The 272702-nt window shown below is 45.9% G+C and overlaps 7 protein-coding genes, 4 long non-coding RNA genes, 1 other non-coding gene and 1 pseudogene across 18 annotated transcripts; 7 read left to right on the forward strand and 6 right to left on the reverse strand.

Moving 5' to 3' along the window:
• The first annotated feature begins 9293 nt into the window (after positions 1-9293).
• LOC102397794 (Y-box-binding protein 1-like) lies at positions 9294-10491 on the forward strand. Its single transcript, XM_045162594.1, is given in 2 exon segments — positions 9294-9480; positions 9482-10491. Coding segments are annotated over 2 exon segments (975 nt in total). The 5' UTR covers positions 9294-9441; the 3' UTR covers positions 10418-10491.
• A 12701-nt stretch (positions 10492-23192) lies between these two features.
• Positions 23193-36993, reverse strand: SLC2A10 (solute carrier family 2 member 10). 3 transcript variants are annotated; one of them, XM_006051389.4, is made up of 5 exons: positions 36161-36993; positions 28399-29667; positions 27717-27839; positions 25491-25626; positions 23193-24964 (listed from the first exon to the last, which is right to left on the reverse strand). In XM_006051389.4, exons 1-5 carry the CDS (start codon positions 36162-36164, stop codon positions 24886-24888), a joined length of 1611 nt encoding a protein of 536 aa, XP_006051451.3. In that variant the 5' UTR covers positions 36165-36993; the 3' UTR covers positions 23193-24885. The 3 variants fall into 3 exon arrangements, 2 of the variants coding, with proteins under 2 accessions (XP_006051451.3, XP_025119125.3); XR_003102993.3 differs by lacking the exon at positions 36161-36993 and having other exon boundaries at positions 23193-23438; positions 24769-24964; positions 28399-35641; XM_025263340.3 differs by lacking the exon at positions 36161-36993 and having other exon boundaries at positions 28399-35641.
• A 3378-nt stretch (positions 36994-40371) lies between these two features.
• On the forward strand, positions 40372-44358 carry TP53RK (TP53 regulating kinase). Its single transcript, XM_006051388.3, has 2 exons — positions 40372-40862; positions 43341-44358. The coding sequence occupies exons 1-2, from the start codon at positions 40580-40582 to the stop codon at positions 43817-43819; spliced, it is 762 nt and encodes a 253-aa protein (XP_006051450.2). The 5' UTR covers positions 40372-40579; the 3' UTR covers positions 43820-44358.
• Positions 44359-49558: 5200 nt separating this feature from the next.
• On the reverse strand, positions 49559-51786 carry LOC112578929 (annotated as a pseudogene).
• Positions 51787-66076: 14290 nt separating this feature from the next.
• On the forward strand, positions 66077-149255 carry SLC13A3 (solute carrier family 13 member 3). The gene is made up of 13 exons (XM_006051387.4): positions 66077-66239; positions 94006-94271; positions 97075-97238; positions 115129-115195; positions 120726-120911; positions 124189-124314; positions 128644-128739; positions 129683-129787; positions 131477-131574; positions 135601-135713; positions 144941-145102; positions 146222-146359; positions 147569-149255. Exons 1-13 carry the CDS (start codon positions 66129-66131, stop codon positions 147743-147745), a joined length of 1809 nt encoding a protein of 602 aa, XP_006051449.1. The 5' UTR covers positions 66077-66128; the 3' UTR covers positions 147746-149255.
• Positions 108025-114469, reverse strand: LOC112578688. Its single transcript, XR_003102994.2, has 3 exons — positions 114081-114469; positions 108615-108998; positions 108025-108346 (listed from the first exon to the last, which is right to left on the reverse strand). It is a non-coding gene; the product is annotated as an uncharacterized LOC112578688 (long non-coding RNA).
• Positions 142429-142501, reverse strand: TRNAR-CCU. The gene has a single exon. It is a non-coding gene; the product is annotated as a tRNA-Arg (tRNA).
• A 5519-nt stretch (positions 149256-154774) lies between the features above and the next one.
• LOC102391284 (osteoclast stimulatory transmembrane protein) lies at positions 154775-162003 on the forward strand. Its single transcript, XM_006051385.4, has 3 exons — positions 154775-155412; positions 158361-159366; positions 161152-162003. Exons 1-3 carry the CDS (start codon positions 155369-155371, stop codon positions 161515-161517), a joined length of 1416 nt encoding a protein of 471 aa, XP_006051447.3. The 5' UTR covers positions 154775-155368; the 3' UTR covers positions 161518-162003.
• A 10793-nt stretch (positions 162004-172796) lies between these two features.
• Positions 172797-177897, forward strand: LOC123329062 (thyrotropin-releasing hormone receptor-like). Its single transcript, XM_044927465.2, has 2 exons — positions 172797-174059; positions 177260-177897. Exons 1-2 carry the CDS (start codon positions 173274-173276, stop codon positions 177572-177574), a joined length of 1101 nt encoding a protein of 366 aa, XP_044783400.2. The 5' UTR covers positions 172797-173273; the 3' UTR covers positions 177575-177897.
• Positions 177898-180200: 2303 nt separating this feature from the next.
• Positions 180201-184836, forward strand: LOC102390495. Its single transcript, XR_003102996.3, has 2 exons — positions 180201-180492; positions 183126-184836. It is a non-coding gene; the product is annotated as an uncharacterized LOC102390495 (long non-coding RNA).
• Positions 184629-196608, reverse strand: LOC102390275 (putative zinc finger protein 840). Of its 4 annotated transcripts, none has more exons than XM_044927577.2 (5): positions 196501-196608; positions 196114-196197; positions 192820-192946; positions 192315-192410; positions 184629-187200 (listed from the first exon to the last, which is right to left on the reverse strand). In XM_044927577.2, exons 2-5 carry the CDS (start codon positions 196156-196158, stop codon positions 185945-185947), a joined length of 1524 nt encoding a protein of 507 aa, XP_044783512.2. In that variant the 5' UTR covers positions 196159-196197; positions 196501-196608; the 3' UTR covers positions 184629-185944. The 4 variants fall into 4 exon arrangements, with proteins under 4 accessions (XP_044783512.2, XP_044783510.2, XP_044783513.2 ...); XM_044927575.2 differs by having other exon boundaries at positions 196102-196197; positions 196501-196604; XM_044927578.2 differs by lacking the exon at positions 196501-196608 and adding an exon at positions 196337-196465.
• Positions 196609-203291: 6683 nt separating this feature from the next.
• Positions 203292-210298, reverse strand: LOC123329143. Of its 2 annotated transcripts, none has more exons than XR_006544341.2 (5): positions 210173-210298; positions 209860-209968; positions 208922-209048; positions 208286-208381; positions 203292-204610 (listed from the first exon to the last, which is right to left on the reverse strand). It is a non-coding gene; the product is annotated as an uncharacterized LOC123329143 (long non-coding RNA). The 2 variants fall into 2 exon arrangements; XR_006544342.2 differs by having other exon boundaries at positions 210154-210283.
• A 5487-nt stretch (positions 210299-215785) lies between these two features.
• Positions 215786-228255, forward strand: LOC123329144. The gene is made up of 5 exons (XR_006544343.2): positions 215786-215928; positions 218789-218983; positions 225300-225410; positions 226149-226248; positions 227940-228255. It is a non-coding gene; the product is annotated as an uncharacterized LOC123329144 (long non-coding RNA).
• Positions 228256-272702: the final 44447 nt, after the last annotated feature.

A 272702-nucleotide genomic window follows, 5' to 3' on the forward strand; every position in this document is an offset into this window, starting at 1 on the left:
CTATTACAGGCACTGAAAAAGAAAACAGTGCATACCAAGTTGCAAACATTCTTGATGGATAGAGACAGACAGTAAACACCTGAGTAAGTAAAATACAGAGCAGGCTGGGGCTTGGCACGTACCTGGGAGAACCGAACAGAACTGGACAGGGGGACGAGAAGTGCTAGGTTGGGGATGGGGGTTTTGAGTTCAAGCAGGGTGATGGAAAGCCTCAGTGAGAAAAGGGGACAGCTGAACAAAGATGGGGAGGAGAGGAGGGAGTGAGGATGTTTGGAGGAAGAAGGTTCCAAGTGGAGGGAACAGCAAGTGCATAAAAACTTGCCGGGGGTTAGTGAGGCTGGAGCAGAGAGAAAAAGGGGTGGATGTTAGCTGTGCTTTCTGTGTTCTCTCTAATGAGAGCACAGAACTTGTATGATGGAAATGGTGATGGTTTAGTCACTAAATCATGTCCAACTTTTGTGACCCCATGAACTATAGCCCACCAGGCTCCTCTGTCCGTGGGACTTTCCAGGCAAGAATACTGGAGTGGGTCAATTTTCTAGACCCAAGGATCGAACCCATGTTTCCTGCATTGCAGGTGGATTCATTATTGCTAAGCCACCAGGGAAGTCTCATCATGGAAATAAAAACCATTTATTGTCATTAAAGGAAGAGCAAAAGAGAAGGAGGGAAGCCATCTCCTCTTTTCTGGCCCTGGAAAGCTGATGGTTTTCTCCTCCTGATCAGTTCTGCATCGGCGCAGTGGATGACTTCCCGTGAGACCTGAGCATCCCTTCAAGTCTGTCCTTCCCTGGGTTATCACATGGCCAGCACCGAAGATACCTGTGGTCTAAGAACTGTGGGCAGCACCCCCTCTTTCCCTCAACGCCCCCTGCCCTGCTTCCCATCGGCAGGAGGAGAAGCAGAGACCAGTGTGAGCAAACCACGCTGACCGCCTCACTCCCTCCAAGGGCACCTGGGAGTGATGCCAGCCCTGGGAAGAAATTGCCAATAAAGATCTGAGGTGCTGATAAGGAGGTGTCAATGCATTAACCTCCCCCAAAGGGAAGAAAAAATTTTTTCAATTACTGGTAGCGGGAAACAAAATAGTGAGAAATCACAAATGACAATCTTTTTAAGACAGCCCTGGGGCCACTTTCAGTTGACCCCATGCATTAACCTGGCGGGGAAATTTTTTACTTGCTGCTCCCTCCTGTGTCCTTAATAGCATAAAATAAAAAGATTTTAGATAAGATTTCATTCTGTGAATCAATTGGCAAACCACACTAGGCTTCCCGGGGCATTCTGGCCTCAATCTAATGGAAATTAGTATTTTTTAAATGAGAATATCGATACTGAATTGGATCCCATAGCAGAAAGTCTATACAGAGGATTTCATTTCAACTGGAAGTCTCCGGCTTCTTCTGAGCTTTGCTTAACCCAGTATCTGCCAGTGTCTCAAGTGAAGAATGAGAAAACAAAATCTGGAATCCTTGTTACCACGGCACAGCCAGAAAGTTCTCGCCACTCACTAGTTTTCCACACTGGTCTTTGTTCTATTCCTCAAACTGACCGAGGACAGCGCCCGGCCCTAAGCGCTTACAGTTGCCTCTGCAAGGCTTTCTCCCGTTGTCCTCCTCTGGCTTTCTCCTTCTCAGTCTTGAACTTCAAAAATCACTTGCTCAGGAAGCTGGGCTTAACCACAACCTTCTCCCATTATCCCCCCTCTCAGGCCCTTCACTACTCGTCATCAAGGATAATTACATTAAAATGCATTTAGTGTTTCTTTTTCTTCTGCAGAGATGGGGCACATAGATGGGCAGTCATCCTTGGGTATCCTTGGGGGACTGGTTCCAGGACTCGCTGTGGATACCAAAATCCCCAGATGCTTAAGTCCCAGAGTCAGCTCTCCATATCCACAGTTCCGCATCCACAGGTTCAACCACCTTTGGACGGTAGATTAGGTTTACTCCCTGCATTTGGCTGAACTTGCAGATGCGGAACCTGTGGGATACGGAGGGCTGACAGTGTTCATTTCAACCACCGTTTTCATGGTGGTCAGTTGTTCTAATCAATAATTCACTCTCTGTGGGTGATCCCCTAGCAAGGCATCAGAGAGACCACACTCCAGAGGCAATGACTTTGATGTTTGGTCAATACCAGAGACTTCACTAATTGATACAATGAACGTTAGACATAAACGGCAGTGGTGAAAGTCGTGGCTGATGATTAACAAAGTGGATGTTAGAATGTGTTCTCTTCAGTGACTTCAGTGCTACTCAAGGGAAGGAGGCGACAGAAGATATTTTACAGCAGTGCCCTACGCTTGCATGAACAGGGTTTAATGGTTTAGGGCTGTGCAGTCTGATACAATAGCTACAATTTCAGCTTCATTGTAAACTAACCCAAGTTTAAATAAAATCGAAAATTCAGTTCAATTCAGTCACAACAGCTTGAATTTCAAGTGCTCAATAGCCATGTGGCTGGGGGCTGATGTCCTGGACAGAACCGATTCATTTGTTGTAAGTGCTATTGGACAGAGCTGATCTAGGGAGTGGTACCCTTGGCTATCCTAGGTCAGATCCCTGAGTGACTTTGGTTCTGACCCCTCTGGATGTCAGACAAATCCTGCTGCTGGAATATTGCTGCCTTTGCCCCACTGTGAACCTGTTGTGCAAAGTGTTTTCTGAGCCTCAGAGAGGACAAGGATCCGGCAGTCCATTAAGCTTCCAGGTCGGCTTGTGCGGCTATTTTCTGCTGCCTGTTGATAAGTAACAATTTGTGTAAAATGGATGTGGTCTGAGATTTGCTTTCATCAAAACCAGGATGCCCGCTGCCAGCTGCTCCATTTATTCTCACAGTCAGTTGATAAAGATGTATTGAACACCTACTATGTGCCAGACACCTTTCTGGGTGCTGGAGGCACAGCAGAGAATCACACAGTTAAGTCCATCCTCTTGTGCAGATTATATTTTGGGTACTGTGTGGGGTGGAATAGACAACAAGGAAACCTACAAATGAACACTATCTTGCCAGCTGGCAATAACATCTTGAGGACAATCTGACAGCGTGATGCTGTACACGCTGGTTTGGCAGGGCAGGTGTGGAGAGGGTATTTAGTGGGGCACATAGAGCATCACAGCAAAATTGCTCTTCTCCACGCTGGATTTCCTCCGTTTCCAGGCTCTCTGCTCTCCCCTGGACTCCCAGGCTCCCAGACATCCACTCTGGAAGGAAAGTGGAAGTTCCTTTACCCTGAAATGCGTGTGTGCTAAGTCATTTCAGTCGTGTCCGACTCTGTGTGACCCCATGGACAGTAACCTGCCGGGCTCCTCCGTGTACAGGATTCTCTAGGCAAGAACACTGGAGTGGGTTGCCATGCCCTCCTCCAGGGGATCTTCCAGACCCAGGGATCGAACCTATGTCTCTTATATCTCGTGCGTTGGCAGGCAGGTTCCTTACCACTAGTGCCACCTGGGAAGCCCTGAGCTCTACCACTAACTTCCCGTTGTTTTAGGAAGGTCACTGATCCACTGATCCCTCAGTTTCCTATCTGTAAGTTGAAGGCATTAGGTCTGCTGATTTTCAAACTGTGAGCTGAAACCCATTAAATGAGTCACACAATCAAGTTGGGGGTTGGGACCATTATTTCAAAAATAGAAAATAGCAGAATGTGAATAGCTGAGCATGAGGAAGGGTGAGTGAGTTTCCTCTGACTTTCAGGTTCCTGCGAGCTGGAGCAGGTACTGGGTTACCATGTAGCTCTTTATCGTGGGCTGCCGTCGAAGGAAGTGGAAAGCTCTGCACTAGATCACTTCCCAGGGCCTTTCGATTCTAGCAGACTCGGAATCTGAGTTCTTAACCCAGGGGACCAGACAATTTAGCAACATGCTCACGAGCAGAGTGGAAATTGAATCGGGGAGTGTGTTCTGAGCAGACATCGCCTACACTTTTATTACTCCCAATATGCCAAAATCACATTAAGGCCATGTTTAAAAACCAGTAATATTGCAGGAGGCTTGGTATTTCCTGGGGATCTGTTTCTACACTTCCACCCACCGCGGTCTGAAACTCCAAAATCCCTCTCCTGGGGGGACAGCCTCTCAGCCTCCCTTCCTCCCCTGCTTTCCCTCCATGAGTTCTTCCCATCGTCCTAAGTCACTCCCTCCCTCATTCATTCGGCCATTCAGCACCTGTGTCTTCAGTGCTGCTATGGGACGAACACCGTCTTAGGTGCTGGGAATTCAGGTGGTGAAGAAAAAACCGGTGAGAGCCCATTCTCAAGGAGTTTGTAATCGAGGGACTTCCCTGGTGGTCCGGTGGTTAAGAATCCACCTTCCAATGCAGGGGATGAGGGTTCGATCCCTGGTCCGGGGTCTAAGATCCCACGTGCTGCCAGGCAACTAAGCCCGTGTGCCACAACTAGGGAAGCTCACGTGCTGCGATTAGAGAAAGCTGCGCGCTACAGTGAAGACGCAGCACAGCCCTGCCCCTCCCCGCAGAAAAGGAATTTATGGTCACGTTTGGTGGGGAGGCATGGCTGGTGGAGGGTAAGACAGACAATAAAGAAGACAGCGAAGCAATGATGACTCACAGGTGGTGATGGGTGCTATGATAGAAATCAACTCCATGATGGAGGCGAGGGTGACGGGCGGAGGCGAGGAGAGGGGAGGAGAGGCTGCTTCCAACACAGTGACCAGGGAAGACCCATTTAGGGAGCTGATGTTGGACCTGAAACTCGAATGACCAGAAAGAGTCAGGGGAGGGGGACAGTGCAGCAGGGAGAGGGGACAGAAAGTGCTCAGGCTCCAAAGTGACCCCTACTCCTCCTACCTGGCTCCCCGATTTCCCAAAAGCTTTGTGATGACCTCATGTACCTTCCAGTGTAGACGAGACCCATGGTAAGTCAATTTAAAGATGAAATGTAATGGCCCCGATCCCTCTCCTTCCCGTGGCCCTTGGAACTCTTAGCATATGTTATCTTGTTAATTCTTTCAGTGACCCTGGGAGGCATCTATTGTTTTTCCCTATTTTTCAGATGTAGAAACTGAGGCTCAGAGAGGACACTGGATTTGCCCAAGATCATACAGTTTATATAGTGGTGGACCTGGGGTTGAAGCCAATTCAGTCCGATTTAGAAGTCCACTGAAAGGGTTTTCAGCTGGAACCTCTTTGACAAATCCATAGTCTCCTCTTGCTGAATCCCCGTAGCTTTGGGTTTATCTCCTTTGCCTGTTCTGATTGATTCCTCGTGGTTGCTGGGAACTCACTGTTGACAAGAAACCTGAAGCTGCCTCTGAGTGCAACGTTCATTCACTCAAGAAAAATTTATTAGGCCCCTGTTGTGTGCCAGACCCTGTTTTAAGCATTGAGGGATCCCTGGCAAACAGAACAGTCCTCACGGAGCTGGCATTCCAATGAAAAGACATAAGCAGTAAATCCAATTAATGCGCTTCCCAGGTGGCGCCGTGGTAAAGAATTCTGCCTGCCAATGCAGGAGACACAAGAGACACGGGTTCGATCCCTGGGTCGGGAAAATCCCCTGGAGAAGGAAATGGCAACCCACTCCAGTATTCTTGCCTGGAAAATTCCACGGACAGAGGAGCCTGGCAGCCTGCAGTCCATGGGGCTGCAAAGAGTCAGACACAAGTGAACAATTTAATTTCAGAAATCAAAATCTATGTTAGAAGGTGAGAAAGGAAGCAAGCATGGAAAGGGGAATGACTGCGGTTTTAAGTAAAAGAGTTAAACCTGATTCTTCCCATGTCCAGCTCCTTCTTAGTCTTTGAATGCCAGCTTTCCCCTGACCCCCAAAAAACCACACAAAGAAAAAGGCGGAACCTGTAGATTAAAAGATTTAAGGGGCAGGTTGTACGTGCGTGTGCTCAGTCATGTCTGACTCTTTGCAACACCATGGACTGGCCACCAGGCTTCTCTGTCCATGGAATGTTCCAGGCAAGAATACTGGAACGGGTTGCCATTTCCTACCCTGGGGGATCTTCCTGATCCAAGAATTGAACCTATGTCTCTTGAGTCGTCTGCATTGGCGGACAGATTCTTTACCACTACACCACCTGGGAAGCCCATGGCAGATTAGCCATTCACAGTATCTGTACCTTCTTTGGATGCTTGTTTGAACAAATAAACTATAAAGCTAATTTAGACTATCAGGAATATTTGAACACTAGATTTAGGGTGACACTGTGGAACCATGGTGGAGAAGGAAATGGCAACCCACTCCAGTGTTCTTGCCTGGAGAATCCTGTGGACAGAGGAGCCTGGTGGGCTGCTGTCCATGGGGTCTCACAGAGTCGGACTGAAGCGACTTAGCAACAGCAGCATGGAATCATGGGTAATTTTTGAAGTCATGTTAACGGTCTCAAGGTGACATTTTTTAAAATTCTCATTTTAGTGATATTTACAAAACGTCCACAGGTAAAGACGCAGCATCTGTGGTTTGCTTCAAAATCACCCAGTGCGGTGGGGTGGGGTGGGTCCATCAATAAGGGCAGATGGACCGGGAGTTGGGAGTCAGAGGGGTGGTCTTGGGGTCGATCTTACCATTTTCTCTACTTTTGTTTAGATTTTTAAGAAAATGTTTGTGTGTGTGTGCATTCAATCGTGCGATCCTACGGACTATAGCCGGCAAGGCTCCTCTGTCCATGGAATTTTCCAGGCAAGCATACTGGTTAACCATTCCCTACTCCAGGGGCTCTTCCTGACCCAGGGATGGAAAGCGCGTCTCTTGGATCGCCTGCATTGGCAGGAGGATTCTTTAGCACTAGCGCCAGTGGGAAAGGAAAGTCCTGCTCTGGATGAAGCTGCTCTCTGTCCACTCTCCCGACCAAGATCCTTTCTTGCTGGGTGTCTGGGGTAGCCTCCTGGCTCCTCTCCTCCTGCTGCTCCCCCATCCCCAAGGAAAAAAAAATGCAAAGAGCCCGTCACCCACTGTGCAGAAACCCCCGAGACATCCTGCTGGACCTCCCCTCCGTGGTCCTCGGGGGGACTCCCCTGGTCTGGCGTCTGCCCGCTCTCCTCTCTCCGCCCAGCCCCCAGCCGGTCGCCCCCTTCCCAGCCTGGTCTCCGAATGTGCCCGGCATGCTCCTGGCGGAAGCACTTGTCTCATCCCTCCTTCTTTGCCAGCTGACTGCTTGTCATCTTCCAGGTCCCGGCTTGAAGGTCCCATCCTGTTCCGGGACCACCACCCCAGAGTCCCCATCACATCACCCTGGGGGTCCCCTCCTACCCCACCCCCCTGCACTGCTCCAGATATGAAGGGATCCCGGGTATCTCCCGTCTCCCCAGACCTTGGCCTCCACCCCTCACTGGGCACAAACACAGCCTGGCACGCAGTTGGCACTTAAAACCCAATTATCGGGTGGATGCCTACACCCCTCCCCCTCCAATGCCGCCACTCAGAGACTACAGGTGGCACGGAGAGCTTGTTAGACAGTTGGGAAAAAACTTCAAATGTGACCTTGGGTGAAAATCCAGGCCACAGAATCAAGCCTCTGGGGGTGATCACACCTGTGTTGAAAAACTAACGAAAGAGAAATCATAAACAACTTGGCTTGAGAAAAAGAGGAAAGTAGGATTTAAATTTTAGCTGCCCCTGGAGGTGGGACTAGGGGCAGTTTAGATTTCTTTGTTCTACTTTTTTTGTTTTGGCCAAGTTCTCTTTAAGGCACACCTATTCCTTTATAATGAAAAAGCTTTTTAAGCGGAAAGGCAGCAAAGGGCCTCTTGCGCCCTCTGCTGCTTACTATTGGATACTGCAGCGCAGCTCCCAAGATCTGCCCGAAGTGGCGCGTTTGGAGGTGCCCCATGGAAGTTTGGAAGCAGGTAAAAGTGAATGAGAAGAGGGATCATGACAGACTTGGCCATCCTCTGAGAATCCTTCCAAATTTCCCAGTGCCTCCCCCGTCTATGGTAGGTCCCCGGACTCCACCCTCCACTTCTCACCCCTCTCCCACCTCCCACCTCGACCGGAATGAGCCCCTCCTCCAAGCTCCTTCACATGCCATCACCCCAGTTCAGTTCAGTTCAGTTCAGTCTCTCAGTCGTGTCCGATTCGTTGCCACCCCAGGGACTGCAGCACGCCAGGCCTCCCTGTCCATCACCAACTCCCAGAATTTACTCAAAGTCATGTCCATTGAGTCGGTGATGCCATCCAACCATCTCAGCCACTGTCGTCCCCTTCTCCTCCCACCTTCAATCTTTCCCAGCATCAGGGTCTTTTCCAATGAGTCCGCTCTTCACATCAGGTGGCCAAAGTATTGGAGTCTCAGCTTCAGCATCAGTCCTTCCAATGAATATTCAGGACTGATTTCCTTTAGGATGAACTGGTTGGATCTCCTTGCAGTCCAAAGGACTCTCAAGAGTCTTCTCCAACACCACAGTTTAAAAGCATCAATTCTTTGGTGCTCAGCTTTCTTTATGGTTCAGCTTTCACAACCATACATGACTACTAGAAAAACCATAGCTTTGACTAGATGGACCTTTGTTGGCAAAGTAATGTCTCTGCTTTTCAATATGCTGTCTACGTTGGTCATAGCTTTTCTTCCAAGGAGCAAGCATCATGTGATCTACTAGTGGGAGGGACAGGAGGGTAGCAGGGCAGGCTTTCTGGCCGAAACCTTGTCCCGACCCTTCCTTCCTGTGTGTCACTGGACATATTACATAACTGCTCTGGACCTCAGCCAGCTCATCCATACAATGGGATCGTGAGAAATCTGGGTTGTTTGGCCTCAGCCCTGTTGACATTCTGGGTCGGGTAATTCTCTCTGTGAGAGCTGTCCTGTGCACTGTAAGTAGTTTAGCAGCATCCCTGGCTTCTACTCAGTAGATGCCAGCAACACCCCACCCAAAGATCACAGCAACCCAAAGGTCTCTGGACAGTGACCAATGCCTCCTGGGGGCACGGATGCCCCTCAGTTGAGAACCACTGCACTCTTGGTTTCTATTATTACCCCCAACACCTTTCTACAGTTTTCTTCTGTTGAAAGGGGCTCAGAAAATATCAACATGAGTTCCTAAAGAATAACTGGGGAGGACTTCCGTGGACAGAGGAGCCTGGCAGGCTACAGTCCATGGGATCGTAAAGAGCTGGACATGACTGAGCGACTAAACAACAAGAACAAAACCCCTGGTGGTCCAGTGGTTAAGGCTCCATGCTGCCAATGCTGGGGGCGTGGGTTCGATCCCTGGTCAGGGAACGAAGACCCCCACATGCTGTATGGTGCAGCCAAAAGATTTTTTTTTATTAATTGTTAAAAAAAGAACAATTTGGGGATTATCTGCTCTATTAAGAAAAAGAAGTTGAGAGTTCGATCGGTAGCGGGAGCGGAGAGCGGACCCCAGAGAGCCCTGAGCAGCCCCACCGCCGCCGCCGGCCTAGTTACCATCACACCCCGGGAGGAGCCGCAGCTGCCGCAGCCGGCCCCAGTCACCATCACCGCAACTATGAGCAGCGAGGCCGAGACCCAGCAGCCGCCCGCCGCCCCCCCCCGCCGCCCCCGCCCTCAGCGCTGCCGACAGCAAGCCCGGCACGACGGGCAGCGGCGCAGGGAGCGGCGGCCCGGGCGGCCTCACATCGGCGGCGCCTGCCGGCGGGGACAAGAAGGTCATCGCAACGAAGGTTCTGGGAACAGTAAAATGGTTCAATGTAAGAAACGGATATGGTTTCATCAACAGGAATGACACCAAGGAAGATGTATTTGTACACCAGACTGCCATAAAGAAGAATAACCCCAGGAAGTACCTTCGCAGTGTAGGAGATGGAGAGACTGTGGAGTTTGATGTTGTTGAAGGAGAAAAGGGTGCGGAGGCAGCAAATGTTACAGGCCCTGGTGGAGTTCCAGTGCAAGGCAGTAAATACGCAGCAGACCGTAACCATTATAGACGCTATCCACGTCGCAGGGGTCCTCCACGCAATTACCAGCAGAACTACCAGAATAGTGAGAGTGGGGAAAAGAATGAGGGATCGGAGAGCGCTCCCGAAGGCCAGGCCCAACAGCGCCGGCCCTACCGCAGGCGGAGGTTCCCACCTTACTACATGCGGAGACCCTACGGGCGTCGACCACAGTACTCCAACCCTCCTGTGCAGGGAGAAGTGATGGAGGGTGCTGACAACCAGGGTGCAGGAGAGCAAGGTAGACCAGTGAGACAGAATATGTATCGGGGCTACAGACCACGATTCCGCAGGGGCCCTCCTCGCCAAAGACAGCCCAGAGAGGACGGCAATGAAGAAGATAAGGAAAACCAAGGAGATGAGACCCAAGGTCAGCAGCCACCTCAACGTCGGTACCGCCGCAACTTCAATTACCGACGCAGACGCCCAGAAAACCCTAAACCACAAGATGGCAAAGAGACAAAAGCAGCCGATCCACCAGCTGAGAATTCGTCCGCTCCCGAGGCTGAGCAGGGCGGGGCTGAGTAAATGCCGGCTTACCATCTCTACCATCATCCGGTTTAGTCATCCAACAAGAAGAAATGAATATGAAATTCCAGCAATAAGAAATGAACAAAAGATTGGAGCTGAAGACCTTAAGTGCTTGCTTTTTGCCTGTTGACCAGATAACTAGAACTATCTGCATTATCTATGCAGCATGGGGTTTTTATTATTTTTACCTAAAGACGTCTCTTTTTGGTAATGACAAACGTGTTTTTTAAAAAAAAAAAAAGCCTGTTTTTTCTCAATACACCTTTAAAGGTTTTTAAATTGTTTCATATCTGGTCAAGTTGAGATTTTTAAGAACCTCATTTTTAATTTGTAATAAAAGTTTACAGCTTGATTTTTTCAAAAAAAAAAGTCAACAAACTGCAAGCACCTGTTAATAAAGGTCTTAAATAATAAAAAAAAAAAAAAAAAAGAAAGAAAAAGAAGTTGAAAAGCAGATAAGATGCCCTCCTCCCTCCTGCCTCCCACCCCAGTTGGCTGCTGCCCATGCGAGGTGAGCTCATATCCCTGGTCCCCTAGAGACATCCCCTGCCCCTGCCTGAGCGGGCTCCAGGCTGCCGAGGTGGGCCGGGCCTCCCAGGCCCACGTCGTGCTGGGCCTGTTGTGCTTGGCGTGGTCCACAGGCCTCCACAGCAAAGAGCACGTATCCAATTAACCTAGAAAAACAATAGCAGAAAGGGTCAGAGTTATTGTGGAGAAAGAAAAGTGGTGAAAAGAATCTGGCAAACAGGTCCCCGGTGGGTGTGGGTGAATGAGGAAAGAGGCTGGCTGAGCTGGGAGAATCCCCAGAGGTGTGGAGGCGTCCGTGTTCCCCCCTACAGGGGCCGGGGACAGCTAGCAAAACAAAAACTCGCTCCGTTCCCTGGCCCGTGGGCCTCCCATTCTCCAGTGTGGGGGCAAGAAAAATACAGTGGGATCCAAGTCTCCCTGGGTTCCTCCCGGGCTGGAGCAGAGAGAGCCACAAGATTGGCTCAGAAAGTGCTCAAAGGTTGGGGAGTCCAGCTAGGGGTCAGGGCGGGGGATTCTTTACCTCCTCACTTCCTGGGGAGAGAAGCTCTTCCTATCCCCAAAGCCTGAACCTCAGAAAATCAGAGATTAGAGGAAGGTTCTCGCTGCCTGCTCCGCTGCACCCTGCCCCCGGGGAGGGTGGTCTTGATTAGTGACCTTCACATGTTGAGTGCGGATTAAGGGCTGCGCCAGCTTCCCTGATGGCTCACATGATAAAGAGTCTGCCTGCAATGCAGGAAACCGGTTTCGATCCCCCTGGGTCAGGAAGATCTCCTGGAGAAGGAAATGGCAACCCACTCCAGTATTTTTGCCTGGAGAATCCCATGGACAGAAGAGCCGGGCAAACCCCAGTCCATGGGGTCACAAACAGTCAGACACTGCTGAGTGATGAACACTTAAGGGCCACGCACTGTGCCAAATGCTTTACAAAATTATCCCATTAAATCCTCACAACTATGCAGTGTGTATAACTGGTGCTAGTCATCCACTTATTGTACTCAGCAAATATCAATAAGCCGCTAGTCATCCATTTATTCTATTCAGCAAATATCAGTATTTGTTGGGCACCTACTGTGTGCCAGGTTCCATGCTTGGAAGCAGAGATACAACAGTGAGAAGAAAACAGATATGGAGGGTGGGAAGGGGGATGGGAGGAAGGCTCAAGAGGGAGGGGATATACATTATACACTTATGGCTGAGTTGCATAGTTGTATGGCAGAAACCCACAACAGTGCAAAGCGATTATCCTCCATCTGAGGCTCCCCAGGTGGTGCTAGTGGTAAAGAACCCGCCTGCCAATTCAGGAGACATAAGAGAAGCAGGTTCGATCCCTGGTTGGGAAGATCCCTTGGAAGAGAGCACGGCAACCCACTCTGAGCTTGTTAGATACACAGTTCTCAGGTTCTGCCAAAGAAGCATTTGGCAGGTGCCTCACAGAGTTCACATAAGCCCTGTATCATTAGATGTGCTTTTGGCTGCAAGTAACCGATCATCTAGAAGAGGTTTGAACTGTATTTTCTAGAAAGTGCATCGTGTAACAAGTAGTCTCGAATTAAATGGTTCCAAGTTTGGTTCACTCAGCCTCAATTATGTCAAACAGAAGGATGGGGATCCCTGCATCCCCCTGGGCTTTGCTTTGTGGTTGCAAGATGGCTGCTGCAAGTCCAGACATTCTGACTATGTTCAAAGGTAGGAGGAGAGGCAGAAGGAGAAGTTTCTCAAGGGTCTGTCTCTTATTACACAGGAAAATCTCTCCCAGAAGCCTCCAGGAGACATGCACTTACTTCTCATTGGCCAGAGTCAGGGCATCAGTCCACCTGAAAACCAATCACTGGCAAAGGGGAATGATTTACATCAATAACAGTTGTCCTCCTGGGACTGGGGACGGAGCATCTCTCCCTTGAGCACACTGCCATCTGCTCTGTGCTGGAACGAAGTGGGCGTTTGCTCAGTCAGGAGGACGGGAGGACAGCAGGCTGTCTGTTGCAGGTCCTGGCATCAGCTTTTAAGTGTGATCTTCAGATAAAGTTGTACCCAAGTCACAGAGCGATACCGCCAGAGCTGAAGGCAGAAGAGACCATAGAAAATCATTAAACTTGGGTCCCACTATGAGACCACGTGAATTACTTATTTAAAATGCATCCCACCATCTCTGTCTCTGCCTAGTCCTGTTAGGTTGCCCTGTGTGCGTGTGTGTGTGTGTTTTAAAATCTAACCTCGTAAAAGTGACTTCGATTTTGGTAACTCCATTTGGGGCTTTATCTTTTCTTTCTCTTTCTCTTTTTTTCTTTACAATTTTTCACTACAGAGAGAACTAGTTCAGGCTTCTTTTGATCTCTAGGAGTCCCTGCTTGATCCTCGCAACAGCCCTGCAAGGTGGGATTTACTGTCCCCATCACATAGATGAGAACACTGAGATCCAAGAGTACAAAGACTCCCTTGCTCAGTCTGGCTTCGCCAGCTCTCCTCCCCACCGACTCAGGGAATGGACCCTCACCCTGACAGGGTTGGCCGACAGGACCAAGATGGTGCCAAGAATCGCCCTCCTCACTTACAGGAGACCCCCAGGGTGTTTCCCGCCCCCGCCACTGTGTTCTTGAAGTTAGATCCTCCAAGGGTCACAGCTATGAAAACTCTTCTTTATTAGGTGCTTGGTGCGCCCTCGTGTGTCTCTATGGTGTAATAACACTGTAGGAGGTTCAAACAACACATCTTTAAAAATTGAAACAATATTAATAATGACTGCTGTGCAAAGCAGTGTACCAGTGATCTAAATGCACCATAAGTTTTACATGACTATGGTAAAAGGAAAAAAATTCGTTCGATACAAAAAGGTAGACAGTGAAAAGTTATCTGCCTCTCATTCCCATCCTCCCTGATGTAAAAAAGTGCCCCCTCATGTTGTGCGACAGTGCAGTCTGCCCAGCCTTGCACTGGAGCCCTGATGTGCAAATGTGCCTGTGGGAAAATTCTTAGACATACAATTGCGTGTGTATGTGGTCCTTCTCGGGCTTCCCTGATGGCTCAAGAGTAAACAATCCACCTGCGATGCAGGAGCTGCAGGATACGCAGCTTTGATCCCTGGGTCTGGAAGATCCCCTGCAGGAGGGCATGGCAACCCACTCCAGTGTTCTTTCCTGGAGAATCCCATGAACAGGGGAGCCTGGTAGGCTACAGTCCATGGGGTCACAAAGAGTCGGACACGACTGAAGCAACTTAGCACGCAGACACACACGTGGTCCTTCCCAGGGGCAATTTGCACCACTTTGAATCAGCACTGGCTCTAGGTGCAGAGGCAGGCATTTTTTCCTATGATTTCCTTCACTTGACAAACTACTCCTGAGCACCTACTGGATAAATGGCGTTGTGTTAAGTCCCGTGAAAGACTCCAGGCTGACTCGGACTCACTGAGTCACATGAGCATAATCTAAAGGCTCTCCCAGGGCAGAGAGCCTGCTGCCTACCCCACCTCGATTGATGGCCTTGGTCAACTGCCTGGGGATGGCACAGCCTGTGCCCTGCCCCTCCAGAAGCTCCCTCCTGAAATGCGATCCAATAAGCAGCCTCACAGAGCAGTCAGTGAAACCTGATGGGAAAGTTCATGGGGTCCAGACCCAGCTCTGACATCCCAGTGTGCGACATCAGGCAAGCTTCGTGTCCTTGCTGACACTTGCATTTCCTTACTGATAAAATATGGATAATAATACTTAACTTGGTTCAGGGTAGGGGGGCGGTTGTCAGGGAAATCCACGTGCTTCAGAAATACTTGTTTTTAAAAAAAAAATAATTTTATTTATCTATTTTTGCCTGTGCTGGGTCTTCATTGCTGTGCGGGCTTCTCATTGTGGTGGTTCTCGTTGCAGAGCATTGGCTGTAGGGTGCATGGACTTCAACAGTTCTGGCCACGGGCTCAGTCGTAGCGGCTCCTGGGTTCTAGAACACAGGTTCAGTCGTTGTGGCACACGGGCTCAGTTGCTTCGTGGCATGTGGGATCTTCCTGACCGGGGATCGAACCATGTCTCCTGCATTGGCAGGTGAATTCTTTACCACTTGAGCCACCAGGGAAGCCCAGAAATACTCGCTGAATGAATGAATTGATGAAATTCTTGCTGTGAGTTATGCTAAGGAGACATTTAAGATTAGGCATGTCTCGGATTAAATGCTTAATCATTTCCCCTCCTGGGAGACAATTGCTCCTCTTTCTGTATCAGTCAGGTCTCTTGATTGCAAGGGAAGAAAAAAAATAAGGTGAACGGGTTTAAAAGAACAAAAGGAGATTCATGAGTGGGTCTGAATTTGGATGTGAGATGCTCAAACAATGTCATTAGAAATCTATTTCTCTCCTTATCGTCACCCTGCCACGTTATGTCTTGGCCTCATCCTCAACCAGGCTCTCCTTGCTGGCGGCTCCTTACCTACAGAAAAGTCAGAGCGATGTGGGGGAACCACCTGGAAGTTTGCCCTGAGTCTCCTGGACACACCCAGGCCTCCAACAGTTTACAAATTTCAGATAGTGGCCGCTCAGCCTCCATAGGAAATGGATTACTGCAAGCGACAGCAGGAAGTGGCTCAAGTGGGTCAAAGGTGTGAATTTTCCTGAGGACTGGTTCTGAACCCCACAGAAGCCTGAGATCACTTGGGTTCTCAGTGGCAGGACCACCTGGAAAGGTGAGAGATCCAAGGGCAGGGACTGGACCATGGAACGCCAAGGATCTGACTCCAAGGAAGTACATTCACAGGCGGGGGAATGGCCAAGAAACCCCATGCACGCACACACGCACATCCCACTGCAAACCACTGCCAACACCCGCTGAGTCCAGAAGGCACAACACCGTGTCCTAAGAGTGCCAGCCAGGTAAGGCCTTTTTTGCCTCTCGCATCTTTGGTGTCTGGTGGAGGTGGGGAAGGGGAAGATGTAACATGAATGAAATTGGGAATTTTGACATGACATGTTAATTACTGATTTTAGACTGTCACTTAGCATCCCAGGTGGCACTAGAGTGGTTAGGAATCCGCCTGCTGATGCAGGAGAGAGACACAAGAGATGCGGGTCTGATTCCTGGGTCAGAAAGGTCCCCTGGAGTAGGAAATGGGAACCCACTTCAGTATTCTTGCCTGGAAAATTCCATGGGTAGAGGAGCCTGACAGGCTACGGTCCATGAGGTGGCAAAGAGTCGGACATGACTGAGTGACTGAGCACACACAGACCATTACACTTGGAAATAACTGGAAGGTGTTTTATTGTTCTTATATTGTTATTTATCATTATCTAAGGGTGAGCGGAAAAGCTATGGAGTCTGTGGGATAGATCACGCGAGGCCAGGTAAAGAACCTTCCCACTCATTGTGTTTGAGTGCCTAGCGGGAGAGGAAATAGGGTTGGTGATTGCACCTGCTGGCTTCCTCGCTTTCAATGTATGTGAATGTGTCTGCCCCGGGAGCAAGTTCAAAGAGACAGTGATGGCAGGCAGGATCACTATATGGAATGGAGCTTCAGATTAGGTGTGAGAGAGAGTGACTCTGGAAGGCTGGAAGTCGCAGGTGCTAACATGGGGGTCACATTGTAAATATCTTCAGAAATGGAGCCACAATGGCATTCGAGAATTTAGAATGGCCGTTGGTACTTTTATGGGCTTCCCAGGTGGTCAGTGGTAATGAACCGCCTGCCTGCCAAAGCCAGAGATGCAGATTTGACTCCTGGATGGGGAAGATCCCTGGAGAAGGCAACAGCAGCCCACTCCAGTACTCTTGCCTGGGAAATTCCATGGACAGAGGAGGCTGGTAGGCTGCAGTCCATGGGGTCGCTAAGAGTCGGACACGACTGAAGCAACTTAGCAGCAGCAGCAGCAGAGCATGCACATTGGTGCTTTAAATGCTGTTCAGATCTGGAGATATTGGTAAGGAGGGCAGTGAAGAGTTGATTTGGAGCAAAAATTCTACCTCCTGCCAAGAGCTACCTGAACTGGTTCCAACTGTCAAGGATGTAGTGAGCACTTATTTTGTGCCCACTGTTGTGCCAGATGTATTTCAGGGAGAAGGCAGTGAAAGCTGGCGTCCAAAGGCAGGACGGCCGCCAAATTCCTGCCACCTCGGGAGTTGACATCTGATTGAGCGATGACCTCAGAGCGAGCTTTCTGGATCGTATCTCAGTGACCACCAACCTCGCCTGTCAAACCTGGAGATGTAGGATGGCATTGGATCCCAAATCTGGAAGAACTTAGCAACTTCACAGTGCCAGATCCAGGGGGAAAATATGCTCACAGAGAAACCAGAAAAGCAGAGGATGGTGGGGGGAAGAAGGAAAATGAGAACACTCTGTTTCCACTGGCAAAAATCAGTCTTTGCCAGGAAAACTGGAATGCTGACTTGGTATGCACATAATTCGATTTTCTATACATTCCGATGTAAAGGAAAAGCCAGACAGTGAAACTGCTGATACAGCTTTTAACACCAGTGAAGGCAATACGTACATGAACTCAGCCTCATGTCAATGCCCGATGGTCTACAAAGGTATATGCCAGCACATTTTAGACAGAGTACAGTCTAAGTGATGTGGAAGTGTCTATCAGAGTGTTGTCTGTCTCCATTTTAAACTAGCTATCGTCATAAGTAACAGGTTCAGTGACCATACACCAATATGTGGTTAGTAACTGGCAGGGCCTGGGCAGTTTTATTTTTGAACTTTAGATTTTTCAGTGCTTTGAGATTTTCCTAATGTAAAAATTTATTTTTCAATGATTTTTTTTTTAAACCTAACTAGTCCCTTCATTGGAGAAGGCAATGGCCCCCACTCCAGTACTCTTGCCTGGAAAAATCCCATGGACAGAGGAGCCTGGTGGGCTGCAGTCTATGGGGTCGCGAAGAGTCGAACACGACTGAGCGACTTCATTTTCACTTTTCATTTTCATGCATTGCAGAAGGAAATGGCAACCCACTCCAGAATTCTTGACTGGAGAATTCCAGGGACGGGGGAGCCTGGTGGGCTGCCGTCTTTGGGGTCACACAGAGTCGGACACGACTGAAGCGACTTAGCAGCAGCAGCAGCAGCAGTCCCTTCATTATTGAAACAAGACATGCGTACCTGAACTTACATGAATATATTGAAGATATGGAGCTTAAAAGGCTCAAATCAGAGAGTAGCTGATCTTTCCAACACTCCCAGGCCCCACATCCGTGAGATAACAACTGTTAAAATTTTGTCTCCTTCCTTCCCTTCATCCCTGCCCACCTTCCTTCCTTTAAGGTTGTTATCATAAAACTATACCAGGGATGAAATGCTAGGTGGCTCCGCAGCCAACAGTGGGTTAAAAGCCACATGTGCAGAGAATGGCTGCTACCCTTCGCCACCTGCTGGCTAGACTTCAGAGTGCAAGCCCAGATCTCTTTAAAGACAAGGCTGTATGTGAAAACTGCCCAAATTTCAAAAGCTGGTACTGACTCAAAAAAGTTAAAAGCAATGGTTGGGCCAAATAGAATACACTTTAGGACCTGTTTTTAGAGCACTGAGGCCTCTTCTTTAAAAAAATAAACACAGAGTGCTTTTCTTAAATTATCAGTCCTAGACAATGTCTAGTGATAAGAGAGATGAGGAATTTTGGTCATCTGCATTCCTTCCACTGCCCCTTTCTTCCCTTTTATTCCCTTGTTTTTATTAGTGATATTATTGCTTATATTATTATTCTACCAGTTTGACCTTTATGACTTTAAATATTTATACTCCATTAAAAAATTTATATCAACTTTTTATAACACCTACGATATAAGAGGAAGAAAGCATTTTTCTTTAAGTTTCTGGTACTAACAAATACCCTTTATTCTGTATCTGCCACACTCTAGGCACTTTACATTCACTCATCCATCGCTCATTCGTTCATTCATTCCTTCATTCATTCATGTGATAAATACTGAGTGTCCATTTATGAGCTGTTCTAGACACGAAGTACAGAGGTAAGCAGTCAAAATACCCTGCCTTTGTGGCACATATATTCTCACAGGGGATATGGATAATGAATGAACAAATAAATGAGCTACAGTCTGTTGGAGACTGGAAAGGGCCAAGGAGAAGCGAGGATGTAGGGAAGGGAGAATGTGAAGTGTCAGTGTGTGCGTGTCCGTGTGAGTGTGCAAGTTTAGCTGTGTGTACACACGTGTGGTGTGCGTGTGCATTTGCACATGCGAGTGTGCAATTTTAGCTGTGGTAGCCAGCGAAGGCCTTCCGGAGAAGGCAGCTTTGGAATAACAGATGGAAGGAAGCTAGGAGTTGAGCAGTCCAGGTATCTGTTGTGTGCACGTTCCTACCACAGGGCACAGAGGAGCCAAGAATGGAAGGCGGGGTTGGTCAGATGAGTTGGAAGCGATGGAAAAAAGATGAGGTCTGAGAGGACAGGGTGGGCACCGCACGGAGGGCCTGAGAGGTGGTGGTCAGTGCTGTGCTGAGTAAGAGGAGGAATCGTGGGGCGATCAGATCAGAAGGGTGGTGTGGACCGACTTAGGTTTGGAAAGGTTCCTTCTGGCCACTGCGTGGAGGACAGACGAGAGGCAGGAGCAGAAGGAAGAAGGCTGGCATTGCACTATTGCAATCTTCCTGGTGAGAGGTGGGGGTGGGGTGGCGATGGTGATGGAGGAGGTGATCAGAAAGATGGGATTCTGTCAGGATGCACTGACAGACTGGATGTGAGAGAGAAAAAGAGGAGTCAAGGATGCCTCCAAGGTCTTAATCTGAACCATTCGAAGGATGAAGTTGCCGTTTATCTCTCTTCCTAAGTTGTTTCATCTGTCATCAGAGATAAGAGGTTAGATGGATGTACGCCAAGATGTTATTGATTTTGGGCTTCCTAGGTGGCACCAGTGGTAAAGAACCCACCTGCCAATGCGAGAGACATAAGAGGCACAGGTTCAATCCCTGGGTGGGCACGATCCCCTGAAAGAGGGCATGGCAACCCACTCCAGTATCCTTGCCTGGAGAATCCGCACGGACAGAGGAGCCTGGCAGGCTACAGTCCGTAGGGTCGCAGAGAGTCAGACACGACTGACGTGACCACGCGTGGACACACGTTAGTGATTATGTTTGAGTAGTAGGGCTTGGGTGGGTTTTATTTTTCTCGATGTTTTTCAGTATTTTGTATTTTTGCAAGCAAAGACTGTATTACTATTACTATTGCCGTCATTATTATTATTTTATTTTAGGGCTTTTAGTCATGGCAATTGTATACCCTGTGGGTGAGGTTAAAAGCATTTACTATCTGGGTGGATTCTGTATTAGTCACTATTTGCTGTGTGATAAGCAATTCCAGAACCACAAGTTAGCACTCACTTTCAGACTTGTGAGTTGGCTGGCACAGCCCCACCGCAGGCTAGAGGTCAGCTTCAGGACTGTACCAGATTTCTCCTTCTGGGGCCCAGACTAGATGGGCTGGGGTACCCTGTTGTTATGGTAGATGTAGAAAGTTCCCCGAGGAGAGAGAGGAGACACCCACTGCCTCTTAATGTCAAGGCTGGGAACTGATACCTTGTAGCTTCAGCCCACATCCTATTGGCCAGAGCAAGTCACATGGCCAAAGTCAACATCCATGGTAGTTTCCAGAGCTTGGCTGCTGTGAATAATACTATAGTGAACCTGGTATGCAGATAACTCTTTGGGATACTGATTTCAGTTTCTTCAAACATGTACCTAGGAGTGGGTGCTCACGTGATAGATCTCCTTTCAACCTTCTGAGGATCCACCACACTGATTTCTCTCGTGGCTGCAACGGTTTGCAATCCCCACCAATGGAGCAGGTCCCCTTTCCTCTACGTCCTCGCTGACGTCTGTCATCTCTTCTTTTTTATTATGCTCATCCTCACCCGTGTGGTCTTATTGTGGTTTTGATAGTGGTTTTGCCATGTACCTGTTGGCCATTTGTATGTGTTTGGAAGAAAATGTCTGTTCAGGTCCAGCACCCAGTTTTAAATTCGATTATGAGCTTTTTTGCTATTGAGTTGAGTTCCTTATATACTTTGGAGATTAACTCCTTATCAGATTTAGAGTTTGCAGGTATTTTCTTCCGTTCTGTCCATTGCCTTTTCCACTCACTGAGCTTTTCCTTTGCTGTGTCGGAGCATTTGGAGGGTGAGTGTGAGGCTTTGAGTTCCTGGGCTTCCAGTGAAACCTGCTTGTCAGGCTGGCTGACATGTGCATTTTCTGCCCACGTGCAGCAGGCGTGTACATTAATCCAGTATCAACATGGCTAATCTATAAGATGGTGTTTGCAGGGATTTGTCCTAAGGCTAGGATGTGGGATCTAGATTCAACAAGAAGGACAGTGAAGCCCATGAGCCTCTTGATGGGTTCTGGAAGAGCACTGGAGTCAGGGATCAGCATTTAGAGATCAGAGATCTCAGTGAGGTCAGAGAGTTATTGCCAGGGGGAGCATTCAAGTACTAGGAGAAATGTTAGCACATGGTGGCCAGGAAGTGGGATGTTTGATATAAAACATTAAGACTGAGTAGGGCTTGAGGCTGACCAGGTTTGGGGTGGAACAGGAGGCTGATGGAATGGCAGGTACAGGGACCCAGAGAGGCCATGCTGAGGTGTCATCCAAGAGGATGCTAGAGCTGGAGAGGGTCAGTCATCTTCCTTGTAAGCCTTGGTTTCCTTATCCACAAAGGAGGAGTGGAGATTCCCCTCCCAAGTCTCATGACCCATGACCTCAGGCACAGGCTGTGATTGGTTTCACATCTTGTCCCATGAATGAGCAGCCCCTCAAAGCAGCAGGGAGATAGTGGGTGGATGTGCACAGCCTTCTCCTCTGCTGGAGGACCCATCCCCCCATCCCTCCAGTCCTCCTTGAAGGACACTTGCTGTGGGGACCTTGCTCTTGTCTCCATGGTTCCAGGCTGACACTGCCAATGCTCCTCTCCAGCAGGGTCTGGTTAGGGAGTAACTGAGGCACCCTGTCTCTTTCTTGGTGCTTAAGCTTTCCTTGATCGTTTCACTCTAGCACTACATCAACCAAAGACTGGGAAGTGTAGTGCCCATGGCATTGGAAATGGTTTTCGGTGGTTCACAAACATGTAAATGTGCTGAATCACACCACTGTTCTTTCAATCCAGACACAATCTTAGGATGGTGCTACTATGTCATGAACACCTCTCTAACTTGCTAAGCCCCCCTTTTCAACACAGAGGAGGCCTTAAGCTCAAATCCATCAGTTGTTGACAATATTGCAAAAGAATCAAATCCAGTGGAACTGGATTACTTCCATAGTATTTTTGTGGTTTCTATTTCTGTAACTGATGTTCTTTTTTTTTTTTTTTTTGTATTCACCAACATCACCCACAAAGAGTATTTTATACCATTGAGTCTGATCATGCCATTCCATTGTCAAAGTTCTCCAGTGGGTCCTCAGAACACTTATAAGAAAGTCAGAAATGCTTGTTTTCTGGAAGTTCCTTCATGATCTAACCCCTGCTGACCTCTTCCTCATCTTCTGTCATCACTCTACCCTTCACTCACTCCTCCTTCGCATTCCTCCGAGGTGGAATCTCAGTCTGACCTCAGGGCCTTTGCACATGCAATACATCCCCTGCCTGATCCATGAGTTTATGACCCTGATCAAAACAGAGGAGAACCCACCCTAAGACTGGAAAAGTATCCCCTTAGGCTGACAGGAAAGGAGAACTCAGAAGGTTGCGGGCTCCTGCAGAGAAAATTAGGTCTGAAGGAGCCAAAACAGTGGCTGTAAGCAATGGTGGCTGGGTAAATGCTGCTAGTGGACTGGTAATAGTTGCTCTTTAGGGGGAAAAAAAAAATGTATGTATGTAAATTTTACTGGGATAAAAGATGTACTGTTGCACAAACCTGACAAATTTACAAACAATAATAAACACTTCATTGTAAATACTCTTTATTGTAAACTCCAGCTAGCTAACTAATTCTCTCAGAAATGTTTTCACTGATTTTCCTGTCAAACTCTGGATTCCAAAACCAACTGTCACTGCAATTTAGCCATGATTTCACAAACTCAGACCACGAGGAAATGCTTGACGGCAACATGACTCGGTAAGGAAGGTGCTCTCGTTGCTGAAGCATGAGTGCAGTTGTGATACGAATGCCAGGTGAAATGTTTGCTCATGTGAACGAGTAAGATGGAAGGAAAACAAGGAAGGTGTGTGTTCAGACTCCTTCTCTGGTGACATGAGTCACCTGTTGGCTGAACTGGATAATAATCCCTCCATTTTTTTGTGCCATTCACAATATATCGACTACAGACACAACAAAGTGTTAAGTTTAATTTACATTATTAACATCTTATCAATCACATTGTTGAGACTGGAAAATCAACAAAACAATACATCAAGCCCTGATCTGTCGTGTTCTTCAGTCTCTCTGATGCAAAGACACTCCTTGCGGATGTTTCAAGTGACCAGCATGACATCACTGAATGCAGAATCGGCAAGGGGTGGGCAGTGCCCCTTCCCCATGCTCCTCTTGTGATACAATAGCTGTAATTCACCTTAAGAGCACAGACAAAAGCAAAATGCAGTAAAATGAGGAAGTGATGAGCTTAGAGTATAATTACCTTGGTTTTTAAGATAATTTATTTAAGTATAAATTTAAATAATTTAATTTTTTAGCAACTGTGTTTAATAATGAGCTTGCAAGAGTCTGAAAATTTAACAGTCGGCTTTCACAAGCCAGCATAAGTCAGCTCCAGTGCTCTAAAGGAACCATCTAGAAATGGGAGGAGAGGAGGACTCAAGAGGGGCCAGAGTCCTGTGGGGTGGAGCTATTTGCTCTGTCTCCATTAGACTCAACCCTTGTGGCCTGGGGCAGTGGGGAGTGACCCTTTACAATGTCCCAAAGGTAGGGACCTAGGTATTGAGGGTAAAGAGAAATCCCATTCACCCTGACCAGCTGAATGGGACTAGTTGAAGACACTCCTGATGGGAGACAGAGATTAAATACACTCTTAGGGGGAAAGTCAACTCCATTCTACAGAGGTGGAAATGGAGGCTTGAGGGAGTTGTTATTTATTCAAGGTCAGTAGCTGCCAAGAGGTGGAGGCCACACCAACAACCGGGTTTGTTAGCTTTCAGACCTATCTCCTTTCCGCAAAGTCCTCCTGTGCCATCCTGGAAACTGCTCTTGGAGCGCATGACCCGCATTGTGATGGCCCTTGGATTTTAGGGCACACAACTCTGGAATTCTTCACCTTTCCCCTAATTAAAACTTATCTCCCCTAAAGGGATGAGAGCAACTTGAAAGCAGGGCCGATGCTGATTATCTGTGGTACTGCCAGCCTTTAAAATTCTGACTCATTGGCTTCTGAAGATATCTTAAGAACCACCTGGTTCAGATCCCCCATTGTACACACAAGGGAAGCTGAGGCCCACAGTCAGACAGCAAGAACACCTTCAGTCAGGGCTAGAATTCAAGCCTCCTACCAACCATCTGAGTCGCTGGTGAATGACAAGTGTTCTGGGCAAGGGAATTGGAGGGGTTGAACAAAATGAGATCTGAATACCAAAAAGCAGGTGTTCCCCCCCAAAAGTCCCAGCCAGATGGAGAAAGAGAGCAGATAATATGGTATCCTTTGCTGGATTTAAGGGTGATTCCAGGAGTGACTTCCTGCCAGGGTGGTACATTTGAGATTCTTTGAGAAAGCCCACAGAGCAGCAGAGTCACTGTGAGATGCTCTCATCATGGCATTACTGCAGAGATGTGCGGAGTCAGTGGGGAAACTGAGGCATGAAGGCAGAGCCTCAGGAACCCTCTGAGCCTGAGACTCAAAATGAAGACTGCAGCTCTCAGACTTTCATCCCTTTTCCCCCAGCAAAACAGACCTCTTCTGGAGCAGGGGCGAGTCTTGAAGGGCCATCTAGCACTTGTGTTCTGGGGCCCAGGCAAGCAAGAAGCTGAAGACTAGAGCCATGGTTCCAGCACCTTCCAGATGGACCCCCTCAGGAGGCTGCAGAGACCTCGATACGACTGTACTGGACGCCAGCTGAGCTCTGCCTGTGGCCAAAGCTCAGGGGGAACCTGGAGTGCAGAGAGCAGGTGGGGTCAGAGGTTGGCAGGGCCTGGCGGCCTTCCCTGGGGGTGATGGGAGTGAACAATGCTTGGGGTCCCCATCCCATCTCCTCCCCACTCCTACCTGACCCTTCCTGTTTTCTGCCTTAATGTACCTTTTCTTTGAACGGCCCAGGTCTTCCCCCTGGTCTTCCTGGGTCCACCTGTGCCCTCTACAGCCAGATCTCCCCATCACAACCAGGCTGACCCTCCTAAACACAAAGACTAGCTCCTGTCCCTCCTGCTGGGAAGTGACATCATGCCCAACCAGCCTCTCCCACATCACCGCCCTCCAGTCCCACTTTTCCCATCCCATCCAAGGAGAAAAGCTTGTATACAAAGATAGGACAAAAGTCATTGTGTCCAGGCAGTAAGAACAACAGGAAGAGAAGAAAAACACTCTTCTGCAAAGGCAAAGTGTAAGGACTAAATCCCGAAGCAAAGTGCTCACGGTCTGAGGTCACTCTTCCTCCTTGGCCAGCCCTGACCACCTTACCATTTCTTCTGGAATTGCTGGTCTATGTCTGCCAATGACTGGCCTTTTGTTTCTGGGACAAATAAATAGATGAAGCCCAGGCCGAAGACAGCAGTCAGACCGTAGAGCAGGAAGGTCCAAGACAAGCCAATGGCACCTGAGAACAACAGGGTGGAACATGGGCGGAGCTTAGCCTGGGCCAACTGGTTGACCAGTGTTCCAGATGAAACACTGAAAATCAGTTTACCTTGAACAGATTCTCCAGATGGTAGATTTGCAGAATGACTAATACACTGTCAGATAAAAGTACCACAAAGCAGGAGTGGGACTGGTTGTCCCAGAGGCAGGCAAAGGCCCAGGACCCAAATCCACAAAACATCTGGGACTGAACCTGTGTCTCCTGTGTCAGCAGGTGGATTCTTTACCTCTGAGCCACCTGAGAAGCTTGACCTCCACTTAATGCTTATACCAGCAGACAGAGAGTGTTGGGCTGGGAGAAGGACTGAGTTCTAGTCTTCTGATTACCTGGCTAGACTTGGGAAGGATGTATTTCCCAATCTATGAGATGGGGATGGTAGGATATGAAATAGTTCTAAGAAGCCCTTCCTCCCCTTGCTTCCTTCCTCCTCTCTCTCCCCTCCTTCCTCTCTTATCTCTCATTCATTCCACATAAAAGGAATGCTTGAAACTGAGGAACCAGTGAGAAATCTGAATTCCCAAAGACTGGGTGTGGGAGACAGGCATGGTGGACGGGTTCTTCCACCAGTATTTCCCACAGCCCCCAAGGGCTCCTCCTTTGAAGGGGAAACCCTTGGCTGCAGGAAGTGGGAAAAAAACTAAACTCTCAGAACTGTGCCTTGGGGGTGGAGGGCCCCCCCACCGACCCATCACCTGGGCCCCGATGACCCCTGGCCTTGGGTCACAAGTATCCTCTGCATCTTGGACACCCCTCCCTGGTGTTCTGGGCCCATATAATTCCCACCCCACCCCACCAGCACTCAGACTGGGTCTGAATGCTAGGTAGGAAGAGAAGATGTCACTCAAACCAGATCTGAACAGAGCTTCCTGCTGGCAGGCGGGCACGAGCCAGTTTAAGCTGAAAATTTAGAATGAAAAGGAAAGGTTGTGGCTCCTGCTAGTCTCAGACACGTTCTCTCCAGGGGTAGGGGTGGGTGGGGGAGTGGACCTTCCCCTCTTCTCTGGCCTGGAGGATTTTACAGTGTGTCTGAGAGTTCTGGATGTTGTCAGGCACTTCTGTGGAGCTTCTGCACAAAATTTTATTTGGAGAATTGTTCTGCTGCTGCAAATAGGAAAAAAATGCAAACTCCTCTGCTGTAGAGTGGAAACTTTTAGTTACTGGGGGAGAATGGACTTGCCTTGATGGAGGCAGAGAGCAAAGGCCCACACTCAGGGCTCCCAGTCTCTGTACACCCTACCTGGAGCACAAACCCGGGGTTTGAGAACAAACTCATCCCCTCCCCCACCAGTCAGGGACCAAGGAGAACTGGACGCTTCCCCTCTATCCCTCCTTCAGCCTCAACTCCCAGGTTGTCAATAAAGCCAATTCCTCCACTCCCTGCCCACTGACCCGCCTGCTGCCAACTAATGGGGCCTGGAATGAAGTAGAAATTTCGCAGGTCATATCTTCTGTTGTCTTTGTCTTTCAACCCCTCTCATTCTTTCACTAGCACCTCAGTTTTCCTTCAGGGAACCCTCCCCCAACTCTCAGTCCATGAAGTGGGGTGTCTAACACCCCACCTTGTTCAGACTGGGTATGTGGCCCAAGGCCTGGGCATCAGAATATTGCAGCTTTCCAGTGACAGTTCAGTGATGGGCATGTGATCTTGCTGGGCCAATGAGAGTCAGTCCCAGGACATGAGTGAGAGCCATTGGAAAAAACAGGGTCTCCTTCCCAGGGGGCTGCCAAGATGAAGAGCCCCGCTTATGGTTATCTTTGCAGCCACGCAGTGGGTCTGCCCCAGAATGAAGCTCACAGCACGGAAGGCAGAGCCAAGAGAGTATGAAAGCGGGCCCACAGTTTTGTTGAAGCTTCTGGATCAGTCATGGTTAAAAACAGCTACTACCCTCCTCTTTTCATGACTTAAAACAAAAACATTACCTTTTGCTCATAAACTGGTTTGTATGGGATTTTCTGTCACTTACACCCAGATGATATGGAAGCCTGGGCTCTGTTTGGAGGCAGTTGTTTCTGGATCTTGGGCCAGGGAATTAGGTTAGAGGACTCACCGATGAGGTCGAGGAAGGAGAGGCTGATGAAGAGGTTGGCGGCCCAGTTGAAGCTGTTGCAGAAGGCAAAGGCCCTCCCTCGGATCTCCATGGGGTAAATCTCGCTGAGGACAAGCCAGGTCACTAGGACAGGAGGGCAGAGAGGATTCCTAGTAGCTGGGACCCAGGGCCTGGCACCCACAGTCCAGTAGACAGCCCCCCAACAATGGGACTCAGTGCAGGGTCAGGCCCTTGACACCCATTTCTCCCTGCTGTTTCACCCACGTGGCAATAAGATTCCTTTTAGAAGGCCCAGCAACCTAGGTTTGCCCAGGAAACCAACGGGTTTCCTGGGACCCCAGACTTTCAGTGTCCCAGGAAAACTGGGATGGTTGGTCACCCTATTTATTAAATTCCTTTCCAGTCAACCCTTCTGAGTGACCTATCCAGGGGCACATTCTGGCTTTATGAAGCTTAAAAGATTTGGGGTCTTTATAAGGAAGAAAACATGACAGGAACAAATTAGGCTCCTGCTCTTGGAAGAAGTAGCTTCAAGGAAGCAAGGAGCCCTGGAGTCTGAGCTCATTATTCTCATGGTCAAGCCACCTCTGGTCCTTCTGAGACCCTGACAGGTTCAGTCCCCAGGCTTTCCGCTAGGAGGGGTAGAAGGCTTCCAAGTTACCTGCAGAAGACTCCCACTTACCGGGTCCAAAGCCAATGGAGAAGGCGCTCACAAAGACCATCATGCAGACCAGCGCAGTCCAGTGCAGCAGGGCGTGCTCGGGGGTGGGAGAAAGACGTGCAGGGGGAGTGAGGCTTAGGGCTGTAGGGTCCTCGGCTCCGGGAGGAGGCCTGGTCTTCTCAGAGGTTGACAAGACTGGCTGCCTGGGGCTCTGGTCAGTCGTGGGTGGCAGCGGTGGAGCCAAGCCCCTGGGCAGGCCAGAGTCTCCAGGGAGCCCTGACAGCCTGGTGGCATTGGGCACAGCCAGGCAAGCTGGGCCTGAGTGCAGGGGCACAGCAAAGCTGACGAGGCCGAGGCCACTGACCGACAGCGCCATGAGGGCACAGCCAGCGAGCAGCAGCGCCCTGCGGCCAGCTCGGTCCACCAGCCCCATGGCCATCAGGGTAGCCGCCACCTTCACCGCACCGAGCCCCACGGAGGCCAGCACAGCGGAGGAGCCTCCCTGGAAGCCAACCGACTGGAAGATGGTGGAGGCGTAGGCGAGCACGTTGGGCTGCCCGGTCAGCTGCTGGAAAAGCACCAGCCCCAGCCCCACGACGGTCCGGACCCGCATGTTGTCCCGGGCCCTGAAGAGGTCCACAAAGGCGTATCTCGGCCTCCCCAGGTCCAGCTTTGTGGCCTCGCCTCCCTGCAGCGGGATGAGGTCCTTGCGGGCTGCAGCCCCGACTGTACCAGCAGGGAGGAAGAGGAGGCTGAGAGACTGCAGGAGAGCGGGCGCAGCGGCCCAGCCAAACATGTGCCTCCATCCCCTGGGGGTGCCGACCAGTGCATAGTTGAGCGCGTAGGAGAGCAGGACACCCACGGTGATGCCTGCCTCGTAGAGGGCCACCAACACTCCCCGCTGCCGTGGGCCCGCCAGCTCAGACACATGGATGCAGCAGGCCATGGAGGAGAGGGAGATGGCAAAACCAGCCACCGAGCGGCCCAGGAGCAGCCAGGCCAGGGAGCTGGCCAGGCCCAGGCTCAGGCTGCCTGCCAACAGCACCAAGTTGCTCCCGAGGATGGCTTGCTTCCGGCCATAGCGGTCGATGAGGCAGCCCCCTACCAGGGAGGCAAGGAGAGCCCCCAGGAGCAGGCTGCCCACCAGAAGCTCCTGCTGTGAGCAGCTCAGCCCGAAATCAAGCTGCAGCGGCAGCAGGGCACCTGATATGACTGCCAGTTCATAGCCAAAGGTCAGGCCACCCAGAAAGGACACCGAGGCACACAGGGGCAGGAGGAGTGAAGGTCGGCCTGAAAAACAAAAGTGACAGGGCGGGTGCAGAATGTTTCCATGCCAGACCATCCAACCGTCCATCTGTCTGTCCCTTTCCATCTGTCCAGCTCTCCATCTCTCCATCTATTCACTCATCTATTTGTGTATCCGTCTATATATCCATCTATTCATTTATTCATCCATCTATCCATATACCCACACATACACGCACACATGCATGCACTTCTTCCTTTATCCTTCATCCATTTCTTTCTTCATTCATCTCTCCCTCCATCCTTCCTTCCATCCATTTACCCATCCATTCATCCACTCCATCTGTTCATCCAGTTATTGATCAATTTACCCATCCCTTCATCATCCACTCCTCCATCCACCCACCTGCTTCATCCACCACATATTCTTCCATTCATTGGTCCACTCATCTACCCCTTAAATCACCCAAACATCCATCCATTTATCCAAAAATATATTCATCCACCCGTCATTGTATTCTATTCACTATTTACCCAGATACACACACACACCCATCCATTCATTCATCCATCCAATCAGTCAAAAAAATTATCTGGCATCTACAGCACACTAGGCTGTGTTCTTGGGGCTGGCAATACAGTGGTGTTTTCAAGGACCTGACATTCTAGTAGAAAAAGGCAGATAATAAATGAATAGGTGATAGGTGTCATTAAAAAAAAAAAAAAAAGAGCAGGTAATGCCGGGAAAGACTGAAGGCAGGGGGAGAAGGGGACGACAGAGGAAGAGATGGCTGGATGGCATCACCAACACGATGGACATGCGTTTGAGCAAGCTCTGGGAGTTGGTGATGAACAGGGAAGCCTGGCGTGCTGCAGACCATGGGGTCGCAAGGAGTTGGACACGATTGAGCGATTGGGCTGAGCTGAAAGGGGGTTGAGAGCGATGGAGGGGTTCTGTTTTAAATAGGGTAGCCAGACAGCTAAGGCATCTCTGAAGAGGGAAAACTGGAGCAGAGATCTGAATGAAGTGAGGGTGAAAGTCATGTCAAGTATGGGAGAAGAACATTCTAGACAAGGGAATAGCAGAAACAAAGGCTCTGAAGCTGGACAGTTTGGGGCATGTTTGAAAAATAACTATTAATAGCTAATACTCCTATGGTACTAAGTACCAGGCTCTGTTTTAAGGGTTTTACATGGATTTATTCATTTAATTCTTACAACAACCTTAAACTCTACTATTATTACCATCATCCTCCAAGGCACAGAGAGGTAAACTTTTTCATGCTCACACAGCAAGTAAGTGGCAACGTTGATGTGACTAGAGCGTTCAGGCTTTTAATCATGGCCTATTGAGCAAGGAGGCCGGAGTGGCTGGAGATCAGTAAGTGAGAGTAATGGGTGATGAGGTAGGAGAGGTAGGCAGGGGCCAGATCAGGAGGACACTGACAAATTTCACTTTCAGTGGACTCTAGGCACTTTTTTTTTTTTAAATCGAACTCTTAAAATGTGGCCAGTGTAACTGAGGAACTGCGGTTTTAATTTTATTTAATTTTAATTAAGTGTAACAATAGCCACATGTGGCCAGCAACTACTGTACTGGGAGAGTAGCTAAACAGGTTGCTCTTAATTTTTAATTCGCATATTTAAACAAATATTTCTGGAAGCATCTAGAGTAATCCAGACATATCTGTCTCACCCACCCCCTACCCTGGACCTGACAAGAACATTTGTAACATTGTAGTCAGATTTATGGAGTATTTGCTCTGGACCAGGCACTGCTTTGAGCCCTTTTAGTGGACTAGCTCATTTAATTCTCACAACTTTATGAGGTGGGCTTTTGTATTATTTATGAAGGAGTAAACTGATCGCCATGCTTCTCAGGTGGTGCTAATGGTAAAGAATCTGCCTGCCAATGCAGGAGATGCAAGAGACCTGGGTTTGATTGGGAAGGTCCCCTGGAGCAGTGAATGGCAGCCCATTACAGTATTCTTGCCTGGAGAATCCCCATGGACGGAAGAGCCTGGTGGGCTAAAGTCCATGGGGTCACAAAGAGTAGGACATCGCTGAGCAGCTGAGCACACACATACAAACTGATTATCAGAGACATGAAATGACTTGCCTAAGATGAAGAGTATTAATGGTAAGTAGCTTGTTGAGATTCAAAGCCTGGCAGTCTGGTTCCACAGTCTGTACCCTTAGGCATTCCAGTATAAAACCTTGGCAGAATAAGATTTCACTGTTTTCTCACTTCTGCCTCACCCCATCTATGTTAGGCAATTTTTGTGCAGGGGCGGGGAGAGGACTTTCATGGGTGGAGGAATCACTTCCCCCCACCCAGCTCATTTTTCTCCACATCACCTCTGCCCCCCAGGAAACAACCCCCTACCATTCCCTGGCTGGCCTAGTCCTTCCTCTTCATGACCATCAACCAACACCCTGGGGGGACCATGCTGCCCAGGTCCTGCCCCTTGTCCCCCACTTCTGCCCCACCTCCCTCAGTTTCTAGAGTTCACTGCCAGAAGGGAAGGTTCATCCAGGCAGTGAGGCAATGTGAGGCAATCCCATGCAAACACAGAACTTTTCTGCCATGTCCTGGGTTCTTCTGGAGGTGAATGGGAACCCAGCCAAAGGGCCCAGGGGCAAAGCTAACCGTCCACAGGTTCCACTGGAAAATGCTGAAGGACAGACTCAGGTCTCAGTGGTAAGAGCAGAACAACAACAACAAAGGAAGATCAAACAGTAATAATAACAAGTGTCGCTGACAGAGTGTCTCCTCTCTGCAAAGACTCCAGGTGCCTTCTCTCAAGTCACCTTGGTGACGACTTTAGGTGGTACTGCTCCCATTACCCCCACTTGACAGATGGGGAAACTAAGTCTCAGATTCTAAGTGTTCTGTGAGAAACAAAGTGTTCTCACAGCTGGGAAGCAACAGGATCAGGACTCAAACGCTGTCCCATCTGACTCCCAAACCCATGTATTTAAGCTTTCCAAGGCTCCCACCACCTGCTCTATTAAGACCTAACTCATTAGCATGACCTCCCAGTCCCTGCACGAGCTGGTGGCCCCAGCCTACCTCCTTGGCCACCTCTCCTCTCCACCCCTACCCCCACCCCTCCAACACACCCTGCAAACACTTGTTTCCAGCACACATCCTAGAGTTTCATGCTGCTCTGCCCTCTACACGACCTGGTTCCTCTCTTCCCGACCTCTGTTCCCCAAATGCTCACTCATCCTCCTCAGTCCCAGTTCACCTCCCTGAGGGGCTCTGGTAATACACATCTGTGATCTGGCCTCAGTCCCCTGTGCTCTGTGGGGAGCTGCCTTCACCTCCCTGAGGGGCTCTGGTAATACACATCTGTGATTTGGCCTCAGTCCCCTGTGCTCTGTGGGGAGCTGCCTTCACCTCTCCTGTCTTCATCCCTCAGTCTCTGGATCTGGGTGGACTTGACCTCCCCACCTCCAGCCCCCATCACCGAGCTCCAGACGTTGTGTCTGTGACCCAGATCTGACTACCTAGCAGGTTCTCCCGCCTTGGGCAGTGGTGAATGCCACGTGGCTGACCCTGAGCCAGTGAGAGACAGTCCAGCCCAGGGTGGTTGCTTATTTGGGGTTCTGAGCTGGTAGTTTATCTGCCTGGAGCAGCTGAGGGTCATCTTTCCCTAGCAGGGAATCCTGACTACACTGCCTGAGCTCCTAGATCCACCCATGCCTGAAGCTGTGGATTTTTCCCAGACCAATAAATAAATATGTTTTTTTTTTTTTTTCTGGTTAAGCTAGTTTGACAGAGACTCTAATTCCTGTACATCTTCCTCAACTTTCCAAGTCATATTTTTCTCTTCCAGCCAATTCTGCTTTCTTCTGCATTTGCTTAAGTAATCGTGAAATTGAAGTGTTTTCCTTATTAAACAGGACATGATGAGAACAGAGACTTACTGTCTCCGTGTCTCTAGGCCTCAGCCCCACCCTGAAACCTAAGATGGGCCAATTAAAGCTTCTACTGAGTGAATGAAAGACTGAGTCAAGATCCACAGCAGTATCTCCACATCCCATTCCAAGGACTGTGTCAGATACATTTGAACTTTATTTAATGCTCTAGAGCAGCCAGAGAGATCCTATGATAGTCCAAGTCAGGCCACATTATTCTGCTCAGAGCCCTCCAAGGCTCATCTTTCTCTGTGAAAAAAGCCAAAGTCCTGACAGTGACCTTCAAGGCCCTATAGGACCTGCCTCCTCTCACTGAGCTCCTGCTGCACCAGCCTCCTTGAGGTTCCTCCTCACTCCATGCCCGTCTCAAGTCAAGGCTTTTTACCAGGTCTCACCTCTGCTGGGAAAGCCCTTTCCCTCCATTTCAGCGACCCCAACCCTGCTTCCCTCTGGTCCTGCTCAAGCATCACCTTTTCATGAGGCCTTCCCTGGTGCTCTACTTAAAACTGCAAGCTCCCATGGCATCCAGCGCTTCATATTCCACTTTGCTGCTTGTTTTCCTCCATGGTATTTGTCATCATCTGAAATAACTATACATTTTACATATTTGCGGGTGCTCAACAACCAGAATATCAGGACTAAAGGGACACGAATTCTTGTGAGTTCTCAGTTGTCTCCTGATGCTGAGGACAGTTCCTGGCATACAGTAGACACTCAGTAAATACTGGCTGAGTAAACACATGATTGAATGAATGCGTGAATTCAGGACATAGGGGATCCAGACAGAAAGGATTTGGGCTCTTGAGCATCTTGGCGGATTCAGGGTCTGGAAGTGGCCATGGACAGGAAATGGAGTAAATCCTGGCCTCCAGATTATGACAGCCCAGCCTGAGTTTAGGTAGTAGATGGTTCAGCAGGTAAACAATCTGCCTGCAATGGAGGAGATACAAGAGACCTGGGTTCGATCCCTGGGTCAGGAAGATCCCCTGGGGGAGGAAATGGCAACCCACTCCAGTATTCTTGCCTGGGAAATTCCATGGACAGAGGAGCCTGGTGGGCTACAGTCCATGGGGTTGCAAAAGAGTCGGTCAGGACTGAGCGACTAAACGACTCCCTTTCTATGGATTGTCTGTCTAAATATAGTATGTGAAACTGGCTCACGCTGGATGAAGTCCCTCAGTTCTTGAAAGCAGAGCTTCCCAGGGGAGAGAATCAAGGGGCAGGTGGAGACGAAAAACCCAGGTCATGGCTGCACATGTCACCAGCCCCAAGTCGCAGAGCACCTTCGGTGAATGACACTAGAGCAGCATCTCAGCCAGAGGCACAAGGAATTGGATCCCTCCCCGGCCAGAGACCTGCTGTGGCTTCCCTTGCAACTCCAGGGAAAAGCCAGGGGTGAAGCTGACGCATGCAAATATCTTCACGCAGACGGCTGGCTTCCAAGTGTCCCAACAACAGGTGATATAAGTGAGACTGTTGTTGATACTATCCGTCAGCTCACTTCCTTTTCCAGAAGCCATACCTGTAGCAGCTGCCTTAATTCCTGCATTAACCCTGTGTCCCAGACACTGGTGCCGTTCCCATTTTACAGCTGAAGCAACTGGGGCACAGAGAAGTAAAGACATTTGCCTAGGGTGAGTTTATCAAGTCACAGAGCAGAATCTGAACTTGAGTAGTCTGATTCCAGAGTTCCGATGTTGGGTGTGATTAAAAAAAAAAAAGAAATCTCACGTTAACGGATCATTTACTATGTGCAAGTGGTATATGGAGTATTTAAGTTCATATTCTCATGTCATTCACATGGCTTCCCTGTGATGGGGTGTTTCCTGGTGACTGTTTTGGAGATCCGGAAACTAAGGTCAGAGAAGTTAACTACCCTGTCCTAGATCAGGATGCACCTGGGAAATGGGAAAATGAGGGCTGGAAACCCCCACCACCCGTCTTTCTGACTCCCCAAATCTACATACAGGTCCACTGAGTCCCCAACCCCCAAACCAATGTCTGCCAGGTAGTAGGTGGATCAATGATTGATCTTTTGAGGCTTCTGAATCCAGAGAGAAAAACACAAACCTTAGTCCCCCGGAGCAACAAAGAAGTTTCCTAATCTTCCCCCGACCCCCACACCCCCGCCCCCACTTTCCTCTATCTCCCGTCTATTAGGCATCTGACAGCAGAGGTTTTTGTCTGTTTTGTGTAGAGCAGCATCCCAAGCCTAGAACAGTGCCTGGAGAGAAGTGCTCAGCGAATCCATGAATGAGTTTGCTCCTTTCGGAGCCTCTTCTTCGTCTGCAGAATAAGAGCAATTTCACTCGTGGGACGCTGCAAGGCTTCAAGCGGTCAGGAGAGGGTAGGGCCCCAGAATAAGCTCCTGGTATCAAGTTAAGGAGCCCTCTCAGGTCACTTTTTTTCTGGGCAGAAAGGAGAGTGGAAGGAAGTGGGCCCAAGTCCCTTCCCAGCCCCCAGCCAAGGCCTGCTGTCCCGGCGGCCACCCGAGTGGGCGGTATCTGGTCTGGGAGCGGCAGCGGCAGGCAGAGGGTGCGCGCGCGCAAGGATGGGGTCGCGGGGCTTCCCGGTCCGAAACACCCTTCTGCCCGCAGCGCCGATCGCGACTTACCCATGGTGACCAGGGCTCCCGAGGCGAGTAGGGAGCGCCGGGGGACTGGATGTGCATCGCCCCCGCCGAGTCCCCGTCTCGGCAGCCGCAGCCGGACAAACTTTCCGGCCCGCCTCCGTCCCTCCCTCCCCGCCTGTCCGCCTGCAGCGCCGCCGCCACGTCGGCCAGCTCAGGGCCCCTGTACTCAGGGGGCGGGACAGCGGTGCGCTTGGGACGTCGCCAGTCTCGCCCGGCCTGGCTGGGACCCCACCCACCGTCATCCCGGTTGCGGGTGGGGAGCCCACAATTTGTCCTCCTAGAGGAAAGGAGTCAGAATCACTGCGATCCACGCTAGTTTGGCCTCTCCAGCGAGCGTGTGTGCATCCACACTGACACACCCACTTCAGCCGCTCAGGCTTTCACGGATTCATGTTCCATTCATTGAACACTTAGGTTTGGACACCTCCCATCTGCCCTCAGGCACTCTCCTATGTATTGAGGATGGGCTGGGAGAACCAGAAAGACAGTTCGTTCTATTCCTGTGGAGTTTACTTTCTGGTGTGGGAAGCAGAAAGATAAATAGCCAAAAGAACCAGAGAAAAACCATCTAGTGATGAAGGCCAGGCAGAGAATTAAGTTAGGGTGCTAGGTTAGACAGCCACAGGTGGCTGCTTTAGCTGGGGGTGGGGAGGGGATTTTTTGAGCTAAGATCTCAGCTTCCAGACAGAAGGGAGACCAAAGGCAAAGGCCCTGCAGGGAGGAGCTTGTGCAGCATAAAAACAAACGAAGATAGAGTTTCTGGAGCACAGGGGGAGATAGTGTCTAAGGTGCGTGCATGCATGCTAAGTTGCTTCAGTCTCTGTCCAAGTCTTCTTCACCCATGAACTGTAGCCAGCCAGGCTCCTCTGTCCATGGGGATTGTCCAGGCAAGAATACTGGAGTGGGTTGCCATGCCCTCCTCAAGGGGATCTTCTCGACCCAGGGATCGAAGTCGAGGCTCTTATGTCTCCTTCATTGGCAGGCGGGTTGTTCACCACCAGCGCCATCTGGGAAGCCCAGAGTCCAGAATAGGTGTTGGCAAACCCAGATCATTTAAGTCCTTGGGAGGCCGAGGTCAGGATGAGACTTTATTCCAACTGACACAGAAATAATTGGGCAGTTCCAGCAGGTTATACGGAGAAGGCGATGGCACCCCACTCCAGTACTCTTGCCTGGAAAATCCTATGGATGGAGGAGCCTGGTAGGCTGCAGTCCATGGGGTCTTGAAGAGTCGGAGACGACTTCACTTTCACTTTCCACTTTCATGCATTGGAGAAGGAAATGGCAACCCACTCCAGTGTTCTTGCCTGGAGAATCCCAGGGACGGGGGAGCCTGGTGGGCTGCCGTCTTTGGGATCGCACAGAATCGGACATGACTGAAGCGACTTAGCAGCAGCAGCAACAGCAGCAGCAGGTTATAGGGAGAAGGCAATGGCACCCCATTCCAGTACTCTTGCCTGGAAAATCCCATGGATGGAGGAGCCTGGTGGGCTGCAGTCCATGGGGTCGCAAAGAGCCGGACACGACTGAAGTGACTTAGCAGCAGCAGCAGCAGCAGGTTGTAGGGAGCAGGAGTGGAAACAGGGGACCCTTTAGAGGCTGTTGCAGGGTGAAAAGGTGACATTGATGTGGACTAAAGTGATAGCAGTGGGGCTGGAGAAAAGTTGGCAGACAGACTTGATGAGGGCAGACGGACCGGGAGAGGGGCATTTTATGAATGAGGAAACTGAGGCAAAGGGAACTGAAGTAACTTGGATCATAAACAATACATGGAATCAACAGTGCTTAAGGACACACACTAGTATATAGCTGATCTTGAAGTCAAGCTCATGGGGAAAACCACACTCTTTCCATCAAGCTCTACTGCCTTTCTGGCATGAAGAAGAGCCCAAGGAGGCCTCTTGGCTTTTGCCACGTGATAGTTCCTCCTTCACGTGCGTATCTGGAATTGTCACCAGGAGACATACAGAAAAGCCTAGGCTGTTCCATTCCTGAGATAACTTGTAGAAATTATACGATGAAAAAGGGCAGGAAGTCTTTGATCTTCACGGCTTGCATTATGTCAGGAGGATGTTTGCAAGTCTGCTGTCGGGTTCTGTCTCTTCTAGAGAATAGAGAATCTCTCTTCACTGGTTGCCCCAAATGAGAAAGAAAAAATTCTAATTGGGCATTTTGGTAGGCGTCTTCAAAAATGACTTCCCTTGGACTTTCCTGGTGGTCCAGTGGCTGGGAGCCCACATACCAAGACAGCGAACGTGGGCTCAGTCCCTAGTCTGGGGAGATTCCACATGCCATGGGGCAAACTGCAAGCCCATGGGCCACAACTACTGAGCCCATGTGCTCTAAAGCCCATTCTCCACCACAGGAGAAGCCACTGCGATGAGAAGCCCACACACCCCAGCTAGAGAGTAGCTGCCACTCACCGCAACACTGCAACCAGCGAAGGCCGACCCAGCACAGCCACAAAAAAATTAAAATAAATAAATAAATAAATTTAAAGAATAAACATTATTTTTTAAAAAATGGCTTCCCTTGAGGCGAGGCAGGAGCTAGTAACTCATTTCTAACAAAGGGAATACAGCAAAAGTGTACTCTAAAATGTTTGTCATTTTAGAGATCAGGTTATAAAAGATGGTGATTTCCATCTTGCTCAACCTCTTCTGATCACTTACTCACTCTGATGAAGCCACCTGCTGTGTTGTGAGTTGCCCAGTGGAGAGGCCAGTGTGGCAAGAATTGAGGGTGGCCTCCAGGCAATAGCCAGGGAGGAACTAAAGCCCTCAGATTAACAATCTGTGGGGAACTAAATCCTGCCACTAATCAAATAGTCAGGTAAGCAAACAAAAAGGCAACACAAAAGAGAGATTCACAGGGACTGCAGGAATTATTAAGTTGGGTTTTCCCTTCTATGAGAAGTCAGGGAGGGCTTCCTGAGGAAGTAACATTTGAGCTGGAAATGGAAAGATGCCTAGAGGAGTTTAGGCAACCAAGAGAAGGAAGAGCACTTCTGATGTGGGAAATAGCAGCTGCAAAGGCCCCATGGCAAGAGGGAGCCTGGCAAGAATGAGACTGAGAGAAGGCAAATGTGTTGAAGATCCCAGAGCAAAGGAGAGTTTGGTGGGAGATGAATCTTCGAGAGGGACACAGGACCCCATGCAGGACCTCATGGGTCTTTGTCTGAAGCACAACAGGGAGCCACTGAAAGATTTTAAACTAGATTTCCTATGGTGAAAGTCAGAACCAGTCTGCCTATAGCAAGCCTGGGACTTTTAAATATGTTTGCACAATGGATTTTTCCAAAGGAGGGTGTTGGAAATTGGAGGAAACAAAAAGTGCCCTCCAAACTGAAAAGGTATCTTGAGAATGGAAAACAAGGCAGGCAGCTCCATATAATCAACGGATAAGTTTATTATAAGGTAACTTACAGGGTAGAATCAAGTGGACAGAGATCCAGAAGCATTTGCAGCTGCACTTTGAACCTTCAAGAGGCCATTGGGACAATTTTATAGTTAACCTAGGGTTTAGGGGTACATGCTTGGAAACAGGAAGTGCATTCCTAAGTCAAGATTTATGAATGGGTAACTAGTTTTTGCAGGAACCAAGACTACATCAGCAAAGGTCTTCGTCGTTTGGAGGCTAACAAAGCATAGAGGCCACCTGGACCTAAAAATCACTGATGACAGAGAAGAGATTTATTACACAGAACAGCCATAGGTAGGGTGAGCAGAAGGACAGAAGGAACTGTACAGACCCAAGATGGCCTCAGTTATGCTAACAACCATACAGAGCAGTTCAGACAGATTTGGGAACCATGGAGATGACCATATGGACACTAAGAATTATGATAATGAAACTACAAACTTGGGAAACTGGTTCTATAGGAGCTTCAAGTAGGCTGAACTGAAGAAAGGTGCTGGAAACCACATTAGTACAAAACAAAGGGTCTGATGTTTGAAAAGGTTACCTTCCCTGTGTATGCATGAAACGCAGGGACTGTCACGTGCAACTTCCCAGGATCCAGATAGATTCTTGAAAGCAGATTCCGAGAGGTTTTTCAAAGAGACGCCGAAGCTTTCCGGAAATAGCCGAAGAGCTGAGAGGTGGCGCCACCAAAGCCAACCGCAAGAGTCACGAATGGCTTCCGGAAAGAGCCGAGAAGTGGAAAGAGCGACTCACCGAGAGCTGCCGAGGGTGTACGGAAATAGCCGAAGAGCCGAGTGGCGGGATCAGGAGGCTTAGAAAAGAGCCGAAAGGTTGGGAGGAGGAACCACTTCCACGCGGCAAAAGGGTCGGCATTAGAGAGGCCGAAGAGGTCCGAGAACTTTCGGAGCGAGCCGAAGCAGCCCCGACAGTTTCCGGAGGCGGCCGAAGGGCTCCGAGCGGCGACGCGGAAACTCGAACATGGCGGCGGCCGGCGCTGCTGCTGCTAAGCAGAACGAGGAGCTGGCGCCCGCGGCCGAAGCGCTGGCCGCAGCCCGGGAACGGAACAGCCGCTTCCTAAGCGGCCTGGAGCTGGTGAAGCAGGGCGCCGAGGCGCGCGTGTTTCGCGGCCGCTTCCAGGGTCGCGCGGCCATGGTGAAGCACCGCTTCCCCAAGGGCTACCGGCACCCGACGCTGGAAGCGCGGCTCAGCCGGCGGCGGACGGTGCAGGAGGCCCGGGCGTTGCTCCGCTGTCGCCGCGCAGGTAAGACGGCCCAGCTTGGGGACGCGGGGGACCCCCGAGTCTCCGAGGCCCGGGCGACGCAGGTGAGGGGTTCCCCTGCGCTGCGGGGTCGGGGGTCGGGGGGGGCGAGATTTGACTCAGTTTCTCCGTTTGTACCTTCTTCACGGCTTTCCATTAAGAAATGTCTTCATCTTTCTTTTCCTTTCATTAACTCTTAAGAAGCCACTTGACGTTGTAGCGACGAGCATTCGTCCCGGAGCTCTTGGCGCCTGGTTCAGTTCCCGACTCTGCCACCTTTACTCAACGTTGAGCGTGTGTTTTAACTGCCCCGAGCCTCAGTTTCCCCATCTGTACAATCTCAACTTTTGATCACTGTTAGTTACTTTTAAGAAGCAGATGTAGTTACAAGTACTTGCGCTGGAGCCAGGGTCTCTGGGTTCACACAGTCTAGTTCAGTTCAGTCGTGTCCGAATCTTTGCGACCCCATGGACTGCAACACGCCAGGCTTCCCTGTCCATCACCAATTCCCGGAGCTTGCTCAAACTCATATCCATCGAATCGGTGATGCCATCCAACCACCTCTTTCTCTGTTGTCCCCTTCTCCTCCTGCCTTCAGTCTTTCCCAGTATCAGTGTCTTTTCAAATGAGTCAATTTTTTCACATCAGGTGGCCAAAGTTTTGGAGTTTCAGCTTCAGCATCAGTCCTTCCAATGAATATTCAGGACTGATTTCCTTTGGGATGGACTGGTTGGATCTCCTTGCAATACAAGGGACTCTCAAGAGTCTTCTCCAACACCACAGTTCAAAAGCATCAATTCTTTGGCGCTTAGCTTTCTTTATAGGCCAGCTCTCACGTCCGTACATGACTACTGGAAAAACCGTAGCCTTGACTAAACACTATTTTGCACCATGACCATAAACCTTTGCCTCTGTTGAGAAACAAAGTTCAGAGGGGAGAAGTAACTTGCTCAAGGTTACACAGTTAGTAAGGCTTTCACCCCCTATCCCTCTGACTCAGAAACACTGGCTTTTCACTTACACTTTCTACCTTTGTTTCTTTCATTGGTGATTTTTTAGGCATCTACTGTACACCAAGACATTGTTAGGTGCTGGGAGATCTGGAAGAAATTCAGTTGCCAACAAGCACACTGTCTGTGCCTTTGCTTGGATTTGCAAAGTTATGCATGCGTTCATATTTCCTATTTTCACCCTTTCCAGGAGCTAAGTTCTCTTAGGCAGGGATCCCGGTTGCTGTTTTCTGCTGTATCTCTGCACATTTGTCTCTAGTATCTCGAAGTGTCTTGAGTGTGATTGACATTCAGTAAAGAGTCATTGAATCTTCAAATTCAGTGAAGTCATTGGATTATTGGTAGTATTGTTTTCATATTATAGAAGCAGAAATGGAGGCTTAGAGAAATGCATGTGACTTTAAAGATACACAGTTAATAAGGAAGGGGGCTGGGATTTGAACTTGTCCTTCCTCTGTGTATTCCCTGGTGGCTCAGAGGTTAAAGTGTCTGCCTCCAATGCGGGAGACCTGGGTTCGATCCCTGGGTCACGAAGATCCCCTGGAGAAGGAAATGGTAACCCACTCCAGTATTCTTGCCTGGAGAATCCCATGGATGGAGAAGCCTGGTAGGCTACAGTCCACGGGGTCACAAAGAGTCAGACACGACTGAGCGACTTCACTTTCTTTCCTCTCTGTAAAGATGCGTCTCTAAGCCAGCACACTGCCTGGTCTCCTGCTTATGTCCTTGTCAGGAAACTGCTTTCGTATGTTTGAACACATAACTCATGGTGCTTACCCTTCTGGCTGTTTACTTTGATTTGTATTTTAGGGAAGAAGTATCGGAGAAGGCAGTGGCACCCCACTCCAGTACTCTTGCCTGGAAAACCCCATGGACGGAGGAGCCGGGTGGGCTGCAGTCCATGGGGTCACTAAGAGTCGGACATGACTGAGCGACTCCACTTTCACTTTTCACTTTCATGCATTGGAGAAGGAAATGGCAACCCACTCCAGTGTTCTTGCCTGGAGAATCCCAGGGACGGGGGAGCCTGGTGGGCTGCCGTGTATGGGGTTGCACAGAGTTGGACACGACTGAAGTGACTTAGCAGCAGCAGCAGCAGCATGACAGGGAAAGTGAAAGTCACTCAGTTGTGTCTGACTCTTTGCGACCCCATGAACTGTAGTCCATGGAATTCTTCCATGGTGAGCTGAGCTACCAGGGAAGCCCAAATATGACAAATGAAGTTCAATCACAGCGGCTAGAAGGGAGGAGGGAGCCCTGGCTTTGCTGACCTTAGCTGGGGTGGTCTAAGCATAGTCCGGCAGGAGAAACTTCCAGAGAAGGAAAGCTGTATCATTCTGCAGCATTCCTAAATCTTTTTCCCAAAATATTCAGATACACACTGGAAAATTTTTCTGACTGAGCTAGAAAATTAAGCTATTAAGAAAGAAAAAAGTATCTAATTCAATGACCCCTTATATCTTGGTTACAGGAATATGTGCCCCAGTTGTCTTTTTTGTGGACTATGCTTCCAACTGCTTATTTATGGAAGAAATCGAAGGCTCAGTGACTGTTCGAGATTATATTGAATCCACTCTGGAGACTGAAAAATCTCCCCAAAGTCTCCTGCACTTAGCCAGGACCATCGGGCAGGTTTTGGCTCGAATGCACGACGAAGACCTCATTCATGGTGATCTCACCACATCCAACATGCTCCTGAAACCCCCCCTGGAGCAGCTGAACATTGTACTCATAGACTTTGGGCTGAGCTTCGTTTCAGCACTTCCGGAAGACAAGGGAGTTGACCTGTACGTGCTAGAGAAGGCCTTCCTCAGTACCCATCCCAATACCGAGACTGTGTTTGAAGCCTTTCTGAAGAGCTACTCCGCCTCCTCCAGAAAGTCCAAACCAGTGTTAAAAAAATTAGATGAGGTGCGCCTCAGAGGGAGAAAGAGATCCATGGTGGGCTAGAAGAATCTCTGTGTGACAGCCACAGGCAGGACACTGGTCACGGTACATTTGAAGGAAGGCTATGAGTATGAGATCCTACCTAAATAAAGATGGTCGGGTAATTTTAAGTGCTGCGATTGTGCTTGTTAGGCATTATCACCTGCTGTTAGCTGTTCTCACTTACTCTGTATATGTCTGGCAGAACTGGGCATTCAGAAGAAATCTCAGGCTTTCTCTGCGGTTGTAAGGCGTACACCTCAGATTGAAGGGCGTGACGTTACAAAACGCTGAACCACATACTGAACCAGTGAACCACACTGAACCACTTTTCAGTCCTTCTGGTGAGACAAGGACAGAACCTCAGCTGGTGCAGTGTATCTTTATCAGCTCTCTAACCCAGCCTTTTTGTTGTTGTGTTCATGACATATTCCTCTTGAAACCAGTACAGTGGGATGCAACCAGCATATTAAAAAATGAAATGGAATCAGAGATTAGAAAATGTTAAAGTGCATTATATGTAGTATTGTAAATATTGTTTAATTAAACTTGTTTCAAATGTGTATATAGACAACAGTACATACTAGGTTTTGGTGTGAAATACAATTCTTTTTGAGAATATGGTAAAAATGAAAAATGCTGCTTAACTCCATTGATCCCTTAAGAAATGAGATGCTGGCTTTGACACGTCTTTAAATTATTACATTATGTATTGGCATTATATCACACTGTTTTTCAAAGAATTCCAAGGCCACAGAGGCTGACCATAATTTTTTCAATGACTATTCTCAACGAGACTGCAGGCTCATTCCCCAGTCTCCTGTACTGTACAGCTAATGTGGCTAATCTCTGCCTCGTGGGGGGAATGGTTGACCCATGTGTGCAGGCGTTAGGTCAGCAGATACCTAGTATCGCTGTGTGCCAGGCACCGGAGACAGGGGGCGTGACCACTCGGGAAACAAACCAAGTACCTAAGATAGTTCCAGACAGTGATGAGGGCTGTAAAGGATGCTGAGATCCCAGGTGCCCGCGAGGAATGCGCGTCGCGGGGCGAGGGGCGGGAGTGGTCAGAGAAGCCTCTGATGAAGTGACGTTGGCGCTAAGACGCGCCAGGGAACCAAGAGATGGCGGATGGAGCATGGTGTACCAAGTTGGTGAAGGAGGAACTTCCTCAAGGGACAGCAAGGCCAGTGGGACTGGTTGGCAGCCGAGCAAGGAGAAGCAGGAAGTGAAATCAGAGAAGTGGGTAAGCGCTGGGTCATTCCGGGCCTGGTAATGAGGTTGGGTTTTTCTTCTTAACGCAACTCAGGAAGTTTTAAACAGGGAGCATCTGATTTGTGTTGTGAAAGGATGGCATCAGTAGAGGAAAGACTGTATGGAGTCAGAGTGAAGGCAAGAGAGCATCGAGAAGGTTGAGCCTGTGATGATGGTCGACGGGTGGATGGTAAGCCATGTAACACACTGGCCAGCAGCTGGGGGAGGTGTCAGCAGCAACAGGGAGGCAAAAACTGGCCTCTGCAGGCAGGGAGGAGGTAACCAGAGACTGGAGAGATGTCTGCCTGTTCCCAGGAGGAGCATTCCATCTTCTTCCTCATCCAGGCTGGGAAACAAGGGTGAACAGGCCTTCCTGGGGGGATCAGTGGATTCTCCTCCTAGTTCAGTGTCTCACAGAGGCCAGGCTAGGGAACGCTCTGCAGTCCCAGCTCCCTCGACGTCCACGTGGGGATGGCCTGTGCTTTGCATCAGTAAGCCAACAGCACCAGCAGCCTTGTGTGAATTCCCCCTGGAATCCCCCGCCCCCCAGACAGGGGTTCAAACCTCCGTTTTACAGATAAGGAAACACTGAGCAATGTGGCCTATAATGTGCTAGGATCACAGTAAGCGACAGAGCTGGGATTCAAGCTCCCATTTACAACATCAGTTAACTGTATTGAGCAGTTAGGTTTTTTGTGTACATCGCCCCATCTTCAAGGGAAGGCAGTGAGGCGCAGAGAAACAGCCTTGCTCCAGGTCACACAGCGAGTGAGTGGCAGAGCAGGGCAAGGTGCTGACATAGAGGTGTCCTGCAGAAAGGACACAAGCCACATCTGGAGAACTGGCTGGGCCATGGGCCACGGAATGCAGTTACCCAAGCCCGGCCTGGCGAGTGCCCCATGCAGGCGTGCTCCTGAACCGTCTGAGCTGCCCTCAGGGAGGTGGGCGCGCTGGTAAGGCCCGTGGGCTGTAGTCTCTGCTGTAACTCAGGAGTCAGCCTGGATCCTGATGCCGCTTCCCATACGATTTCCTTTAAACAAGTGCCTGGTTGTGGCCCATAGTTTGCCAGGTTGATTTGTTTAAAATATCGCATTAAAATATTTGTCTCAGTTACTGAGTCTTGGGGACCCTAGGCAAGCACTGCTCTGGCCTTGCACTCATCCTTAACTCCTAACCCCGCCGTCACCAACCGATGGAGACCCTGACTAAGTGAGTGCCCATGTCCTTATAAGGGCCTGCCCCCAACCCTCTTTTTGGGAACTAGGAATCTCCTCTTTTGTCCTGAGTTCAGGGCCCTGCAATTCCAAAGGACTCAATTCCCCTTTCCCTGAACCCAGTAGAGTGGCTCTCCTTTGCCACCAGAGGTCGCAAGTTTCTGTCATTCTGGGTGCAAAGAAGTTAAACTTCTACCCTTCCTGCCTCCCTTCCTCACTGTAAAAGGGGCAGAGCAAATTCATTACTGTTTCTGCCCTCGCCCCCCAGCATCCATTTCCTGATCTTTGCACGAAACACCTTGCCCAGAGTCATCAGCCTGTACAGTAGAGGTTGTGCCAGACATTGTCTGTTGCCTCCTAAAAGCCAACCCCCTTAATCCTTGTGGACAGTTCCTCGATTTGTCCAGGTATTTACTAGGTGCAGGTGGCTCCAGGAAAGTTAAGCTCAGTCCCTGAGATAGGGGTGTGTGTGTGACCTTTTTCTGGCCAATAAGACACAAGAGAAAAGCTTTGAAGTTTGCTCTGGGGAAAGATTTTGCTTCTTATAGAAGGTGAGAGGAGTATGAGAATTCTAAGTTCTGACTCCAACACACCCCCATCAACAATGTCTGCTTTTATTTCTTTATTACATTTTTTAAATGGATCATCAGTTTTATTCCCCTAGTTCCGTGAAAGCAATGTAAATTTACAAGTGATTTGTACACTTTGCTGAAGAATTCACTTAATGCTCTAGTTCCCTTATCTTTTGACTTCCTCTTCTCAGAAGGAAATGACAGCCCACTCCAGTATTCGTGCCTGGAAAATTCCACGGACAGAGGAGCCTGGCAGGCTAGAGCCCATGGGGTTCCAAAGAGTTGGACACGACTGCGCGACTAACCCTTTTACTTTACTCTCCAGTTACTCTGTTGTGTTTTGACCACTGGCCGTAGGAGTCGGGGCTTAGAAGAGAGCTATGCCTTGAACAAATAGCTGTTTGGTATGGTAATTTGTTTTCCTGCTTGCCCTTTCAGTCCACTCCCATTTCTCCAAACACAGAATCAAAGTTTGAGATTTAAGCCCTTAAACCTGTAGGAATTCCTGTCGGCTTTTTTGCAGAGGCATTACTTGGGATCTGAATGGTAGGGAGGCTCCTTGTGGAAGGTGGTTAGGAACCCAAAGCCAACTGTTTGCATAAAGACAGCAACACAAAAGCGCCAGTCCTGTCCTCGAGAGGAATTACCTGCCACTGGCGTCACCGTCTGGCTCTGCTGTGTATATGTGTCCTTGGAATTAGACCCCAGAAAGGCAGCTCCAACTTAAATTGCTAAAACCTATTGTTCAGTCACTAAGTCATGTCCAACTCTTGCAACCCCGTGGACTGCAGCACACCAGGCTTCCCTATCTGTCACTGTCTCCTGAAGTTTGCTCAGATTCATGTCCATTGAGTCGATGATGCCATCTAAAACCTTTTGGTGATAGCTCAGTTGGTAAAGAATCCACCCTCAATGCAGGAGAGCCCGGTTTGATTCCTGGGTCAGGAAGATCCGCTGGAGAAGGGATAGACTACTCACCCTGTCCTTGGGCTTCCCTTGTGGCTCAGCTGGTAAGGAATCTGGCTGCAATGCGGGAGACCTGGGTTCAATCCCTGGGTTGGCAAGATCCCCTGGAGAAGGGAAAAGGCTACCCACTCCAGCATTCTGGCCTGGAGAAGTCCGTGGACTGTGTAGCCCATGGGGTCACAAAGAGTCAGACTCTACTGAGCGACTTCCACTTTCACTTTAATTGCTTTAAGGGGGCAGGGGTATAACGGATCCACTTTAGAGATCTTGAAAGTGGAGAATTTGTCCCATAAAGATTCTTATAAAAGTTAACTGAAATAACTGATAAGGGTTTTTTATGGGCTAACTAGGAAACTGTAGTCAGATCTCAGTAAAACCAGGTTGATCAGTTTATAGTTCCTTTAGTTTTCTTATTGTCACAAATGCAGTTAATCAAGCCCCCCAAAATAAAAATAAATCTGGGAGCCAGATAAGATAAACACAAGTCCTCATGCATGGTGGCAGGGCAAACTGGTTACCCTAACAGCCCTGCAGGAACCTGGTCACAGCGGTCACTGATGTTGAAGCCCATGGGAGGAATTCCTTTTCCTTTGCCTGCTCCTGACTATTTCAAGAGAAAGTCTCAATTTGGGTCTGTGTGCTTGGATTTCTATTCTTAAGGAATGTCCCTCTCAGAGAGCAAGGGGCCTTGGGTCACACCCCCTTTAGCTGATAAACTGGTTCAGCCCCTCCTGGGCTTGTATTCTTATTTCGCAGTTGCCTCCCATTTACAGCAACTGCTAGTAATTTTCCTATTTTAGAGAACGACACAGAATCTTTTTTTTTTTTAATATGTAATTTTAACTCAAAAAATATAAGTAGCAACACAATGTAAACTTTGTGACAATAGTTGTGGAATGTCTGAAGTCTGAGATGGAGTCAGTTAGGCCAGGGTTGCCTCAGCTTTCCATATAAGTGCAGTATCCAGATTACTCTGAGGACCCAGGTGTCCAAAGCCAACTGATGCCATTAGTATTGGACGAAGTTTCCTATTTTACCTGAACAGAGACAAATGATTCTGACCTACTTTAATGAAATTTGGGAAAAACCAGCTGAGGCAGGCCCCATCATGTCCAGATTTGAAGGTGTTTGGGGGGATTAATGAAACATACCAGAAATATTTGTTTTTCTTTCCCCTCAAACAAGTGTAATGGATGTCAAAGTGTTGATGCTAATTTAGATCCTGATTACATATTGTGAAGCCTTAAATTCTGCTTCATTAATTGTAGCACTGGTAGCTGTTTTGCACAATATTGCACACTAAGCTGCAGGCAGCCTGACAACAAATACTGGAGGAAAGAGAGTTTTAAAAACCAGCTTGATGAACCATTGTCCGTTAAGAACTTGAGCAAAGATTAAAACCCTGAGGCTTTTGCAGGCAGACCCTGAGCAATGGTCTTCCAGAAGAACATTTCCTAGCTGACAGTTTGTTTGAGATGACAACTCATCGGTGGTGTTTTGCTGACATTTTCAATTAGGCAGACAAGCCCTGTGATGAATGGCATTACCAAAACTAATAAAGCCCCCCCCCCAAAAAAAATTACAGTATTTGAAATCCTGAATTTTTACTAGCAAAAGTAAATCCTGTTCACAAGAACACAGCAATTAGCCCTTGCCCCCGCCAAAACCTACATCCTTAATTAATTAAATTAATAAAGCCAATCCAAAATGTGTCATTTAAAAGAAGTAGGTTTTCAGGTCCGCAGTTGAAGAGTTCATCAAGGCTTTGCAGCTGGAGGGAATTTAAAAATTCTCACTTTCCGAAAATATCTGACAGTCAAGGGCCAGGAAACTAAGGTAACACTGATCCTCATGGGTGTGTGTGAGTGGATGGCCTACGCTACCACGAAGGGGCTCGTGCCGGCTGCCATTTTTGACTGGACCAGTGACTCTTTAAACCCGAGTTTGAGCAGGACGGCTGACATGCCTGCACTACTTGAAACAACCATGTAAGACATGCCCCAGGAGATTAATGAGATTCCAGTGTGCAGCGACACGCCAAGAGCACCATATTTTTGAAAAGTCTTTCAGCTGCTGCGACTTGCTTTGCTTTTTCTCCTCTGTACTGTTGATGTTGCCTCCTGTTGTCACAGTGGCTTTGCTGGGGTCCTGGTGGCCATGGCAGTTCCCAAAAGGGGCAGTGGTGCCCAGGAGCCAGGTGGCGCAAGACTGGAGCTGGGCACTTGCTTTGCCCACAAGACTCAGCAGCGCAGCAGCCCAGCCATGTTGCGCAGCCTGGCATGGGTGCCTGTGCAGCTGCCCGCTGTGTGAACAATGCCTGCTTTTAAATGCAGTGGTGAACGAGGTTAAACCAGTGGCCTGAGATCCGGCCCACTCAGCGCCTGGCCCATCTCTCTACTAACTTCCTCTCTGAATTTAGGAAAAATCCCAGACTTCTCTGGCCCTCCGTTTCCCCATCTGTAAAATGAAGGTTCTCATCTGGATCAGACTGGTTGTTGTACCTGTAGACATGTTTGATGGGTCCATGGAGTGTTTGTTTTTTTGGTTGCCAGTGTTAAATGATTAGGATGGTTTCATAGCAACATCCAGATATCTGATTTCTCTGGAAACAGCATCAGGAGATCCAGCCACACTGGACCCGCATTTCAGCACTTCCCCTTTTGAGTGGGGAGGGCTTGTGCGTGCCAGCTTACCCCAGTCCTCACCCTGCCCTATTGCCTCTTGGCTCTGAGGCTGGCTGCTGGTCATGATTTATCCCCATGCTCATCCTGCTCTTCCCATGATGCAGTTAAGAGGAGAGTGAAACATTTCTTACTTGCAGACCTTCTCCCCCTCATGCTGCTCATCCCTGTAAGTATTGAATTTGCAGCCCCCAGATAAACTGGTCTCTTATCTTTTTCCAGGGATTGCACAAGCAGCTCCAAATGAAGTCTGTTCAAAAAAAAAAAACTCCTGGTTCCAGCCCTTGGCCTCTGCTCCCACCTAGCTTCACCTCATAGGAAATGACTCCCCTTGACTCCTCTCTCTCATCCTCACACCCCGTTCCCCAACCCAGCAGTGAATCCTCTTAGCTTTACTTCCAGAATATAATCAGGAAGCTGGGAGAGTGGCTTCCCTTGGAGGAGGGGTAGAGACATGCAACAGGCTTCTGGGGGCTTCTGCGGGGAGGGGGGTAAGTTCCATTTCTCCGTCTTGACACTGGTTACTTGGGTGGATTTGTTGTAAAGCTTCATCCAACTGCACGCACACTTAGAATAAATGAATCTTTCTCTTGGAAAAAAAAAGTGAAAGTGTTAGTTGCTCTGTTGTGTCCAGCTCCTTGCAATCCCATGGACAGTAGCCCACCAGGCTGCTCTGCCCATGAAATTCTCCAGGCACGAATATTAAGTGGGTAGCCATTCACTTCTTCAGGGGATATGCCAGAAATTATGAATATACAGTGGCTAGCAAAAGTAAATCCTATTCATGAGAACACAGAAATTAGCTCCTGCCCCCCGACCCAGCACAGCCCACCCCCGCCACAAAACCTACATCCTGTTATTGGACCTTCTCCTCTTTTGTTTGAACCATTCTGGCCGTCTCCTCACCACACTCCCTGCTTCTGCCTCACCCGCTTTGGTCTTGTTCCCACACAGCAGCCTAGGGAATCCTGTTCAAGGCCAATTGATATCATGTCATTCATTCCTCTGTCCAAAATACTCCAGAGTTGCCACCTCCCTCAGGGCCAGAGACCCACCTGCCCCCACCCTCACCCTGTTGCCTTCCTGACCCCCTCTTCTTACTTGGGTCAGTCACGCAGTTCTTCCAATAGGCAGTCATTGGAGGAATTGTCTTCCAATGACTCGGGGCCACTGTACTTGCTGTTCCCTTTGCCTGCCACACTGTTCCTCACACATCCTCACGTGGCCACCGCCTTCGCTTCCTTCCAGTCTCTCCCAGACTCCACTTGGTCTTCCAGGAGGATCCTGTGCAGAAGGTGCCCCATTGCCTCCCCAGCTTTGTCTCCAACCCATTCACGAGCACCTGCTCCCATTTCCATTCACTTGCTCATTTGCCTCTTGGCCACTCTGGGGGCCAAGGTGGTGTTTGCTTTGTTGCTCCAGCCCTGGTTTTTGCACTGGTGCCTGGAAGGTAGTGGGTGCTTGGTAAACATTTACTGAATTGAATTCCCTCATACAAGCCCAGCCTAGATGTTGGAGAAAAAAAAATCAAGGAGCCAGTGTACTTTCCTACCACTCTGTCAAACACACACACACACACACACACACACACACACACACCCCACCTACCCACAGTCTTCCCTGCTGGAGGCAAAGCAGAGTAGGGTCCTGGCCTGCAGCTTAGAACAAAAAACAGAACCCTTGGGGGGTTTGGTGCCGATCAAAGGCCTCCGGATGTTTGTAAACCTTGGCTCTCTGCCTGAGATAGAGGGGGTCAGGGGATGGCCCAGAATCCAGGGTTGGTTGCAGCTCCAGGCCAGGGGAGTCCATCGCCTGCCACTTTCCCCACAGTGAGGAAAGGCCCTGAGTGGTCAAGCCGCGTGAGCCCCTCCCTCCAGGGCATCTCAAGGGCTGACTTATCCCAACCCCAGCCTCGACCCCACCTGCTGGGCCTGGCTTCAAAGCCAATATTGCTCTTGGAGCTGCAGAGGCTTCAACCAAGTGTCCCACTGAGATGCTGACCATGGTACCACGGGGCTCAGGGAGGGGATTGGGGGGCACACCTTCTGTGCGGGCAGAGTGGGGAGACTGGTGCCCATACACCCCTCAGAAGACTCTCCCCTCCCCTGCTTTATATTTCTTCACAGTGCTAAACACCACGTGATGCTGAATATAATGCTGCGTATTTCACGCACACATCTTGCTATAGAGCTGCCAAAACAAATGCTCTGTGAGGGCAGAGACTTTTGTTTCATTTGATCCCTGCTGTTGTCCCAGCACCCAGAATGATGCCTGTACACAGGACGCACTCAATTCATATTTGTTGAATGAATGATAGGCATGATTTTGGTTGATGTTCCCAGTAATACAATACAGTGACTTAAAGCATGTTCAACTATTCAACAGTTGACTGAGCCTCTGCTATGTCCCAGGCACTGGGACCATGGCAGGGCGTGATCTGGATTCCTTGTTCTCACGGGGCTTCATCTAGGAAGAATTTCAAATGGTGAGTCATGCTGTGAAGGAAACAGCACAGGGGATTTTATACAGAGGGAATGTTGTCAAGTTGAGGAACACTGTATTTCACTAAATTAGGTAGTCGCGGAGGCCCCACTGAGGAGGTGACGTCTGAATTGAGACCTGAGTGAGGAGAAGGAAGCGGCCACTATGAGGGATGGTAGGAAGGAGTGGGGAAGAGAGATGCAGTCAGAGGGAGCAGTCAATGCAAGAACTTGGTGTGTTCAAGGAGCAGGAAGAAGGTCACAAAGAGGGTGGCACCCAGTGGTTGAAGGGAAGGAGTGTAGGACATGGAGTTGAAGTATTCAGCAGGACTCAATCATTCATGTAAGTGCCTGGCACAGTGCTTGGCACACAGCAGGCCCCTTAGTAACTCCCCTGATGACTATAAACAGTGTGTTTACATATATGTATGTTTGTTACAGAGGTTGTTATCTGCCTGTGTGCAAGTTCTGTGCTATACACTCACCTAATAATTCTCTCCACATCCTTATGAGTTATATACAATTTTTTTTTCTCATTTTAGATGAGAAAACCGAAGCCTTATGGAATTAAACATCTTGCCCAGGGTTGCACAACCAGCAAGTGGAACAGCCAGAATTTGGATGTAGCTTCATCTAATGCAAGGTCATAGGCTCAATAAAGAAAAGAAAGAAAGAAAGGGAAGTCGCTCAGTCGTGTCCGACTCTTTGCGACCCCATGGACTGTAGCCCACCAGGCTCCTCAGTCCATGGAATTTTCCAGGCAAGCGTACTGGGGTGGGTTGCCATTTCCTTCTGCAGGGGATCTTCCCAACCCCAGGGATCAAACCCGGGTCTCCCGCACTGCAGGCAGACGCTTTACCGTTTGAGCCACCAGGGAAGCCCACAGACTCAATAAGGTAATGGAAACAGATTATTGTAAGGATGTAAAAAAAAGTAAATACATATAAAGTGCTTCAAACTGTGCCCTGCACATAGTAAGTGCAGGATATGTATTTGGTATCATCAATGCTATTATTGGGCTTCCCTTGTGGCTCAGCTGGTAAAGAATCCACTTGCAATGTGGGAGACCTGGGTTTGTTCCTTGGGTTGGGAAGATCCCCTGGAGAAGGGAAAGGCTACCCACTCCAGTATTCTGACCTGGAGAATTCCATGGACTGTATGCTATTATTATTAATACATTTGAGCCACCAGATTGAAAAATCTGCTCTAATAGGAAATATTTGTACTCTTAGTCTCTTAGCTGGTTTCAGAATAAGGAAGCCTGTCCAGGGACACTGGGTCCAGTATACCCTGTCCCAACAGCTTCCACCCAGGTTTTGGGGAATGGACCTGAGTTTCTATGAAGTCAGCTGGTCCAAATCCCTAGGACTAGTTTTTCCCGTTTGGAGCACCCCATCCTCCCACATCCAGTCCTCAAATGTCCAAAGTGCTCCCTATAGGGCCTTGCGGTCCATCCAAGACCATCTGATTCTAACCTGGCTAGCACCTTTGATGAAGCCGACTGTTGGACTGGCTCAAGGTCAGGTCTCCAACCTGAAAGGACATGGGAGGAGGTTTCATCACAGCCTGCAAGGGTCCATTGGGAAATAACTTGGCCTAGGGTTTATGGGAACCACGGGAGCATGCCCTGGGTAGGAAGTGAATACTGCACCTCTCTCTGGGCCTTTCTCTTGTCTTATCTTGGCTTCCAAAATTTCAGATCTTGGCATCTAATTTTTGGAATTTTGCCATAACCATGCACTCTCCAGAATTACTTAGTATTTTTCTTTGAATTGCTTCACATTGTAAATTTCAATAGATATAGCTTAAAAGGAGGATTATTTTAAAGTCATGGGCTTTAGGGACTTCCCTGGTGGTCCAGTGGGCCTTGGGGCCAAAAACACAAAATATAAAACAGAAGCAATATTGTAATAAATTCAATAAAACTTTAAGAATGGTCTTCATCAAAAAGAAATCGTGGGCTTTAATTAAAAAAAAAAACACTTGCTCTAAGTCAAAAGTAATTAGAAGAATAAACAAAATAAAAAGAAACCAATGCCATCAAATTGCAGCAAGATGTCAAAGTCTCTAGTCCTGAAGTCTTCTCAGGCTGTTAGAAAGGGAGTTACTGAGTGATGAGGAGTTAATGGGAGACTAACACCCAGCGGAGACCCTCTCCGTGGGGTAATGAGTTAAAGAAAGTTGACACAGGAAATGACTTTCACTCTGTGGGATTAAATGTTATTTAAATACCATCTGTGTGTGTGCATGCTCAATCGTGTCTGACCCCATGGACTGTAGCCCACCAGGCTCCTCCGTCCATGGGATTTTCCAGCCAAGAATACTGGAGTGGGTTGCCATGCTCTCCTCCAGGGGATCTTCCCAACACAGGGATCGAACCTGCATCTCTTGCATTTCCTGCATTGGCAGGCAGGTTCTTTACCAGCTGAGCTGTAGAGTGCAGCATAAAATGATCTGTGTTTCCTCATGGGTCTGCCTCTCACATGTTGAGAAATATTCCGCCACCTCATTTGGTCTCAACAACAGCTCCTTTCTGTCTCATCTTCAGAGATCTGAAGACAAATCCACATAAAAACCTGTACACAAATGTTCACAGCAGTGTTATTCATAATAGCCCCAAAGTATCCATCAGGTGATGCATGGATAAATAAAATGTGGTATATTCATTAAACAGAACATTATTTGGTCGCAAAAGGAGAGAAGTACTGATGCATGCTACAATGTGGGAGAACCTTGAACGAAATCATGCTAAGTGAAAGAAGTCAGACACAAAGAACCTCATATTGTATGATTCCATTTATGCAAAAGGTCCAGAACAGGCAAATCTAGAGAGACAGAAAGTAAGTAGATCAGTGGTTATGGTTATCTAGGGCTTTGGAGGTTGGGGGGCAACTGAGAGTATTAATGGGTATGGGGTTTCTTTTTAGGATGATGAGAAAGTTCTAAAATCGGTTGTAGTAATGATTGCACACTTTTGTGAGTATACTAAAACCTATTGACCTGTTGGCTTTAAATGGGTGGATTGTATTCTATGTCAGTGATATCCAAATAAATCTGTTATTAACATAATGAAAGCAGAATCTGTTACTCTACTTAAGTCCCTGCAATGGCTCCCCTTGTCATTCAGTGTAGAATGCAAAGTCCTCATTCAGCCTTTCAAGATGCTGTGTGGTCTTGTCACTGGCTCTGCACCCCAGTTCCCTGATGGCTCTAAGCCAGTTCTTACTTGCTCCTGCCTTGGAGCCATTGCTCTCGGTTTTTCCTTCCTCTTGGAATCCTTCCTTCACATACCCAGACGGTCCCACTTGCTCACTTTCCTTGGGTCTCTGCTTAACTTAGGGCACTTGGTCACCTAATCATCCAGGGCTTCCCTGACCACCTTATCCAAAATGGCACCCCACTCCATCACTCTCCATCTCTCTCTCCTGCTTTGTTTTCCTCCGTAGCCCTGGTTGTCTCCTCTTCTTTCTGCTATCATACGTTCTACTCATTTGTTTATTAAGTGTCCCCTCCAACTCCACCTCCCCTCCCCTCAACCAAATATAAGTTCCGTGTATGCAGAGATTTAAAAATTTTGGTCTTATTCATTGCTGTATTCATAGCCTAGTATATAGTTGCCATGTAGTCAATATTTCTTGAATAAAAGGAATAATGAAAGGCTTGGATGCCAAGTTTGCTGATGAGGAAAACCAAGTCTGGTATTCAAATATTAATTTAGTAAACATTACCAGAATGTCTACCACAGACCATGCCTGGGCCCTGGAGATGTAAAGATGAAAAATTCAGTAGAACTCAAGAGGGCCATTCCTTGGTGAGCCATACCTGATTCCCTGATGGCTCAGACGGTAAAGAGTCTACCTGCAATGAAGAAGACCTGGGGTCGATCCCTGGGTCGGGAAGATCCCCTAGAGAAAGAAATGGCAACCCACTTCAGTATTCTTGCCTGGAAAGTGCCATGTATGGAGGAGCCTGACAGGCTACAGTCCATGGGATCACAAAGAGTCAGACACAAGTGAGTGACTTGACTTTCTTTCTTTTAGGAGGGCCATGAGAACTGGATTGAAGTCTCTAGATGTGAAGTGATAGATGCCAACTGAGATTTTGCATCAGGGAAATGATTCTACCAGAATCTGACCAAAGACGGACTAGCTTTTAGGGATGTGGGGAGTTGGAAAGCAGTGGAGTTGTTCCAAAAGTGGCTCTCAACCCTAACTGCATATTAGAATCTGCTGGGAGCTCTTAAAAATTCTGATGTTTGGGCCACATCCCAATTAAGTCAGAGTCTGTAAGGGCAGGGCCTTGCATCAGCATTTTAAGTTTCCCAGGTGATTCACGCTGCAGCCAGGGTTGAGAACCACTGTGTTAGATTTTAGGTTGTAAGAGTGTCGGTGGTCCTTGTTACCTGATGGTATTGAGTACTGGGAAACAACTTCGTGACTAAATATACCCAAATTGTGGACAGGTCTTACAATATTTGAGGGGATTGGGTGCCATTTTACTTTAGTGTTCAGTGTAAACGTCACATATCTCATATCTAATGAACACGTATGATGAAACATAGCTAATAAAACATACACTGTGAGTCATGACTATGTTGTGGTTAGGCATGGAGACTACTGGAATTTGAGTCCCCCTTAATAGCTGTGTGTTGTTTGATAAGTTGCTCAAGCTCTCTGTACCTCAGTTTCCTCCTCTGCAAAATGGGAATATATTAGGATCTATCACATAAAGTCATTTTGTGTTTGAGTTAAGTCATATAAATCTTTTAGAATAGGGCCTGGCACAGAGTAAGTATCAGTGAATGCTGGCTGTTATTGATTAATAAATAAGAAAGTCAATATCCCTTGCACATTTGACATAGATCACTAATTTTATTAAATTCTCTTGAACAAAATAAACTGCAATTATAAATGTCAGTAAATCTGATTCTTTTGAATGGTTCAAGCATATTAAACAGTAGACAAAGTAGATACGAATTCATTGTGGATCCAACTTACGAATACTTTTACACCAAGATCAGTTACAGAAGTCCTGATCCCATGGAGTTTACTTTAATTCTTATTCATATTTTTAGAAAATAATGCTTTTTAAAAATTCATAGATAGAACTGTAAAAATTACATCATCTGAACAGCAGAGAGAAAATAGACTGAAAATGAACTGAGCCACAAGAATCTGTGGGATTGTAACAAACAGTCTAACATCTGTGCAATTGGAGTTCTGAAAAGAGAGAAAAAACAGGAAGGAGTATAAAAGTATTCAAAGAGATAATAGCTGAAAACTTCTCAAATTTGGTAAAATAATAAACCTACAGAGCCCAGAGGCTGAGTTAACGCCAGACAAGATAACTCAAAGAAACTTTGCTAGGCAAAAATACTGGATTGCTATGCCCTCCTCCAGGGGATCTTCCCAACCCAGGGATAGAACCCAGGTCTCCCACATCCCAAGTGGATTCTTTACCGTCTGAACTACCAAGGAAGTCCAAAAGAAACTTACACCAATGCATAAAAGTTCGAATCTTCAGAAGTCAAACTTAGGAAAACTAAAGACAAATATCTTGAAAGCAGTGAGAGAGAAATGACATCTTACTTCTAGAGGAAAAACAATTCAGATGACAGCAGATTTCTCACCAACATTCATGAAGTCCAGAAAAAAGGGGCATAACATTTTTCAAATGCTGAAAGAAAACAGCTGTCAATTCAAAATCCTATATCCAGTGAAAATGTTCTTTAGGAATAAAGGGGAAGTCACAAGCTTCTCCGATGAAGAAAAACTAAGAGGGTTTGTTGCCTACTGTAAAAGAATGACTAAAAGTTCTCAAAACCAAAAGGAAATGATAAACAAAGGAATATTTGAATATCAGGAAGGAAGAAAGTACACAGCAAACAAAAAATATAGGTAACTGCAATAAGCTCTTTTTCTTCTTGGCTTTTCTAAGTTCTGTTTAATGGTTGAAGCCAAAATTACGGCATTGCCTGATATGATTCTTTTTGCCTTTTCATACTGTTCATGTCCTGAATAGTCATTGGAAGGACTGATGCTGAAGCTGAAACTCCAATACTTTTGCTGCCTGATGCAAAGAACTGACTCATTGGAAAAGACCCTGATGCTGGGAAAGATTGGATGCAGGAGGAGAAGGGGATGACAGAGGATGAAATGGTTGGATGGTATCACCGATTCAATGGACATGGATTTGAGTAAACTCCGGAAGTTGGTTATGGACACGGAGGCCTGGTGTGCTGCGGTCCATGGGGTCACAAAGATTCAGACATGACTGAGCGACTGAACTGAACTGAACTGAGTCTGTGCTAAGTTATGTATATACAATGTAATACCTAGAATGAATACTAAACTTCCTATACTAATAAATGCACTCAAAATCACTATATAAAAATCAAAATGGAATTCTAAAAAATGTTCAAATAATCCACTGAAAGGCAGAGTAAATAAGAAATAGAGAAATAAGAAAGATAGAGATAGAGAAATAGAGAACATATCGAAAACAGAGTGGCAGATTTAAGCCCTAATATATCAATGATTATGTTAAATGTAAATGGCCTAAAAACACTAATTAAAAGACAGACCCTAGCAGAGTAGGTGTTTTTAAAGCCTGACCCAACTGTATGTTGTCTATAAGAAGTTCATTTCAAATATAATGATATATGCATATTGAAAGTTCAGTTCAGTCACTCAGTCATGGCCGACTCTTTGCGACCCCGTGAACCACAGCACACCAGGCCTCCCTGTCCATCACCAACTCCCAGAGTCCACCCAAACCCATGTCCATTGAGTCAGTGATGCCATCCAACCATCTCATCCTCTGTCGTCCCCTTCTCCTACTGACCTCAATCTTTCCCAGCATCAGGGTCTTTTCCAATGAGTCAGCTCTTTGCATCAGGTGGCCAAAGTATTGGAGTTTCTGCTTCAACATCAGTCCTTCCAATGAACACCCAGGACTGATCTCCTTTAGGATGGACTGGTTGGATCTCCTTGCAGTCCAAGGGACTCTCAAGAGTCTTCTCCAACACCACAGTTCAAAAGCATCAATGTCACGAACTTCCATCCATAGTTCATCAGGCACTCTGTCTATCAGATCCAATCCCTTAAATCTATTTCTTACTTCCACTGTATAATCATAAGGGATTTGATTTAGGTCATACCTGAATTGCCTAGTGGTTTTCCCTACTTTGTTCAACTTAAGTCTGAATTTGGCAATAAGGAGTTCATGATCTGAGCCACAGTCAGCTCCCAGTCTTGTTTTTGCTGACTGTATAGAGCTTCTCCATCTTTGGCTGCAAAGAATATAATCAATCTGATTTCAGTGTCGGCCATCTGGTGATGTCCACGTGTAGAGTCTTCTGTTGTTGGAAGAGGGTGTTTGCTATGACCAGTGTGTTCTCCTGGCAAAACTCTATTAGCCTTTGCCCTGCTTCATTCTGTAGTCCAAGGCCAAATTTGCCTGTTACTCCAGGTGTTTCTTGATTTCCTACTTTTGCATTCCAGTCCCCTATAATGAAAAGGACATCTTTTTTGGGTGTTAGTTCTAAAAGGTCCTGTAGCTCTTCATAGAACCGTTCAACTTCAGCTTCTTCAGCATTACTGGTCAGAGCATAGACTTGGATTACCATAATATTGAATGGTTTGCCTTGGAAATGATCAGAGATCATTCTGTCATTTTTGAGATTGCATCCAAGTACTGCATTTCAGATTCTTGTTGACTATGATGGCTACTCCATTTCTTCTAAGGGATTCTTGCCCACCATAGTAGATATAATGGTCATCTGAGTTAAATTCACCCATTCCAGTCCATTTTAGTTCACTGATTCGATGTTCACTCTTGTCATCTCCTGTTTGACCACTTCCAATTTGCCTTGATTCATGGCCTAACATTCCAGGTTCCTATGCAATATTGCTCTTTACAGCATCAGACCTTGCTTCTATCACCAGTCACATCCACAACTGCTTTGGCTCCGTCTCTTCATTCTTTCTGGAGTTATTTCTCCACTGATCTCCAGTAGCATATTGGGCACCTACCGACCTGGGGAGTTCATCTTTCAGTGTCCTATCTTTTTGCCTTTTCATACTGTTCATGGGGTTCTCAAGGCAAGAATACTGAAGTGGTTTGCCATTCCCTTCTCTAGTGGACCACATCATGACCCAGATAATCACGATGGCGTGATCACTCACCTAGAGCCAGACATCCTAGAATGTGAAGTCATGTGGACCTTAGGAAGCATCACTACGAATAAAGCTAGTAGAAGTGATGGAATTACAGTTGAGCTATTTCAGTTCCTAAAAGATGATGCTGTGAAAGTGCTACACTCAATATGTCAGCAAATTTGGAAAACTCGGCAGTGGCCACAGGACTGGAAAAGGTCAGTTTTCATTCCAATCCCAAAGAAAGGCAATGCCAAAGAATGCTCAAACTACCGCACAATTGCACTCATCTCACACGCTAGTAAAGTAATGCTCAAAATTTTCCAAGCCAGGCTTCAGCAATGCGTGAACTGTAAACTTCCAGATGTTCAAGCTGGTTTTAGAAAAGGCAGGGGCACCAGAGATCAAATTGCCAACATCCACTGGATCATCAAAAAAGCAAGAGAGTTCCAGAAAAACATCTATTTCTGCTTTATTGACTATGCCAAAGCCTTTGACTGTGTGGATCACAGTAAACTGTGGAAAATTCTGAAAGAGATGGGAATACCAGACCACCTGACCTGCCTCTTGAGAAACCTGTATGCAGGTCAGGAAGCAACAGTTAGAACTGGACATGGAACAACAGACTGGTTCCAAATAGGAAAAGGAGTTCATCAAGGCTGTATATTGTCACCCTGTTTATTTAACTTCTATGCAGAGTACATCATGAGAAACGCTGGGCTGGAGCACAAGCTGGAATCAAGATTGCTGGGAGAAATATCAATAACCTCAGATATGCAGATGACACCACCCTTATGGCAGAAAGTGAAGAAGAACTGAAAAGCCTCTTGATGAAAGTGAAAGAGGAGAGTGAAAAAGTTGATTTAAAACTCAACATTCAGAAAAATAACATCATGGCATCTGGTCCCATCACTTCATGGCAAATAGATGGGGAAACAGTGGCTGACTTTATTCTGGGGGGCTCCAAAATCACTGCGATGGTGACTGCAGCCATGAAATTAAGAGACGCTTACTCTTTGGAAGGAAAGTTATGACCAGCCTAGACAGCATATTAAAAAGCAGAGATATTACTTTGCCAACAAAGGTCAATCTTGTCAAGGCTATGATTTTTCCAGTAGTTGTGTATGGATGTGAGAGTTGGACTATAAAGAAAGCTGAGCACTGAAGAATTGATGCTTTTGAACTGTGGTGTTGGGAGAATACTCTTGAGAGTCTCTTGGACTGTAAGGAGATCCAACCAGTCCATCATAAGGGAGATCGGTCCTGAGTGTTCATTGAAAGAACTGATGTTGAAGCTGAAACTCCAATACTTTGGCCACCTGATGTGAAGAGCTGAGTCATTTGAAAAGTCCCTGATGATGGGGCTTCCCTGGTGGTCCAGTGGCTAAGACTCCATGCTCCCAACGCAGGGCGCCCAAGTTCGATCCCTGGCCAGGGAACTAGATCCCACATGCCACAGCTAAGACCCAGGGCAGACAAATAAATTAAATAAACAAATGAACATTTAAAAAAAAGAAAAGTCCCTGATGCAGGGAAAGATTGAAGGCAGGAGGAGAAGGGGACAACAAAGGATGAGATGGTTGGATGGCATCACCGACTCAATGGATATGAGTTTGAGCGGACTCCGGGAGTTGGTGATGGACAGGAAGGCCTGACGTGCTGTGATCCATGGGGTCACGAAGAGTCAGACACAACTGAACGACTGAACTGAACTGAACAGAAAGATAATATGAAAATCTCCAAACACTTTGAAACTAATTCCTCACTTCTGAATAATCCATGGGTCAAAATCAGATCAGATCAGATCAGTCGCTCAGTCGTGTCCGACTCTTTGCAACCCCATGAATCGCAGCATGCCAGGCCTCCCTGTCCATCACCAACTCCCGGAGTTCACTCAGACTCACGTCCATTGAGTCAGTGATGCCATCCAGCCATCTCATCCTCTGTCGTCCCCTTCTCCTCTTGCCCCCAATCCCTCCCAGCATCAGAGTCTTTTCCAATGAGTCAACTCTTCACATGAGGTGGCCAAAGTACTGGAGTTTCAGCTTTAGCATCATTCCTTCCAAAGAAATCCCAGGGCTGATCTCCTTCAGAATGGACTGGTTGGATCTCCTTGCCGTCCAAGGGACTCTCAAGAGTCTTCTCCAACACCACAGTTCAAAAGCATCAATTCTTCGGCGCTCAGCCTTCTTCACAGTCCAACTCTCACATCCATACATGACCACAGGAAAAACCATAGCCTTGACTAGACGAACCTTTGTTGGCAAAGTAATGTTTCTGCTTTTGAATATGCTATCTAGGTTGGTCATAACTTTCCTTCCAAGGAATAAGCGTATTTTAATTTCATGGGTCAAAAAAGATATTAAATGGAAAATAAAAAATACATTGAGTTGAATGAAAATACATCACATAAAATTTGTGGGATACAGCTAAACCAGTGTAGAGAGGGGGAATGTTTATCATTAAATGTATACTTTTGAAAAGAGGAAAAAAATCTCAACTCAATAATCTAAGCTCCCACTTCAATGGCCTAGAAAAAGAAGAATGAGTTAGAAGCATGTGAAAAAGAAATAAGACCTGAAATCAATGAAACTGAAAACAGAAAAAACAACCTCACAGAATTAGTTCTTTAAAAAGAGGATTAAATTTAAAAATCTCAAGTAAGGCTGATAAAAAGAGAGAGAAAAGATGCAAGTTACCAAATGAATGAATCAGGAATGGATCAAGGAATCAAGGATATCACTATAGAACCTGCAGACATCAAAAGGGAGTACTCAAAACTCCACATGCAAACATTTAACAATTTACAAGAAATAGAACACCTCCTCAGAAAATTCCATGACGTCTTACAGAAAAACCCTAAAGAACTTTCTGGCCAACTCATAAACTACCACAGTGCACTCAGTATAAAGTAGATAATTGAAATAGCCCTATTTCATACAGATTTGAAAGGAAAAAATAAACCAGTTCTTATTTGTAGATGACATGATTGTCTATATAGAAAGTCTCAAAGATGTGACCAAAAAAAAAAAAAAAAACTTCTAAAACTAATAAATGAATTGAACAAGATTTAGGGTATAAGGTAAACATTAAAAATTCAACTTTATTTCAATATACCATCAGTGAGCATATGGGTCCTGAAAAAAATAGAATACCATTTACTTTGCTCAAAATTGCAGTTGTTGTTGTTGTTTAGTCACTAAGTCGTGTCCAGGCTCCTCTGTCCAAGGAATTTCCCAGGCAAGAATACTGGAGTGGGTTACCATTTCCTCCTCCAGGGATCAAACCTGAGTCTCCTGTGTCTCTTGCATTGCAGGTGGATTCTTTTCCCCTTGAGCCATTGGGGAAACCCTGTATTGGTAAAGGGATAGACAATTAGATCAATGGAACAGAATAGGGAACCCAGAGACAGATCCACCAAATATGCCTGATTGATTTTTGACAAAAGTGTAAAAGGAATTCAATGGAATAAAGATAACTTTTTAAACAAATGACTCTGCAGCAATTGGTCAATGATAGGCAAAAATAAATAAAATAAAAACCTCAACCTAAGCCTTGTACCTGATATAAAAATTAACTCATGGTCTTAAATATAAAACATAAAACTATAACTTATCAAACATCTCGAAAAAAATCTGAGAAAATCTTCAGGATCTAGGGCTATGCGAAAGAGTTTGACACTGAAAGCATGATACAAAAAAAGGAAAATTTCATCATTTTGACTCCACCAAAATTACAAGTGTTTGCTCTGTGAAAGGTCTGTTAGCAAGATGAAAAGCCAGGCTATAGACTGGGAGAAAAGTTTTGCAAACAACATATCTATCATAAGACCTGTATTTAGGCTATATAAGGCACTCTCAAAACTCAACAGCAGAAAAAACAGTCCAGTGAGAAAATGGCAAACAACAGGAAGAGATAGTTTTCCCCAAAGAAGATATACGAATGACAAATAAGCACATGAAAAGATGTTAAGCATCATTAGCCATTAAGGAAATGCAAATTAAAACCACAAGATTTCTCTACACTTCCATCAGTGTGGTTAAAAAAAAAAATACAAGTTCAATGTTGGCAAGGACATGGAGAAACTGGATCACTCATCCATTGCTAACAGAAATGTAATATAGTGCTAACAGTTTGGAAAATTGTTTGGCAGTTTCTTAAAAAAAAAAAAAAAAAAAAAAAAAAATATATATATATATATATATATATATATATATATATACAAGCAAGGATGCAACTGCCATACAACCCAGGACTGTCTTCCCGTGCACTTATCCAGAAGGAACAAAAAGACTCCTCCAGGCAACCTGTAAAGTAGGAGACACTGGTTCAATCCCTGGGTCGGGAAGACCCCCTGGAGGAGGGAACGGCTACCCACTCCAGTATTCTTGCCTGGAGAATTCTATGGACAGAGGAGCCTGACGGTCAGACTATAGTCTGTGGGGTCCCAAAGAGTCAGACTCAACAAGTGATACAAACACACACAGGCTCCGACCTACAGATGACTGACCCACACCGGAAGAAAAATAAATACCAACTGCCAGAACTCCCAACAGACCTCTTGTGTAGTTCCGACTGATATTATCATCACCCCAGAGGCCAACGTCAAGGCCACGCAACTAGCATGCTGCAGAGGCGGTGTACGAATCCAGTTAAGGCTAGTAAGTGATTCAATCCTCAGATTGTCTGGTGTGGCCCTTTTCACAGGCAAGTACGGAACCGTGAAGCCTCGGGCCACATAGCTGGAAAGTCAGGCGGCTACTCGGTCTTCTGGGCTAGAGTGCGCTTCCCTGGTTCTTGGGTCCAACTTTTCCTAACTTTCCCGGGCCTCTTTCGGCCAGTCCCAGGGGAGCAGGCACCACCCTTTTCCTCCGGGAGGCGCGCGTAGCGGGGAGGGCGGGTCCCCGAGCGCAGTCCCCTCCCCAGACCCTCCCCCCAGGCTATAAACCCGGAGCCGGGGGCCGGCGCGGGCAGTCCCGGGCTGGCCCGCTCCGCGGGGCGATCGCACAGATGGCGGCGCTGGCGACAGTGGCCAAGAAGGTGTGGAGCGCGCGGCGGTTGCTGGTGCTGCTGTTCACACCGCTCGTGCTGCTGCCGGTGGTCTTCGCCCTCCCGCCCAAGGTAACGCCGCCTCTCCTGGGCGGTCCCCCCATTCCGCCCGCCCTGGGCGGCCGCGCCACAGTCAGGACCCTGTCCTCCCGAGCCTCGGAGGCGGAATACCACAGAGGTCCCAGTCTAGATTTCACCAGACCCCACCCCCCACCCCCTGCGTTCCCTCGCTCTCCCTGCCTCGCACTGCTGTGAACACAATTCCCCTTTCCCAGCTGCTGTTGCTCCTGGGAGCCCGGGTCCCACTAGCCTTCTGGATCTTGTCATTTCTGCAGGAATGATTCCTCTTTATCGAGCTCTGACTGTGCGCTTGGTGATGTGTTGAACATTTCACTTGATAATCACGAGAAATTTGATGCTTGGCAAGCTCAAGCTTAATAAATGGCAAGCTGTGTGATCTGGGGCTTAACCTCTCTGAACTTCAGCTTGTTCATTTGTAAACACTGGGGAAATGATCATACGGATCCATTGGATGGTGGTGAATATTAAAAAGAGGCAATATATGTTAATCTCTTTGAACTGAGCCTGGTACCCAGTAAGTGCCGAAGTCTGCACTGGCTGGTCTTTATCAATGTGCCATATACGATGGAGACAGCCGAGATTTAAGAAATGCTTACTGGGAGCAAATGTGAGCACAGTCATGTCCTACTCTGCGACCCCATGGACTGTAGCCCACCAGCCTCCTCTGTCCATGAAATTCTCCAGGCAAGAATACTGGAGTGAGTTGCCATGCCCTCCTCCAGGGGATCTTCCTGACCCAGGGATTGAACCCACGTTTCCTGCAGTGCAGGCAGATTCTTTACCATCTGAGCCACCAGGGGCAAGGTGCAGCGCTAAACTTTGCCTACGTGCAGCATCTGACTTAATCCAGACTGAAAATGCTCCTCTGAGTGGGGAGGGTTATTTGCCTTATTTTCCAGAGGAGAAAAGTGAGGCTGGGAGAGAAGTGTCTTGCTCACAATCACACAACAGGCAGCTGAGTGGGATCAATCCCTGGCTTATCAGAATTCAGAACCTAGGTTGTTTCTAGACTCTCAAAGAAAGTAATCCATAGAAGATCAAAGGCTGCAGATTGAGGTCAGGAGTGTCATGACAAAATTCATCACCAGTGGGAGAAGGAGATGGTATCGCAGGTCCCCTGGTGGGTCCCTCACCTGTGCCCAGCACATTCGGGGCATCAAGGTTAGGTGTGAGGCTCATTAGACAAGGCTTCTACCTCCAAGAAGTTGTTTCACTGTCCCTCAATGAGATATTCTTCAGTTGCTAAGTCGTGTCCGACTCTTTGCAACCCTGTGGATTGCAGCACACCAAGCTCCCCTTGTCCTTCACTGTCTCCCTGAGTTTGCTCAAACGCATCTCCATTGAGATGCGTTTGAGCAAACTCCATCCAACAATAAGATATTATTCATTAACTGCCATCAATGAAACAGTAAATGTTCATAAAAATAAAAGTAAAGAGAGGGTATAATTTAGTGAGACCAGGGGAGCAGGGAGAAGTGTTCAGAGAGGGCTGCCTGGAGGAAGGGGTGAGGAAGTGATACTAAGAAGATGGTATTGAAAGATCCAGGACAAATTCTTTGGTGTGGAATTATCCTAGCAATTAGACTTTCTTGACATGCAAGAGAAAAACAATAAATGCTGCTGCAAGGATTAGGTTGCTTGTTTAAAAGCCGTCCCATCCCTGGCCACTTGCTAACTTCAGGACCTTGCACCAATCTCCTTTCCTCTTTGGGTCTCCTTTATCTTGTCTATAAGGTGGAGGATTGCCATGCTAGCTTCCGACACTTGATGTGAGGGTCTGAGAAGACGTTGCCTCACTTTGTGAAGCATCACTGGTGGAAGGCAGGATGGGTCTGGGGGGTCCCAGGTGGAGTTCTGGGGAAGAAGTGATGAAACACACAGGGTCTCTCTCCTCTGCAGAGGGTCTGAAAGCTCCGCTCTGCAGTGTACCCAGGGGCAGGTCCAAGTGTTATGGGGCTGGAAACTTGTACTAATTGAGGGGCTTTCTTTAAGAAAAAGCATACAGATTTACAAGTACAGAATTTAATACATGGCTTGGGAGTGGCTCTGAACCTTTAAAAACTTCATTAGCTTCACAGTGAACCCACTTCCATATGATCCCCAGTGTGGATAGGTAACAGCACATGTCTGATCGATTAGGTGTCTCACTGAGTGCTTCACTCTTCTTCTGTGCTGAGTTTCTCAGGTGTTGTCCTATGTAATATCCACATCACCAGGGAGTCAACTGCTATCAGCATGGAACAGGTGAAGAAATGGAAGCTCAGCAAGGTTAGGTGACTTGTCCAAGGTCACACAACCTGTACAAAGCCAGAAGGCATTGTTTGTGTCTGACCACTTCGCTTTATACTCTTTCTTTAGTTCTAATTGAGTGAGAACGTCTCCTAATTCCCTCCAGATCCCCAGTGGGGACTCTCTGTGTGGCTCTAGATCTCACTGCCTTTTAAACTGGCTAATAAATCAGGGCCTCCTCCCAGGAAGCAGCTCTGGCTTCTTGGGAGATCTTAGCCTCCCTCAAGTCTCTATCAGCACACTCAAAGCCCCCTCTTCCTCCATGTTATATGTATATGTTTATCACATTGTATTATTATCATATTCTTGGATGTTAATAACTGACATGTTTCTTAATCTAATGTAGAAGGCGAATAAAAGCATCCTTAGAGAATAGTGAGCAGAGAAATTTGTGGTTTTTGTTGGTCTATGACATACGCATAAAGCAAACAGAGTGGGTGTGCTGTGCACACACAGTTTCAAAGCAATTCCTGTAATCTTAACCAGTTTAATCCTGTGATAACCTCTCCAGACAAAGGCTGGCACTATAAAAAAGTGTGCTTTCTGTGCAAATGAAGCTTCAAGACAAGTGTGCTCGGTGTCCACCCTCACCCCTACCATCAGGATGCTGCTTCTAAGCCTCTCTCACCTAGAAATTCTGGAACCACCAATGCCTGTTATAGGGTTCATATCCCAAAAACTTTTGCAAAATTGTTGATATCAGGGAAGAAGTTTGAGATCCTTGGCATTGGTCATTTGCCCCTCACTGGGTCCTGCTTTTCCAGCTTGATAAGGTCTCCAGCATCGCTGCTCTGATGTTCCAGAAGTCTGTATGATTGTAACGGTTGGTTATCACGCACCTGTCCCCTGGTGACTGGTGAGGAAGGCTGCAGGGAGGCTGGGGTTAATCCGAAGGGTAGAGCCAGGGCTGGGGGCGGGGGATGGGAACAATTCTTACATTATGTCCTCCTGGCTTGGAACACTGTCAGCAGGGGTGAAAAGGAGTGGGATGCCCTTCTGGAATGCAGTGGCTGCAATTTCCAGGGCCACGGGGATCATGGCTCTTACCCCAAAGAGTGCCAGAGACTGAGGAAGTCAGGATCCTGCCAGAGGGACTGCCTCACAGTTTTCTAAGAATGGCCATCCTGGGAGCTGGGTGTTAAAGGACTGGCCTTGGGCGGCTAGGGGAGACAGAGGAGAGTATTAAATCAAGCTTGCAAATAAGCACCAGCCCCATGTATTTGCAGAGAATCTCACCTCCTTTCCCAACTTACTAAAAGCAAATCTTGCTGGACTGACCATCTGGCCATCAAGAGTGCTTCAGTGAGTACTTCCACTGGCTCTTTCTAAGGATGCTTTGAGGAGGAGGAGGCATGTATGAGTGGGGGGACTCTGGGCTGGGCCTCCTCCCAGGTGGCAGGTCTGGCTTCTCGGGAGATCTTTTGTTGTTGTTCGGTCGCTCAGTCGTGTCGACTCTTTGTGACCCCATGGACGGCAGCACACCAGGCCTCCCTGTCCATCACCAACTCCCAGAGTTTGCTCAAACTCATGTCCATTGAGTCACTGATGCCATCCAACCATCTCATCCTCTGTCGTCCCCTTCTCCTCCTGCCTTCAATCTTCCCCAGCATCAGGGTCTTTTCTAATGAGTCAGCTCTTTGCATCAGATGGCCAAAGTACTGGAGTTTCAGCTTCAGCATCAGTCCTTCCAATGAACACTCAGGACTGATCTCCTTTAGGATGGACTGGTTGGATCTCCTTGCAGTCCAAGGGACTCTCAAGAGTCTTCTCCAAAACCACAGTTCAAAAGCATCAATTTTTTGGCGCTCAACCTTCTTTCCGGTCCAACTCTCACATCCATACGTGACTTCTGGAAAGAACATAGCGTTGACTAGACAGACCTTTGTTGGCAAAATAATCTGACTTCACTGATTTTAGCCTCCCTCAAGTTTCTATATCAGCACACTCAAAGCCCCCTCCTGTTATATGCATGTATTTATCATGTTATATTATTGCCATATTCTTGGATGTTAGTGACTAACATGTTTCTTTATGTAACGTACAATGGGAATAAAAGCGTCTGGGCAGGACACTCCAGAGCATTGTGCAGGCTGTGCAGCGCACAGAGAGAAGTGAGGAGGCGAAATGAGACCGAATCCACCCGCACTCCACCTGCCGAACCTGGCATCCCGGTGCAGTGCTGGACCCACCTGAGGAAGAGCCCCTCTCCCCAGTTTGCACGAAGGTGTTGTCTGGCTTGCAGCAGTCTTGCTCTGGGGTGGCAGTTACACCTATGAAGTCAGAGGCCCACTGTTTTGCATTCACCTAATCCATGAGTGGGGGATGTTCAGGTGGATGACCAAGAAAATGGGCCTTTCCTTCCCAGTTTTGAGGCTTTGGAATCAGAACTGGAGTCTCATTCCACATCCCTGGTCTGTGACCTTAGGCAAGTCATTTGACTTCTCTGGGCCTCAGTCTCTTCAGTGATAACACGCCCATAATATCACCTTCCCCCCCAGTTATTCTTTGGGCCTAGTGAAATCATATGATGTACTGGCATCATAACTTCCTACTTTTTCATTCAGCCCTCAAGCTATGTTTTAACTCTCCCATCTTGCAGATGAGGAAGCTGAGACTCAGAAGTAAGAGGATGGAAAGAGCATGGACCTTGGAGTTGGGAAGACTTGGGTTTGGGTCTTAGCTCTCAAACTGTACGATAAGGGGCTTGGGCGGGAGACGTCCCATTTCTGAGCCTCGTTTTCCTCACTTGTAAAGTGGGGAAGACTCACGGGTCCCCAGAGGGCTACTATGAGATTTAATTCAGTTAGGATACAGAAATTGTCCCGTGCTGGGTCAAAACAGGGTGGGAATTAATAACAGTAATAACTGCTAAGTGTTTTCCTCATCTGCCCCATGCTGTTTTACATGCCTTTCACATTTTAGTTCATTACATTTCATTTAATCTCTGAAGCCTACCTTCTAGATAACGGGTGAAGGGAAGTAGACGTCAAGCTCCCATATTTCTATTCAGATTATAGTAAGCCCTCAAGAAAGGATAAGAACACCTCATACTTACTGATTACTTACTAGAAGCTGGCCCCCTTTCTCCCTCTGTGCCAGCCACCCTGGCCTTCTTGGTGTTCCTTAAATATCCCAAGATTGCTCTCACCCCAGGGCCTTTACCAGCTTCCCAGGTGGCACAGTGGTAAGGAATCCACCTGCCAATGCAGGAGACCCAAGAGACTCAAGTTTGATCCCTTGGTCAGGAAGATCCCCTGGAGGAGGTCATGGCAACCCACCCCAGTACTCTTGCCTGGAAAATCCCATAGACAGAGGCGCCTGGCAGGCTACAGTCCACGGGGTCACTAAGAGTCAGACACAACTGAGCAGCTAAACACGTGCACGCCTGCCTGCAGGGCCTTTGCACTTGCTGTTCCCTCCGTTACGAGCTGCTCTTCCCCCAGATGTCTGCAAGCCTTGCTCCCACACTTCATTCATCTTAGTTCAAAGATGAACCTCCTCAAAGGCCTTCCCTGGCCACCCTATCTAACATAGAAAATAAAAATTCCTTTACACTCTCTTCCCTGCCTTATTTTGCTTCATGGTCTTCATCACTATCTGGCAATGTATTGTATTTAAGGAACAGGCAAGGCAGAGTAAGCAGGCTTAGAGTTGGTTAGTTCAAATGATTTCAGTGGGCTGACAGAGAGGCTGTCCCTGGTTGTCTGGTCCCTGGCCCTGGGTGATGAGGGCAGGCAGATAATGGCCTGGAGTGAGAGTCCAAGAAAGGAGATGGTTGGGGGTGTAGGTCTGGGATTGTCTGGTTTACATTTGAAAAGCCGACACACAGGTGAGTTGTTTACTATTTCTAGGAATGAGCTAGCCCTGGGAGGGGCAGACCCTCCAGTGTTAGCAAGGTCCCAAGATGCCAGAGCATCACATTCAGAAACTGGAAAACATGGTTGTTACAATCTCCCATACTCTTTTCTCTCACTTGTGGTCCAGCCTTATAGGCCTTCCTTTGGTTCTTTAAACCTGCCAAACTTGTTCCTGCCTCAGGACCTTTGCACTTGTTGTGCTCGCTGCCTGGGACGCTCTTGTCCCTGATCTTCCACAGGTGGATCTGTCTGGTCATTCAGGTCTTAGCTCCAAGGGCACCTCCTCCAAGAAGACCTCCTTGATTACCTCTTCTCAATAACACTTGCCCTCCTCACTGTACAAAACACTCTCTAAAACAGAGTCCTGTTTTATTTCCTTCATGGCATTCATTCCAACCTGAAATGTTCATTATTTGTTCACTGCCGAGTGATATAAGGGCAAGGCCTGTGTCTGTCTAGTTCCCTCAGCATCCCCAGCACCTAGGACAGAGTCTGACACATAGTAGGTACTCAGTAGACTAGCCAATGAATGAATTTGCATTTGAGCCAGGTAGCTCTGATTTCTGAACATGTGCACTTGCTAAACTCCTAGACTGCTACTGATTTGTAGAAGATCTAAGCTGAAATCAGTGTTTCCAGCCCTTTCCTTTTTCAGCGGGGAAAACTGAGGCCCAGAGGGCACATGGAAGGACCTTCCCACCCCTCCCAGCCAGGTGGCCCCAGAACCCTCATCTGTGCCCCCTCCATGCTCCCCCGCCAGGTTTGACCCATTGCCCACACAGACCCCTTGGCCTTGGAACTGCTCCTCTGAGGCCTAGCCAACTTTCCACTTTCCTGGAGATCCTGCCAGGTGTGTAAACAGACCGACACAATTCCTGATGAGGCGAAAGGGAGCAAGATCGTGTTTCCTGACCTGACTCAGCTGGGCAGTGCCCTCTGGACTGATGAGCGGGATTGTGAGACACCGCCCCCCCAGACCTTGAGGACACAGGGTGAGCACCCTGGCTAGACCGGACCTGAAAAAAATGTCACAGGTGTGCCCCGACGGCTCTCTCCTGCTGAGATGCACCAGGGACGAGAGAGATGCACAAGGCCATTCCATCCTGGCAAGCCTCAGTTTCCTCATCTGATAAGTGGGGATAATGACACCCACCTGCTCGGAAGGCTTGGCAGTGCCTGATGCAACATAGGTACTTGGTAAAGAATTGTGGCTATTGCTATTATCTGCAAAATAGGGGTACTAGGCGTGTGACTCTATCTACTTGTTACTGAAATTCACAAGGGGAGGGGCAGCCAATGGGAAGGAGCCTGTGCTGGGGGCAAGGGGAGTCAGCAGGACTGATACACAGGGCAGAACCGTGATGCCCAGCTCAATAAAGACATTGGAAAAAGGCTGGCAAGACCAGCATGCCCCTGCTGGCAGCCCAGTGGCTGCCCTGCCCAGTTCCTTTTCCTTTCCTCTCCTGCGAAGCCCTCTCTTGGCCTGGACTGGAGAGAAGGATTTGATTTCAGCCACGTTAAGACCTCCAGCAGGAATGTGCCGGTCCCTGGGAGGCTCAGGATGTGAATTCAAGTTTGCTGATGTCCCAGGCCACATGCCTTATTCATATGCTCTCCTCTGTCCCCCAGGAGGCCCCTTGGGAGCCATAGCCAACACCTCTCTAGCATTTATGAAGTGTCAGGCATGGTTCAACGCACTTGAGACAGGCTAGCTCGTGTATGCTCGGCCCGGCTCTGTGCACAGGTGCTATTATTGTCCACATTCACAGATGGGGAAACTGAGTCACAGAATTGTTCAGTCACTTGCCCTAGCTCCCACGGTTTGGAAGTGGCACAGCTGGGATTCTGACCTGGCATTCTAGCTCCAGAGTCTGTGCTTTTAGCCTCTGTGTGACACAAGGGAGATGGACCCATTTTACAGATGAGAAGCCTGAGGCTCAGAGAGATGAAGACACTTGCCTAGCACCTCACAGTCACTGAATGAGTAGTCAGGCTGCCATTCGAGCCCACGTCTGCCTTATTGAAAGCCCACATTCCTTCATGGTTCAGTGGAGGCAAGGGGAAAGGGGCAGGGAGTACCCTTAAGAAAGGCTTCCCAGTGGAGAGACCTGACATCCTGCCACTGGAGTGGGAGTTTGGAGGTTTTGGGTCTTGGGGGCTCTGAAGATAGGAACTAACCTGAATTGTCAAAAATGATATGTAGGAGCTTGGGTTTGGGTGCTTGGGTGCAAATTCTGTTTTTTTAATATGCTGTGTAACCTCGGGCCAGTTGCATAACTTCTCTGTGCTCAAGTTCCTCATCCATTAATGGGTACGATAATAGGTGATGATGCTCGTAAAGGGCTCAACAAATGCTGGCCGGCTTCATGGCTAAAGCACCTCCTGTGTCCTGGGCTCTGGGGAGTCCTTTAAAGCCGAGTTCTGAAGCATTTAGCTCTCCAGGAGACATTCGGCAAGGCCTGAAAACATTTCTGATTGTCACAGCTCGATGGAGATGCTGCCGGCATCTAGGGATGCGGCTACACACCCTGAAGTGCACAGGATTGCCCCCACAACGAAGAGCTCTCAGGCCCCGAATGTCAGTGGTGCCAAGGCTGGAAGCCCCTGCCCGGTGCATTTGCTTGGCGTCCTCTCCCAGCAGGCCTATGAGGCAGGTGTGATCAGGTCCCATTTTCTGTCAGAAACACTGAGGCCAGAGAGGGGGAGGGCTTGCCTGCGGACTCACAGCCTGACTGCAGAAGGCCTCCCAGGGTGGAGGGGATTTGGAAATGGAGGGCCTTCCAGGCAAGAAGGGCCTTCCAGGGCCTGTGAGCCCTGCTCCAGGCGCTGCTGCGTGGAGCTGACGGTCCCCTCTGCCCTCCTGGCTCTCAGCGGGCGGGACCAGCCTCCTTTCCCGTGATCGGGAGAAATAACAAGAGCGGCCCTTGTTCGCTGCCACCCACAGCCCCGATTGTCCCCTCGATTCCACATGACAGTCCACCTTTCTCGCATGACGAGCCACTTTGCTGGCTGGCCCCCGGCAGCCTGGAGGAGTGCGGGAGAAGGGAGGAAACGGCTCCCTGCTCCTTTAGGCCATTTTCTGCCCCGTCTGGAGCCCCCTTGGATTCCTTTCAAAAGGGCTGGGACTCGGCAAAACTTCTGGTGCCTGAACCGAGCGTTTGACAGCATGGAGTCCGAGAAACCGAAGTGTGAGCAGTTTCCTGAGACACGAGTCTTGGAAATGGGCTCTGCTGTGTTGACATCTGGGACCAGAACACGGGGTGTCCAGGCCTGGGGGAGCCAGCAGAGGCCTAATGCACGGCCCTGCCTGCAGCCCAGCTCTCACTTCTTCTTGGGGAAACTGAGGCAGTCCTGAGAGGCCCTTCCTACCCCCACTAAATTACCCATCAATCCGGGATACCTGGCTTCCTTTCCTGCTACTGATCTGTTTCTTCTATGGGGTCTGGACCTCCTCCAGACCTTGACTTTCCTCCCCTGGACAAAGGGTCTGCCCAGAGTCACTGGGCTGATTTGTCCTCCAGAATCACTCTCTGAAGGGGCAGGGGTAACATCGTGAGAGTATGAACTCTAGCACCAGATCTCCTGGACTCCACACTGGCTCCCCCACTTCCTTTGTGACCTTGGGTAAGTTATTAGCTTCTCTGTGCCTCAGTTTCCTCCTCTGTGCAAGGACACCAATAGGATCTACCTCAGAGGGGGGTTGTGAAGATTGGTTTTGATACCTGAAATACTCTGGGCTGCTCCTGATCATAAGAGGTACTAGTTAAAGATCGACTGTTGTTATTCAGTGGCCAAGTCATGTCCAGTTTTTTTGTGACCCCATGGACTGCAGCACGCCAGGTTTCCCAGTCCCTCACCATCTCCCGGAGTTTGCCCAAGTTCATGTCCATTGCATGGGTGATGCCATCCAACCATCTCGTCCTCTGTTGTCCCCTTCTCCTCCTGCCTTCAATCTTTCCCAGTATCAGGGTCTTTTCCAATGAGTTGGCTATTTGCTTCAGGTATAACAGTAATAGTAGTAGGATTGTTATTTGCATTACAAATGAGCCTGTGGATCTAGGGGTCTGGAAGTACTTTATAGGGGATGAGACTTGCTTCTGCATCCTCTTGGCTTCTTCCCTTTCCTCTTTGTGTAGTTTCTTGTGTTCTCTGAGCCTCCAATTCCTCCACTATAAAATGGGGGAAAGCTGATCTCCTAGGAGCTTCTGGAATTTTAAATGAGATAGTGCTTATTCAGAAAAAAAATCCCAGTGAAAGTTCCCTTGCCATTCTTACTCTAACTCTGAAGCTCAGGGCCCCAGAGACCTCAGAAGTGAAGGACTGTGGGCAGCGGAGGGTCATTGTCAAGGAGGCCTTGTGAACATCATAGCTTAGGCCTCAGCAGCAGGGGTCAGCTTTCCCATCATCCCCTGCATTGACTCCCAGGAGGCCTGGGGCAGAGTGAGCTGGACCAGAGTGGAGGTAGGATGATGGTAAATGGTAGAGACTTAAAATGTCAGGGGCAGGGAAGACCTCAGTGCCCAAGAGAAGTTAGGCTAAGTGGTGGGCCCACAGCTGATCCAGGATGGATCCCTGCCAAGGACTTGCTCTGGGGGTGGAGGTAGGGGTGGGGGGTGGGCGGAACAAGGCACTTCCCCTGCCATCCTGGGTCTCCCCATCTGTCTCGCACATCCACTTGCCTCATGGGGCCATGTTGAGGAGCCAGGGAAACTAAGCACTTTGTAAAGAGTGAAATAAGTACCTGCAAATAGTAAGGTACAAATAAGGGTCCTTCCCATCTGGTTAACCAGTGTATCCCCAGCGCTTGGCAAACAAGGTGCTTAATAAATACGTGTAGAATGAATATGGAATCAATGCAAATATTTCTTTAGTGTTTCCTGTGTGCCAGGCACAGTCCACGAGTGATCCTTACATTTAAAAGTATTAATTGAGCACCTACTGTATACCAGCTACTAGTCTAGGAGAACACGGTGATGGACCAAATAGTCACAAATCCTTTTACTTGTGGAGCTGACATTCTAGAGGGGCAGACTCTTTTTTTTTAAAGCAAACACGTAAATAGATAAGATCTATGTGTGTTTGTGTGTGTGTGTTAGTCCCTCGGTCTTATCTGACTCTTTGCAATCCCATGGAGTTCAAAGGGGCCCGCCAGGCTCCTCTGTCCATGGGATTCTACAGGCAAGAATACTGGAATGGGTTGCCATTCCCTTCTCCAAGGTAAGATCTATAGTATGTCAAATGATGATCAGTACTTTGGAGAATAAAATCACAGAAGGCAGGGATCCAGGAATGGGGTAAGTGTAATTTTAGAGTCAGAAAGATTCAGAAAAGGGAACATTTGAACAAATACCTGAAGGAGAAAACATTGGAGCAAAAAGTCGACGGAGGTGAAGGAACAAGCCCTGAGTGCGTATACAGGAAGAGCATTCCAGGTGAGGAGACAGTAAGTGCAAAGATCCTGAGGTGGGGGCATGGGGGATGTTCAAGAAATAAAAAATGGTCTTCCTGGGTCCTCATGACAGCCCTTCCAGGAGCCTGACCACAGACCCCTTGATCACAGAGAAACTCAGGTGAAGAGCATAGGTGGCATTTAAAGGCAGACCCCACCATAATGCCTTCAGGCTGGATTTCATTTCAGCCCAAGAGAGGCCTCCTGTTAGTACAGGCCTCCAAAGGTGTGGGACAGCTGCCAGGAGCAGGGGGAGGTGGAGAAGCCCTGAGGGGGCCTTTGGCACACCCACCACCTGTGTTGGGGACTGAAAGGCCCTTGGGACACATGGGAGACTGAGGCCCACAGAGAGGAAGGCGCTGCCTGAGGTCACACGATCACTTGGCCTCTTTTTGGGAAGAACTTGTTCCAAAAGTTCTCAGTCCTCTGGCTGAGTCAGGCCACTGGGGGAGTTTTTTTGGGGGGCTCCTACCTATAAAATGGGGAAAAACTGATCTCCTAGGAGTTGCTGGGATTTTAAATGAGATAGTGCTTATTCAAAGAAAAATCCCAGTGAAAGTCCCCTTGCCATTCTTCTTCTAACTCCGAAGCCCATAGCCCCTGAGCCCTAAGAAGTGAGGGACCATGGGCAGCAGAGGGTCACTGGGCAGCTGCCCCCCACCCCGCCCCCACCCGCCTGCCTGGCTCATGAATGATTAGTGAAGCTTGGGGGTTAGTAGGGTGTGAGCTGCCCCTTGAACACTTTTCATGAATGGTTTGAAGAACCTGAACTCGTGACATCTGCTAATAAGTCCAGGGGTCTAACACAGTCCGTTCAAGTGGAAGGAGTGGAAGGACGGGGTGGGTAGCCTTGAAGGTCTTCCTGGGCAAGTCTCTCCCTCCCATTTCTCCTCTTTCCCCCGTTGAGTCTTAGGCCCAAATGGACACAGGGGGCTTCTAACTGCTGTCTCGGATTGTTTGGGGGCTGAGGAGAGGTTAGGAAGGAGCCTTGGCTGGAAATCAGAGATCAAGACCTCTGGGCTGTCTTATGTATTTCCCGCTGAGTTACCCTGAGCCAGTTTCAGGCTTCACCCTCCAGGCCTCAGTCTCCTCCTCCAGAAGGTAGATAACTCTAAGATCAGCCGGGCTTATCCCCAGGACTGAACAAACCCAGAAAGGATGTGAAAGGACCTCTGAAGTGCTTTTCTATTGAATATCTGTCCTTCCGTTTTCCTTCATAGAACCTACCCGAATGTGGGAGGAGCAACATTCACGCTAAGTTTCAAGGGCTTAACCCAGCACCTGCACGCAGTGAGTCAGTAAATGCTGACTGTTATCATCACTACAGTAATTCTCTTCCCTGAGCCCAGGGCCCTGGGCTGGGAAGAGCCCTGGGCTCAGACCACCACGCTGAAATCACGCTCCGCCCCTTGCTAGAGACGTGGGTGAAGAGGTGGGCGAACCTCCCTGAGCCTCCGACTTCTGCTTTCTAAGCAGGGCCGTGAGACGAGCAGGGGAGCTCAGCATGTCCAGGGCGAGGCTCGGGCCAGGTCACGGCGACCCCTCAGTGAGCGGCAGCTTCATTGCTGTCAACTGCCACTCACAAGGGAGGCAGTGTGAACTCGGGCCGGGAGCTCAAGATCTCTGAGCCACACATAACCCGGGGACAGCGGTCACTACTGCCTCTTAGGGCTGTGGGTAGGCTGAATGAGGGAGTCCATGGGCACCATGCCTGGCACGTCTCAAGTGCCCAGTGCGGGCAGCCGTCTCAAATAAGAGTGCTGGTGCTCTGAGGTCACAGGGGCAGCTGCTCAGGAGACCGCGGGGAGAGAGGCTGCCAGCCTGGCAGGGCTTCCAAAGACGCCACGTCCACCCATGTTCCCTTTGACTTCCTGCCCAGCTTTGTCAGGATGGCGAACAAGCACCCTGATTTGTGGGTGGGGATATGGAGGCTCAGAAAGGCCACCGATCAGCCCAAAGGTCAAAGCTTGGAGGTGGTGAGCCAGGATTTGCACCTGGGAGTCTGGGACCCCTTTGGGCCTTGTCACCCTGAGCCCCAGCTGCCTTACGTAACTCCCTCTTTTCAAGCAGAGGCTTGTGCCTCTTGGCCTCAGCAGAGAGAGTTTCTCTTGTATTGCCTCTCGTCTTGCTGGGTCCTCTGCCTGGGTCTGCTGTGTGTGCTCCAAACTCCCTTCCTTTTGGGGTTAATATCTACCCAGCGTCCATGGCCTTCATCCGCTCATGAAGTGCAGACTGGAAGTGCCTTAGGGATCATCGAGATGAAGGCACTAGTGTAAGGAAGGCAGGAAATGGGCAGAAGTAACAGATCCTGTCAGTAGGAGCTAACATTTTATAACTTAATCTGCCACGCACTGCTCCCAGCACTCAACCCACATTCCCTGCATTTAATCCTTGTAACAGTAACTTTGTGAGGCTGAAATTCTTAGCATCATTGTCATCATCCCCATTTTACAGATGAGGAAACTGAGGCACAACAAGTCACTTGTTCTAGGAAGCAGTAGAGGCAGGATTCGAACCCAGGCCCTCTACCGCTAGATGCCAACCTCGCAACTCAAACGCCTCTGCTTCTTGACGTCGGGCTCGGATTTCGGCCCCCCATCTCCTAACTAATTCCCTGTCCACTGTTCTTTCTGTTGATCCCGACGGCTCCTGCTTCTCAGGGGCTGGTCGTTTCTGCATGTGCATCAGGTGCAGCGTGATGCTGTAGTTCCTGTGTTATCTATGAGCAAGCTGAGGTCCGAACCTGCCCAAGGTCCCTCACACCAGCCGTGGGTGCCTGAGCCGCTATTTCCAGCCCCTAGTGGCCTCAGGGGTTTTGACCACTGTGGAGGCCCAGCCTTGGGATGGAGGGGATACTGACAGATTGAAGGCCTGGCTCTGGCCATCCTAGAGTTCAGAGTTCAGGGCTCCCCACAGCCCTGGCCCTGGACGTTCCTGGGGAATGGGCCTCTAGTAGGCAGCAGGAGGGCACCACTGTGAGCACCTGGCCGTGATCCTGCTTCCCGAAGGGCCTGGCATGGCGCCTCGCTCACAGCCCAGCGCCTTGACAAAAACGCAACCCAGCAGGAAGATGGATGTGGGGCGGGGGAGGGGGTGGTGGGTGGACACGGTTTCCGAACAGCTCCCGCCCCAGACTCAGAGAACACCCCAGTGCTCTTTCTTTCTTTTCCTGAGTGAGGGGGGCAGGCTTGGGGGCAATGGGGGACAAGTTGCCTTGTGTCTGTCTGGAAATCATTCCCCCAGCTCAAAAATTAACTGCCTGACCTGGCACTTTCTTCCTTCTCGTTGTCACCTCTGCGTGTTTCGCCTGCAGACTTTAATCCCCGTACTTACGGATCAGCTGAGCCTGAGAAGCTGGGATTTCTTCAGTGGGCGGATTATAAGGCTTTCTGTCAGAAATGTCTGGGTCAGGCTGGCATGAATTGGGCTGGTGAGGGACTATGAGGACCCCCCCCCACCCCCGCCATCCCGGCCCAACTGTTGCTCCCAGCCAGGGCCAGGACTAGGGACAGCCAGGTGAAGGACCCCAGGAACAAAGTTTCAGGACGGACTCACTGTCAGGGTCATGTACCCGCTTCACCCTCATCCCAGCCCAGCTCCCAACTTCTGCTGCCTGATAGACCTCAGAGTGCAATGATCTTTCCACGAAATGGGGTAAAACAAGTCCTTACATCTGCCTCGCTGTGTGACCTCAGGCGAGACACTGTCCTTCTCTGGGCAGTCATGGTACTAGGGGTTAAATTACGCCAGGGTTTCTCAGCCTCAGCAACGGTGACTTTGCTCCTATTGGAAACAAGTCATTTTCTGTTGCGGGGGGCTGCCCTTGCACTGCAGGATGTTTAACAGCCTCTGCCCACTAGGTGCCACTGGCATCACCCCCTCCAATCACCCAAAAATGTTCCCTTTGTCCCCTGGAGGTCAGAGTCATCCCCTATTGAGAACCGCTGGATTAAGTAATCTCAGGTTAATTCTAGCTCAGATATTTTAGGATTTATTTAAAGATTTAAGAATAGTTTATTTGAAGCTCAGCTTTAAGAAATTTGGGCTTCCCTTGTGTAAAGGTAAAGAATCTGCCTGCAGTGTGGGAGACCTGGGTTCGATCCCTGTGTTGGGAAGATCCCCAGGAGAAGGGAATGGCTAACCACTCCAGTATTCTGGCCTGGAGAATTCCATGGACTGTTAGTCCATGGGGTTGCAAAGAGTCGGACACAATTGAGCGATTTTTCACTTTCACTTTAAGAAATTAAACTTGTATTATGATTTTTTTAAATAATTTTATTTATTTTTGGCTCTGCTGGGTCTTCGTTGCCGCGAGGGCTTTTATCTAGTTGCAGCAAGTGGGGGCTACTCTCTAGCGGCAGTGCATGGGCTTCTCATTGTGGTGGCTTCTCTTGTTATGGAACAGGGGCTGCAGGACACCTAGGCTTAAGTAGGTGCGGCACGTGGGCTCCATAGCTGCGGCTCCCAGGCTCTAGAGCCCAGGCTCAATGCTTGTGGTGCACAGGCTTACTTGCTCCACGGCATGTGGGATCTTCCAGATCAGGGATCGAACCTGAGTCTCCTGTATTGGTAGATGGATTCTTTACCACTGAGCCACCAGGGAAACCCCTACCCTTGTATTGTTATTGCAATGTAACACTAGCTCAAATTTATTGAGCATTCCCATGTCCGTGGTCATTTCATATGAAATAAATCACTCTCCAAGGTAGAGACTATTATTACGTGCCTATAGCACACAAGGAAACTGATGGTGAGGGCAGTTAAATAACTAGATCACACAGCTAGAGTGTGGAAGGATTGCATTTAGTGTTCAGGCTTGTCTGATTCCAAAGCCAATACTATTTCTGTGTGTGCATGCTAACTCACTTCAGTCATGTCCGACTCTTTGTGACCCCAGGCTCCCCTGCCCAGGGGATTCTCCAGGCAAGAATACCAGAGTGGGTTGCCATGCCCTCCTCCAGGGGATCTTCCCAACCCAGGGGTTGAACCCGTGTCTCCTACGTCTCCTGCATTGGCAGGCAGCTTCTTTACCACTAGTACCACCCGAGAAGCCCAACACTATTTCTACTGCATGTTTATTATAGGAAGATTAGAAAAGACAGATAAGCAAAAGGAGATGTTAGTACTTTTTGATGACAAAATTGCTACATTGGTGGAGTCCAGACTTTTCTATTCCATTCACCTTTCTGAAGCAGTCTGGGAAAAGTAACAAAAAGCAACAAAAGAGAAGAAATTGCCATATCTGATAAAAGAAGGGCAGACCACAATCCCACCCTGTTTGTGAAGACGAGCTGACAATGACTGTGGGATTTGGACCAAAGTGCAGAAGGGAACCAAGAGTGGCATGTGCTTCTGCAGCTCCTGAGCAGGAGGTAGAAGTCTCCAGAAGGATTTTTCAACTCTATGAACCCTTCCTAATCCTGGCAAAGCCTGAAGCCTGCACAGGGGAAGGGAGAGTCACTGAGATGTATGTGACAGTTCAGAGTTCAGATGAACTGGATGAAGAGACTTGAAGACCCTTGGCAAGAAGTAGGATGTTAAAGTGGCAGGTGAGAGAAAGGATAGATAACAATCAGCCGTTTGGTTCTAAGGGTTCTAATTTTCTCTCTCAGTGAGTCAGAGACTTACTCAAGGAGACATTGAAGAACTGTGATTTTCTTAGGTCTTTATACTTAATCTCCACTCTAAGCCTATTGCTTAGAGTAGAGATATTAATATATTTCAGGGCAGCGCTGGTGACAAAGGATCTAAGATAATCCACAGGGTTACCTGCCCGCCTCAGCTTCCTTCCAGCTCCTGTCCACACACTTTCCTTTAACAAATATCTGTGACAAGTAGCCAGGACGGGACCTACAAAAAGGTTGTGTGAGAAATAAGAGGAAAGAGAACATCAGATGAAAAATAAACAAAGAAAAATACTGGAAGAGTTGTGTTATGAAGTAGGAGAAACTACTGAACTGACATTTCTCTGTAAAATATACACAAAAAAATAAATGATGACCTTCCTAAAATAAATCTCAAGGTAAGAAATAAAGGTTCAAAGAAGAGAATAAAAAGTAGATGGAGTTGAGAAAAGCAGTGTCAGAAGAGAAATGAAAGTGGGTGACAGAGAAAAGTGAAGCCACACTATTATAAAGCTCTACTGGAAATAGCAAAATGTAAACTATTAAAAACATAATCAAGAACTTGTTACACAGGCTAAAGAAGATGTAACAAAATTAAGTAAGAAAGAGTAAGAAAGGATGAAAGAAAAGTGGTCAATATGGAAGACAAAGGAAATCCAACTTCTGCGTAATTGGTGTTGCTGAAGAAGAAAGAAAAAGAAATCAAACAAATAAAACAGAAAACAATATTGGAATCTTTAATAGTAGAAAATTAATTTACCTCTAATTCTAGAGGATTAATTAATTAAATGACTCTGAAGTCAAATTAATTTAAAACATATACAAATTTTCTGTCTCCAAGGAAAAATAATGTATAGAGAGACTCATCAACTCTGAGCTATGTCATGGTAACATGAATGAATTGAGGATTAAACCAAATAATGTTATGGATATCCAGGCAAAAAATTTGATGAGCTCTAAGGGGGAAGAAATTAGGCTGGCCTCAAATTTCTGCACAAGGAAGTATTTCCTAATTCTCAGAAAAGAGAATGCAACCTCAGAATTTTATAGATACATTACATATGTATTCAGGGAATGTCTATTTTAAAAAAAATGTACATATATAGTTGAAATTTGTAAAAATGAAGAAATTCATTTGTAATCTCACTCCTACTCTACCTGTTAAGTACGTATTTCAGAATGCGTTTACGTGCATCCTTTCTCGTGGGATCCTCTAGGATGTAGGTATCGCACCATTATTATTCCCAAGTTGCAGATGGATGAACTCAGTGACTTGACACAAGAATCAGTGGCAAAAGCACTATACCCAGGCTTCCTGGCCCTCGGACCTGAATCCTCTAGAATGACTCTGTCCAAGAGAACTTTCTGCAGTGATGGGGACGTTCTAGATCTGCTCTGTCCAGAATGACAGACACTCATCTTATGTAACTGTGGAGCACTTGACATGTGGCTCATGTGACCGAGAACCTGGAATTCTAAATTTCATTTAATTTTAATGAATTCAAACTTACACAGCCACCAGTGGCCCAGACTTGGTATATTTGGACAGCCTAGTTCTAGAAATTTCCTTGGCATTCTTTTCCCTTCTGAAAAAGAAATCTGACCACTTTCCATTTCATCCATCCCCCAACCACATCCGCATCAAGTCCTTCCAGATTCTGGCCTCTGGGGTCAATCAGCGTTCACAGTTAGGACCAGCCTTCTAGCTTCTCACCCCAGTCTTCTCGGACTGCAGTCTCCTTCGGGTAGTCCCCCCTGAGGGTTTTAGCTGAGTCACGGCAGCTTCTGCTGGCAGAGGGCATAGGCTGGGGCTGTGAGCAATGTTTCACCTTGAGCCACAACTCCGTCTATCCTGTGCCATCTCAGCAAATTCCCCTTCCTGAAGCAGAACATCTAGACCGAACGGAGTGGCCAAGGGGCGTACTGATGACTCTTGAGATGACCCAGAAAGTGAGCCTGCAAGAGCAGACACCTCCCCCTGCCTCTGGACTCCAGAGGTTAAAATTCAAAGGAACAGGGCCTTGGGCTCATGTGACACTAGCCTTTACCCAAACCTGCCCTTGAGGGAACCAAAGGAAGATTCCATCCGGCAGACACGCAGACTGACTCTCCCTGTGGCCAGGTGGCTGGTCTGAGTTCACTGAACAGGGGACCCAGAGGTAGAGGTGGCTCGGACGTGCTGTGTGCCCGAGTAAAACCGACCCCACTGGACTCCGCTCCCTGATCCACTATTTGGACCAGGAACCATAAGATCTGCTCTTGTGCTCCGTGTGGCTTCTCCTGTGACCTCAGTTTCTGTCCCTGTAAAATGAGGGTTTTTAAACAGAACAGGGACTTCTCACAGAGCATCCTGTGATTCCTAGTAATCCATGAACAACTTGACATTAGATCAGAATTGTGTATGTGTGAGCTCTTTTCTGGGACTTTCCACCCATTAAGACCATTTAGATGAGAGGTCATACATTGGTGACCATGGGTCTGATGCCTTTTGCAGACATGGGTTGTTGTTTTTTTTTTGGCCCATACTTTCATTTTAATGAGCAAATAATTTAAAACTGTGAAATGTCACATAAAAGCACAATTTCAAGCCTTTCTTGAAAAACCAGAGCTGGCATCCTGGGCCCCATGGCAATAGTCCTGAGCTGAGAGCAGCAGTTGCTGTTTTCAAGGGGCCTATACTCCCCACTTCACCAGAGTCCCCACTTCTTCCTGTTGCCCCCATGACACGAAAGCCCAGTGCCAGCTGTAATTTATCATCAAACTTGGTCATTTTTTTCCTGTGTTGGAAGATCAGTTCCCTGTACCCACAGCACTGTCAGAAGTGCAAATCAGACTCCAGAAAAATGAAGTGATTTTCCTTAGGCTAGCCCACTTCACTCATTAAATTGTTCCTTGCACTTGAGGTTGTGATGCCTGATTTAGAGCATTTAGTCATTCATTTGGGCTTCCCCAATGGCTCAGTGGGTAAAAAATCTGCCTGCAGTGCAGGAGACCAGGAGACATGGGTTTGATCCCTGGGTCAGGAAGATCCCCTGAAGGAGGAAATGGCAATGCACACCAGTATCCTTGCCTGGGAAATCCCATGGACAGAGGGGCCTGGCGGGCTATAGTCCAAAGAGTCGGACACAACTGATTGACTAAACACACACACACACACACAATCATTCATTTAACAAATGTCCACTGAGGCCCTAAAGAGAGAGGTGAGCAAAACAGACAAGAATGCTGTTTGCGTGGAGCTTGAGGTCTGGTGGGAAGAGAGCTAATGATAAGTGAATGAATAAATTCTTCAGTCATTGGAAAGTGCTTGACAAGAACGAGGCTGGGTCGTGGGGATCAGATCGCAGACAGTAGAGTGGTCCATGAAGAGGCGACCTTTGAGATGAGGCTGAACAAGGAGGAGTGAGGTAGGCAGAGATCAAGGCTGAAGGCCAGGCAGAGGAGGCAGCAGGTGCAAAGCCCTGGAGGTGGGAACCAGCTTGGCCGGCTGAATCACTGAGAGCCCACCACTTAGCGTCTGCAGGCCAGCTCTCTGGTCCTGCCTCCAGGCCTCCTGGGAGACTTTTGCTCTCTGGAACTCAGCTCTGGCCTAGAGGACTGCAGGGGTGGAGGAGTGGGGGTGAGGGGCAGCAGTACTTATTAATTCCTCACCAGATGCCTGGCACTCAGCTGGCAATTCTGAACCCAGTTTGCCCACAGGAAGCTCAACCCAGGCAGGGGAGCTACTTTGGGTCACCCCGGCCCTGCTCCAATTCCTAACCAGCGAGGCAACGAAACACTGTTGACCCACTTACTGCCCAAGCCCCGTGAGGGCCAACGATCGACTTCCCGGTTCCTGCCATTTCCCTTGGGTCACCCCCACTGGCTGACATGTGCTGGATCTGGAGTCATTTCTCCACAAAAGATGAATGTTGACCTCCTGGCAAGAGCACCCAGAGAGGGAAGAGAAAGTGGGACAGAGTGAGACAAACAGAGGGAGGGAGAAAAGAGGGGAAAGGGAGAGAGAATCCAGGCCTGGGACTCAAAGGCCTTTGAAAGGCCACCCAGGCAGCCCAGAATTTACCAACAGCCCCTCCCATCATATAATGCGCAGAATTTATAGCGTTGCACTAAAGGACTGGCAAGATGTCACCCCTGAAGCAGAAGTGCTCGAATATTTACCACAGGTTTATTTACAATAACGCCAAACTGGAAGCACTCCAGTTTCCATAAACAAGAAGATGTACAGAGAAAGAGTGGTATATTTACAGAATTGAATGCTATGCAGCTATGAACAAGAGAAAGCTGCACACACACACAACCTCCAGGATGAACCACGGGCACTACTCTGAGCAGAAAATACAAAGGTCCATTCTGTATCATTCCATTAGGTAAATTCCCAGAAGAGGAGAAAAAAAGCTATAGTGATGGAAATCATGGCCATGTTTTGAAGGGGTCCTGAGGACTGACCTGAAAGGGGCTGAGGGGTACTCTCTGGGGGGATGGAAATGCTCTGTGTCTCTTTTTTTTGAGCTATAGTTGATTTACAATGTTTTGCAAGTTTCTGGTGTACATCAAAGTGATTCAATTATATATATATATTTTTCAGGTTCTTTTCCATTATAATTTATTATAAAATACTGACTATAGTTCCCTGTGCTGTATAGTAGGTCCTCTATTTTCATATATAAGTAGTTTGTTTTCCATGTCTGTGAGTCTGGTTCTGTTTCGTAAGTTCATTTGTATCGTATTTTTAGATTCCGCATATACATTGTATCATATGATATTTGCCTTTCTGACTTATTTCACTTAGTATGGTCATTTCTAGGTCCATGCATATTGCTGCTGAGTAGTATTCCATTGTACACATTTACCACATTTCTTTACTGGAAATGTTCTGCATCTTGATTGGGATGGTGATTGTGTGGGTTCATACATTTGTCGAAACACAGACTGTACACTTACAATAGATGCATTTTATTGTGTGTAAACTACAGCTCATAAAGCTAATATTTTAAAAATCATGTTTGTTTTTCTCTCCAGTTGTTGCTCTAAAAATGTAGAGGGGACGTTCTTCCCCTATTACCCACGTAGTCCTGAAGACCACGACTTTCCCCATCACTCTTGAGAAGTATTAATAATTAAAATCCTCCAGTTACTTGAGTGCACACACATGATCTCTGCATAGAAAGTAGAATGGTCAGTTTTTGCCATGCCCTTCTCCAGGGGATCTTCCCAACCCAGGGATCGAACCTGCGTCTCTTACGTCTCCTACATTGGCAGGCAGGTTCTTTACCGATAATGCCACCTGGGAGCCTTTGTAATGTTGGTCAGGTTACTTAACCACCCTGTGCTTCAGTTTCCTTATCTGTACAAGGGAGGCAAGCATGGGACCTACTTCCTAAGGCAGTTGGTGACAGTCACAGCTAAACTGAAATCATGCAGGGACAGTAGTTGGAATGGTGTCTGGCCCGTAGCACGTTCTCAGTGAAGGTTGGTTCTTAGTAGTCTTACTCTGGTGCTGGTGGTGGTCGCTGTCATATGAATGAGAGCAAGGATGATAGCTTCCAGCTGGATCATTCTCTGGAAAAGAGAAGACAAAATGGAAGGGTGAGGCTTCTGGGAGGGGACATGAAGGTCATTAAGAGCGTGTTCTTTGGGGACAGTGGGGGCACAGATGAGAAGTGATGGAGGGACACAGAGGGCAAGGCCAGGCCAGGGGGCTTCAGGGATTCTTTTGATCTAGGAGTTTGAGAGATTCCAGGGATGCTAGAGATCTAGAGGATGCAGGAATTTGGCAAGGGCAGCCGTGGATCATGCAGAGATGTGGAGTGGTACAGAGCGCAAACTCTGGAGTCAGGCCACCTTGAGTTCAAATCCTGGCTCTGCCTCAGTAACTTTGGGCAAGACACCTGGCTTACCCCCTTTGCCTCAGTTGTCCCATCAGTAAAATGGATATTAATAATACCTGCCTCCAAGAGGAGCTATGGAACAGAATGCATTAATGCATGTAAATTACTAGGAAAAGTACCTGGCCAGTTGTAAGCACTTGTTAGCTCTCGTTACACTCAGAATCCTTTAAATGTTTAGGGGAAAAGAGTTTAAAAATTAGAATTTCTGTTTAGATGTGCAGTTCATGAATTGCAACACGACCATGGGACCGAATTATCTGGGTCACAGCTTCACACGCATGACTAAACCCATGTCTTCTGTAATCCCCTCTGAAAAATAATAGGGCCTCTCGTTAAATGAATTAATACATGTCAAATGCCTGGAATTTAATAAATACTCAAAACATGTTGGTGGTTGTCATTATTACCATAATTATTCTGCTGCATAGTGATGGGAGGCAGGATTGAGAAAGCAGTTCTAAATAGAGCTTCTCAGAGCTTGAATTTTCCAAGTGACCTCAGCTATTATAATATTCTTTTCTTTTCGCTTCATACCTTTGTCAGGATAACCCAGGTAAGAGGGTTACGCTGGCCTCACAAAATGGATTGAGAGGTGCTCCTTTTTTCCTTCTATTCTCTGGAAGGACTTGTGTAAGATAGATATTATTTAGTCCTTAAACATTTGGTAGAATTACCATTGAAGCCAGAAGGGCTTAGAAGTATTTTTTGTTTTTGTTTTTTTTGCAGGGAGATTTTTAATGATTAATTCCATTTCTTTCAAAGTCAATGAAATAGTTTTTCTATTTCTTTCTCTAATAATTGAGTAAGTTATGTTTTTCAAGAAGTTTTTCTATTTCCTCCAACTTATCAAATTTATTGGTATCAAGTGGTTCATACTATCTATTTAGTATCCTTTTGAAGCTGTAAGATTAGATCAGTTCATGAGGGTGGGGATGGAATTGTGCTATGTGCTAAGTCACTTCAGTCATGTCCGACTCTTTGCGACCTTATGGGCCATAGCCTGCCAGGCTCCACTGTCCATGAGATTTCCCAGGCAAGAATACTGGAGTGGGTTGCCATTTCCTCCTCCAGGGGCTCTTCCTGACCCAGGGATCGAACCCAAAACTCTTACGTCTCCTGCCATGGCAAGTGGGTTCTTTATCCACTAGCGCCACCTGGGAAGCCTGGGAATGAAATTATAGCTCTTAGAAGAAAGCATGTTTCTCTATGCCTGGCACCAAAGAAGGACCAAGTAAGGATGTAAGGAGAAGACAGCCATCTATGAGTCACAAACAGAGTTCTCCCCATGACCCAAATCTGCTGACACCTGGACCTCAGAGCTTCTGGTCTCCAGAACTGAGAAAAATACTTGTCTGCTGTTTAAGCCACCCAGCCTATGGTATTTGCTTGATTAGACACACATATCTTTTTCAAACTGAAATACCCATTGGCCTGTCAGGTGGTATATAAAACAGGATAGATGCGGCATGTCTTCCAAAGCCAGCAGCAAGCTTTGACAGCAAACAGTTGTATTATTTTTAAACGATGGATGCATGACGGAGCATGATACCACACATGCGTTGAAGAATGTCAAGTTTGCACCAGAATGACCTTGACTCCTTGGGGGCTTTCCATATTGTTGTTCTTCTGCCTGGAGGCCCACAACAGTGACTGGAGCCTGTGTACTTCTGGCTCACGAGACCCGATGGTTAAATTTTCATGAACTTTGCTAGCTAGTTGTTGAACATAGACACTATTTAAGGTGAAATTTTATGAACTGGTGTTAAATAAAATATATCAAAACAAAGGTAATAGATAGTCAAAGCTCATCACGTCCTAATTGTGTTACTATTTTGTAAGGTCTTGATGTTATTTACATCTACGGTTATCTACCTCTACTATTATTTACCTCTAAATGTACAGTGGAAATACTGTAGAGTGTTGTGATACTGTCCATCTCCCAGCATTCTGTGCCCAGTGATGTAACTTGGTGGCTTCATATCAGCCATGCGGAGGTATTCACACCATAGAAATCAGTAAACACTACAAACCAGGGCTTGGCTTATTGTTTGGGCGCTTGTCTAGTCTTAAGGTGATGGGAAAATTTAGTCATGCAGATCACACTTCAAATGTGTTGTCTATAGCTGGGACATTGTGAATAGCACAAAAAATGAGGAACTTTTCATCCAACGTCTTTTCACACGGATCATTTTTTAAGTCTTTATTGAGTTTATTACAACATTGCTTCTGCCTTATGATTTGGTTTTTTGACCATGAAGCACGAGGGATCTTGGCTCTCCAACCAGGGAACAAACCCGCAGCCCTCTGCATTGGAAGGCAAAGTTGTAACCACTGAACCGTCAGGAAAGTCCCCTCCTCCAGTATTTGAAAACCATCATTTGATTCAGTAAAGAAGACACACCATTGATAAATGGACTATTCACTGAGTCCATTTGTCTTAATAATTAATGTAAAGGAAAATATAACTAGCATTCCAGGTGGCACTAGTGGTAAAGAATTCACCTGCCAATGCAGGAGATACGGGTTCAATCCCTGGGTCTGGAAGATGTGCTGGTAGGAAATGGCAGCCCTCTCCAGTCTTCTTGCCTGGAAAATTCCTGGACAGAGGAGCCTGGCAGGCTACAATCCATGGGGTCACAAACAGTCGGACACAACTTAGCACACACACGTTCATAGTGGAACTAAACTCATTGATTGATGACTTGAGTGACTTCTTAGCTGAATTTAGTAGTAATTAAGAACTTTTACACACACATACCTGCAGTTTTTCAGAGAATCAGTTGTTAAACATTTCCCAGCACACCACTTGAGGAATACTAGGTAGGTAGAGTCTGATAAGGTCACTTGAGTTTGAGAAGAACTAACTATTGAAAATGGTCCTGTGATTGGCACAGATTTGCTGGTAAAAGTGCATGACAATGTCCCAGTCATTTTCCTAGTCTCAACTCCCAGTCTGGTCAGGAGTAATGTTTGCGGAATGAAAGACAGGGAGCATGTTGTAAGCACGGTCTCTGAGTTACAAGTATTAGTCACGTCAATAAATACTTTGGGTTCCTACTAAAAGTTCCAGGCACTGCTCTTGGCTTCAGGGACACAATCCCAGCCCTCCTAGAGTTTACATTCTAGTGGAGGAGAAAACCAGTAAGGTATAAAAATCTGCTTTCAGGTTAATTTCAGTAGTCAACTTGACCATGCTAAGAGATGCCTAACTCGTTGGTGAAACATTATTTCCAAGTGTCTGTGAGGATGTCTCTGGAATAAATTGCACTTGAATCAGCCTCAATCTGTTTTGTTTTGGATCTTTGAAATTGCATTGTCAAGCTGTCCTAGATTCTAGTAATCAGCTGCCAATTGGTTAAGAGAGTTGGCTCCGGAGGCAGACTGTTTTGGCTCACAGTCATTGCCTCGCTAGTGACCTCCTTGCATCTTAAATTGTCAATCCATCAAACGGTCATATTAATCGCACCTACTTCACTGGGATTGTGTGAGGAATAAACAACACCTGGTACTTAATAACCGAAGGTTGTCACTATTGTTTAGTCACTAAATCGTGTATGACTGCTTTGCAATACCATGGACTATAGTTCACCAGGCTCCTCTGTCCATGGGATTCTCCAGGCAAGAATACTGGAGTGGGTTGCTGTTTCCTCCTCCAGCGGATCTTCCCCACCCAGGGATCGAACCTGCATCTCCTACATTGGCAGGTGGATTCTTTACCACTGAGCCGCCTAGGAAGACCAATAACTCAACAAATATCAGTAACTATTGTCACTCTTTATAGAGTGTGCACCGGGTATTGGACATTGTGCTAAATGCCATGTATGGGTGCAGCGGTAGCTACTGGTGCTCTTTCTGCATCCCCTTTGGCACTCACCATTCTGCACAGGCCGGTAGCTTCTTCCTGAACCCAGGATGCTCGGCAGGAGCATGTTCTCCGGCTGCTGCACAGGGCAGGCCCAAGTGCTGGGGAGTTAACGCTCCCACGAGCAACCCTCAACCAATGATGACTAAGAGTTGGCAGCATCCTTGCCTCCCAGGGGGACTACTCTGAGGTCTGATCTACCCTTTCTTCAGGGGTCCTGATCAAGATCGCACCCCAGCTGTCCACAGCGGTAACCATCTCGTTAATGCATCATCTTGGCTTCCTTCTCTATTTCACGTACTCAGTGCCCTTTCAGAGCTTTCCAGGATTGCCCGTCAAGCAAACTACTTTCACTTTCACACACTCTCTCTTTTTTTGGCTGTGCCATGTGGCATGAAAGACCTTAGCTCCCCCACCAGGGATCGAACCTGTGCCCCCTGTGGTGGAAGCACTGAGTCTTAACCACTGGACCGCCAGGGAAGTCCCTCAAACCACTTTCACTCTCGTGCTCATCTCAGGGACTACTTCAAAGACAATGGGGGTATTTCACGTGACCTTCACACAGTCCTATAAAATGACAGGTATGGCTCCCCCACTTTATAGTTGAGTAAAATGAGGCTCAGATCAGTGACACCACCTGCTCAAGGTCTGAGCCTTGGGCACGTACCCTCTCCACTGCCTCCCCAAGGAACGTGCCTCGGGGATGGGCCCTGCTCCAGGACCTCTTCTGTCCCTGCCACCCCAAGCTCTGCTGACCCTCCTAAGCCGGCATCTCCCCACTGCAGGAAGGTCGCTGCCTGTTCGTCATCCTGCTCATGGCGGTGTACTGGTGCACCGAGGCCCTGCCCCTCTCGGTGACGGCCCTGCTGCCCATCGTCCTCTTCCCCTTCTTGGGCATCCTGCCCTCCAACAAGGTCTGCGCCCAGTACTTCCTGGACACCAACTTCCTCTTCCTCAGCGGTCTGATCATGGCCAGCGCCATCGAGGAGTGGAACCTGCACAGGAGAATTGCCCTCAAGGTCCTGATGCTCACCGGGGTCCAGCCAGCCAGGTAAGGCCAGGTAATGGGGTCCAGCCCAGGGGTGGAGAGGCAGAGGGGCCCCATTCTCGGAGCCCAAACCCACCCTTCCTGCTCTGGTCATCTGGTGCAACAAACTCATCATATCCCACCATCCACTTGTTCATTCATTTCCCAAATATTTAGTGAGCCCCCCTCTGTGTGCCAGACACAGTGCTAGGCTCTTGGGTGGTTCTCAAAATTACGTAAGAATCACTTGGGAGTCAGTTGAAATGCTGGTTCCCAGACCTCACCCCAGGGATTCGTGTCCAGTAGTTTTAGACGGGGGCTGTGTTAGTAGTTCGCCTCAGGTGACTTGGGGCTGAATCCTACCTTTCCTGCTCTGGGAGTGACCTACCCTCTCTCTGCTTATAAAATGACGATATGAGAGTCTGCACAGTAAGTGCTGGCTCTGTCGTCCTGGTTTTCTATTTACCAGCCAAGGTGACCCAGTGGGTGGGGAGTGGATGGAAAGATGGCCTTGGAGAGACAGGAGATAGGGTCCATTCCTACGGGGCCTCGGGCCTCCTGGATAGGATCCAGACTTTCATTTTAAGAGAATTGAGTGTCCTTTAAAATGAAGTTATTGTTGCTCTTTTTTTGCAGTTTGCTGCACCTTAAGGCGTCCTTCCCAGTAATGTTATTTAAACGCATAAAGCACATGTAGGAGTTAAAACAACAACAATCACAGCAAAATGAACTTATCCAAATAATGTTTTAAAACCACACGAATCTGTGATAGAAAAAAATTTCTGATAGAATACCATATGAACTTCTTTATTAACACAATAAATGATGAGATCTAGTGACAGCCTAGTAACTGTAGTTTTGAGGCTGTAACCAAGTCCCTTCTAATAATACTAACTTTATTGTTTTCATTAATCACCGAAGGAAATACTCAATTTCTATTGAAGTGAAAGTGAAAGTCACTCAGTCGTGTCTGACTTTTTGCAACCCCATGGACTATACAGCCCATGGAATTCTCCAGGCCAGAATACTGGAGTGGGTAGCCTTTCCCTTCTCCAGGGGATCTTCCCAACCCAGGGATTGAACCCAGGTCTCCTGCATTGCAGGTGAACTCTTTATCAACTAACCTATGAGGGAATATTAGATGTTAGTAAAGTAGAGCTTCATTTACTCCCATCATTTCTGTCCTGAATTATATCCATGGCCCCTCTGTCTGTGAATCTCTGCTTTAAAGAATTCTAAGCTGGGGAGTGACATGACTAGATTGGCATTTTAGAAAAATTCCTCTTGGCTGCCACATGGGGAGCAGATGAAGATGAGAACCTAGATGCTGCCCAGGTGACTTCCTCCTGGAGGAGGTTGTATTTGACACTGAAGAAAGGATGAGGCTACTATCAAACACGTTTTAAAGTTTGTTGTTGTTGTTCAGTCACTAAGTTTTGCCCAACTGTTTGCAACCCCATGGACTGCTGCACGCCAGGCTCTCCTGTCCTTTACTACCTCCTACAGTTTGCGCAAACTCATGTTCATTGAATTGATGATGCCATCCAACCATCTCAAGCTCCATCGTCTCCTCCTCCTCCTGCCCTCAATCTTTCCCAGCATCAGGGTCTTTTCCAATGAGTCGGCTCCTCATATCAGGTGGCCAAAGTATTGGAGCTTCAGTTACAGTCCTTCCAATGAATATTCAGGGTTTTGAAGTTATAACAATGAAAACAGTATGACACTAGTTCAGAAACAGATTTTTAAAACAAATAATAAATAATCTGGAAGAAATCTAGATCTGTGGGGAAGAGAAGGATTCAATAAATGGTAGATGTTGGTATAATTGATTCATTAAAAAAAAACTTCTTAGATCTGACTCTGCTTTATCAGTTCAGTTTAGTCACTCAGTCGTGTCCGACTCTTTTCGACCCCATGAACCGAAGCACGCCAGGCCTCCCTGTCCATCACCAACCCCCAGAGTTTACCCAAACTCATGTCCATTGAGTCGGTGATGCCATCCATCTCTTCACATCAGGTGGCCAAAGTATTGGAGTTTCAGCTTCAACATCAGTCCACCAATGAACACCCAGGACTGATCTCCTTTAGGATGGACTGGTTGGATCTCCTTGCAGTCCAAGGGACTCCCAAGAGTCTTCTCCAACACCACAGTTTAAAAGCATCAATTCTTTGGCGCTCAGCTTTCATTATAGTCCAACTCTCACATCCATACATAACTACTGGAAAAACCATAGCCTTGACTAGATGGACCTTTGTTGACAAAGTAATGTCTCTGCTTTTTAATATGCAGTCTATACATCTAAATAAATTTAGGGTGGATTAAGAGTTCAATGTAAAGGGAAAAAAGCCCACTAAATTTAGATTCCTATTGGTGGGAAGGACCAAGTGATGGCAGGCAGTCCGGGCATCAGGGCATGTTTGGGGGCTGATGAGAAATTCAGCAGAGCCTGAGAAGGGTGCCTGGGAAGAAGGGATGAGGGAGAGGAGGCTGGAAAGACTGTTTAGGGTAAAATAGTGAAAAATCTTGGTGTCAAGGCATCTTTTTTTCTGCGATGGGAGCCATTAAGGATTTGAGGGCAAAGGAGAGAAAATTTAGGGTTGGTGCCCCTCTGGAACTATTTTACCTTGGGTACCTGAGGTCAGTTCACTTACATACAGCTAGTCAATTTCCTTAAGAGCTAGAATAAGCATGGTGAGTGGATTTGGTTTCCATTGGTCACTGGCTCGTCCTCTCTGGGCCTTGACTCTCCATCTGTAGACAAGTGGGATGCAAACTGGGACCAGGGGCCCTGGTTCTAGATCTGCCCCTAACTCCCTCTGTCCCCAGGCTCATCCTGGGGATGATGGCGACCACCTCATTTCTGTCCATGTGGCTGAGCAACACTGCCTCTACCGCCATGATGCTGCCCATCGCCAATGCCATCTTGAAGAGTCTCTTCGGCCACAGGGAGTCTCATAAGGACCTCAGCTGGGAGAGTGAAGAGACTGCGGGTGAGTCTGTGGGAAGGGACTGGGAGCAACTCCACCAGGGTGGGAGAGTGGGAGTGGGGATGATCAAGCGGTGTCGGGGAAGGCGATGCACTTATTGAGCACCTGCTATGTGCCAAGTTCAATAATGAGAGTAACTGAGGATTAGCTAAATCAAACCACAGTACCTTTTTTTTAAAGTGCATTTATTGAGCATTTACTATGTACTAAGCAATGAGTTAAACACTTTACGTACATTACCTCCTTGGCCTCTCAAAACAACCTTATGAAGTAGGTACTATGTAAATTGAAACAACAATGAAATGTACTTCAGTGAGATTGGCAAAAATAAGAAGGCTGGAGAGTGCCCAATGTTGGCAGGAATGGGGGCCACTGGAACTCTCTTTGCTGCTGCAGAGTGTGAACGATCACCCTTTCTTAAGGGCATTCTGCAAATATTTAATCAAATTAAGGGTTCATATACCCTGGAATGCAGAAATTTAGCCCTGAATGCAAGTACCAAAAGTCCAGAAGGAGACACATGTCATGTGACCGTCTTTAGCGCAGCAGTCCCTGTGGTATGCTGGGTCAGGGCCAGGGTTCAGATATGGCCACCACTGCCAGCAATGGAGGAGGTAGATTGTGGAGGGCACCCTCACTGAGCATTGAACTGCTTTCTGGAGGAAAGATTCAGAGGGACATAAAGTTATATAAGGCTTCCCTATTGGCTCAACAGTCAAGAATATGCTTGCAATGCAGGAGCCACAGGGAATGTGGGTTTGATCTCTGGGTCGAGAAGATCCCCTGGAAGAGGGCATGGCAGCCCACTCCAGTACTCTTGCCTAGAGAATCCCATGGGCAGAGGAGCCTGGTGGGCTACAGTCCATAGAGTCACAAAGAGTCAGACACGACAGAAGCAACTTAGTGTTCATGCATATTTATATAAATCTCGTAAAACCTAGTTGTTATTGGGAAAGCCAGAATGAGTTATACTGGTTTGGCCCAAAAGTTCATTGGGCTTTCTGTAACACCTTATGAAAGTGAAAGTCTCTCAGTCATGTCCTACTGTTTGCGACCCCATGACTATACAGTCCATGGAATTCTCCATACCAGTATACTGGAGTGTGTAGCCTTTCCCTTCTCCAGGGGATCTTTCCAACCCAGGGATCGAACCCATGTCTCCCACATTGCAGGCGGATTCTTTACCAGCTGAGCCACAGCAAAACTCAAGGATACTGGAGTGGGTAGCCTATCCCTTCTCTAGGGTATCTTCCTGACACAGGAATTGAATCGGGGTCTCCTGCATTGCAGGCAGATTCTTTACCAACTGAACTATCAGGGAAGCCTGTAACACCTCATGGAAAAACCCAAACAAATGTTTGGGCCGACCCAAGAGAACACAATACCATTATGTAAATTAAAAATACTTACAAAAGACAGAACATTTTGCAAGAACACAAACAAAGGAAAAGCTACACATTCAATGCATCAGAGGGGTTGCTCTGAAAAGGATGGAACTGGGAAATGGAGATAAAAGGGACCAAATTAATAAATAACAAGAGTGGCCTCATGCAATACAGAATGAGAACCTACTGTGAGCTGAGGAATTAGATTCAGTTAAATCTCAGAAATTGTGTTCTAAAGGTGACAAAACACAAGTGGCTGCTGTATCTTTAAATGACTAAATGAGGGCTCAGACAGGAGAACTGACTTTCCCGAGTCACACAGCATGCAAATGGCAGAGCCCAGCTTTGCACCCAGGCAGCCTGGCTACAGAGCCCACTCCCTTCCCCGTGGAATCAGCAGCATCAGTGAGAATTCTTTTGGCTGCAGATAAGAGGATGTCTGTCTGCAAGTGACTTAAAGAACAAAGGGTTATCTTCCTTGTCAGAGAAGGGCAGTGCCAGGTCATTTCACAGATACAGGGATGTCAAGACTGTTCACTGGCTTCTCTGTGATTCGCTTGGTCTTCCCTTCCTAATTTCAAAATGGCTGCCATATCCTGTCTGCTTTAAAACGTCTTTCTTTTTGTTTACACAGTTCAGTTCAGTCGCTCAGTCATGTCCAACTCTTTGCAACCCCATGAACTGCAGCACGCCAGGCCTCCCTGTCCATCACCAACTCCCGGAGTCCACCCAAACCCATGCCCACTAAGTCGGTGATGCCATCCAACCATCTTATCCTCTGTCGTCCCCTTCTCCTCCTGCCCTCAATCTTTCCCAGCATCAGGGTCTTTTCAAATGAGTCAGCTCTTTGCATCAGGTGGCCAAAGTATTGGAGTTTTAGCTTCAACATCAGTCCTTCCAAGGAACACCCAGGACTGATCTCCTTTAGGATGGACTGGTTGGATCTCCTTGCAGTCCAAGGGACTCTCAAGAGTCTTCTCCAACACCACAGTTCAAAAGCATCAATTCTTTGGCACTCAGCTTTCTTTATAGTCCAACTCTCACATCCATACATGACCACTGGAAAAACCATAGCCTTGACTAGATGGACCTTTGTTGACAAAGTAATGTCTCTGCTTTTTAATATGCTATCTAGGTTGGTCATAACTTTCCTTCCAAGGAGTAAGCATCTTTTAATTTCATGGCTGCAGTCACCATCTGCAGTGATTTTGGAGCCCAGAAAAATAAAGTCAGCCACTGTTTTCACTGTTTCCCCATCTATCAGGAGATGACAAGAGTGAACATCGACACCCTAGGAATCAGCGAACTAAGATGGACTGGAATGGGCGAATTTAACTCAGATTTAACTCAGATGTTTACACCGATGTGTTTCAAAAGGAGGTCTTTAAATTGGTATATAAGAGGGCAGAGATTGCAATCTTAATTCTTCCTTTGCAGTTTTAATAATAGAACCCCCACCTTGGCACATGACTGTGCAGAGAAAAGGCTGAATGTCTCAGCTTCCTTCGCAATTAGATATGGTCGTGTGATCACGATTAGCCAATGGGGTATGATTAGGAATGGTGTGTGCAGCTTCTGGTCCTTCCCCGCCTGCTTCCTACTCCGTCTGGCTGAGATGTGAATAGGTGCTGCAGATGAGAGATGCTACCTGGGACCCAAAGATGGAAGGTGTGTGTTGAGAGCTGAGATGGTAGGTCTGCCCCAGTACCTTTCGATCATTTACCCCAACAAACACAACAAGCCTTATCTATGAAACCACGAGCATTGTGTGTGCTATTTTTTCAAATATACGTGAAAATAATTACCTATCTGTTAAAAATCTAAACTCTGATTCAAGTACCATCTAAGTTGGCTTCCCAGGAGGCTCAGTGGTAAAGAATCTGCCTGCCAATGCAGAAGCCGCAGGAGACATAGATTCACTCCCTGGAGGGCATGGCAACCCACACCAATATTCTTGCCTGGAAAATTCCAGGAGACTGGGGGCTGCAGTCCCTGTGGTTGCAGAGTTGGACAGGACTGAACGACTGTGCACACAAGCACACACCATCTAAGTTAATCTCATTTACTGTGATACGGGTATTTCTCCATCATGCAGTCAAGGGTCTTGCTTATTTTATTTTCATGACAGCCCTGAAAGCTAGAAATAGTTATAAGTCCTTTACAGGTGAGGTTCAGAGAGGTGACATGCTGTGTCCAGAATCAATCACATTGTTGATAAAGTAGCAATGCCATGATCTATACAAGGTCAAAGTCTTCCATGTGGGCAGGAAGAGCTGTTCTATAGCAGGGGTCAGCAAACTCTTTCTGTAAATGACAAGACAGTAACATATTTAACCCTTTGCTGGCCACTCTGTCACAACCACTCAACTCTGCCCTTGCACGGAGAAACCTTCCATAGATGATATGTAAATGAGTGGGTGTGGCTGTGATCCAGTGAAATTTTGCTTGTAGGTGCTGAAATTAAAACCTTGTATAATTTTTACACCACAAAATATTATTCTTCTACCGATTTTTTTCCATTCACTTAAAACCATAGCTGGCAGGCAGCAGGCAGGATTCAGCCTGTGGACCATAGTATGCAGATCTCGAGTATTCCCTAGCAGATGCCTAGTATTGGCTCAGACAGTAAAGAATCTGCCTGCAATGCAGGAGACCAGGTTCGATCCCTGGGTTGGGAAGATCCTCTGGAGAAGGGCATGGCTACCCTCTCCAGTATTATTGCCCAGAGAATCCCATGGACAGAGGAGCTTGACAGGTTACAGTCCGTGGGGTCATAAAGAGGCGGACACAACTGAGCAACTAACACTTTCACTTTTCAGTGTTGGCTTTGTCAGTTTTCAAACTGTTTCCCCTGAGTCTTGGGGCTCCAAGAGACTGCCTCTTAGTCACTGTGAGGTGGCAGCAAGTCGTTAACTCTGCTCCTTCTCTCATTGCAACCCAGCTGCTCCCTTTTTATAATACTTTATAACCCTGAGCTTCCAAGTAACTGTCTCTGATGTTTGTTGAGCACTTACTTTGTGCTAAGTTGGTCTCATCTTAGGACCTTACCTCTGACTGACACGGAAGTAGTATTGACCTCATTTAGCGGAATAGAAAAGGAGGGAGAAACTGAAGAAATGGTTGATTGTAGTCCCCAAGGTCACGTAGTTTCAAAACAGCAGCTCTGGTATTTTGAATCCAGTCTGGCTGACTTTACAGCCAGTGCTCTTCTGTTGATCTACCTCCCACAGAAGTTTCCCCCCCACCAAGAGTTTAGTGGCAAAGTGGGGGGAAAAAGTGTGAAAGCTGATTATGTGAAAGAAGAAGTAAAACCTGAGACTCAGGAAGGGGAAGGGGCTTGCTCAAGGTCACACACAGCGTCAGCACAAAAGTGAGATCCAGAGTCTCTCCCCTTGCTCTGCAGGATGTCAGAAGGCAGGAGACCCTGTTGGGGCGGGGCGGCGGGGGCAGACACCTGCTTTCATAGGCGGTGGGATCAGAGAGCAGGGACTGGTTAATGATCAGCCCTCAGACCTAAACCAGGTAATTCCAGGGCAAAGAGACGTTGCCTTTCATCCAGTTTCTGTGTTCTGTCCCGGTGGCAGGAGGTGAGGGCAGGGGTAGATGGAGTGGAGACTCTGGTCAGGGGCCAGGACAGGGGCAGGGAGGCTCCTGGAGGCTCGAGGTCCCTGAGGGGAACCCAGAGGAACAACAGTGAGGGTGATGTGAGCTGCCATTGTCTAAAGACGCCCTGTGCCTGTGCTAAAATTTTCAGACCCATTCCCTCATTTAATCTTCATAATCATACTATGAAGAAGATCATCCCCATTTTAAAGATGAAGAGACTGAGGGTCAGAGAGGCAAAATGATTTGCCCAAAGCAACATGGTGCGTTAGTTGCCGAGTTTTGTCTGAATCTGGAATCTGTGCTTATAGGCACGTGCCAGGATGAGATAGAGCCTCGGGCAGGGCAGGGCTCGCTGGACAAGACCCTGGAGGTCCTCAGTCTTGGAGGGCAGCCCTGCTGCTTCTCTGCAGTTCTGTTACACACTTGGCTCCTTGCACTGCCTGGGGGACCAGGGCTGCATGGGTGGTGGCTTCTCCAGCATCCTTCTACAACGCATGCTCTGATTAGATCCTGCACTTCATCCCTGAAGGGGTGGTCCATTTCAGAGGGTGAAACTGGTGCACAGAATGGTGAAGTATTTGCCCAAAGCCCCTCAGCCAGTAAGGGGACCACCAGGCTTTTGAACCTAAACTCTACAATGCTTTCCCCTCACTTTTTCTGCCCAAAGAAGGCTGGCTTGGGACCTCCCTGGTAGTTCAGTAGCTAAGACCATGCTCCCAATGCAGTTTGATCCTGGATTTGATTCTTGGTCAGGGAACTAGATCCCACATGCTGCAATTAAAGATCCCTCTAGCCACAACTAAGACCCAGCACAGCCAAATAAATTAACTAAAAAGAAAGGAAAAAAAGCTGGCTTGCCACTCATGTCTTTCCTTTAGGAATGCCAAAGATGCCACCATTCCAAAAGCAGTCTTGTCGGCTCAGCTAAGCACTGCCCTCTCCTTCCCTTTTCATTCATGAGGCTGGGAGAGGGACCTCTTCCCAAGGCTCTTTTCTCATCTATAAAATGAGGACAAAATCTCCCATTTTGTGTACATCACTGTGAAGCGTACAGGAGAAATGAGATCCTGGCACACAGGTGTGGGTAATACGTGGCAGTTATACAGTCGCCCAGTGTTCTTGCCCGGAGAATCCCAGGGAAGGGGGAGCCTGGTGGGCTGCTGTCTATGGGGTCGCACAGAGTTGGACACGAATGAAGCAACTTAGCAGCATACAGTTGCCATTATATAAAAACCAGTATAAGGGTTCCAAGAATCAGAAAGAGTGGGTAATAGGACCCTACATCTCGATTCATATTGAAGTTTCCCATGACTCCTAGTTGAGAAGGATTTATTTGTTGATTACCCATCTCCATGGACTCCAAGTTCCAAGGGAGCTTATGTCCATCCTTTTCCTTGCTGTGAACTATAGTATTGTTCATCTAGAACACTGTTTGGCATGTAGTAGGTGATCAATAAATGTGTGGAATCTATCAATTAATAAACAAACCAGTTACTGAACTGCTCTAAGCCTCAGTTTCCTAATATATAAAATGGAGAGATAAATCCTTACTGCCCAAGAGGTTGTGAGTGTTAAATAAATGAACAGGTATAAAGCTACCTAACCTGGGGTCTTTGTTCTCCCTGGGGTGCTCTTTTCCAAATTTGACACAAGAACTCTTTCCTAAGGGCCTTCCATGTGCCAAACTTCAAGAATATTTCAGTCATGCTGGGGAGGTTACATTATAGTTAGCTGTTCTAGGTTTGAGCCAGGTAGGCACCTTTGGAGATGGGGCGAGACTCAGGGGTGGCAAATCAGCAGTCCTGGGAACAAGCCCAACTCTGCCATTAAAAACTCTGCCCCCAAAATTCAATTGGGTCACTATGATGACCCAATGGGTCATCTCAATCCCAACCTTACCCTATCTGTCCAGGCCTGTTTCCCCAGGTGTAAAGAGGAAGGTAATAACCCTGCTCAGCTCTCCCAGGTTGTTCCCAGACTGCTGTAAGATTACAAATGTGAACGTTCAGCTCCCCCTGCCTGATACCAGCTCCAGGATTGATATTATTTGAATAAGACCTTACATAAGCACCAAGCTCCTAACCAGCCAGTGATTTCTGGACCCAGGAAAGTTACAATCTTTGGAGACTTTGGCCTGTTTTCATGTGGTCACATGGGTCACCTTGGTCACAGGAAGCAAAGGGATGAGGGGCTGAGTAGCACCTTGGTTTTCCAATGTTTTTTTCTACTTCATCTTCATTGACTTTATCATCATCATTATTCAGTTCAGTTCAGTCACTCAGTTGTGTCCAACTCTTTGCAACCCCATGAACTGCAGCACGCCAGGCCTCCCTGTCCATCACCAACTCCCGGAGTCCACCCAAACCCATGTCCATTGAGTCAGTCATGCCATCCAGCCATCTCATCCTCTGTCGTCCCCTTCTCCTGCCCTCAATTTTTCCCAGCATCAGGGTCTTTTCAAATGAGTCAGCTCTTCTCATCAGGTGGCCAAAGTATTGGAGTTTCAGCTTCAACATCAGTCCTTCCAAGGAACACCCAGGACTGATCTCCTTTAGGATGGACTGGTTGGATCTCCTTGCAGTCCAAGGGACTCTCAAGAGTCTTCTCCAACACCATAGTTCAAAAGCATCAATTCTTTGGCACTCAGCTTTCTTCACAGTCCAACTCTCACATCCATACATGACCACTAGAAAAACCATAGCCTTGACAAGATGGACCTTTGTTGACAAAGTAATGTCTCTGCTTTTTAATATGCTGTCTAGGTTGGTCATAACTTTCCTTCCAAGGAGTGTCTTTTAATTTCATGGCTGCAATCACCATCTGCGGTGATTTTGGAGCCCCCCAAAATAAAGTCAGCCACTGTTCCCACTGTTTCCCCATCTATTTCCCATGAAATGATGGGACCAGGTGCCATGATCTTAGTTTTCTGAATGTTGAGCTTTAAGCCAAATTTTTCACTCTCCACTTTCACTTTCATCAAAAGGCTCTTTAGTTCCTCTTCACTTTCTGCCATAAGGGTGGTGTCATCTGCATATCTGAGGTTATTGATATTTCTCCCTGCCATCTTGATTCCAGCTTGTGCTTCTTCCAGCCCAGCATTTCTCATGATGTACTCTGCATATAAGTTAAATAAGCAGGGTGACAATATGCAGCCTTGACGTACTCATTTTCCTATTTGAAACCAGTCTGTTGTTCCATGTCCAGTTTTAACTGTTGCTTCCTGACCTGCATACAGGTTTCTCAAGAGGCAGGTCAGGTGGTCTGGTATTCCCATCTCTTTCAGAATTTTCCACAGTTTATTGTGATCCACACAGTCAAAGGCTGTGTTAAAGGCATCATTATTAGAGGGAAATAATACTTGGTATCAAACTGTTTCACATTACTAATGGAATGGAACTAATTTGCATAAAGAAAAAGTAAAGTCTCTCCTTTCTAATCTTAATTGCTACCAATAACTACTGTTTACAGTCGTGTGTGTGTGTGTGAATAACTACTGTTTACAGTCATGTGTGTGTGTGAATATCCTCCTCTGCTTTGTCTGTGGGCTTCCCTGGTGGCACAGGTGGTAAAGAATCTGCCCACAATGCAGGAGACCCAGTTTTGATCCCTGGGTCAGGAAGATCCTCTGGAGGAGGGAATGGTAACCTGCTCCAGTGTTCTTGCCTGGAGAATCCCATGGACAGAGGAACCTGGTGGGCTACAGTCCATGGCGTTGCAGAGTCGACTTTGCACGACTGAAGCGACTTAGCATGCATGCATGCCTTGTTTGCAGCCCTAGGGTTTTATATCCGGTTCTCCAGATCTGATGCTGGCAGCGACCAGGTTCCAGGGATGAGAAAGGGGCCAGGTGGGGACTGTGGCAAACTGGCCAGCACACACAACCCCCCACCCCGTAGGGTCATGGACAGCCACTGGAGACATCAGTTCCACATCTCTAACTTCAGGGACGCTTTCTCAATCCTGGCTGCACAATAGAACCACCTGTAGAGCTTTCGAAAAATACTGAGGCCTCGGAGCCTCTAAACCAGAACCTCTGGAGTGGGACCTGGGCTTTCTCAGGACATTCTAATATTCATCCTGGGCTGAGGAGAGCAGGCTGTGGTTATACCTGAGATGCTGGTGAGCTTTGCAAGTATCTGATGCTGCGGGACAGCCTTTCCTGACCAAGTAAGAAGAGTACAGAGTGAGTGAGAGCTGGGTGGCAGCTGGGAGTCACTGGGTCAGAGTTCTCCCTGTCTGGTCAGCCCCCAGGGAGTGACTCTGCATCACCCCCCACCCCAGCATCAGTGTCCTATGAACAACCCTTCACTTCCTGCTTTAGTGCCCTGGCCTCCAGCCTCAGGCATTGCATTTGAATGCGAGCTCCCACCACGGGAGCCCTGAGGCCCTTGTCCCCATGGCCCAGGGTGAGACGATCTGAATTTAGCCTTCAGACCCCAGCCTTAGGCACAGTAAAAATGACAGTCAGCCACGGTGGAACCCTGCTCCCTTGTGGTACCAGGAGGAAAAGAACAGCCCAGAGTGGAGAAGGGAAGAGACTTCCCCAAGCCCCTGGGGTGAGACAGGGAAAAGGCCAGAGCTGGAGCCTAGACCCTCCCTCCTTTGTCCAAAGTGGCCAAAGTGCATTTGTAGTTAAACAGGCTGAGTTTGTTATTACTGCTGCAGCGAGGAAAAACACACATGGTGGGCAATGACAAAGAACTCAGGGATATTAGAAAGAAACTCTCACTATATGGACTTTGGTTGGGGCATTTGGGGTGGGGGTGGAGACCTAAGGAAGCAGGGTTTGCTTTAGGTTGGGTGCTGTCAGAAACTGGCGGTCCAGTGGCTAAGAATCCACCTTGCAATACTGGAGATATGGGTTCGATCCCTGGTCGGGAACTAAGATCCCCCGTGCTGCAGGGCAACTAAGCCCATGCACTGCAAGGATGACCCAGCTCAGCCAAAAATAAAGTGAATAGAAAAAAAACCCTGGGGACAATTCTGTGATTAGGTAAGAAGTAGCCATTTCTTTAGCAAGAGAAGGGGATGCTTGGTATTTTGTGGGTGGCAAGTGGCTTTGCGCTTAAACAAGGTCACAGTGTCCTCACTCTGGCTCTTTTTATCAGTCTCAGAGTGACTGGAATCAGTGATGTGTAAGAGTATCTAGGTCCAACAAGACAATGATGTGTCGTAGCTGGATCAGACCAGTTCCAGACTCCAGGGGCCATTTTCTTGTACTTTCTTAATAGTAACCCACATTTCCTGAATCCTCACTAGTGCTCAGATTCCTGTTAATTTTTTAAACTCAGGGGCTGGCAAACTTGGGTGCACCAAATCTAGCCTGCCACCTGTTTTTCATCTAGCCTGTGAGCTAAGCATAGCTCTTATGTTTTTAAATAGTTGTATAAATCAAGCAGAAGATTTTATGACATGTGAAGATTATATGAAATCTTCAGTGTCCAAAAATAAAAGTTTAGTCACACTTACTCATTTCTGTATTATCTAGGGCTACTTTCATGATACCATGGCAGATTTGAGTAGTTACAACAGACATCATATGGCCTCCAAAGCCGAAAATATTTACTGTCTGGCCTTCTGCAGAAGAAGTTTGCCGGTCCTTGCTTTAAATGGAAATATTCTGTCTATAGCAAATAAATGAACTCTTTAATTCTCTTGATAACCCCAGGGGAATTATTACTTCCATTTTATGGATTAAAGAAGTTCAAGGAGATTAAGGGATTTATCTAAACCAGTTTCTTAACTTTGGCACTATTTGACATCTTAGATGGGAAAATTCTTTCTTGTGGGGGCTGACTCATGTGCTACAAGATGTTTAGCAGCATCCCTGACCTCTGACCATTAGGTACCAGTAACACCCCCAGTACCTTCATCTCAGTTGCTACAACCAAAAATTTCTCCAGATATTGTCCAATGTCCCTTGGAGGCAGAATCCACCCTAGCTGAGAACCACACTGATCTAAGGTCACAAAGTAACTGATGGAGACTTGACCCCTGAACCCATGTGTTCAGTTATTAATCACACTTCCAATGCCCAGGGATGGATTCTTTTGCTCTTGGTGATGGTTTCAGCTGCAGGAAATTTTAATCTCTTCAGCTTTCTCCTGTGGGGAGGCTGACCTGTCAAGCAAGGGATTCTTTAGAAACGAAATCATATCCTTTTCTGACTCTCCTCTGCTCAAACTCTCCCCTGGCTCCACTCCCAGCTGGCTCAGAGGAGAAGCTAAAATTCTTATGGCGAGCCCCAAGACCTCTGTGTGATCCAGACCACTTTCTGCTACCCAGCCCCTGCCCCGTCTCCCACCTCCTCCTAGTCTCCCTCTCCATCAGGCCCCTCCAGCCCCACTGGTCTTCTGTCCGCTTCCCAACATACCAGACACACTCTCACCTCAGGGCCTTTGCACTTGCTGTTCCTGTTGCCCCAGTCCCTCTTCCCACAACTCTTTAAATGATTGACTCCTTTTAATCCTGGAGGTCTCAGCTCAAATGCCATCAGCTCATATGTCTCCTCTGTTGACCTGATCACGAGTCTATCTGCTCCTCCTCCCCACTCTGCAGTCACTTTCCATTGCTTCGTCCAGTTTTACTTCTTCCACCACTTTCATCACAACCTGAATGTTTTGGTCTTCTTGGAGATTTTCAGAGCTGCCATGACCTGTATTGGAATTTCTTCCTCCCAGGGGTTTTTTGGTTTCATCTTTATTTTGAATGCCGGAGGCTCCCTTGGGGCAGATCTTCTGAAGAGGGAGCCAGGTGAGTTCGTTAGATCCATCTGGAGAAATACAAGCATACCCCTTTCCCTGTAAGATTAATTTCCCAGATTTCCATTGTTTAGTTAGCCCATCTTGATACCAAATGAGCAGAGGAAGAGAAGTGTCCTTCAATTCCTCAAAATGTTTTTCTGCTCTTGTCAAGATATCTCCTTGTGGTAAGTTTAAAAAATTTAAAACAAATAAAGCTGTATTAACAATAGTTATAGGATTAAAGAATATCTTGCATTGGAATCTAGTAAAGTCTGCTCTGGATAGGAAAGATAGAATTGTTCCTGTGTATTCCCCCTTTTTTATTTTTTTATTTGTAGTTTCAGTGTGTGATGTGCTCGTTCAACTATGTCTTATGCTTGTGGATTATAAGGAATGCCTGTAATATGTTCAATAGAAAAAGATTGTAAAAATTGTTTGAATTGCTTAGAGATATAAGCAGGGCCATTGTCTGTTTTTATGGAACTAGGTGTTCCCATTACTGCAAAGCAAGCTAACAGGTGGGTTATAATGTGTTGTGTAGCTTCACCTAAAAGAGGTGTGGCCCATATAAAAGAAGAATTTGTATCAATATAGACATGTAAAAAAGAGATGGAGAAAGCTCAGGGCAATGACTCACATCCATTTGCCATATTTCTTTGGGTTGTAATCCTCTTTGGGTTGTAATCCTCGAGGACTGATACCTTGTGAAATGGGTCGAAGATGTAGGGGTCTACAAGTAGAGCAATTATTAATAATTTCTTTAGCATGGTGGTATAGAATTTTCCAAATCTGGTATAAGGAGCCAGCATTATTATGTAATAGAGCATGTTGTTCTTTGGGAGTAGCAAAAAAAACAAGCTTATCAGTTTGTTCATTACCATAAGTCATTGGACCGGGAAGGCTGGAATGTGCTCAAATATGAGTAATATATAATAATGGATTGTAATTCAAGAAAAAGTTGTTGAATAATAGATTGATTAGAATTTATAGTAGAAGTTTCTATATTTTTTAATACAAAAACTGAATATGAGGAGTCAGAAACTATATTAATAGGGTAAGGATGTAGGTGAATAACCTGAATAAGAGCATATAATTCATTTTGTTGAGCAGAATGAAATTTAGTATAAAAGACTTTATATTTTTTGAGAAACCAAAATGAGGCTTTAGAGTTTTTAGTCCCATCTATATAGAAAACATCAGCTTGAGGTATAGGTTGTGATGTAACAATGTGAGAGATCATAAATTCAGTATTTTTGAAGAAATTTCAAAGTTTATTAGAAGGATAATGAAATGAAATTTTTCCAAAATAGTCTAAGAAGGCTATTTGAAAATTGGTAGAAGTTTGTAATGCATTTTCAAATTGAGTTTCATTAATAGGTAATACAATTTTATGGGGATTGGAGCCAATCAAAGTCTTAGTTCTATTTCTCCCATTGATAATTATTAGAGCGATTAAATCAAGATAGGGCGTAAGTGACTTTGTCCCTCTAAAATGTGTATAGATCCATTCTACTGGGTGTTCTTGTTGGGCAAGAAGTCCGGTGGGAGAATGGAGAGAAGGGAGTATAAACAACTCTCTAAAATGAGTAAGAAATTGTTTTTGTAATTTATTTTGTACTAAACAGAGTTCCTCTCGTGTATCTTGTGAAAGTGAACGAGGGCTATTTAAATCAGGGTCTCCTTTCAAAGTATTAAATAAATTAGTCAGTTGATAATTTGCAATGCCCAAAGAGGGTCTAATCCAGTTTATATCACCTAAAAGTTTTTGAAAATCATTCAAGGTTGATAACTTATCAATACGAATTTGTGTTAGTTGGGGAGTGACATTTTGTCTATTAACAATAGATCCTAAGTAATGGTAAGGTGTAGAGGTTTGAGTTTTTTCAGGGGCAATAATTAATTCAGAGTCTTTTAAGCATTGTTGAGCTATATCAAACATATGTTGAGTCTCTAAAACAGATGGGGCCAAAAACAATATATTGTCCATATAATGAATAACAAGAAAGTCAGGAACTTGTTTTCTCACAGGTTCAAGGGCTTTGGCTACATAATATTGACACATGGTGGGAGAATTCATCATTTCTTGAGTTAATACAGACCATTGATATCATTTATGAGGCCTGATATGATTAGGAAAAGGAAGAGAGAAGGCAAATCTTTCTCAGTCTAGAGGATGTAAAGATATAGTAAAAAAGCAATCCTGTAAATCTATAATAATAATATGCCAGTTTTGAGGAATAGTGGTAGGTGATGGAATTCCTGGTTGTAATGCACCCACAGCTTTCATAGATGCATTAGCTTTTCTAAGGTCTGTTGCTGCTGCTGCTGCTGCTGCTGCTGCTAAGTCACTTCAGTCGTGTCCAACTCTGGGCAACCCCATAGAAGGCAGCCAACCAGGCTCCCCCGTCCCTGGGATTCTCCAGGCAACAACACTGGAGTGGGGTGCCATTTCCTTGTCCAATGCATGAAAGTGAAAAGTGAAAGTGAAGTCGCTCAGTCATGTCCGACTCTTCGTGACCCCATGGACTGCAGCCCACCAGGCTCCTCCATCCATGGGATTTTCCAGGCAAGAGTACTGGAGTGGGGTGCCATTGCCTTCTCCGTCTAAGGTCTGTTAAGAGGCGCCATTTGTTAGATTTCTTTTTTATTACAAAAATGTGAGAATTCCAAGAACAAGATTCCTCAGAATGTTTCAATTTCAATTGTGTATAGATAAAGTTCCTTAGCAGCCTCTAGTTTCTCTTTTGTAAGGGGCCACTGCTCTGTCCAAACAGGCTCGTCACTTTCCAAGTTATGTTAATAATTGCATCTTTTGTTAAGTGAGCAGTGGCCCCTAGGAAAAACGTAGAATACATATTTGAGCTTGTCATTGCATAAGTAAATAATCTTCCTATTAAATTAAGGGGTGCATCTATAACATAAGGTCATAATGATGTGGGCTGGCCTTCTGGTCCCTCACATGGATATATTTGGACACTTTGATAAACCTCTTGTACTTTGGTTTGAGAAACTCCTGCAATCTGGCAAGAAATTCTCTGGATAGGCCACGATTTGGGCCATAAATGTTTGGAGATAATAGTAATATCAGATCCAGTATCAAGAAGACCAGAAAATTTTTTGCCATTAATTTTGATATTTATATTTGGTCAGGTATATTCAGATATAATTGATGTCCATAAGGATTGTTTTTGATCTGTACTGCCAAATCCATCTGTCCACATACCATCAGAGGAGTTAATAGAAATGTAAGGTAAAAGAAGTAATTGAGCAATTTTATCTCCCTTTTTAAATTGCCATAATATCTGAGATAACATAATTTGAATTTCTCCCTTATAATCTGAATCAGTTACTCCAGGGTGAACAGTAAATCCTTTAGAAGTCAGACTAGATTGGCCAAGTAAAAGACTGAAGGTTTGTGGGGGTAGGGGTCCAAAAGTCTGGTAGGTATTCTAAAAGGGACTGCTTGAGGAAAAAGGAGAAAGTCATTTAGGGCTGGTATATCAATGGCAGCACTGACGGATGTTGAGGGTTTGAGGGAAAAGATGAAGCTTGCCCCTGGTTTTTGTGGATGGGGACCTGGGGAGTCCCCAGCTTGGAGTTTCCTGAAATAGGCTTTCCTTCAACATCATATTTAGACCGACATTCCCTGGCCCAATGTGTTTTATCTCCACATGCAAAACATCTTTCATTCCCCTTTTTAAAAGCAGCAGCAATTGTTTCAACTAGCATTTGCATTTTTTGAGTTTCTGATCCTAAATTGCGACAAGCCTTCAAATAGTCGATAATAGCCCCAGTCTCACGGATTGGAGCGATAGCTCTTTGACATTTCTGATTTGCATTCTCATAAGCAAGCAGTTTTCCTAGTTGCCTTTTGGCTTCTTCTCCAATAACACTATGGGAAATAGAAACTTCCAATCTAGCTAAAAAATCAGCATAGGCTTCATTAGGTCCTTGAAATACTTTTGTGTAGCTGCCCTTAGGTTCCCCCTGAGGAGTAATTCGATCCCAAGCTTCAAGGGTAACTTTTTTCAGTTGCTCATGTAATAAGGGAGGGCATTGTATTTGGGCTTTCACTGCATCAAACTGCCCTGTACTGGTTAACATTTCAAAAGTAATTTGGTTTTGGGGAGCGCCAGCCCGAGCACTAGAATTGGCACGATCTCGGGCTACATCCTGAAACCACATTGTCCATTGAAGATATTCTCCTGGCTTAAGAAGAGCCTTTATCAAAAGTCGCCAATCATAAGGAACAACAACAACAACAAATTTCCAATAGAAGATGCCATAGAGTTTAAAAGTTCCTTAGTAAAGGGAGAATGAGGGCCATACATAGTTACAGCTTTTTTCATTTGTTGCATGTGAGAAAAATCAATGTTTTTGTATTGAGGTATAATTTGCCCTTGAGCATTAGGATTTTTGAAAACAGGAAATGCGGAAAAGTCATCAGACTCAGAGATTCGAGATTGTAAAGCCAGCAATCCAGAAAACCTTCATCGTGAAGGAGAATGAGTAGACAGTGTTTTCTCATAAATACGAGTATAAGCTAAAGGCTTATCATTATCATCAAGGCAAGTATTGTCAGCCTCAGAAGAGTCATTATCAGAGTCATCTTGTCCTTGAGTTGAGAGGACTTTTGGTTTGGTGCCCATTGCAAGAGGAGGAGGAGCACTTGGGGCAACCAGAGCAGTGCTGGTGGGAAAATTCTGAAATATTTTATGTTGTTCTAATTGGGCCTTTTGTAAAGTTTCATTATCTAATTCATATTCACGTAACAAGTGTTCTGCCTGTTGTCAAATATCAGGGGGGCTAGAATTTCCTTGAAATGGCAAAATTACAGCTTTAATGAGGGCCCATAAGGGCCAGAAATCCATTGGAATATTTTTTCCCCATCTTGTGGCTCGTTCAACATTCTCTTTAACCTGATTCCAAATCTCTAAATCAAAAGTACCTTCATCAGGGAACCAGGGATTATGTTCAATTACCGTTTGGAGACAAGCCTCTATTCACTGACATGAAACCGAGAATCCTTGAACTTCAATTAAATGATGAAGCAAAGTAGAAAAGTGGTGGGGCTTTCCAGCCGTTTGTCCCATTACCCCGCACTTACTGACCTCAGTAGGTCCAGAGTCACTCCATCAGCTTGCCAAGGGTGTACTCCAGGTCCCTGTTCGGGTGCCACTTGTTTTGGTCTTGACAGATGGGAACCTGGGGAAAGGAGTCAACGAAAAGAAGATGAAGAAAAGAAGAACACGGGGGACCCAAGTCTCTAGTGGAACAAGGGTGCTTTAATCATGGCATACACGGAAGCTTTAGGCAGAAAAATAAAGTTGAGCAAAAACACTGAAAGCAAAAGCATAACAACAGTAACTAAGGGAATAATAATTGTCATGGGGCCATAACAACAGTAACTAGGGGAATAACAATCGTCACAGGGCCAGAAGACAACCCATGTATTGGAAATAGGAACATGACTAAGTAGTTCTATAGAAAAGTAAAAGGTTACTGAAAGGAATCCACATATGCGTTCCATCTCATGACCTCAGTCCTGAGAACTGAGTGCAGCTCTGCTGGTTCCTGTTTTCCAGGAACTGATAAGGAACAAAAGGCCCTTGAGAAACAGAAAACAACATATAGGATTCCTTAACATTAAACGTTCCCTGACACCCGAAGTTTTCTTTCTTGATTATTGTCAGTCATCGTCTCTAGAACAGTGCTTTCATGGGAGCAAGGACATTGTCCTATATTATTCAGTGTGTACCCCAAGCTGATGGTCAATAGTACACAGTAGGTGCTCAATAAATGCGTTTTGAATGAGTGGTAGATTGGAGTCACCCATCCCATTGCTGATCCATTACCACTCATAGCTGGTCTTTCCCAAACATCCCCTTGACAATAACAGTTGAGGTTAGCCTAGGCTTGAGTTATGGCTTGCCCAGCTGCCTTGCAGCTAACTTCCTGCCCCCAGGCCTGAAGCCCTCTCCTAATAGGAACAGGTTGGGTAGAAGGATGGAATTTTGAGTATCTTTTTTTTTTTTTTTTAATCCAATGACTAGTATAGGCTGGGACCGGAGGAAGTACTCTTGATTGACTGCACAAGAAGGGGATGCTTCTGTCCCACCTGCTACATCCCACTAAAGACCTCGTGCTCTTTCCTCCTAGCTGCTGTGCGGAAAAACGGCCTGCACACTGTGCCCACGGAGATGCAATTCATTGCCGGCACAGAAGAGTGAGTTCTCCTGGTGGAATTCATAGAGGAGCCCGTGCTTGATCCAAGGAGAGGATGAACAAGAATTCCATGCTGCAGGCAATCCCCACCCCCCATTCTTCTCCCGATGACCCAATGCCCAAATTTCCACCACTTCTCCCTGAGCTCCAGCCTCCTTGAAAAAAGAATATGTGGGATGGGCAGGGGAGTACAGTAAACCCCTAAAGGTCTGCTGAGGTGAAGGGTCTGGAAGGAGGGGCCAGAGAGCAGGAGGCGCAAACCACACGATCGTCAAGGAGGAGAGGGTGTACCGGGCCAAGCTAAAGCTTTGTCTGCAGACAAAATATCCTGAGACAGTAGCAGCCCTTCACACCTGTGTGACTCAGGAAGCACCTGGACATTGATGGCACAGTTAGTCTTTGGTGTCTTTTGTATACAGCAGCAAGGATATAAGACCTGGGTGCTTGGGATCAAGCAGACTTGACTTGGAACCTGGCTTTGCCACTTACCGGCTCTGTTGATTTGCACACGCCACTCCCCCTCTCTGAAACTCAGTTTCACCTACCAACTGGACATGAGGTCAAAACCCATGTGGGTTCTTTCTGAGGGTTGTTTTTGAGATTAAATGAGATCATGTAGATAAAGCTGGTTGTTAGGCCTTCCATGCACAGATGGTAACGCTTGTTATTAATGGTATCATTATCTCAATTTCATGATGATGAAGCAAACAGCAGGGAGTAAAGTGACTTGCTCAAGGCATCATTGCTGGGCATCAATCAAGTCTGTTTCCTTCATTCAGCAAATTTATAGAGAACTTACTATGAGCCAGGTACTGTCAGGCACATGGCAACGAACAGGAGAACAAAGCATTGGAAAACAGGCTAGGGAGGGGGTTGGGAGAGGAAAAGGGCAGTATTTAAATGTGTGTCAGGGGAGACCTCACTAAGAAGGTCATTCTTGGACAAACACCTGGGGGAGGTGAAGGGTCCTAGGGAATCTGTGGGAAGAGTATTCTTAGCAGAGGGGACAGCAGGTACAAAGCCCTGAGAGTTCAAGGAAGCCAGGACAATAGTGTAGCTGGAGGTGGGGTCACAGAGATTGCTTGTGTGGCAGGAGGGCACTGGTTGGGGACAGAGCATGTGGGACCCCACAGGCCACTGATGTAGTTTTGACTTTGAATGAGATGGGAATGGATGGAGGGTCTAGTAGATAGGGACATGATTTTACATTAGTTCGTCTTATCCTGAGGCCTGTGCTCCTCCCTGGCACCGTGTTTGGGGGCTTTGAGTCCACCTTTGAGATACGGGTTCTGTAGTTGGCCCTGCCACTCACCACCTTGCAACCTGGGAATCTGTTTTAACCATCTACCCAGGCAGAGCTTGTGCTGAGTCTGTTGGAAAAGAACTGATCCCTACCCTCAGGAACTCCATGTCCATTGGTTGCAGACCCCAGCCCCACTCGCAGTTCAGTTCAGTTCAGTTCAGTTGCTCAATCGTGTCTGACTCTTTGAGACCCCATGGACTGCAGCATACCAGGCTTCCATGTCTATCACCAACTCTCAAAGCTTGCTAAAAGTCATGTCCATTGAGTCGGTGATGCCATCCAACCATCTCATCCTCTGTCGTCCCCTTCTCCTCCTGCCTTCAATCTTTCCCAGCATCAGGGTCTTTTCAAATGGGTTAGTTGTTTGCATCAAGTGGCCAAAGTACTGGACTTTCAGCTTTAGTATCAGTCCTTCCAAAGAATATTCAGGACTGATTTCCTTTAGGATGGAATGGTTGGATCTCCCTGCAGTCCAAGGGACTCTCAAGAGTCTTCTCCAACTCCACAGTTCAAAAGCATCAATCCTTCAGTGCTCAGCTTTCTTTATAGTCCAACTCTCACATTCATACATGACTACTGGAAAAACCATAGCCTTGACCAGATGGACCTTTGTTAGCAAAGTAATGTCTCTGCCTTTTAATATGCTGTCTAGGTTGGTCATAGCTTTCCTTCCAAGGAGTAAGCGTCTTTTAATTTCATGGCTGCAATCACCATCTGCAGTGATTTTGGAGCCTAAAAAAAATAAAGTCTGACACTGTTTCCATTGCTTCCCCATCTATTTGCCATGAAGTGATGGGACCAGGTGCCATGATCTTAGTTTTCTGAATGTTGAGCTTTAAGCCAACTTTTTCACTCTTCTCTTTCACTTTTGTCAAGAGGCTCTTTAGTTCTTCTTCACTTTCTGCCATAAGGGTGGTATCATCTGCATATCTGAGGTTATTGATATTTCTCCCAGCAATCTTGATTCCAGCTTGTGCTTCACCCAGCCCTGCATTTTGCATGATGTACTCTGCATAGATGTTAAATAAACAGGGTGACAACATACAGCCTTGATGTACTTCTTTCCCAATTTGGAACCAGTCCGTTGTTGCAGTTTAACTGTTGCTTTTTGACCCGCATACAGATTTCTCAGGAGGCAGGTAAGGTGGTCTGGTATTCCCATCTGTTGAAGAATTTTCCTCAGTTTGTTGTGATCCACACAATCAAAGGCTTTGGCATAGTCAATAAAGCAGACGTAGATATTTTTCTGGAACTCTCTTGCTTTTTCTATGATCCAGTGGATGTTGGCAATTTTATCTCTGGTACCCCTGCCTTTTCTAAATCCAGCTTGAATATCTGGAAGTTCTTGGTTCATGTATTGTTGAAGCCTGTCTTGGAGAATTTTGAGCATTACTTTACTAGCATGTGAGATGAGTGCAATTGTGCAGTAGTTTGAACATTCTTTGGCATTGCCTTTCTTCGGGATTGGAATGAAAACTGACCTTTTCCAGTCCTATGGCCACTGCTGAGTTTTCCAAATTTGCTGGCATACTGAGTACAGCACTTTCACAGAATTATCTTTTAGAATTTGAAATATCTCAGCTGGAGTTCCATCACCTCTACTAGCTTGGTTTGTAGTGATACTTCCTAAGGTCCACTTGACTTTGGACTCTAGGATGTCTGACTCTAGGTGAGTGATCACACCATCATGGTTATCTGGGTCATGAAGATCTTTTCTGTTTAGTTCTTATGTGTATTATTGCCACCTCTTCTTAATATCTTCTGCTTCTGTTAGGTCCATAATGTTTCTGTCCTTTATTGTGCCCATCTTTGCATGAAATGTTTCCTTGGTATCTCTAATTTTCCTGGAGAGATCTCTAGTCTTTCCCATTCTATTGTTTTCCTCTATTTCTTTGCATTGATCACTGAGGAAGGTTTTCTTGTCTCTCCTTGCTGTTCTTTGGAACTCTGCATTCAAATGGGTATATCTTTCCTTTTCTCATTTGCCTTTAGCTGTGATTATGGTTTCAGTGTCTGCCCTCTGATGCCCTCTTGCAACACATACCGTCTTACTTGGGTTTCTCTTCCCTTGGACGTGGGGTATCTCTTCATGGCTGCTCCAGCAAAGCACAGCCGCTGCTCCTTACCTTGGATGAGGGGTATCTCCTCATGGCTGCCCCTCCTGACCTTGAACATGGAGTAGCTCCTCTAGGCCCTCCTGTACCCATGCAGCCACTGCTCCATGGATGTGGGGTTTCTCCTCTCAGCCACCGCCCCTACCAGGGATCAAACCGAACTGTGGTGTTGGAGAAGACTCTTGAGAGTCCCTTGGACTGCAAGGAGATCCAACCAGTCCATTCTAAAGGAGATCAGTCCTGGGTGTTCTTTGGAAGGACTGATGCTAAAGCTGAAACTCCAGTACTTTGGCCACCTTATGCGAAGAGTTGACTCATTGGAAAAGACTCTGACGCTGGGAGGGATTGGGGGCAGGAGGAGAAGGGGACGACAGAGGATGAGATGGTTGGATGGCATCACTGACTCGATGGACATGAGTTTGAGTGAACTCTGGGAGTTGGTGATGGACAGGGAGGCCTGGCGTGCTGCAATTCATGGGGTCTCAAAGAGTTGGACACGACTGAGCGACTGAACTGAACTGTCTTCTTTTCACAGCTATTTGTAAGGCCTCCTCAGACAATGATTTTGCCTTTTGAATTTCTTTTTCTTGGGGATGGTCTTGATTACTGCCTCCTGTACAATGTCATGAATCTCCATCCATAGTTCATTGGGCACTCTATCAGATCTAATCCCTTGAATCTATTTGTCACTTCCACTGTATAATCGGAAGTGATTTGATTTAGGTCATACCTGAATGGTCTAGTGGTTTTCCCTACTTTCTTCAAGCCCCACTCTGGGCCTCAGTTTTCCATCCAAACAAGGAAGGGGGTACACAAGAAGAACACTTTCTGCTCTTATTCTCCTCTAAGGCTCAGTCTGGTTGGAGCCCCAGGTCTGAGGGAGCCCACAGGTCCCTGACTGGGCCTCTCACACTGGATAATCAAGCATGGCATCTGTCTCCAGCTTCTTCCAGCCCCTGTCTTCTTTTTAGACCCCAGATCACATCCCCACCACCCACTGGAGAAGCGGCCCCTCATGTTTGTAATCAAAGCCCCAGGGTAGTTGAAGTGTCCTACATTCTTTTAAAAAAAATTGATTTGTTACACAAAGACAATTCTTAATTTGATCCACTAATAAACATTTTATAATTTCACAAGTAAAAAAAAAAAAGAACTCTTAAACAAAAAGAAAAATGTACTCAGCACCTCACTCCCAAAGATAGATTAGAAGAGTTGAGTGAATACTATTCTAGACCATTTATCTATATATATATGTGTGTATGTGTATTTTTAACAAAATAACTAACCATGCTACATATGCCATTTTATAACCTATCATCTCAGCTAATTGAGTGTAGTGGATGTCTTTTCACCTCAATAAATTTGTGTCAGCATCATTATCTTTTATATAATTATATAATTATAATTATATAATTAACAATTTTTGACTTTATTATTTCCCAAATTTGTAAATTTGTATAAATTTGTAAATTTGTGTCAGCATCATTATCTTTTATATAATCATATAATTATAATTATATGATTAAATAATTAACAATTTTTGACTTTATTATTTCCCAAACTCCCCAAAGGTACCAGAAAAATAACCCAGAAAATACAAATAAAAAGTTAAAGAGGAGAAAAAATCTATAATTCCATCCCCACGAAAATCCCCAAAGCAACTTTGTGTATATCATTCTAGACTTTTCTTAATACTAATATATTCATGAAATATATGCATATTTTTAAAATAAAAGAAGTAAGTAGTGCTGTTACCTACCTTTTCACTTTATATAATGGGCATCTTTCAACTGAATAAATACCCATCTAAATCACCATTTTTAATAACTGCTTTGGTATTCCATCCAGAAACAGGATCGTCTTAATCTAGCCAATCCTTTTTTGATGGATATTTAAATGAAGTTTTCCATTTAAGTTATATTTAACACCAAGTATTAGTTTAGGACAACTTGTTAGAGTAGAACACTTAAGCTGAAGGGTTGCACATTTTTAGAAGTGTTTGATTCCTATGCCAATTGCCTTCTAGAAAGTTCACTTAGCTCTCCCATCCCAGGCAGTGTGTTTCTCCATAAGGCCAGGAATTCTGAATGGCTTCTCTTTGGGTTTGTTTAAAGCAAAGACTGCCCTGAGGAGGCAGAGGCTCCAACGGATCTCCACCCTACTTCCAAGAAGGAGGAGGAATATCGCAGGAACATCTGGAAGGGCTTCCTCATCTCCATCCCCTACTCGGCCAGCATCGGGGGCACCGCCACCCTCACGGGCACAGCCCCCAACCTCATCCTGCTCGGCCAGCTCAAGAGGTAAGAGCGAGTGCTCCCTGTCCCTGGCGCTGGGGCTTCTGCCTCTTCTACTCCTCTCCTCCTCCTTCACCCAACATCCAGGGATGTGTCTTGGGTGTCTACCATTGTCCAGGCTCTGGGGACCCAGCGATGCACAAAGCCCAGCAAAATCCCTGCTCTGGGGAACTTGCATTCTGGTGGGAGAGACAAACAATAAAGGAAAAAGCAAGAGAATATATAGTATGTTGGTCTGATATGTTATGAAATAAGATCGAGCAGAAGAAGGGGGCAGAGGTAACAGGAGTGGTGCTGTTTTATCTAGGTTGGTCAGTATTGTGCCATCCCTCTAATATGGTGACGCTTGAGCAGAGACCTAGAAGCGAGGGGGTGAACTGTGTGGACGCAGGAGGGAAGAGCACCCCAGACACAAGGGATAGCCTGTACAAAGGTGGGAAGCAGCACAAAGACTGGCCAGGCTGGGGTGCAGAAGGGGGTAAGGTATGAAGACCAGGGCAGTCATTGTCAGGAGAGTCAGAGGAGAGCTGAGAGCAGAGGGGTGACATGACCTGATATCTTCTAAAACCAACCCCAGTGGGAGGTACTGCTGTGTGGCTGTGATGTCCCGTGAGAAGCCTTACAGCCAGGCACATGGACCAGCAGTGGAGGGGACTCTGCCAAGTAAAATCTCCCCATCGCCGAAACTGTTCAAACAGAGGTTGAGTGGCCATTTGTCAGGGCATGAGAATCAAAGAGATGGATTCTCTGATGGTTTGACATCAATTCCATTTTTCAAAACCTCTTAGCTGAAGATGTTAAAATCCTTGTATTTCAAGATTCTAAGTATTTTCAGATTCCAAGATTCTAATTATTTTCAGATTCCAAGATTCTGAGAGGTGGGGTTTCTAAGATTTTGTTCCCGTGGAGATGTGCCATATATTAAATTAATCCACATGAATCCAAATGTAAGCATTTAACAAACAAACAGCAACAAAATTTTCTGATATTCAACATGGCTCCATGTGCTGGCTGACGTCTTTATCGGGTATTCAGCCAAAGAATCAAGGATTTATAGGGATGATGGAAGAAAAGCTAACTGCATTGGTCTTCCTGAGAGTGGGTTTGGTGTTTGTAAGTCAGTTCCATACTTGTGGGTAGTCAAAGTTATTTTCATAAGAAAACTTAAGTACACCTGTGTCTTACCTCACAAGCTGATTTTAAAACCTTAACTCTCTACCATATTCTAAGGTTCTCAAATCCTTTGATTTTTAGTTCAGTTCAGTCGCTCAGTCGTGTCCAACTATTTGTGATCCCATGAATCACAGCACACCAGGCCTCCCTGACCATCACCAACTCACAGAGTTCACCCAAACTCATGTGCATCGAGTCGGTGATGCCATCCAGCCATCTCATCCTCTGTCATCCCCTTCTCCTCCTGCCCCCCAATCCCTCCCAGCATCAGGGTCTTTTCCAATGAGTCAACTCTTCGCATGAGGTGGCCAAAGTACTGGAGTTTCAGCCTCAGCATCAGTCCTTCCAATGAACACCCAGGACTGATCTTTAGAATGGATTGGTTGGATCTCCTTGCAGTCCAAGGGACTCTCAAGAGTCTTCTCCAGCACCACAGTTCAAAAGCATCAACACTTCAGCGCTCAGCTTTCTTCACAGTCCAACTCTCACATCCATACATGACTACTGGAAAAACCATAGCCTTGATTAGACGGACCTTTGTTGGCAAAGTAATATCTCTGCTTTTTAATATGCTTCTAGGTTGATCATAACTTTCCTTCCAAGGAGTAAGTGTATTTTAATTTCATGGCTGCAAACACCATCTGCAGTGATTTTGGAGCCCCCAAAAATAAAGTCTGACACTGTTTTCACTATTTCCCCATCTATTTCCCATGAAGTGATGGGACCAGATGCCATGATCTTAGTTTTCTGAATGTTGAGCTTTAAGCCAACTTTTTCACTCTCCTCTTTCACTTTCATCAAGAGGCTTTTTAGTTCCTCTTCACTCTCTGCCATAAGGGTGGTGTCATCTGCATATCTGAGGTTATTGATATTTCTCCCGGCAATCTTGATTCCAACTTGTGCTTTTCCCAGCCCAGCATTTCTCATGATTACTCTGCATATAAGTTAAATAAGCAGGGTGACAACATACAGCCTTGACATACTCCTTTTCCTATTTGGAACCAGTTTGTTGTTCCATGTCCAGTTCTAACTGTTGCTTCCTGACCTGCATATAGGTTTCTCAAGAGGCAGATCTGTAAAAAAACAGTGATTCTCAGCCATGGGTGCATTTAGAGTCTCCAGGGAAGGTGAAAAAAAATATGCTTGGATCTCAGCTGCAGAGGTGCTGATTTCAGAGGTTGGGCATGGGGGCCAGGCATTGGTCTTTTCCCAGTTGATTTCAGCCCCCACTGCAAACCTTTGCTGTCTTTTCATCTCCATTCTTTGAGCAAGGCCCGGCTGTGAGACTGAGAACCAGAAGCCAAGATGGTTCTGCTTCAGATATGGGGACCATCTGGGATGACCCGTTTGTCTCCTCGGTTAGCAGGAAGTGCCAACAAAGGGGCAGTTGGCTGGGAGGACAAAGCAGGGTGTTCAGTGTTAGTTCTTGCTGGAGGCTGTCCACAGGGATGGACAGGAAAGATGGGGGTTCTGAGGCCCTCAGGGGCTGGTCCTGAGTTGGGGGATGGGGGACAGGGGAGGGCATTTGCTGTCAGAGGGTTTTCAGGGTGCTTATTTGCTCTGATATGAGCAAGCCTTGAAAAGATATTAGGGGGAAAATGCTAGAACTTTAAATAAAAGTATCCAACATGAAGGATTTTGAGTAAAGGTCATGCAAATTACATGCAAAACATATACAACATTTAATTGCATAAGCCTGGAACTTCTCATCGGGAAGGAAGGTATTTGAAAGGAATATGGGGTTTATATGAGGTTCTGGTTTTCCAGCAGGGCACCTGGGGAGACAGGGAAATGGCTGCCCTGAGTGTTCACCTTGGTCTTCACTCCCCAAGTACATTGTATTGGTTTATTCTGATCACACCCGATATAGGAACTATATATTGGGTTGGCCATAAAGTTCATTTGGGGTTGTTTTTTCCAGACCATGAAAAAATGGAATGAACTTTTTGGGCAACCCAATATATTACTCAGAAAATACAGGGCGGAAAATGTGAAGACCTTCAGCGCCACTGAATGCCGAGCACACTTCCTTTGGTTTTCCTCTGTAGGGATGTGTGCACCCATCCGTCTGGCTGACGCTGGCGGGCTCTCACCTCCCTCTTTTCTCCAGTTTCTTCCCGCAGTGCGACGTGGTGAACTTCGGCTCCTGGTTCATCTTCGCCTTTCCTCTCATGCTGCTGTTCCTGTTGGTGGGCTGGCTCTGGATCTCCTTCCTCTATGGAGGGATAACCCTGAGGTACCCAGGCACTTAACTTGAGCTTTGTGGCAGATGGAACCGGGATGGAGTCCCAGCTTCCCGCTCCCTAGCGAGTGACCCTCCTAAGTCCTTCCAGCTTCCATTTGGATGTAGTGCCCATAGTCATCCTGGCCTCCCAGGGAGTGGGGATTACAGGTGGTGTGGGTTCTTGCCTGCTGAGCCCAGGCCCTGGGTGAATGCCACCCACCGTCAATAATCACTAATCGTATTGTTCCCTAAGTCAGGTCCACACTCGCCCCACAGGAAATGACGTGCAGTGTTTCTTATTTCATGGGACCTCAGTACAGGAGGTAATTTGGGGCAGCCTGAGGACAAGGTATCAAACAACACTGACTCCGATAGTGAGAAAAATATTCCTTTATCAACGCTGCTTATGCTGGGGAGAAAGTCTCAGTAAGGTGGGGAAAAACTTTAACACCTCTCTAACATTTGCAAATCATCCTTTTAAAAAAGGAAGAGCAAGCCTCAGGCCCAGAGACAAGCCAGCAGTGGTATCCAGCCAGACGTAATAATGTTGCTTTGCTTTCACGTCTTTATTTTTATGGGTACTTTCTATGTTTGACAAGTGATTCTTATTTGCTATTTATGGGAGTGATAGAAAGCTTTCTATTTAAAGATCGGCTTTTAGTTAAAATGCTAAATCTAGTTGGAGCCCGTGGCACGTGGACATAGGAACATTTGTGAAGGGAGTTATGAATGTGTCAGTTCACTTCAGTTCAGTTGATCAGTCATGTCCGACTCTTTGTGACCCCAAGGACTGCAGCACCTCAAGCCTCCCTGTCCATCACCAACTCCCGGAGTTCACTCAAACTCATGTGCATTGAGTTGGTGATGCCATCTAACCATCTCATCCTCTGTCGTCCCCTTCTCCTCCTGCCTTCAATCTTTCCCAGCATCACGGTCTTTCCCAAGGAGTCAGTTCTTCGCATCAGGTGGCCAAAGTATTGGAGTTTCAACTTGAGCATCAGTCCTTCCGATGAATGTTCAGGACTGATTTTCTTTAAGAATGTGTAGGTTTGGGAAAATACTAACATAGGAGCTGCAGCTCAGGGCTGGAGTAGCAGGCACGTCATAAAGTCATTCTCTGACTCAGTTTCCTCACCTCTCTGGGCCTTAATTTTTCTCATCAGTAAAATGGAACCAGTAAGAGCTATTCTAGATCAAAGAGATGTGAAAACCCCTTGAGAATAGAAAAGCTCTGTCTGTGGTGTTTCTTGATGTGTCAGAGCAGAAACTTGGGGTTCAAAGCCTAACTTAGTCCAGAGAAGCATGCCCAGACATTCAGTTCAGTTCAGTTCAGTTCAGTCACTCAGTCATGTCTGACTCTCTGCAACCCCATGAACTGCAGCACACCAGGCCTCCTTGTCCATCACCAACTCCCGGAGTTTACTCAAACTCACGTCCATCGAGTTGGTGATGCCATCCAGCCATCTCATCCTCTGTCATTCCCTTCTCCTCCTGCCCCTAATCCCTCCCAACATCAGAGTCTTTTCCAATGAGTCAACTCTTCGCATGAGGTGGCCAAAGTACTGGAGTTTCAGCTTTAGCCTCAGTCCTTCCAAAGAACACCCAGGACTGATCTGCTTTAGAATGGACTGGTTGGATCTCCTTGCAGTCCAAGGGACTCTCAAGAGTCTTCTCCAACACCACAGTTCAAAAGCATCAATTCTTCGGTGCTCAGCTTTCTTCACAGTCCAACTCTCACATCCATACATGACCACTGGAAAAACCATAGCCTTGACTAGACGGACCTTTGTTGGCAAAGTAACGTCTCTGCTTTTTAATATGCTATCTAGGTTGATCATAACTTTCCTTCCAAGGAGCCTAGACATTGGACTCAGATAAACCAGATTTCACATCATGGTTCTGGGTGACTATGAGCAACTCTGTCCCCTCCCTGAGGCTTTACCCCTTTAATTTCTACAATTTTCACTTCTAGATAAGGGTTAAAAATGAAGTCTGGGTTTCCTGAGTGGTTCAGTGGAATACAGCTTCCCTGATAACTCAGTTGGTAAAGAATCCACTTGCAATGCAGGAAACCCCAGTTTGATTCCAGGGTCGGAAAGATCTGCTAGAGAAGGGTAGGCTACCCACTCCAGTATTCTTGGACTTCCCTTGTGGCTCAGCTGGTAAAGAATCTGCCTGCAATGCAGGAGACATGGGTTTGATCCCAGGGTTGAGAAGATCCCCTGGAGAAGGGAAAGGCTACCCACTCCAGTGTTCTGGCCTGGAGAATTCCATGGACTGTATAGTCCATGGGGTCGCAAGAATCGGACACAATTGAGAAACTTTCACTTTCAGTGGAAAAGAATCTGCCTGCCAAGTAGGAGACACGGGTTTGATCCCTGGGTTGGGAAGATTGTCTGGAGGAGGAACCAACCAACTGGAGGCAACCCACTCCAGTATTCTCGTCTGGGAAATCCCCATGGACAGAGGAGCCTGGTGGGCTGCAGTCCATGGGGTCGCAAAGAGTCAGACATGACTGAGCGACTAAGCACACATATTCCCCCACTTACAATATATAAGGGACTTCTCTGGTGGTTCAGTGGTTAAGATACTCTGTGCTCCCAATACAGGAGGCCTGGGTTCAATCCCAGATCAGGGAACTATGATCCTGCATGCTCTATGGTCCGGCCAAAAAAATAAAAAATAAATACAATATATGAGAGCATCTGTTCCCATGCAGAAAGGTAGATTTTTGCTAATCTGATAAGAGAAAAATAATTTGCATTTACTTTCGGAGTAATTTTGAAGAACTTTTCATACTAAGGGGTAAGATGAAAACTTTTCATATATTCATATGAAACCCTCATATATTCGTATGAGACCCTGGTATTTCCTCTCCTGTGAATTGTTTAACTGTGTGTTTATACACTTTGTACATTTAAAAACTTGATTGCTGGTCTTGGTTTTATTGATTTCTAGTATTTTCTGTATATTGAAAGATTAGTGCTTATTTTGAGGATGAATTACAACTTGTTTTCCTGATTTTTCACTTTGCTAATCATGCTTTATTCTGTGCAGAAATTCTTAGAAACATTTTATGAGGTGAAATTATCAATTTTTTCTCATGTGGCTTCTAAATTTTCAATTGCAGTTAGAAAGGTCTTCCATCCCATTATAGAGTTATGAAAGAACAGTCCCATGTTTTCTTCTAGTATTTTTGTATTTTGTATGTTTAAATCTTTTCATCTATTTGGAGCTTGCCTTTTAGGGTGCAGTGTAAGGATGCAACTTTGGGGTACAGGTTTGGAGTCAGCTTTTTTTTCATTCCAGATAACCATCGAGTTATCTCGATACATTTTCCTGACACACAAACGTTTTTAATTTTAATGAAGTCAATTTATTTTTGTTTGCTTGTGCTTTTTGTGTCATATCTAAGACATATGTGCCTAATCTGAGGCCATGAGAATTTATCTCTATGTTTTCTTCTAAAATTTGTATAGGTCTAGCTCTTCTTATGTTTAGGTCTTTGAACCATTTTGAGTTAAATTTTGTATGTACCAAGAGGTAGGGGGTTCCACGTTCATCCTTTTGCATGTGGCTGTCCAGTTGTCTTGGGGCTTCCCAGGTGGCTCAGTGGTAAAGAATCTGCCTGCCAAGGCAGGAGATGAAGGTTCGATCCCTGGGTCAGGAAGATCCCCTGGAGGAGGAAATGGCAACCCACTCCAGTATTCTTGCCTGGTGAATCCCCTGGACAGAGGAGCCTGGTGGGCTACAGTCCATGGGGTCTCAAAAGAGTCAGACATGACCGAGCAACTGAGCAAGCACACATGCATCCAGTCGTCTTAACACCTTTTGATGAAAGACTGTTCTTTCCCCGTTGAATGATGTTGGTATCTTTATCAAAAATCAATTGACCATAGAAGTGTGGGTTTATTTCTGGACACTCTATTAGGTTCCATTGATCTGTATGTCTCACATCATTGACTGAATAGGTCATCTTTCCTACAACAAGCTGGGGCATCAACTTTATCATAGACTAAATCCCCATTTATGGTGGGGTCTATTTCTGGACTTTGTATTTTATTTCCTTGGTGTGTATGGTTTATTTCTGAGTCTGTTTGACCCCAAAAAAGATTTTAAGCCTGGGAGCCAAATGATCAGATTCACATTTTTTAAAGACCATCCAGGCTATAGGTGGGCAGAACAGATTTTAGAAAGGGAACAGGGAGGCAGGGTGACCACCCAGCAGGCTGTCACAGAGTCTCCAAAACAGAGGCAAAGGGGCCTGACTGGATGGAGGTGGGTCGCTGAAGTGTTTTAGACTGCAATGGCCACTCCTAACTTCCCTGTTTTCTCTTTCAGGGGCTGGAGGAAGAAGAAATCTGAGCTCAGAACTGATGCAGAAAATAGGGCTCGAGACACGATTCGGGAGGAATTCCAGAGCCTGGGGCCCATCAAGTACGTGGCGCAGGGATCCTTGCTTGGGGGTGGGAAGAGAACTGGGCACTAGACTTTCAGGAGAGCTACCTCTCGGGGACTGAGTCCAGAGGGAATTTCAGGACCAAAAGCCTGGGAGCCTAGAGACGGAGGGTAGGGAGATGACTAACACAGTCAGCCTCTTGCCCTGGCACTGGGGTCCATACCCTGAGGACCAGCAAACCTCTCAGGCTGCACTTGGAGTGGGGACGTGTCACCTTCCTGCCTAGTGCCCACTTTCCCTCCTTGTTCATGGGATACCTGGCCCTGCCTCGGTGGCTCCCAGGACCTCGTTCAGTGCATGTTAAAGTGAAAATTACCAAGAGTCAGCAGGCCCACACACAAGGTCTGACTCTGCTACTAACTTCCTGTGTGGCCTTGGGCAAAGCACTAACCCTCTCTGGGCCCTGCTTCCTGATCTGTGAAATGGGCACATTGGGTAGATATTTACCCCAACATGTGGAGGGTCTCTCTTTTGCCTCTGTCTGCCCCTCTCTCCATGTTTGTCGCTCTGTGTAGCTGCCCCATTCTGGATATCTGACTGTTCCTCTCTTTCGCCTACCTCTCTGTTCCCATCAGTTGCCTTTCTGTTTTTCTGACTCTGTCTGTGTCTTGCTTTCTTTCTCCCTCTGGATTGTCCCTAGGACCCTGGGAATGATATGAAGTGTTTGCAGGGAGGTGGGCCTGATGCTCAGGAAGGATGCTGGGGGAACATGGAAGCCCCAGGAAAGGAACCGGTGACACCCGGCACTCCCCGCCCTCACTCTTGGGACCGCCGAGGCACCAAACTACTACTTCTGGCTCTCAGAGGCAGGGCCTGGGCCCAGGCACACCCACACCCAGTGGGCCCCCGCCCCAGGCCTTCCCTTGCTGCTGTCAGGCCAAAGCCCAGGGTCACTTTGGTGTTCTCATCTCTGTGTCGCAGGTTTGCCGAACAGGCCGTGTTCATCCTTTTCTGCGTGTTTGCCATCCTCCTCTTCTCCCGGGACCCGAAGTTCATCCCTGGCTGGGCCAGCCTCTTCACCCCTGGGTGAGACTCTGGGGACCCGTGGGATGGAGTCCAACAGGGGAGTCTCGGGGCTGGGCCGCCCGGAGCTAAGGAGGCAGTTCCGCTGGGGAGAGCTGGGCTAGGTTTCCGCCTCTCGTCCCGTGTGGTTGTTACCAGTTCCTTCTTTTGCTCTCAAAAGAGCTTAGGTTTGGGTGATAAAATATCTGGGTTCTTGTGTGATAAGAGCTCTGCCTTTGGAATCAGACAAAACTGGGTTCGAATGCCAGTTCCCCCACTACAAAGTGTGCAACCCTGAGCACGTGATTCATTCATTCATTCTATTATTCAGTCAATCAATCAACTTTTATTGAGCACCTATTGGACACTCAGTTGCCCCACGCATGTGGGATATTCCTGGACTGGGATGGAACACGTGTCCCCTGCAGGTGATTCTTAACCACTGGACCACCAGCAAAGTCTCAAAAACTTGCTTTTTTTTTTTTTTTTAGTTTACAAGGTATCTCAGTTGTATTTCCATATCAAACATAACAGTTGATGTTATTTTTTATCTTTTTTTTTAAACAAGCAAGGGGTACTTCATTATACATATGATAATACACAATTTATTTAAACATGTCCCTACTAAAAATCCCCCATTCTTTTTTTTGTTCTTATCAGTAATGAACATCCCAGTACATAATCTGTGTACAAGAACCTAGTTATTCCCTGAAGATAAATTCCTAGACGTACAACAACTGGATCAAGGGGTATTCACACATAAAGTTTTGAAACGTACTGCCAGCTCCCCCTTCAGAAAGTTTATTTTCCCACCAACAGCCTGTGTTTCTCAACATCCCCATTAGATATTGTCACCCTTTGCACGTTTTACTTGTCTATTAGCACGTGTTTTCATCTGTGTTTCTCTATTACATTGATACTGACCATCTTTCCCAGTTTCTTGGCCATTTGAATACTCTTCTTCCCAAATGTGTGGGCTGAAAGCGCCTTTGTTGGCATTTGGCTCTGTGCTTTATTGAACTCAGAGCCAGAAATATCTGAGTTCAAAGTCATCTCTTCTACAGACCATGGTCTGGCCCTGAGCAAGTTGCTGCTGTTCTCTAAGACTCAGATTCCTTATTTAAAAGGGAAGATACCTGCCCCTGAGGACTGTCTCTGAGACTTTGGTGGGCTTGACATCCCCACCGGACACGTTGTGGATTCTTGGAAGGTGGCAGGGAGGTCTCAAGGGGCTGTGAGGTGGGCTCCATCTGGGCTCTGCTGGTGTGAGCTGCATCTCTGGGTTGCATCTTTGTGTGCTAAGCTGCCCACCCCAGGAGGAGTGCAAACAGGAGCTGAACAAATACACTCAGGGCTTCACAGGAGCCCCGGTTATAGTGATGCATAGGGGTTCCACAGACTCCAGCCTTCTGCGGCTCTCAGATTCTCCCCTCCTTGGTCAAATCCCTCTGCCTAGGGTCCTTGAAGTGGGAGGATAAACATTGTTTGGCTCCAGCAAAGTCTAAACACCCCAGGGAGCTGTGGATAAAGAGCTTTTGCATCCACGGGCGGTTCGCATCCCTGCCAAGCACAGTGCAGAACACAATCATTGGCCTCCAACAACGTCCCCTTCGCAGAGGGCCTAATTCCCTTCCACAAATCCTCATTTGCAAAGCTGCCAAGCCTGGCCCGCTGACATGCGGGGCCTCGCGCTCTGGGGCCTTGTCCTTGTAGGTTCATTTCTGATGCTGTCACCGGCGTGTCAGTTGTCACCATCTTGTTCTTCTTCCCGTCACAAAAGCCGTCCCTCAAGTGGTGGTTGGACTTTAAAGGTAAGGCGGGCAAGGCCGGGGCATCGGCGGTCTGGAGAACGGTGATCAGTGGCCTGAAGGCGGGGCCCTCCTGAGACTGACAGCCCCAGTGTACAAACCACGCGATCCTGCTGTTTCCCTCTCCCTGTCTGAGCTTTTACCATGTCTGGGTACAGAGGTGCCAGAAGTGGCAGTCCAGGGCAAAGGTTAGCAATTAGAGTCTCTGGGTCAAACCAAGCGGGCTGGCTATTTCTGTACAGTCCCTGAACTCAGAATAATGGCTTTCACATTTTTTAAATGGTTGAAAAGAATAAAAAAAATATATATATATATATATATTTCTGACTCGTGAACATGACATGAAATTCAAATTTCAGTGTCCACAAATAAAATCTTTATTTCTTGAAGAAGAAATTCGTGGACATTTATTTTCTTTAGTTGTGTGAGTGCCTCTACAATAGCCTCGGCTCTGCCCAGAAAAACTCTGGGCCCAAAGCAAGAGCCTAAGGAGCCAGAGATGGAAATCTCCTGCTGGGTTCTAAAAGGATAGGAAGCAGGGGGACTGCGGCAACCCTAGACCCAGGCGTTCAATTTCAGCCTCAGGAAATCACTGAGCACCCAAACCAAAGTGTCTGTAGGCTGGCCTTCAGATCTCCAGATTATGACCCCACTGGGATTTCAGCTGGTGTCTGCAGAAGAAGGTGCCAACATCTGCTCCCGGTGTCAGAGGCCACGGCTGGCCCGTCACCCTCTGAGGCTGTGGGATGAGCTCTGGGCCAGAGGTCAGGACATAGGGGTTGTGATCTAACTGTCTTCTATTGCTGGAGGAAGAAAAGCGTGTTCCAGCGGCAGCTCCCGTTTCCAGGAGGAGTGAAGGTTTGCACGTGTGGAGTATACTCTGGCAGAGGTGGACCCCAAGCCTGGGGTCAGGTGGCTTAGACTGTGGGCTTTGAGGCTCTGCCACTCAACAGGATTCAGTTGTTCTCTTCTTCCCTGCTTCTCTATCTTGCTTCCAAATGGCTTTCCTCACCATCCACTCCCTTTATCATTTGTTGATCTGTTCAGAGTTTCTTGGTAGCTCAGATGGTAAAGAATCCGCCTACAGTTCAGGAGACCCAGGTTCGATCCCTGGGTTGGGAAGATCCCCTGGAAAGGGGGATGGCAACCCACTCCAGTATTCTTGCCTGGAGAATTCCATGGACAGAGGAGCCTGGTAGGCTACAGCCTATGGGGTCCCAAAGAGTTGGACACGACTGATTGTCTAACACTTTCACTTTTTTAAACTTTTTTTTTCCCAGAGTTTCTCCTGTTTCTGAGCTTGGCATCTGTGTATCTTCTACTTCATTAGCGTTCCTGCCTAATTCTAGCTTCTGTTCCCCGGTAGAGTGGTCCCCCTCAGAACACCCATTCCCGCACAGTACCTACTCCCACTGCTCCTCCTACTTCCTGCCCCCGGTTTCTGTCCCTCAAAGCATCGAGTTCCACACACTTTCTGCTACTCTCCTAAAGCGTTGACTCCAGTACTCAACACCCATGCCTTCCACGTAGGCTTAGAGAGTGGTCCGTCAGTGCTCATGGAGAGAAAGTGACTTGATCAAGGTCACACTGCCAGTTAAAAAGAGATGGGAGGTAGACCCCAGACATCCAAGCCAAACTTGATTTTCTTCATCTTACCCACTGTCTCCCATTCCTCTGCGGGTCTGAGCGGTACTTGCAGCTCCCTTTATGATCGCTGCCCAAGCACTGAGGCTCCGCCTCCTGGGTGCTGTGCACTGTGCTTGAGGCTGGTGATGGCGACGTGGGTGATGATGAAGAGGGGGAGGAAGGCGAGGAGGAGGCTGCTGTGGATGACGTTGTTGAAGTGGAGAAAGAGGATGCCCGTGATGTGGGTGATGAAGATCACTTCCACTTCCTCTCTGCCCAACAGGCTCTTCCCCCAGACATCCGAATGGCTCACCCCATCACTCTCTTCAGACTGTCCTGAGGTCACCTCTCCAGAGAAGCCTTCTCTGACTACACCATCTAGAAAAGTGCTCCTCCCTTGCACTCTCAGTCTCTTTCCTTTATTTTCTTTTTTTTTTTTTTTTTCCATAGCACATAAAATTTCCCAACAAGACACATTTACTGATTTATCACCTGCCTTACTTACTGGGATGTAAGCTTTCCACCAGGAGGGTTTTGTTTTTTTTCCTTTCCTGTTTTGGCCACTTCCATATCCTCAGGGCCTAGGGTAGGTCCCCAGTATACACTCGCTAATGAAATGACCAAGGACTCGCTCCGGGCCACACCCCGTGCTGAGCCCATTGCACACACCGCCCAGGTCATCATCGGAATTGGTCTCCAGGGAGGTGCTATTGCTTCCTTGGGCAGATGAGAAATTTGAAGCTCAGAGAGGTAGGGGCACTTGGCTCAAGTCACACAGCTGAATGGCAGAGCCAGGACTGAATTCTAGTTCAACCTCAAAGTCTATGCCTTCAGCTCCTGCTCTAGATGGCAGAATATAATGTAGAGCCAGAAGTGAGAAATTTAGTCAGAGGCTGTGTTTATAAGAAATAGTGCCAAGAGTGGAAAGATAATAAAGGCATTAACAGCTGACATTAATTGACTTCACTGGTGGGTCACTTTTTCAGACCTTGGGTGCCTCTTTAGTGAAATACTGTTTTATCACTTAAAGGCCAAGGGTTGGGCCACCTGATGTCTTCCTCATACTTGGGTTTGGCCCACGAATCCGCTGGCGGTGTGTGACATCAGAACCACATGTATACACCCATGGGCTGTGTGCATCTCGTGTGTGCTAAGTCACTTCAGTCATGTCCAACTCTTTATGACCCCATGGACTGTTTAGTAGAGGGGCTTTATTAAGTAGCATTGGATTGTCTTTATTATCCAGTTATAAACTTTTGTTTTAGATAACCATGCTATAAAATTTTGAAAAACACCAAAAAGGGGAAACAAAAATATCAAAGAGTGTTTAACCAGGGACTGTCCTGGCAGCGGGGGAACCTTGAATGGGTCAGACCCATCCTCCTCCAGGGAGGCTGCTGGCAGCCTGCAGTGAGAAGGCCTGGTTCCAGGGAGCTTACTCGGTGCCAGGCGCTGGGCTCCATGTGTTGTATATATCATCTGACAAGTGTTTATGGAGTGACTTCCAGGTGCCAGGCAGCTGTGAACTGAACCGAAATGTCCCTCCGCCCACAGCTCCATCACTGCCCCTTCAGTGCCCACAAGGACCTACCAGCTTCCATTATTGTGTCAGGGGTCAGCTGAGGACATGGGGGCTCTGAGAGGCAAGGTCATGTTCCAGGGACCCACAGCGAACCAAGGTCCAGGAGGATGCTCTCAGTGCAGGGATGACAAACTAGCACCCGTGGGCCAAATCCGGCTGCCCCCTGTTTTGAAAACAGAATTTCGTGGAAACGCTGCCCCGTCCACGTGTGTCTGCCGTCTCTGTGGCTGCTTCCATGCTTCCATGGCAGTCTGACCACAACAGAGACCTGCAGAGCCTGAATTAGTGCCTCTCCAGCCCTTTACAGCAGACGTTTGCCAGCCCCTTGTTCTATCCACTGCAGACATCCCTGCTTTTGAAGAAATACAATTTGCCTCATGATTCCACGGACCAGACATTCCCTTGGTTTCTACTGCCCTGAATTTTCTTCCTCTTTTTTTCTGTACACGTTCAGTTACAAAAGAGGAACTTTTCTCGTGTAAACGAGGGTGAAAGTAACACTTACCCAGAAGGGATTTTAGGAACTGAAAGGATGCTCTGCATGTGAATTGTGCAATTTCAGAAGATTCTGAGTACAGCAAATGCTCTGTCATGATGCTTGTGTCTTTTTTCCCTGAAACTCCTAAATGGGATGCTGAAGCCAGATTGTGGCTTCCCGGAGACCCCTGCGTGTCCCCACGGAGATGGAGCTCCAGGGGCTGATGTTCCCTCCTCCGGTTGAGGGTCCTGAGAATGTGTTGGGTCCCTTCCCTGCCTGGGGTAGGGGGTAGTGGGAGGAGCTGGGTATCCCCTCCCAAGCTGAGTGTCTTCTCTCTGCCCAGCTCCCAACACAGAGACAGTGCCCTTGCTGACGTGGAAGAGGGCTCAGGACACGGTGCCCTGGAACATCATCCTTCTCCTGGGAGGGGGCTTTGCCATGGCCAAAGGCTGCGAGGTAAGAGGGGCAGGCAGCAGGCAGCTCGGGGAGGTGAGCGCCCATCCTGGGGCAGCTGCAAGCGTGGGGCTGAGTGAGCCCCACCAGCCACACAGACGCCCATCTCCCATGTGGGGGTGATCACAGCTCCGTGCCGTGCCTGGTGCTGCCCAGAGAGAGAGGAAAATGGTACAGTGTGGGACCTCGAGGAGCTGGCGGTGAGCATTGTGCCAGAACTGCTAATACTAATATCATGACCCGAGGGGCCTGTGCGAACAGAGGACTCACCCTAGCAGGCTGACCCTGCCACAGGCACTGTTCAACGTGCTGTACGCATATTAGTGTGTTTAAACCTCCCAGCAAGCCTATGAGGTAGATGCCACCATCATCCCCATTCTGTAGATTAGGAAACTGAGGCACAGAGAGGTAAAGTAACTTGCCTAAGGCCACACAGCTATGTCCTCAGGATTAGAGGCCAGGTAGTTTGGCTCTAGAGCCCAGATATTATGAATATTAACTACCTGGTGTTACTATTAATGCGGTTCTAAAGGGCTGTGTGAAACTCCAATACTTGGACTCCCTCATGCGAAGAGTTGACTCACTGGAAAAGACCCTGATGCTGGGAGGGATTGGGGGCAGGAGGAGAAGGGGACGACAGAGGATGAGATGGCTGGATGGCATCACCGACTCGATGGACATGAGATTAGGTAAATTCTGGGAGCTGGTGATGGACAGGGAGGCCTGGTGTGCTGCAGTTCATGGGGCCGCAAAGAGTTGGACACGACTGAGCGACTGAACTGAACTGAAAGGGCTCTGTGAGCACAGAGGCAGAGCCAGGACTAGACTGAGGTGAGCGAGGCACTGACAGAGAAGAATTTTGGGAGGCACACGTTCTCAGCACAGCCAGACCTGCTCAGTGGAAGTGCAGCCTCAGTGTCCCACATGTAGTAACCTATTAGCTCATGAAATCTCCACACTGACCCTCAGGGCTAGGGAATATTTTTATCCCCATTTTACAGGTAGGAAAACTGAGGCCTGGAAAAATTAAGCAGCTCTCTTAATGTCATGCAGTTGCCCTCTGCTTAGGCGTTGAGGTTTGAACTCCAGTCCATCTGATTTCAGAGTCCAGCCTCCTAAAACTCACTCTTGAGAACTTCCCAAGTGCCAGGCATCATGGGAAGCGCTATGCAAATATTGACTCCGCTAATCTTCAAAGGCACCGCTGAAGTAGATGTGTGGTCATCCTCCTTTCAAAGATGAAATAGAGGCAACTCAAGGCTTAATAAGTTGGCGATGTTTGTGCAGCCAAAAGCCGGCAGAGTGGTATTTGAACCCACAGCTCATGAAGCTGGGCTCCACCCTACCCCCAGACTTCAAAACCACAGACGGTTAAGGGTCAATTGGAAATTAAGGTAAAAGAAAGCTGAAATTACTTCTCAGATTGCTTACTTTTTAAAATTCAGGATTTTAAAAATATTATTTATTTATTTTTATTTGGCTGTGTTGGGTCTTTTTTAAGCCATTGAGTCGTGTCCGACTCTTTGCGAGCACATGGACTGTAGCCTACCAGGCTCCTCTGTCCATTGGATTTTCCAGGCGAGGGTACTTGAGTGGGTTGCTATTTCCTTCTCCAGGGGATATTCCCAACCCAGGGATCGAACTTAGGTCTCCCGCATTGCAGGCAGACGCTTTACCATCTGAGCCACCGGTCTAAGCTGTGTCACACAGGATCTTCCATGGCAGCACACCAATTCTCTAAATGTGGCACACACGCTCCAGAGCATGAGGGAACACAGCAGGCAGAGCTGGGATTTGAACTCGTCGGACTCCTCTCACTACTGCCTCTTGCTTGGGACATATCAGGGAAGGCTTCCAGTAGGAAGTGGCATGTTAGCCAGGTAAATTAGGAGGCTGTGCAGGGCAAAGGTGGAAAGCATGGGCGGTGGACCCAGACCATCTGGGTTGGAGTCAGTCCTCCACCTCTGAGCTGTGTGCCTCCATTTCCTAATCTGTAAAATGGCACAGTAATGGTGCCCATCGCATAGAGTTGTTACAATTACTAAGTGGATTGGAAAACTGGAGGTTCTTGCCCTGAGCAACTCGGTGGAAATGGTGCCATTTAATGAGAGGACATGGCCCTTGCCTCACCCTGAGCCTGACCCGCACCCCAGAGGCTTCTATGCGGTCAGAGTGGTGGACAAAGCCCAGCTCGCAGTGGGGGCTGGGCTGCAGGACCGCTGAGCATACTGAGGAGGCCAGTCTGGCTCCCGGCCCAGCCTTGGGCAGCCGGCCGGGGTTTCTGTGCAATAAAGACTTTGTGTGACAGTGGCCCCCTCCCCCAACCCCTGCTCACACCATCCCCTCCCCAGGCGGCCTGTCCCAGGAGGGACCAGAGTGCTCATGGCACGTCCTATTTCCCAGCCCCAGCCCAATACCCTCACCAGGCCACTGCCAGGCCTCCCGGGGCTTGGAGGCCCTCAGACTGGGCCCACAGGGAGCCTGGATGTGTAGATGCCCACCTGCTGGTTCTGAGGGGCTGGAAGCAGACCCCAGTGCTTGCGCTGAGCTTGAGTAACTTGCTTAAACCTGCCTGATGCTCTCCGCAGTCTCCTCCTGCTGCAAAGCTGTCCATGCCTCCCCCACGTAGTTAGACTCTAGTCTGAAGGTTTGCCTGGACCTCCAGAGAACAGCCCCCACCCATCACCCCGACATCAGCTCTTATCTCTGTCCCCTCAGGGCTCCTCTCCAGCCCCACTGGCCTGCTCCTCGGCCACACTAAACTCATTTGCACCCCCAGGACCTTTGCACCTGCTTCCTCTCTGCCGAATGCTCCTCCCTGAGATCTCTGAGTCTTTACCCTCAGGTCTCGGCTTCAAGGTCACATCCTCAGAGAAACCCTCTCTGGCACCATATCTAAGGTAGCCTCCCCCCCACACACAGACCCCATCTCTCTCTCTGATCACCCTGATTACTTCCTGTAGCCATATCTACCCCTCAGGTTGTGGGCTTCCCTGGTGGCTCAGTGGTAAACGATCTGGCTGCCAATGTAGGAGGTGCAGGTTGAATCCCTGGGTTGGGAAGACCACCCCCCACCCCGGAGAAAGAAGTGGCAACCTACTCCAGGATTCTCGCCTGGGAAATCCCACTGACAGTGGAGCCTGGCAAACTACAGTTCACAGGGGTCACAAAAGAGTCAGACACAACTTAGCAACTAAACAGCAAACAACCACCCGCGCCCACCCCCCACGGGACATCCTGTTCATTTGTTTATTGGTGTCTCTCTTACTAGAATGTACGCTCCATGAGGCCCACCCCTCGCGGGACATCCTGTTCATTTGTTTATTGGTGTCTCTCTTACTACAATGTATGCTCCATGAGGCCCACCCCCCATGGGACACCCTGATCATTTGTTTATTGGTGTCTCTCTTACTAGAATGTACACTCCATGAGGGCAAGGACCATATCTGTCTTCTTCATCGCTCTTCTAGGCATCTAGAAAAGTCCTGGTACTTAACATGCTCTCTCAGTAAGTATTTGTTGGACAGGACCTGTAAAATGGGATGTTCTGAGGACTGATGACATGATGGATGGCGGCTAATGCAGAGGGCTCGCCATGTTTACTGTTGTTATAGTTTTACTGTCTCATGAATTAAAAACTGGTCTAATTCTGGCACCTTCATGCATATCTCATTTAATCTCTATCCACAACAATCTACAAATATATTCAGGTGATACAAGTTGATATTAAATCAGGGTGGAACAGACCCTATCAGTTCAGTTCAGTCGCTCAGTCGTGTCCAACTCTTTGAGACCCCATGAACCGCAACACGCCAGGCCTCCCTGTCCATCACCAACTCCCGGAGTCCACCCAAATCCATGTCCATTGTGTCGGTGATGCCATCCAACCATCTCACTCTGTCGTCCCCTTCTCCTCCTGCCCTCAATCTTTCCCAGCATCAGGGTCTTTTCAAATGAGTCAGCTCTTCTCATTAGGTGGCCAAAGTATTGGAGTTTCAGCTTCAACATCAGTTCTTCCAATGAACACGCAGGAATAATCTCCTTTAGGATGGACTGGTTGGATCTCCCTGAAGTCCAAGGGACTCTCAAGAGTCTTCTCCAACACCACAGTTCAAAAGCATCAATTCTTCGGTGCTCAGCTTTCTTCACAGTCCAACTCTCACATCCATACATGACCCCTGGAAAAACCATAGCCTTGACTAGATGGACCTTTGTTGACAAAGTAATGTCTCTGCTTTTTAATATGCTGTCTAGGTTGGTCATAACTTTCCTTCCAAGGAGTAAGCATCTTCTAATTTCATGGCTGCAATCACCATCTGCAGTGATTTTGGAGCCCAGAAAAATAAAGTCAGCCACTGTTTCCCCATCTATTTGCCATGAAGTGATGGGACTGGATGCCATGATTTTCGTTTTCTGAATGTTGAGCTTTAAGCCAACTTTTTCACTCTCCTCTTTCACTTTCATCAAGAGGCTCTTTAGTTCTTCTTCACTTTCTACCATAAGGGTGGTGTCATTTGCATATCTGAGGTTATTGATATTTCTCCCGGCAATCTTGATTCCAGCTTGTGCTTCCTCCAGCCCAGCGTTTCTCATGATGTACTCTGCATATAAATTAAATAAGCAGGGTGACAATATACAGCCTTGATGTACTCCTTTTCCTATTTGGAACCAGTCTGTTGTTCCATGTCCAGTTCTAACTGTTGCTTCCTGACCTGCGTAGAGGTTTCTCAAGAGGCAGGTCAGGTGGTCTGGTATCCCCATCTCTTTCAGAATTTTCCACAGTTTATTGTGATCCACACAGTCAAAGGCTTTGGTATAGTCAGTAAAGCAGAAATAGATGTTTTTCTGGAATTCTCTTGCTTTTTCCATGATCCAGTGGATGTTGGCAATTTGATCTCTGGTTCCTCCTCTGCCTTTTCTAAAACCAGCTTGAACATCTGGAAGTTCACGGTTCATGTATTGCTGAAGCCTGGCTTGGAGAATTTTAACCATCGCTTTACTAGCGTGTGAGATGAATGCAATTGTGTGGTAGTTTGAGCATTCTCTGGCATTGCCTTTCTTTGGGATTGGAATGAAAACTGACCTTTTCCAGTCCTGTGACCACTGCTGAGTTAGACCCTATAGGCAAGTAGAAGCATGTGTATTCTCCTGAATCCCTCATTTTCTGCTGGAGAGTTGTTATTATTGCTGTTCTTACTGTTCTTATCATTTTATTGGAGAGGTAGCATTATGAAGTAAGAGCCAGATTCTGAGCGCAAAATTCCAAACTCATTTCACTTATTTGAGCATATTACAACCTCTTTGTGCCTCGGTTTCATCAACCATAAAATATGGATAACTGTACTACTTCATCCCTGCCACGTGGCACAGTGGTAAAGAATCTGCCTACCAATGTAGGAGATGCAGAAAACACAGGTTTGTTCCTGGAGAAGGGCATGGCAACCCACTCCAGTATTCTTGCCTGGAGAATCCCATGGACAGAAGAGGCTGGTGGGCTACAGTCCATGGGGTCACAAACAATTGGAACGGCTGGGGGCACATGCACCCACATCACCACTCCTTTGTGGAACTGTCCTGAGGATTAATAAGTTAATGTTAGCAAAGTACTGAGGCGAGTTCTCAGCATAGAATAAGCAATGTGTTAAGTGTTTGTTAAATTAAATAAGTAATAGTAAGCCCTGTTTGGTACTTATTATATATAGGAATTGTTTTTACCTGTACTTTGAAGAAAGCAAGGAGCAGAGATGTCCATTACCTTGCCCAGTGCCGCACAGCTTGTAAGCAGTACAGTGGTTTGAATGCTCACGCATGTGCATGAAGTCTTTTCTTCTTTTCCTCTAATCAAGTTCACTGGCTCTCTCCACTTAAGAATTCTATTTTTTTAGTATCAGTCTTTTGTAAAATATTTATTTTATTACTTTACTTATTTATTTAATTTGGCTGCACTGGATTTTGGTTGTGGCATGCAGGGTCTTTAGTTGCGTCTTAACTGCAGGACCAGCGGGGAAGTCCCTACCTAAGAATTCTTACGTCGAGTTGTGCACACACGGCTGAGCCTACTGTCTTTATGAGGCCTTTAAAGAGATTTTTCAAGGGTTTTCTATGGAGATTTCAACCTGAAACATTTCATTTCTACCATACCACCCTCCTTTAAGATCTGATCCTTCTGTATATCAGCGAAATCAGGAAGAAAGGACCTCATAGAAGTGAGAAAGGAGGAGAAAGAGGGGTCACCATCCTGCCAGCCCTGTCTTCCGCTCTCATGCTGCGTCAGTGGCCTCAGGCACCTCTTGGCACCCCTGGGGGCTGTAAGGAACAGTTTGACGACCACTACTCAAGGCAGTTTCTTGAGTGTCCCACCACTGCTGGGATCTCGTGACTTGATGCCACTAATAGCCAATGGCAGGTTTGGGGCATTTACCTGGTACCCAAGCATTTTTATAAGAGCTTTAGAGATTAGTTCCTTTTCTCCCAACCATAACCCCCTAAAGTAAAAGTTGTTCAGTGGTGTCCGACTCTTTGTGACCCCATGGACTGTACAGTTCATGGAATTCTCCAGGCCAGAATACCGGAGTGGGTAGCCTTTCCCTTCTCCAGGGGATCTTTCCCAACCCAGGAATCAAACCCAGGTCTCCCGCAGAGAGAGGGAGGTGGATTTATTGCAGGTGGATTCTTTACCAACTGAGCCACAAGGGAAGCCCAAATGTTGAAGAACAGCTGCCCAGTGTGGGGCTCGAACCCACAATGCTGGGATCAGGAGTCCCACGCTCTACCAGCTGAACTAGCCGGGCGGGTCTGTAACCCCAAGGACAAGCACTATCGCATCTCAGTTTACAGATAAGGACCTGAGGCACAGAAAGGTTTAGTTACTTGCCAAGGAAGACACAGCAGAATGGATGAAGGTGGGGGAACAAGCCTAATCTGATTCCAGAGCCCTTTCTCCTCACCTCCTGGGCATGCTGCCTCTGCCCTTGCAAGTTGCTGGTCCTGGAGTCCCTGGGAAAACCTTGTGGCTGTGTGTTTCCATGGAAACAGAGCTTCTGATTCCTAAGGGAACAGGAAAGAGCAGGTGAAGCCCCTTGAGTCCCCCCGAGAGCACCTGGCCGGGGGGGGGGGGGGCGCGGTCTCCTCTCTCTTGAAGCAGCCAGACCTCCCTTCGGCTACGGAAACTGAGCCAAGGCCCTGAGTGGCCATGGGGAGGTTGGCTGGAAGCCTGGCACCCAGAGGCCCGGCTACAGGGAAGCTCTTGGCTCCTCATTCATCCAAGTCATTAATATTCCCTCTCTCCAGCCCTTCTCCATTTAATTACACACATTGCCGTCGGTCTCTTTGCCAGAGCCGTGGCCTCTGAGAAAAACTAGTGGCCCCATTTTTCCCTGCAGGGTTCCCTGCGCCAGAGGAGGGGCCGGGGTCTGGACTCTGCCATACACTATAATTTCTAGGTTATCAAACAGTGTGGATGTGAAAGAAGAACCTTACTTTTTACAAGGTCTCTTCTAGGGAATTATCTTTAAGCATTTATTATTCATTCCTTGAAGGTAACTTTTAAGTCATGCTGTAGGGACAAATAAAATAATTTATTTTATTTGTGTCAAAACAGTATACTATATTCTAGAATCCACGATGAAACCTTAGTTTTGGATAAACAGCAAATTTTCTATTCAACAGAAAAGAAATGCATACCTGTTCTCTGATAAACCAAAGTGTGTTAGTACCAAAAGATTTTGCACTGATAAAAGGGCTGTGGTAGACGTACACTTGGCTAAGTGTTCGGGGTCTAACCCAACCCCGGCCTTAATCCTCTCCTAAGCCTACAACTGCTTTATCTTTGTCAACAAAACGGCCTACAGGTGGCGCCCCTGTAGCCTTATTGCTATATTGACGCGTGGTACCACCAGGGGGCAGCATCGAGCACAATTTTACATCCGTTTTCCCGCTTTGGGGCCTTAACGAAGGTGCATTGGATTCTGGGTTATTAAGGATACATTTGAAGCCTGGAGGGCAGAAGCGGGAGAGTGTCATTATGAAATACCCGCAAGTAGAGTAATTCCTGGGGGAGTCAGCAGAGAGCTTGGAGATAATTCTGCAGCACTGATGGCAGGTGGAGTCTGGAGTCCGAGAGAGGACATCGACCTTGTCTTTACTGCCCTGGAGAGCTGTGGTCAGCTCTGGGCACTGCCCTTCATTAAGAGGTGCAGTGACAGTCTGGTGTGTCCACTGGAGAGTACGTGGTGACAGGGCGCCTTGCAGGAGAATGTTAGTATACTGACTCCGTGGCCCTGAGTGCAAAACACATCTTAGCCAGTATTTGGGGGACACTGAGCAAGTCACAAAAACTTCGCCAAGTTAGGATTCCTTCTCTGTAACACGCGAAGGAATGTTTACTTTGCCGAAAGGTTGGTGATTCTTATGCTAATAAATGATACAAATAATAATGGCAGTGTTTGTGTACATCATTGTAATAATCATCATAAATATCTTTATTGGTGGTAATCCTATTCATTGTGCTGGGCTTCCCTGGTGGCTTGGTGGTAAAGAATGTGGTGCAATGCAGGAGACATGGGTTCAATCCCTGAGTTGGGGAGATCCCCTGGAGAAGGAAATGGCAATCCACTCCGGTTTTCTTGCCTGGAGAATCCCATGGACAGAGGAGCCTGGTGGGCTACAGTCTGGGGTTGCAAAGAGTCAGACATGACTTAGCAACTGAGCGCTCACACATTCATTGTGTTGTATTTGAACTCTAGCTGATGCATGTTTTCTATTATATATGATATATATATTATATATTTAATATGTACTGATACATAATTATAAAAATTAATAATGAATATTTTGTATAAGTACGTTAACATTTTTGGAAGTGATCGCTATCATTGGAGGAATGAGAAGATTTAACATGGAGGTTCCACTGCCCCTCTCCCACTTAAATTAGGGCTACCCAAACTAAATGAACTATTGGGAGAACCATATGGATTATTTGAAGGATCCAGGGGTTTGGGCCCTGGGCCTGTGGAGTATAGAGTAGACAGCAGCTCGGGAAGCAGAGGCTGAATGAATATGTGACCTTGGGCAGCTCACCTACCCTCTCTGAACCTCAGTCAACCTGTATGTGAAAGAGTGTAGTCGTCATCGCCGTAGCCAATCCTAACCCCTCCCACTCGGCCCAGGCTCGGGGTGGCAGGCGGCGGTGGGCTGGTGTGAAGAGGTGCTCTTGCTTCCTCCCTCTGCAGGAGTCGGGGCTGTCGGCATGGATCGGCGGGCAGCTGCACCCCCTGGAGAGCGTGCCCCCGGTGCTGGCCGTACTGCTCATCACCGTGGTGGTCGCCTTCTTCACCGAGTTCGCCAGCAACACGGCCACCATCATCATCTTTCTGCCCGTCCTGGCGGAGCTGGTGAGGGTTCTTACACGGTCCTGGGATGGGAGAGCAACATCCCTCCCCAATACAGGTTCACCAGTCTCTTCCTTGATCCCGGGAGCTCCACGGGGGCCAGAATTGTCATCATTCTTGTCCAAAATGCATAAAAGTGTCAGAACCATGATTTTTTTAATACTGTCTTTTTTTTTTTTTCTCTAAGAAATGCATAAACAGTAAATATTTTCAAAGCACACCAGAGGGCCTCCTTTGGGAAAAGCAACCCGTGGTGACATAAAGAGTTTTCTAGGAAAACAGAAATGACCAAATATGGACTAAGAAGAAGTAGAAAATCTGAGTAGACAGATAACAATACCAGGAATTCTAGCGGTAGGCAAAGCTCTAGCTTCCCTTTAAAGCAGACTTTCTCAGCACTACGGACATTTGGGGCCGGAGAATCCTGTTATGTGAAGCTCTGCATTGTAGGATGTTTAGCAGCATCCCTGCTCTCTACCTACTTGTTTGGACCATTTGAGAAGGACCAGGCAGAGGGCATGAGGTTTTAGAACTGTGATTCTCAATATGTGGTCCCAGCACATTTTCAAAATTCTCAAAATGTGGACCAGCAGCATCAGCATCATCTGGGATCTTGTCAGAAATGCAAATTCTTGCTGCTACCACCCCCCCACCCGCCCCCCTCCGCAACAAACCCCACACATGCTGACTCAGCAACTCTGAGAGAGATGGGGCCACCAGACCTCCAGGTGACTTTGATATGCACTCAAGTTGGAGAGGGAGTGTTCTAGAATAATTTTCCCTGCCCGCCCTCCCTGATAAACCCACACGTGACCTTGGAACGTTGCTAACCTGGGAACCTTCTCTCTTGTCTCCCTCTCTATGGTTCTCTTCTTGGCTGTGTGTCTCTCCTTCGGCCTGTGTGTCTGTATTTCTGGCTGCATTTCTGTCCATGCGTCTTTAAATTCATCTTCTCGCTTGTTTCTCTTGTTCTCTGTCACTCCGCACATCTCTCTCCGGACATCTCTGGCTCTATCCCGTCTCTCCATCTGTCGCCGTGTCCCTCACTTTCCTCCTGTCTCCACCTCGCGTGTGGTTTCTCTCTTTCTCTGTTTCGGTCTCGCCCCTGACTGCTGGGCCCAGGCCATCCGTCTGCGGGTGCACCCCCTGTACTTGATGATCCCTGGCACCGTCGGCTGCTCCTACGCCTTCATGCTCCCAGTCTCGACGCCCCCCAACTCAATCGCCTTCGCCTCTGGACACTTGCTGGTCAAAGACATGGTGAGTGCAGGCGTATTCCAGCAGAGGCCCCAAGGAATGGGCGGACCAGGGGCGGGCAAGGAACCGGGGCAGGACTCCCGCTCTCCCCTCGCCCCAATTCCTGAACAGGTCATTCTGAGTGGGACCAGAATTGATACTTCTAGCGAACACTCTGGGATGATTGCTTAGGTGATTTCAGGAAGCGCTGACTTGGCCACTGCTTTCCAAAGTTTGCCTTGGAGATGAGGGCCTTCCACTCTCTCTGCCCCCCACCTTGTCTTCTGACTTGTTTGGCCAAGTGCTCTGGGCCGGGCAGCGTCTCTAGGGGAGATGGAGCAGCGGACCACACCAGGGACATATGGGTGCACGTCAGTGCCCGGTCACCTGGAGAGGAGACAGAAGCCGAGGACGGTGGTGGGGGATCCCAGCTTTTAGCAAGGCTCTCCTCCAAGCTGAGCCTCTTCCTCGGCCTGCTTCCTACTGCCCTTCCCCCTCCACTGGCCGCCTCGGATGATCGCACCGAGCAGTTCAGGGGCTGCAGACCCTAAACTGGTTCTACAGAGAAGAGGGATCTGCCCGACTAGTTCTTAGCTCATGTAGGGTCTCCAGGCACGGAGACCCCAGCAGGACAAAGGGAGAGAAAACAAGAGTGAGCGGCAGGAAGACAGAGCAGAGAGGCAGCAGGGACCCAGGGAGACAGACATCCATTCCTTCGCCGGTTCCTTCACTGTACAAGTTTGCTGAGCACGTTCAGTGTTCCAGGCGCGGGGGTGATGCCGGGTAGGGGAGACACACGCCTGCCTCCAAGGAGACAGGAAATGCAAAGCAGGGGGGATGTTTAACGATCAAAGCAGGTTGTTTTCAAGTTGTGTGATGCTGGGTGAGCCAACTGCTCTGAGCCTCATTTTCCCCTTCTATAAAATGGGAATAATAAGAACAACCCTAAAAGGGTTGCTTTCGGGGTAAATGACATAGCTCTGTGACAACAGCATGGCACGAGGCCTGGCTCCTAGAAACCACTGGACGGAAGGGGACTTTTCAGCTCCTTGAGGGTCAGCCTAGGTGTGTAAAGATGGAAGGGTCTTGGGTATCAACCGTCCTGGGTTTGTGCTCCCCCTCCATCTCTCCCCAGGTGTGCCATCTGGGGTGAAAGACTTTCTGACTCTCAGTTTCCCCATCTGTATAATGGGCCTCGAGTAGAACCCTGCCTCACTCTGGGCTCCCTTGCAGGTGCGGACGGGACTCCTGATGAACCTGATGGGTGTCCTGCTGCTCAGCTTGGCCATGAATACTTGGGCACAGACCATCTTCCAGCTGGGCACCTTCCCAGAGTGGGCCGACCTCCACTTAGCCAACGTCACAGCACTGCCATCCAGCTTGGCTAACGGCACATATAGGACCCTCTGAGCCCCTCTCAGGAACTCTCTTTGGGCTGGGCCCTCCCAGGGGTTTCACCATCCTCTGCTGCTGGGACCCCACAGGCTGATCAACAGTTCTTCTCTGTGATCCAGTACACAGCAAGCAAGGCTGACTTCCAGTGGTCCACTCGGGTCCACAGTCTCGTTATCTAGGATACCTTCTCGTTTCCCACACAGCTCAGGGAGCCACTTCCTCCCAGTTCTGCTGCCTGAGAAACAAGCTCCTTTATCTCTGAGTTGATCTGTGGTTAGGATGCAAGAAAGCCCAGTTTCAGCAACAGTAAGCCAATCTGGAATGGCGTTTGTCTTGAACAGCTGGGGCAGGAGACACCGCTAGCATCCCTCACTGACAACACAAGGTTCATCTGGAGACAGCATCCTGCCTTTAGGGGTCACCTTCCTTCCAGAGGCTGGGGCTGTCGTGTCCCCGTCCAGCTGTTCCAGCTGTTCCCAGCTGGTGTGTGCTCTGCTTGGTGGGGGCCCTTTCTGTACTAGTTGTATGAATATCGGCCCTGCTGATACCTAGAAGCCAGGGTTATTTTCAGTCCCTGGAGACAGGGGGGCAGAGACAGATGACATTCTGGGGACATGGAGACTGAGCAGAGCCTCTTTGCTGTTTCTCTGGGCTCCCAAGCACCCAAGGGGGAGTTCTAGACCTTTCTACCCAAGCTTTTTCAGATTTTCCTGATTAGTCTGAATCAGTGTGGCCACAGTTCCAGGGTCAGGCCAAGTGTGGGCCGTGCCCCGCTAACAGGTGGCCCATGGCTCCTCCAGCCAGGCGCCTCCCACACGGGCCTTCCTGGCTGCCGGCTTCTGCTTGTTCCCAGAGCCGCTCTTTGCCTCCCTGCCCCCATCCCAGGTGGTAAGCATGTGTGATTAGCAAGGGCCACGTTTTCCAGGGGAGAGAGAAAAATCAAAAGAGAAATCAAGGCCTTGTAAAACATCCAGTGTCTTAGGCAGGGAAACCCCGTAATCCTCTTCTACAAACAAGAATAATGTCCCCTGAGCCGGGGGCTGGTGGGGCCCGTCCTAAGGGATGTGCTCCTTCCATGTTTCAAGCAGGAGCATCTAGGTACCTCCACCCCCAGGAACAGCGCAATTTGGATGCAATCAGCCCAGAAAGCTCACGGGCCCCCTTCCTATGTCTACAGGGGATGCGGTTCCCCCGAGCAGCCCGGCTGGGGAGCCGCACCCTGGGGACTGCACTTGCTCTTGGAACAGTACGTGTGAGTCATGGACCTTTCCCTGGGAGCGGCAGGGAGGAGGGAGAGGAGGCTCCCGTCCTTCCTGTAGGGGGGTCCTTCAGGATTTAGTCACAGTTACAGCCCACTGGGATTGGGGGGTGCCCTCCCATAGGGTTGGGTGGGAGATGCCCTCCCATAGGAAGGGGTAGGGGAGAAGTTCATTCACAGAGAAACCCAAGGGGCTTATCACCAGATGAATAGTGATTTCAAATACTTCCGATTGAAAAATGCTGTAAAATAAAGAATGTTAATCAACCCTGGGCCTGGAAATCATTTGCCTTGATAGCCATAAAAAAGCTGCAGAGCCCCACATTCTGGAACTTGGGGTGTCACAGAATTGACCTCATGTCCTTACTGCTCTTCCTTCTCCACTCCACTCCAGCCACACACTCCAGCTCTCCTGCCTCGGGGCCTTTGCGCATGCTCTCCCCGTTGCCTGGAACACTTTGCTCCCAAATATATGCCTGTTTCCTCACTTTATTCGGGTCCCTGCTCAAATGTCACCTCCCCAGAGAGGCTTCCTTCACCATTGGGTCTAAATATCACCCCATTACTTTTTAACCCCTTGCCCTGCTATAGTTTTCTTAGTATTTAGTCAGGATGCTGTATTATTTTCTTTTTTATTAATTTTATCACCGTCTAGAATATAACCCTATGAGAATGCAAACTTTCTTCTGTTCAGTGTTGTACGTCCAATACTTAGAGCAGTTTCTGGCACATAGTAGGTGCTCAGTAAATATTTGATAAATAAATCTATGCTAGAAATTATGACAAAACAATCTTGCTCTTTGACCCAGGGTTTATTTGGCTTATTTCTTTATTCATTTATTCTTCCATTTATTCATCCAATAGTATTTATTTAGAACATAGTTTATGCTAGTTCACTGTCCCTAGCCACATAGAACTTATCCCAGGAGACAGGCTGTAGACAGGTAAACAAATAAGGTGACCCTGGGTCATAACATGGGCTAAGAAGAAAATGAACTGGCCAGTGTGACAAACCTACTCTGAGGCTCTGTTAGCTGGGGTGGTCAGGGAAGACTTCTCTGAGGAGGCGGCACTGGACCAAGGCCAGTAGGAGTCAGCCATATGCTCACCGTACTGTGGGAGGAAGGGGGATGGCAGGGGTGATACAGAGGCATTAGAAATATACCAGTAACTCATCTGTAACACACAAGAAATACCCAGAAGTCAAAAGAGACAAAAAACATTGCTTACCAGTGGTTACATAACAAATCAGCTCAAAGTTCAGGGCCTAAAAATGCAACACATTCCTGCATTTAGTCAGAGTTCAGCAGGTATGGTTTTATCTCTGCTGTACATGGTGAGGGTGGGGCCACTCATCTGGGGGTTTTGCTGGAGCTGGAATGCCCATGGTGGCTTTGACACCCCAAGGGTCATGTGGCTTCTCAGGAGCTCAGCCTGGGCTGCTGTACATGACAGCGGACTTCTCAGAAAGCAAAAGCAGAAGCCACAGGGCCCCTTAAGGCCTGGGCTTGGGAGTCCAAAACATCAATTTTAATGCATTCTATTGGTCAAAGCAGGTCACAGCGTATTGCGACTGTGCTGCTAAGCACAGTTATCATCTTGATTTTACTTTCATCAGCCTTTTTGGAGAAGGAAATGGCAACCCACTCCAGTGTCCTTGCCTGGAGAATCCCACGGACAAAGGAGCCTGGTGGGCTACAGTCCGTGGGGTCGCAAAGAGTCAGACATGACTGAGCGACTAACACACACACACACATTGGTCAAAGCAGGTCACAGGGTTAGCCTGGTTCAATGGGAGGGAAATAACTTCGCTCCTTGATGGGAGGCGTGTCACCCACAAAGAGGAGAGAAGATGGCTGGCCACCAACTTTGGAAGCCTTCCATCATGGCACTCAAGAGAAAACTGAGTGAAAGATACAAATAGGTCGTTCTGAAAAAGGATGTGAAAGTGGCCAGCAGGTTTCTAAAGAGATACTCAAATCACTTGTAATCAGATATGTGCGAGTTAAACCAAGACTCAACAATGCACCCAGACTAGCAAAAGCTAGAGAAGTAGACAGTGAGTGATGGCGAAATGGGAAGACACAGAAACCCTCATGTTCTGTTGGCAAGACAGCAGACTATCATTGTCATCCTGGCAAGCACCTTGGCAGTAATCAGGAAGATCCACTATCGGCATTCCCTGTGGCCCATCCTATTCTTGGGCTTATATCCCAGCAAAATCACCCCCTGGATCCCTGAAGAGATAATATAGGAGGATATTCATGCCAGTGTTGTTTGAGGTGCCAAGGAGCTGGAGGCCATCACTGGAGAATGGGGGGCTATTTCACACTGGGGAAACATGGCCACAGGTGGAAGTGAGGAAATGTGGAGTGATAGAGAGGAAATGGACAGATTTCAGCATGTACATCAAATGGAAGAGCAGAGTCATGTGGGCAGAGGAATGGAAACCCTGGTGGGAAATGGAAGGGAAGGGAACAAAAATCATTGAGTAGGAGTTCAATGAACTGCACTGGACACCTGGCTCCACCCATATCATCTGTATGACCTTAAGCAAATCCTTGTCTGTTTGGACTTTGGTTTCCCTATCTGAGAGATGGGCATCATAGTCAAGGTCTCAAAAAGAGATGGTAAACACATAAAGTAGCTCATATGAGGAGATTTTAGTAGAAGGTCTAGTTGCAAGGTGTGAGCAGATGGTTGCTTATGGAAACCACAAGAAAAAGCATGGACCCTGGTGGTGATGGGAGGTAGGACCAGCCATGGAGAAGCACCTTCCAGCTCTGGGGCTCAAGGACAGATGCTGACCTGGAGCTGGAAACTTTAGTCCAGGGGCATATCCAGTCCTTGGTGACCCCATAGGGAGGTAGCCACCCTGGATCTCCCCCCTCCCCTTTCTCTCCCAGCTCTCCTGGGGCTCCCCAACCCAGCTGTATTGGTCAGGGTTCTCCAGAACCAACAAGATGCATATATATGGAAAGAGTTGCAGTTCAAGTCTAAAGGGAGTCAGGGGATGTCAGTCTTTTGTTCTATGCAGGCCTTCAACTGATTAGATGAGGCCCACCACACAAGGTAGAGCAATCTGCTCTATTCAGACTCCATTGGTTTAAATGTAAAATCTCATCTGGAAACACTTTCACAGAAAGACCTGGAATAATATTTGACCAAATATCTGGATACTGTGGCCCAACCAAGTTGACACATAAAATTTACTATCACACCAACAGAAGCCAGAACGCAAGGGGCTCCCTTGGTGGACCTCATCCAGGTCCTCAATAAGTTTTTATATTGATTGCATATTGAAAGGATAATACTTTGGATGTAGTAGGTTGGATAAAATATTTTATTAATTTCAGTTTTGTATGACTATTAGAAATCTTTTAATTACATGTGTGACTCACATAATTTCTCTTGGCTAGCATGGCCAACTTGATAGGAATCTAGCCACCTCTCTACCTTCTCAAGCCAACGGGATGGATGGTAGCAACATACTATACCCACAAGCTATAAAACTCAATGACTCTGATATTCTATGGACTTCTGATTATGATTCTAGATCTGAAGACTTACCACTTCCTCTTTCTGTTCTGTCTTATGGCTCTGAATCCTCTACCCAGAAATTCCCCTCAACAAAGTTCATTCTATTTTTGATGATTCAGAGACTCCTTCCGGATATTGTGGGCCTGAACTCAGACTGCTGCTGCTGCTAAATTGCTTCAGTTGTGTCCGACTCTGTGCGACCCCATAGACGGAAGCCCACCAGATTCCCCTGTCCCGGTGATCCTCCAGGCAAGAACACTGGAGTGGGTTGCCATTTCCTTCTCCAATGCATGAAAGTGAAAAGTGAAAGTAAAGTCGCTCAGTTGTGTCTGACTCTTCACGACCCCATGGACTGCAGCCAACCAGGCTCCTCTGTCCATGGGATTTTTCAGGCAAGAGTACTGGAGTGGGGTGCCATTGCCTTCTCCGAACTCAGACTAGCACTTAAATAGGCAGAATTGACTGCCTACATTTGCTGAAAAAAAGCCAAAAATATCTTCTGCCCCTTCCCTCCCTTTGCTCCCATCCTCCCAGATTTTATGCATCCACTAGAGGCCCTGGAGAGATGACCAACATGGTTCTTAACCAATCAGCTCCTTGATGCCAGTGTGAGAACTAAGCAAATGACGATGTCTTCCCAAGACTCTCCCTTCCAACCACCACAAGGATCTGAAGTTTCCTTTGTGATGAGGCCCAGGCCAGGGCTCTGGCCCAGTGGGCACCGCAGAGGCCTGTACAATCTGATATGAGAAGCCTGGGTCTCACTCAGGCCAAGCTGTTAGCCCAGGTTGAAAGGAACAGGCCTGGAAAGTTTATATGTTGTTTACTGGACCCTGTACATACATTATCACATTGAATTCTCAACCCTAAGAAGTAGGTACCAGTATTCTCTTCATAGCAGAATATATTAAAGCTCAGAGAGGGACAGTGTCCTTCCCAAGGTCACGCAGCACACTAAGTGGCACAGCTGGCATCTCAGGGCAGGTCTACAGCCTCCAGCCCAGGGCCCCTGCAGCAGAGAAACAGCGAGACAGCTCCCTGCACCGGCCCACTGGGGTTTCCTGCAGAGCCTGTGATCCAGTGGCCCTCATGCGGGCCCACAGACCTACCAAGATTGGCCTGCACATGGTCCTTCATTTTTTAAAAAATGCTAGCTTTTAAATCGGGGGACTGTCATATAAAAATGGGAATGAGTGGCATCTTTGGAAAAACTAGCCACTCTGGTAATGTTGGGCCTCATTTTCAAGGGGCTTCAACCCTCTGTTCAGGGAGCAGAGTAGAAGCTACGCTTTTCGAAGGGTCTCCACGTGGCAGCTCACCACTCTTTTCATCTGGCTCACCCTGCTCCTTACCTGGCAGGTGCCTGCATTTCCCGCTCTTGATCTACTCTGGGTCCCCAGTTCTTGGCAGACTTGACAGTGGCCCAGCTTCCTAGGTTGTGATCCAGGAAGGGTGTTAGGCCTTCTGAGGGCTGCAGGTGTCTCATCCCAATTGTGTGACTATGAGAATGTCACTTCCCTTATCTGAGCCGTAGGACGCCCTCCCTCAGGCCTGAGCAGTGACCCAGCCAATGTCCTTAGAAGGGAAATGACAGGGAGTCTGGGATGTCACCTAGGTGTGCCCCCGGCACCAGTCTGTCCTGCAGGGTGGGACACTGGGGGCTCAGGAGAGGCCTCCAGGGGCAGATGGTCCTGCTGGCAGTGATGGGCACAGAGACCCTGGGTCGGGTGAGGGGCAGGGGAGGGGCATCTGCTTTCCAGAGAGAGACTGGCTTTCAGAAAAGCCTGGAAGTGTACCTGCAGGGCAGGGACTACAGTAGAGCCCACACACAGGGAATTCATGTTGAATGCCTGCTCTTGCCAGGGCCGATGCATCCCAAGGTCAATGTGAATCTTGTGAATTCTTCCCTCCCCACCAGTAGGGCCCAGAGGCTGACCAGGAAATTCTGGAGCAAGACTACTGACTATAGACTGTGGCTCTAGCTATTACTAGCTAAGCGGCTGGGTTGAGGGACTTAAGTCTCTGGATCAATTTTCTGAACTGAAGAATGGAAATAACAGCATTGTTGGGAGAAGCAATTCTGTGGGCATGAATAGAAGCTACTTAGGAGTACGCCTCATCCTTAGCAAGTGCTCAATAAATGCTAACTGTTCTTATAAGCACTCTCTTTTAAGAGGAGGAAACTGAGACAGAGGTGAGGTCACTTGCCCAAGGTCACACAGCTGGTTGGGTGTGGGTGGGGGTGGGGGGTAGTGGCAGCGGGACAGAGCTGTGATTCAAAACCAGGTCCATGTTGGAATAAGGACAGGAAGGGAGCTGAGAGAGGGTCCAGAGCCACTGATAGTCAGAAAGAGTCATAGCAGAGGTCCAGTGGTCTCCTGTGGGTTTCTACCCGCTAAGAGTTAGGGACCAGGCTCCTCTGGGGGCACATAACTGTTCAGTGGGAGGGAAAGGAGAAGCTGAGCTGAGGTCTATCCCCAACACCACCACCAATGAGCTGCATGGCTTCCCTGAGCTTCAGTTTCCTCTTCTGTGAAATGGGACTAATTCTACCTTCCTGATATCAGGGTTAGTAGTGTTGCTTGTAAAAGATCATTTCTCTCCTCCCACACCTTCCACCAGCTCCTGCCGGCCAGAAGAGGATGAGGCAGCTTGCCCAACCCCCTGGGAGGTGGACCCAAGCAGGGCGGGACAAGGCTCTCAGGAGCACTTGATTAAGGGCAGAAAAGCAGAAGTGACAGGGTTTCCCAAGTCCTGGAGGACGCAATTCCCCCCACTTCCCCTCCACCTGCCATCGCTGCCTGAGTCCGCCTGCCCACATCTGCTGCTGTTCAGGAAGCATGAGGCCCCCCGGGGGAACACTTGAACACCTCGTCAGGACCGGGTAGGTCTGGGGACTTTGGACACTGGGGACCACAGCCAAGAAAACAGTCAACGAGCCTGATGGGTATGAGCCTAGGTCTCAAGGTCTGCCGTTCCCCGGCAGTGTGACCCTGGGAAATCTTCACCTCTGTAAGCCTCACTTTTCTAAGCTGTGAAATGGGAGTAATAATAATATCTGTGAGACTGTCCTGAGAACTGAATGAGAAAATGCAAGCTTACTGCTTGCCATCGTGCTTGGCTCAGAGTAAACACCCAGTGAATGGCAGCTGATTCCTTATCCTTTACAACAGTCAATGCACACCATGGTACACAATATGACTTAGAACCGGTTTTCCATTCCAATATCATTTAAATTATTAGCTATCATTTTAACAGCTATCATGTTCTGAATATGAATTATACAATAGAAAGCTTAGTTCCAAATTAAAATGCCATCAGGGGCTGGGAAGACCATAATTCATCATCTGTAATCTCAAGTGGGTCCTCAACCCTGCCCAGCATGTATATAACTTCTCTAGTTCATTTACTCGCTGACTCTCCTGGATAAATACTTTACACCTTCTTGTCCATCTTCAAACTTCCATCAACTCTTCCAGCATTCTCACCATCAATGCTGATCTGGCTTCCTGCTACCCTGAACAAACAGAAACAAACATGTAACAGTCTACAAATATTTACAGAGCACCCACTATACATCAGACAGTATTCTAGGTACTTGGTGTATATCAGTGATCAAAAGAGACCAAGTCCCTATACTGGTGAAATTGATGCTCTCATGATAGATCATGGCTGACATGGTACTTGCTATGTGCCAGACACAAAACGACCCTGTGAGGTACCACTTAGGTTGTACCATTTTACAGATGAGTAAACTAAGGCATGTAGAAGTTAAGAAACTTATCCAAGGTCACACAGATAGTGAGTGGTGAAGTGGGGATTTGAACCCAAGCAGCCTGGAGGTCACTTCTGCTTTTCTGCCCTTAATCAAGTGCTCTTGAGAGCCTTGTCCCGCCCTGCTTGGGTCCACCTCCCAGGGGGTTGGGCAAGCTGCTCTGTTCTGTGTGGATCGGATGATGCTGATACATATGCACCTACACTTTGCCTGTCCATTCATCATCACCTGTACCCATTTTCTCTGCCGTCCTACCTACTACTGAGGATGAAAGGCCCCTGCTCCTTTCTAAGACCAGCCCTAGCTTCCACGCCCTGCCACCCACTGAAGGATATTACTCCAGGGATCCTCCCCTTCATCACTGTCTCCGCTCTTGATTGGATCCTCCATCTGCCAACATGCTAGACTTTGTCTAACTTAAATGAACTTGGTCCCATTTCCCACATCAGCTACTATACCATTTCTCAGCACCTTTACTGCACAAATGACCTAAACTGCTGTCTGCACTTATGTCTCATGTTCTTCTCGGTCCAGTCTTCCATGGGTCCACTCTAGCTAGGTTTTGGCCCAACATGCCTCCAAGCTGCCCTTGTCCTCATCACCAGTGACCTCCAGGTGGCTAAATCCAATGGTCATTGCTCAGCCCTCATCTTTCTTGACCCACCAGCAGCACTTGGCACATTGGATCACCCCCTTCTTCTTGAAACACTTCACTGACTTGGCTTCCCAAGCCCCATTTGGCCTGGTCTCCTCTCAATCTCCTCCTCACCTCCCAGCCCATGAACTCTGGAGTGCCACGAGGGTCCGTCCTCAGCTCTCTCCTTCCTGGCTACATGCAGTCTTAAAGAATTTCATCTTCCCCATCTTTAAAGACCATCTATCAGTCCATGACTCCCAGCTTTCTATCTCCCGCCTGGTCTCTCCTCTGAATCCCAGACTGTGTTTTCAATCACACACGGCAGTTCCGCCAAATGGCTGAATCGGTGTCTCAGTTTCCCCTCTGCCCCCTCCACTCAAGCCTGTTTCAACCACAGGTTTCCCGTCTCAGGAAACATCACCTCAGGGCTTTCAGCTGATCAGGCACAGACCTCCCTGCCGTGCTGACTCCCCCGTTCTTTCTCTCCCACCCACAGCCAATCAGTCTGCCAGTCCTGTTGGTTCTTCCAACAAAACGTATCCAGAACCCGGCTCTCCTTACTATTCCTCTGCTGTCACGCTTCAAAGGAAGCTCTATGAGGTCAGAAATTCTCTTCTGTTTTATTCATTCCTGTTTCTCCAATGACTAGCACATAGTAACTGCTTAACAAATGTTTGTCAAATGAATAAATAAGAGTATAATAGAGGGGAAATTTTCCTCAGATCAGCTGGTCCACTCTCCCCATCCTCTAAATTATAGAGGAGACACTGAGGTCTATAAAGAAGGAATGTCCAGGGTCACACAGTGAGCTGACCAAAACTATGAAGTCAAGTGAAATAGCACCTCTCCCTGGGACTCCCTTGATGGCTCAGATGGTAAAGAATCTGCCTGCAATGTGGGAGACCTGGATTCGATCCCTGAGTCAGGAAGATCCCCTGGAGAAGGGAATGGCTACCCACTTCAGTATTCTCGCCTGGAGAATTCCATAGACAGAGGAGCCTGGTGGGGCTATATACTCCATAGGGTTGCAAAGAACTGGACACGACTGAGTGACTAACACACCCAGCACCTCTCCCTATTTCTCTCTTGTGCATTTTCTCTTTAATCTGTGCTTCTCTCCCCATGACTCTTTCATTCCCCTGCACCAGTTGCCCTCACAGGACATAAACAGCCCAGATACATATCCTCAGTAATCTGGATTCTTTTCCTGATAACTCAGTGAGAATAGTCCTGGGGAAGGCTCTGATTGGCTCAGCTTGGGTCATGTGGGTTTGGGATGGGTTACTCTGATTGGCCCACCTCTGTAGCTAAAGGGGTGGAGCCTGTTAACAGTTGAAGAGTTTTTAAGACAGGACCCCTAGGGAAACAGGCAACCCTCCAACCCTCCTGATAGAGGTTCCCCCGACTTACCTTTATGCAGGTGGAGATACTGGTACCTGGGGCTCCGCAAGGCCGTTGCCCTGCTGCAGGCCACCTGGATTACCTACTCCCAGCCTGTCCCAGCCAGCTGTGGCCAGCTGCTGACCCAGGTCCTCCTGTGTGGTTCCCTGGCCCTTGCTGCCACGAGTCTGACCTACTGCTGGCTGGCGTCCTCGCTGCTTTATCCTCTCGGGCCCTCGGCCGTGGTGGCCACTGTCTGTGGCCTCCTGGCCTTCCTGGGGCTGGTCCTGGTGCCCCCCGCCCGCTGCCTGTTTGCGCTCAGTGTGCCCACGCTGGGCACAGAGCAGGGCCGCCGGCTTCTCCTGTCCTGGAGCACCGCCACCCTGACCGTTGCTGTGGTGCCCAACATCCTGGCCAACCTGCGTGCCACTGGGCAGGTGCTGAGGTGCGTCACGGAGGGCTCCTTGGAGAGTCTGCTCAACACCACCCACTGGCTGCAGACAGCATCCCAGGCCCTGAGCCCTGACGGCCAGGTGGGCAGCCAAGGCCTGACGCTCCAGGCCCAGGGCGACAGCGCTGCCGCCTTCCGGCTCCACATGCTCAGGGTCACCCAGCAGGTCCTGGAGGACTTCTCCGGCCTGGAGTCCTCGGCCCGGATGGTAGCACTGGGGACCCAGAGGGTGGTCACTGGGCTCTTTATGCTGGGCCTCCTGCTGGACTCGGCCTGGTACCTCCACCGCTACCTGACCGACCTGCGGTTTGATAACATCTATGCTACCCGGCAGCTGACTCAGCGGCTGGCAGAGGTCGGAGCCACCCACCTGACGGCCTCCCCTCCAGCCTGGCTGCTCTGGGCAGCCCGGCCGAGGCTGTCCCAGGCGGAACTGCTGAGTTGTCTGGTGAGGCTAGGGCTGTTCACCCTGCTCCTGATGGCCATGGCGGTGACGGTGGCCATGGACTACGTGGCCTTCCTCCTGGCGCAGGCAGCTGTGGACTGGGCTCGGGAGCTGCCTGCTGTGCCCGTCACGCTAACCATCAAGTACAATGTAAGTGCTGTGACCGGAAGGTTTGACCAGAGTCATTTCCTTGAGGGAAACGATTGCTGTTGTTGTTTAGTCGTTCAGTCGTGTTGGACTATTTGCGACCCTGTGGATTGTAGCCCCCCCAGGCTCCTCTGTCTATGGGATTCTCCAGGCAAGAGTACTGGAGTGGGTTGCCATTTCCTTCTCCAGGGGATCTTCCTGACCCAGGGATCGAACCTGCATCTCCTGCATTGCAGACAGACTCTTTACCGTCTGAGCCATCAGGGAAGCCTAAGGGAAAGGATAGGGTTTGTTAAACCCTTGACTCATATGGAATTTTACTTGCCTGCAGGTCTTTGTCCTTGGATAAGCATGAGATCCAGAGGCTTTGGCAGATGAATGCATTTAATTTTCAGGACAGACTAAAGCAGTGGGTTCTGTTTTCACCCCTATCACTCTGGATACTGATACCCAGAGACATTCACAATAACTTGCCCCCCAGAGTCACTCCTCACATGTGACAGCATGTCCCAGCCTCATTTTTCTCATGTGTACAAACTGGATCAGTCCGCCTTACCCTACAATATTACCATGAGCCTTAAAAAGTGGTGGTCTCTGGAAGTATCTAGTAGGCTCCATGCCACATAGGAGATGTTTAATAAATAGTGGCTATTATTAATATCTCACATCTATAGATAATAGACTAGAGGTGACCTTACCAATGGTCAAGATCAGGAGTCCACCAACAATAGCCACAGGCCAATTCTGCCAGCTTGCTGTGTTTGTAAATTGAGTTTTATTGGACTCAAATTAGCCATGTACATATATTGTCTATGCCTGCTCTACGAAGTTGAGTATTTGCAAGAGGGATTGTATGACCTGCCAAGCCTGAAATATTTACTATTTTAATAGTGGTATATAAAATACCATCTATTTACTATTGGAAAAATTTACTATCTCATCTACTTTTGTGATTTTTAATCTTTGGCCACAAATCCTTTTCTTTTTAATGGTGAGATCTCACACAGAAGTCCATTGTGTAAAACATGCCAAAATATCAGACTCTGAGCTAATAATATTCGTAGTTAATATTTATTGAGTACTTATTCTGTATGGGTTTCCCAGGTGGCACTAGTAGTAAAGAACCCACTTGCCAATGCAGGAAACATAAGAGATGTGAGTTTGATCCCTGGGTCGGGAAGATCCCCTGGAGGAGGGCACAGCAACCCACTCCAGTATTCTTGCCTGGAAAATTCCATGGACAGAGGACTCTGGTGGTCTACAGTCCACAGAGTCGCAAAAAAATCAGACATGACTGAGCATGCACATACATATTAATAGAAGCAGGACATTGGGACCCACCCTAGCTGGGACCGATCCCTCGATGGGCTGCATGTAACTCTCAATGTGACCTTAGGTTCCCATCTTTTAAATGAGGCTCTTGATAGAATCAACCTCATACAACTGTTTATTTGATGAATTAGAATGTCTGAAGTATTCACTAAAGGCTCAGAGGAGAGAAAAATGCCTGTAGGCATGAATTGGCTTTCTCTAAAGCATTCTCTGCAAAGAGAGTAATAATAATAAAAAATAGCATTTGTCCAGTGCTTTTCATTCAGCAAAAAGCCTGTTTCTGATTCCTGATCTCATTCAGCCCTCCTCAAGCTCAGGAAGTAGGGGTTACTTCTGCGCCCACTTTGCAGACATGCGGGCAGGGAAAGTTGGACCCGTCCAGCCCAGAAGCATCTGTTTGTGGGGGAGGGAATGGCTGGGGTGTCTGCTGACTTGACCTTTCCCTCCTTTCTGAAGGCTGCGTACACCATCCTGGGCTTCCTTCCCTTCCTCTTCAACCGGCCACCTCTGGAGAACCCCTACCTCTCTGCCCACAACTCCTTCCAGTGGGAGCTGCGCTTCACTGCCCCAGGCTGCCCGCTGCTGCCCGCCCGGCACCCGCACACGGCCGCGCCCCTGGCTGCAGGCGCCCTGCAGCTCGCGGCTTGCTCCACGGTCCTCCTGGAGACCTACGCCCGCCGCTTGCGGCACAGCATCGCTGCCTCCTTCTTCAGGACCCAGGAGGCCAAGAGGGTCCGCCACCTTCATGCCCGCCTCCAGCGAAGATATGACAGGCACCGAGGCCAGCCGGAGCAGCCGCAAGACGCTTCCTCCTGCTCCTGACCCCCAGGCCGGGCAGCAAGCGCCCAGCACAGGTAGACAGACCTGCTGGACACCTGGAAGGACATGGAGCAGTGAGACTGAGGGGAAGGAGCTTTGGCATCACCCAGACCTGAGTTGTAACCTTGGTCCCTCTGCTGCCTCCCTGCGTAGCCTTGGGTAGATTGCTCCCCTCGCTGAGCCTTGGTTTCTGTAACTGAATAAGGACTGCATAGCAACAATTAATGTGACCTGCTTTGCACATGGAAACGTAGCAAGGATGGAATGAGACGGTGGGCAGCAAAGGCCTGGATAAACAGAAAAGGATAATGCACAGTGCAGACAAGCTTCCTCTGGGCAAGTCAGGGGGCATCTGTCCAGGTTGCCTGCTGCATCGGCTGCTGTCCCCTGTAGTTGGAGACTTTGCACCCTGATTATGTCTGAAATGCCCCTGGAACTTATCTGTATGTTCCTGAATCCTCTGGGCTTATTTATAGTCATTAAAATTTTCTCAGTTTTATAAATATATTGTATTTATTAAACTCTAAATTAGATTGTTATTCCTTTCCTTCCAGTTCCTTCAGGGGTTTCCAACCTAGGGTTGCCAAGTTTTGCAAATAAATGTACAGGATACCTGGTTCAACTTGAATTTTGGATAAACACCAAAATAGGTTTTGTATAAGTACATCCTGAAGATACTTACATAAGACCCATATTTGTTGTTTATCTGAAATTCAAATTGATAGGTAATTGTAGTTTATGGCCACTACATCCCTATCGAAATTATAATACCGTCGCAACTCCTTACCCTGTGGGCTTGGTACTCCCTGTCTTTCCCTCTAGGTCATTTTCTGCCCTTCTCTCACCTGCTCCCTTTCCCAGGCATCTGACCTTTAGTGATTCTGTCATTCCCTTGACCTCTGACCTCTGGTTGGGCTCAGCCAACAGCATGTGCTGGCAGGAGGTCTAACGTGGGAGCGGGGAGAGAGGTCAGGATGTTAGTCCGGGAGACCTCCTGGCAGAGGCCCATGTTCCCGCTCTGGGTGATCCCTGTCCCGTGGCTGCAGTTCCTATGGTGTTCCCAGAGGTGCCAGTCTACCAGGTACAGGTCTGTGGGGGCGTCCCCATCCTTCCCTTCACCAAGTCCCCGCCTCTCTGTGTCTTCATTAAACTCTCCTAAGTTATCCCTTTGAGATCTCTTTCCTGCCTGGGTTACAAATTCTTGACCGAGTCAGGCTCTCCCTCGCTTGCATGGGCTTAAGCTCCCCAGAGGCTGGCTTGCACCTCAGGGTGATGCTTTTGCTATTCCCACATCCTGGAACACTCTTCCTTCAAGCACGGCCGGCTTCTTTGCATCACTGGGACATTAGCTCAAATATCACCTCCTCAGAGAAGCCTTCCCTGACTATTCTACCTAAAACTGTGCCATCCCACCTATCACAGGAGTTCTCCTCTATCACAGGAGTCAGCAAGCTCCGATCTGTGGGCCAGATCAGGCTTGTTTCCATGAATAGGTTTTATTGGACTTTTGATACACTTATTTAAGTAGTCTCTGACTTCCTTTGCTATGATGGGACATATGAGTAGTTCAGACATGGTGTAGGAAATCTGAAATATTTATCATCTGGCTCTTTAAATAAAATGGTTGCTGACCCCTGATCTTTCATGTCAAATTGGTCCATCATCTTTATACATAACTCTACCAATATCCTTTATTGTCTTACATATGCATTTGTATATTTAGCTCTCTCCTTTTGTTTGTTTGTTTACTTTGTGTTTCATGACATGCCCACAAGCATGCAAACTCCATGCTATCTGTCTGGTCTTCCACAGTTTTCCTAGCATCTCAAGCAGAAGCTGAGCAAGGGCTCAGTAATGATTACCTAAACAGCCAGATACCTGGCGGTAGAATGTTTTAAAATACTTGCTTATTCACTTATTTGGCTGCACTGGGTCTTAGGTGCATGCGGGATCTTTAGTTGAGGTATGTGGGAGCTAGTTCCCTGCAGCAATCGAAGCCGGGCCACCCGCCTTGGGAGGTCGGAGTCTTAGCCACTGGACCACCAGGGAAATCCCAGGAGGTAGAATTGCATTCTCTCTGGTCTTAGCTCCTTCCTGAAGATCTGGGGCTTGCAGGAGGTGATGGTCAGGCCCTGGAAGCAGGCTGAGTTTGTGGCCAAAGGGGAAGATGCTAAGCAGTAAAAGCACATCCCAAGTCAAGTGTTTCCACTTAAACAGCCAGTATGTATGGGAGAATCGCATCAGACTCCAGCCATCAGCTTTGCGTGCCAAGGCCAGCTCCCTCAGGACCAAGCATGTGGTAGAATAATGCCCCCCAAAGCGGTCCACGCCCTAATCCTCAAAACTTGTGAGTATGTTACCTGACATGGCCAAAGGGGTTTTGCAGATGTGACTGTCAAGGGTCTTGAAATGGGGAGATATCCTGAAATATTGTGTGCGGGGGAGGGCAATGTCATCACAATGTCCTTATAAGCGGGAGAAGGAAGGAGAGAGTTGGAAAGAGGGGACATGATGACCAGAGCAGAGGTTTGGGTGATTTTGTTGTGAGGAAGGAGCCGTGAACCAAGGAGTGTGGGCAGCCTCTCGTCCCAAGCTGGCAGAGTAGGAGAAAGCGGGGCTGTGGGGTCCCCAGGGCCAAGCACTCCTCTCTCCCCTGATGCCCTCTGCTCCCCTCCAAATTCTGGCCAGAGTGGATCTGGGGGGCACATAAATCCTGATTAAGTATCATAAAGCCATGAGTTGTCTTTTGTTGTTGTTTATAACAATAGCAATTTAAAAAACAAAACAGGAGTTTGCAATCTTTTCATCATCATTCCTAAACATCTAAAAAAAGTTTTCTTGCTTCTGAGTCAGTTTCTAGGTCTTCCTTTGTGTGCAATCTGAGTAATGGGTAGATAAGGTCACGTACACACTCCTGTATTCAAAGCGGATAACCAACCAGAACCTATTGTATAGCACGTGGAACTCTATTCAATGTTATGTGCCAACCTGGATGGGAGTGGAGTGTGGTTACATGTATATGCCTGACTTCAAAGATGGCTTAAAATTCAACATTCAAAAAACTAAGATCATGGCATCCCCTCATAGCAAATAGATGGAAAAACAACGGAAACAGTGAGAGACTTTATTTTCTTGGGCTCCAAAATCACTGCAGATGATGACTGCAGCCATGAAATTAAAAGATGCTTGCTCCTTCGAAGAAAAACTATGACCAACCTAGACAGCATATTAAAAAGCAGAGACATTACTTTGAGAACAAAGGTCTGTCTCATCAAAGCTATGGTTTTTCTAGTAGTCATGTATGGATGTGAAAGTTGGACCATAAACAAAGCTGAGCACTGAAGAATTGATGTTTTTGAACTGTGGTGTTGGAGAAGACTCTTGAGTGTTTCTTGGACTGCAAGGAGATCAAACCAGTCAATCGTAAAGGAAATCAGTCCTGAATATTCATTGGAAGGACTGATGCTGAGGCTGAAACTCCAATATTTTGGCCACCTGATGTGAAGAACTGACTCATTGGAAAAGACACTGATGCTAGGAAAGAGTGAAGGCAGGAGGAGAAGGGGATGACAGAGGATGAGATGGTTGGATGGCATTACCAACTGGATGGACATGAGTTTGAGTGTACTCTGGGAGTTGGTGATGGACAGGGAGGCCTGGCATGCTTCAGTCCATGGGGTTGCAAAGAGTCAGACATGACTGAGTGACTGAATTGAACTGATACCCTAATACAAAATAAAAAGTTTGAAGTTTGAAAAAAAAGAAGAAATATGAAACTAATTTGATCTAATTTGAAAAGAACTAATGTGACCTGAACTGGGTGCCCTCTCAGTTAGGGTTTGATTACAGATTAAAGAAAATTCCTTAGATATTTTAAGCCAGGAGATATTTAACACAGGGAATGAGTCCTTATGAAAGGTTGGAAGTACTAGAGGAAAGGACTTCCAGGAATGAGGGTCCAGGGCTGCCTTAACCAGGGAACTAGGCTCTGGGATAATCAGGAAGGTAAGAAATCAGGAAGCACAGTTCAAACTGCTGGCTCTCAGGATGCACTATCTTAGCTGTGTCCACGGATGAGAAAGATGCCTCTGTAACCAGAGCCAGGCTGCATGTGGGAGACTTGCCCCTCAAAAACATGGATGCCTAGGCTTGGCCTTTCAACTCCCAAAATACTAGTCCCCTAATACTGAGATCCCTGCACCTCCAGCAGGGCTACCACAGGCGCACCTCTAGGGGAAGTGGTCCAGTGGTCCATAGCACGGGCCACATGAATAATGCATCCCCAGGTGAAGGGCTGAGCATCCCTACCTTGCATGGCTGTACACAGTGATCGGGCTTTCTGGACACTGCTTACCAACAGAAATAGAAGCAATGAAACTGCAACTCTACTTTTACTTCACAAATTGCACGTGTATTCTATATAGCCTGAGCAGTGTCTGATTCTGTGCAACCCCATGGACTCTGACCCAGCAGGCTCCTCTGTCCATGGGATTCTCCAGGCAAGAATACTGGAGTGGGTTGCCATGCCCTCCTCCAGAGGATCTTCCTGACTCAAGGATCAAACCCATGTCTCTTACATCTCCTGCATTGGCAGGTGGGTTTTTTTACCGCTAGCGAGAGAACCCCAATCACACTTGAATCAAATCTGTAAGGGAGGCTGAGAAACAGATTTCAGTTTTCCAAAGACTGAAAAACTATACTCCGAGAAGACATGCCAAAATAATGACTTTGAAACTTCTTTGACCTCAGTCCACACAGGAAATACCTGTTTCTTTGCAACTACACACACACACGGGCTTCCCCAGTGGCTCAGTGGTAAAGAAACCACCTGCAATGCAGGAGACCCGGGTTTGATTCCTGGATGGGTAAGATCCCCTGGAGAAGGGAATGGCAACCCACTCCAGTACTCTTGCCTGCAGAATCCCATGCAGAGGAGCGTGGCGGGCTATAGTCCATGGGGTCACAAAGGGTTGAACATGACTGAAGCAACTGAGCATGCACGTGTGCACACGTGCGCACACACACACACACAAACTGAAATAAAAGTTTAATGAAAAGCAGTTTTTAAAAATTATTTATTCATTTGTTTGTCTGTGTTGGGCCTGAGTTGTGGCGTGTGGGATCTTCCTTGTGTCATTCGGGGTCTTTTGTTGTGGCTTGTGGACTCATTCTTCTCATGCAGGCTCCAGAGCATGCAGCCGCAGTACTTGCCCCATGTAGGCATGGTGGCTCCCCAGCACGTGGGATCTTAGTTTCCTGACCAGGGATCAAACCTGGACCCCCAGGGAAGACCCCACGTTTCGTCTTAATTTGTGCAACGCACTTTGATATTCTCTATCCTGTCCTATTCTGTCCCCAGTCCATGTAATCATATCTGATTCTGTTCTATTCTAGCGCAGTCTATTTATTCCATTCTGGTCTCCTCTACTCCACTGAATGCTACAGGTTAATGTTTTACCCAATTGAAAACCCCATTGACAAGGAGGGTTGATTGGATATTAGGAAGAAGAGTGGATTGGGTATCATATTTGCCCTAGAGATGGATACTTTTGAGATGGGAGGCAGGCAGGTTAGAAATAAGAGGGAAAGAGAAAATATTCATAACGTTGCTGCCTGGAGGATGAAATACTGAGACACAGAGATGAGAAAAGGGGGTTTTGTGGTGCATTACCCCCCTTGGGGTAATTCTCCAGAAACGCCACTAAAAATAAAATTACTTTCCCTTTCACTCTACATTGCTACCAAAGTGTTTATCTGAATGCCAGGACTCAAGGCGAGCTCAGTGAGCTGGGTTCCCTGCAGTCACATGTCATTACAGGAGGAGGACACATGGGTGGAGCTTCAAGCCAGCACCTCTGATCGGTCCTTTAATGGAACTGACATCCAAAGGCACATCCCAGTGGTTGGGTTTTCACAAGGATGGAGAACAGAAATCCTGCCATCCACCCCTTCCACCCCCACGCCCTCAGCTCTGGCGTATTTTTCGGCTGTGAGTCAGCAATTGCACTGAGCTGGCCACGCTCCAGCCACTCTTCCACCCACTCCCCAAAGGTGTTTGTCCTCATCCCCGAGGAGCACGCTGGTCTCCCACGACACCCAGCCCCCATCACATCCATTCCCACAAAGCTGCCTTGTCATTTGCGTGGGCAGTGACTCACCCACACACTTTTTAAAAATTTCCCAAGTGTTACATGAACTTTTGCCCCTATAAAAATGAGAGCATTACAGATAATAATAGCTAGCATTTGCTGGGTGCTTGCAATGTGTGGGGAGTTTGCTAGTAAATGCTTAACAACTGGTTCTTTAAGAAAAAAAAAAAAGCCCTCATATACAGTGTTTGCTGATTTCCATGGTGTAAATACTCCTACCATGTGATTTCAAGCAACCCACATGTTGTCACTCGAAGAGGACTTAAGAAGAGATGACTGCAACTAGCTCTCATGAGCTGGCTCCAGCACGCCATCAGATGTGCCCCAAACTCTATAAAAACCCCCATGTACATCATCTGGATTAAACCTCACAGAAGTGTATGAGATCAATGGTATTGTTATCTTTTTTTAGAGGCAAAGAAATTGAGATTCAGAGAGGTTAACTGTTTTCCCCAAAGTCACACATCTAACAAACAGCAGAGTCCGGATTCAACCACTTGGTTAGTAGCTGCGTGACACTGAACAGATCACTGTCTCTCTGTACGTCGTTTTCCGTCTCTTTCAGTGGGGCTAACAGAACTTTCCTCCTATCCATGTGAGACACACATGGAAAGAAGCATCTGGCCCAGTTGAATAGACGGAATTCACCAACATTTCATGTGCTGTGTGCTGTACTGCGATAAGTTGCTTCTGTCCTGTCTGACTCTTTGTGACCCTATGGACTGTAGCCCACCAGGCTCCTCTGTTCATGGGATCCTCCAGGCAAGAATACTGGAGAGGGTTGCCCTGCCCTCCTCCAGGGGATCTGCCCAACTCAGGGATCAAATCACAATCACGTCACTTACATCCCCTGCACTGGCAGGCAAGTGCTTTACCACTAGCACCACCTGAGATGTCCAACATTTCTTACATTTACTCAACAAATATTTATTGGACAACTCTGTATATTAAGCCCTGTGCTGAGGTCAGTGGTAAAAGGGACACACGAAGCTCCTTATGGAACTTTACATCCTAGATGAGAGACTGGCAACAAACAAGGAAATAAATTAGCAAGATAATTTCACCTGGAGACTCGTGTCACAAAGAGGGTGGTGAGCAATCTTAGATGGGGTGGCCAGGGAGAGCCTCTCTAAGGAGATAGCTTTTGATTTGAGGCCTGAAGGATAAGCAGGAGCCAGACCTGCAAAGAGAAAGGGAAAGGACATTCCAGACAGGAAAAGCTGCAAGTGCAAAGGCCCTTAAGTGGTGACAAGTTTGATGTTTCTGAAGGACAGAAATGATGAGGAGGAGGTCATCAGATCACTTGTCTGAGGCTCAGCTCCTTTCAGGACACCCACCGGGCTCCCTGCTGGGTGCCCAGCCCAAAAGCACGGAGCAGAGTGAAGGCCAGTTCCAGCCCTCCTGACAGTCCCACACTTTACCTCGGGAGCCCCTTCCTCTTTGGCCTAGAGACTGGGAAACACAGGGCTGGAACCTCCTTCTGTCTTCTATCCCAAGAGCCCTGTGACATGAGCAAAGGGACCATTGTCATCCTCAGTCTACAGATGAGAAGCCTGAGGTTCAGAGAGGATTATGTGATTTTTCCCAGAGTCACAAATGTGAAAGTTGACCTTTCTCCTACCCTGACTTCAAAGCAAGTCAGATGGGGGAGGCAGTGCTAATTTCCCTTGACTGAGGTGGTGGAGAGAGCCCTGGGGTCTCCAGCCGGAGACGGTGAATGGTCCAGGGACTTGGAAAGCTGGCAGCAGCCGACGCCCTCTGCTGGCTGCCACAGGACTATCCTCGGGATTAGCGCCAGGAGGAAAAGGTACCAGGTAAGGCCAACGACTCTGCTGCCCTACCTCACTACTGCTGCTGCTGCTGCTAAATCGCTTCAGTCATGTCCAACTCTGTGCGACCCCATAGACGGCAGCCCACCAGGCTCCCCCGTCCCTAGGATTCTCCAGGCAAGAATACTGGAGTGGGTTGCCATTTCCTTCTCCAATGCATGAAAGTGAAAAGTGAAAGTGAAGTCACTCAGTCGTGTCCGACTCTTTGCAACCTCATGGGCTGCAGCCTACCAGGCTCCTCCACCCATGGGATTTTCCAGGCAAGAGTACTGGAGTGGGGTGCCATTGCCTTCTCTGTGCCCACCTGGAAATGCCAAGGTGATCCTAGACATGAGTTCAAGTACTGGGTTCCAAACTCGGGTCAAGGACTGGGCGACTCTGCAGCATCAGCTTTCAGGGGCTCTTGTCTCTTCCCTGTTGATCTGAAGGAAGCCAAGGAGGGTGGGAGAAGTCTGTGAAACACCAAGACCACCTACCTGTGCTCAGGTCTCAGACCAGAGGTTCTGCATGCAGCAATAAACAGGAGTGAGAGGAAGAAGGCTCCCTCTTGTAACACCATCACCACCATCGGACCACAGATGGCCCCAGTGTGTTCCTCCCATGACTCTCCTAGAGTCTTCCCTCCCTCCTTCCCTGTCTCTCTCCCCTCCCGTCTCTCCCTCTCTCTCTTTCTCTGCCCCACCCCTCCCTTCCACTAGAGCTGGTTATATAAGAATATAACCTCCCCAGAGCTCCCCCCACCAGCAAGATTTCTTCATGATTCATTAACTAGAATTAGTCTCTTGCTTCTTTCCACCCTGAGCACTGGGAGGGGAGATGGGACTAGCAAGACTGGCTGAAATGTTTTTCAAAAAGATGGGTCACAAAATGTGGATCAGGAACCAAATTAACAGATGGCAACCAGTCTTTCTAAAAAATAAAATAGAATAGAAAATACCAGCACACGTTGCTCATAGTAAGTCCAAGCATAATTTTGTAAAAATCGTTTCAGCTCGTGTGTGTGTGTGTGAGTGTGAGGTATACTGAGATACTATATAAAATTTATTTTCTGTGGATACTGGGTGAAAAGAAAACTAGTAACTTAGAATTGTTTGGGATAGAATTGATGATGGACAAATAGAATGACCAGGAACTCTGCTTAAATGTCACTTTCTTGGGGATGCATTACCGTGACTTCCCTGATGGTCTAGTGACTAAGACTCTGTGCTTCCAGTGCAGGGGGTGTGGGTTCAGTCACTGGTTGTGGAACTGAGATCCCACTTGTACACGGTGTGGTCAAAACCTAAAATAAAAAGAAAAAAACTATGGCTCTCCAACTCACACTGCTGTAGTATCTTCAAAACTCTTATGACAAGTGTAATTATCTGTTTGCTTACTGTCTTCCTCCCTTACTACACTGTAAGTGCTAGGAAGCCAGGGACCAAGTCTTATGTGTTCATAGGGGCCCCCTAACTGAAATGCCTTCAAAAGGGCAGGGTCTGGTGGAAGGTTTAGAACCAGATAGATCTGGTTCCAACACCTACTTTATCTCTACTGTCAATTAACACCAAGTAGATCACTTCATCTCTCTAAAACCCTGTTTCTACATCTGTAAAATGGGAGCAATCAAGCCACTTGGCCTAATTCTAAGTTGACTATTCATAACAACAACCCAGCTCAGTCCCTAACACAACAGAAGACCATTGGTACACATGTGTAAAATTATTGAATGGGTTTCCCTTCCCACTGTGATAGTCTTTGCTTTCTGATAATTGAGGACAGTTTGATTCACTTGTGTTCTGTTATCATTATCTAACAACCACCCATGTTATAAAGCTCATGGATTGTGTGTCAGAAATTTGAACAGGGCAGAGTGGGGATCTAATAATACTTTCCCCATAGGACACAGAGAGTATAGAATTACATATTTGTAAAGCACACAGAGCATCGCCAGGCAATACCTGGTGTTTCATACACATTAGTCATCATTTGTGATAAAGACTGATAATGGGGACAATGGAATCTTGGCTGGTGCTCCCAGAATACTCCCCTGGCAAGTTCCCTCTCATTCTTTCTTTGTCCATTTATCAGATTTGTAGACAGAGCAAGCTCTTCAGAGAAGAAGGGGAAGAAGAAGGGGGAGGAGAGGGATAGAGTGATAGATAGATGGATGATAGATAGATGGATAGACAGAGAGAGAACTGTAACTACCCATATATCCGCCCCTTGCCACAGTCAAGCCCAGCTAAGTGTTTCACATGGGTTTTTCCCACATCAATCATGTGAGCTTCCCAAGGACACTCCGAAATGGGTTCTATCATTATTATCCCATTTCACAGATGAACAAATAATTTTTAGAGAGCATAATCGACGGATCATCAGCAGCAACAACTGTCAGCATCTGCTAGGTGCAGGCAGGAAGCTAGGCTCCCTGGAAGCAGCCTCTATGCCCCTTATGAAGCTTAGTGTGGTCCCACCTTCAAGGAGCTTCCTCTAATGAAGAGGCAAGTCCTTTCATTCATTCAACTACCCTTAAGCATCTTTTCGGCAGCAGGAACAGAGCTTAAGATTCCTAACAGGTCTGTGCCCTGTGAATGGCACTGTCTAGACAGGAGAGATTCTTGTGGGGCGGGGCACCCTCCAAGAATTTACAGGTCAGCTTCAGGAGGAAGGAAAGAAAATTGGGAAAAGTAAGCAAGAGAATGAAATGGCAACCTACCCCAGTACTCTTGCCTGGAAAATTCCATGAATGCAGGAGCCTGGTAGGCTACAGTCCATGGGATCGCAAAGAGTCGGACACGACTGAGCAACTTCACTGGTTCACAAGCAAGAGAGAGTGAAAAGGTGACAAGGAGATGAGACGTTTAGGAGGAGACAGGAGCAGCCCAAGCCCAGAGGAGCAAGTAGCTTTCCTTTCCCGCAGCTCTGGGTCTCTGATCCCCATTTGTCAGGATTAGGGCTGAGGTTTCTGCCAGGGAGAGCAGGATAGGATCCCGGAACTGTGTTGGGAAGCCAGCGGGTCTCCGACTCCTCCCCTACCCCGCCGCCCCCTCCAGGTCCAGAGGAGATGCTCCCGTAGAGAAAGAAGGGAGGAAGCAAAGCCCAGGGTAGGGACGCGCGAGCAGGGAGCACCGCTCCTTTTTCAACTTCCGTTCCCCACCGCACCCTGCGTCCCCCATCTGACTTCGTGCGGTGCCAGGAGCTGGTGGAAAGAACTGGTGCCGGGCTGGGGCAACCGGAATGAGCCAAGTGGCATTAGTGGAGAGGACAAGGGAACAGTAGAGAAGCCTGCCTGGGGGGTTGGGGGGGGGGGGGGGGAGGGTCGTGCAGAGCCGAGAGAAGAGGTTAGAAAGGCAAAGGATCGGTCAGTCCGCGCACCGAGCTTCATCGACTGGATCCCCGAGTCTAGAGTCCTGAGCCTCCAGAACTGGAGAGGAAAGGTAAGAACTGAGCGCTCCAGCAGCTGGTCCTGAAGGAAGCGGCATTCGGGTGCCCGGTCCCCTGCTAGAGCGCGACCCTACAATCCAGAATGCTCTGCTGCAGTCAACCCCACCCTGGGAGCGATCGCGCCAACTGGGCAGCACAAGCCTAATTCCTGATGCCTCCGAGTTTCCAGCGTCACAGTGGCAGTGAGACCCTGCCTGGAGTTGGAGAAACCAGTTAAGCTGGAGACAGCAGCGAGACCCGCCCCTCCTCCCCGGGACGCGCAGCTTCCTTCAGGGAGATTCTCCCAGGACACCTTTGCACCTGGGAGTCATTCCAACTCGCTGCTGCCTTCGCGGGGCAGCGCGGACCGGGGCACATGGAGAAGCCCACCGAGCACTCTGAGAGCGCAAACTCATCGGGACCGAGCTTCATGCCCCGCCCCCCACTGACTGTCCAGGCAGTGACCCTGACCCTGGTGCCCCTCGTGTGCGCCGTGGGTGTGGCAGGCAATGCCATGGTGGTCCTGGTGGTGGTCCGGAGCCGCCACATGGTCACGTCCACCAACTGTTACCTGGTGAGCCTGGCCACCGCGGACCTGCTAGTGCTCCTGGCGGCTGGAGTGCCCGCTGTGACCGAGGCGGCCTCCGCCCGGGTTTGGATCTTCGGCCACGCCGGCTGCCTGGGCATCACTTACCTGCAGTACGTGGGCATCAACGCTTCCACGGGCTCCATCACCGCGTTCACAATGGAGGGCTACCTCGCCATCTGCCGCCCTCTGAGCGCCCAGGCTCTGTGCACGGCGGCGCGGGCCAAGCGCATCGCGGCGCTGGTGTGGCTGGGCACCGGCGCCTACTGCGTGCTCTGGCTCTTCCTGGTGGACACGCGCGAGACCGCGTACGCCGACGGCGTGCAAGTGCAGTGCGGCTACCGCGTGTCGCGGTCCCTTTACCTGCCTGTCTACTTCCTGGACTTCGCGCTCTTCTACGCGCTGCCCCTCGGCTTGGCCACCGTGTGCTACGCGCTAATAGCGCGCGTCCTCTTCGCGGGGCCGCTGCCTCCTGGCGACCCCGGACGGTCAGGCTCTGTGCACCAGGGCGGCCCCGCTGGCCAAGGGCGCTTGTCTTCCAACGGCAGGAGGGGTGCCTTCCATTCCCGGAAGCAGGTAGGGCCCTCCTCCCCCCCGCTCTTTCAGACCCTGTACTGAGCCTGCAGCAGATTGGTGGATGGCACCTTGGGCCCTTCTGGAGTCAAAAATATAGTGAACAGATTAGTGGCTCTGTCGTGTCTGACTTTGCGACCCCGTGGACTGTAACCCACCAGGCGCCTCTGTCCAAAATCTTTAGGCAAGAATACTGGAGTGGGTAGCCATTCCCTTCTCCAGTGCGGGTATCTTTCCCACCCAGGGATGGAACCCAGGTTTCCTGCGTTGCAGGCAGATTCTTTACCGTCTGAGCCACCAGGGAAGCCCTCTGGAGTCAAGCTCAAATCCAGGTCGTGACACTTATTGGGCTTGTTTTGGGAGAGATCACTTCTGCCTTTCTGAGCCTGCTTCCTCTCCTGTTGTACGAGATAAGGGCAATGTGGAGCACTTTGGAGTGCCCACAGAAATGGAATAATTCATTTAGAGTTGATGTCACAAATTTGGGCTTTCCTCGTGGCTCAGATGGTAAAGAGTCTGCCTGCAGTGCAGGAGACCCAGGTTCGATCCCTGGGTCGGGAAGATCCCCTGGAGAAGGAAATGGCAACCCAGTCCAGTATTCTTGCCTGGAAAATCCCATGGACAGGAGAGCCTGGCAGGCTACAGTCCATGGGGTCGCGAAGAGTCGGACACTAAAGGCTAAATTCACGTTGGTTTATTATTAAACTTCCTCAGTGAGTCCCTCCACCATACCCGTTATTCCCCTTCTTCTACTGATGAGGAAAGTGAGGCTCAGAGAGGTGAAGTCACTTTCCAAGACAATTCCACACCCTCTGGTGCTAAAGCTGCTTCAGTGGACAGTCTGAAAGCACAAGAGGAGAAAGGATCCTGGGGAGGAATCCAGCATTTACTGAGCGCTTGCTGTGTGCCTGATTATCTGATGGTTCCTGAAATCACTCCTGTCTGGGAGGTTTACTACCTGAATTTACAGACAAGGCAACAGGCAGAGGAGACAAGGGAGTGACCAAGGTGACACAGCAGGGGACCTGGGAGCAGGAACCCAACTGCCCATCCCTGTATCTTCACCCCTGTTCCAGCAGTTTCACCACACCACGGGGTTTCCAGGAATGGAGGTGGGAGGAGCACTCTCTGGGTCCAGCTGGTCTTTATCTTCAGCCTTCCACCCTGACCCACAGCTCGTGTGGAAGGCAGAGGCACCTCGTCCTGGCTGAATCACTCCTGAGCCAGGCAAGAACCATCTGTGCCATCTCCCTGCCTCTTGGGATGGGCACGCTGTTGGGGGGCTCTTCCAGCTGCCTCCAAAAGACCCTTTGGCCCATCCTGCTTGCAGACAACTTAGATCAAAGTAGTTTTTAGAGGGAAGGTGGCAGGACACGGGCTGAGCAGGCCTGAAATAGAAAGTTTAGGTTCCAGACAAATGCAACTCCTGCCCTCCCACTTATTTACTACTGTTACTGCTCTCAGGCTCAACCTGGAAGGACTGGGATCAAAATCCTGCCTCATCTATGCTGTAGGTGAAACTTCTAGAAGTGAAAAGAGTATTCTAGACCTAGGTTCTGGCCCCTAGCTTTGTTAATGTCTTGCTGTGTGGCTTTGGGTAAGTCACTTCACCTTGCTGAGACTTGATTTCCTCCACTGGAAAATAAAAAATAATTATAGTGTCTATCTACCTCAATGGATGGTAGTAAACATAAATCTGACATATAGTAAGTGTTCAATATATGGTACCTATTGCTATTGTTTTGTTGGGGCATTTATGTTTTATTTTTATAACGTTGAGTTTTTACACCAACTCCATGATGTATCATATGTCATCATCTCAGAGGAAACTGGGTCACAGAAAGGCTGCCCAAGGTCACAGAGTTGGTAAATGACAGAACCAAGATTTGAACCCAGGAAACCTGGCTCCAGAGCTCACCACCCTGCTGGTATTTCTCACCCAAGTGAATGTAAAATAGAATGGAACAGGATCTGAATTTGGTACAGTCAGAAGTCAAGACCTTCTAGGGAATTCCTGTGATTTTTCATGGTTCCTGGAGAATATTGTATAACATGAATTTATTGACTCAGCCAGAGCCAAGCCTCTTAGGAGAGGAACTAAACTCACAGACTCTAAGAAGTAATCCTACGCTGGAAAACCAGGCTAGCTTGATGAGAAAGTTGTCTCTCCCCTGTTCCCCAGAGCTGATTGAATGTATCCAGGGTTTGCTGGTCACAGAACCGGTGACAGGACTATTTGAGCAGTTGCAGCTCATTAAGCTCATTAAAGACTATTTGAGCAGTTGAAGCTCATAACGTTTGCCGCCGTGTTTTGGTCTCTGGAGAGATCACTGAGGACTCCAGGGTCCGGGGCTCGTGTGCTCTGTTAGCCTCCGCAGTGTTAGTGATGTCCCGGCTCCCTCGACAGACGCCCCCTTGTGGCGATTTCATTCCAGAATTTAGAAACTGCATCTTTTGAAACACCTTCCAGTGTGCACTCCTCTTGGAGGCTTCATTTAGTCTGTGCTTTGAGGGAAGTGCTGCGGAGATCTGAAGATTCAGGAAGTGAAGAGGAGGGAGCAGGGAGAGGCAAACAGGTGGCCAAGAGCAAAGGCAGGAAGGAGAGTCAGAAGGGAGGGGGCAGGGTGAGTTAAAGAGCCGGAAGGAAGCGTGTGGCTGGGTCTGTTGGGGAGAAGCGACTGGAGAGAGGGACAGTCCGAGGCCAAACAGCTGGTTTGCGGTGGAGCAAGGATTCTAACCCAGCTGTGCCTGCTCTGAACCTCACGCAGTTGCAATAGTGGTAGTGGAGGTTATGTTAGCAGTAGCAGCAGCAGCAGTAAACCCACAATAAACCACAAAAGCACCTCTCATATGCCTGGCACTATTCTACATTCTTTACTGGCATGAACGCCTTCAGTTCTGGTGTCCACCTATGATGACAGCAGATGTCCTGAAGCTCAGTGGATGAGTGAATTTGCTCCCAGTATGTGGGAGCCGCCCCATTCAAAGGCTTTGGAGGTGGATTGGAGCTGGGAGGTTTCTGAAGCCTTGAGCAGAGCAGAGGATGCAGAGCGGTTTTCTCGGTGAGGATGGAATTGAAGTGAGGATGTGCGTGCAATCACAGATTGGCCAGGCCCAGACACTCTTGTGTTACAGAGCACCCTGGAAGCCAGGATTCTCCCTGGGCACCCATGCGTTTCTTGTTTTCCTGTCTCACTCGGCAGATCACCAAGATGCTGGCTGTGGTGGTGGTCCTTTTCGCTCTGCTGTGGCTGCCCTACCGCGCCCTGGTGGTGGTGAATTCCTTCCTGAGCCCGCCCTACCTCAACCTTGGCTTCCTTCTCTTCTGCCGCCTTTGCATCTACGTGAACAGCGCCATCAACCCCATCGTCTATGCCCTCATGTCCCAGCGTTTCCGGGAGGCCTTCCGTGGACTGTTTCAGTGCCATATGGCCCGGCCCAAGCCCCCGCCCCAGGAGGCCAGCCCTGTTTACAACAGGGTCATCAGAGACTGTTCCCAGGGCAGACTGGGCTCTTAGAAGAAACCAGGGGACGTGATGTCCAGACAGGAAGGGGATCCTGCCGCTTCACGGTGAGACCCCCCCCATTTACCCCTGTTGAGGTGAAGGGGTCTCCATGCATTTGAGGAGACATGGGTATTGGAGGAGAGAGTGGTGTCCAGGGCTGTTCGGGAGAGGTGCACAAGCTGAGCACTACACCACCCTAGGGATCACTATTTACATCACAGACAGCCTAGATTTGTGTGTTTAGTAAAACAGTTTCCCAGTTCAATAAATATACAAATCTAAGAGGTGCTCCCAAATATTTATTACATGAATAAATGAATGAATGAAAACGAAAGTTGCTCAATCATGTCTGACTCTTTATGACCCCATGGACTATACAGTCCATGGAATTCTCCAGGCCAGAATACTGGAGTGGGTAGCCTTTCCCTTTCTCCAGGGGATCCTTGCAACCCAGGGATCAAACCCAGGTCTCCCCCATTGCAGGTAGATTCTTTACCAGCTGAGCCACAAATGAATAGATAATGAATAAAAACAAGTTTTAATCCTAATACTCAAGACCCGTTGCTGAGATCTGGCTTCCAGTTTGAGGAAGATTTGAGGTCCAGATTGTGACTTGTTCTTTGTTGGCAACAGAAATTATCTCTGCCTAAGGAAATCAGAAAGGAATTGGTTGGAGCTGGAAAGAATCGTAACCAGGATAACTCCAGGGATCCACCTGGCAGGAGTTAATTGGGCAGTGACTTCATGGCATCCATATCAGAATGAATCCACTCCACCTAGACCAGAAGTAGGATGGGTAGCTTACTGGACCATCATTCAATGGCTGACACTGACGCAGGCTGAGTACTGCTCGGTTCCAGTGGGCACCACCCAGCAGTCTAAAATGGACAGATCCCATGAGGTTGTGCAGTGCACACCTATGTGAATGTGTATGGTAGACCTTAATGGGAATAGGGTTGTTCCCCAAAGAAAAATGGAAGTGCTTGTTATCAGGAAAAAGTGGTATAGATGTCAGGAGGACCAAACAAAAGCGAAACAACTAACAATAATGGATATCAACCACAGAGGAGTCGACGCAGATTAACAGCAGAGGAGCCTTCTGCCCGGGCAACGAAGTTCACCTGCCCTCAATGGCCGCTGATCTGTGATGATATCTCCACCTAGTGGCCACAGTGGAAACTGCATTATCCAATATCTGCTTGCGCGTCTGCCTTTTTATTGGTTTCTTCTCTTTCCTGTCTTCCCTCCGGCCATCTGCCCTCCTCTCCCACGCCTCCCCTACTTCTCCCCTCCCCTCCCACTAGACTCCCTGACTAATCATCACTTCCGAGGACCAGTCCCTGAGCTCTGTGATGACAGGACTGAGGCTTGGAGTTGGAGACCTAGGAAGCTATAGAACTCAAGACCCCAGCCCCTTTCCCTGTTTTCCCCTCATTCTTGCAATATCTTTCTAAATTTTATCTAAATTTACACAATCATATGTATTTAATGTACATAACTTTATCTAAACGTGTATATATAAAAAAAACAACCAGAATTATGCTTAATAGATTTGTCTTATGTTTTATTTCTTTAAAAAATATTATGTGTGGACAATTTTAAAAGTCTTTATTGAATTTGTTACAGTATTTCTCTTGCTGTTATAGTCTGGCTTTTTGGCTGAGAGGAATGTGGACTTCTAGCTCCCCGACTAGGAATCTAACCTGTGCCCTCTGCCTTCACTCCCCACTGCTGCAGCAGAGGCCCCAATAAAGCCTTGCCTGAATTTCTTGTCTGGCTTCTTATCGATTCCTATTGATTAAGGAGACCAAGAACCCTGGTCGTTAACACTTTGTTACACAGTCATAGAAAACTAATACAAACACTAAGATCTTCACACTTTTTACCCAGCGCCATAAATTCCTTCTTTTCCCTCTAATATTCTTGTCTGCACTCAATCCTTCAATCCTACTCTTTCCAAACTACTAAGCCAGGCAACCATGCAACACACATTTTTCTGATTACTCCCCTATGAGATCCAGGCTAAGGTAGAAGGCTTTCTCACGTGTGAAATGCTCACTGGGCATACTCCCCAGTGCATCTTCTGATGTTGAGTGGGAACAACAGCAGGAAGAATAAGGGACTATCAGCCTCTAGTGTTTCTGCTGCTGCTAAGTCGTTTCAGCCGTGTCTGACTCTGTGCGACACTACTGAGCTAGCCCACCAGGCTCCTCTGTCCATTGGATTCTCCAGAAAAGAATACAGGAGTGGGTTGCCATGCCCTCCTCCAGGGGATCTTCCGGATACAGGGATTGAACCCGCATCTCTTATGTCTCCTACGTTGGCAGGCGGATTCTTTACCAGTAGCGCCACCTGGGAAGCACTTCTGGTGTTCCTAGAAGTTTAAGAGAAAGATAAGGCCTGGGGAATCATTTGCATTTGGGGGTACATTTCATAGTCTGTCATCTTCACTTCTCATCTGTAGTCTTCGATGAGTTCATATGCACTCTTTTTGTATTAATGGTTCCGGGCAATCCCCCAAGCCGGGTAATGACAGCAGAAGCTCCCTGAAGGAGCTCCTGCTGTGGGCGGCGGCCGCGGCGCCTTATGGAGAATGTAGTCCGGAAAAGCGTGGACCGCCCCTTGGGGAACCCTGGGGAGAACTGCCCGGCGGCCTCTTCTGCTCATGTGCCGTTGCCAGTGCGCTACCTACCGTGCTTTCCAGTTTTCTGCCTAGTCTGTGCTCCAGTTCTGTAGGCTGTTCCGGGGAAAGAGTCTTGCAGCGTCCGGAACCCGCCTTTCCGCGGTCACCTGGGCGAAGCGGGTGCACCCGCAAGTTAAAGGGTTGGCAGGGAGCTCCAAGCCCTCGGGGCTGGGGGCGAAGGGCTGGGCGGAGCTGGCCTTGGTCCGCGGAGAGTGGACGCGCTCTCTGCCAGCATCCCTTCCCTGAGGTGGGTTCCCCGATGGTCGGGGGCAAGGCAACAGAGGGCAGAGCTCCTGACTTGCAGGCCTCATGACGGGCGCTCCCTGCAGCAGCACCCCCCCCCTTTTTTTAAAAGAAGGTTCTCTGAGAAGGTGCAAGGTTTGTACATGGCTAAAGAGGGCAAGAGAGTCTGATGCTGGGAGGGATTGGGCAGGAGGAGAAGGGGATGACAGAAGATGAGATGGCTGGATGGCATCACTGACTCGATGAACGTGAGTCTCAGTTAACTCCGCGAGTTGGTGATGGACAGGGAGGCCTGGCGTGCTGCGATTCATGGGGTCGCAAAGAGTCGGACACAACTGAGCGACTGAACTGAACTGAAAGAGGGCAAGACAGAGGATGAGATGGTTGGATGGCATCACCGACTCAATGGACATTCGTTTGAGCAAACTCCAGGAGCTGGTGATGGACAAGGAAGCCCTATGTGCTGCAGTCAATGGGGTTGCAGAAAGTCTGACACAACTGAGCCTCTAAACAACAAATCTTGTCCCCAAAGTTCCACTGATGCAACTTAGATCTGCAGCCTGTTGGGCTGGGTTGAAGAGTAGTGGAGAACAGCAGGGAAGGGAAGGAATATTTATTATAGAAACAAATGTTATAATCATTGTATTAGTTATTTTATACTGTGCATATATTGGAAGAAAAAATGTGAGCTTCAATTGGCGGGAATGGCCAGGGAGCAGATTTGACTGGAAAAGATTTCAGGGGGCTGGGAGGCTGGGGTGATGTCTGCTGTGCCACATGAAGTTTTAAGAGCACGATGTTTGTGTTTAGACCAGGTCCTGTCACAGTAGAGCACTGCTTCCCAGAGCATCTTATTTACACTCATCATGTATTCTCATCTGAAAAGTGAGCCTAGGAATAATATTTGCCTCATTGGGTTGTTCTGAGGTAAAACGAGATAGCGTTTGTAAAAAGCAAGCCCATGGGACTTCCCTGACAGTCCAGGAGTTAAGACTCCACACTTCCACCACAGGGGGCTTGGGTTGGATCTCTGGTCAGGGAACTTAAGAACCCACATGCCTCCTGGTGCAGTAAAAAAAAAAAAAGTATGTTGCAGGGAGCAAGCCAGAATACAATACACTCAGGACTTGTATCCCTTGCAATCAATGTTACAAAGATTTTTAGATATCTCACTCAGTCCACCCAACCAGGCTATGAAGTTGGCATTACCGCACCTTTAGGAGCACATTTTATAACTTCATTTACAGAGAGCTAAAGTGATTTATTCCCTGGTAAATGAGTAAATTTTAAAACTGTTTAAAAATCTGTTTTAGTGAGGTCTGTTTTACTCCCCGTCTCATTGTGGGGCTTTCTTTGTGGGGCTTTCCAGGCGGCACTGGTGGTAAAGAACCCACCTGCCAATGCAGGAGATGCAGGCTCAATCCCTGGGTCAGGAAGATCCCCTGCAGGAGGGCATGGCAACCCGCTCCAGTACTCTTGCCTAGAGAATCCCGTGGACAGAGGAGCCTGGCAGGAGTCCATGGGGTCGTAAAGAGTCAGACATGACTGAAGTAACCTAGCATACATGCATGATCTTTGTAATATATATTCCCCCCTGCCTACCCTCATTGGTTTTTTTTTTCTGGCATGATGACTTGCCTTTTGTGTGCCCTAGGAAGCAATTATACTATGTATTTTGATAGTCACAGCATTGGACCTATTTTCCTTAGTCACAAGGTATAATCGAGGCTTCTAGGCTCGTTCTGCCTCCTGCAGCTTTTTTCACTCTGCAGTCTTAAATGGACTTTAGAAAAGGTCCAGCTCACCAGGCACTTCAACACTGGGAGTCCAAATGCAGAGTCCAGCTGATGGAAATGTGGCTGCTATGCCCACGTAGAAACAAAACCATCCCAGTGAAGGAAAAAGCAGGGGGCCCCAAGGACAGAAATCACACCTGGAAAAACATATTTCTAAACTGAAACCCCTCCCTAGGATTTTAAGGCAGAAACAGAAAAATCCCTGAAAGAAGAGTTTGGGGGCCAGAATTTTCCTCTCCAGGGTGAGCAAAACCTGGGAGATCACACCATATTCAAAGACCATTGAATGATCATTGTGATTCATGAAAGCCTCAGTTCAGCTTTCAGAAGAAAAAATGTGCATTGCAATAGTAGGGGAAAGGAAGGGTGCAGATGTGTTAAAGAGAAAAAGACACTTCGTGAGGATTCATTCCATAGAAAACCATCGCTTTCATTTGTTCTTTGGTTGCTAAGTTGCCTCTGATTCTTTTTCTACCCATGGACTGTAGCCCGTCAGACTCCTCTGTCCATGGGATTTCCCAGGCAAGAATACTCGAGTGGGTTGCCATTTCCTTCTCCAGGGGATCTTACTGACCCAGGGATCAAATTTAAGTCTCCTGCATTAGCAGGCAGATTCTTTACCACCAAGCCACCAGGGAAGCAAGCCCACTACTTACATTTTCTCAGTATAAAAAGTTCTACGTGATCATTTCAGAATTCTGACAAGTGGATATTCCCTCACTGTGTTATTTCCTGTGCTTCTTGGACCAGGTGGATCAAAGGGCCATTTTCTTGGTAAATAATAGTAAGAGCTGCTGTGTTAGCTGTCTCGTGATTCCATTCTTCATTCTTTCTTATCCAGCTTTGATGTCATCATTCTTGGTTCCCTTCTTCGAAGATGAACAAATCCCAGGTAAGTTGTTTAGGGATTTACTTCCCACGTTTTGGAGTGGATCTCAAGAAATTTGAGAAATGGAGTTGGTCATGGATAGATCATGCCTGCTTGATGATGCTGCCTGCATAAAAATCCCAACAGAATGGGGTTTGGAGAGCTTCCAAGTAGAGTTGCTGGTTGAATGACAGGCCCAGAAACCCCAGGCCCCTTCCCACATACCTTGCCCTACACATCTCTTCCATCTGAATGTTCATCTGTATCCCTATTTTCCTTTTACAATAAGCTGTTCACCTGAGTTGCTCTAGCAACTTGCTCAAGCAAGTTCTGTGAATTTCTCAGGCAAACTCTAGCAGGGAGTGGGGTGTGGTCAGAGGAACTTCTGATTTAGAGCCAAACTACCAAAGCACACTTAAACTTGGGATTTGAAGTTAGGGATGAGGGGCAGTCTTTTGGGATTTGGGTCCTTAACCTGTGGTATCTGACACAATCCCCAGGTAGATAGTCAGAACTGGGCTGAATTATGACCCCCAAGCAATATCACAGAATGGCTTGGTGTGGGAAAACCCCCCACATATCTGGTGCAAGGAGTGTCAGTGTGGTGGTAGTGAGAGAGTAAAGGAGAACACAGGTGAACTGAGTTTTTCCTGCACGCGGGGGTTAAGACTTAATGTATCTTTCATCGGGGGCCAGGGGGTAGCTCACGTCAACACCCTGTTGGATTCTATCCTCAAATGTGTGACAGTGAAAACTCAATTTAAATAAGGAATTAATTATTAAAAGCAAAAAGAAAAAGTTGCACACACAAAGTTAGTGTTTAGATGACATTTTAAATCTCTATATAAGCATTTCTTGCTCTCTTTCCATTTATCATACCAACAACTCTTATTATTTTCTTAAACAGTAGAAATATCTTATGTGGTTTTAATGTTAAAATCCAATAGGAAATTTTTTCAGCTGAAACTTTCCAATGAGAATGTCTTGAATGGCCTAACTTTTGCATAATGGCTATTTCCTGTTTTTATTTTCTAACTTTTTCCTTTTTCGTGTAATTAGAGACTTAAGATTTATAGTGATTATTCCCAGGAATCATGGCAACAGATATTAAAAAGTTGCCATTTCCTTCTCCAGGGATCGAACCCAGGTCTCCCACATTGCAGGCAGATGCTTTAACCTCTGAGCCACCAGGAAAGCCACCCCCCGCCTCAAAAAAGACATTTATTGGAATCTAGGTTTCTATTGAATCTGTTAGCAAATTTGGAATACTAGACTTTTTAGAACAAGCTGTTTGGTTAAGCTTCTTTCTTTCCTCCTTATAATATAGACTCCAGAGTTAAGAGCCATGTTGGAAATTCTTAATATATTTTAAACACATAGAATAGTTCCCATTTAATTTGACTCTAAACCAGAATTTTAAAGACCGAAGGAGTAATTGCCCAATTTTCCCCTCCTTATCCCAATAACCATTTTACATTTTCATAATTGCATTGATCACATTTATTTTATACTCATCTTTTAAACATATTCAGTTGCATTTTCATTGTATATAACTCAACAGACACATAATTTTATAGGTTATTTGCAAAAAGTGAGCTTATGTCCATACCCTTTCTTAGAGATTAAAAAAAAAAAAGCACATAAGGAATGAACATGGGATGAGGAGCTGCCTCCAATGATTACACAACAATTTAGCTATGTGGCAACCACTATAATACTCTAATATTTGGGAAAGCAGAGGTCAGAAAGATGAGAGAACGACCCACAAAGAAGAAACTGAAAGTCTTTCCATCAATTTCTATGGCTTGAGAGCAGTCCTAAAGAGACATGTTCGACTACACCCAACCCCACTTGACTGAACAGGGCTAAGGTGCCACCGATGATTATAGGAACCGATTCAGAAAAGTGTAGATTTCTGACACAAGACTTGAATGTATGCAACATTTCCCATCAGTGTTAGCAGGCCCTAGAAAACTTGTGACTTATTTATCAGGGAACACAGGAAATCAACTTATTTTGAGTAACACTACTATGGATTCTCCAAGTCCTGAATCTAAGTCATAGAATTGTTGCCATCTCTCTGTCTCCTCTTGGTTCTCTGGATACATTCGATAATGGTGCCGACTACTCCAGGAAGCTGGATGTCTATGAATTCTATCCATTTAGACAAGGAGCAGGAACATTGTCTTGTAGCCCAGTGACCCACCACCTTTAAATTTCTCATGTCTTCCCTCTTAACTTTCTTTTAGGTTTTAAAATCGTGACCCACCTTTTGTTTTCATTGTCCACTGGCAACATTTCTTCTTCTCTGAAGTTTTAATTCCAAAGAAATGGCTTTTGTGGTCCTTACTTACGCCTAGATCAGAGTTGTATCCCCTCCATACAAAATAGAGAGCCACCTCTGTTAAAACTAGGATTTTACTCATCCAGTGAAAATAGATAATGAACAATCAGCAAAATGAGTCTGTTCTTTTCACTCCACCCTCAAGCTGCCTATGAGTCTACTTCCCATCATAGGAACTGCTGTTTTCAGGTTCAAATTTTGCTTGGGCATGTTTAGTTGCTTTTGCTCAAAGAACTGAGTCAGTGAAATACAGAAAATATGTCTCTGATCGCATCTCCCCGTTTCTTCAACTTGTATTTAAATTTCTAAAATATCCCACACAGGATGAATTCATGCAGAAGAATTGGACTTTGGCTAACACCCTTTCCACGTTGATCTCTTTGGTTTAGATTTTCGATTTCTAGTAAAAGGTAAGTGATTTCTAAATGCCTCCCTGCCTCTTCTACAGTCAGGGTTTCTTTTTATCATGAGTTTGCAGATGTCGAGACAGTTTCGAATTTAGACTGAACGCTTTTCCACATTGATCACATACAAAGGGCTTCTCTCCAGTATGGATTTTCATGTGCTTACTAAGATTTGAACTATGGTTAAAAGCCTTTTGACATTCACTACATTTATAAGGTTTCTCTTCAGTATGAATTTTTTTATGTCGGTTAAGGTCAGAGTAATAGCGAAAGGTCTTTTCACATCCATCGCATGAAAAGGGCGTCTCTGGCCTCTCTTCAGAATGACTTTTCTGGTGTCTAATAACATTTGACTGATGTTTAAAGGTTTTTTCACAAACATTACACTTGTAGGGTCTCTCTCCAGTATGGGTTCTTCGATGTCGCGTTAGATCTGAGAAACGGACAAAGGTCTTTTTACAATCATCACAGCTGTAAAGTTTCTCCCCAGTGTGGATTTGTTTATGACGCTTAAGATCTACGAGCTGGGTAAAGGTCTTCTCACATTCATTACATGAAAAGGGCTTCTCTCCAGTATGAATTTTCTGATGTTTGTTAAGATTCGATTGGCTTTTAAAGGATTTTTCACAATCATTACATTTGTAGGGTCTCTCTCCAGAGTGAACTCTTTGATGTAAGAGAAACTGTGAATAGGGGTTGAAGTCCTTTTTGCAGTGATTACATGTGTAATATTTCTTTCTAGTATGAGTTTTTTGGTGTTGAATTTTTTCTGAGAAACTGTGAAAGGCCCTTCCACAAAACTTACAGACAAAGAGTTTCTTTTGTGTAGGAGTTCTTTGATGCTGAGTCAGCTGTGGTCTCTTGCCAGCATGAAATCTCTGATGTGTAATCAGGGATGAAAGAAACTGGAAGGCCCTCTGACACACGTCACACTTGTGCGGTTTCAGTCTGCTGTGTGTGCTCTGATGTTGAATGAACTTTGAAGCTCTGTTAAAGGTTTTGCCACACTGGTCACATTCAAGGTGTTTATCCAGAGTATCGATTCTTTGGAGCCTTGGAAACGATGCACGATGCCTGAAGGCCTTTGTCTCTTCATCATCTCTGGGGGCTTCCTCTACCTGGTGAATTCGCTGGTGTTCAGCAAGTTGTGAGCTACAACTAAACGCCATGCTGCAGTCTTTGCATTCATACTGCTGGACAAAAACAGAAAGTTCTCGATCTTTTGCTTGGTGAGGGTTCTGCCTGAAGGTGCTCATAGATTCATAAAGGGCATGATAATCCACCAATGCTGGTTGACATGCTAGTGGGAAGACAGCGGGAGAAAAATAAAATTAAAGCCAGGCATCACAACAAACGAGGCTGCTAGTGGGGTGACGGGGACAGAAGGGCTCAGTGACTGGGGACCTGGGAGGGGTGGGACGAGAAGCTGGAGTTTGCCAGGAGGAACGAGAGAAGTGTTCTCTGAGTACAAGAATAGTTTAAGTGATCAACATATATCCAGTGAAAAATTTCTTTAAACTTGAAATACTTCTTTTTTATATAACTGAAAAATGATTTGTTGCCACTGTAATCACCAAACCAGAAACGTTTAAAGACTCTAAAAGCAGCCACAGGAGATTCTAAGCAAGGATTAAAGTTTTACTTTCATTAAGGTCCTTTAAAATTTCTCTCTAGAGATACAGCAATTTGTGAAAGTAATTAGACTTTAAATACTTTCCTTTGAGCAACAAACTGGGGGAGGGTCTCTCTGTGAGTAAATATGAACCTGGTCTATCCATTGTATTAATATTTAATATTTTACTGCAGGACAGGGTTATTATTGATTGGGCCAGTGCTCTACTTGGATATTTGAGTTCTGTTTATTTTGCTATTTCTGAGAACGCTAAGAAGAGTCACATATACACATCTCTATTAATTTGTTGAAATGTATTCTAGACATAGATTCTTAGAAATGAAAAGGAGCCCTATTGTTTATATATACCCACACCTACTCAAGTTCTTACATTGTGTGAGCTCATCATTACTTTCCAGTATCTTAATCACTGTAGACTTTATCAATCTTATGACCCCCAGTTTGACAAATTTCCAGGGTTCTTTTTTGTAATAAAAAAATCTAAATAAAATGGATTAACTGCTAGTATTTTTTTTATTAAAAAAGTTAATTGACGATGGAGAACTAGCATGGGTTTCTGTTACCTTTATCATTCTAGATCTTAAAATGCTACTGAAGTTATTAGAAAATGTATGAATACAGAGGAACAGTTTAAAGACACACACGAGTGATATGTCTAAACAATACGACATTGCCCCATAAGATGAAATCTAGTGGTGAAAACTGGTTTGGAAATACAGTATTTCAACCTAATAATTCACATGCATAGAAACATTGTATGCCAAAGACAAAATTATACAGTCAAAGACAACACAGTAACATGGGAAACCTTGTTGGAGAACCCGGAGGGAAAAGGACTGAAGAAATAGAGTGTGTAACGCAAAAGTTAGAACAGTCAGGATTCAAAGAGAAGTATTACCATCCATTAATATAAGTCCCCAAAGAGGGATAAAAATGTTAGAAGATTTGCCAACTTCAAATGGCTTAATATATGGGCGACTAGAATCTCTGAAAAGAGATGAGAAATGGAGAAAGAAGGACCAGAGAGAAAAATACTTAAAGAAATAATGGCCAAAAAATGTCCAAGCCCAGTGAACACTTATAAACCCACAGATCCAAGAAGTCCAGTGAAGTCAAGCATAGGAAACATGAGAATCACACCAAGACATCATTGTCAAACTGCTCAAAGTCAGTGATGCAGAGAAAACTGTAGAATCAGCCAGAGAGGGAAAAAGATGCTGTACATGTACATCAGATTATTCACTGGAACACTGCAAACAAAAAAAAAAAAAAGGAGAATCTTTTATGTATTAAAAGAAAAAAAAAATCTGTTGACCAGAGTTCATGCCCAGCAAAACCCTTTCAAAAATGAAAGCAAAATAAAAAAAAAGACATTTTCTCTCATATGAAATTTGGGTTTAACCAAAGGAATGAAAAAAAATCAAAGACCATACCTATATGCTAAATATGTAAGTTTGTTTAATAATGATAAAGAGGTCAGTTAATCTGAAGCATAGCAATCTTAAATGTTTATGCACTTACAGACTTGGTATTCATATTCTATTGAGTTTTTTTCCTTATTGAGAAAATTTATTTGACTAAATTAATAACACTTGTATAAACTTAGTTGTGTTTCAAGCAGTTCTTTTAAAAACATGGTCTTTTCCCATATCATTCATAAATGAGTAATCATTATAAAACACTGCACACAATTTCAACTATCATAGCCACTTAATTTAGTTCATAAAACAATTCACTTTTGCACACATTAGGTCATGTATATTTGTTATGGTCATAATTGTTATTGATGAGACTTTGAATATTGGCCTTTACTGTGTTATGTTGAATAGTTTTAATAAAAGAACCAAAGCAGGAGGAGGCTCAGTTTTAAAGTATAAAGTAAAAGTATTAAAAACACAGTACAAACATCAGTGGAAGAATCCATTCCATGGATAGGTAACTGATTTTAGACAAAAGAACCAATGGGAATACCTCCCAAGTATGAATGAATACTCCCTAGGAAACTAATAGGAAGAGTATGGTACTAACACAGAACAGACAAATACATTAATGGAATAAAAGAAAAAGTTCAGAAGATGACTTATCTGTATCGATATCTTATATGTCCCTGGAGAAGGAAAAGGCAGCCCACTCCAGTATTTCTGCCTGAAAAATCCCATGGACAGAGGTGCCTGGCGAACAACAGTCCATGGAGTTGCAAAGAGTTGGACACGACTGAGCAGGTAAGCAGCAGCCGTATATGTGATAAGGATGGCATCGCAAGTCAGTGAGGACAGGAGAGATGACTTGGTAGATAGTGTCATAAAAACTGGCTCACTATCCAGGAAAAAAAATGGGGCTGATTGATTTCTTACACTGTGTACAAAAATCTCTCTCTCAAAACCAGGGAGATTAAAGATATAAGTATGAATTTTAAGCCTCAAAAGTTAACAAGGGGCTTCTCCAGTGGCTCAGTGGTAAAAGAATCTGCCTGCAATGTAGGAGTTGCAGGTTCGATCCTTGGTTTGGGAAGATCCCCTGGAGGAGGGCATGGCAACCCACTCCAGTATTCTTGCCTGGAGAATCCTGTGGACAGAGGAGACTGGCAGGCTATAGTCCACGGGGTCACAAAGAGTCAGACATGACTGAAGCCACTGAGCATGCACGCAAAGCTAACACGGAACTGTGTGTGTTACCTAGGATGGAATGGGCTTCTTAAACAATGACAAAAAGATATTAAGTAAAAGCTACCTCAAAAATGTGACGGATGCCATTACATCAAAATGAAGGATTTCTGGTCAAGAAAAGCTTCAGAATCAAGAGGCAAATGACAGATTGGCGGAAGTTTTCATATGTCTTAAACCAAGCAAAAATTATCTAGAACATAAAAGAAAATTCAATTTCCAACAAAGAAAAGAGAAAACCATTAGAAATGGGCAAAGAATACAAAGAGGCAATTCAGAAAAGCTGAATACTGAGTGGATAGCAAGAATATCATGGGAGCTTCATCTTACTATTAGAGAAAGTAGAATTAAAGCAAGGAGGTAACACTTTACTATCAAAATAGAACAATGAAAATGCAGATTATTACCAGGCATTGGTAAGACGCAGGAAGAGGACCTTGTACAATTAACAGATGTTAATGCTTGTACAATTAACAAATGTCCAGAAAAAAATCTGGGAATATTTGTGAAATTGTTTAGATATGCCCTGTGACCCAGAGAAATTATTACACAGGTTCTTAAAGGAACATATGAGATTTTGATCAGAATGAGTTGGAGAGATTTAGCCACTGTTAAGGAAAACTTAACACTGTTAAGCCACTGAACTATAAAAGAAAACGTGTATATTGAACATGTAAAGATCTCAAAGATAACTGGTGATAAGTTTTACAGCATGCCATTTAAATTAAAATGCCATATATAAAACAATGATGTGTATTTTATAAAAAAGGTGTGCATATTTAACAACATAGAAAAGATATTAAACTGGTTGTCATGGGACAGGAAGATTAATGAAATCATAGGCTACAGATGAAGGGAACACAAAAGAATGGATTGAACAATATGATTGGCTCCGTTCTCTGTACCTAAAACTTCTAGCCCTCCTGTCACTTTGCCAGACAAAGGATAAAGACAGACCAACATGTTAATGGAATAAAAGTGAAAGTTCAAAAGATGACTCATCTGCATAGATAATTTGGGGGTAGGAGAGAAGTTGGGGGTCAGCTTATTAAGTTTTTAAAAACAAAGAAAGCCCAGGATTACTTGGAATTCTAGTGAACAGTTCTTATAAAAACCTTTTAATTTCTTCCTGAATTACAGGCTCACTTTCCATAACGCCTACAGCTTATAAGCATTTAGTATTTTTTGAAGCATTTAGTAACTTACTCCGGAGAAGGCAATGGCACCCCACTCCAGTACTCTTGCCTGGAAAATCCCATGGACGGAGGAGCCTGGTAGGCTCCAGTTCATGGGGTCGCTAAGAGTTGGGCAAGACTGAGCGACTTCACTTTCACTTTTCACTTTCATGCATTGGAGAAGGAAATGGCAACCCACTCCAGTGTTCTTGCCTGGAGAATCCCAGGGACAGAGGAACCTAGTGGGCTGCCATCTATGGGGTCGCACAGAGTCGGATACGACTGAAGTGACTGAGCAGCAGCAGCAGCAGTAACTTACTCAGCTCTAAGGATGTCCAAAGCCCAGATCACCCTCTGGGCAAACTTAACTTTTTGTCCCTTGACTTTCAGAGGTCTGTTAGTGAGCTATGCTCTCTATTATACACTGAAATTTAGAGTTTCTCTGAAATTTCTGGGCCATATTGCATTCTGGCAATTTCTACTTTCTATTTGTGATGGGCTTGTCATTTCTCTCCAATTAGATGGTAAACTTGATTACTTTTTTCATCTGTTATTCAGTGTCTAATTAACCTGTTATCTGAATACAGAGAGAAGACAATCTCCCTAACTCTTTCTTGGGAAAAAAAGTGGGGGAGCTTTTCAGGACACTCTTCTGAGCCCATCCATTCTAATCACTGATAAATTATTTGACCAGTTCAGCTATTCATACTTCTGTCCCTTCATGTGGTCATTTAAGTTTCAAAATTTTACCAGCACACCATTTAGTATCCTAAGACTAGAGATACAACAAGGCTAGAGATACAACAAGGGAGAGGAATGAATGTGGGGTAAAATAGGATTTCTTTGGGGAGCTCGCTTCTCGTCACCTCGGGGGCCCAGGTCACTCTGACCAGTTGGGGTATGAGTGGGGACAGCCTCCACATGTTTGTTCCTTGTCAATTACCTGGGCATGGAGCACTCGTCACCTCTTTCTCCAGCATCCGGGGCTCCTTCCCTTGCCTCAAAGAGGACATCACTTCTGCTTTGTAAGCCCAGCGTCCTAAGAAAAATAAATGATCTTCACCATGCTGTAGTAATTACAGAAATCCAACCTAGACTTCTAATGAGATTCATTATCACCTCAAAAATCTTTCAGGAGCTGTTTTGGGTTTTTTTTTTAGGTTTTTTCTTTTCTTTTTTTTTTTTTTAGGTATTTCTTAGGCACACACTAGCCTAAGAGACATGATGTTTTTTAAAAAGTGTGATGGTTTGGAAAACGATGGAGAATATGAAGAATCCATCATCACCAAATGATAATGCCCTCTCCTATCGTCACAGAGCACCAGTACTTTACTGAGGAACATCAAGTTGAATTCAGCCAAGTGTTTCTAGGGCCTTTGCAGATATTCCCATGGAAGGAAAAATTCCACCTTGGGCAATTTTAAACTAACAAGGAAAGATCTTCTTACCCAATGACACAAGGTGATCACAGGTATCCAGCATCACATCCCGATACAGTTCTCTCTTTTCAGGGCTCAGATGAGCCCACTGGTCCGGAGAAAAGACCACAGCTACGTCTCTAAACTTCACTGACTCCTGAAATAACAGTTAATACTATATAAGTATACATGCTTCTATGTGGCCCTTGGTAGACAGCTTTCAAGTTGTCCATAACAGGGAGGTAGGCAGAACAAGGAATGAACACACACACACACAACAGAAACTGTAAGAAATAAACTTTGTCCTTAGAGAGTTTGGAGGGCAAAATTACCTATCCTTATGGAAAAGTAACAGCTAAAGAAACATGCCTTTGGTGTATGTGTTTGGCTGAGGAGTCAGTGGGGTGAAGCTACCATCTGTGGGATTATGACTGCAGGCCTCCAAGTCAGAGTCCCAGGCAGGTGGGATGATAAGGACAATATCCTGACCATTGGACTAGGACATCAGTCTATTCCTGAAACACCACTCTATTTGAGTTTCAAGCCTGCAGGCTTCAGACCTGGAACTTACACCATCAGCTTTCCCGATCTCCGGTTGACTGCAGATCTTGGGACTTCTCTGCCTTCGTAATCACATTATTCTCAGCTTTATCATAAATCATTATATTTATTTAGATAGATAATATGGAGATCCTGATGGTTCTGTTTCTCCAGAGGACCCTGATTAATACAGTCACTTGATCAGTGTCAGAGAGTGTGGACTGATAAGGACTGAGATTATATGGGCTGAAGCATCAAGGCAGACCTTCAAAAATGAAGTCATCTTGCTGCTCCTGCTGCTGAGCCACATCAGTCGTGTCTGACTCTGTGCGACCCCATAGACGGCAGCCTACCAGGCTCTGCCATCCCTGGGATTCTCCAGGCAAGAACACTGGAGTGGGTTGCCATTTCCTTCTCCAATGCATGAAAGTGAAAAGTCAAAGTGAAGTTGCTCAGTCATGTCTGACTCTTTGCGACCACATGGACAGCAGCCCACCAGGCTCCTCTGTCCATGGGATTCTCCAGGAAAAAGTACTGGAGTGGGTTGCCATTGCCTTCTCTGGAAGTCAGCTTGATCTGTACTTTGCATGAAAGAACTGACACCTTTGGTTCTACCCATGATGGAGTGATGTGAGAATTGGATGTGAGTGTACAGATGTGCGAGTTGGACCATAAAGAAGACTGAGCACCGAAGAATTGATGCTTTCAAACTGTGGAGTTAGAGAAGACTAGAAGACTCTTGAGAGTCCCTTGGACAGCAAGGATATCAAACCAGTCCATCCTAAAGGAAATCAATCCTGAATTTTCATTGGAAGGACTGATGCTGAGGCTCCAATACTTTGGCCACCTGATGTGAAGAACCAGCTCATTAGAAAAGACCCTGATGCTGGGAAAGATTGAAGGCAGGAGGAGAAGGGGATGACAGGGAACAAGATGGTTGGATGGCATCACTCATTCAATGGACATGAGTTTGAGCAAACTCCAGGAGATGGTGAAGGACAGGGAAGCCTGGTGTGCTGTAGTCCACAGGGTTGCAGAGTCAGACAAGACTTTAGTGACTGAACAACAGCAACAATGATGGAGTAGTTGCTTTAGTTACCCTCTCACTGTGAAAGAGCAGGAAAAGCTAGATAAATAAACATACCCTTACTTTTACATACTGGAAAGCAACATATTCAAGGGCTGTGATCCTTGACAGAGGAAAAGCACGTATCATCCTGACATTCTCTTTGATGGCGTTTCTAGAGCCACAGGGCAAGGACATAGAACCCAAGTAGAGAGCAGTGACCTTGCTGGATGGAGGGATTGGATACCAGAGTTTGGACCTTTCAACACAACTGGGCTTGGAGGGCAGGGTGCTAGACAGGGAGCCTTAAACACTGATATGAAAATTTCCCTTGGGTCCATAGCTGACCACAGGGCCAAACTTGTGAGAACAGCTGCTGGGATACTGAGTCAAACAGAAGTTTTGAAGGTCACGTGGTGCTGGTAAGAATGTGGGGTTCCAGCCAGAGTGGAAAATGGAGTAACGGGGCATTTGGTTGAAGCCGTGTATCTGGAGTTCTATACCCAGTGAAGACATCCTTTAAAAATGAAGGCAGAAATAAACACATCAATTTGGACTTGAAAATTGAATAACCAGGGACTTCCCTGGTTGTACAGTGGCTGAAACTCCCAGCTTCCAATGCAAGGGGCCCAGGATCCATCCCTGGTCAGGGTACTTGATCCTGTATGCTGCAACTAAGAATTCACACGCCACAACTAAAAAAGACCCTGCATGCCACGACTAAGACTCAGCACAGCCAAATAAAGGAATGCTTTTTAAAAAGCAAAAAGGAAATTGAACAATGAATGACCATAACAGAAATAGAAATTCTCTCCCAGAAGAATCCTTGTTAGTTTTTTGTGTCGAGCTGTTATGCATTCACGTGTACATGCTCAGTCTCCCAGTCATGTCCAACTCTTTTGTGACGCCATGGACTATAACCAGCCAGGTTCTCCATCCATGGGATTCTCCAGGCAAGAATACTGGAGTGGATTGCCATTTCCTCCTCCAGGGGATCTTCCCGACCCAGGGATCGAACTCACATCTCCTGCAGCTCCTGCGTTGACAGGCGGTTCTTTACCACTGAGCCACTTGGGAAGCCTGTACATTTATAGTAGTCCCCAAAAACGATAGGCTTCCCTCATATCTCAGATAGTAAAGAATCTGTGCAGTGCAGGAGACCTGGGTTTGATCTCTGGGTCAGGAAGATCCTGGAGAAGGAAATGGCAACCCACTCCAGTATTCTTGCCTGGACAATCCTATGGACAGAGGAGCCGGGCGGGCTACAGCCAGTGGGGTCACGAAGAGTCAGACACGACTCAGTGACTAAACCACCACCACCAAAAACGATACATGGAAGTCCTGACCCCCAGGACCTCAGAATGTGACCTTACTTGAAAATATGGTTTTTGCAGAAGTCATCAAGTCAAAATGAGCTTCAGATGGGCCTTAATCCAATGGTTTAGGAAGGGGAAATCTGGATACAGTGGCAGACATGCACTGAGGGACCACTGTGTGAGGAGACCCAGGGAGAAGACAATTAGAGGATAAAGGCAGAGACCGCAGCGAGGCACCCACAAGCCAAGGAACGCCCAGGACAGCCAGCATCCACCAGAAGCCAGGGGAGAGACCTGCAACAGACTCCCTTATGGCTCCAAACAGCCAAGGGTTATTAGGCCGGTAAATTGGTATTTAGGAAGGAATTCAGAAGTAAGCAATTGATTCACCTGTGATATCACCTTTAGAAATGAAAGAACCATGTTTCCTCCTCCTCCTCCTTCCATTCTCAGGGCAAAACACTCCAGAGAGGTCACACCTTAAAACTGAGAGCAGAAGTACGTGAGACCAAAGGTCCAAACCCCCATCCCCACCCCAAATCCCGACCACGTCAACCATGTGGTTCCATACACAGAGGAAGCCAGGAATGCACGACAGCCTCCCAGCCTCAGCCTGACACATCACCTCTTCTCCCAGGCTCCACAAGGAGTCCATGCGTGAGCCTGCGGCAGCTGGAACAGCAACTATATGGGGCCTGTGCCCATGTGCCAGAGTGTGCCGCCCTGTTTCCCAGGTGTGCAGTGCACAAAACGTCCTCTGCTTCCCAGTGGGACAGAGCATGAACTCACCGTCCCAGACAGACCAGCTCCAGCACAGCCAGCAAGCCCAGCATGCACCTAGGGCCTGCTTATATAGAGCCCAGCTCATCACACCCAGAACCTTCTCATTTCCCAATCAAGGCCCATCCTCACCTGCAGGACTCTCAGCCCTTCTGATCTTGAGTATATTAGACACAGGAAGGATTAGGGGATGTGGTGTGTAGGTCAAGATTTAGGCTGGAAATTCCCTAGTGGTCTTATTCACCCCCCTACCATGTACCCCCACTGTGTCATGTAACATACCCTCTGGTTGATTCTCTTCCCGCTTGAGTCTCTGAGATGAGGGGAAGGGGCTCTCACCTGGTGCCCCTGCCCCACATGAGGCAGCTGCATGGAGGAGGAGAGACAGTTACCTGCTTTCAGTAGGAAGATGGTATCTAATAGCACTCCTCTTCCCCATGGCCCATCATCGGTAGCAGGCACGGGAGAATCCCATGTGCCGCTTGCCCCAGACAGGGGCTGGGAATGATTCAGGGTGTGGTCCACAGGATAATGACCATCAGCACCACTGCAGCAAGAGGACCACATCCTGATTCCCAGAACCTATATTACCTTATGTGGCAAAAGGGTCTTTGCGGGTGTGATTAAGCACAAGGACCACACCCAGCCCTGAGATGCCCCCTGCTCCTTCACTTCTTATCTGGCCCTCATGCAGGGAACACTTGATTCACAGGCGCAAGAGGAGGAAAGAGGAAGAACACACAGGGAGAGGATGTGCCTGAGAGCATCTTTGAGATCAGAACCTTGTTTCTCAATCAACTGACAATCTCACAAGAGTCTGTTTTAAGAATGAGGATGTGGGACTAGTCTGTTTTAAGAATGAATGTGGGGACTTCCCTGATGGTCCAGTGGTTAAGACTCCATGCTGCCAATGCAGAGAGTGCAGGTTCTGTCCTGGGCTGGGGAACTAAGATCCCACATGCTTCAAGGCAAGGCCAAAAGACTTAACAATGAAAATAAAAGTGTAATAAAAATTTGCTCATTAAAAAAAAAAAAAGAACCAAAATGTGAAACTACCTTGGAGTGATGAATATGTTTCCTGCCGTTATTTGTGGCTGAGCAAATAGAGTTGGTTAGACAGAAAGTAAGGGCTTCTCTTACTCAGACAATAAAGAATCTTCCTGCAATGCAGGAGACCCAGGTTCGATCCCTGAGTTGGGGAGATTCCCCTGGAGAAGGGAAATGGCTGCCCACTATAGTATTCTTGCCTGTTATTCTGCCCAGTCCAAAAGAGCCTGATGGGCTACAGTCCATGGGGTCACAAAGAGTCACACAACTGAGCAACTAACACTTTCATCAGTTCAGTTCAGTCACTTAGTCATGTCCAGCTCTTTGTGACCCCATGGACTGCAGCACACCAGGCTTCCCTGTCCATCGCCAACTCCCAGAGCTTGCTCAAACTCATGTCCATTGAGTTGGTGATGCCATCCAACCATCTCATTCTCTGTTGTCCCCTTCTCCTCCTCCCTTCAATCTTTCCCAGCAGCAGGGTCTTTTCCAATGAGTCAGTTCTTCACATCAGGTGGCCAAAGTATTGGAGCTTCAGCTTCAGCATCAGTCCTTCCAGTGAATATTCAGGACTGATTTCCCTTAGGATTGACTGGTTTGATCTTCTGCAGACAAAGGGACTCTCAAGAGTCTTCTCCAACACAATTCAAAACCATCAATTCTTCAGCATTCAGCTTTCTTTATAGTCCGACTCTCACATCCATATATGACTACTGGAAAAACCATAGCTTTGACCAGACAGATCTTTGTCGGCAAAGTACCATCTCTGCTTTTTAATATGCTGTCTAGGTTGGTCATAGCTTTTCTTCCAAGGAGCAAGCATCTTTTATTTTCATGGCTTTAGTCACCATCTGCAGTGATTTTGGAGCCTATGAAAATAAAGTCTCTCACTGTTTCCATTTTTCCCCCCATCTATTTGCCATGAAGTGATGGGACCAGATGCCATGATCTTCGTTTTTTGAATGTTGAGTTTTAAGCCAGCTTTTTGACTCTCCTCTTTCACTTTTATCAAGAGACTCTTCAGTTCCTCTTTGCTTTCTGCTGTAAGGGTGGTGTCATCTGCATATGTGGGGTTATTGATATTTCTCCTGGTAGTCTTGATTCCAGCTTGTGCTTGCAAGTAAAGATGGTGAACCTTTTATGTAGCCTGTGGCCATTTTAGCCAGCTACGGAAAGATACTGAGAACATAGCCCATGCTAAGTCACTCTATACTCATGATCGCATTCCCTGACACAGTCACCCTCTAAAGAAATCACTGTTCTTATTTTGGAGACAAAAGGGAGGATTCAAGAAATAAGCTATTTGCCCAAGGTCACATAGCGCTGGGGGGCAGCACAGAGCTTCCCGATCTGGCCAACTTTGAAAGACTGGGCTCTTTGGCACACCCTTAAGTGCCTAATCCTGGGCTAAGTTCGCTTTCCGAGCCTGTGCCTTCCTCACCTGGACACATTTGTTCCTTAGCCTGGCTCATCAACCACCAATCCTAGACACCCACTTATTTTTCATACTTCGTGCTGCACAGTTTTTAAAAAATATATTATTTTCTCTTCCAAGCCTTCATTTATGGACTAGAGACTGTGCCTTTTCTCTTTCTATACAAAACCTTTCATTCCAGTGAGCAGTGCTTAATATACCCTCAATGGACATTATTTTGAGAGTATCCTATCACCTGTCCATTGTACTAGCATGAATTATTTTAGTATCTTGATATCCTACTGGTGTAGATACAGTTGTTAACTCATTTTAGTGAGAGGAAATCCAAGCTGGTTATTTTTCTATCACACAGCCAGACAGTTGTAGTACTGATGGGATATATCCCAAATTTCTTTGAACCCAGGGCTGGATATCTTGACAGTTGCCACCAGACGCTCTGTCATTGTAATTATAGAGGCAGAAATCATGATCATCTCCTTAATATTCACAATCTTTAAGGGCTTAGGTGCTTTCACCTCTGTTTTCTCATCTTTATTTTTTAATTAATTTTTATTGGAGTGTAGTTGCTTTACAATGTTGTATTAGTTTCTACTGTGTTTCTACAGTGAAATGAAGCAGCCACATGTATACATATGTCCCTTCCCTTTTGGACTTCCTTCCCATTTTGGTCACCGCAGTGCATTAGTAAGTAGAGTTCCCTGTGCGATACAGGGTGTTCTCTTTAGCGATCTACTTTATACATAGTAGTGTGTATGTGTCAGTCCCAATCTGCTTCCATCCCACCTCCCCTCGGTGTCCATATGTTTGTTCTCTACATCTGTGTCTCTGTTTTTACTTTGCAAATAAGCTCATCTTTGCCATTTTTTCTAGATTCCACATATGTGCATCAATGTTTGTTTTTCTCTCTCTGACTTACTTCAGTGTTGCCTAAGGGTTTGCAGTTTAGGAGATGGTTATGCCGTTCCTAGAGAGAGTGCGTGAAGAGACTGCTCAGATCAAGTTTGAAGTCTGTGATTCTTACAGATGTCCAAGCCACAGATAATGCAGCAGGGACTAGGGCAGAGGCGCAGGAATAGAGACAATCAAACATATACTGTAAATTCAGACTTAAGTTGCAAAGACACACCAGATGCTAGAATAGAAGAATGCTGGAAAATTGAAGTTGATTCTCAGAATTCTGCCCACCATCCTGCAAAGATATCTCTCTGTAGTTCTTTTGTATCTCATCATCTTGGTCCTGTTACTTGGAAGCAAGAGCAATACTAATCAACTTTTTAAATGAGATGTTTAGAACATATAGGTTAGACTAGATAGTATAGGTCCCCAACTCTTTGTGATAGAAGGTAGCTGTGTTCACCTCTGTACCATCAAGACCCCCAACTCTTTGTGATGGAATTAGAATCTGAATCCATTCTTCCTACAGGCCAGCCCCACTCTGACTAGAGCAACTTTGTTGGAGCTTAATAGCTCCTCAAAAGGGTGACCATAAGTATCCAATATAAAAGATTAAATGACAAAAAGTGGACGTGTGTATAATACTGTTATAATCAGATATTTCAAGATAAATATGTCATTCATGACTATTATTTTTGTATTGAAACATTGTGTTAAATGTATCAAACATATCCATATGTATAATAAATAATAAATCCATTATTTATAAATGGATATGTTAAAAAGTTTACATATGTTAAATTAAAAGCATATGTTAAACATAAAGGAAAAGTTAACATAAAGGGTATGTTAAAAGTTAAAAGCATAAAGTGATTTTTACCTGGATTTTCTCAATCATGATGTCTTTGGATGACCAAAATTTCATGAGTGCCTTTTTCTTTACCTCTTCAACAATTAAGTTCAAATGATTAATTCAGAGGCTGAGACTGGCTTACAGTCAGTAAAAAACCCCAAACAAACATGGCAAAGTGGGGACAGGAGAAAAATATGAGTTTTGACTTTTTTTTAATGATGGGCCTATTGCTCGTGTACTAATAGCCTACTTGTGAATTCCAGCTTTTCAGAACAAGTTTCTTTAGTGTTATATTCAGTTTCCTTTGTTTTCTTTCCTGTCATTTGGATTCAGGTGTTGGAATGGTGGACCAATGGAAGTTTTCTTGGGTCATCACTATACATATGCCATTTAATTTGCAGGATTTTAGGGATCAAAGATGGGGCTTCTCTGGTGGCTCAGCAGTAAAAGAACCCACCTGCCAATGCAGGAGACACAGGTTCAATCTCTGGGTTGGGAAGATCCCCTGAAGAAGGAAATGGTAACCCACTCCAGTATTCTTGCCTGGGAAATCTCATGGACAGAGGAGCCTGGTGGGCTATAGTCCATGGGGTAACAAAGAGTCAGACACGACTACCTGACTAAACAACAGCAAAGGAAACAAAGATGGGGAAGGTGTTGTGATACACATTAGTCTTAAGTCTTTCCTTTGTCTCCTTAACTGAGGAAGTCATGTTACCTAGGCCAGTAATGTATCTGTCTTCATGATCATGTTTATAATCTCATTTCCGTGTTCTTAGCTATTTCTCTAATATTTTTCAGCCAAGTGCAATTAGTTTCAGCTCCTCTAAGTTGAATTCAATCAAAGTGGAATGGGTCCTGCAGAGGCAAGAGAATTGAGGATCTGTTTCAACTGTGACTTAGAGAATCATGCATGTTACTCTTTAGGCTATTAGTGAATTGGGCATGCAAGGCTCATCTGGAAACCTGAAGCCAAATTTTCTTTGGAGATTATGTTTTGTTTGGGTGCTCAGTCATGTCCGACTCTTTGCGGCCACATCAACTGTAGCCCACCAGGCTTCTCTGTCCATGGGATTCTCCAGGCGAGAATACTGGAGTGGGTTGCCATTTCTTTCTCCAGGGGATCTTCTTGACCCAGGGATCGAACTCAAATCTCTGGTGTCTCCTGCACTGGCAGGCGGATTCTTTACCACTAGCACCACCTGGCAAGCCCTTTCTTTGAAAAAGCCATCATAATATCAGAGAGAGGAGTGACAGGGAAGAAACAATAACTTAGGCTCATATTCCCCTGTTGTCTGTGCAATGAAACAGGCCTGGGAAACATTAAACCATACCCTCTGCCTTAAGCTGGACAAGGGAACTTTGTCATTAATGGTTGAAGGAATTCATCGAGCAATGTGAGATGGTTTCTGACTTTGTGTCAGAAATCTGCTACACAGCAGATGCTCAAAAGCTTTGTGTTTACTTATTAATCCATTAAGAAATGTAGTTCCTTCCAAGTAAAACATGACCATAGATTCTCCATGTTCAGAATGGAAGTCCAACAGCCTTCTGTTGCAATACTTCATTTTTCTCTAAATAACTGCACAAGGCCAGATATCACAGGCATTACATCCATTCAGACAAGACAGCAGAAACATTTTGTCACTCTCTGTATTTTAATTTTTATTACAGATGCCAATACCCATCACCAACCCCTATTTTAGTTTCAGAATTAAGGAGCAAGTCAGTTAAGGCTTTTAGTCTCTGTAGATAGGAATTTTCTTTGGTTTTAATCCTAGGAAGAGAGTTCACATCACTTATGCCCACTTGGATCCAATATACAGTTTTCTCTCACAAGTCTTTTTATCATTGACCATGTTGCCTCTATTTTTAAAGATTTGTTCCTGACCTAATTTATTCATCCACTGAAATAAGATTATGAGCTAAATTTATTTTTTCTTATTACATTAGTCTCCTCCCTTTCTACTCTCAATGTAGGGACTATGATGAAAGCAATGCCTTGGCTTATTTCAAATCCAAGGCTGAACCTTCTCAGTCATTTTTCTAGTGGATATTTCCAAGAATCATGGTCAAAGTAAGAGAAAATATTAAATCTAACCTAGATAGCATATTCAAAAGCAGAGACATTACTTTGCCAACAAAGGTTCGTCTAGTCAAGGCTATGGTTTTTCCTGTGGTCACGTATGGATGTGAGAGTTGGACTGTGAAGAAGGCTGAGCCCCGAAGAATGGATGCTTTTGAACTGTGGTGTTGGAGAAGACGCTTGAGAGTCCCTTGGACTGCAAGGAGATCCAACCAGTCCATTCTAAAGGAGATCAGCCCTGGGATTTCTTTGGAAGGAATGATGCTAAAGCTGAAACTCCAGTACTTTGGCCACATCATGCGAAGAATTGACTCATTGGAAAAGACTCTGATGCTGGGAGGGATTGGGGGCAAGAGGAGAAGGGGACGATAGAGGATGAGATGGCTGGATGGCATCACTGACTCGATGGACGTGAGTCTGAGTGAACTCCGGGAGTTGGTGATGGACAGGGAGGCCTGGCGTGCTGCGATTCATGGGGTCTCAAAGAGTCAGACACGACTGAGCGACTGATCTGATCTGATCTGATGATGCTGTTTCCTTGCATGTTAAAAAAAACATGTTAAATTTCATATACTAGTTTTATCCTAAGATTTTTCACACAGTGTGCATTCTGAGGAACAAGCATGGAATCTTATAATCAACACAGAAAGTTATTTAGCTATAAATAGGGTTTCTCAGGATAAATTCTCAGACATTTAATAAAGACCATGTGATACCCAAAGGCCTTTTCGATATTACCATGATTTTAGAAATTCTATTTCCTATGAATTTTCTGATGTTGAACAAGGTATGTTGAAACTTTCCTCATAAAAGTTTTTTCACACTGATCACAAGCAAAAGGTTTCACTTCTAAGTGAGTTACTTTATGAATTCTAAGAACAGATGCAACTCTGAAGGTCTTGCCACACTGGGCACATCTATGTGGCTTTTCTCCAGTATGAATTCTTGCATGCTGGATAAGCTTAAAGTTACTGATAAAATTATGTCCACACACTTGACAATGAAAAGGCTTCTCTCCAGTGTGGATTTTTTTATGCCGCTTCAAGACCTCTTCTTGGCTAAAGGTCTTTTCACATACACCACATTTGAAGGGCTTCTCTCCACTGTGAGTTCTCTGATGTCTCCTAAAGTGTGAGTAAAACTTTAAGGACTTTTCACAGGTGTCACATTTGTTTGCTGTTGACTGAGTATGTGTAGCCCAATCAGTACGCGTTGCCCGGGGAGTTGCCTGGTGTTCCATAAGCTTTGAATGACTGTCAAAGATGTCTTCACATCTGCTACATTCAAAGCTTTGCCCTAGAGTATGAGTTTCTTTATGTCGTTGCATGGTTGACTTTTGGCTAAAGGCCTTTCCACACGTATCACACTGAAAGGGTTTCTCTCCAGTGTGAACTCTGATGCTGAATAAGGAGTGAATAAAAATTAAAGGCCTTGTAACATGCATCACATTTGTATCGTTTTGATCCCGTATGCTTTTTCTGATGCTGCATAAACCTTAAAGCTCTAGTAGAAGTATTGCCACAGTTATGACATTCAAAGAGTTGCTCTAAAGCATGAATGCTTTGGTGAGTAGTAAATGGATGTCTAAAGGTCTTTGCCTGCCCGTCATATTCATATGATTTCTCTACTGTATGAATTTCCTTATGTTGAATTAAGAGTGAGAGATGCCTGAATGCTGTTCCCCAGTTATCACACTCATGGCTTTGTCTTAGTGTGTAAAATCTTTGCTGTGCACTCGAGTGTGAGCTCTGTCGGAAGGCACCCATGGATTCATGAAGTTCAGGAGAAAAAGTTGGTTGGCAGGCTAATGGGAAGACAAAAAGAAAATGAAATTAGACTCTCACAACACAGTATAAATCACAAGCTGTTTGTGCATGTGTCAGGGAATAGAAAGATACAGTGGCAATATGTGATTGGAAGGTGGCAGATTGGGAAGTGGCGAAGAGTAAGTGCAGCTGTGCATTTCAAAGGTTATTATTTAAAAGCAGTATCAGGAGACTTCCCTAATGGTCCAGTGGGTTAAGACTCTGTGCTTCCAATGCTGGGCGGGGTACAGGTTCAATCCCCAATCGGAGAACTCAGATCTCTTATTTGGCATGGCCAAATAAATAAATAAAGTTTAAAAAAATAAAAGCAACGTCAGTATTTTTAAAAATAAGGCACTGACATAGTTTGAACGGAATAATTTCTCTAAGAATTGCCTATTAAATGGTACCCTAAGAAGTTACCCTCAGTAGACATAGGGTTTTACACCTATGTTTTTCTTTTAGCCATAGATTTTGATGAGTTAATGTGTGCGGGCATGTTCCATCACTCAGTCGTGTCCAACTCTTTGTGACCCCATGGACTGTAGCCCAGCAGGCTCCTCTGTCCATGGAATTTCCTAGGCAAGAATACTGGAGTGGGTTGCCATTTCCTCCTCCAGGGGATCATCCTGACCCAGGGATTGAACTTGAGTCTCCTGCATTAGCAGGCAGATTCTTTACCATTGAGCCACCTGAGAAGCCCGAGTTAATATGTGGCTCAATATAAGTAGTATACTCATTTGAATGCTTCTTGAATACTAAGAGTGCCATACTAGATTTATCCATCGATTTTATTACAAGGAATTTGCGTTGTACCCATTTGTTAATGTAAAGAGTGGTCCATTAACTTGTGTATAGACCTCTGTGAATTTAATCACCAGTATGTGTGTCTGTGCTTAGTCGCTCAGTCATGTCCAACTCTTTGCAACCCCATGGACTGTAGCCTGCCAGGCTCCTCTGTCCATGGGGATTCTCCAGGCAAGAATACTGGGGTGGATTACCATGGCCTCATCTAGGGGATCTTCCCAATGCAGGGATCGAGCCCAGGTCTCCTGCATACTATGTTTAAAGTCACAGAATTACTCTTTCAAAGAGGAATCTCAATTATGTATGTTCCACATGTTAAAGCATAAAACTCAAGTAAGTTGCCAGTTCGAATTCTGAACTCTAGTACATATATGAATCATTGCTATCACTTTCTATAGCCCTGGGTTCTACCGGTATTTTATATTTTTGCTAATCAGATACTTAGTTTTATCACTGATCTTTTTATTTCCAGGAGATAGTGAAGGACAGGGAAGCCTGGTGTGCTGCAGTCCATGGGGTCACAAAGAGTCGGACACGACTTAGTGACTGAACTAAGGTTCATTTTGAAGGTTATTATTTATTAGATAACTAAGGTTATCTAATAACCTTAGATATTTGGGTTTTGCTTTATGAGATAAAACAAATTACAAAAGTATAAAGTAAATATAAAACTCTCTACCACCGAGGCATGGCCCAGATGGCAGAGTAGGAGGACCCTGAGTTCACTTCCTCCCATGAGCACACCAAAATTACAATTGTTTAAAGAGCAACTATTGATGAGAAAGATCAGAAGACTAGCAGAAAAGATCTTCTAAAAGATTTCAAGAAGGAGCCACAACTAGATGGGTAGGAAGGGCAGGGACATGGTATAGTCAAGACTCGTACTTAAAAAATGAAAGAATGTTTTGACCAACCCAATACTTCAGTTCCAAATGAGTGGTGAGATTAGAGTCATTTCTTACATTTTCTTTTTTGAAACTTTGTAGGTTGAACCTTTTGAAAATATATTTCAGGAAAAGAATATTTTCTCATATTTTACATAAATGATCCCAACTCAGATTTTGCTATCTTGCAATCATGTTTATACTTTGACTATTGATGGGAAGCTTATTAAGGTCACCTTGAGGGAACAGTTTTTAACCCAGGAAATAAATACCTAGATATTATTTAGAATTCAATGAATGATTCTCAGATCATTAAAATTTTTTTCAACATTTTTACTATATCTGATTCTCTTATGTTTAACTTACTTCTAGGTTCCCAGCCCACATTACAAACTGATCACAGCTTATCTACATTTGATCATTTCTTTCCTATTCTTTGAACCTAGTTAAGATGCAAAATAAAAATATCCCCCTGCCATATTTTCCCCTTAATTTTTTGGAATTAATGGACAGTTATTTCTTCCAAAATTCTTTAAACTTTAAGAGGAAATTATATTTTACTGTCTCTGAACTCTGTATTGGACCTACATTCTACCTGATTAGAAATCCTGCTCGCTTCTACATTGTTTTTTTTATTTTATTTTTGGCTGTGCTGCATCTTTCTTGCTGCACACGGGCTTTCTCTAGTTGCAGCGAGCAAGGCCTTCTCATTGCAGTGGCTTCTCCTGTTGCAGACCATGGCTCCAGAAGCTGTGGTGCAGGAGCTTAATTACCCCGATGCCTGTGGGATCTTCCCGGACCAGGGATCAAACCCGTGTTCCCCGTATTGGCAGGTAGGTGCTTAACCACTGGACTCCCAGGGAAGTCCTCCACATTGATATTTATGATCATAGCTTGTCTCCTCCATTTGACATAAACTTCTTGTTAACTTATGAAGTTTTAGTCTCCAGTTTTCTTACTGCATTACCACAAACATTTTTTTAAAACTCCTCCACAACCATTTGTTAAAATATTTGTGATACTTGTGATTTGGTGGATTTTGGATTATCCTTCTCTCCTTCATTTTTGCCCACTGAAACTGTTATCCAGTTGAGCAATTCATGTATCTGTTCTTTCAGTCAAATACAAATGTTAAAAATGAAAAAAAATCAACGTCTAAGGAGGTCTTGGATATGATGGTCCATCACCCATCACTTAGTCCTGAGTCCTAATGCTCTTTCATGATTAAGTCACTGCTCGTTCCACCTGTTGAGAGATAGGCTGCCTATGGCTCACAGCTGAGTAAACTTTTGGACCACTGTGCTTGAATGAAGATGGCCGCCTCACCCGAAGTTACACTCCTCCTGTAAGTGTAAGGGGTGCAAAAGTCCACCTTCTCTGCCTCAAATCAGAACCACTCTGAAGGGCCATCTGAGGTTCACAAGTCCCTGTAGGATTGGATATGAAGCCTGAGTTGCAGTAGCACAGTAGTTCAGTTTCTCCCTTGGCTCAATCTAGTTTCCCCTCTTCACAGATGTGTTCCCAAAAGAACTCCAAAACCTCCTGCATGCAAATCTCAGATATCAGAGTCTATTTTTCCCAGATCCTGACTTATGTCAAAGGTCTGAGGGATGGGATGGGGAGGGAGGTGGGAGGGGGGGTTCAGGATGGGGAACACATGTACATCCATGGCTGATTCATGTCAATGTATGGCAGAAACCACTACAATATTGTAAAGTAATTAGCCAATTAAAATAAATTAATTTTAAATATATATATACACATAGACAGGTAAGAGTATTTGCCTCTTTAAAGAGAGAGAGATGACAAGGGCTCTAGAAAAATAGTGATGGGATAAAAAGATCCACTAGATTATTCTTTTCTGTCCTATATGGGAACCTGTGCACAGAGTTCATCTGTCATCACCTCAGGGACCCAGGTTACTCTGACAAGTTGGGGTGGGAATTGTGATGACTTTCACCTTGCTCACTGCATGTCAATTACCTGTGCATGGATCATCTGTTTCCTCTCTTTTCAGCATCCAGGGATCACTTTCTTGCTTCAAAGATGACATTGCTCTTGCTTTAAAAGCCCATTGCCCTGCATATAGGGAAGCAAAATGATCTTTTCAGTGCTTTAACTGCCAGAGAATTTAAACCCAATCTTTTGGCCATAAGCGAGATGTCTACAGGTCTCAGTTTGCTTTAGTTATCCCAGCATAATTTGTAACATTCTCTTTCACTTCCAACACCACTTAGGATGGAAGAGAAGTTATATATTGATACCTGGTAAGGAAAGAGATCTCCAAGGAAGCCTGGAAGCAGCATTCTTTCACAGTTCAGTCCATAAACCACCTGTGCTTTTTTTTTTTTTTTTACCAGTGCTTTAAAAGGAGCTCTACCGGTGATCTGGGGTCCACAAGAGCCTTAGGACAGTTGTCTTTGAGAAACGTATGAAGATTTGAGGAAATTGGGTGCCTGAAGCTTGAGTGTTTGAAGCATGAATGTGCTCATTTCTCCCTTCAGAAAGCTCTTAATTTAAGGAACTTAGGTCAGCACTTCGAGTTCTATAGATATCAGTAAAATAGCAAGAAAAAGCCTCAAAATAGGCAGCTTATCAACTGAGAAAATGTATTCTTACCCAAAGTCATCGTATGTTCGTGGTTGTCCAACATCACCTTCTTGTACAGGTTTTTTTGATCAGTGTTTAAGCATTCCCACTGCTCCCAAGAGAAGTCAGCAAACACATCTTTAAATTTTACTGACCTCTGAAAAAACAAGTACTTTGATTCTCCAACTGCCCATATAGCCGAATAGTTCTACAGAAATACTAGTCTTAATATTTGAGATATAAAAAGTAGGAGGCTGTATGTGAGTCTAAACTTGATACCATGGTGGATTCAGGGGGTAAAGAATATTGTCAATATCAGGAACAAAAGAGGGGCCATCCCTGCAGACCCTCCAGAGATCAAAAGGATCATAAGGGAATAGTATGAACAATTCTACATACATACATTAGACAACTTAAATGGTTCAGTACTTCAAAAAGCACAAACTTTTATAGCCCACCCAATATGAAATAGATCATTTGAACAGGGCAGGAGGAGAAGAGGGTGACAGAGGATGAGATGGTTGGATGGCATCATCAATTCAATGGACATGAGTTTGAGCAAACTCCAGGAGATAGTGAAGGACAGGGAAGCCTGGGTGCTGCAGTCTATGGGTTTGCAGAGTCGGACATGACTGAGCAACTGAACAACAAGAGTAAGGAAACTGAATTCATAATTCAGATTTTGAGATAATAAATAATTTATAAAATTTTTAAATGGTTAAAGTACATCTTCTGAGACCCCTTGGTTAGTACCTCCTTGAGTACTTTGTTGAATAAATATGTGAATATTGGACTAGAGGAGAAGGCAAGGGAAGAAACCCTCTGCTTTCTGACTAGTTTCAGATGTGGAAATCATGCCACTAGATGTGGCCTCTTAGTATGAAATTCTAGAAAACCTAATGTGTAAAGCTAATGTGTTAGGAGCTGAATATCGGCATTTCAGAAAAGGAGACAAGAAGTGAACTCACCTGAGTCATCACTTGGGACATGATTTTTAAAAATGAAAGCGTCATTTTATCCTCCCCCTTCTCTTATAGTTTTCTCACTAGCAAAGAGCAGAACTCTGAGAAACCACACCTTGGAACCAAAAACAGAATCATGAGAGTCCACGACCCTTTCCCCAGCACAGCACACAGAGGGGAAACTGCAACAGCCTCCCCAGCTCTGACCCTCACCCCCTCTTCATCAGCCCTCAGGGACGCCCCACAAGGCTGCCTTGGAAGCCAGGAGTTAGGGTAGAGCAGGCTGCTCTAATGATTTACCATCTAGAACCATCCTCACCAAATCTGCCTTGAAGAAAACCAAGCTGCTACTCCCAACAGAGAGGGAGGGAGTGATCACTCTTTCTTAGAACTGGAAATCCAGCTGCTGTGGCAAACCACGCCCTCTCCCCTCCACCTGCTTATATGGAGCTCAGATAAACACACCCAGGATCTTCTGGTTCCTCAATCAGGGCCGGTCACTTGCCTGCGTATCTCCCAGCCTTCTGGCTTAGAGTGTGGTGAGGAGAGGCGAGTGAAAGCTGTGATTCTCAGACTTGAGCTTGCACCAGCCTCCCTTGGAGGGCTTGTTAAAAAAACATCAACTGCTAGTCCCCTCGCCAGACTTTCCGAATCAGTAGGTCTAGGACCATGCATAATGTTAGTGACAGAATTAAAACTAGAAATTGAGAGGAAGCCCCTGCCAGTGCTTTTAGGTGAAATAAACGAATTTGTAGAAAAACATCAATTACCAAAACTGACAACAGAAGAAATGGAAAATTTATGTAACTTTGAACTATATTAAATTATTTTTTGAGATTGAATCCATAATTGAAAATTTAGGGGTCCAGATGTCATCACTGATTAATTCTACCAAATACATAAAGAAGAAGTAACCCAATCTTTCTGAAATTGTTTTAGAGACTAGTAAAAGAGAAGACATTCCCCAACTTATTCTATTTGCTAGCATAACCTTGATATCAAAACCAAAGAAGGGGCTTCCCTGATGGCTCAGTGGTAAGGAATCTGCCTGCCAATGCAGGGGACATGGGTTCAATCCCTGGTCTGGGAAGATCCCACATACCTTGGAACAACTAAACCCCTGCACCGCAACTACTGAGCCAGTGCTCCAGAGCCCACAACTTCTGCGCCCACAAACCACAACTACTGAAGCCCATGCACCTAGAGGCCATGCTTCTCAACAGGAACCACTGCCATGAGAAGCCTGTGCACCAAAACTAGAGAGTAGCCCCCACTCTCCACAACTCGAGAAAAGCCTGGGCAGCAATGAAGACTCAGCACAGCCCTAAACAGATAAATCTTTAAAAAAAAAAAAGTATGAAATTAAAAATAAATCTCATTCTTGAATAAGAGTTATAAATAAAATATTAGCAAATGAAATTGGGCAGTAGTTTTCCAGTTTTATTGAGATGGAAACTACACAGCACTGTGTAAGCTTAAGGTGTACCGCATAGGACCTGACTCACATACAATGTGAAATGACTACCACGCAAGTTTATCCATCATCTCATATAAGTAGCAAAAAAAGCAGTATTTTTACAAGGTAAAATATCTTAACCAAGTTGGATTTAGTCTAGGAATGCAATATTTGTTTCACTCTTAAACAAGAGTTAAGAGGTGAGTTATATTAGCAAGATAAAGGTCTATCAATAATATAGAAAATAATATAGAAAATGCATCTGTTAAAACTCAAAATCTACTCATTATTTTAAATATATGATTTTCAAAATCCTTAGCAAACTAGGAACAGAAAGAATTCCCTGTGATTGATAATAAGAAACCTACAGCCAGTATACTAATATCTCATAGGTACAAATTTCAATATAAGTCTTCCAAAGTTTTCACAGATTCTAAGAAACCATATAACTTATAAGATTATACAAAGTTAGTTGCTCAGTCGTGTCTGACTCTTTGTGACCCCATGGACTGTAGCCCGCCAGGCTCCTCTGTCCATGGAATTCTCCAGGCAAGAATACTGGAGTGGGTAGCCAGCCATTCCCTTCTCCAGGGGAACTTCCCAACCCAGGGATCGAACCCAGGTCTCCTGTATTGCAGGCAGATTCTTTACCATCTGAGCCACCAGGGAAGCCCAAGTTTGTACAAATTAAGTACAAATTTCAGTATAACCACATAACTTTCAAAGTTTGTACAAATTAGGTACAAATTTCAATATAATACAAGTCTTCCAAAGTTTCCACAGACTGTAAGGAACCACAAAATTTATAAACAGTAAAAAGCACTAATTGTGAGCTGTGTTTAAATTGTTGAGATTTGGCTGTATCACTCTAGCACATGAACTGCAACATACCTGTTTCATAATCAAGTCAGAGTTGCTAATGTCCTGGCTAGTGGGCACACTTACTAATGCTGTAGAATATTTTGGATGATTTTATAATTTTGACTATTATTTTAACATTCATTGTTATGAAAATTTTTAAATCTTTTAACTACTACTCCAGTCTCATCCGAATATTCATTAAATGGTAGGGCCCTTAGGGGGCTTAAAAATTCATGAAGACCAATTACTTTGAAGTGGAAATTAGATGTTATACTACAAAGACACTTAAACAAACACCATATCACACTCTGCAGTTAATTTAGTGGTGAACAGTCAATACAACATCAGAGCTAATGCTGAGAGAATTAAAAAAGACAGCATTAGAACAGAAACACTCCACAATGGATGTAAATTTATGCTCCCTGAGAATCCATTCTTCCTATCTTCCATCTATTCCTATGGGGATATTAGACTGCTCCATTCTCATGTATATAGGTAATTTCCAATTTTTTTTTGGTTCAGTTTTGTTCCTGCATTTGATTTTTACATTTGCTTTTATACTCTTAGGAGACATTGATGATTTTTACAAAAAAGATCGATGCCTTAAATTCTTGTGTAAAGAGCATTTTATTTAAAAATACAATAAAGATATAAACTCCCCCATGTCAACTAATATATCTCATTGTTAAGATTTTTAATGGTTACCTAATACCCCACCTTATAGGTTCCTACAAGCTCATTTCTTTTCTCTCTTTTTTTTTCCTACATTAGACTTTTGACAGTGTGTTTTTGTTAACATAAACTTTAAGAAATGTATTTATACGTGTATCTTTGGACAATTATTTTCTTAGGTCATATTTCTAATAATAGAATTGTTCCATTAAAGTGCAGGCTATTTTTAAATCTTGGTACAGAGTAGCCTCCAAATTGTTTTATAAATTACATTCCAAAGAGAAATTTATGAGAATAAACATTTCCCCAAATGTATGCTCCCCTGGATATCATTTTTCTTTATCATCTTTGCCAACTGTAAAGGCAAAAAAATGTATTTAAACCATTGCATTTTTTATTTGCAGTCCACAGGCTGCTTTCACATATTTATCCCTCATTTGCATTTTCCCTTTTATTACTTTTCCTTCATATCCATAGATCATTTTTATGGTAGGGTGATCTTCTTATAAATGTGTAAGAAATAAAGTCAGTAAACCATTTCTTTCATATAGTTAACAAATATATTTTCACCTGGGTTTTTTTTTTTTTTTTTTTTTTCTGAAAGTAAGGTTTTAAATTTTTCTAGAGTAGGGCTTCCCTGGTGGCTCAGTGATAAAGAAGCCACCTGCCGATGCAGGAGACACGGGTCTCAGATTCTTGATCCCACATGCTGTGGAGCAACTGAGCCCATGTGCCACAACTGCTGAACCTGTGCTCGGGAGCTGGGAAGCCGAAACTACCCCATGCTGCAGCTACTGAGGCCTGCGTGCCCTAGAGCCCGTGCCCCGAAACAAGAGAAGCCGTGCAATGAGGAGCCCTCGCGCTGCAGTGAAGAGTAGCCCCCGCTTGCCACAACTAGAGAAAAGCCCAGGCAGCAATGAACCCCCATCACAGCAAAAAATAAATGATGACTAAATAAAATAAAATTATAAATTTTTCTAGAGTAAAATTCGGTAGTCATTTTGTTTATGGCTTGACAGCCTGCCATCCCTACTCAGAGATTAAATGAGAACATTCTTTTCTATTTTCTCTAGGTGCTTAACTATTAAAATGTTAAATCAAGAATCCATGTGAAATTTATGTCTATGAAAGGTGAGAGAGGTCATCTTCCCACACTGCCTCCAGTTTTCTAACATGTTGTCTTGACTACTTCATTTTCTCCCCTCCCCACATGATGGCCTACTTCGAAATTCCACCTTAATCATACTGTAAATTTTTATGAACTCTTGTTGTTCTTGTATCTGTTCTTTAATGAGCCAGAGGAAACTTCTTGAATATTATGTTAACGTTATTCATATTCATGTCTGATAGGAAATACAGGTAACTCTTTGTTTGTTTGTTTTTAAGTCCTGGCCATTTTCCTAGGTTTTTTTGTTCTTCCAGATGAAATTTAGATGTGTTTTATAAAGTAAAATAAAAATTAAAGAAACCACATCATTCAACCTACTGAGATTTAATTGGGATTTTGTTAAAGAATGTTGTCTTCCTATCTAGAAAGACAGTATGTGTCTCTGTTCACATCTTTCATGTCACACAGTAGAGTATAATAGTGTCTTTTGTGTAAATTCTGCCCAATTATTATTAACCTAGTTCTAGATACCGAATGCTACTGTAATTGGGACTTATTTTCTGTTAACTACTATTGGCATGAGAAACAATTGCTGTAAAAGTACGTTGACCTGCACATCGTCCTAATTATGGAATCAGTTAATATTACCAAAAGCAGGACAAACCGACATCGTGTGTATGAAATTGATCTGGTACAGTTTACTGTGAAGAATTTAATATCTATTATGTATGCCAAGAAATGTATAACCTGAGTTTAATTGTGACAAAACAGACAAACCCAGATGAAGGAACACTCTTCAAAACAGTGTCTGTCCTCTTCAAGTTACCAATGTCATAAAAGACAAAAAAGGCTGAGGAACTAGATGAAAGAAGTCTAAATGATATGACAACAGGATGTAAGGAATTGGCTGAATCGGATGCTGGATCAGAAAAAAAGGTGTTACAAAGGACCTTACTGGGACAATGAGTGAAATTTGAATATGGTCTGCATATTGTATGACAACATATCAATGTTCACTTTCTTGAATTTGATTCGTGGTGATTATGTAAAAGGATGCTCCTGTTACTTAAAATATATGCAAATTTTATGGGTGACAGTTCCTGTTTGAACTTACTCTCAAATGGTGAGGAAAATGAGAGAAATTGAGTGAATGCAAATGTGGCAAAATAATACTTGAAGAGTCTCAGTAGACATTTTACAGGTGTTCATTCATAAGGAATCATTCTTGCAACTTTCCTGTGAGCTTGAAAATTTTCAAAAGAAGAAGGTAAAAACAATAAGAAAATTACTAACCTATTGTTTAATGACAATATCAAAATAACACACTGAACTTTTAGGGTCCTATTTTAATAAAGATATCATCTAACATGGGCATTTCTGGAAGAGGAAGTTATGAGGGCTCCCTTCTGATCAAATCATTTGATTTGGGCTTCCCTGGTGGCTCAGCTGGTAAAGAATCCGCCCTCAATGCGGGAGACCTGGGTTTGATCCCTGGGTCGGGAAGATCCCCGGGTCGGGAAGATCCCCTGGAGAAAGGAAAGGCTACCCACTCCAGTATTCTGGCCTGAAGAATTTCGTGGACTGTATAGTCCATGGGGTCGCAAAGAATCGGACCCGACTGAGTGACTTTCATTCACTTCACTTCATTTATGTGTATCTGCCATTTTATCCACAGCTTTGGTGCGTTACTTTCGAAATCCGTTTTGAGTATAGGTGGACAAATGATCCAACTCACCAAATAAGGCAGGAGCTCTTCTGACATACTGTAAGGAAGGGGACATGGAAACTAATGGGAAACAGATGGATTACAAGGAGGAGAGGGCAGGGAACTGGTCCCTCACGGCTCCCTCTGAGCATGCGTAGTTCGTCCTCCTTGTTCGCTCGCTAGTCACCAGCTTTGCGCTGCAGATAATCCTGGAGCCACCAGATTCGTGCATTGTTCAGTGACTGGGTCCTGCACGAGCCGTATGCGCTACAGGTAAGAACCTAGTTTGGAGGGGTTTTGTTTTGTTTTTTTTGCTGAGCTTAGGATAGGTTTTGTGCCCACACCTGGTAGAAGCAAAAGCTTGCGCGAATCCCATGTAGACTGAGACGCTGTATAGCACTTGTTCCTGAGTCTGGTCTGCATTTGAGCCTAAAGAAAGACAAGTGATAGAGCAGCTTGGCTTCCATGAAGAGACTAAGGGAGAAGCACAGGTTACTAGGTCAAAATAAATGCGCTGAAAGCATCCAAACGTTAACAAGCTGTTCCAGAAGCTCCTCGAGTTTGCAAGTGACCTGGCCAATCATTCATTATCGAACCACATCCAGCAGGACACCAGCGGGATGAGAATTAATTCTGATAACATTTATTATATGCCTGCAGGCTAGCGGCAGGTGGAGGGTCTGCAGTATAACAGGATGATTTAAGAGCCTCTATTTGAACTAAGACAAGTTCAGATTCTAGCCTGGCCCCTGAGAGTCCCTGGACAAAAGGATGCACCTCTGAGTCTGTTTCCCCATCTGTCAAAGGAGGTTATTCCAAAAGCCTGTCTCAAAGTTGCTTTGAGGATTGAATTAAGATAACCTGCAATTCTCAGCCGTGGTCTCCATGTTCACTAAGCACTCAAGAAGTGTTCATTGCCCTTATCACTGTTCTTTTCACGAAGATACTGGTTCTCAAAGACCCCCTGGCAAGCAGGTATTACCCATTCCAACTGACAAGAAAACCAAGATTCTGGGGGTGAATACTCAAGGCCAGTAATTGAAGAAGCTGGGATTACAAACCTCAGTTTTATTTCCAGATCCCATACTGGGTTTTATGCAGTAGCACACCCTTCACAGGCTTCCCTGGTGGCTCAGTCGGTAAAGAATCTGCCTGCAACACGGGAGACCTGGGTTCGATCCCTGGGTGGGGAAGATTCCCCTGGAGAAGGGAACAACTACCCACTCCAGTATTCTTGCCTGGAGAATCCCATGGACAGAGGAGCCTGGTGGGCCACAGTCCATGGGGTGCTAAGCAGAGTGGCATGCTCCTAAGAGCCACAGGGAAGGACCTGGACTATATGGGGACTGGGTCTTCTCCAGAAGGTCTTGGAGATCCCTTAATATCTGTTCAGAGCCCTCAGGTTACTGCATAACTGAGGCTTCTAGACTCTTCTTTCATTGCCCATCTGTCCTGTGCCTGCAGCAGTTTACAGACTCCGAAGTCAGATTTTTGTGGCCATGGTTCTCAAAGGAGCTGGCATCAGAAACACCTGGAGGGCTTGTTAAAACCCGTGACTCTGCTGGGCTCCACCCCAGAGTCTCTGGTTCAGGAAGTCTGGGGAGGGGCCCAAGAATTTGCTTTTCTATCAAGTTCCCACATGTCCCTGATGCTGCTGGTTGGGGACCACTCACTGAGAACCTCCATTGTAGAAGATGGTGAACTGACTTCAAGGGAGAGTTGCTGGAACCTGGGCTGAAGATTGTGGTCGTTTGCATTTACCCCTCCCTGCCCCAGCCAGTTTTCATTCCAATCCCAAAGAAAGGCAATGCCAAAGAATGCCCAAACTACCACACAATTGCACTCATCTCACACGCTAGTAAAGTAATGCTCAAAATTCTCCAAGCCAAGCTTCAGCAATATGTGAACCGTGAACTTCCTGATGTTCAAGCTGGTTTTAGAAAAGGCAGAGGAACCAGAGATCAAATTGCCAACATCCGCTGGATCATGGAAAAAGCAAGAGAGTTCCAGAAAAACATCTATTTCTGCTTTATTGACTATGCCAAAGCCTTTGACTGTGTGGATCACAATAAACTGTGGAAATTCTGAAAGAGATGGGAATACCAGACCACCTGACCTGCCTCTTGAGAAATTTGTATGCAGGTCAGGAAGCAACAGTTAGAACTGGACATGGAACAACAGACTGGTTCCAAATAGGAAAAGGAATACGTCAAGGCTGTATATTGTCACCCTCCTTACTTAACTTATATGCAGAGTACATCATGAGAAACGCTGGGCTGGAAGAAGCACAAGTTGGAATCAAGATTGCCGGGAGAAATATCAATAACCTCAGATATGCAGATGACACCACCTTTATGGCAGAAAGTGAAGAGGAACTCAAAAGCCTCTTGATGAAAGTGAAAGAGTAGAGTGAAAAAGTTGGCTTAAAGCTCAACATTCAGAAAACAAAGATCATGGCATCCGGTCCCATCACTTCATGGGAAATAGATGGGGAAACAGTGGAAACAGTGTCAGACTTTATTTTTCTGGGCTCCAAAATGACTGCAGATGGTGATTGCAGCCATGAAATTAAAAGACGCTTACTCCTTGGAAGGAAAGTTATGACCAACCTAGATAGCATATTAGAAAGCAGAGACATTCCTTTGCCAACAAAGGTCCATCTAGTCAAGGCTATGGTTTTTCCTGCGGTCATGTATGGATGTGAGAGTTGGACTGTGAAGAAGGCTGAGCACCGAAGAATGGATGCTTTTGAACTGTGGTGTTGGAGAAGACTCTTGAGAGTCCCTTGGACTGCAAGGAGATCCAACCAGTCCATTCTAAAGGAGATCAGTCCTGGGATTTCTTTGGAAGGAATGATGCTAACGCTGAAACTCCAGTACTTTGGCCACCTCATGCGAAGAGTTGACTCATTGGAAAAGACTCTGATGCTGGGAGGGATTGGGGGCAGGAGGAGAAGGGGACGACAGAGGATGAGATGGCTGGATGGCATCACTGACTCGATGGACGTGAGTCTGAGTGAACTCTGGGAGTTGGTGATGGACAGGGAGGCCTGGGGTGCTGCGATTCATGGGGTTGCAAAGAGTTGGACACGATTGAGTGACTGATCTGATCTGATCTGATCTGCCCCATCCAGGAACAAATTTTCCCTGGCTCTTACAGCTCTTGTGAGGAAAGAAGGCAGGCCACCAGGAGCAGGACTCTCTCCTGGAGATCTCCACGTTATGCAGACATGCCTCACCACCGCTGCGGGTCAGAGAGCCCAGAAACAAGCAATTCCTGATCCTTCCAACCTGAGTAACATCACACCAGAGCTTGTGGAGAACCGTTGGTCAGTGGGGGTGTGGGCCAGCTTTCAAGAGAGAGAGGGAGTTGGGCTGAGGGTGGTAGCAGGAGGCAGGCTTCCTGGGAAGAGAAATCCTGTATACTTATCACAGCTTCCACAGTTAACAACATATACATCTGCCGCACCACCAACACGCACATACACTCTTCCTCTTCTGCCTTCCTCTACTGGATTATTTTAATATAGATCCCAGACATCAAAACCTTCAGAATGTGGGAATTCCCGGGTGGTCCCAGGGTTAGGACTCTACACTTTTACTGCCAAGGGTGTGGGTTCAATCCCTGGTCGGGGAAATTAAGATCCCACAAGCCACCCAGCAGCCAAATTAAAGAAAAAAAATTATTTTTAAACCTTCAGAATGTAACAGGTTTAATAACAGTCAAAAGCAGGGCATGGCATCCTTGCTATGCTGTGAAGCATTAAACCAGGTCTTTCTTAGTTGGACTTTTTGTTTTATACTTGTCGCTATTAAATCAAAGTGTTAGTTGCTCAGTTGTGTCTTGACTCTTTGGGACCCCATAGACTGTAGCTCTCCCAGGCTCCTTTGTCCATAGGATTCTCCAGGCAAGAATACTGGAGTGGGTAGCCATTCCCTTCTCCAGGGAATCTTCCCAACCCAGGGATCAAAGCCAGGTCTCCTGCATTACAGACCGATTCTTTGGTAAGAACTAATAAGGAAAAAAAAATACTCTGGCCAGTGAAAAGCCTGCTTCTCTTAGCTCTGCTTGTTCCACCAGGGTTGCCAGAGTCCCCTTGGCCTGCCTGTCCCTCCAAAGGGTCAGAGACAGTCTTCCTCCGTGTTACTGTTTGTTAGCTAATATGTGTGGATTTCTAGGCAAGTGCTGTGGGGACCTTCAGGGTAGATCATAGTCTCCCAACTTCTTTGCTCTATCCCTTTCCTCCAGCTCTGCCTTCCCAGTTCTCTAAACTTTTCCAGGAGTGGGAGAAAATGAACACAGTCCAGGTGAATTGTTTATTACTCAGGTTTTTTCAGTGACATCTTAAAGTTACTTTGCATTTTTAATAACCATGGTTTTTTGTCAATTGTTCATCTTTTTCATTTGCCAGTGTTTTCCTGTGTTATTATTTTACTTTCCTCTTTTTTTCTTCTTCTGGTTTTGAAGGCCCACAGCTTATTTTTATTGTGTTATTGATTGCTTTTGATGTGTTACTTTCCCAGATTCTGGTGAATTTTAATAGAGGCCTCTGGAGTATTCTGCAGAATCCCTATGGGTTACATGCCCTCTGAGTCTGGGAATCTGAAAGGGTCTTTTTTCTGCCCCACTCCATGATTGACTGGCTGGTTATAGAATTTTAGTTTGAAATCCCTTTCCTTCAGAAGATCATAGATGATCTGTATTATCTCCTAGCATTTGGGGAGACAGAGGAGAAGTCATGTGACAGCTTGATTCTCAATCCTTTGCTGTAGCCAGTTTTATTTTTTCTTCTTGTAAGTTTTTTCTTTACCCTTGGGTTTGAGCTATTTTCCTAGGCAGTGTGTCTGGCTACCTGTCTTGTTTCAGAATTCCTGCCTGGTAATAGGATGGATCCTGTGGAGATGAAAACCCACTTGCTCTGGGACATTTTTGGATCTTTCTGTGTTTATTTCCTTCCCTCCATCCTCTTTGTTTCTGTAGCCCCCAAATCCCATGAGATAGTCAGTGCTTCTCTCCAAATGTGCTCCTCTGTGTTTCTTTCATCATGTCTATTCTTCTGTGTTTTTATGTTTTATGCATTAAGAGGTCTCTACATTTTTGCCATTGGAGTCATTTTGTTTTCAAGCCTTCTCTTAAGAGTTTTGGTTTTTTGTTGGTGTGCTGAGTCAGCAACAAAACTCGTGTTTCATTTTTCTGTGTTCATAGCCAACTTTTCTCCTTTTAGGTAAATAAGACTCTCTTAAGTGATTTGCAGACACCAGTGGGAATACTTAAAATTTATTCTCTGCAGTATCTTACTTACATGTGTTTTCATAGTCTTCAATCTGTTGGTTTTGATACTTATCTTTCAGGCTGCTGCTTTTTATTGGCCTTCCATTTGTTTGGCAGTCTTCAAGTCTGCTCTTCCTGATGCTTCTGTCTCAGATCATTGTTCTCCCTCTAGCATCTGGGCCCTTTGTTGTTTTCTGGGTGAAGAGAAAAGTAAAGACCTCGTTAGATCAATGGAGGCAGCTGATGTGTGATACTCAGCAGTGCAGAGGTCTGTTTCCTGGGCAAGATTTTCCCCTGAATGAAAGGACTGACTTGGGGCCTCTTACATGGATTACTGGGTTATGTGTGCAGACTGGCTTCTCTTAGGCTCTACAGAGGGGAACAAAACTTGATGGGACCCCCTTCCCCCTGCTAAAGGGGGCAGCCTCTTACCTAATGGCATGCTAGTCTGTTTCGCCAGAGCTGCCTTGAAACAAACGCTGTGCCCAAATCAGAGGACTAAGAGCTGTACCCTGCTCCCCTTTTGGTTCCAAGGTCCATGCAGATATCTGGAGGCAGTTCCTTGCTTTTTTTTAATTTTTTATTTTATATTAGAATATGGGGTCACAAAGAGTCAGATATGACTGAGCAACTGGACACACACACACATAGTTGATTTAAAATGTGTTAGTTTCAGGGATACAGCAAAGTGATTCAGTTATATATATATATATATACACACATACATATCTACTCTTTTTCAGATTCTTCTCCCATGTAGGATATTACAAAGTATTAAGTAGGGTTCCCTGTGCTTTACAGTAGGTCTTTGTTGAAGTTCCTAGCTTTTTACAGGGAATGTCTTCCTGAGCATTAACCCTCAGGATCAGGGTTAATCCTTGGGATCAGGAGTGTGGTGGCCCTTCTATGACTCATGTTCCCTAAGCCCAAGCCCAAAGGCCTTGGCTTTTAGCCACAGCTGCTGCTGCGCTGGGAGGTCTTTCCAGGTTCTGACTAGGAAAGTTATAAGCATGTCAGTTCAGTTTAGTTCAGTCACTCAGTTGTGTCCGACTCTTTGCGACCCCACGAATGGCAGCACACCAGGCCTCCCTGTCCATCACCAACTCCCGGAGTTCACTCAGACTCACGTCTATTGAGTTGGTGATGCCACCAACCATCTCATCCTCTGTCGTCCCCTTCTCCTCCTGCCCCCAATCCCTCCCAGCATCAGAGTCTTTTCCAATGAGTCAACTCTTCTCATGAGGTGGCCAAAGTACTGGAGTTTCAGCTTTAGCATCATTCCTTCCAAAGAACACCCAGGACTGATCTCCTTTAGAATGGACTGGTTGGATCTCCTTGCAGTCCAAGGGACTCTCAAGAGTCTTCTCCAACACCACAGTTCAAAAGCATCCATTCTTCGGTGCTCAGCTTTCTTCAAAGTCCAACTCTCACATCCATACATGTCCACTGGAAAAACCATAGCCTTGACCAGACAGACCTTTGTTGGCAAAGTAACGTCTCTGCTTTTGAATATACTATCTAGGTTGGTCATAACTTTCCTTCCAAGGAGTAAGCGTCTTTTAATTTCATGGCTGCAGTCACCATCTGCAGTGATTTTGGAGCCCAAAAAAATTAAGTCTGACACTGTTTCCACTGTTTCCCCATCTATTGCCCATGAAGTGATGGGACCAGATGCCATGATCTTCGTTTTCTGAATGTTGAGCTTTAAGCCTTAACTTTTTCACTCTCCTCTTTCACTTTCATCAAGAGGCTTTTTAGTTTCTCTTCACTTTCTGCCACAAGGGTGGTGTCATCTGCATATCTGAGGTTATTGATATTTCTCCCGGCAATCTTGATTCCAGCTTGTGCTTCTTCCAGCCCAGCATTTCTCATGATGTACTCTGCATATAAGTTAAATAAGCAGGGTGACAATATACAGCCTTGACGTATTCCTTTTCCTATTTGGAACCAGTCTGTTGTTCCATATCCAGTTCTAATTGTTGCTTCCTGACCTGCATACAAATTTCTCAAGAGGCAGGTCAGGTGGTCTGGTAGTCCCATCTCTTTCAGAATTTTCCACAGTTTATTGTGATCCACACAGTCAAAGGCTTTGGCATAGTCAATAAAGCAGAAATAGATGTTTTTCTGGAACTCTCTTGCTTTTTCCATGATCCAGCGGATGTTGGCAATTTGATCTCTGGTTCCTCCTCTGCCTTTTCTAAAACCAGCTTGAACATCTGGAAGTTCACTGTTCACGTATTGCTGAAGCCTGGCTTGGAGAATTTTGAGCATTACTTTACTAGCGTGTGAGATGAGTGCAATTGTGTGGTAGTTTGAGCATTCTTTGGCATTGCCTTTCTTTGGGACTGGAATGAAAACTGACCTTTTCCAGTCCTGTGGCCATTGCTGAGTTTTCCAAATTTGCTGGCATATGAGTGCAGCACTTTCACAGCATCTTCCAGGATTTGAAATATAAGCATGTCGAGGAACTCAAATTGTTTTATGAATCACCAGCTGAAGGCAGAGGCAGAGTATTCTGGTCTGGTTTTTGTTTCTCCAATAAAGTACAGACAGACCTCATTTTATTGTGCTTCACTTTACTGAAGTGCAGGTACTGCATTTTTTTTTAACGAATTGAAGGTGTGTGGCAGCCCTGCATGGAGCAAGTCTGTCGGTGCCTTTTGTCCAATGGCATTTGCTCACTTTGTGTCTCTGTGTCACATTTTGGCAATTCTCACAATTTTTCAAACTTTTTCATTGTTGTATTTGTTGCAGTGATCTGTGATCAGTGATGTTCCTATTATAATTGTTTTGGGGCACCGCAAACATTGCCCATATAAGATGGCAAGCTTAATCTGTCCATGTTGTATGTGTTTCAACTGCTCCCCTGACCAGCTGTTGTGCTCTCTCTCTTCATCTCCTTGGACCCCCTCCCCCATTCCCTGAGACACAGCACTATTGAAATGAGGTTACTTAATGATCCAACAGTTACTTGTAAGTGTTCAAGTGAAAGGAAGAGTTGCACATTTCTCATTTTAAATTAAAATTAGACATGAATAAGCTTAGTGAGGAAGAAATGTTGAAAGCTGAGATAGGCTGAAAGTTAGGCCTTTTGTGCCAAACAGTTAGCCAAGTTGTAAATGCAAAGGAGAAGTCCTTAAAGGAAATTAAAAGTGCTGCTTCAGTGAACACACAAATGATAAGAAAGCCTTATTGCTGATATGAAGAAAGTTTAGTGGCCCGGATAGAAGATCAAGGCAGCCACAACATTTCCTTAAACCAAAAGCTAATATAGAGAAAGACCCTAACTCTCTTCAATTCTGTGAAGGTTGAAAGAGGTCAGGAAGCTACCAGCTAGGACTTTCATAGTTAGAGAGGAGAAGTCAATGCCTAGCTTCAAAGTTTCAAAGGACAAGCTGACTCTCTTGTTAGGAGCTAATGCAGCTCGTGACTTGAAGTTGAAGCCAATGCTCATGTACCATTCTGAAAATCTTAGGATCCTTAAGAATGAAGCTAAATGTACTCTACCTGTGCTCCATAAATAGAACAACAAAGCCTGGATGACAGAACATCTCTTTACAACATGGTCTCCTGAAAAGTTTAAGTCCACTATTGAGACCCATTGCTCAAGGGGAAAAAATGATTCCTTTCAAAATATTATTGCTCATTGGCAATGCACATGCTAATCCAGGAACTATGATGGAGATGGACAGTGAGATTAATGTTGTCATGCCTGCTCACACAGCATGCATTTTTCAGTCCATGGATCAATGAGTAATTTCTTTAAGAAATACATTTTATAGGGCAGTCGCTGCTATAGACAAGTATTCCTCTTATGGATCCGGCCAAAACAAACTGAAAACTTCTTGGAAAGCATTCACCATGTTAGATGCCTTTAAGAACATTTGTGATTCATAGGGAGAAGTCAAGCTATCAATATTAACAGGAGTTTGAAATAAATTGATCCCAACCCTCATGAATGACTTTAAGGGATTCAAGACTTCCATGGAGGAAGTAACTTCAGGCATGGTGGAAATAGCAAGAGATCTAAAGTTAGAGGGGGAGCCTGAAGATGTGGCTGAATTGCTGCAATCTCATGATAAAACTTGAACAGATGAGGAGTTGCTTTTTATGGATGAACAAAGAAAGTAGTTCCTTGAAATGGAATCTACTCTTGGTGAAGATGCTGTGAAGATTGTTGAAAAGACAAAAGATTCAGAATGCATACACTTAGGTGACAAAGCAGTGGCAGGATCTGAGAGGACTGACTCAAATTTTGAAAGAAGTTCTGTTGTGGGTAAAACGCTATCAAATAGCATTGCATGTTATATAGAAATCATTACTGAAAGGAAGACTCAATCATATTGCAAAACTTGTTGTTTTCTTATTTTTAGAAATTGCCAGTGCCACCCCAATCTTCGGCAACCATCACCCTGATCAGCCATCAACATCAAAGCTAGACCCTCCACCAGTGAAAAGATCACAACTTATTGAAGACCAAAATGGTTGGCTTTTTTTTTTCACCAATAATGTGTTTTATAAATTAAGGCATGTGCATTGTTCTCTTAGATGTAATGCTATTGCACACTCAATAAATAGCATAAACATAACTTTTATATGCACTGGGAATTCCCTCCCAAGTTCATGTGGCTTAACTGCAGTAGTGTGGAACCAAACCCACAATATCTCCAAGGTACCTGTATAGCATGACAGAAGGTATGTGGTAGACAGCCTTTATAACATTTTCTGGTAAACTCTTCACAGTGAATACAGTAAGATCAGAATCCATAAGTATTTTCCATGCCATCTGGTCTTGAACATTGCAGATTGAGCAGCCTTGGGCTATTACAGGGATCCATGTTTTTCAATGATGCATTGGTGGACTTCACCCAGGATGGGTGGCAGCTGCTGAACCATGCTCAGAGGCTCCTGCACAGGGATGTGATGCTGGAGAACTATGAGCGCATGGTGTCCCTGGTTAAGCCTGGTGCCCACCCCGTGCCACTCTTGACAGCACGCATTTTCTGTCTTAGGGACCAAACCACTACAGCCTGTCATGAGTTTTGGGCTTCAGATTTTGGATTCAAAGACCTTTAAGGGAACTTGAAAGGATATTGTATTCTCACCTCCCTAGTGAAAGGATCCTCAGCATTGTATGGCTCTTAAAGCTTCTACCTTCTGATTCTTCAAAGGGCTTGGCCCCTAAGCAACTTTGCCAAGTCCCATGTCCTTTCCCATAACAGGTCACTGTGTTATCAAACCTGAGCTGATATTGGAGCAAGGAGTTGGAGCAAGAAGAACTGCGGATATTAAAGGGACAACTCCCAAGTCAGAGCCACCCTGGTGAGTTAACGAAGGCAGATAGAAGACAACTGGGGAAAACTGGATCCAAACTGGCCAGTTCAGGGGGTGGTATCTTTGAAATGGGTTTTAAGGATCTCTTTTAGTGGCTCTAGCCTTTTAGAATTGACTAAAGGCAAATGAGGTTGCGAACAGTCAGACACAACTGAGCGACTGAACTGACTGAAAGGTAGATGACTACCACCTCTTAGATATCAAACCACCAAATGTCACTCTCATATATAAATGTTCTTTGTTTTCTGTCCTTTGGAGAAAGAGATTTGCTTGGATTTTGTAGAATCCAATTGCTGCCTTTCTCATCCTAGGCCCTTATTTCTCTGTTTTTCTCTGTTCAATGATGGGATCCTTTGCCTTCCCTCCTGTGCCGAACATCCTGTAATTATGCATTTATTAGTGCATTATTTTATTCAATAAGTACTTACTAAGACCTGTTATACACCAGTCACTTTCTATTTAAGTCACAGGAGATACAAAAGTGAAATGTCTACTCTTGTCAATAGATCCAAATAGCAAATGCATATGTAAGATTCTGGTAGCAATCTGAATTCTGATTGCTTTAATTCTGAAAAATTAAAGTCAGATGAAGGGGAGGGAGACTGACAGGGAATCTTGTTTCAGAAGAAAGTCAGAGAAGGCCTCTCAGTGGAGGTGGATGTTTGAAGAGGACTTTATTCGGGAATGGAGTCTTAAATGAAGGAATGGAGTGAGCCATGGGCTATCTGAGAGATTCCAGATTGAGAGAACATCAGGGGCCAAACCTCTGGACAGGAGCGTGCCTGGTGTAATCAGGGAACAGCAAGGAAGTTGGTGGGACCAGAGAGGGTTCAGTGAGGGAAGAGATCAAGGGATACACCCTTGAGCACTGCATTTGGAAGTCAGAGAGATGTAGGGCTCTAACAAGAGAGACCAAGAGAGAGCACCTACCATGGTAGAGGGAGAATCAGGATACAGTGGTGTCCCAGGAGCATGTGAACAAAGTGTTTTCTAGAAGGGTGGAGTGAATTCCAAGATGCAAATGTAAATGTGGTCAACATTTCCCTTTTTCCTTTTCATTTCCTTTTTTCCTTTCCAAATTATCCAGAGGCCACAGGAAAAATATTTAATGTCAATTCCATTTTTATTACAGATTGGAGGCAACTGAAACCTCAAACTTTAAAAAAAAAAAAGTGGAAAAATTGCCAAAAGCAATGAAAATCAGGCTTGTTCATGGAAGCAGAAATAAGTGATATAGCTGTGTAAATAGTGTTGGAATATATTACACAGACAGTATTAACTTGCCAACTTTAACCACAAATGGAACTTAAAGTATTGAGGAATTCATTTTTAAACAATGGGGTCATAGCATTACCCTGAAGGATGTACAGGTTCTGATTAGAGAAGTGTACTCATTCCACCATTCCTTGTGTTTTATTTCAAACTCTGTACCCATTTTGAGGTCACTTTTGTAACAAGCCAAAGCTACTCTTTCTCTCCCTTTTTCTACTACCATATATGTTTTTGTTTTCATGTACCAACTAAAAGAGTAAGATAAATATGTGCTTAGGAGTTCTTTCACCCCAGGAGTCTATGTCTAAAATCTAAGAATCACCTCAACCTAAGTCATTTATGTACAAACCTGTTCCTTAAGAAATGTGTTAAGATTTATAATGTATGTTAATTTTTCATATTTCTAGAAGTCCAAAGAACCAATAACATGAAAGAGATAAGCCAAGAAAATGACAGGTATTTGAGGCAAGATTTATTCATCAACAACAGAATGCTGACTAAGGAGAGGAATAAGACCTTCAAATAAACACTTAATATGGCCACAGATCCAGTGCCCTCAAGAAAAATATCCCATCAGGGTGACCCATTTGTAACAAATTTGAAAAGTGTTTCTCAATTAATGATTAGTAATAGAAGTAATGTGAGAAAAAAATCTGATGATTTCAGTGGATGTATGTTCTTTGATACTGTGCATGAAAAAACTCATACAGAAAATAAATCCTGTGAAAATGATCAAAAGAAGAAATCCCACAGGCAAATTGAGGCCTTTATTGAACATCAGAAGATTTCAGCTTTGGAGCATCTTCTTGAATATAATCATTATGAGAAAGCCTTTCACAGAAAAACAGCCTTTATCCAAAAGTTAAAGCTCAGTGCTTGTCCAAGAACCCCTGGGGAAAGGAATCTACATGAGTCCAGTAAAAATTGGAAATTTTCATATGCGAGGTCAAAACATATACCTCGGAGAGCTCACTGTAAATGTAATAAATTGGGGAAATCCTTTTGTGAGAAGTCAAACCTTATTCAACATCAGAGAATACACACAAGAGGAAAACTTGGTGAATGTAACAGAAATAAGGAAGTCTTGTAGAAGTCATCCACCCTCAAAATGAGTGAACTCACACAGGAGAGAAAATTGATGCCTGTAACCAGTGTGGGAAATCCTTCCATGAAAAGCCATGCCTGACTCAAACATCAGAGAACCCACACAACATAAAAACCCAGTGAGTGTAATGACAGTGAAAGAGCCATAAAAAAGGGGGTCCTACATTGCTCTAAATCAGAGAATTAACACAAGTGAAAAAACTTGAAAGGGAGTAAGTGTGAGAAATCCTTCCATAAGCTGTTGAAACTAAGTCAACATCAGAAAGCTCGCTTGGGAGAACCAAAAAATGAGTGTAGTGAAAGTAGGAGGGTTTTAAATGAGAAGTCACACCTCACTCGAAATCAGAGGGCTCACAGAGAGAAGAAAACCTATGACTGTAAAAAATGTGGATGTGGAAACAGCTTCCCTAAGAAAACAGACTTTACTCACCATCAGAGCATGTACCCAGGGAAAAAGCCCTACAAATGTAGTGAATGTGGAAAGCCCTTCTTTGTGAAGTCCAATCTTACTGAGCATCAGAGAACGTAGGAAACTCTATGTGTATCATGAATGTGGAAAATCCTTCTGCCTGAAGTCAGCCCTCATCATCCATCAGAGAATTCACACAGGAGAGAAACCCTGTATATGTAGTGAAGGTGAGAAAACCTCCTGTGTGAAGTCAAGCCTTACTCAGCATCAAAGGATGCACATAGGACAGAAACCCTATAAATGTAATGAATGCTGGAGATCTCTCTGCATGAAATCCAACCTTGTTGTACATCAGAGAACTCATACTGGAGACAAACCCTACAAATGTCCTGAATGTGGGAAAACCTTCTATGAAAAGTCACCCCTCACAAAATATCAGAGAATTCACACAGGGGAAAAAAACCCTATGAATGTAATGAATGTATAAAAAGCTCCAGCCAGAGGTCAGCACTCACCAGACATCAAAGAAAAACACACGAGGAGAAAACTCCCACAAACACTTTCCAATGAAGGTCATGCTCACTGAACACCAGCAAAATCACAGAGCAGAACCACAATGATATCAACATGCAGGAAAGTCTTTATCAATAGGTCATGAAAGTGAAAGTGAGAGTGAAGTTGCTCATTTGTGTCTGACTCTTTGTGACCCCATGGACTGTAGCCTAGCAGGCTCCTCTGTCCATGGGATTTTCCAGGCAAGAGTACTGGAGTGGGTTGCCATTTCCTTCTCCAGGGGGAATCTTCCCGACCCAGGGATCAAACCTGGGTCTCCTGCATTGTAGGCAGATGCTTTTACCATCTGAGGCACCAGGGAAGTTCAATAGGTCATAGCTAATTGTAATTAAAGAAGTAATATAAAAATGAAATAGGAGTGCTCTGTGAATGCTTTGGGGCTTCCTAGGTGGCTCAGTGGTAAAGAATCCACCTGCCAATATAGGAGATGCAGGAGATACAGGTTTAATCCCCGAGTCAAGAAGATCTCCTGGAGGAGGAAATGGCAACCCACTCCAGTATTCTGCCTGGAAAATCCCATGGACAGAGGGACCTGGGGAGGACTGCAGTCCATGGGGCCACATGGAAGTGGACATGACTGAGCAACTGAGCACACACAGGAAGGCTTTGATTGTGTTAAAACGTTCAAAAAGTATTCAAAGATATGAGGAGATATGTATTGTTTTAAGAATGTGGATAAAAATGTTCTTGTGGGAAAATGTTCTTGTGAAAATAGAAGTTGTATTTTAGATGTGATGCCAAATTTGTTACAAAAAAAGATGATAAAATATTCAGTTCTTAATAGAATGTGAAATGTGCAGCTTTTGTCAAAGCAGGAATAAGTTATTGGCACAACAGCATAGAATATATATGGGAGGACTTTCTGAAGTATATGAATATGTTATATAGTACATAAGTGTACTGTATAACATGAATTGTGTGTATGTTGGATTCATATAGGGAACCCACTTCTATCTCTGAATCTCAACAATCCAGTATTTGTAATAAGTGAAAACTGAGCAGTCACACAAACCATGCCTCAACAGTTGCACTTCTGGACACATACCCTAAAACCACTGGGCATTCTGAGGGCTGATTGGAAATGCTGGGATAATTTGTTGTCACTATGACTAAGGGTCAGTCAGTTCAGTCACTCAGTCGTGTCTGACTCTTTGTGACCCCATGGACTGAAGCACACCAGGCCCCCCTGTCCAATACCAACTCCCAGAGTTTACTCAAACTCATGTCCATTGAACTGGTGATGCCATTCAACCATCTCATCCTCTGTCATCCCTTCTCCTCCTGCCTTCAATCTTTCCCAGCATCAGGGTCTTTTCAAATGAGTCAGTTCTTCACATCAGTTGGCCAAAGTATTGGAGTTTCTGCTTCAGCATTAGTCCTTCCAATGAATATTCAGGACTGATTTCTTTAGGATGGACTGGTTGGAGCTCCTTGCTGTTCAAGGGACTCTCAAAAGTCTTCTCCAACACCACAGTTCAAAAGCATCAATCCTTCAGTGCTCAGCTTTCTTTATAGTCCAACTCTCACATCCATACATGACTACTGGAAAAACCATAGCTTTGACTAGACAGACCTTTGTTGGTAAAATAATGGCTCTGCTTTTTAATATGCTGTCTAGGTTGGTCATAACTTTTCTTCCAAGGAGCAAGCGTCCTTTAATTTCATGGCTGTAGTCACCATCTGCCGTGATTTAGGAGCCCCCCAAAATAGTCTGTCACTGTTTCCATTGTTTCCCATCTATTCGTCATGAAGTGATAAGAAGGCAATGGCACCCCACTCCAGTACTCTTGCCTGGAAAATCCCATAGACGGAGGAGCCTGGTAGGCTACAGTCCATGGGGTCGCAAAGAGTTAGACACGACTGAGTGACTTCACTTTCACTTTTCACTTTCATGCATTGGAGAAGGAAATGGCAACCCACTCCAGTGTTCTTGCCTGGAGAATCCCAGGGATGGGGGAGCCTGGTGGGCTGCCGTCTATGGGGTCGTACAGAGTCGGACACGACTGAAGCGACTTAGCAAAAGTAGCAGCAGCAGATGGGACTGGATGTCGTGATCTTAGTTTTCTGAATGATGAGTTTTAAGCCAACTTTTTCGCTCTCCTCTTTCACTTTCATCAAGAGGCTCTTTAGTTCTTCTTCACTTTCTGCCATAAGGGTGGTGTCATCTGCATATCTGAGATTATTGATATTTATTGATATTTCTCCTGGCAATCTTGATTCCATCTTGTGCTTCATCCAGTCCGGCATTTCTCATAATGTACTCTGCATATAATTTAAATAAGCAGGGTGACACTATACAGCCCTGACATACACCTTTCCCGATTTGGAACCAGTCTGTTGCTGGTTTGGAACCAGTTCTAACTGTTGCTTCCTGACCTACATATAGATTTCTCAGGAGGCAGGTCAGGTGGTCTAGTATTCCCATCTCTTGAAGAATTTTCCACAGTTTGTTGTGATCCACACAGTCAAGGCTTTGGTGTAGTCGATAAAGCAGAAGTAAATGTTTTTCTGGAACTCTCTTGCTTTTTTGATGATCCAGTGGATATTGGCAATTTGATCTCTGGTTCCTCTGCTTTTCTTTTTTTTAAATAAAATTTATTTATTTTAATTGTAGGCTAATTACTTTACAATAATGTATTGGTTTTGCCATACATCAACATAAATCTGCCTCGGGTGCACACATGTTCCCCATCCTGGACCCCCCTCCCACCTCCCTCCCCATACCATCCATCTGGGTCATCCCAGTACACCAGCCCTGAGCATCCTGTATCATGCATCGAACCTGGACTGGTGATTCATTTCACATATGATATTATACATGTTTCAATGCCATTCTCCCAGATCATCCCACCCTTGCCCTCTCCCACAGAGTCCAAAAGACTGTTCTATACATCTGTGTCTCTTTTGCTGTCTCACATACAGGGTTATCATTACCATCTCTCTAAATTCCATATATATGCGTTAGTATATATGCATTAAAAACATATATATATGTTTTTCTTTCTGGCTTACTTCACTCTGTATAATAGGCTCCAGTTTCATCCACCTCATTAGAACTGATTCAAATGTATTCATTTTAATGGCTGAGTAATATTCCATTGTGTATATGTACCACAGCTTAATTATCCATTCGTCTGCTGATGGACGTCTAGGTTGCTTCCATGTACTGGCTATTATAAACAGTGCTATGATGAACATTGGGGTACACATGTCTCTTTCAATTCTGGTTTCCTTGGTGTGTACACCCAGCAGTGGGATTGCTGGGTCATATGGCAGTTCTATTTCCAGTTTTTTAAGGAATCTCCACACTGTTCTCCATAGTGGCTGTACTAGTTTGAATTCCCACCAACAATGTAAGAGGGTTCCCTTTTCTCCACACCCTCTCCAGCATTTTTTGCTCCTCTGCTTTTCTAAATCCAGCTTGAATATCTGGAAGCTCACGGTTCATGTACTGGTGAAACCTGGCTTGGAGAATTTTGAGCATTAGTTTGCTAGCATGTGAGATGAGTGCAACTGTGCAGTAGTTTGAGCATTCTTTGGCATTGCCTTTCTTTGGGATTGAAATGAAAGCTGACATTTTCCAGACCCAGATAATCACAATGGTGTGATCACTCACCTAGAGCCAGACATCTTGAAATGCGATGTCAAGTGGGCCTTAGGAAGCATCACTATGAACAAAGCTAGTGGAGGTGATGGAATTCCAGTTGAGCTATTTCAAATCCTAAAAGATGATGCTGTGAAAGTGCTGTACTCAATACGCCAGCAAATTTGGAGAACTCAACAGTGGCCACAGGACTGGAAAAGGTCCATTTTCATTCCAATCCCAAAGAAAGGCAATGCCAAAGAATAATTAAGTGTGCTACAGGCATTTAGTATGTGAGAGGACCAAAGATACCCAACACCCCACACTGTCAGTGAGAAGACAGGAGGAAAGGACTCAGCTAGGATACCAATACCCCCATCACAGGAAAACTCTCCCCTTGAGAAACTCTTGGACATCTATACCCATAGACAAGTAAGAGAAGGTCTATTGCCATGTTGCAAGTTTTTGTAATGACAGTTGAAAAAAAGAAAGTAGTAATGTCCACTTACAATAGACTAGATAAATGTTGGTATGGTTATACAGTGGGAATTGTTATTGTTCAGTCACCCAGTCATGTCCAACTCTTTGCGACCCCTTGGACTGTAGCATGCCAGGCCTCTCTGTCCCTCACCATCTCCCGAAGTTTTCCCAAGTTCATGTCTGTTGCATCAGTGATGCCATCCAGCCATCTCATCCTCTGATGCCCTCTTCTCCTGCTCTCAATCTTTCCCAGCATCAAGGGCTTTTCCAATGAGTCAGCTGTTTGCATCAGATGAGCAAAATACTGGAGTTTCAACTTCAGCATTAGCCCTTCCAACGAGTATTTAGGGTTGATTTCCCTTAAGATTGACTGGTTTGATCTCCTTGCTGTCCAAGGGGCTCTCAGGAGTCTTTTCCAGCATCAGTTCTTCGGCACTCCTCCTTCTTTCTGGTCCAGCTCTCACAACTGTATGTCACCACTGGGAAGACCGTAGCCTTGACTATACGGAGCTTTATTGGCAGAGTAATGTCTCTGCTTTTCAGCTCACTGTCTAGGTTTGTCAAAGCACTGGAAATACTATACACCAATAAAAATAAACCTCAGTTATATATATCAAGATTGTTATCTTAAAACAGTAATGTTTAATAAAAAGGAAAATATAAATACCATGTTATTGCATTTATATAAAGTTCAAGAAGAATTCAGCAGTACGTTGTTTAGGAACACATATATAATAAGCAGTAAAACTACAAAGGAAAACCCATGGACGGTGAACACAAGATCTAGCATAGCAGCTACATCTGTGGAGGAAGGAGGGGCTTACATTCAGGGAGAGACAGAGAGGAAGCTTCATGTTATTAAATGGGTCATGAGTATTTCTTATTTCTTTATATTTTGTCTCTGTGTGTGTTTGTGTGTATTTGCTATTTAATTTTCAAGAAACAGATAGAAATAATTGTATTATAATGTTAGCAAAAGTGTGTTTGGTGTAAAAATCAAGGTTTTTCTCTTTCATCTATTTTTCTGTATCCAAAATCTCTATGATGACTTTTTCAAGTATTTGTACCACTAGTCATTTGGTCCTGGTATGACTGAGTTTCTTGACTGTATTTTTCCTTCATTTCCTAGTAAAAAAAAATTCTAATTAAAAAAAAATAAAATGAACATTGACAAAGTATAAAAGTAAAGAAAGTGAAAAAGAAACAAAAAGTACAGTAAACTAAATACAAATGAAAAATAAAAGTAATCGCAAATAATGTGAACACATTGAATTTATATATCAAAGGCAGAGGCAGATTAATGCTCAGTTAAAAAACTAAATCCAAGTATGTGTGGTTTACCAAAAAATAGTAAAACCAGGTGACAGAGGAAATTTGAAAGTTAAAGGATTGGGCAAAAGTATGTATGTAGATATATGAAAGTGTGAAAGTTTTAATCACTCAGTTGTGTCCTACACTTTGTGACCCCATGGACTGTAGCCCACCAGGCTCCTCTGACCTTGGAATTCTCCAGGCAAGAATCCTGGAGTGGATTGCCATTCCCTTCTCCAGGGGATCTTCCCAATCCAGGGATCGAACCTGAATCTCCTGCATTGCAGGCAGATTCTTTACCATCTGAGCCACCAGGGAAGCATGTATATATGTGTGTGTGTGTGTGTGTGTGTGTGTGTGTATATATATATATATATATATATATTCCACTAAAATGTAAGCACTTAATTGCAAGTCCTGTGATTATATCATTTAACCCAACTGTGTTTTTAACTGTTTGATTCTTTAGCCTCTCATCAAAATGACCTTATAGGGAAATAATCCATCAACAGGTAAATATGTCAGATTATGCTGCTCTTCTGTCTTAATATTTTCAACACTTTGCGGTCAGAAAATCCACCGTTGGGGGAAGAGGCTCTCAGGCATGTGTGTCTTTTTGATTGATGGCACTCCCTTGGTTGACATTTCTATGGAGAAACTTTCAATAGTCAACTTGTTTTGACTATTTGGAATGACCACAGGGCACTGAGAGTGGGCAACTTGACTTCTAATCTTGACCTTGCCTAACGTTATTCATCTTTAAAAGGAAGAGGCAAAAAAAAAAAAAAAAAGGAAGAGGCAGATTCAGGTCATACTATTGTCTTCATCTGTTCAGACTGCTGTAACAATACCATAGACCCAGGGGGCTAATAAACAACAAATTTATTTCTCACAGTGATGGAGGCTGGAAGACCAAGATCATAGCACCAGCAGATTCAGTGTCTGGTGAGGACTTGCTTCCTGGTGCAGAGTTGGCCATTTCCTCCCTGTTCCGCACATGGCAGAGAGGATGAGGGGCTCCCTGGGGTCTCTTTTATTAGAGGGCTCCCCGCTCATGACCTACACATCTCCCAAGGGCCCCACCTTTAATACCATCATAATATTGGGGAGTTTGAATTTCAACATAGAAATTTTGGAGGAATACAAGCAGTCCATAAGAACTATATTATTATTAACCAGTATTATCATTCTAAACTGTGATTGTCGATTTATGGGGCAATCAGCACATCTTTAGAGGCCAAGAGTGACAACCTGGAGAGAAGTAGAGAATAAAGCAAGCATAGTGTCTTTGGAGAGGACTGGAGATTAAATTTCCTTAGCTGGGTCTAGCCTCCTGCCTAGACTGTCCTCTCACAGACACCCCGAAATAGGGCCTGTATTGTGGAGTCTGTCTCCTGCCCATCCTCTGAGCTCAGCTGACTCCTCTGAAAGCTGTCCTAAACCTTCATCACCCAGTCCTGATACTCTCTCACGAAGGATAACACCATGCAAATTTCGCACACTCTGAACAGAAGGACCAAGAGTTGTTTTGTTTCTGGCCCAACTCCCTGACTGAGGCCCTTCTACCTCTTTCCAGAGTACTGGTAAAGAAGTCTACATTTTTTTAAATTTAAAGATGTCTTTGTATCTTTATTTTTGGCTGTGATGGGTCTTCGATTGCTTGCGCCAGCTTTCTCTAGTTTCAGCGAGCAGGCGCACCTTCTGGTTCCGGTGCAACTCGCACCCTAGTCTCTAGGGTGTGAGGGCTTCAGCAGTTGCAGCTCACGGACTTAGCTGCCCCATGGCATGTGGGATCTTCCCGGACCAAGGATCGAACCTGTGTCCCCTGCATTGACAGATTCTTAACCACTGGACCACCAGGGAAGTCTCAGTAAGAAGTCTTACTTCTTGTGTGTGTGTCCCCTTGTATTTTTGTTTCTGGAGACTCCTAACACACAACAGATGATATATCCATGTGGACACTGTCAGAGCCCCAAAGACAAATTCACTTTAGATGGAACCTCCGCCCTGGGAACCAATGTCGGTCTCCGATGGCACCCACTGGCCTCTGGAATCTCAAACCTAGCTTCTGGCAGGCTCAAACTAGTGCCACCTTGAAAAACAACAACAACAAAACAGGCTGGAGGGTCCCTGAGCTATCCTTAAGCTACAGGATGCAGTTTGGCTTCAGACTCCACAGAAACACCAAGATATCCCAGGAGTACAAGGCAGGAGTCAATTTTAATTCACCATTGATTTCCTGAGGTCACTGAAGGGCATTTCATCAGGCTGAGTGCTCTGAAGAATTCAAAGATAGTTATTAAAATACATGTCTGGGTTTTAGGCGATGTGGTATATTGCAGAAGCCTCTAGAAAGACTGACAAAAAGAGAGATAAGGCATAAATTACCAATATCAGTAATGAAATGGGATATCATGACAGACCCTGAAGACGTCAAAATGATAATAGGGCAATCTACGAACAACTTTATATGCATAAACTTGACAACTTAGATTAAATAGACCAATTCCTCCAGAAATATAAACTATCACAACTCACTGAATATGAAATAGAATTAAGGAAATTTAATTTGTAATTTTAAAACTCCCAAAAAGGAAATCTCTAGGTCCAGATGGTTTCACTAGAGAATTCTACCAAATGTTTAAAAGCAGAAATAACCCCAGTTCTACACACTTTGTTCCAAAAATTCAAGAATAAAAAACACTTCCCTGTTCAGTTTATGAAGCTAGATTCACTGATACCAAAACCAAGAAAAAAATGTTAAATACAGTACAAAAAAGGATAAATACAAACCAATATTCCTCATGAATTAGACACACAAATCCTTAGCAAAGTATTAGCAAATAGAATTATTTATTAATTGTATGCAAAGACATGAGTATATGAAAATAATTTTATACCATGGGGTTTATTGTAAGGATGCAAGGCTGATTAAATATTCAAAATCAATACATGTAATTCACCATATTACCAAACAAAGAAGAAATATCACACAATTTCCACCAATGAAGAAAAAGTATTTGACAAAATGTACGTGAAATTTATGACAAAACTCTCATAAAAATACAAGTGGGGGGAATTAATAAAGAGCATCTATAAAAACCTACAGCTAACAATATCCTTAATGGTGAAAGACTGGATGCTTCCCCTCTAAGATTGGGAACAAGGCAAGGATATCTGCTCTCACAAGTTTTACTCAGCATTGTGCTGGAAGTTCTAGCCACTGCAACAAGACAAGAAAAGGAAACAAAAGCATACTGATCAGAAAGAGAGAATAAAACTGTTCTATTTACAGATAAATGATTGTCTAAGTAGAAAATCCCAAAGAAGCGACAAACAACAGCAACAAAACAGAAAAACCTCCTAGAACTAATAAATGCATTCAACAAGGTCAAAGGATGCAAGAGAAACATATAAAACCCAACTGTATTTCTCTATGCTAGCAATGAACACATGGGTAGCAAAATTTTAAATATGATATCCTCTTTTAATTGCTCAAATATAGTTAGATGTAAGCTTAACCAAACATGTCCAAACCTGCATTTTGAAAACTACAAAATGCTGGTCGAAGAACATCTTAAAAAGTGGATAAACGTACCTGATTCGTGGATTGGAAAACTCAACACAGTAAAGATGCCAGTTCTCCCTGTATTGATATTTAGGTTTAAGGCAATTTCTATCAAAATCCCAGCAGGAATCTTTTTGTAGATATAAGAAAGATTATTCTAAAGTTTATGTATGTGGAAATAAAAAGAAACTACACTAGCTAAAACAATTTTGAAAAATAAGAATAAATGGAAAGATCAGTCTACTCACTAGATTTATTATATAGCTACAGTAATCAAGACTGTGGCTTTGGTGGATGGATAGACATGTAGATCAATGGATATAACAGAGAAATCAGAAATAGACTCACACAAATATACACACTGGTTTTTTTTTTTTTAACAAAGGTGAAGAAGCAATTCAATGGAGGAATGATAGGCTTTTCAACAAACAATGCTGGAGCAATTGGACAAACTGTAGGTGAATAAATGAACCTCAGCCTCCTGAGGAGGAAAGTATGGACTTTGGATTCAGACAGAACTGACTTTGGATGCCAGTTTTCCCACTTACTACTGTGTGGTTCTGATTTGATTATTAAACTTTGCTGAGCCTCAGGCCCAAGCCTGGAGCTTATCAATGACATGTTAGGGATGCTGGGGTAAGGAATAAGCAGCATTTAATTTGGGGGGTTATGTTCCCAAATCTTGATTCCAGCTTGTGCTTCTTCCAGCCCAGCGTTTCTCATGAGGTACTCTGCATAGAAGTTAAATAAGCAGGGTGACAATATGCAGCCTTGACGTACTCCCTTTCCTATTTGGAACCAGTCTGTTGTGCCATGTCCAGTTCTAACTGTTGCTTCCTAACTTGCATACAGGTTTCTCAAGGGGCAGGTCAGGTGGTCTGGTATTTCCATTTCTTTCAGAATTTTCCACAGTTTATTGTGATCCACACAGTCAAAGGCTTTGGCATAGTCAATAAAGCAGAAGTAGATGTTTTTCTGGAACTCTCTTGCTTTTTCGATGATCCAGCGAATGTTGGCAATTTGATCTCTGGTTCCTCTGATGACACCACACTTATGGCAGAAAATGAAGAGGAATTAAAAAGCCTCTTGATGAAAGTGAAAAAGGAGAGTGAAAAAGTTGGCTTAAAGCTCAACATTCAGAAAACAAAGATCATGGCATCTGGTCCCATCACTTCATGAGAAATAGATGGGGAAACAGTGGAGACAGTGTCAGACTTTATTTTTGGGGGCTCCAAAATCACTGCAGATGGTGATTGCAGCCATGAAATTAAAAGACGCTTACTCCTTGGAAGAAAAGTTATGACCAACCTAGATAGCATATTCAAAAGCAGAGACATTACTTTGCCAACAAAGGTCTGTCTAGTTAAGGCTATAGTTTTTCCAGTAGTCATATATGGATGCGAGAGTTGAACTATGAAGAAAGCTGAGCGCCAAAGAATTGATGCTTTTGAACTGTGGTGTTGGAGAAGACTCTTGAGAGTCCCTTGGACTGCAAGGAGATCCAACCAATCCATTCTGAAGGAGATCAGCCCTGGGTGTTCTTTGGAAGGAATGATGCTAAAGCTGAAACTCCAGTACTTTGGCCACCTCATGCGAAGAGTTGACTCATTGGAAAAGACTCTGATGCTGGGAGGGATTGGGGGCAGGAGGAGAAGGGGACGACAGAGGATGAGATGGCTGGATGGCATCACCGACTCGATGGACGTGAGTCTCAGTGAACTCCGGGAGTTGGTGATGGACAGGGAGGCCTGGCGTGCTGCGATTCATGGGGTAGCAAAGAGTCGGACACAACTGAAGCGACTTAGCAGCAGCAGCATGTTCCCAAAATGGCCAGCAGAGGGCTCTACTCGCACATGAATGGCTCCAGCACGTCTCTGCCCTGGCTGAAAGCCGTCCGCTTTGCAAACCCTCCTCTCCTCATTTCAGCCACCCATTTTCATTAACTCACATTAATGCACGGTGCTGGAGAGGCATTTTTCACAGTTATGTGTGTCACCGCATTTCTGTCAAAGAAACAAATCAGATCATTTAAATTATAAGACTGCCTTTTTCCTGCCTGCTTTAATTTTTTTCTTAAAAGAATAGACATGCATTCTCAACAGGGGCAATATTGCCCCCAAGGGGGTGAAAATTGGTTCTTACAGCCTTAAAAAATCTTTAGATATTACAGTGGTTTGTGGCCCTCAGAGGACCATAGTACATAAAGAGATATGCAGTATATCTGTGGTATTAAATTTTTATGGGGAGGACAATTATTACAGGGGAAAAAAATATCTAAAAAGTCCCCTTGGAGGAGCTATAACTTAAAAAAAAAAAAAGTTGAGAAACACTGGAATAACGGGAGATGAATCAAGAGATGTCATCTTTGTACCACACATGAAGTTAGGAATACATAGCACAGTTCTTTCTTTTTTTAATTGGAATATAATTGCCTTACAATGTTGTATCGGTTTCTGCTGTACAACATCATGAATCAGTCGTATGTATACATATATTCAGGCTTCCCTGGTGGATCAGACAGTAAAGAATCCACCTGCAGTGTGGGAGACCTGGGTTCAATCCCTGGGTTAGGAAGATCCCCTGAAGGAAGGCATGGCAACCCATGCCAGTATTCTTGCCTGGAGAATCCCATGGACAGAGGAGCCTGGCGGGCTACAGTCCATGGGGTCGCAAAGAGTCAGACACGACTGAACAACTAAGCACATACATATATCCCTTCCCTCTTGAACCTCTCTCCCACCCCTCTAGGTCATCACAGAGCACCAAGCTGAGATCCCTGTGCTATATAGCAGCTTTCTCCTAGCTATCTATTTTACACATGCATGCATGCTAAGAAGCTTCAGTCATGTCTGACTCTTTGCAACCCTGTGAACTGTAGTCCACCAGGTTCCTCTGTCCATGAGATTCTCCAGGCAAGAATACTGCAGTGAGTTGCCATGTCCTGGGGATCTTCAAGACCCAGGGATCGAACCCACGTCTCTTATATCTCCTGCATTGGCAGGCAGGTTCTTTACCACTAGCACCACCTGGGTTACACATGATATTATTTTCCTATATATATATATATATGTTTGTATATGTCAATATACATATATATACATACATACGCACAATATATACATATATATGTCAATGCTACTCTTTCAATTTGCTCCTCTCCTCTCCTTCCCTCCCTGTGTCCACAATTTTGTTCTCTACGTCTGCATCTCTATTCCTGCCCTACAGACTGGTTCATCAGTACAATTTTTCTAGATTCCACACATAACGTAGCACAATTCTTTCTCCCATAATTTGGGGAGCGCCACAGCACTGCCCAACCTCAACAGTCCCTAACTGAAGGTCTTGTCATGGCTCAGGATGTCCCCCTGCCCCATGAAACTTCAGTTCCATTCGAATTATCTCCACAAGCTTTCCGTGCACCTCTGTGCTCCCTCCCCACCGCTGTCCCCCACCCTCCATCCCTGAACAATCTCCGATCGACTTTGTCAACATAGGTTAGTTTGCATTTTTAGAGTATTACATAAATGGAGTCAAACACTGTGAACTACTCTCTTTTCTCAGTTCTTTCACTTAGCATCATCATTTTGAGATTCATGCATGTTGTTGGGTGTATTAATGGTCCATTATTTTTTAGAGCTGAGTAGTATCCCATTGTGAGGATATAACACAATTTGTTGATTTAGTCACTCATTAATGGATATTTGGGTTATGTCCAGTTTGAGGCAACAGTGAATAAAGCTGCTATGAGGATTTGTGTACAAGTCTCTGTATGGATTTAGGTTTTCATTTCTCTTCTTAAATACATAGGAGTAAAATTACTGTATTGTATGGGAAGTATCTGTTCCCCTTTATAACAAAGGAGCTGGTTAAAGTCTCTTTCCCCAGGCAATGGGGCCCCTTTCCCACTCCTCTGGGAGAGGCCACCTTCAGTGATTCAAAAGGAGTCTTTCCTGGGGAGACTGCTCCAAACATGCCAACATGCCCTCACCCACCTCGGGAGTGGCCAAGATTGAGCAGAGGAGGGCCAGATGGCAGAAGCCAGCTGCATGAGTAAGCAACCCAGACCCCCATTTCATCCACCTGTTGCCTGCCCCTTGGCTTAAACCTATGGCTGAATGCATTGGGAGGTGGGTCCCTCATGACCAGCAGAGAGAAGGAAGAAGCCTAAGCTTGGTGTATGGAGGAGGGGTCCAATTTTGATGGTAAATGGACATGTGCATCCATCGTGGCCTCATCCTGAGAACGGCATAATGACTAGGATGGGCCCAGGTCCCTTAGGAACGAGGGCGAACGGCCACGCCACCAGGTAAGCCACTTATCCAGCAGAGGGGCCAACGGGGAGGGAAATCCAGAACTCACAGCAGAGCTATTCCCTGCACCACCCACCTACCTACCTCTTGTTACAAGAGGAAAGCCAAATTTCTCCTGTGTTTAAACCACTGTGATTCAGGTTTCTGTTACACACAATTCTGGCTGATACAGTATTCCTAACAATAGCCCATGCCTGGGTTTTGTTCACTAATCCTATTTAGCACTCTTGGAGTTTTCATAGGACAATTCAGCCCCTTTGAGATTACTGTAAAAATGGAAACGCTTCATTTTATTCCTTCCACTTCAATTTAGGCTTACTACTTATTTTACTTTGTTATTTCTCTCTTCCTTTTTCTTGTTTTTTACTGGCTTGGTAACACGGTCATTTATTATCTGGTTTTGGTGTTCGGTAAGAGTTAATGGTTACCTTTTATTTTTCATATTAAAAAAAAAAAACCATGATCATGGGGACCTCCCTGGTCATCCAGTGGATAAGACTCCAAGCTTCCAACGTAGGGCACATGGGTTCAGTCCCTGGTCAGGGAACTAAGATTGCCCCATGCCATGCAGTGCAGCAAAAAAAATAATAATAATAATAATAAATAAAATATAAATTATCAAAAAACAAAATATATGATCACAATTATATAATCTTCCATTATATGAAAAACACCATCTATTTCTCCACATTAAGACAACCCTTTGGAGGGGATATATGTATACCTATGGCAGGAGTTCCAGAAAAACATCTATTTCTGCTTTATTGACTATGCCAAAGCCTTTGACTGTGTGGATCACAATAAACTGTGGAAAATTCTGAAAGAGATGGGGATACCAGACCACCTGACCTGCCTCTTGAGAAACCTCTACGCAGGTCAGGAAGCAACAGTTAGAACTGGACATGGAACAACAGACTGGTTCCAAATAGGAAAAGGAGTACGTCAAGGCTGTATACTGTCATCCTGCTTATTTAACTTCTATGCAGAGTACCTCATGAGAAACGCTGGGCTGAAAGAAGCACAAGCTGGCATCAAGATTGCCAGGAGAAATATCAATAACCTCAGATATGCAGATGACACCACCCTTATGGCAGAAAGAGAAGAGGAACTCAAAAGCCTCTTGATGAAAGTGAAAGAGGAGACTGGAAAAGTTGGCTTAAAGCTCAATATTCAGAAAACAAAGATCATGGCATCTGGCCCCATCATTTCATGGGAAATAGATGGGGAAACAGTGGAAACAGTGTCAGACTTTATTTTTGGGGGCTCCAAAATCACTGCAGATGGTGATTGCAGCCATGAAATTAAAAGACGCTTACTCCTTGGAAGGAAGTCATGACCAACCTAGATAGCATATTCAAAAGTAGAGATGTTACTTTGCCAACAAAAGTCTGTCTAGTCAAGGCTATGGTTTTTCCAGCAGTCATGTATGGATGTGAGAGTTGGACTGTGAAGAAAGCTGAGCGCTGAAGAATTGATGCTTTTGAACTGTGGTGTTGGAGAAGACTCTTATGAGTCCCTTGGACTGCAAGGAGATCCAACCAGTCCATTCTAAAGGAGATCAGTCCTGGGTGTTCTTTGGAAGGAATGATGCTAAAGCTGAAACTCCAGTACTTTGGCCACCTCATGTGAAGAGTTGACTCATTGGAAAAGACTCTGATGCTGGGAGGGCTTGGGGGCAGGAGGAGAAGGGGACGACAGAGGATGAGATGGCTGGATGGCATCACCAACTCAATGGACAGGAGTTTGGGTGAACTCCGGGAGTTGGTGATGGACAGGGAGGCCTGGCGTGCTGCGATTCATGGGGTCGTGAAGAGTCAGACACGACTGAGTGACTGAACTAAACTGAACTGAACTTATGGCTGATTCATGTTGAGATTTGACAGAAAAAAAACAAAATTCTGTAAAACAATTACGCTTCAATAAAAAATAAATTAATTAAAAAAAAAGACAATCCTTTGTAATATTTTACATCTCCGTGCTCTGTAACTCTCAAAGAGATTCAAAGACTTTTATTTTCATCTCCACCTGCCCCTCCCCAAAAGCCAGACTGAGATCCTTCAGTATTTATAGTCCCATATTATTATTAATCTTTCCTTTAGGATTCTTTTTTCCGCCAAAAGAGTCTCTAGATAGTATTACATCATCATTTGCTTCCAATATTGCAGATGAGAAGTCCAATTCAAGCTTCATTGATTTTCTCGGTAAGTTACTTACTTCCCCTCTCTGGAGGCTGGTAAGCTTTATATGTATTCTTGGAGTTCATTTTCCCAGCACACAGGTGAGTATTCTCTTTTGGAAGCTCTGTTTGGAATTCGGTGAATTTTTCATGTCTTCCAATCAGGTCTTTGTTGGGAAAATTCTAGGGAAAATTTCTTCCATTGTTTTGTTTCATTATTGCCTGCCTTCCAGTACCTCCATTTTATGAATTTCTGTTTTTTCCAATAGTCATAATCCCAATATTGAATAATTCAAACAGACAAGTATTCATTGGGTTGATTCCATCAGTCTCCCAACCTCTTTGATTTCACCTCATTATCACCATCTCTTTGAACTTTTTTTTATTTCTCTGTTAATCCACGTCAGGTTTCAACAGCAACCATGCTCTCCTTGGATTCATCTCCTGAGATGTTTTAGTCTGAATGCAAGATTTTCCTTTGATGCAAAGCACGAGTGTGTGTGTAAACACACACACATCACACAGTATTATGGATCTGATCTCAGGGGGCCTCAGTCTGCAGCAACTTGAAGCAGGGCTTCAGGTCCTCGCCAGAGACTGAGGTCGGGTCGTGGTGATGAAAGCCCCGAATCCCAGACACTAAACCAGTGGTCAGGCAAGGCCCTGGTCCTTTGGATTTGCAGGAAAAGAATTCCCGCAGAGACCAAAAGTAGTGAAACAAGTACTTATTAGGAGGAAAAAACAGCATATGCCGACAGACACATGGGCCCGGCTCAGAGAGTCACGCCCTCATGGTGGTTTGAATCAGTTTTATGGGATATTTCTTCCCAGTTTCCTTTGATCAGTCATTTTGACTTGCCTGATTCTGAGTGCATTTGGTGTATTTCAGGATCCTCCCATGTGCACGTGGGCATCTCTCAGCCAAGATGGATTCTAGTGAAGAGGCCTACGGGTAGTTGACATCACCTACTACAAGGGGACGCCCCCTCCCTTTCTGACCTGCAAGGAGCCTTTACGCGCCTGTGTAGTCAGGGAGGTCTCCTTGACTTCGAGAAGAAGCAGTATGTGGTCTTTTAGCTCCTATGTGGGCAGGGCCCAGCCTCCTCTGTCCTTCAGCTTTCATGGAGTTTCTGGCCACAGGGGAGAGAACTGTTCAGCCTGGGGCCCATCTAGCTCCTGCCTCAGGGGTTGTTTTCATGCTAGATTTCTGTCCACATTACCTTCTCTCTCCTCCAGCAGGTTAGTACTAACTGTTCTCTGTGACACGCCAGTTCTCCCCCTTTCTTGTTTCAAGGACCCCTCGGGTGTGCTGGTATTTCCCTTTGCTGGCTCCCCGAAGTGTGTGTTCAGGACTCCCTGCTGGAGCCCTGCAGCCAGTCAGGCCTTCGAGCCCAGGATGGCTCAGCAATCTTAGGTCTCCTGGGTCAGCAGTGCTCCAGCTGGTGGGGTGCTGGTCCCAGAAGGACCCCTCTGCTCTCTTGTCTTCTCAGCTGGCATTTCCCCAGGAAAGAAAGGTCCCAGCATACTTACTTTCTCCCTGCTCAGCCTTCTGAGCTCTGGAGCAGTGAGGCTGAGAACACCCCCGTGGGCAGGTGAAGCTGCTCCTGCAGAAAGCCTGGATTCACATAAGTCAGATGTTCCCAGCTGTTCCCTCTTTCCTTCTGACCATCACTCCCAGGCCCTGGGCCCCACCCTCACTGGACCCAGACTAGACCCCAGAGATGCACTCGATCTTAGCTCTACTCTAGACCTCAGAAGCTGCTGTCCTCAAAAAGCATTCAGTAGTTGGTTTTAAATTGAAAGATGAGAGTAGCAAGGATGTATTCAAGCAACCGTCTCCCCAGAATTCGCAGAGGAAGTTTCCCTGTACAGTAAGTCCCCTGCATGCAAGTGAGTTCTGTTCTGCGAGTAGGTTCTGAGTCCAATTTGTTCATAAGTTCAATAAAATCAGCCTAGGTACCCACCTAACAAATCAGCTATGTAGGACTGTACTGTAATAGGTTTATAATACTTTTCACACAAATGATATGTAAAAAACAAACACAAAAAATAAACATGTTTAGTCTTACAGTACACTGCCTTGAAAAGTACAGTAGAATTGTACAATAGCTGGCACTCAGGGGCGGGTACTGAATAAATGGGCAAGAAGGGTTACTAACTGGAGAAGGGCGAGGTGTGGGGAGATGGCAGAGCTGAAGGATCATCAACAGTAGGAGATGAGGGCAAGCTGCAATTTCACTCAGGCCTGATGCTGATGGAACTCATGTTCACATCTTTGAAAGTTCGCAACTTGAAGGTTCGTATGTAGGGGACTTATTGTAGTCCAAAGGCAGAAATACTACAGGCTTTCTCACAGACTACAACGCAGTACAACTAGAAAACGCCACCCAGAACAGCCAAACAAAAAATAAAAACTTCACCACCACCAAAACCCCCCAAAACATGAACATCCAAAATTCACTTTTAGCTATCTATTGGATTAAAGAGAAAATTAGAATAGAAATTATCAATTATTTTGATGAATGACAATGAGAGCACAAAATATAAAAATCTTTGAAGGGTGACCAAAGAAAAATTCAAAGGAAGAATTACGGATTTAAATAACTTTATTAGAAAAGCAAACAAAAGATTTAAAATAATGAAGAGGTCCCAGGGAAAGATAGAGGATTGAATATTCAACTGTAAATTTGGTCCCACTGAGACATCTATTAAAAAGAGTTTAAAGGGATTTTATTTTCACTTGTGTATTTTGTAAAATCTCAAATCCCCAGAAAAGGCAGAAGAATACTACAATAAACATCTCTATATGAAACATTTAGATTCACCAACTGTTATTGTGCCATATTTGCTTTATCTCTGTGTCTTTTGTTTTATACATACATAGGCATTTTGTCTGAATCTTTGAAAATAAGTTACCAATATTATGACACCTCACTCTGAAGTATGCGTCCCTTAAGAATAAGGGCAATCTCCTATTGTCAGAGCTGACTTTCCTAGAAAAAAGACTGCAACAGAGATTTGCGTGTGAAGTGCTCTTGGGATCAACATTTGTGAAGAGGAAGGAAGAAGGTTTCTTTTAATAATTTTATTTATTGTTCCTGGCTGTGCTGGGCCTTCATTGCTGCGTGGCTTTTCTCTAGTTGTGGTGCGAGGGCTTATTGTAGTGGCTTCTCTTGTAGCGAAGCACGGGCCCTAGGGTGCAGGGCCTTCATAGTTGCAGCACATGGGCTCAGTAGTCGGGGGTTCCCGGGTTCTAGAGCACACGCTCAATAATTGTGAGGAACAGGCTTAGTTGCCCTGCAGCACGTGGCATCTTCCCAGATCAGGAATCCAACCCGTGTCTCCTGCATTGGCAAGCAGATTCTTTACCCCTGAGCCACCAGGGAAGCCCAGGAAGAAGGTTTATTAAGGAGTGCTCTTGGGATCAACATCTCCAAAAGGAAGGAAGGTTTAGGCAGAAGTCCATGGCAACCCACTCCAGTATTCTTGCCTGGAGAATCCCAGGGACGGAGGGGCCTAGTGGGCTGCCGTCTACGGGGTCGCACAGAGTCGGACACGACTGAAGCGACTTAGCAGCCGCAGCAGCAGCAGGCTGTGATACCGATTCCGTGAAAGCATCTCCAAAGTATTAGAGCTTCAGCTTCCGCATCAGTCCTTCCAGTGAATATTCAGGGTTGATTTCCTTTAGGACTGACTGGTTTGACTGATCTCTTTGCAGTCCAAGGGACTCTCAAGAGTCTTCTCTAGCATCACATTTCAAAAGCATCAATTCGTCAGCGCTCAACCTTCTTTCTGGTCCACCTCTCACATCCATACATGACTACTGGAAAAACCATAGCTTTGACTATATAGATCTTTGTCGGCAAAGTGATGCCTCTGCTTTTTAATATACTGTCTAGGTTTGTCACAGTTTTTCTTCCAAGGAGCAAGCGTCTTTTAATTTTGTGTTTGCAAAGAAGGACACTACTACTGCATAATTTGTGAAGAGGATGCAATGGACTTAAAACTGTAGCAGGTAAATATAGAAAGCAAAATTTATTAGAAATACAAAGAGAGTCTCATGAAAATATAATTTCAGTAGGAGGCTTCAATATATTTCTTTCAAAATCAGTAGATCTGATAGGGAAAAGTAGAGATATGGAAGAATTAAAAATATCATCTACAAACTCAAATAAATGTTTCTTCAAATACAGAACATACTTTTTATACATATTCAATACATCAATACACGAGCATTTACTAAAATGTATCATCCCCTGGGCTAGAAGGAAAATCTTGAAAAATTCAATAAATTTGATGTTTCATGGGCTATCATCTCTGCTCATCATTCAATAAATGAAAAGCAAATCATTTTTAAAGTCACCAGAATATGCGAACTACATGGAAATTAAGTCTGTTTGGGAACACCTGAATCGAAGGAAAGTGAAAAATGAAATTACAGATTATCCAGAAAACAAAGAAATGGAGATTTTTTTTTATTGGAAAGCTTATGGGAGGTAGAAAAGGCTACCCTCGAGGGAAATTTTTTACCTTAAGTAACTTCATCTATAAATGGAAAGAGTGTAATGCTTGTGTATGCTTCAGTTTAAGCATTGCTTCAGATCCATACCATACCCTGCTCTCCACTCTTTTTCCCTGCCTGTCTCCTCTTTACTCCCTCAGTCCCCAGGCATTTCTCTGCTTCACTGAACAGCTACTGCCTTGAAAAACTGACTTATATCTCCCCTCTGAGGGAAGAAATGCGGGCACCTTGTTCTTGTGTGTGCTCCACATATTACAAGAGGGCGAAAGCAAGGGGTGCAAGGGGCAGGATGTTAGACTGAGGTTATGCACCTCCACAGACCACTGTGCTGTGCCCCCCTCAAGCCCACGACTCACCCACCTCACCCCTAAATCATTTGTCTCGATTCCTAGATGGAGAGGCTCTGCAGGGAACGGCAAGCTATTCCCTGGTCGTTAAGCCAGGTCAGGGTCCCTGCCATCGTCTGCACTACAGATTGAGGAGTCCCATGGTAGCACAGACAAAAAGGGAGAGACAGCCCACTCTGCAGCAGCCAGATTGGTCCAGGAGGTTCTGGCTTCTCCAGAGGCCACAAAACACTGCCTTGGATATGTTGAGTTAGTGCCCTCTGAGGCAGACTTTGAGCCATAGGAGATGGGGGACAAAGAAGGACCCAGTGGATAAATTCATCTCACCTTCTCTTGCTAAAGGATGCTCCAAGCCAGAGTAGTTCATCCAGCCTTTCTGAGGAGGTACCGTGAGCCCCAACAGCTAGCTCCACTGGTTAAACAGTGAGCCTCTCGGAAATGCCGCCTCTTAGTCGGCTCTGCTCCCTCCCTGCCTCACTTTCTCCTTCAACCGGGTTTCCTGCAACTGGTCTGTTGCACAAACCCAATGAAATGTTAGCAGGTAAACTTTTGACACAGGCCTCTATTTTCTGGGGAAGCGAGGGTAAGACAATAGTCTCCTTGAGAAGTAGAAAAAGAACAAGAAAATAAGCTGAGGATAAAAAGTAAGAAGAGAGAACTTGTTAGGGTGGAAGACATTTTTTATTTCACGGTGATAAGAGAACAGACTCTGTATGATTTCAGTGCCTTTAGGCCATGAAATTTTTGTACCTTGTTTTGTGTCCCTGGATAGCTCCAGTGTCTCCTAGTTTACAGTCTATGGGAACTTGGATAGAATTTGTATCCTACTGCTGTGTGAAAATTGTATAAATCTTAATCACACTGAATTGGTTCATAGTGCTTTTCAGGTTTACTATATCCTTCTACGTCTCTGTATATTCATTCTATTAATTTTTGAGAGCTTGATGTTGAAACTCCAACTAAAAATCTTACTTTATCTACTTTAAAAATAATTGTAATTATAGTGGAACTATATGTAACCTTGTTCTGTAGTTTCCAAGTCTCCTGTAAATGTGTTATCATTTTCATAACTTTAAAAAAATAAAAATTAAAAAAGATGGAAGATATTTTTTAAACAGTAAGTAAAATGTCCCAAATCCTCTTCTTGAAGCCCATCCCATTCTATAGTGAGTCCTGTGTTGCAATGGTAGCTGATTCTGATGATGAAAGAGCAAGCAAGTTTTTTTTTAGAAGAGAGTCATCGTGAGGGCTGAAAAGTCAGATTCAAGGTTAAGCAATGCCCCCAAACCATACCCAGTCCTGCCCGATGAGGAAACGGCTGTGCTGTTACTACCTGCCCAAAGCCGCAACCTTGACCTTAAAACCATTCTTGGGGCTGCTATCCTCAAAGCTCATTGCCTGTGCCACCTGGACCCATGGAAATGGAAACTCCTAGAACCTGGTTCCCCATGTAGCTCACTTCCCATTCATCCTTCGAAAGTCAAGTACACACAGCTAATGGTGAGGGAGGCTGGGAATTTGAGATTTGATGAATTATTTCTCCAAATATAAAAAGACTGTTTAAAAGACGACGGGAAGTGATGAATCAGACAGATGTCTTTTATAAGCAATAAAACAGATACCCTGTCAAGAGGCAGATAAAAGATAAATGAAAGAGAATAAAAATGTTTAAAAAATAGTTCTGGCACTACCAATGATCAGGAACAGTCTGTGCAATGGGAATATAATGTAAGCTGTGTATGTAATTAAAATTTTTCTCTGAGCCACATTAAAAAGAATAAAAAGAAAATATATGAAGTAATTTTAATATTTTATGTAATCCAATATATCCAAAATATTATTATTTAAACATGTAATCAAGATAAAAGTTATTAATGAGACATTGTACATTCTTTTCTTCATATCAAGTCTTGGAAATCTGGTATATATTTTACACTTACAGCCCATTTCAAGTCAGACCAGTCACATTTCAAATAAAATCATTGCCACCTGTGGTTACTGAGGAATATAGTAGAAAATGGAGAGATTGAAGAAATAAAATCAGAACCCTATCTCACATCATTTAAACAAAAATTCAAATGAATTAAAGACAGGTCTAAAAAAAAAAAATCAAACCATTGAAATCTTAGAAGAATACCTATAACACTTTACCTTTCAGCCCTCAATCAGATCTTGGGACTATCTGCAATGCAGATGGCAGATAAAGGGTTAATATCTATCTATCTATCTATCTCTCTCTATATATATATACATATATACACACAGAGCATTTGCAAATTAGTACCAGAATTAAATGGTCAGATGCTATCACTAGACTATGCATAGAAGAACAAATCCAAATGGTGAACAAACCAAAAAAGATGTTCATCTTCCCTAGGAATCAGGGAAATGCAAATTAAATAACAGTGAGATATCACTTTACTCACATCAGACTAGCAAATTGAGAGCATGATAACACCTACTCTAAGCTCGGAAGGGACTCTCTTCACCACATTCCAGTAGCGATGACCTTGTTGGAGAGCAATCTGGCAACGTATAAACAGTTCCACACATTCTCTGACCCAGCAATCTCATGCCTGGGAATCCATCCCATAGAAATAAAAGCACCAGAATATATGTGGCTGTGGTTATTCACATCAACAATGAACATGATTGCAATGAAACTCTAAAAATAAAGTGTATGCTCAAATAGTTGAATACATCATGGTACGTTTCTATCATGACGTCACACAACCACTAAAAAGGAATGTCTTAAAGCCTCTGTCTGCTGACTTGAAGGTATTTCCATCTTTCATCTCTACAAGATCCAGAGAAATGTACTATAAACTGAGGTTCTATTTTTGTAAGAGATAGGGAGAGAAATCTACATAGATATATACATTTGCATCTGACTTTATGAACATGAAAAAAATACAGGAGGATATAATCCATCTGCTAGCAAGGTTACCTGGGAGGAAGAAAAGCAGGTGGTACAGAGAGAGAGAAAAACAGGAAGGGAGGAAAGAAAATATAGCAGAAATTGGAAAAAATATAGAAAAATATAGAAGAAAAGTGAGAAGAGGGGTTAAAAGAAAAAACTATTATTTCAAATAGGTACAATGTTTGTCAGAGTTATCACATGTGTTTGCAAAGGGAAAACACATATCTCCATATAACAGACTTATATTTATAACTTTATTCTGTAAAGCTTATTAATCATGTTAATGCCTTTCTTGATTTCTTGACTACTTGTTTCTACAGATTTCTAATCAGATCAGATCAGATCAGTCGCTCACTCGTGTCCGACTCTTTGCAACCCCATGAATCGCAGCACGCCAGGCCTCCCTGTCCATCACCAACTCCCGGAGTTCACTCAGACTCACGTCCATCAAGTCAGTGATGCCATCCAGTCATCTCATCCTCTGTCATCCCCTTCTCCTCCTGCCCCCAATCCCTCCCAGCATCAGGGTCTTTTCCAATGAGTCAACTCTTCACATGAGGTGGCCAAAGTACTGGAGTTTCAGCGTTAGCATCATTCCTTCCAAAGAAATCCCAGGGCTGATCTCCTTTAGAATGGACTGGTTGGATCTCCTTGCAGTCCAAGGGACTCTCAAGAGTCTTCTCCAACACCACAGTTCAAAAGCATCAATTCTTCGGTGTAAGTTAAAGTTTCTGACAAAACTGTAGATTTGTTTTTTCTTTTTAATTCTATCAGGTTTAGTATTACACATCTCAACCCTATGTTACTAGGTACATATAGGCACAAAGATTAAACTTATTGGTAGATTGACTATTTCCTCCATATCTATTTTTAAATTTTATTTACTTATTTATTTTTGGCTGCCCTGGGTCTCTGCAGCTTCTGTGAGGGCTTTCTCTATTTGCAGCGAGAGCGGCTGGCCTGCATTGCAGTGCGTGGCGTCCCTTGCTGCGGAGCACAAGCCAGGCATGCAGTCCTCTGTAGCTGTGGCTCCTGGGCTCGAGTGCGGGCTCTGTGGCATGCAGGATCTTCCCAGACCAAGATTGAACCCATGTCCCCTGCACTGGCGGGTAGTCCCAATATCTATTTTTGCCTTTTCGATCATACTGATTATTTTTGCCTTGGAATCCATTTTGCCTAATGCTAACATTGATGTTCTCCCTTTGTTGCCATTTTCCTGGAATACTTTTCCCATCTCAGTATTTTCCATTTTTTCTATATTACCCTGTTTTTGCTGTCTCTTATAAAACATCATGCGGTTTGACTTTAAACTCAATTTAAGAGTCTTTGTCTTTTAATATTGGATTTAATGTGTTAATATAGTTTATATAATTTAATACATTTATTCTGGCTACGGATATATTTGCACATGTTCTACCAGTTTACCATGGATTTTCTATTGCATATGCTGTTTTCATGCTTCTCTTTCATCCCTGCTTTTTGGTTAGTTGATAACATTTTATTTGCTCTCAATTAATTTTCCTTCTAGTGGCTTGGAAAATATATATTCTGTTCCTATTATCTTTATATCTTTGACACACATCGTTAAATGCATTCTTATTTAATTTTTTGGCCATGCTGGGTCTGAGTTGTGGCATGTGGCATGTGGGATCTAGTTCCCTGACCAGGGATGGAACTCAGGCCCCCTGCATTGGAAGCACAGTGTCCTAGCCACTGGACCACCAGGGAAGTCCCGTAGCTTAACATATTCTTAATCAACATCTAGAGTTAATTAATATCTATGTCTTCCAATTAAATAAAATGAGAATCTCCTACCTCTTTCCCAGATTTTATGTATCTCCACCCCATGTTATCATCTTAGGTTAGGTTAGTGAAGTCGCTCGGTCGTGTCCAACTCTTTGCAACCCCATGGGTAATCATCTTAGCTTTTGATTAATTGTTGTAAATAAATTTATTTATTTAGACTTAAACATAAATTTTTTGGTTTCCTTGCTTACCTGTGCTTCTTATGTCACGTGGTTTCTTCCTGGATTCATTTTCTCTTTGTTGAAGTTTACCATCTACACCAATGGGTTCTCAACCAGAGGCTGTACCGCACCCTTTTCCCGTGTAGGGGTGTTTTGCATGGTCACAGTGACTAAGGAGGAATGCCACTGGCATTTAGTGGATGGCAGTGAAGGACACTAAGTGTGTGCACACAATGACCAATTGTTCCACCCCAAATGCCAGCAGGACCCTGGTGAGAACTGCTGTTCTGTCTGGACTCAGAGTTACAAACAGCTTTAGTCCATTTGTGTCTTAAAGTGTCTTTGTGATGCCCTCACATTTGCTTGGTAGCTTTGTTGGATAAAGAATCCTAAATTCACAAGTCTTTCACCAGGGAACTTTGAAGACATCATTCTGGTGTTTTCTTGCTTACAAAGTTGCAAATGAGAAGCTTGATGTCCACTGTATTCTCATTCCAGCCTAATTTTTTCCACTTTCTTTTCATGCTCAGGGTCCTGAAATTCCACTGCGATATGCTTAGATGTAGGTCTTTTGACAGTCTTCTTGTAAATTGCAGGAAGTAATTCCTGTGAGCTGTACAGGACCTGTAACTAGGTTTTCTCGATGTAAGAGCACATGTATTTAAATCCTGAGAAAATGCCTTGAATTATTGCCTTGCCTTGGGGATTCTCTCCTTGGTCTTCTGCTTTCATTCTGTAGCTCACGTTAAGCAGACAGTGAACTTGCGTTTCTGTCTCTTAACACTTTGTTCACACTTCTCATCCATTTCTTCTTTTGCACTGCATTCTGGGAGAATTCCTTGGCTTGATCTTCTGGCTCACTAACTCTTCTACCCATTTTGCTCTTCAACCTATCTATTGAGATGTTTACTTTTTTTAAAGTTATTATTTTTTTAAAAAAATGAAACATTTTCATTTACAAAGCTTTGGGGAGCTTTTAAAAAATTTAATGTGCTAGGCTCTTTCACGCTAGATATTCGTGATACTTATTCCACAGCCTGATTCTGTGTGCTCTGTCAACTCAGTTTTATCATTTATTAAACAAGAATAATAATACCTACCACTCGGTTTCACTGTGATGATTAGAGTTAATATAACGTGATGCCTGGCACGTAGTGAGCTAAATACCTGTTGGATGAATACACAGAGCAGAATAATAATGTCAAATGCCTGACACATATATAGTAGGCGCTCGTTAAATGGGAGCATATTATCATTATTATTATTACCCCTGTTATTAGTATTCGCTGAGACAGTGACATTCAAGGATTTTACATTCTTGGTTGTTCTCAACCAAGTGAGAACACCACCACCCCTCCCACCCCCAGATCCGTGACAGGGACTGCTTTATCCCTTTGCCGAGGCACAAACTTGAACTACAAATTGGCAGGCTGGTGAGTGGAAAGCGGGAATCTGTCCAGCATCTGTTTCCCAAAATGGCTTTATGTTTTTATTTAATATATGAAGCCAGTTAATCCTCATCACCACCCAAAAGGCAGATGTCATTATCCCTATTTTATAGGATGAGAAACCCGAAGAAATTATAAGCTCTAGTTGCCAGGCAGAAGGTTAGGCATCTCGGGTCAGCAGTCAGACAGATGGAGTTTGTTCTGACCAAGAAGTGGGTGGTTTCTTCGTTTATAACACAGGCCTTACAGGGCGTGTGTCTAAGCTGTTGGAATGCCACCTATCACCCATCCTTCAACGCAAATGCAAAGGCACAGCGGCCACTTCCAGGGATGTGAACTGTTCGGGCTGAACTCTCACCACTGCCCACTTCCTCTGTTCCTCTGTTCACCGGAGGCATCACCCTTCTTTGCTGGGAATCAACTAATCTGTGTGTGCGACTGTGCCCACCACTGGAGAGGGGGCAACCAGGAGAAATCTGAGGTGACTTCCAAAATCTTAGAAACAAGGCTGCCCGCTGATAAGGAAATGAAAAACCAAGCCAAAACATGGTCTAGAGACAGATGCAGAATGTCACCTGTTCAGCTATCAAGCTACTGCCTCTCAGCTCCAGACCCACCTTTCCATGCTCTGTTCTGTGATGCTGGCGCTGGGATTCTGGAAACACTGCAGCTTTGCCAGCAGCCCCCTTCTAGTCTCTGCTAAGTGGGGAGAGTGTCCTGGCGGGAGCTGCAAGCCTGGAAGAGGAAAAGGAACTGCTCTTCCCGTGTCCTTTTGTGTGCTTCCTGAGAGCATCACCCCAGCATCCCATGTTCACCTTGGGCATGCCTGTTTCTTCCTCTCATCACCTGGGGCTTACCAGGTGATGCTGGTGGTAAAAAAATCTGCCCACCAATGCAGGAGACTTAAAAGGCGTGGGTTCAGTCCCTCGGTTGGGAAGATCCTCTGCAGAAGGAAATGACAACCCACTCCAGTATTCTTGCCTGGAGAATTCCATGGACAGAGGAGCCTTGCTGGTTACAGCCCATGGGGTCCCAAAGAGTCAGACTAAGTACAACACACACACCTACATTTCTTCCTGTAACACCAGTTAATTCCAGTTTGCAAGTTTTTTTTTTTTTAACACTCGCAGAAAACTTTTTTTAAAAAAAACTTATTTTTAGTTAGTGCTAGTCACTCAGTTGTGTCCGACTCTTTGCAATCCCATGGACTGTAGCCCACCAGGCTCCTCTGTCCCTGGGATTCTCCAGGAAAGGATATACTGGAGAGGGTAGCCATTCCCTTCTACAGGGGATCTTCCTGACTCAGGAATGGAACCCGGGTCTCCTGCATTGCAGGTGGATTCTTTACTGTCTAAGCCACCAGGGAAGCCTATTATTATTGTTTTTGCTGTGCTGGGTCTTAGTTGCAACATGCAGGATCTTTACTTGCAGCATACAGGGTCTAGTTCCCTGACCAGAGATGGAACCTAGGCCCCCTGCATTGGGAGCACGAATCTTAACTACTGAACCACAAGGGACGTCCAGCCCCGGGGGAGCGGCTCCCCCTCAAAGGTCAGCATCCCACCCTCAAGGTCCCTCCTCTGAGCTCAGACACCAGCACAAGCTGGCCAGGGACCGTCTCATAGGCTTCTGAAACCACCTCTAGGTTTTAATAATGTCAGTGTCTTTCCTTTGTTCCTTGAGCCTTAGAGTTACGTTTCCTGCCGTCACTACCTCCGTGAGAACTTAAGAGTTCTTTTGATCCTTTTTTAGATGCCTACTTAACAACTTGATACCTCGTTAACAATTCTTTATATCAATATATCTCTCTTAAATAACTGGTGTGGTTTCCAACTCCTGATTAGACCGTGACCCACACCTCCCCCTCGAAGAGGGGGTAGCATCCCCCGAGGCCAAGAGGTGAATGCCGAGATAAAGGCCTAACACCTCCCAAGGGAGAGAGTGAACTTCAAAAGAGGATTGGTCAGCCACTGAAGCCTGGACCAGCGAAAGCCAGCAGCAAAAAGCCCAGCAGGACAGTCTCAGCAGTCACAAGAGGACACACCATCATCATCTGTAGCCAGCATGACTGTAAAGAGCTCTGATGGAGGATCAGACCACCACTCTGTATTGCAACCAGCTGAACTTATTGCTTCCTTGCATGTAGGAGCACTCGGTTGCTCAGCATAGTCTCATGAGCAAAGCAAACGGTTAATCATACATAGGTTTTGGGAAAAGATTGTTTTGGGATTGCATTGTTTCCAAAAGTGGGAGTAGGGTGATGCCAGCCTTAGAAGCATGTTCATTTCAGTGAAGCTCTGCAGGTTGGCTGGTTTTCAAAGCACAGACTGTCACTGGTTGGCTGGTTTCAGAGGCAGGATCAGTGAGGTGAGTTGCCCTTGACCTGTTAGACAGGTTGAAGACCAGTTCTGGTGGTTATTTATCCCTAGGGCTATAGAAAAATCAGTCTTTTCCTAGGAGTCTGCAGGCTTTTAATATTCACATCACATTTAGTCCTCCTGCTTCCATCTTTGAACCCTACCAGCCATTCTCAACACAATCGGATCACAGCACCCAAGAGATCTTTTTGCAAAATTGTCAAAGATCTTGTCATTCCCCTGCTTCCAACCCTCTCATGGATTTCCATTGCACATAGAACAAAACTGAAACTATTTACTTCAGAGCTGACAAGACCTGCATTAACTGGCTTCTCCTGCCCATCTCTCCTCCTTCCTTTACAGTCTAATGACCCAGTTCAAGTCAGATCTCTCCGGCCTCCAGGTCTTCCCACATTGCTGGCCCTTTTACTAGGAACCCTCTCCCTTCACCTGGAAAACTGCTATTCAGCCATCAAGTCTCAGTATAATCATCACTTCCTCAGAGAGGACCTCCAAGACTGTGCAACCCTCCTCCTTCCATTGCTAAAATGTGGGAAAATGAGTGATCAATGCAAAGAAATAGAGAAAAACAATAGAATGGGAAAGACTAGAGATCGCTTCAAGAAAATTAGAGATACCAAGGGAACACTTCATGCAAAGATGGGCTCAATAAAGGACAGAAATGGTATGGATCTAGCAGAAGCAGAAGATATTAACAAGACGTGGCAAGAATACACAGAAAAACTATACAAAAAAGATCTTCACGACCCAGATAACCATGATGGTGTGATCACTGACCTAGAGCCAGATATCCTGGAATGTGAAGTCAAGTGGGCCTTACAAAGCATGACTATGAACAAAGCTAGTGGAGGTGATGGAATTCCAGTTGAGCTATCTCAAATCCTGAAAGATGATGCTGTGAAAGTGCTGCACTCAATATGCCAGCAAATTTGGAAAACTCAGCAGTGGCCACAGGACTGGAAAAGGTCAGTTTTCATTCCAATCCCAAAGAAAGGCAATGCCAAAGAATGCTCAAACTACCACACAATTGCACTCATCTCACACACTAGCAAAGTAATGCTCAAAATTCTCCAAGCCAGGCTTCAACAGTATGTGATCTGTGAACTTCCAGATGTTCAAGCTGGTTTTAGAAAAGGCAGAGGAACCAGAGATCAAATTGTCAACATCTGCTGTATCATCAAAAAAGCAAGAGAGTTCCAGAAAAGCATCTACTTCTGCTTTATCAACTACACCAAAGCCTTTGACTGTGTGGATCACAACAAACTGTGGAAAATTCTTCAAGAGACCAGACCACCTTACCTGCCTCCTGAGAAACCTGTGTGTGGGTCAAGAAGCAACAGTTAGAACTGGACATGGAACAACAGACTGGTTCCAAATTGGGAAAGGAATATGTCAAGGCTGTGTACTGTCACCCTGCTTATTTAACTTCTATGCAGAGTACATCATGAGAAACGCTGGGCTGGAAGAAGCACAAGCTGGCATCAAGATTGCCAGGAGAAATATCAATAACCTCAAATATGCAGATGACACCACCCTTATGGCAGAAAGAGAAGAACTAAAGAGCCTCTTGATGAATGTGAAAGAGGAGAGTGAAAAAGTTGGCTTAAAGCTCAACATTCAGAAAACTAAGATCATGGCATCCAGTCCCATCACTTCATGGCAAATAGATGAAGAAACAATGGAAACAGTGACGTTTATTTTCTTGGGCTCCAAACTCACTGCAGATGGTGACTACAGCCGTGAAATTAAAGGACGCTTGCTCCTTGGAAGAAAAGCTATGACCAACATAGACAGCATATTAAAAAGCAGAGACATTACTTTACCAACAAAGGTCCATCTAGTGAAGCTAGGGTTTTTCCAGTCGTCATGTATGGATGTGAGAGTTGGACTATAAAGAAAGCTGAGTGCTGAAGAATTGATGCTTTTGAGCTGTGGTATTGGAGAAGACCCTTGAGAGTTCCTTGGACTGCAAGGAGAGCCAACCAGTCCATTCTAAAGGAAATCAGTCCTGAATAGTCATTGGAATGACTGATGCTGAAGCTGAAACTCCAATACTTTGGCCAAATGATGCGAAGAACTGACTCATTTGAAAAGACCCTGATGCTGGGAAAGATAGAAGGCAGGAGGAGAAGGGGACAACAGAGGATGAGATAGTTGGATGACATCACCGACTCAATGGACATGAGTTTCAGCAAGCTCTGGGAGTTGGTGATGGACAGGGAGGCCTGGCATGCTGCAGTCCATGGGGTTGCAAAGAATCAGACACGACTGAGCGACTGAACTGAACTGAGCCTAATCATTCTCCTAGCACATTTATCCCTGTTTATAATAATGTTTTTAATTAATGAATTAATTTAGTTAGTTGCTTGTTGGTTGCTGTCTATCTCCACCGCGGGACTGTGAACGCTATGAGGGCAGGGGCCACATTAGTCTTGCTCACTCTATATAACCCGTGAATGGCATGTACTGAGCACTTGACAAATATTTGCGAAAGGAACAGATAAACTGTACAATAAACAAGAGCCCCTCCAGCTGGGCTCCTCCCCCAGCCAAACCTCTAAGGTCAGGTTCTCTGGCAAGGGTGGGTTTTGCTTTGTTTTTTAAGTCTTTTGGGCATGCCAGGAGGTATACAGGCTACTGGATGCTGTCGCTCCCTGACCGGGGTCAGAGATTGAACCCATGACCCTTGCCGTGGAAGCACAGAGCCTTCACCACTGGACTGCCAGGGAAGTCCTGAGAGTGGGTCTTCACTTCTATTATGGCCACTCCAGCTTCTCAGCAACCAAGGAGCTGCTCCAGACAAACCAAGCCAGTTCAGGAACACTCACAGAGGTGTCTCCAGGAACAAAAGAAGCGTCAGCCAATAGAGGAACCCACGCCTCACACCCAAGCTCTGATCTCCAGGGCTGGGCTTACACTTAAAGTGATGAAGGCAAGGGATGGTGAGACAAAGGGGCCGTGGGTCAACAAGGCTACCTCACTCTCCTCTCACACCTAACAGCCACACACACACACACACACACACATCTGTTTAGCCATGAATAACAACCCCCATCGACTGAACACCTACTCAGAGCTACAAGCAGGACCTTTACTTGGTTTCACTTCATATAACTCCCTCACCAGCCCCATGAGTCAGTTTCCACTCCTATCCCTATTTTAGAGATGAGGATAATACATTTCAGAGAGGTCAAGCAACCAGCCTGAGGACCCACAGTAAAGACGGCATCACAGCCTGCGTAGCCATAGCAACCATTAAAGTAGTAAAATTCCCCCACATTAGTTGATAAATAGATGTCTGAAACCCCTCAGCGTTTCCTCCACAGCCCCAGCGTTTCTGAGCTCTCGCTCCACCTCTGACCCTCCACCTCTGACCCTCCACCTCCCCACAGTCCAGTAACGAAAGGGTTAAAGCAGCGCTGGCCATACGGGAAGGGGGAGGGACAGAGCTCCTAGGAATCTTCTCCAGGAGCTGTCGGTTCTCATCTGTCAGTCTTCATGCCTCACTGGTTGTTAAATATTTCACATTATTATTTAGGATTCTCGGCTTCTCTTGTAAGTAAAATATTCCTGAAGGAGAAGTGGATCCATGGGGCCAAGCTTAGCGCTGGCCAGGGGCTTATCTCCGGTTCAGAGGGATGCAGTGGGTTGTAAGACTAGTCCTCAGGAAGAACCTACAACATCCCCTGCCCCCGTTCGGGTCCAGAAAGCAGCAAATCCTAGCAGGCTCATCATTTTCCAAGAAATCGTTGAGCCATTACTGTGTGTCCGCCCTCGGTGAAGCTGTTTACAGGGGACTTGCCAGGGGGCGCCCGGGGCACAAAGAATGGCGGCCATGTAGTGGTTCCCAGAACACGGACGCCAAGGCTGAGAGTCCGCTTGTTCAAGCCCCAGATTCGCCACTTAATAGCCATACAGCAGATGACTTAACCTCTCTGTGCTTCAGTTTCCGATTGTGAAAAATGGGAGCAATAATAATCAGAATTCTGACTTCAGCAGGTCGGGGTGAAGGTTCAATTAGATACAGTACGTAAAAATCCCTGTTGCTGCTGCTACTAAGTCGCTTCAGTCGTGTCCGACTCTGTGCGACCCCAGAGACGGAAGCCCACCAGGCTCCCCTGTCCTTGGGATTCTCCAGGCAAGAACACTGGAGTGGGTTGCCATTTCCTTCACCAATGCATGAAAGTGAAAAGTGAAAGGGAAGTCGCTCAGTCGTGTCCGACTCTTAGCGACCCCATGGACTACAGCCTACCAGGCTCCTCCATCCATGGGATTTTCCAGGCAAGAGTGCTGGAATGGGGTGCCAAAAGTCCCTAGGAGCAAATAAAATTAATGTAGCTTCCCTGGTGGCTCAGACGGTAAAGAATTGCCTGCAATGCGGGAGATCTGGGTTCGATCCCTGGGTTGGAAAGATCCCCTGGCGGAGGGCATGGCAACCCACTTCAGTGTCCTTGCCTGGAGAATCCCCATGGACTGAGGAGCCTGTCGGGCTACAGTCCATGGGGTTGCAAAAAGTCAGAACGACTAAGCACAGCCCCAAATCCTTAAAACAGTGCCTGTCCCTACCCTGTCACACTGTAAGTGGTAACTATTATTTTTATCTACTAGGTGTGCTAGTCATTTTGCAAATCTCATTGAATATCTCATTCCCCTGATGCCCTCCTGCCCCAGCGCGCGCGCGCGCGCGCGCACACACACACACACACACGCCCACCCAGCCACAGAGCTGTAGATGTTGGTAGATGATTTCCTGGGCCAGCAGAGGGCGCTAGTCTCACACAAGCGGCTGGAGTCGGTCCCTGGCCGGGGCTGACCGCTGACTGCTCACCAGGGTCTTCACCTCCCACCCCAGGCTCCGCTTCCACTCACACAAATACAAGATAAGCCCCAGTTCCTGGAAGAGCGATCTTCGCAAATGAAGTTATCGTGAGTTATGTGAACCCCTAACCTGCAAGAGCTGAGGCTAGACTGGCTGTCTGCCTCCTGCCCTTTGCTTCCCATTTAAAAACCAAGTCACCATGAATTTTCTTAATGATGCTTTATTCGCCTGTTTTAGTCATTTTTCTCCTCTTTCTGAGGCAGAGAGATGTCTTAAGGGAAACGGCACAATATTGCAGAAGAGATCCAGGCCTTGAAATTCGACCTGTATTTGAAGACTGGCTTCACCACTCCACCAATTAACCCCAGACAAATGTCTGAACCTCTCTGTACCTCAGTTTCGTCATTTGTCTAATAAAGGTAATGATCTGTACCTCATGGGAACGTGAGGATCAAGTGAGATAAATCATGTAAAGACCTTGGCACAAAATCTCTTTTCTATCCAAGCCTAACAAGTGTTTGACAGAGAGTGAAATGCCCAGGTGTACTGTTTTCAGTGATGAGTATAAAGAGAAGGTCATGTACTTTGATGTCAGACTGACTTGGGTACCAAACAAGCTGCATGGCAAGTTTCTTTGCATCTCTAAACCTCAGTCTTCCTTATCTGTAAAATGGGCACCCTAGTGCTTCATTGGCGAAGACAATGGCAACCCACTCCAGTACTCTTGCCTGGAAAGTTCCATGGGTGGAGGAGCCTGGTAGGCTGCAGTCCATGGGGTCACTGAGAGTCGGACATGACTGAACGACTTCACTTTCACTTTTCACTTTCATGCATTGGAGAAGGAAATGGCAACCCACTCCAGTGTTCTTGCCTGGAGAATCCCAGGGACGGGAGAGCCTGGTGGGCTGCCGTCTATGGGGCCGCACAGAGTCGGACACGACTGAAGAGACTTAGCAGCAGCATCAGTGCTTCATAGAAAGTTGGCCATTTTAAATGAGATCGTATGCATAACAGCCCCCAACGTAAGTCTTGGCATGTAGTAGATCCATAATAAATACGAATTCTGTTTCTTTTAGCAGATACACATTGTTTTCGATTATGAGCCGCCATGTCAGAAACCCTTCTGATATGGTGTCAGGAATCATATTTCAACAATTATTGTTGTGAGAAGGAAGGAACATGCTTAACTTCCGAGTGTTTGGGAAGATTCAAACATAGCATGAGTCAAGTTCATAGAGACCAGTTAACCATGATTTCTTTTTGTTTATTCAATGATGCAGTACGTAAGATATTGCCCAAGTATTATGTACTAGACATGCTCTAGGTGGGCTTTTCAGGTGGCGCTAGTGATAAAGAACTCGTCTGCCAATGTAGGAGACATAAGAGATGTGGGTTTGATCCTTGGGTTGGGAAGATTCCCTGGAGAAAGGCATGGCAACCCACTCCAATATTCTTGCCTGGAGGATCCCGTGAACAGAAGAGGCTGGCCAGCTATAGTCCATAGGGTCACAAAGAGTCGGATACGACTGAGCGACTTAGCATGCACACACATGCTCTAGGTCCTGCGGAGACGGCCAGGAACAAGATTGTCAATATCTCTGCTATCATGGAGTCTACAACCAAACCGAAAGTCATAAACAAAACAGCAATGTGACATCAAGTGCTATAAAAGAGATTGGAGCAGGATAAGGATACACAGTGGGGTTGGAGGAGCTGGATTACAAATGATAGTGTAGTCAGGGAAGACTTGCCTGAGTAGGTATTAGAGTATGACCTCAATAAAGTAAAAAAGTAAGCCATGTGATGATGGGGGAAGAGCATTCCAGGAGAGGGAACAGCAGGTGCAAAGGCAGAGAGGGAGGAAAAAACTGATCAAGGAATGGGAGATTAGACCTATGAGACTCGAGTAGAGTGAGCTAGGAGGAGAGTGGAAAGAAATCAAATGCCAGATCATCTGAGGTCTTGAAGATGATGGTGAAGATTTTGTCTAAGCACCCCCAGCACTCTAGAGATGGACCACAGTATGGCATAGGTGGATGCTGATAGGAATAACCAAAGCATTGGTCTGTAAGGGAGAGGAGAAAACTACAGAAGTAACATTTCTGAGTAGGTGACAGGAGATGAAATATACCTGCACCTCCAGGATCACCCTTTCGGAGGATCCGAGAAGGATGCAAAGCATTCAGGCTCTGATGCAAGTGGATGGATGGATTTGCAGTCAGAAGATGAGGTTGTTTTCTTCTTATTGTTTCTTTTCCTTTCTTTTTTCTCTTTTGTCAGAGAGATAAGGTCATCAGTTAAGAATAAGGAATCGTCTCCTCTGGTGGACTGATGTGAGGGTCTGTATTTTTCTCTGGCCCCAGTCCATTGCTGGGCATAGGTGTGACATATGGTGATTTAGGTTGAGGGCAAACACAAGGGCATGATTATAGTGAAGACCAGGGGTAAGGCTGTGAGCTGGGTAAGGAGGAAAGTGAGGCCCCAAAGGGGATGACAGACTACACAAATGTGGGTGGTCAAAGGATTAGAGAACTGGGAGAATTATTTCCATATGCTCCGGTTTCAGATGTGACTTTAGAGGAACTAAAAGAATACAGCAAGTACTCACTGCTGCTGCTGCTGCTAAGTCACATCAGTCGTGTCCGACTCTGTGCGACCCCAGAGACGGCAGTCCACCAGGCTTCCCCGTCCCTGGGATTCTCCAGGCAAGAACACTGGAGTGGGTTGCCATTTCCTTCTCCAATGCATGAAAGTGAAAAGTGAAAGTGAAGTCCCTCAGTTGTGTCCGACTCTCAGCGACCCCATGGACTGCAGCCTTCCCGGCTCCTCCGTCCATGGGATCAGGCAAGAGTACTGGAGTGGGGTGCCATTGCCTTCTCCAGAGTACTTACTGAGGGCTTACTATAATTTTGAAGACTGCTGCTGCTGCTGCTGCTAAGTCGATTCAGTCGTGTCCGACTCTGTGCGACCCCATAGACGGCAGCCCACCAGGCTCCCCCGTCCCTGGGATTCTCCAGGCAAGAACACTGGAGTGGGTTGCCATTTCCTTTTCCAATGCATGAAAGTGAAAAGTCAAAGTGAAGTTGCTCAGTCGTGTTCGACTCTTAGCGACCCCATGGACTGCAGCCTACCAGGCTCCTCTGTCCATGGGATTTTCAAGGCAAGAGTACTGGAGTGCGTTGCCATTGCCTTCTCCAATTTTGAAGACTACATACAACTTAATGAGCACTTGTCATGTTCCTGCTGTTGCTGTTTAGTCACTCAGTTGTGTCTGACTCTTTGCGACCCCGTGGACTGTATGTAGCCCACCAGCTTCCTCTGTCCACAGGATTCTCCAGGCAAGAACACTGGAGTGGGCTGCCATTTCCTTCTCCATATTATGTGCCTGGCACCCTGCTGAGTGTTGGACATTTACTATATTTCATTGAATTCTCATGATAATCCACCAAGGTCGATACTGTTATTATCTCTATTGTACAGATGAGGAGACTGAGCCTCAGAAAGATCTAGTAACGTACCAGAGAACACACAGCTTGGCCTGTATGGTTAGGCCATTCAAGACAGCAGCTCTCTTGCTCTCTGTACATCCCCCACTCAACCTGGCCCTGCTTCACTCACATGAATATCCAATTCTCTTAATTAGAGGGCTTAATTAGACCCTAGTAACTAATGCTCCCACCTAGCATCAATTCCCCCTATAAACGGTCACCTCCTCCTCCACCCAAGTAGTGAAGACTGCTACCATGCCCACCATCTGCCACACACAGTAAGGTGTCGCTCCAGGACCCTTTGTGTAAGAGTGGTTGTTGTTTAGTTGGTAAGTCGTGTCTGACTCTTTTGCGACCCCATGGACCATAGCCTGCCAGGCTCCACTTGTCCCCGGCAAGAATACTGGAGTGGGTTGCTGTTTCCTTCTCCAGGAGATCTTTCAGGCCCAGGGATCAAACCCAAGTCTCCTGCTTGGCAGGTGGATTCTTTACCACTAAGCCATCAGGAAAGCCCTTGTGTAAGAGACAATAAACCATTGGTGTCTCTGGGCTCTTTCTTTGGTCTTGCAGGTCTGTGAGGTTACAAAGGACTCTTGTATAATTACAAGGTCCAGGGATCATAACTATCATGCCATATTGGCTTCCAGACATTGTCTTGGGTTTGTATAATGATAACATTCAGCTTCAGGTACTTCTCCTAGTTGATTTCAGTCTGAAAACAGGGCGCCTGGTCTGAAATGCCAGGGTCTCAGCTGGGAGTGGAGATGGAGGGATCTGAAGAATTCTTGCCTTGTGTAGTAGCCTTGGTGGAGCCATCAATCAGGGTGCCTGCCTTCCTTGGCTAAGCGATGTTTCCTTAGCTGGGCATGTTACCTGAGCCCAGCCACTAGACTCTTGCTCCAGGGACCTTGACTCTGATCAAAGAAAGATCTGATCAAGAAAGGGGAGAAGAGGGTGGAATGAATTCATTTTGGCTACCTAAACACCCAAAGCATCTCCAGGCTCTGTCCTTTTCTAACCCTAGTCCTCCAGCTTCCTGTCACCTCTGTGAATTGCCACTAGCCTGCCAAGAAACTCCTTTACTGCTAAAGTTAGCCAGAGCTGCTTCCTGAGACTTGCAGTTAAAGAACCTGCGCTCGGGGAGGTGGGAGGGTGAGGAGACCAAGTATTGTAAAGCTAAAGAGAATGACTTATTCCTTGGCTAAATGGGTACTGAACAGGACTAAGACTAGGGTAAGGCAAGTGAGATACCCAGGGCACAAAATTTAAGGAAGCTGTCACTCTCGGGGTTGTGTAAGTGCAGGGCTGGTTCTGGAAATAGACACGTACCCTCCCACCCCAAAAAAGTCAATGGCTTAAAGAACAAAGATTACTTTTCTTTCACATAAGAGCATAAGGTGACCCAGAATTATTCCAGGTCTGCCTGTAGCTTTCTCTCCATGTGATCTATTCAGGGACCCCAGAACTTTCTATGTGGTGGTCCTTTCATCCCTCAGCATGTTATAATCATCACAAGGTCAAGACTGGACCCAGCTAGAGAGAGAAGAAAGAGCAGGGAGGAGCCAGGCCCGCTGACTAAAGGCCTTGCCTGAAGTTTCATACATCACTTCCACTGGCGAAAACTTCCCCAGTCTTCTTTTGTTTCGTTTTTTTTAATTTATTTGGCTGCGCCAGGTCATAGTTGAGTGGCATGTGGCATCTAGCTCCCTGACCAGAGATTAACCCTGGGCCCCCTGCATTGGAAGGAGGGAATCTTAACCACTGGGCCACCAGGGAAGTCCCTACCCAGTCGTTCTTAACTGTAAGTGAGGCTGGGAAGGTAAGCTTAGCTAGGCAGCTCTGTCACTGTTAAAGACTGGGAGAAGGGTTTTGGCAGACAGCTAGCAGACTCCACCAAAGCCAATGCCCACATGGAGTCTATTTCCCAGCAGGGTCTATTCTCAGTAACAAAGGCTACTAGGGAAACAGACTCACAAACCTAGAGAACAAACATGGTTACCAGGGGGGAAGAGTGAGAGGAGATAGCGAGAGAGTTTGGGATGGACATGTCCACACTGATATGTTTAAAATCCATAACTAACAAGGACCTAAGGTATAGCACAGGGAACTCTGCTCAATGTTAGGTAACAATCTAAATGGGAAAAGAATTTGAAAAAGAATAGATATCAATACTCATATATATAACTGATCACTTTGGTGTACACCTGAAACTAACATTGTTAATTACCTATGTTTCAATATAAAATTAAAAGTTTTTTAAAAAATGATAAAAATAAAAAGCTGCTTGGTGTGGGGACTCAGGGAGGGAGAGGTGTTTATGGGCTACAGTAAGTGAGTAAGGCAGGAAGAGGTGGGAGAATGTTCCCGAAGAAGGGAACTGCAGGAGTTATTACCCCCTGAGGCTGGGGAGGGAAAATGAACTTGGCCTGTCATCTTGTAATGGGGCAGGAAAAAAGTTCTGCTAGACCAAGGAGATTCAACCAGTCAGTCCTAAAGGAAATCAGTCCCAAATATTCATTGAAAGGATTGATGCTGAAGCTCCAATACTTTGGCCACCTGATGTGAAGAACCGACTTATTGGTAAAGACCCTGATGCTGGGAAAGATTGAAGGCAGTGGGAGAAGGGAATGACAGAGGATAAGATGGTTGGATGGCATCACTGACTCAATGGACATGAGTTTGAGCAAGCTCCGGGAGGTGGGGATGGACGGGGAATCCTGGTGTGCTACAGTCCATGGGGTTGCAAAGAGTCAGACAACTGAGCTACTGAACTGAACTGAGACCAAGGTGGAACTCTCATGGGTTCCTCCAAACAGTTCTGTAGATACAGAAGATGAAATTGGTAATGAGGAAAGCTGGACCCGAGTTCTAGTTCCTGTTCTGTTCAGTTCAGTCGCTCAGTCGTGTCCAACTCTTTGCGACCCCATGCATCGTAGCATGCCAGGCCTCCCTGTCCATCACAAACTCCCGGAGTTCACTCAGACTCACGTCCTTCAAGTCAGTGATGCCATCCAGCCATCTCATCCTCTGTCGTCCCCTTCTCCTCCTGCCCCCAATCCCTCCCAGCATCAGAGTCTTTTCCAATGAGTCAACTCTTTGCATGAGGTGGCCAAAGTACTGGAGTTTCAGCTTTAGCATCATTCCCTCCAAAGAAATCCCAGGACTGATCTCCTTCAGAATGGACTGGTTGGATCTCCTTGCAGTCCAGGGGGCTCTCAAGAGTCTTCTCCAACACCACAGTTCAAAAGCATCAATTCTTCAGCGCTCAGCTTTCTTCACAGTCCAACTCTCACATCCATACATGACCACAGGAAAAACCATAGCCTTGACTAGCCGGACCTTTGTTGGCAAAGTAATGTCTCTGCTTTAGAATATGCTATCTAGGTTGGTCATAACTTTCCTTCCAAGGAGTAAGCGTCTTTTAATTTCATGGCTGCAATCACCATCTGCAGTCATTTTGGAGCCCAGAAAAATAAAGTCTGACACTGTTTCCACTGTTTCCCCATCTATTTCCCATAAAGTGATGGGACCAGATGCCATGATCTTCGTTTTCTGAATGTTGAGCTTTAAGCCAACTTTTTCACTCTCCTCTTTCACTTTCATCAAGAGGCTTTTTAGTTCCTCTTCACTTTCTGCCATAAGGGTGGTGTCATCTGCATATCTGAGGTTATTGATATTTCTCTAGGAAATCTTGATTCCAGCTTGTGTTTCTTCCAGTCCAGTGTTTCTCATGATGTTAAATAAGCAGGGTGATGATATACAGCCTTGATGTACTCCTTTTCCTATTTGGAACCAGTCTGTTGTTCCATGTCCAGTTGTAATTGATGCTTCCTGACCTGCATACAGATTTCTCAAGAGGCAGGTCAGGTGGTCTGGTATTCCCATCTCTTTCAGAATTTTCCACAGTTTATTGTGATCCACACAGTCAAAGGCTTTGGCATAGTCAATAAAGCAGAAATAGATGTTTTTCTGGAACTCTCTTGCTTTTTTGATGATCCAGCGGATGTTGGCAATTTGATCTCTGGTTCCTCTGCCTTTTCTAAAACCAGCTTGAACATCAGGAAGTTCATGGTTCATGTATTGCTGAAGCCTGGCTTGGAGAATTTTCAGCATTACTTTACTAGCATGTGAGATGAGTGCAATTGTGCGGTAGTTTGAGCATTCTTTGGCATTGCCTTTCTTTGGGATTGGAATGAAAACTGACCTTTTCCAGTCCTGTGGCCACTGCTGAGTTTTCCAAATTTGCTGGCATATTGAGTGCAGCACTTTCACAGCATCATCTTTCAGGATTTGAAATAGCTCAACTGGAATTCCATCACCTCCACTAGCTTTGTTCGTAGTGATGCTTTCTAAGGCCCACTTGACTTCACATTCCAGGATGTCTGGCTCTAGGTGAGTGATCACACCATCGTGATTATCTGGGTCGTGAAGATCTTTTTTGTACAGTTCTTCTGTGTATTCTTGCCATCTCTTCTTAATATCTTCTGCTTCTGTTAGGTCCATACCATTTCTGTCCTTTATCGAGCCCATCTTTGCATGAAATGTTCCCTTGGTATCTCTAATTTTCTTGAAGAGATCTCTAGTCTTTCCCATTCTGTTGTTTTCCTCTATTTCTTTGCATTGATCGCTGAGGAAGGCTTTCTTATCTCTTCTTGGTATTCTTTGGAACTCTGCATTCTAGTTCCTGAGTTGACCTCAAATATAATCCTTAACCTTGCTAAACCTTCAGTTTCTCCTTTGTAAAATGATGAGGATGATAATGTCAACAGTAATTCATTAATAATTAAAAAGAACAGCCTGAATAATAACAGTCTTCTGTGAAGATCTCACAAAGCGATGGTCTACTAAAAGCTTTGGTAGGCAAGGGGTGGGCAAAGTACAGCCACAGGTCAACACCTATTTTTTGTAAATAAAGTTGCATTGGAACACAGCCACCCTCACTGGTTTACATATCGTCTGCGGCTGCTTTCACAGTCCAACTGCACAGTTGAATAGTTTTGACAGAGGCTGTATAGCCAAAAGCATTTACTATCTGGATATTCATGGAAAGTTTGCTGATGACTTCTGCAAGGGCTGTAGCTACGTTAGCTATTACTAAGCCACAACCTCCATGAGCATCATTGTATTCACCAGTAAAAGGGGACTCATAAAGGTCATCATCAATTCCAAGATGTTTTGAGGATCAAATGAAACAACATATGTAAAACTGCTTTTCAGATGCTTTGCAGAGTGTAAAGTGCCATATAAATGGGAGTCCTTATTTCGTCTCTTTGCTGAGTATCAGTTTCATTATTTCCTCTCTTCGTTGAGCATCTGTAAAAGGGACAACAAAATACCCATCCCTCAGGGGGTTGTAAGGATCCCTGAGACAAGATGGTTAAAGCATTGACTTTAGAATCAATCAGGCACAGGCCAGAGTCTTGCTCTGCCCATCACTAGCTGCACGGTCAGGGGACCCATTTAAAACCTACATCGGAGTTGCTGTGCGTGTAAAAGGGAGGCAGCACGAGTGAGGCCCTGGCGCAGGGCCCGGCTCCGATCTGCAGGTGCAGTGACAAATACCACCTCCCACGGGTCCCTACCAGCAGTACGGCTGAGCTGTACCCCTCTGCCTCTACTTCGCGCCCACGGTCAGCCCTGGGTGCGTGTATAATTAGCTCGGTGGTGAGCAGCCGCGGCTGCTCACAGCCTCTGACACGACTGTCACCTCCCACTCAGTTCTCCAAACCACAGTTATCCCACTGCTGAGTGCGTTCCATGCCTGCTG

The sequence above is a fragment of the Bubalus bubalis genome, chromosome 14 (assembly GCF_019923935.1).
Source record: "Bubalus bubalis isolate 160015118507 breed Murrah chromosome 14, NDDB_SH_1, whole genome shotgun sequence".
NCBI lineage: Eukaryota > Metazoa > Chordata > Mammalia > Artiodactyla > Bovidae > Bubalus > Bubalus bubalis.

Excerpts from the sequence above, each read along its gene's own strand:
- LOC123329062 (XM_044927465.2), top strand. The coding sequence starts at position 173,274 with ATGGAGAAGCCCACCGAGCACTCTGAGAGCGCAAACTCATCGGGACCG. Across the intron at positions 174,060-177,259 it reads CCTTCCATTCCCGGAAGCAG|ATCACCAAGATGCTGGCTGT; the intron begins GTAGGGCCCTCC and ends CTCACTCGGCAG.
- SLC2A10 (XM_025263340.3), bottom strand. The coding sequence starts at position 29,773 with ATGGAGAGATGGAGAGCTGGACAGATGGAAAGGGACAGACAGATGGAC. Across the intron at positions 27,840-28,398 it reads CTCCATTGGCTTTGGACCCG|TGACCTGGCTTGTCCTCAGC; the intron begins GTAAGTGGGAGT and ends CTCCTGTCCTAG. Across the intron at positions 24,965-25,490 it reads CAGCAATTCCAGAAGAAATG|GTTCCCCCTGAGCTTTGGCC; the intron begins GTAAGGTGGTCA and ends TCTGCACTCCAG.
- SLC13A3 (XM_006051387.4), top strand. The coding sequence starts at position 66,129 with ATGGCGGCGCTGGCGACAGTGGCCAAGAAGGTGTGGAGCGCGCGGCGG. Across the intron at positions 66,240-94,005 it reads TCTTCGCCCTCCCGCCCAAG|GAAGGTCGCTGCCTGTTCGT; the intron begins GTAACGCCGCCT and ends TCCCCACTGCAG. Across the intron at positions 135,714-144,940 it reads CCATGGCCAAAGGCTGCGAG|GAGTCGGGGCTGTCGGCATG; the intron begins GTAAGAGGGGCA and ends CTCCCTCTGCAG.
- LOC102390275 (XM_044927575.2), bottom strand. The coding sequence starts at position 196,158 with ATGGAAGGAGGAGGAGGAGGAAACATGGTTCTTTCATTTCTAAAGGTG. Across the intron at positions 192,947-196,101 it reads TTCTAAAGGTGATATCACAG|GAGTCAGTGAAGTTTAGAGA; the intron begins GTGAATCAATTG and ends CTGTTATTTCAG. Across the intron at positions 192,411-192,819 it reads TGATCACCTTGTGTCATTGG|GACGCTGGGCTTACAAAGCA; the intron begins GTAAGAAGATCT and ends TATTTTTCTTAG.
- LOC102391284 (XM_006051385.4), top strand. The coding sequence starts at position 155,369 with ATGAGGCCCCCCGGGGGAACACTTGAACACCTCGTCAGGACCGG. Across the intron at positions 155,413-158,360 it reads GAACACCTCGTCAGGACCGG|GTGGAGATACTGGTACCTGG; the intron begins GTAGGTCTGGGG and ends ACCTTTATGCAG. Across the intron at positions 159,367-161,151 it reads CGCTAACCATCAAGTACAAT|GCTGCGTACACCATCCTGGG; the intron begins GTAAGTGCTGTG and ends TCCTTTCTGAAG.
- TP53RK (XM_006051388.3), top strand. The coding sequence starts at position 40,580 with ATGGCGGCGGCCGGCGCTGCTGCTGCTAAGCAGAACGAGGAGCTGGCG. Across the intron at positions 40,863-43,340 it reads GCTCCGCTGTCGCCGCGCAG|GAATATGTGCCCCAGTTGTC; the intron begins GTAAGACGGCCC and ends TCTTGGTTACAG.